We start from the raw sequence: 288358 nt of genomic DNA, 5'->3' as shown, positions 1-288358 counted from the left end.
TTAATTATGCTACCACTCAGTGGATTTGTAACTGGCTGACTGCCTGAACCCAAAGGGTGCTCATCAATGGTTCCTCTTCATCCTGGAGAAGAGTGACTAGTGGGGTGCCACAGGGTTCTGTCTTGGGCCCGGTCTTATTCAACATCTTTATCAACGACTTGGATGATGGACTCAAGGGCATCCTGATCAAATTTGCAGATGACACCAAACTGGGAGGGGTGGCTAACACCCCACAGGACAGGATCACACTTCAAAACGACCTTGACAGATTAGAGAACTGGGCAAAAACAAACAAGATGAATTTTAACAGGGAGAAATGTAAAGTATTGCACTTGGGCAAAAAAAATGAGAGGCACAAATACAAGATGGGGGACACCTGGCTTGAGAGCAGTACATGTGAAAAGGATCTAGGAGTCTTGGTTGACCACAAACTTGACATGAGCCAACAGTGTGACGCAGCAGCTAAAAAAGCCAATGTAATTCTGGGCTGCATCAATAGGAGTATAGCATCTAGATCAAGGGAAGTAATAGTGCCACTGTATTCTGCTCTGGTCAGACCTCACCTGGAGTACTGTGTCCAGTTCTGGGCACCACAATTCAAGAAGGACACTGACAAACTGGAACGTGTCCAGAGGAGGGCAACCAAAATGGTCAAAGGCCTGGAAACGATGCCTTATGAGGAACAGCTAAGGGAGCTGGGCATGTTTAGCCTGGAGAAGAGGAGGTTAAGGGGTGATATGATAGCCATGTTCAAATATATAAAAGGATGTCACATAGAGGAGGGAGAAAGGTTGTTTTCTGCTGCTCCAGAGAAGCGGACACGGAGCAATGGATCCAAACTACAAGAAAGAAGATTCCACCTAAACATTAGGAAGAACTTCCTGACAGTAAGAGCTGTTTGACAGTGGAATTTGCTGCCAAGGAGTGTGGTGGTGTCTCCTTCTTTGGAGGTCTTTAAGCAGAGGCTTGACAACCATATGTCAGGAGTGCTCTGATGGTGTTTCCTGCTTGGCAGGGGGTTGGACTCAATGGCCCTTGTGGTCTCTTCCAACTCTATGATTCTATGATTCTAATTGATATTAGGGAGCTATTCTGGTTAGTACATGGGAATCTCAGTGGCAACCCTCATGCACAAATTATTTGTGCCTTTTCAACTTTGCAAGTTACCAGATTTTTCGCTCTATAGGACGCACCCGACCATAGGACGCACCTTGTTTTAGAGGGGGAGAACAAGAAAAAAAATTCTCCCCCTCTCTGCTCAGCGCCCCTTCATGGAAGCGGCAGGAGAAATGAAGCCCCTTCCATTTCTCCTCCCACTTCACTGAAGGGGCGCTGCACAGCTCTCCCTCTCTACGCAGCGCCCCTTCAGCGAAGCGGTAGGAGAAACGGAGCCCCTTCCATTTCCCTTCAGGCTTCAGCGAAAGCAACGCGAATCTCCGGAGCACGGAGGGAGCGCTCCCTCTGCGATTCGGCTTCACGTTGCTATCGCTGAAGTCAAGGAGCCTGCATTCGCTCCATAAGACGCACACACATTTCCCCTTAATTTTTGGAGGGGGAAAGGTGCGTCTTATAGAGCGAAAAATATGGTAGTTGGTATCATAATGTGTTTTTTACATGCACACACACACAGAGAGAGAGAGAGAGAGAGAGAGAGAGAGAGAGAGAGAGAGAGAGAGAGAGAGAGAGAGATCAGTTCATTACTGGGCCAATCCAAGCAGAGAAAGTCTGTTCAGCTGACCATTTTTAAAAGCAGAGGCTGGCAACCTAAAATGCAAGACCCACTTCAAAGAAAGCACATACTGTATAATATATGCAAAACAGTAGCTCAAGCAGGGAATAAGTATCCTTATGTATCCATTCTATTAGGAAGAAAAGGAGAGTTGCTTTGTTATTGTGGATCGCTTGAACTGGCCCTCAGAAAAACAAAAGGTTTCTTTGGTATTTTATGCCCTTATAGTGAATCCACTTCATATGCATAGAGTTTATGTATTCATGTCTTGTAAGGAGACTTGAGGATAGCTATTGTTTGGAAGCACTTCTGTTTAGCTCCTCTCCTGCATTATAATACTGTCGAGCTGTGTCAATTGACATTTTAGTGTTCCAAACAAAGGTGTACAAGTCCTCTAATGTATACATGACTTTGCCTCCAGCAAACAACAATAGGATAGACACAACTACATTTTAGTGATGGTAAAAACAACACCCTTTTGAAAGAATAATACTAATTCTTTGCTAATACTTCTTGCTCCTTAGTTATATGATTTAATTTTTTTCTTAAAAGGAAAGTTGAGAGAACATCCTGCCTTATGTCCACCACTCTGGCAATTACATTTGTATGCATAAAAGATATGAGTAATTGATGACTGGAGAGAGATTAAATATCTCTTTGATGGTTTTCTAGCCATGCCAATCAAATATGTTATCATTTTATCAGAGGTGATTGAAAAGTTGTTCTTTGACCTTTCGTAATAATAATTTATACAAATAAAAGAAGCAAATATTGAATGTTAGTGTAGAAACACTCAGTGGATTTCACCTGCCAGCTTCCTTCCAGAGAGTACTGGATATTTGCAGAGAATTTATTTCTGAATCCTCCACTCATAATATTTTCATTTTGGCTATAATACAGAAGCTAAGGAATAACATACTATTTGCACATTTCAGACTTCTGAGCCTGTCTGATCAACTCTCTGTCACAGGGAAATTATTAAAGTTTATTGAATTTTTCCTGCAATAACAGTACACTTCCCACGCCCTCATACCGGTATGTCTCTTCCCCATCTCTCATCCAAACCATGACACAAATTAAGCAAGGGACAACCACTTAGGGCTGACACACCACTGAAAAGCAACCACCACCACAGGAAGACAGGAAGAGACAGAGAGGGCGGTGACATAGTTCTGCACATGCCCCAAAACTATATGACTCTTTTAGCTTTGCTTTGTGTGCAATGACTGTTGCCAACCCAACAGAGGAAGCCAACATTGGTTCAGGCTGATTACCTACTCTAGGGTTCTTGATGTATATGAATTCCTATCTGCCACATATAAAGGAAGCATGCAAGTCTACTTGGTAATCAGACTCCCTGTCTTGGTCTGTCTCCACTTCATGCAACAAACTAAGTGTAAGCTATTGGATGTATTTGCAGATAGGTAGCCGTGTTGGTCTGTAGTATCTGAAGAAGTGTGCATGCACACGAAAGCTCATACCAAGAACTAACTTAGTTGGTCTTTAAGGTGCTACTGGAAGGAATTTTTTTATTTTGACTATTGGATGTATGTGTGTGTGTGTGTGTAAAGCACATTATGATACCAATTAACTTACAAGTTGAAAAGGCACAAATAATTTGTGGGTGAGGGTTGCCACTGAGATTCCCATGTACTAACCAGCATAGCTGCCTAATATCAATTAACGTGGCAGCTTGTGCAGTTTATATAACCGACACTGTACTATTTATTAAAGTACACCCCACCCCAATAGCTTACACTTAGTTTATTCATTATTCAATTTGTATTTAATAATGACATCCCCACCACTTCAAGCAAAGCAGACTCGGGGCAGAACCACAATTTTATATGAGAAACAGAGTGCTACTGCCAAAAAGGGCAGCACTGTGTCACATTTCCCACCTTCCCCTGCGAGCGATAGTAAAAATTATCCCAGTTACATTGTTCTGATATTATTATACATGTGTCCCTGCCAGAGTCAGCTATTGTTGTGGAGTGTAAATGGGGAAAATGCAGAGTGATTATCTTATAACACAGGTACATTTTGAAATGTATTATGAATGGAGAGCAGCCTTGACCGAGCCTCACATTTCTTATCACAAAACAGGTGACTATCACTTTATGCGGGGGTCACCTTTCAGCAATAGCATATAAAGCCAAAATTGCCTATAGTCAAAACTGAACCTGAACCTCTGAACGCTCTGCCAAAGCTGTTGTACACCCTCCCTGCACCTCCAAACGCTCTTCCAGGGTGAATGCAATGGCAGGTGGGATTGCAAAAGCTTTTTTCCTCAGACGTTTGTCCCCCTTATATAGCCAAGCATGTAAAGCTGAATGCAGACAAGTTAAATGTGCATAAGTTGTGAGTCAACTATGCATCTTTATCAAACAAATCAAGGCTCCAGACTGTTAAGAAAACCCAGAATGAACCACTGAAGGTAATATTGTTCATCTATCATGAATAACAGTTGTAATATGGAGGTAGTGTTAAGCAAACAGAAGACTAGAATCCTTCATTTCCACACAGGGGCAATAAAAGTAATACTGCACTTCTTAGTCCGGTGAAGTATCCTTAGTGTGGATCACACTGATTACATTGAAAAATGGCCCCTAATCACATTAATATGATATGTGAACACCACACGAAATGGGATAGTCTTTTCACCTCATATCTTTTCTATATAAATAGCAATACCTTTCTGCCACAATTCAGATAATGTGACTGTCTATTCATATTTCATCAGCAATGAGATGACTCGTGTGTGACAGTTCTCATTACTTTATGGATCAGCCTGTCTTAAATTAACAAAGGTTTGGATTAAAACCTATTATTCCAAACTCAAGGCTGCTTCAGTAAGGTAAACTCCTCTCTGTGTAATGCCTCCTATATTATTGGTCGAATCGAATGCATAGAAAGAATAATAATATTCTAACCAAATCAAAATCACATTAACCAAGCTGTCAGAACAGAAATTGGAAATTGTATCCTGGGATCCCACTCTTCAAGGGAGGGAGTCAACACACATCTGAAAAAGGTTTAGTGTTATCTACATTGACAAAGATTACCTCCATCCCTCTCCTGTCTTCCCTACCTCCCTACCTCCCCTCTCCAATGTCTTCTCTGGGCAGATGGGCAGATTTAGCTGCCCAGAGGGGCTGGGGAAACCCAGCCAGATGGGTAGGGTATAAATTTATTATTATTATTATTATTATTATTATTATTATTATTATTATTATTATCTACACTATATATTTAAAAGCTATTCATTGCACGTTTAAAGTACGTATATGGTTTCTCCCAAGGATTTATGGGAACTGTCATTCCTCCAAGCTACTAATCCCAGAACCTTTGACAAACTACAGTTTCCAGGAATATTTGTGGTAATTCACATACTTTAAATGTGTATTGCATAGGCTTTAAATGTATAGTGTGGATCTGCCCTCTGTCTCTCATACTATCATACTTGATGATGCCTCTGTTTAAATCTGTGAACTTGCAAGTTACACCTGCATTCATCCTGCTGAAGACTCTATAGGTCTGTGATGTACCTTCCCTACGCACCTTCTCAGGAGTTAAGATCAGCTTTACCCACCTGTGGTGAAAGAAAGAAATCTGAAAAATAAATAAAATGTGTTACATATAGTTCCACTTTTTGATAAGCCACTCTGCCTCAGCCCGCCAATTTGCAACACAGAGAAGGTCATTGGCCTTCCTTAGAATGGGAACAATTGAGATAATGTATGTAATCACTTTGAATGCTCTGACGCACCATAGAAATGCTGTGCATTATACATTTTAATTCCAAATGGCACGTTTTGATGTTCAGGTATCCTATATCTGAATTGTGAGCTATGAGGAATTTCCCATGGAACACGTTGTGCTGTGGTAGTGAGCGTATGGCTATGCTATTTGTTTGCCCCTTCTGATTCAAAATCATCTTTCTCTATAACCGCACAATCTTCCGCATTTCTCTGCAGAGTTTGGCTCGTGGGGCTCCCTAAAAATCTCACCGTAAACATTCCTGCTCACAGAAATATTGCTGCATTTCATCTTCATTGCAAGCACAGCTCACAGGTTAGAAATGCTGCTCACTGACAGATTAAGGCGGACAGGATTGACATTTTCTCTCTCTGATAAATCTTCATGGTTGGTGGTACTAGACGATTGCATGAATTCGGTGAAATAACATGGGGTAGCTTTCAATTGCTCCACCTTAAACCTGAAGGAATTTTTTTTTATTAGTCTGCAGTAGGTCCAAAATCCGCTAATTACCCTTCTGGCTTTTTGTATAAATCCTGCACGCTAGGTACTAAAAGAAATACCGAAGGAAAGATGCACACCAATTGAATAATTTATTATAGTGGTGTTTGTTTTAGAAGGGGATGGCTTGAAATTGAGAACCCTTGTGGATGGCATAGCCCAGCAGTAAAGCTTTGCATATGAAAGGTGCCAGGTTCACTTCTCAGCATCCAGGACAGAGTGAGGCAGCCATCTTGGGCTGTGAACTGGCAAGGCAATGGTAGTTGCTCTGCCAGCAGATCTCCCTGCATACCATAAGTAACTTTAGGGTTCCTGTGTTCGACAATATGTATGACCACCAAATCTGGCCATTAAAGGAAAATACTTTACATAGTTGCCAAGAAAACATAATCCCACAGCTTCCTGTTTAACAGCTCCCAACCAATGTTTTTAAATCTCCCCCATATTAAAAACTTGGGTTCCCATATGGGAGCTTTTTAAAAAAAAAAAAGCCACCCATTTTGTGTGCATGTATTAGTGCCAATGCGCACTGCTGTCACCTCCCTCCAGTGCAGTCACAGCCTATATCAGGGTAGAGAAGCAGTGATGTGAAATGGCAAAGGAGGAAATTGCATTGCTCATGCCCCATTGTGCTGTTTTGTGCATGAAGGACTCTAGTTTATAAGGATACAGGTTTTATAGTCTTTACAAACTCTGAATTCATTGGAGAGAACTACTCTATTTCCCATGGGGTCTAAACTCATGGTTATTTGAGCAAGGGAGCAGCTGTGAGTTAATTAAACCCTATTATCACCAGGCTGTTGGAGACTTACTTTCCGACCCTGTTTCCTGAGATGGGGGAACTGTATTAGTGGGGAAAACATACATTTCACCTGTGTACATTGGAGATTGTTAAAAGGCTTTACGAGGTAGGAAATGTGGGGGGTTGATTTTAGGAAATGAAATACTGAGTTTCAGTGTTTGCTTTCCTCCCTTTTTTAAACAAAACAATTAAATTCACCTACAATGTGCTATAGTAATCATCTACAATAATTGCACAGATCATTCTAAAATTATGAAATTAAATAACATATTTAGAATTGAATCAGAAATAAATAGCCAAAGAAGAATATGACTATGAGAAAGGAATTTTGACAGCCATGGTCAATAATATTTTCATGGGCAGGAACTGGAAATATAACCACTGCTCAACAATAGCCTGGCGCTGGAGTGTGATTATATTATTTTTTAAAGAGTGCACGTGTGAGGGGTGCATGTTAAACAAAATCTGAGATTTTTAGGATAAAGTCATTTCTACGCAGCATGCTTGAGAAACAGAACTGTATGCTAGTCAAAGTTCAAGAATCGTAATTTAAGGTTTGCTGTTTGGATCTGTAGGAAGCAGATGGTTAATAAAAAAACCAAATATCTAGCATTTATGAAATGCTTTAGGCTGCAGTTCCAAATATACTGGGACCTCCTTCTGCATAAGCATATATAGGATGTCAAAGTTAGGTCAGTGTAATCTTACTGTAATCCTAACTACAGCCCTGAGAGCTGATAAAATGGGCCATAGTCCACAAAGCTTATGTCATATCAAATATCTTTAAGACATTGGGTTTTGTTTTGTTTTTTTGCTGCAACAGACTAGCACAGCTATCCGCTGGCTATTATTATTTCTTTGTTACAGATGGAGAGTTGAGGTAGACTTGCCGAGGTGCACCTAATGAATTCAAAGGAGAGGGCAGAAAAGGAGGGAAATAATCTAGCAGAGGCTGGGTGCTTCTTTGCTTTGATGGGTTTCATACATCACCCTCTCCGTTTCAATGGTAACACTTAAACTGCAAATTGGTTGCGTTTCTAACTAAAACCTAAGAATTTCATTTCAGCCTGAAGATCTTTTGTTAAAGCTCAATGTGTTTTACAAGTTGAATTTATTATATAAGCATCTATGACTACTCAGAGAATGGGGTTTGCAGATTTATAAACCAATTTAGTGAGGAGGCCAGGGTATTTGGATCCAAGACTCAGCATCGTTTCAGTGAGTACCATACTTGCTGAGAAATGGCTGCAGTATTCAAGCTGATTTGTGAATTCCCTTCTGAGCATTTAAATATGAAGAATGACCTCACTTCAATCAGATGGCAACAGGCTGGTGTACAGCAGTATCACTGCAAGTCCAAAAGTTGTGAATTGAAGGAGAGACAGCAGGCTTATACACTCGACCTTTATGCACTTTCTTAAAAGATGGCTGATTACCAGATGGAGTTTTCCCTAAGCTCTGAAGAATCTGTTAAATATGCACATAAATGAGAAATGACTAGAAATGACTAGCAGGTTACAGTAAATCAAAGAGGAAGGCAATATTCATTCTGATACGATGTTGGCTGGAAAACAGCTGGTAAATTGAGTCCAGCTGAGATGTTAGGTTTAAGACTTAAAGATACAGCCACTGAATCACTACCTAACGTCTGTCTCCACTTCTGTCTAGAAAGTTAACCCAGAGTTCAGGCTGGCAGAATCAAGCAGGAATGTGATGCACAGATTGGCATGCCTCTGAAATATTACCACTTGTTGTCAAGTTGATCTAATAATAGTCTCCATTTCCACCATGAAAGAGATGTAAAAATGGGATATGACACTTTATGCATCGTCTGTTCCTGTGAGGCTATGGAAGCTGTCAAAGACATTGATATGCAAATCTAAATGTATTTGATTTAAAGGTGTAATGGAGCATGACAAATTCTCAAGGGTCCTATGAACTTGCCAGGGCTCCAGCTGTGCTTGCTCAGAGCTGCTGGCTGTAAAATAAGGTGAAGCCTCCAAAGACGCTTTAAGCTATAGGACATTTGCGTGCCATAAAAACTAGGGATAGAAAACTTAGGCACCAACTATTTCTATTTCGCATGGATAGGCCGTTTTTTCTCGTTCCTGCAAAAATATAACCCTAATTTTGTTCCCATTTTATGTTTTGGGGAAATGTGTGTGAATGCACACTCAGCCATCAGGTCCTTCAGATATCAGCCCAATCCCCTGGGTCTATAGAAGCAGTGGATGGTATGGCTGCAACCTGACTCTCATGTACATTTATGTAAATTGATGTACATAATTACCCAAGACCAGCACTCTGCTTCCTTTTCATCCCCTCCCAGAGTCCCCTATTCAAACACCATATGATGATAGATGTTCTTGAGTGGCAGCAATTTTATAAGCAAAGCCAAATCCATTGAGAAATTAACATTCTGTTACTAACTCCAAAGGTTGTTACAGGTTGGTTGGTTGGTTGGCTGACTGGTTTGTGGAAAGAAGTTTTATGAGCAATTTCTTAACAGTAGGTTTTGAAGCCAGTGCCAGGACTTGCTACCCTACAAAAAAGTATATAACATAAAGCCAATTTGGCTCCTTGCCAGTGCATTTCTGAGAGAGGCAGTATAATACAATCCTGCACATGTCTATTTAGAGGTAACTGCCAACCAGTTCAATTAAACTTACTCCTAGGAGCAGCCTAAGGTCACAATTAATTACTAATTCCTCCGCACTTAAAAGGCACACAAAACATCTTAATTCTTCTCCAAGCACATTTGCTGAGAGACTTCAGAGGCATTCTCTAGACAGATAGAATCATAGAGTTGGAAGAGACACACAGAGTCATCTACCCACTGAAGTGCAGGTTGGATGAATATATTGCAGTTGAACTGGTAGGTGGATTGATATGTAAATCACACTAAAATGCACTTAATGCACTAAAGATAGCTTTGTCTATGGTTAGAAAACAGAAGTGGGGAACCACCACTTTATGGGACAAACTTGGCCATCCATACCATTTGGCCCATGAGGCTGTTTTGGGCAAAGGAGACCTACCCACACTATGCCTGGTAGGGGCAGGGCTTCAGAGAAACAAGCGGCAGCTGTAAAGCTCCTTTGTTGAAACAAGGTGTGCTCACACCCACCCATTAGCTGATGGGCAGTAGGATTGTGCCTTGCTTCTCTCTCAGCACTACTCTGTCTTCCATAACTATAGATCCATCAAGTATTCAAACCATGGGCAGGAGTCACCTAATGAGTCCTGTAAACGGATACCCTGTGCAAGGCATTTGGCTTGCACAATGGGGCTTTCCCCACAATTTCCATCCTTTGTGCACCCCCTAAAGTTGACCTGGATGTAGGAGAATGCCCAAAATACCACACAGTGTGAGAGCGCGGGGGGTGGGTATCAATCCCTCTGCCAAGCTGAAATGCTTGCACAGGTGGAACTTTTATCATAGAGTGATGTTGACTTCCACCCCACCCCCATGTCTGTGAACCTCCCTTGCCCCCATTATTTCATTTGTCCCAGAAGCAGCCCTGCTTAAGCTTCAAGGTACAAGTGAATGGCTCAGCATGTCAGACTTTGAAGATTCCTCAATTTCCAGCATACCATGATTTGTGAAGGCTTAGCAAATCTCCATGACATACTCATGTGTACACATGTACCATGAAATTATATATTACCTTGTTTAGAAAGGGTTCATTAGGAAGATTAATGAGATGGGTTTTCCCCCTTCTCTCTCTCTCTCTCTCTCTCTCTTTCTCTCTCTCTCTCTTTCAATAAGCACTTGCAAAGAAGGCACAAGCAATCCTTCTAGCTGTGGGAAGCAAGTAGCAGTTCTCCCCTGAGCTCCCAGCTCTGCCTTGTCCCCAGCATTTAACTGCTCGTTCTTTGAAAGTGTTATTCGTCAGCTTAATTAGCCCTAAAGGAAGCACTTGTTTCAAATTAGGACAACAGCTTTTCTGAAAAGGACATAATGACATTAATGATGGCAACTTGTTTAAATAATGGAGCTTTTCGGCTCCATTTTAAGTGAGGCAGGGCAAAACAACGATTGTTTTAACTCAGCGGGGAATTCTGATTCTGCTTTTGATATCACCTACATTTTTGTAATTATGTTTCTTATCTCCACCCCGCTCATTAACTCCACATTAGCATAATTACATTGCTCTTTGTGACTAAAATGTTGTGACAACAAGGGGAGATTAAAAAGACAAGACTTTGCCAACCTCCATGCCATGTATGAAACAATCATCTTTTTTTGACTGTTTGCTTAGGATTGTCATCACTTCTTTCCATAATACTACCAGCAGGGTGGCCTTTAAGAACAGGCAAAGCTCACAAAAAGCTGAAAATCTCCCCCCTCACACACACACAAAACCAGGCGTGCCAACTCTTAGAGGCAGGGGTGTCTTCGGTCCCCTCAATATTGGCTGACAGGGGGTCAAGCCCCTCAATGTTGAGGGGGCAGAGGAGGCTGAGTGCAGAGCCAAGCACTGAGCATAACAGAGGAAGCTGTGCCACTGGGCCTCCTCCCAATAATGTGACATTGTGTGCGCATCACACCCATGGCATCAGACACAGGCGACGTGCACTGGGCCCCCTCGGTCTTAGGCACAAGGTGTTGCCTCTGCACACAACCACAGTGTGAAGTAAGTGTATGCAGCTATAATGCAAAGAATGGCACCTCCTCTACATGCCCATGTTGATGGTAATGTATGGCTGATCCCATAACACCATTGCTTCAGAAAGATGGTTGGGAATATCTCAAAGATTAAGTGTATGCATATGCAACCTGAACAGCTTGGTGTGCTGTTCAAATTGTGGGAAGAAGCAGACACATTTTGGATTTCTTTATGGATTTCTATGACCAACTCTCACTTCTGCCCCTGTGGACATAAAAAGGCGGCTTCTCAATGGGAGTAAAAAAAAAAAAAAGGAATCTCTGCCTAGACAAGGCGATGATCCAGCCTTTCTAGCCTTTTAGGTTTCTCTGTGTAGACATGGAAATGGCAGGATGTGTCCTCCCATTGCCTAGGTCAGGCATGTCCAAAGTCCGCCCCCCAGTCGGTTTAATTCAGCCCCTGTGGCAGTTTATTTCCTGGGGTAAAATCCTAAAAAAAACCTCAACAACTTCAATCCTAAAAAAAAAGCTGAAGCCTCCCATATTAAATATCTTTTGGATGACAGGTCTAATGATATTGCACTGGCCGTGGCAAAGTTTCTTTTGGAAGTCAAAAGAAACAAAGATCACCAAGCTCGAGACAAAACAAAATGACCACCTCGGTTTCTCTCTCTTTTGTGGTTTGCTGTCTTAACTATATTTTGTTCTGAAATTGTTCTATGGGTCTTTGGACCACAATAAAGAATTATTATTATTATTATTATACAAAAAGCTCAACATCTTCAACCTCAAAAAAGCTCAACAACCTTGGGGTAAAAAAATCTGGCCCTCTTTGAAAAAAGTTTGGACACCACTGGCCTAGGTAATGAAGGACATGCTTCAAGTTCTTGTTCTTGCTTCCACTAGCCCTGTTGAAAACCTGGAGAGCTACTACTAGTCAGTGGTTAGATGGGCCAATGGTTTGATGGATCGGTAAGGCAGCTTTCTATGTTCTTCATATGTTCCTGAGCATGAAGGGGAAATCGCTGCTGTCTGCCATCAAACAGAGCTTATGAAGCTGTGAGATTGGAGGGGGGGGCACTTTCTCCAACTTTTCACACCACTTCCAAGCAATTGAATCTATCAACAACTGAGCACAGAGAACAATCAAATCACCAACATAAATGCCTATAGTCTTGGATCCGTGAATGAAAACTCTTTTGTTTGGAGAAGGACTGGCAACTGGGTCACTATTTTGCATTCTCCATAATAAACCGGAACTAGCATTGTTCCAGGGAACTGCAGGTGTGATGGTTGGTGGAAGGGGATGGTGATAATAGTAATAATAATGTACATTAAGGGGAAATTCTGCAGTGTCCTTTTTTCTATTGAGGAGTGTGGGGGGAGGAGTATCTCATAGATTTTCTCAAGAAAAAATATCTGAGAAATTTCAGCTCTGCACAGCTGAAACCCAAGATAATGCTCTTTTTCTTTTCTCAATGGGCTTTTTGTTGTAAGGACTAGATGCCTCTGGTATACATGGAGGAAAATAATCACAAACCATCTCACATGAAGCATCTGCCTCCCTGCTAACCCAAGGACTAGGATGTTTTGAGTTTCCTGTCCAATTGAAAAAAAAGGCACTAACAATTTTGAATAAATATTGATGCAAATGACAATCAGAAGTACAGATAGCAGAGTTCATGAGAGTCTGCTTCACAGAGAACCAATTACTTATCAGCGCTCATAAATACCAGGAACCAAAAGTTGTCTAAAAGGGACCCACCAGAGAAGATTTCACATGTAAAAATGGGTCGAAATAATCTAATGTTCTTAGCAACAAAATAATCCACTCTCTAAAATGTGAATATGTCCCTCTGGCTTAATGTTCCCTGTTGCATGCAAACAAGATAATTTCCTCTTTTTATTTCTCAACACCCCCCCTCCCCCTGCCAGACAAAGTAGAGATAATGAAATTCTTAGGCCAGAAAATGTAAAGTGAGGCAGGAAAAGAGAAGGGAAAATAGGGCCAGCCGTGAATAACACAGTAGGGGAGATAACCTTGCCTAGTTCTTTCCTCTGGCAGCTGATTCCCTGCTCTATTGTGTGGGGGTCTTTATTCCTGTTAGGATGTTTCCAGTCGAAGTATAATTTCTGTGTTTACAGCCTGCTTGCAAAAAGTCATTTGGTGTTCTTTTTCTCCCCAAGAAACACTCTGCCTAAAGCACCGGATTTTATGGATTGGTCACTTTTGTAAATGTAATCGACGACACTACCTCAAGAAAGCTTCAGGTCCTTCTTCAGATAAAATTAGATGCACATTTAAGGGGTGAGGGATGTAATAGTTCCCCATAGTTCTCTCCTCCCCCCCCCCAGCCTCCCTTAAACAGATGAAAGCTCAATTGCAAACCAAAGATGCCTGTTCAGTTTGAGAAGAAACATATAATTACGTGCAAAGTTACTTTTTCATCTATTTGCCCCCTGTAGGGCCTTACTTTGCATGTTGGCCCCCCTCCCCCTGCTTCAAAGACCAAAATCCTGAGTTAATATGGCTGAGGTGTTACTTTTCAGTCCAAAAGCAATTTTGTGCAGAGAGTGGGACCATTTGCAAATTAATGTGGAATTCTGTCTTGTTTTATGTTAGGAGTTTGGCTGCCACCTATCTTCTCCCCTGAATGCTCTGAGTACAAGTAGTGTGCATTTGTGATACAGTGGTACCTCAGGTCAAGAACTCAATTCATTCTGGAGGTCCATTCTTAACCTGAAACTGTTCTTAACCTGAGGTATCACTTTAGGTAATGGGGCCTCCTGCTGCCGCCACACCGCCTCCACGCGATTTCTGTTCTCATCCTGAGGTAAAGTTCTTAACCCAAGGTACTACTTCCGGGTTAACGGAGTCTGTAATCCGAAGCGTTTGTAACCCGAGGTACCACTGTACTTACTTGGGTGGGGCTTCCTTTCTACATTGCAGGGGGTTAGACTACATGACTCTTTGTGTCCCTTTTAACTTTAGAATTCTCTGTTTTCATTGTTGAGGATGTGGGTAGCTGTATGTATTCCAATATAATAATAATAATATTATTTATTTATTTATACATACATACATACATACATACATACATACATACCTCAGCTGGTTTCCCCAGCCACTCTGAGCGGCTTCCAACAAAATATTAAAATACTATAGTCCTTCACATATTAAAAGCTTCTACCACACTTTGGTCTCATCATCCCTTTTCATTAGGCTTTCTTTCTGAAGCACCAAGAAATGCTGGTCAATTGGTGTTCCTTTAGTGAAAATAATGACATCACTACTACTTTGCTAGATTTGGCTGTGGTGTAATATTCCTGAGGGCAAATGAAGCCACATGGCCCTCATTTCTAATAGGAAGTGTCAGTCCTTACATGAGGCAAGCTAAGACAAATGGCTCTGTTGGCAAGCATAGGGCGGGGGCAGTGAATTGGTAACACTGTGTCCACCCCACTTCCCTTGTCTGCTCCGCCCTGCTTCTGCCACCCATCCAGACAAGCTCACCTCTGCTTCCCCCACACCCTGCTATAGGAAAGGTCTTTCTCAGTGCTAGGCATTCTGGGTGATGAGCTGAGAAAGAACACACTAGAAATATAGGTTAAAAAGTATGTAAATAAATACCATACCATAAGATGCCCCCATGGATAAGATGCCAGTTTTTTGGGGGGACTCAAATTTCATAAAATGTGGGGTGATAGCACAGGGTTGTTGAGCTTTTTTGGGGGAGGGGGAATTGCTGAAAATTGCTCACCTGCACGCATCACAAAATCCGCCTCCCATCTGTCCCCTTGCCGGCAGGAGCTACCAATCGCCCGCCCAATTGATGCAGCGTCAGCCAATCTACAACACCCATTGACACAGCAACCAACAACACGTACAATACCCACTAATAGCCGCAGCAGCACCAATCAATCAAATGTCCACCCTATCCCTACCCATGTATAAGACAGCCCCAAATTTTTAGCATGATTTTTAGCAAGAAAAAATATAAGCTTATACACGGAAAAGTGTGGTAAGTACAGTGGTACCTCGGGTTAAGTACTTAATTCGTTCCAGAGGTCCGTACTTAACCTGAAACTGTTCTTAACCTGAAGCACCACTTTAGCTAATGGGGTCTCCTGCTGCTGCGCTGCCGAAGCACCATTTCTGTTCTCATCCTGAAGCAAAGTTCTTAACCTGAAGCACTATTTCTGGGTTAGCGGAGTCTGTAACCTGAAGCGTATGTAACCTGAAGTGTATGTAACCCGAGGTACCACTGTAACTTCTTTTTTAAAGCTTAATGTTGTTTCCAGTAAAAAACTATAGCAGGAGTACAGGTGTTCTCCTGGCCCCCTCACTGAAAAGAAAGGCATCTTGTCTTGTGGGCTTCCCATGGGCATCTGGTTGGCCTGTCACTGTGAGAACAGGATGCTAGACTAGAGGGGCCACAGCACTGGCCTGATCCAGCAGAGCTCCTCTTATGTCTTGTCTTTGGGAGAAGGAATAGATCTGCATAAAGGCAGATCTAACTTTCTACTAGATAGCTGGCACTGCCGTCGGTTTGTTTGTTTTTCCTAGTGACATCTTGCAGTGTGTGTGAAATTACTTTGTTTGTGCCATATGACTTACCTTCTGGGATTGGAAAAGATATATATTTTTAAATGATATATCTGTGAAGAAAATTAGCTCAGTGTTTATTATTACACGATGTATTCACCGAACACCTACATCACACCTTTTGTCATTGCCCACAGAAAAGCAGCATGCTTCGTGCTTGTTTGCTTTTGGTGCAAATACAAAGACAAAGCCATCTCAGTGCATTGGCAGGAAGTGGAGCCATCGTTAAAATAAATAAATGCATAAATAAAATGTTTCCAGTTAAAAAGTGGCAACCACTCATAATCTGGCACTTGTTGAAAGCTGGCAGATCTCCACACACTCAGTTTATTAGAGCAGTCATAGATAATAAGGTTTCTACAAGTTAGCACACCTAATGTTTCTCCATTAAACAGATTTTCCTTTTCATGTATTTATCTATCTGGCAGAGTATGGGCGAGATGTTCAGATAAAATGTTCAGCAATTAGCCTCTAAGTGACATATTATTAATTCATGGGAATCTTCAAACAGTAGGAATTCCGAGCTAAATGAAGGATTGCTTGCTATTCATAAGACTGTCCAATGGCTTTGGCATGGGCCTCCCATTATCTTTTAACACTAATGTAGAAAAAAGAAGCTTCCTTCATAGCGGCAGTACTAAAGATAACTCAAAGCCTTGTGCTGCTGCAAAGCTATAGATTCTTCCAGAGGACAGTGTGACAAAGATTAATTGCCATTTCAAGCCATCCTAGTTATCGTTATGCTATTAATTAGTTTAATGGTGCATTCATTTAGATTGGAAATATGATACCAGTAAGGTTTAATTAAAAAAATCAATAACTCATTAACAAGTTATTGCTGTACCTACATGGTCTCCAGATTAATTCCTTGTTGTTGGAAAAGAAGCACCTTTGATTCCAATGGGAGGATTTATGTCTATAGATCTTTTTTTTATTTCAAGTGATTGCTTGTTTGGACTGTCAGGGGCACAAAATTATTGAGTCAGTGACTTGTAACTTACAAACCTATTGCTTCTACTTGAGTATCTGCAATTCTGTGTTCACAGGTATTCTATTTGTGCTGATTATGTACTGATTTATTGGGAGAAAACCTTGGCGAAATCTTGCATCTTAAAGATGCAGAATTTCAAGCGTTGCAAGGGAGGGTCTCAGAATTTTCAGCTTTCCGTTATAGGGGAGAGGAGGGCATCTAGCAGAGGGATACATCTGCTCCTAATGCCTGATAAATATGAAGGATGAAGGATGGCTTACCAGAGGACCTCCTCCATCCTATGTGGATGAGAAGTGAGGGACACTGATTTTCAACAAATTGAGGCTAGATGGGCGAAGCTGCTGGGAAACTGCAATCACCAAGTACTTCAAGGGCATTTAAGCTAGCTTTGGAAGCTATGGTCAGGTTCTGCAGAGCTGCCAAGCTTCATGCTTAGAGGCTAACATGAACCCAGTGGATATCTTTTTCTTTAGAACTGCTACCCTCCACCCCCTCCAGCAATGCCATAAATGCTTCTGAAACTAGCAATCCCATTCAGTTTGGTAAATAGTGTACTCTGCATCACTGACAGAAAGAGAATTGCCTACATGGTAATCAGGCAGAAAAACCACTTGCAACATTCCCTTTTCATTGTGTTTATCTGGGAATAGTACCAATCCTTTGCAAGCTTACTTTAGAGCAAACCCATAATAGGACTGTGCATCTGAGCATAAGAATAAGAGCATAAGAATAATCTTACTTTAAAGTTTGGAAAACAGCACTTTTGGGAAACTAACATATAAGCTAAGGGTTTTGAGGTGTCAAACTAAAATAAATAGATTCCTTTCCATTTGGCATGATTTCTCAACTATGAGGAACATAATCAATTGCCACTGAGGGCTTGCCAGAGGATTTGGTTAATATAATAATGCCACATTTCTATGTCTCTCCCTTCCCTGAACATTTGAGAGGTACTCATGTATTGTATTATTTATATGGTGAGATTGATACAAGTATATTTGGTTATTAAGTGTCCCCTTTTATGTAATTCTGTAATTCATAATGTTTCTAAATCTCTGGGCTGATGAGCCTCACCTTTGGATGTTTGAATATTGTTTTCCAACCCCTCTGTGGTGAGAGGCTTTGTTTGATGTTGCACTGTGGCAACATTTATCATTTTGTCTGTCTTGTTTAAATAAAAAAAAAATTCAAAAGAAAAAAGAATAATTTTGCTGGATTGGATTAAAGGCATATTGGTCCAGCATCCTATTTCTAACAGATGCCTATGGGAAACTACCCACAAAGGCAATAGTCCTCTCCTGCTGCTGTTCCCTAGCAACTAGCATTCAGAAGCATCCTATCTACATTCCTGGCAGTAGTGCAGACATCATGCCTAATAGCCAGTGATGCATAGGATCATACTGTTAACTGTGAGGCTTGCATGAATATCAAAACATGTGTGTGTGGAGGGGTGGAAATAATGTCTGTGTTAACAGCTTTCATGCCATATTTTTCTTGCATAGCTAAATCCTTTGGCTGCTTCAGGGTATGATTAACTTTTTCCTCTTAAGCACCTTGGAATGATGTAAGACCTATCTCAGCTGAGCAGCAATGGGATACCTACATCTTACGCTAAGGGGAATTGTTACTGTGACACGGCACTGTCATGCTAGCATGTTGTCAGGATGCTCCCAGCGGCTCCCAGCTGGTTGCTCAGGAAAGTATAAAGACAAGAAAATTTCTTTCTTTTTTTAAAAAAAATATATCTTTATTAATTTAAAATAAATACATTTATGAAAAACAGACATACATACTAGTAAACAAACTTACAATCAAACAAACAAATAACAGAAAAATCAAACAAACCACCACACTATAAGATATAAAAAGATCAATATAATTATCATCATATATACTCCTGATGAGGGACGTGGGTAGTGCTGTGGGTTAAACCACAGAGCCTAGGACTTGCCGATCAGAAGGTCGGCGGTTCAAATCCCCACGACGGGGTGAGCTCCCGTTGCTTGGTCCCTGCTCCTGCCAACCTAGCAGTTCTACAGCATGTCAAAGTGCAAGTAGATAAATAGGTACCGCTCCGGCGGGAAGGTAAACGGCATTTCCGTGTGCTGCTCTGGTTCACCAGAAGCGGCATAGTCATGCTGGCCACACGTCCCGGAAGCTGTACGCCGGCTTCCTTGGCCAATAAAGCGAGATGAGTGGCGCAACCCCAGAGTTGGTCATGACTGGACCTAATGGTCAGGGGTCCCCTTTACCTTTACCTTTATACTCCTGGTATTGAACACAATTATAAAATGTATAGAAAAGAAATTTAAAACTGACTTCCAATTAATCTCACTGTATTTTGTCCATCCATTACTTTATACCGCACAGTTACATATTTCTTATAAAATTTCTTTTTACCTCCCTACAAACTTATATTTCTACAATACAGGGATCAGTCTAATTCTGCCAAGATGTTTCCTTTTATTCCAAGGAATATTGACAAGGAAAATTTCTTACCATCCTTTTTTTAATTTCAGTCTTTACAGAGAGAAGCTATAGAACCCAACCTCTTGGATAATGGCGTTGTCCCGAGTAAATCTCCACCCCTTGTCTCTCCCACCTACTCATTCATCATTCTCATTATCTCCTCTACGGGTGCTGCTATGTGCCCTCTGTCTTCGACCTCTTTGCTCTCCTACTCTTAAGGCTCACTGGGTTCTGGGAGATGGAGGGTCTGGAATGCTTTCTAATGACGTGTTAGCCAAGTGTTGCTCAGGCTTTCTCATGATTTCCCAACTTTCCCCCTCATCTGCCTCTGAGTTGCGACCTCCCTCAACCCCCTGTTGTCTTCCTCTTCCTCCTCCCTGTAAGGGTCATGTTGGGGACACCATTCCTCCTCTGCCCAGTCCATAACACATGTCCAACATAGAATTCTTAGGGTGTGAAAGGAAGGCCTATATACCGGGGTCACTGACCCAGAACCTGCAGGTGCCATGGGGAATGTGGAGGCTGCCATTGGTGCCCATGGGCAGGTGGCCAAGACTGAGCTTTTGTTTATTTATTTTTTTAAAGTAAGTATCTAGCCCTCCCAGAAAAAAGATTATGGGCCAAAATGTGCAGGTTCCTTTTAAGCAGTTTCTGTGAAATGAGAGTTGTGTGACTACTTTGTAATTTTTTTTTCCTGTAATGCAGGGATGGGGCCCTTTCAATGCCTTTGGACTCCTTCTCCAATCAGTCCCAACTAACACAGCCAATGAAGAAGAAGAAGAAGAAGAAGAAGAAGAAGAAGAAGAAGAAGAAGAAGAAGAGGAGGAGGAGTTGTTGTTTGGATTTGATATCCCGCTTTATCACTACCCAAAGGAGTCTCAAAGCTGCTAACATTCTCCTTTCCCTTCCTCCCCCACAACAAACACTCTGTGAGGTGAGTGGGGCTGAGAGACTTCAGAGAAGTGTGACTGGCCCAAGGTCACCCAGCAGCTGCATGTGGAGGAGCGGAGACGCGAACCCAGTTCCCCAGATTACAAGACTACCGCTCTTAACCACTACACCACACTGGCTCCCATGATCAGTGATGATGGTAGTGTAGACAAAAAACATTTATAGGACCACAGGTTCTCCATCTCTGATACAAGTCTTGTGGCAACCTTTTTCTTCCATCTATCTACCTAGTAGGTTCCTACCTGTAGCTTCCTCTTGGAGCCAGATACGTAGTGGAAGATCTCACAGGAAAGCAGCAGCCATGACCATAACACAGCAGCAACTTTGCACATGCTGACAAATCCCCAACTTGAGCAAAGTTGCTTTCCCAGTTCCTATGAAGCCACTTTCTCAGTGAGTCAGTAGATTGGGGTGGGGAGCCTTCTTCCCACTCTATGCATACATACCTGAGATGATTGCCTCACCATGCCTAATGGTAGGGCCGGCCCTGTTGCAATCCCATATACGCACTGGCGGAGGAAGAGGAGTGCAGGGGGAGTGCACCACCCCTGGCAGCACGATCCTGGCGGGGTGCCATCGTGGCTCCCCGCCCCCACTGGGCACCACACCCCCAGGACACATGTCACGCACCTCCGGGCAGTGAGCCACATCCCCAGGACGTGCGCCAGCCCTGCCCCCACCTGCTCTCTGCCCCCCGGTGGCAGAGCATGAATCTCCGCCACTGCATATACTTCAGGTCCACATGGGACTCTCTTCAAATATTTACAAGCACACAGGAGCCTAAAGATGAGCAAATGAAGATATTAAGCAGTTCCAGTTTATAACAAAGTTTATGTTTATAACAAATAGTCTAGTTGAAAATATTCTCTTTTACTGACTTTCCATATGCAAGCTAATAATTTGATTTTGTGTTATTGTAAAACAAAGGGCGCCATTTTGATGAAGCAATAAGGGTAAATATGAGGTCCATGTATGGTATATGTATGGGAAAGCTCAGGTATAAGTACCCGGTCAAACAATTAATGGAATCAGAAATAATTTTTTGTAGAAAAATAAGTATTTTATGTTTTTAAAAAATAAATAAAACAACTAATATATGTATATGCATGAATAAATGTTAATTAATTCATGATTTTATAAGTACTTTTTGTTGCACAATATATCCTGGAATGCTCTGGAAAAGAAGAGCTTTTCCAGCTCTGGAAAACAAGAAGCAACCCTATGGAAACATTTGCAGACTTGTTCCCTTTACAGCATGGTACATGAGAAAAATATATGTTGGCAAAAATAGCGAGCTATTGCCTTTTACAGTGAACTAATAAAAATGTTCAGTTATATCTCATTAAAACACCACTAAAAGGATGCAATAGGCACTTTAATTGAAGCCCAAGAGGAAACAGATGCCTTAAAAGCATAGACACATACACACACCCATAACCACATGGTAGCAGTGTACACTTACCGGATTCGGTTTAGATCCTAATTCAGCACTTTGGAAAACAGCCCAGTGCAGTCCAAAGCATTTCAGAGAGCCTACTCAATTCAGTTCAGGTATCAATTTGGATAGATAAAGCTTCGTGCCGAGGGGGCCACTAGGGGCGCATCGGAAGATGGCTGACAATAACATCTCTCCGACCCACACGAGGTAATTAGGAGGCTGTAATGGGAGTAAATAGCCTCCCTACCCCCCCCCCAAAGTTGGGGGGGCTGCCCTAGCCTGCTGTGCCCTATACCACCCCCGAATTTGTGGGGATGGGGGCACTAGGCAGAATGCCCTCCTGTGGATCTCGGCGCTCCTGGACGCTGTCTCTGATTCGCGCCACTAGCTGCAAAAACTTCAAAAGAAACAATTAGGAGGAAGCGAATGCACATATTTCAAGGAAGGAGGGGGAGTAAAGACTGCTAACTGAAGAGATCTCTGATAAACAAGACGGGTCGGAGGAACAAGATAAATCATGAGAAGAAACGCCAAGGCTCGGTACGGCAAAGGGCTGGAGGGGGGAGGGGAAAAAAATTCCTTTTTTCTCCTCTATGTGATTAACCAAGAATCCCTCCCCCCCCCCCAAGTCAGAAATGTTGTTTTAATGACTTAAGCTGTGGATTTATGACTGTGTGGAGATAAATTTTCTAACCAAAGCATGTTTTAAGAAGATCGTGCAAAGTACAAGAGCTTTGGAATGACGCAGTTAAAAATACCACCGCCATGTTGGCAAGTTCTGTCGGAGGACTTAAGTCTGGGAGGAGAAATAGAGCTGCTTTTATATTGTGGATGTGACTCCTCAGAGGGACTTAAGAGCGACAGTTTTGCAAGATTAATGATGGAAAGAGTGATGTTATTTATTAAAGTGATGATATATGGAAACCATCTTGATATGAGGATTGGACGAACGGAAAAATTCACACAGGATTATAATTGGTGTTTATCTGCTTAAGGAGATTATCAGAAGAGATCATAAAGAAAAAAGAAAAAATATACGAACAAGATGAGATGTGGAAACAGCAAGATAAGACTGGATAGAATTATGAACTTTATGAACTTTATTTGGACTGATTTGGATTTTAACGCAGTAGCAAGATGATGATCGGAATCCCCCTTTGGAACTTGAAATATGGGTCCCCTCAACAAAAATTTAAAATTTGACTTTGTAATTCGGAATTTATGTGATGTGATTTAATTTGATTTGATTGGTCGGTTAATATTTTTTTTTAAAAAAAAAAAAGATAAAGCTTCGTGCCTCTGCCATTTGCTATTATGGGGGGGGGGATATTATTATAACTTGATGAAACAAAAGGCACAGTAGCAACTCCAATAAAATGAAGCCTGCCAAATTATGTCCAAGAGTCTTTATTTTTTATTTACCTATTTTAAAGGAATCCCTTCTATAACTTTGTCTGTTTGTATAGTATAGTTGGATGAAATCTGCAAGCATGGTAGACACTTCCTAGGGGTTGAATCCTGCCAAATGTTAGAAAGGTGGATATAGTTGTTTTCTTTACTCTTTTTGATTCTGCTTGATCTACCCTACCATTTTGTGGACGATGATATAAAAATAGCATCACAATCAGATAAAAAATAGATAAAATTTCAGGAAGGTGGTGAGCAATGGCTGGACAAATATTGACAGGAGAGAACAGGTATATAACATGGAGTTCAGCTACAGAATGACTAGGAGGAGGCAGGAGGAAATGGGAAATGGTTTCTTGAAGGAAGAAAAAAGAGAAAACCAGCCAGCCCCTGGGCAAATGGAGCAAGATAAAAAATTAAACAAAAGAGCTTCAGGAGTGGGGCTGCATGGGTGGGGGAATGGGTATGATATTAATTACTCAATTAAATGTATAAAAGGTGTATTTTATTCAAAAATAACTAAAGCAGTGATCCGATCCAGGGAACAGGTTACTGCTATGGCCATTCAATAAACAAAACAGATACCCTCCCGTCTTTTGCCATTTGCTTATGAACACACTTAAACACAATCAATTTATTCCAATGGCTTTTAATTTGTAGAAGCTCTTAACCTGGGCTGTTTGATATGAAGTATGTGGTCATTGGTTTTTACTGGGGTTTTTTTTAATCCTGTTTACTTCGGCGTTCTGTGTTTATTAACCACTGGAGTTAAAATGTAGAACCATTATAGTTAAATAGAAGAATGCTTCGTGAAGAAATGATAGAAACCTTGACGTTTCCATTAATTGCAGCCATTAGGGATGAAATGAATGCACTAGCACCACCCAGGGATGTTGTCCATTCCCTCGCAGTGGAGGGTCTTTAGTGACAGTAGCGCTCTGTCAGCCCTCAAGCTATATCAAGGCAAGTCCATAACAACCTCCCTTTTGTCCCATTAGTCACCTACCGAATAGATCCCAGGAGTCCAAAGAAAGAACAAACATTGATTTTTTTTTTCTTTTAAGTGTAGACTTTCTTCTAATTCTTGTTAAAGAAGTGTGTATAATAAATTAAAGGGATCAACAGAAACATTTATCAAAGAACTTGCCTTGCCTAACTCTCTGAATGGGTATGTATCAAGAAGAGATCACAACAGGAAGGAGGAATGTATTATAATTCTACTAGTAGTGAACTTTAAAAACAAAGCCAGCATCTAAACACACAGAGGCGGCATTCCCATGGCAGTTTATTCTATTTTCACAACTTTTTTTTTTTTTAACTGTTAAGCTCCATGTTATATTTGAGCTTTCACAAGGCGTAAAAGCTACTTCTGGAACTATAGTGGAATATAGTGCAAGTTAAGTGCTCGTTTCAGTATGATTTGCTTTTAGGAGGAAAAAATCTGTTTGCAGATAATATGGAAATGAGTACTAAAATTTGTGCTATATGTCACTGTAGTTCCAATAAATTCCACTGTGGTGCCAGAAGTGGCTTTTACGTTGTGTGAAAGCTCAAATACGATATGGAAATTAACAGGGAAACATTGTGAAAATGAATTGAACTGCCAAGCAACCACAGAGTTGTTCACCTTCATTTCAGATGACCAACCCCTTAAGCTGCTTCACAATGTTTTACCGTTTGTGAATAGAAAGAGTCTCCCTCTGTGGAGCACAAACTTTTCAAACCCCATAATAATCTAAACATGAATGAAGAAGGAGAATGGGTAGCCCTTCCTAACTGCTGAAATACTAAGCAAATACGTCTGTGCCATATAGAGCTTGTGTGTCAAATAAATTCTAAATAAAGAAATTCCTTCCAGTAGCACCTTAAAGACCAGCTAAGTTAGTTCTTGGTATGAGCTTTCGTGTGCATGCACACTTCTTCAGTGTATTTTTTTATTTTGACTATGGCAGACCAACACGGCTACCTATCTGGAAATAAATTCTAGTTACAGATGGGGCAATAGGAGAATTGTATACCCAGAAGGATGAATAGAGGTCTTCTTTTACTTCTAGGAAAGTATTAGGTAGGGCAAGGCTCAGGGTCTTCCTGGAGGAAACCTAGGGGATTGGTGGACTGTGTTTAGGCCCTGCCACACCTCTGTTGGTGACACTGGGAGCACAGCAGGCTTTGGGAATGGGCTTGGGAAACACGTTTCTGGGATGAGGCTCTCCTATTGGCTGTTGTGAATCAAGATGAGGGATGTTCACCCATTGTAACTGAAATTGGAGGTTAGCTATCACAAGATGGGAGAAACCCTCTGTGGAGTGCTGGAGTGGGGTAATGGCAGCTGTGATGGAAGCCACACAATCAATGTGTGGCAAAATACAGAATTGTACTGTACTGTAAGAGTTTTCACAGCACTGCAATGTCCATATGTGTCTTAATCCACCCCAGCACAGACAAATGAAAAGAACAAGATCCTGAACTATGGTCATCACTACTCATGAAAACATAAGTGCTAGGCCAGGGGCCACAAGATGTGTCATAGGTGTGGAATCCCTGAGTTGTCAGAGCAATCTGGTGCAAAGCGGGAAGGAAGAAGGACACGTTTTACCACCAACCATTTGCTGGTGGTGATCACTATATCCAAACCACTTGATGCCCCATTCTTCAAAAGTGGTTTGGAGGCTATTAATCTGAGGGTGAGCAATGGTATTAATTGAAATGAACAACAATAACCAACTCCTTTCAGAAATGCCTAGCCAAAAGCAAAACAAAAACCATCACATTCCAGAAATGTGTTAATGTTCTCTGAAGAGCGTAAATACAGTGGTACCTCAGGTTACATTCGCTTCAGGTTACAGACTCCACTAACCTGGAAGTAGTAACTTGGGTTGAGAACTTTACCTCAGGATAAGAACAGAAATTGCATGTCGGCAGCAGGAGGCCCCATTAGCTAAAGTGGCACCACAGGTTAAGAACGGACCTTGGGAACGAATTAAGTACTTAACCCGAGGTACCATTGTACATTCTAGGGACTTAATGATTTTTTTAAAAAAATGATTTATACGAGCCTAAAGAAGTAGATCATCATTCCCTGAAAATGTGGATGTACACAGCAAAACAATCGAGCTCAAAAGAATTACCTTCGCCAAAACTAGGAGTATTTTGTCATATTTACATTTATAAGCTGTAGGATTTGCAGCGTAGAAGTTTGGCAGCCTTGAAAAGGAAATTTGTAAATGCTGTTATTAACTAATAGGGAGAAAAATCAATTTGATTAATGCACCACGGTCTCTTATCCACAACCACATTTTTATCTGAGGAAATAATTTATTGGGGAATTTTTAATCTCCTTGTCCGCCAGTTGCAAACAGTCAGAACCTTTTTATAAAAAACAGGTTTCCAAAATGGGCTGTGATGAACACTCAGCCAGTACACCTCAGGCCAAAGGACTCCTCTTGGGTGGGGGTTAAATTTAATGATTAATAAGATATTTAATGTCCTGTGCAGGGAGCGGAGTCTGTTGTTGCTTGCAAGCCATGACCTGCAGATAAGAGTAAAAGTCTAGTGCAGATTGTTATAGTGAGTAATCTTTCTGTGTCCGGATCGAAAGGTTCCAACGTATTCTCAGTAAGCATCTCAAGCGCAGTGTGGGTTGTTGGCTTAAGCTATCTTCAACTCGCAGATCCGGCCGAACAGAAACATGCAATCTGGTATAAATGGCAAGTAATTACGACAGGAGCAATTACAGTCAGCAATCAAAATCATAGCATAATAGTTATCGTAGAAGTTACCCCAGGAATAAAATCCAGCGAAATTGCTATAAGAAATTGTGTGTGTGTGTGTGTGTGTGTGCACTTTCTCTTGCTATATAGGCAATACCTCATTTATGTGCATTCGATATGCATGTGACCATGTATACATGCATCACACTAAACCTGGAATTTATGCAAAATCGTCACAAAAATGTCACAAAAAGAGGTAGAATGAGGCGGGGGGCAGAATGGGGTGTTTGCATGCTTTTTCAATGGCGTTTCAAATATAAGGGAGTTCAGTGATTCGTGTGGTGCCTTGGAATGTAACCCCCACATAAATGGGAGGAAGGGGGTTGCCTGTACATTATAAGTAATCAGTGGCGTCGCAACGGGGAGGGGGGGCAGTGCACCCAGGGTCCCATGTCTGCAGAGGTGACAAGAAGTCACCCTGTGGAGGCGCAAGCAGGCATCGCAGCGCCGCCGCATGTGGAGGATCCCCCGTTTGTTGCTGCAGCCGCGAGCAGAGGATCCTGGTGCCGGCAGCAAACTGCTAAGTACAGTGCATGTGCGGCGTTGCACGCACGCACTGTATCGCAGTTTGCTGGCGGCGGCACTGCAGCACTGTATGGATGGTGCCGGGATCCCTCCATCACTGCTACAGTCACAAATGGAGGATCCCGGCACCATCCGTACAGCGCTGCAGTGCCGCCGCCAACAAAGCACTAAGCACAGTGCATGTGCAGCGTCACTACGTACAACGCATGAATCATACATAGCAATGCCCGCCCCGGGTGTCACGACATCTTCCTTTGCCCCTGTAAGTAATACAAAGCAGTTGTGCTTAATGTTGCTCTACTCTCAATTAATCACTGGATCAATAAAATTACACCTCAGGAGTAATTGTTGAATCAATAAAATTACACCTCAGTCTCTAGCATTTCTGGCCTAATCCTGCCTGCTTTCTATTAAGCAATGGAATTTTTTCCCTTTTTTTAGAAAGCCATTTAGGGAGGAAGAGCATTAGCTCCTACTTTACAGAGGGCAGGGCCCTGTCTGAAGGCCTGTCTGATCCAAGGTTGGTAGAAATATAAAGAATTTGGGAGCAACTTCTCCAGCGCAGGGGCCTAGAAGTTGCCTATCAACCTGGACAGCAAACTGGACAAGCACTCAGGCCATGTTAAGATGTATTTCTATTTTAATTATAGTAATTATTTCTATATTTGCATCATGCATATTAATTGGCATATGCAAATTTCTATGCAAATGCCTGTCTTATTTTGTCCTCTTTTTTGGTAATGCATTTCCTCTTTTTTGTGATATGTGAAAAAGCCACTCCAGAGAATGCTAGTATTTAGGTCTTTGGTGATTTTGATTTTGATTCATACAGTATTTTCAATTAGGTTTCTTATTTGTTTGTTTGTTTATTTAACTTATTAGTCTCTTGCCACTCTAAGGTCTCCAAGCAATTTACAGCAAAGAAAAATATACAATACATAATACCATAGGGGGAAAGGGAGGGGAATCATATAATATATTAGTATTTCATATATCATAACATCCTGGGGACAACGACATACCAGGCATATAAATATCAGTGAACAACATTACCAATACTCAAATAATAAAGCAATACTCCGACCCACTAATTAGGAAATAAACAAAACCTTAACCTCCCCCTAGCCCAAAAATTATTCACATCAACCTTTCCCCCCCATTTAACCACCCCACCTAGATATAGGTTGGCCTACATTTGTACTATGCTGCATCTTTAGTGAATTTTATGTTCATTTGAGAGCTCTTGGGAGCTAGAAAGCAGTTTATAGATTGCATTGTTGTTGCTGTTATTGTTTTTTCGAGGGGGGAGGGACCAAACAAGCCAAGGTGTTTTCTTCTTCCTGAGGAAAGCAGTCTCTTTCAGAACATTTCCTTAGCAACTTGACAATAAAGGTGAAGCGGGGGGGACCACATTCATAATACGATACGACACGGCATTGTCAAACAGTAATTATCTCAGCAAAGTCATGGCTTCACTGGATGTTTCAAGTCTTCAAGCTGATTGGTGCTTTTAATAAGGAAAAGTGGCTGTGTGGGAGGAGTGAGGCAAATATCTAGCATTGTCAACTGGCCAGAACAAACCAGCCTGCTTTATCTTTGTGCCTTTAAGAGCAGCACAAAGATAAAGCAGGAATGGGAAAGTTTCGACAGCAGCGAATTAAAAATCATCACTGGCAAATTCCAGAAGGTCATGCAACTGTTAAAGGAATAGGTAGGGGCAAAAGCGTAGCATGGGGGGGGGGGCATCGCCCTGGGCACAGTTTTGGAGAGAAGCAAAAGTAGCAAAAGTAGCATGGGGCTGGGCTCGCAGGGCGCCCAATCTGCTACATCCCTCCCTCCTGCCAAACCAACGCTGCCTGCAAAAGCAGGCCTCCTGCTGGAGGGGGCCCAAAAAGGATGCAATCACTCCAGCGGGGATCCCTGCCCACGGTGTGATGGTGGGCCAAAAAAAGAAGGAGGCCAGTGTGTGTGCTGCTGCTCTCCTCCTCTTGCGATGGTGTGAGGAGGAACGCCTGAATACAGTGGTACCTCGGGTTGTTGTTGTTTAGTCGTTTAGTCATGTCCGACTCTTCGTGACTCCATGGACCAGAGCACGCCAGGCACTCCTGTCTTCCACTGCCTCCCGCAGTTTGGTCAAACTCATGCTGGTAGCTTCAAGAACACTATCCAACCATCTCGTCCTCTGTCGTCCCCGTCTCCTTGTGCCCTCCATCTTTCCCAACATCAGGGTCTTTTCCAGGGAGTCTTCTCTTCTCATGACGTGGCCAAAGTATTGGAGCCTCAGCTTCACGATCTGTCCTTCCAGTGAGCACTCAGGGCTGATTTCCTTCAGAATGGATAGGTTTGATCTTCTTGCAGTCCATGGGACTCTCAAGAGTCTCCTCCAGCACCATAATTCAAAAGCATCAATTCTTTGGCGACCTCGGGTTAAGTACTTAATTCGTTCCGGAGGTCCGTTCTTAACCTGAAACTGTTCTTAACCCGAAGCATCACTTTAGCTAATGGGGCCTCCTGCTGCTGCCGCGCTGCTGGAGCACAATTTCTGTTCTCATCCTGAAGCAAAGTTCTTAACCCAAGGTACTATTTCTGGGTTAGCAGAGTCTGTAACCTGAAGCATCTGTAACCTGAAGCGTCTGTAACCCGAGGTACCACTGTATATGGATTTTGGATCTGAAGAACACTTTTGTCACTTAAGTAATATAGGCTACTAAGCTAATCTCCCTGATGTACTGTAGGGGTCATTTCCTCCTGATCCTTAGAACTACAGTTATCACAATGATATATGGACTAAAAATATCCTTTTAATTTAAATACTTTTGTATCAGATGCGTACAAAACCCAGGTCTAGCATTTAGGTAGTTCATCTGATATGCTCATTAAGGCATTTTCCCTATTGACTTTTTAAATATCCTTTTAAATTTAATATATATTAAATCATCTGTAAATGTTTCCATGGAGAAGTAGAGGAGTTTCGTTTTACAGCAACAAGTCTTAGCAAGCATAGTAGTAAAAGAAATAATCTGGGCTGCTGTGGTAAATGGACAGCCTCAAACCACAGCAAGGTAGTCACGGGTTAAAAATAAACTTTTGTGGCAGAAGCTCAGTGATGTGTAAGCTTTAGCATGAACGTATGTTCCACTGCAGTGTGAAAACAAAATTTCTGAAATCAGCTTTCCAAGGATTTAAGCTTTCCAGCGAAGTATTGGAAATGTAAATGCACCAGCATGTTGCTGTATTGTGGGAGAACAGAGCCCAGCACTGCATATAAAGCCAGTGGAAGACTAAATCGGCTGTGTGCTTCAAGGTCTGAACTGTCTCAAGGTCAAGGAGTAAATAAAAAGCATTAACCCTGAAAGGCAAATAAGATTATCTTATTCTAAGTATGCACGGTTGTATCCCCAGTTCTCTAAGCCTTGCTGTTTAATGAGCATGCATGCTAACTCAAATGGAGATACTCCAAAGACAATAATAATAATAATAATTTTATTACGGCCATAGGCCCATACAGATAAAAAACAAGACATAGATAACAGCTTGTGCACGTGGGAAAAAACAGCCGCTAAAACACTACTATAACAATAAAATACTATGAGATGGAATGGCATACTACGCCTTAATTAGCTTGTGGTGCTCCTTGGCAATGCTTTTGGGTAAGGACAGCGACCAGGAACCTAGCCACTTTCAGGGTCGTATGGGTATCCTTATCCTGCAAGATTTGGGCAAGGTGGAATTTTGGTGGGGTACCCTCTAGTTTCTGTATGATTGATCCCAACAAATTTGCCCAAAAGACAATTTTGTTTAATTTTGATAATTCAAAACTATTGATCCATACTCCTTGTGCACCTCAGTTTTATGGCATATTCTCAGTGTGGCTAAATATTGTTGATTTGCACTAAGCTGCTAATTGTTTTCAAATCAAATATCAGCTTTGGAGTGACGGAAGCCAGCCGTCACAAATGGCGCAGTTTAGCATAAAATAAAGACACAGAGAGCCAGCAATATTTTCAGGATGGTATGAGCAGCTCCTTTCGAACTTCTCTCCTCTCCGGTCACTTTTATTATCCTTTGTCTCTCCTGTCGCATGGCCGTTTGCCAATGTCTCACGTTACCAACATCCAGTCATGGCTTTTACCCACCCATTCCCATATAAGGTTATGCACTTAATACACTGCAAGGCACGAACATGCAGGTCACCGAGGTCAGCGAGGCACCAGGTGGCGCTACAAGCCTTTGCCATGACTTCATGGCTCCCACATTGGAGGTCCATTTATGGAGTGTGTGTAAGAGTTTCCTCAATTTTGAGAAATAATTCTTTATCATATCTGTCTTCTCAGGAACCTTCTTATCTTGTGTGACTGTTGGTATTGACAAATTAGCCTTTAAAATGAACTATTTTTACCTAATGGATTGCCTGGATTTATGCCATAGTTATTATGTCATCCATTCAGAGAGATATAGTTAAAAGGTTGGGTGCATATGAAAATGTAGCATTTGACACCGACACCATGACTCTGTCAACTGATTTCCATGAGCAGAAAGTATGCAAAAGAGCATATGTAAATATATTGTTCCAGTTAACCTTTCCAGGGACGACTCTACTACATACAGAAAGATTCCTGCTGGATCCAACTTATAGGCCCTTCCCATTCTCAGAAAATATTTGTTAACCTCTGTTCGTGTTACATTATAAGAGTGTATTCAAAGTTAGCATGAAAGTACCAAACTGGGAATTGCTATTAAACCAGTTATATGTATGATGGAGCTATGCTTTCAAAAGGACCTCTTTGCTATAGAATAGATTGATAACCCAGGTGTTTTATTTTTCAGCAGCATCAAGAGAAAAAAAGTATGTAACTGGACATGTTAATCTTGGTATATGTTAAGCAAGATTTGGCTCACAGTTTAAATTTAAAGTTGGGCACCGGTCTTCTTACTGTTGACTAGAGTCTCTTGCAACATTTCCTTTCTTTTTTTATTTTGATACACATCCTGCCTTGTTCAGGGTAGGCAACAATATATCTCCATCTTCTTTATTCTCACGACAAACAAAAATTCTAGAGAAAACCAGTCAGAGACAAGCCCCGCTGCTTTCTCCTTCCATAACTCAAGCACGCCATTGCTCTACAGAGTTTTGCCTTGACAGGCCCTTCATTATATTCACCCAGAGTGATGTGAAATTATCCTCACCAACATGCATTATTGAACATACCCTGCAATTATCATTTAAAGTGTGAGGAAAAGGTCAGTTCAAGTGTGAAGGTTGCAGGAGGAGAGGAGCACAAGGCAGAGCGCTTCGTTCTGATTTCTCAGGGTGTCAATGTTTTCAAAGAGTTCTCAAATCCTGGATGATTTCCCTTGATTCCCTCTAGTAGGTTTTGTCATCTAGGAAGGATTTGCGCTTGATGTATGTCATACAGAAGTAGAAAAAAGGAGCAAAGCCGAGAGCCCTGAAATTCAGAAGCAAAGAAATGTGCCAATTTTATGATAACTCTTCATTAAAAATCACAGCAACTTCCTAGCAAGGGTAAGAAAGGTATAAAGCACTCTTCGTTCTGAACTGAGCCGGGTCCGCAGCAAAATATATTTCCTTCCTGCCACAAAAACCTCTGCTATTTTTACATTGAATTTCTTTCCTTTTCTTTTTCAGCATTTCTAGCAGGGACTGTCAATAAAACAACTAAGCAACTTGAGCACCTGCTTCCCCCACTTTAAAATTCTTTTGCTTCCTTTGCAAAGGTACCCTGGCAAAATACGATGCTATAACAAGATGCTAGCCGTGCTGAGGGCACCATACAAAAAATTCAAATCACAGTTGGCAGTGCCCCTTTTTATATTACCCGCTGAGAAATTGTGTGACTGAGATACTGGGGCACATATGAAAGAAACATATGCCGCCCTGACCTATGTCTTTCTGCTTAGTTCACAAAACTGTATTAGTTTCTGGAAGGAAGTAGAACAGTGGGTGTCTGGAACAGCGAGTTTCAAAGTTCTATTGTTTCAGTGCCCCCTGAGACTTCATGGCGATATAAAAAATGTAGCACATAGGAGTCTCCTTTGCCACCATAGGTGCTATAACCACTACCCTTAAAGGGGAATCCTCTCTTTGAGTCTTGTGGGGTGGGTAGGCTATGCATATGCTTCCATTATCCTTGCGGGAAAGAAAGGGATAAAAGCAAATCTAAATAAAGTTAATCAAAATCAACCACATTATTTAACATGTGTGGGATTTACTTCAACTGCCCTGTTTCAGCACAAATAGATGAAGAAAAGCAACCTTTTTTAAATAGTGGTGACAGATCAATTTGAAAGCCTTAAAATTAAACTCAAAGCTCCCAGGGACCTGAAACTATTTTTAACCTCAATCAAAACTCACCACAGACTCCTCAAACTCTAGCAAAGCTTCAACGAGGCACCAGGCCTGGCTCGAATGTACGTGCAATTCAAGCACTGCCTTATGTGCAACAGGCAATTAGCTCATGGCACGTGATGGGAGAGGCATGCCCCTGGGATCCCTTTCAATGTTCCAGAAGATGCTTTTGCACCATATGCTGCTTGGAGAGGTGAAATGCCTTGTGGGCCAGCCTTGAGAGACATCTGCAGGTTTCCTCTTCTGTTTCTTTTCCCATGTGGGCTCTCCAGCGAGGGGAGAAAAGACACCCACAGGAAGCAGAATTTCTTTGATGTTTCACTATTATAAGGTTTCTAGATTTTGTTTCAAACAACTCATATAAGGTTCCAAGGTTACTGAGAGCCCATAATATTTTGTATGAGGACACCGTTTTGACAGCACTTGGGGTCCACACACACACACACACACACACACCCACACACACACCAGGCAGCAGCCATTTTATGTGTGTCCAATATTTGCGTGACCGTGCATGCGCTCATCGTGCTGAAACTGGAAGTGTTGCGAAAATGACACAAATAGTGGTTGAATGGGGCAAGGCAGGGGCGGAACAGAGTATTTGCAGACTTTCGCAATGGTGTTTCAAATATACACAATTTCACTTAAACGTGCGGTGCCTTGGAATGTAACCCCCACATAACCGGTACATGATTACTCAGATCACTGCTTTCTCTCCTGGGGGGAAGAGTTGTGTGACTGAACTCACCTACATGGTTCCAGCTTCTAATGTTATCCTAAGAGCACAGAAAGGATGAACAGGGCAGCGGTTCCTGTGCTGCTGGGTAAGGCATGAAGGGGCCAACACAAAGAAGAGAAGAAGAAGAGTTTGGATTTGATATTCCACTTTATCACTACCCGAAGGAGTCTCAAAGTGGCTAACGTTCTCCTTTCCCTTCCCCCCCACAACAAACACTCTGTGAGGTGAGTGGGGCTGAGAGACTTCAGAGAAGTGTGACTAGCCCAAGGTCACCCAGCAGCTGCATGTGGAGGAGCGGAGACGCGAACCCGGTTCCCCAGATTACGAGTCTACCGCTCTTAACCACTACACCACACTGGCTCTCAAACCTAAGTATGTGCCATCTCTATATGGATCACCTCTTAATATAACTGTCACGATCTTCCATGCATGGACTAATCTCTTTATCAGTCTAATACCCTTCTCTGCCAAAGGGATTTCATCTTGCTACTCATGTCTGCCATGATATCTCTTTGCTGACTTTTTTCTTGTGCGCAGACACTAAAAACGAGCTCCGACATGTCTGCTTGTTTAATGGGCTACAACTAAGTGATGAAAGTTGGGTAATGTAATGCAGCAACTAATTTTTCCAGGTCATTACTCTGTTGCTATAAAGTTGAGTGCTGAGTTGTTTGACAGCTGACATCACCCCCACATGATGGAGGCCTGCTTTGCTGCTTCCTTGCACTCAAGTTGCTTCTTTGAGTGGGGTGCGGGGGGAGAAATCCGCCGTCATTCTTTGACTCTGAGATGACTCTTCAGGATTTTTAATTAACAGAATAATGTCCAGTGCAATCGGTGTTTGCAGCAAGAGCATACTCTAATTAAGATATTGATGTATCATGAGATAGGCTTTGGGAGGTTTCAAGTCCTGCTCTGAAAGCAGCAAATAAAGATGATTGTAGCTGATAAAGCTTTGAAAAGTTCTTTTATCGTTTTTTCAGAGGGGCGGTCATTTAAATATTGGAAGACTTAGATATGTGCAGGTCCATCCACTCCCAGGTCAACCCATTCTGCAACTGTGCTGGAAGTGGCCCAAATTTGGGACATCTTCTTCCAGGTCCGCAGTTCTGCGCAAGTCACAAGATTGTGGCCTCTTCAAAAGCACTTGTTTCAGACACAGCACCCCAAAATGCACATTTTTGGGCCCCATGTCCCCAAAAAGCGCAGCCCCAAATTGTGCGAGATCACAGTGGTCATTTTGACCCTCGCAGTTAACGGGTATGTTGTCCTGGCAGATTACCTCACTGCCTGCCAGTCTATGATAATCTGTTTAGAGAAACACCTCCATTAAATACACTTAAGTAAGAAATTGCTGTATTGCTGCAAGGACCTAGCCTGAATTTACATCATACATTTAAAGTCTTCTGATATTTTATATGAAAGTGTGGACTATAAAATATAATAAATATTTAAAATTTAAAAGTATATGACTTCACCCCCCAAGAATCCTGGGAACTGTAGTTAAATCTAGGATAATTTCCCCTGGATTCTTTAGGGAAGCAATGTGCTTCAAATGTCTTGTGTGTACACAGCCTCTTTTCTTGAGTTCAAACTCCAGAAAGGATCAATAGGCAAAAAAAGCAATGGGCTTGAACATACATATAAATATTCTACTCATTAATTGACTCCATTGATTCATCCTGAGTCTCACTGATGCCTAAAAATGTACTTTAAAAGTGGACAAAGTTCTGGAAATGAAAAAGAGAAGAAAAGAACACACTGCATTGTTTTTTAGGAACAGACCTGCTTATGACAGAAAATCTATTATGTTCTCCATCCTTTTTTTATTAGGCAAAACATTAGCATTAATGCACCTTGCCCCAAAATGCTGAGCTGCAGATTTGCATTCCCAATTTACTCCCTTATGAGCAAGTCCTATATGGTTTAGGAGAAAATGATAGCTTCTTTTATGATACTGATCTAAAATATATAGTGGAACAGGAAGCCATTTCTCAGCCCTGAATTGTGGAAGAGGTTTATGTGACTGCTACTGTGTTGTTATAGCTGTCCCCTGAGGAAGTGAAAAAGATAGTCCTTTTTTCTTCTTCCTTAGTCCTCCATTGTGTCCAGGCTGCAAATTATGCATATGAACATGTGGCTAAAGGTTCTGAAACTCTGTTAAGCAAAATGCATCCTACTGTGACCTCCATCGTTGCCATTGGAGCTTCAGTTTACCAGGGTTTATTTTTTCTGTGGCAGGGACGGCATGGTTTTGTTTTGTTTTTTTGCAACAGTGACTATTTTTTCCCCCTTTTCAGTTTTGTATACAACCATTTTATTTTTGCCCCAGTCATTATTTTCTCTTCTGTTTAGTTTTAAACTATTAAACTAGATTAGATTACTTGTACTGTTTTAGATGTGGATTGGATTGTATAATAATAATAATAACAATTTATTATTTATACCCCGCCCATCTGGCTGGGCCTCCCCAGCCACTCTGGGCAGCTTCCATAAAAACCAAAAATACAGTAAAATATCACATGTTAAAAACTTCCCTGAACAGGGCTGCCTTAAGATGTCTTCTGAATGTCAGGTAGTTGTTTATCGCTTTGACATCTGCTGGAAGGGCGTTCCACAGGGCAGGCGCCACTACTGAGAAGGCCCTCTGCCTGGTTCCCTGTAGCTTTGCTTCTCGCAATGAGGGAACCGCCAGAAGGCCCTCGGCGCTGGACCTCAGCGTCCGGGCAGAATGATGGGGGTGGAGACGCTCCTTCAGGTATACTGGACCGAGGCCGTTTAGGGCTTTAAAGGTCAGCACCAACACTTTGAATTGTGCTCGGAAACGTACTGGGAGCCAAAGTAGGTCTTTCAAGACCGGTGTTATATGGTCTCGGCGGCCGCCCCAAGTCACCAGTCTAGCTGCCGCATTCTGGATTAGTTGTAGTTTCCGAGTCACCTTCAAAGGTAGCCCCACGTAGAGCGCATTGCAGTAGTCCAAGCGGGAGATAACCAGAGCATGCACCACTCTGGCGAGACAGTCCGCAGGCAGATAGGGTCTCAGCCTACGTACCAGATGGAGCTGGTAAACAGCTGCCCTGGACACAGATTTGACCTGTGCCTCCATGGACAGCTGTGAGTCCAAAATGGATTGGCATTTAAAAATATTTACTTACTAACATTATGATTACTTCTAATTGGCTGTAGAGACTGATGTGGTCTCTACAGCCGCAGAAGGCACTGCAACCTTGCAACAGGTTGACCTTGCCCCAAAGGTGTACTCCTCCATTGTCTACCAAGACAGATGGATGCTAACCTAACCATGTGTGTGTTTGTCTGTGGATACCCTCCACCCCCATGCTGCCCCCACCACATCCTCCCTCACCTGCACTGTGCACCACAACCTATGAGGAGGACTGAGCAGGTTCCAGCATGAGACGAAGAAAGGTTGGCAGGCTGCTCATGGGCTGCTGCTTTTGGCTTCTCACCAGCCAGGGGACATGGGTGGCACTGTGGTCGAAACCACTAAGCCTCTTGGGCTTGCCGATCAGAAGGTTGGCGGTTTGAATCCCCGCAACGGTATGAGCTCCTGTTACTCTGTCTCAGCTCCTGCCAACCTAGCAATTCAAAAGCACACCAGTGCAAGTAGATAAATAGGTACTACTGTGGCGGGAAGGTAAACAGCATTTCTGTGCGCTCTGGTTTCTGTCACAGTGTTCCATTGCACCAGAAGCAGTTTAGTCATGCTGGCCACATGACCCAGAAAGCTGTCTGTGGACAAACGCCAGCTCCCTCGGCCTGAAAGCGAGATGAGCGCTGCAACCCCATAGTCACCTTTGGACTTAACCGTCCAGGGGTCCTTTACCTTTTACTACTCAGCTGATCAATGAGAGAGTATGTTGTAAGCAAAGTAAGAGTAGGCACTGGACGACAAGTGGGGTGGGGGCAAGCAGCTTGCACATTTCTGAACTAGAGTTGTTCAGATCTCTTCTTGTTTCCTGCTAATTGGGAAGAAATACGGTGCAAGTTTATGCATGTTTACCGTGCAATAAGTCCCATGTGTTCAATGAAGCTTTCTCCTCAGCTTTTAAGATTTCAGCAAACAAGGCAAGGTTCTGGGGAAAAACGTTTTCATGGCAGATCCTTGCATGTGGAACTCTCTCCCTACTGAGGCACAACTGGCCTCATCTGACCTTTCATCATCTCATCTCAGGCAGTTACTCAAGATGCATTGTCCTCAGAATGCATTTGTCTGAAGAGAGACTTCATTGCTGCTGCTATTAGGAGTTGTCATTCTGTGATTTGTTATGCATTTCTAATAGGCTGTTTTGGTTTTTTTAATGTATTCTCATCTACTTTTTTTAAAAAAATTGTAAACTGCCCTGTGGCAGCTAAATAAATAAATGAGAATTGGAGGTGCCGCTAGGGGAGAGCATTTGCCAGGACTGCACCTCCAACTACCTGGATAGAACAGTCGCTGAATCTCTGCAGTATCCTTCATGTTTCAAATGTTTGATCTGGCTGGTTTCCATCATTTATACTGCAAATAACCAGGACTGTCTCATTGCCATTATTTCATGTATAGATTTTGTTCTCAATTAAGAGAACCTGAAGCATCGAAAAACTAAGAAAGAAAGCTGGATATGGATGGGGGGAGGAATGAAAAACAACAACAAATCCTTGTGCCATTCTGACAGCTCATCAATAATTCAAATATTATTGAGTTTTCATTTTTCTACTTAAATTAAACATTTTACAAACTTTAAAATACCTAATGACTTCCCTTCTTCTCCTTCCCTGGTTCATATGACATATCATACTTTCCTGCATATTTTACTATAACCATTCAAATCAATTTTCTACTTTTACATCAATCAAATATTGTTTATGCCATTGAATTTATAGTATCTTAATGCTGCTAGCATTTTCAGCTGTTTACAATTATTGTCCATATATTCAATAAATATTTTCCACTCCTCTTTAAATATACGTTCTTCTTGCTCTCTTATTCTGTGGGTTAAACCTGCAAGGTTGAATAATTCAAATATTTAGTTACTTCTTGTCTGGCAGCTGAGCGAGAAAGAGGAAAACAGACCTAGATCAGGGTTTCTGGGATTTATTCAGCTCCTTTACAAATAAAAAAAAGTGCTTGTGCAGGAGTGGAAAAAACACACAAAGAAATCCTCTCTTGTTTCTTCTGTTTCCTGAGTCACACATTTGATGGTGAAATGACACAACCCTGCCTGAAACACTTTTGAATTATAATCAGCATTGCCCACATAATCCACATTCCTATGGTAATAAGCTATTACCTGTTGCCCTCAATTATTCTGGGGTTACCAAGTATAATTTAAAGAGTTTCACATTTTAGTAAGTTGCAACTGGGGGACGAGAGTACCCAAGGGGGGAGGGAACAAAGACTGACTGTCATAGGGGGGTCATTAGAAATGTAAGTTAAAATGGCCTGAATTGAACCCTTTCTGCTGCCATCATTGGCACTGCTGTTGCACCTGGAATATAAAGCATACTTGCACTTAAAAGATGGGTGTGACAGCAGCACATTTGAACAATTGTAGAAACGACTCTGCAAAGTGGTTTGTCTTTCACATTCCGAAGGTCCTGACTGGATGTGATGAATGCCTTTTCTATAAACGCTGGCATCCGTATCATCTAAATGGATGAACCTGTCATATCTTTCTGATGGGAAATGAACTATTTCCACCCCTTAAAATAAGGGCTGCAATGAAAGGTGATTGAAAGGGGGGAAAGGGGTGAGCCAAACGTTCATGTCAAACTTTGCATGTTCTGCAAGACACAACGTTTCGCTGAACGCCTGAGCATCAAAAGTGTTTCTCTGCTTTCCATCCAAGGCCAGGACAATCACTGAAGCTCAGACACAGCCCTACAAAATCTCCCAAAGCTAGTTTGAAAGGCTCCAGGGGACTGTGTATACCCTGAGCTAACCCACTGGGAAGGCCCCTAAGTTTGGGATTTCGGAAGCTGTGCAAACCTCAGCTGGTTTGATCAAGCTCAGGGTGGCTGCCCAAGTGATGTAAAATGAAGCTTAAGAAGACTGCCAATATAGACCTTCCTGTAAACCCTTTTCTGAGTTCATATTGCTGTAGACAGGACTGCTAGAGGTGGGAGACTGGCTAGGGCAAGGTGATTACCAAGCATATAGACTGTCTGGAAGTTTTATCGAAAGTATATAAAAGCACTATGAACTTTGCCAATGGTTACCTTTCATGTACCACAGCTATGCGGAGGAAGGAAACATACAGAGCTCTTGTGAAGATGGGATAGAGCACAGGGTCTCCTCTGTCCTTGGAAGACAATTCTGTCTCCTAGGAATAATGGAATATGACGAAACCTAACACCAGCCAGATTAATAATAAAAAGGGTATGGCTGGCTACCCTTCTTGCTAGCCATTGAATCCAGTTTTAAATGCGGTTGCCTAGGTAAATTTTTGCCACTGCAGTTACAGCTTATCTGCAGGACTGGACTGTCCTTTAATTTGCTTATTTTCCCTTGGAAACACCAACTAAGGCCAAGAATGCTAAATTCTTAGGTTCAAATTTATTCAGTCATATAAATCCACTGGTTATCAATAAAATACATTGTGTTGTATGACTAGCATCCTAAGTCAGAATGATGGAAACTCAAGTTCAAATCTGTACGTAACAAAGCTTTTTGTGTAACTATGAGCAAACCACAGTCTATCTCAGCAGAGGTTTCATGAGGCTAACATATGGTTACCAGATTTTTTTCAATGAACCCGGTGACACTTTTTTTTTTTTTTTTTGAAGCTGAGTAGCAACAGGGAATCAGTAGTGGGGATGGTGAGGCAAAAGACCCTGGGCCCAAGCACATATAAATGTGCAAAGCCCTTCTTTCGCACCCTGTGAAACATAAATGCACAGAGTTTTTTAAAAACTGGGCAACGCCCTCCTGCCCGCAACTCCCGAGCCTCCCCTGATCAGTCAAAACAAAGGGGGAAGGGGGCAGGAGATCTGTACCACTAGACGTCCCCAGTTCCCCTTTGGCAGTGGCGGCAGCAGCAGCAATAGCATGGGTTGCACACAAGACACATCATATGGGGACTTCCGGAGAGGAAAAATGGCAGGCACCATGGCAGCGAGCAGCTCCTGAAGCCAGCCAGAGCCAACTGCACTACCAGGCTGGCTCCGGGCTGCTGAGGCTGCTGCTGCCATGTTTTCCGGGGACAGATTTGCAAATCTGGGGACTGACCCCAGAAACTGCAGGTGTCTGGTAATCCTAGGCTAACATGCAATTCAAGCTCCTTGGAGAAAGGGACAGATGCAGAAGTAAGAATGAGTTGGATTTTCCATTAAGATGAGTAAGTGCCCTGCTTTAGATCCTTCCTTGCACAGGAAATACCTTGATTCCCATAGTTCTCACCTATGATCATGTACCTCCAATCATGTACCTAGGTGTGATGGTACTTGTAAATCATGGTTGTATACTCATAGCAATAGGCCTTTCACTACCCACTGGTGTCCTGAGAGTAAGGCTGATAATCTACAGATCCTGACAGACTTCATTTGATCTGTTATTCCAACCTCCCCTTTTGCTCCCCATATATTGTATTTTGGCTCACACTGACCAGAATAACAAACGGCTGACTCTGAATTGTGACATTTAGCCAACAGATGATAAACTCAGCAATTAAACTTAGCAGTACGTTCTAAGACAATTCATATATTCTGAGAAACACAGGTGGGTGGAGACAAACTTTGGCAGATGTTATAATTAGGGTGGATCTCAGCAGCCCTTCAATGGAACATTGGGGAGTTTCAGGGTGATGGTGAAATCCATATTGAAGGGGTGGGTGTGTAGTAGGAGTATTCCTATGTGTGTGGATATTCAGGTGAGAGTGTAATAGTTCACGTACAGTGGAGTGGAGCCTACTTCTAAATGGTAGAAATCACAACAACTTTCTCATTGGGGCTAGAAGAAGAATGTTCCTTCGAACAATGCTATATTATAATGGAGCATTGTTAACAGAAGGCATTGTACAGAAAAAAAGATGGCTGCCCATATGACTCTATTTTTACATTTCAGAAGAAAAAGAAGTCACCATTGGATTACCTCATATTTTTGTATGTTTACTAGGCAGAAAGTGAAATTATTTCCTTTCCCACTGATGTTTCCAAATCTCCCCCATACCTTTTTGTTGTGAACAAAGGTTTGATGATGGTGTAGGGACCGTTGCAGGACCATAATTGCAAACTCTCAGTAATGGTGCTACCATCTCAAAGATATTACAAAAATCATTTTCTTTGTGCTACATTCCTTTCTAAAATATCGACTAAACAGCAGTGGCCATCAGTGACATGATAACTAAGAGTTTCCAATAGCTTGCCATACATTTGGAAAGCCTGTTACTATGAAATGTTAAAAATGAGACTGTCAAAACTCACCAGTGAATATTGACATTCCCTCTACTCATTATCATCGTCACTCATCGGTAATCACTGACATTTGCTGGGAAAAATATTGGCTTGGATCCAAAGGTACTATCCATTTCTGCCAGTTCCTTATACCCTTCTCAAACACATTGCCATCTTATGCCATTCATTGCTTGATACTGATAACAGGGGGATAAAGATACAGGGGGCTAAAGTGAGGCGGAGGAGGCAGCAACACCCCGTTGCATAATTAGAGTTCAAGCTTATGGAAATAAAGTCAACAACCTCCAATTTCTGAATTCTAGGTAACACTAGCGGCCAAATTTGATGAACAATGCAAGTGACCAAAAATCTGCTCTACTGAAAATTCTGCATTAATTCAACTGGCCTGATCATTTGTCTTGAGTCCATGGTGAATTAATATGTCTAACGAATGTTATTTTGCCTTTCAGTTAGCATTCTAGAATTTCTCAGTATTGAGAACCATAAATCATAGGCATAATGCCAAGAGTTGTCAACCGCAGTGCACACTCCTTCCCAAGGTATCTCTAACTAATCCTGATTCCAAAAAACCCCCCATAGATTCACATATTTAAAAGCTGAGCTATATTTTTGTGAAGAATCAAAGCAGGGCAAGTCCTTGTGAGAGACACTGATCAACAGTTGAATAGGTTATGGAGGACATGGTCATGACTGATCTAATTTCATCATTTTAGCAGTGACCCAAACTTATTTCTAGAGAGGGTCAAATAATGCATGGCTATAGGGCTGTGCAGTGGATCTGGCAGAGTCCGGAGCAAAATTCAGAGGGACTTGAGCATTGGATGAATCAGGTCCAGGCAGCCATAGATCACTATGGGTCAAACTGGATGGCCCAGATCCATCTGTTGGGGGGAGGGGGCAGGAGAGGCAAGCGAAGTGGAAAATTCTGCATAAAGGCCGAGACCTACTTCTGATAATTGGCTACATCTTCTAGGAGAAGGTTGGCCCAACTTCCTGCCTGCCTGATGCTCTCCTGCCTGACCTCCCCATCCCAAAATTGACCCATTAAAGCTGTTGAACGGAGACATCTTCCATTGAATACCCTTGGTCTGGCAAGGGTATTCAAAGTAAAGCAATTCTGGAGGTAACCTGAAATCTAGAAGCAATTTATACAGTGCCAATCAAAAGCAAGAGCAACTAATCAAGTGGAATGGCTTCACCAATCATGCTACCAAAGTTACTCAAAAATGTAGAAAAACATTCTGTGCAGTGGCTAAAATTATTTCCCCCTACAACATGAAAGGAATATTATTTTCTCCCCTGAATTGAATTATTCCATGGGGGGGGGGGATAGTAATAACGTTGTACATCTTCTAGGGACAGCTTTTCAAGCAGTTTTACTGGATGGCTGAAACACAAAGGTTTATTTTCCACCTGCATCATCTTCTTGCAAACCTGAAAACATGTTACCTTACACTATCTCCCAACTGGAGCCAGGAGCATTTTCTTACTCTGCAGCTTGTGCTGCATTTTGCTGTGGAAGATAAATGAAAGGGGGTTAGTGACTTTCTCTTATTTGCATATGTAATGTTTGGTCTCCTCTGGGCATTCTGTGCCATAAGACCTGACCAGATTTTTTTAGAACTGTACTGTCAGTTGGCATTCATGTTTAGAATAAAACCGATAGCCATGCTGTATAGCAGTGTTACCCAAACCTGGGGTCATCAGCTGTTTTTGGACTACTTAAGTTGATGCAACTTAGGCTGGAGTGAGTCCCCCCAAAAGAGTGTGGTGGGGATGCAGAAGTGGCAGGAGAGGGCAAAGAGAGACCTATATAAACCCCGTCAGCTCAGTCATGAAACCCGACAGAACTTGGCCAGCAAAAAGAATGGCCAAATTGCTCCCAATTGCTCCTGAACAGAGTATGGAGCAGAAATAACTGAAGCCAGTGCAGTTTAAGCAGTGTTAAGTTACACCAGCTTTCTATGATTGGGATTGCCCTGCAAATCTGTTCTATTCAGCAAGCTGACAAATGATCATATCTGCCCTGCATTGTTTTGAGGTTTGTCTTCAGAGTGTCTTTATCTCTAAGTACAGTGGTACCTCAGGTTAAGTACTTAATTCGTTTGGAGGTCCGTTCTTAACCTGAAACTGTTCTTAACCTGAAGCACCACTTTAGCTAATGGGGCCTCCAGCTGCCGCCGCACCGCCGGAGCACAATTTCTGTTCTCATCCTGAAGCAAAGTTCTTAACCTGAAGCACTATTTCTGGGTTAGCGGAGTCTGTAACCTGAAGCGTATGTAACCCGAGGTACCACTGTATAGGACAGCTAGAGGCATTAATGCTCCTGAATACCAGTTGGTGGCGACCACAGGAAAGTGCTCAAATACTGCTTATGGGTTTCCCACAGGGTTCTGGTTGGCCACTGTGAGAACAGGTTACTAGACTAGCTGGATCACTGACCTACTCCCGCAGGCTCTTTTTATGTTCTCTGGAATAAACTACCACCCGCAGTTTACTGTAGAGCCTTTATGTAGATCACACCGCACTATAAACATACCACAATATAAATAACCATGAAAGTGTATGTCTGCTTTATAAAAGGTCATATGAACTGCGCTTTAAAAGAAAGAGCTTTCCGTGAGAATTCAAAGGGAGAAGTATGAAAACCAAGCCGAGGTACAGCGCTAGTTTGCTAGTTTCCCAATTGTACACATCAATCATAATCCCACCATTTTAGCCCAGTTACTGATCCTGAAAGGCATGGTTTAAAATCTAGGAATTCATGTCTGAGAAAGAAGCTGCCAGTTCCAGATTCCACGCAGAAGTATACTGCTGCTGTCCAAATGAAGTTTCATTTTCAAGGTGATTTATCTGGAAGAAAATGGTGTGAGGTGTTTTTATAATAGTTTTTCAGAGGTTCCAATTTTCAGAAGCCTTTTTTCAGGTTTGGAAAGCAGTAAGCTTAATAATCAATGACACTAGGAAGATATTTCATAAATGTTACTCAATAATGTGAAAGTTATAAACCTAAATTTAGCTGTGTGCTTCTTAACTGCTTGATCACCTGTGGCTCACCTCCCTCAGCATTCGACAGTGACCACACTCCAGGAAAGGCTTTGACTGGCTGGCAAAACCAGGTGAGGTTAGCTGATGGGTCTCAAACCCTTGCTGAGTTAGGGACTTCCTCTGCATGCAAAGACAGGATCTGGAGGATTGAGCGGATGAGACCAATAGTGGGTCTAACGGTCAAGAAGGAGGTTTCTGCATGTGCTGTAGAGAGAAGTGAAGGGCAGATGAGGCTTGTCAACCTAGGAAGGTAGCCCATCCAGGAGAAGGAAAACTCTGATCCTAAACCTCTACTGACTTGCAGGAGAAGAAAAGGCTAAAGAGTAAACCCTACACAAATCTGGAGTGGAGTCCCTAAGACGATTGGATGGTGCCTTGTACATCTCTTTCTGGCAACTCCTGCAGCCAAGCTGGTGCCAAACATATTGCTCTGATTTCCTTTGGACCAGTGACACCGAGGGGGTGGTCCTGTCATCTGTGCAGCCCAGGACCTCCATACACACTGCCAGGCTTGCACCAGAGGGAGGTCACCTCGGTGCTGCTAATGCAGCAGTTTGACTTCACCCCCAGAGATATACTCCATTGTCTCTCGAGACTGATGGATAGCAACCACAATAACAAATATTTTGGCTGCACAGTGCTGATGTGAATAAGTGTCACCATCCAAAAAGGAATGTAAGGTAAGAAGGATGTGGTAGAGACAATGTTACTGCTTAAACTGATGAATAATGGGGAAATACATATTCAACACTTTTAGCGTAATGACAAATGTTTATCGTTTAGTGCAGGGATGGGGAACCTGTGGTCAGATGAAGCCTGTTGCTTGCTTGCATCTGGTCTGCAGGAAGAATTTCTAAGAATATGCTCTTGCTCGGTTTCCCTATATGGCCAGACTGGCTGCAAAACTTCTGCTGCCTTGTATGCATTCACATAAGAAATTGGGGGGGGGGGGGGAGTCTGGTCAAAGCAGTAAAGGTAAAGGTGCCCCTGACCATTAGGTCCAGTTGTGGCTGACTCTGGGGTTGTGGCACTCATCTCGCTTTATTGGCCGAAGGAGCCGGCATACAGCTTCTGGGTCATGTGGCCAGCATGACTAAGCCGCTTCTGGCGAACCAGAGCAGCACACGGAAATGCTGTTTACCTTCCCGCTGGAGCAGTACCTATTTATGTACTTGCACTTTGACATGCTTTTGAACTGCTAGGTTGGCAGGAGCAGGGACCGAGCAACAGGAAGCTCACCCCGTCACAGGGATTCGAACCGCCGACCTTCTGATCGGCAAGTCCTAGGCTCTGTGGTTTAACCCACAGTGCCACCTGCGTCCCTGGTCAAAGCAGTAGAAGAGTCCAAAGCATGTATTAAAAAAATGCTAACACTATTCCTTTTCATTCCATGTCTAAGATTGGCAGCCTCTTGCATTGATGGAAGGAGGGGGGAGGGGCGTGTCCTGACAACAGTTTGGTGTGTCGTTGGTCACATGTGTGATGCTGGTACAGAATGTCTTCAGGCATTCCTCAGTTTTCTACTATGATCCTTTCCTTTCCCTTGCATCACACTGCAATTTAAAAACAAATCAAAACAGAAAATAACTCTCCATGAAGACTAACTGACATTTCAGTGCACTTTTGAACCAACAAATTCAATTTTGTATTCAATTTTGCTTAAGATACACATTTTTGAAAATAAATTTTCTTAATGCATTTTGTTCATTCTCTATCTCTCTCTCTCTCTCACACACACACACACACACACATTTGACAATATGTGCATTTTTTTAACCTTTTTTATTTTATTCTTTACCACATTGCATTCATCCATCTGACACCCGCCTCTTTTCTGTGCAAGGACAGCATGTTCTCAGATCATTATGGCTCAGTTTTTAATTTCTTCTCTAGAGCTTCTCTGACAATAATTTCTAATCAGAATGTCACTCCGCAAGTGGCTCAGTCATGGCCCCGCCCACAATAAAATAGATGATTATTGAGTCCTTCAGTTCAATCCTCATAAAAATGTCCCAGTGTCCGTCTGTTTTAAAATGGATGTTTTAAATTATGAAAATGGCCATTACATAAATTGTAATCAGGTCCTAATATGCCCAAACACATTGCAGAGTGGGGAGAGGAATATGGTGGGAAATGTATTTCAAGCTAAGACTTGGACAGTAGCCTAATGCTTCTTAGTGATAAGAACTGCTTTCCCTAAATAGTTCTGATCACTGAATGTTAGGCAGAAGAAGAAGAAGAGAACAGGCTATTTTCTGCACAAATTTTGTATGTGCACATGCTAAGTTTCTGGTGTGTTGTCCTTTTAAAAAGAACGTTCTTACTGATCAATTGATCTCAAGAGAACTCTGTATTTTAAAGGGCAGGTAGACAACCCAGGGGCTGTTTTAAATGTGCCAGATGCCCATCTTTGGTTTTGAGGACACGGCTGTTCTTATAGCATAGCTTTCTGCTTAGATGCCAGCTTTAAAGTATCACAAGACGTGGACCTGTCCTTACCCCCTCTGCTGCAAACATTGGCACTGGGTGAGCTGGAATCAATTCTGGAAATCAAATTCAGGATGGGTCTGTCACTGATCTGCTTCCTGAGCTTGGGAGTGAATTCAGCATGCAGAAAGGCATGTGGTTGTGCTAATGCAGAGACAGGACTGTGAGATGGGAGGACTGGAGGTGTGTGCTGCAAGCAAAGCTGATCATCTGTAACATGATGCACTTTGGCACATAGAACTGAAGGAAAGAGCCCAGCCAATCGTTCAGTGTAGGCAAAATGCCACCCAGCCAGATGGGTGAGGGTGTAGCAATGTCAATGCAATGAGCATCAGCTGGGGGGTTGGAGAAAAGGCAGGGTCTGGAGATGAATAATCAGCTGAGAATATCTAATCAGCTTTCCAAAACCAAGCATCTCCTTTGGGGGGTGTAGGAAAGAAGAATAAGTCCCCATTAACTAATATTTTCAAGGAAACAAGGGGGTGGAAATGGACTTGTTTACGTGAAATTTATCATTGGCCTTTCTAATTGATGTAGGTTGGTGGTGGGTAATGGATCTGCCGTTTAACCTCCTTAGATGCTAAGAGGAAGTCTAATTGGTCGCTCACCCTAAAATACCAGCAAATGCTAAAACAATTCTGTTAGACAGGAAAATACAAGGTCGGCTTCCCTTTTATTTATTAAAAAAGGATAATTATTAATTAATCACTTCCCACATATATATCTCAAAGTGACAACCCTGATTCAACTGTGTATGCACAACAGCACAGTCAGGGCTTCCCCAAAAGAATCCTGGGAAATGAAGTTTGTAAAGGGTGCCGAGCTCACAGAGCTACAGTTCCCAGCACCCTTAATAAACTGCAGTCCTCAGGTATCTCCATGACTGCTAAAGTAGCATAGGAATGCTTTAAATGTTTTGTGTGGATGTGACCAGACTCTTCCATCAGCCCCAGCTCAGGGATTCTGGGAGTCCTCCAACATCTGGAGGACACCATCTCAGGATACCTTGATGTAGACCAGTGTTTCCCAACCTTGCGTCTCCAGCTGTTTTTGGACTACAACTCCAAAAACAGCTGGAGACCCAAGGTTGGGAAACACTGATGTAGACAATATGGAGCTCAGTCAATCATTGGTACATGGAGCTTCCCTATGAATTCATGAACCAGCACAATAGTTAGAAAACTGTATCCCAAACACAACCCCTGGTTTTGTTTCCTTCATAAGCATATTGTACCTTGTTTCAACTGCTTATTTCATTTAGCTTGTCCTGTCAGACTTGGCATTTCTATCCGCCTCATTTTTTTATTTTATTTTTTTATTCTTCTAACCTCTCTCCAGTTGTTCCTGTTGAACAGCATGTTCTGACTGGGCCACACTGTTCGCAGTGAGCATGTCTTTATCGCTTTGTGGTGCTAAGCCGCATTGCTTTGTTAAAATATGAAAATTGTGCCTATACGGGGAACAAAGCTATTTTGAGGAATAAATGAAAGGACAGAATGTTTTCACTAATGTGTGCATCCGAGAAACTGAAAAGACTCTTACCATCACACCTAAGCCATAGGACCAGGCAGCTTAGAGCAACATCAAAATGGGACCAGCGGTAGGAGAAGAAAGCAAAGCAAATTGCTCACACATAGAAAAAGAAATATCAAAGGATGGAGCAAGGAGCATTCTCCAAAATGTTTCACTACAAGAATCTTTACCACCCCCAGCAGAGGCAATCAAGGCTAATGGGCACATTAGCAGTCCAAGAGATTACATATCAAAGAACCCTCCAGAGCAAATCACACCCAGATACTACAGGGCCAAAAAAAGAGTGGAACTATAGAAAACCCATCTGCCCCCCCCCCCCACACACCACAGAAAGAAGTGGAAAGGGTCATAAACAGTGCAGACAAAAATTTCACCAGGCGACTGCAAATGAGCACCCAACAGAGCTGTTAAAAGTTACTTTCTAAAGAAGAAATATGACTCGTCGGGTTTTTATGGTCCTTGTTCCGAATGCTCTTACTCTATCCCTATAAATCTAGTTTTCACACATAGATTAAAAGGAAAGCCATCTTGGCCCCTGCTGAATAATACACTCCATGATGTGATTTCGCTGCTGGGTGTACACTAAATCAGTCCTCGCCCACTCTAGTATACAGTTAAAAACCCACTTTATCTCAACCTCTCCAATCAGGATTCTTTAAGCTAGACATGCCTTATACCCTGGGATGGTAGCTGGTGCGTACTGCAGTAGTCAGACTTCATCTGACTACTACTGAGCTATTGTGAGACACTGCAGGGAATTCAAAAGATAGTTCCTGGATCTAGTGGACTAAGCAAGCATAAGCAGTGGACCCTGCCACGGTACCAGGTCCAGCAGGTTCTGGGTGCCGCACTTTGAGATGGGCATAGAGTCTACATTGTACACAAATTGGATCAGGCTCAGAGGTGAGCAGTGAAGATGAACAGGCCCATGGTAAGTAAGTCCTATGAGGAAAGGATGAAGAAAGTGGGTATGTTTATCTGAAGGGCTGTCTAGAGTTGGGATGGCGGGATCAGTCAATTTCATTTCCATCACATTCTCATTTTTCTAGACTTGAATTCTTGTTAAAGTCAAATTCACTCATTTCTGCATCAATTTGCATTTTTTAAAATCCTCATGAAAATTCTTCAGCCTTTTAGTGTGACTTTCACCCAGTAAAAACACCTTTGGGTGCTGTTTTGACTAATGTACACATTTTTGTGAGCGTTTTCTCCTAATAGAATTTTTTCTGTGTCATTTTCACTAATATATTCATTTTAATGCACACTTTTACTTAATATATGTTTTTGGAGGTTTTTGGTAAACACTGGCTGGAGATCTGCATTGCAAATTTGGTTAGCAAATTTTGAACGATGGGTGTGTTTCAGTTCTCATATTTTTTCAGAAAGCATGAATTTGATAGATTCACCTCTAAATGCAAACTGAATAGCATTTTCCCCACTTCCCTAGGCAGAACTAAGTAAGTTATATGAAGGTAGATTTTGGTTGAACATTAAGGGAAAAGTCTTGATAATGAGAGCAGTTTGACAACTGAACCAGGCCCGGGGTACTCAAACATTCAGCAGGGACTTGAATGGGGTGGCCTATGAGTGGGGATGGCCAATTTTTTTGTACACATTTTTAGGTTTGAGATATGTATCATAAAATCTGGAGAAGTGAATATTTCAGGAACACACATTAGGCAGGTTCACATTAAAATGTTAACTAAACTGAATGAAATGTTAACTAAACTAAACTCTCCCCCTCCCTATAAGGTCCTCTCCAACTCTATGATTCTGTGATTCTACACTTATTCCATCTCATAAGCACACATTATAGAAATGCATACTTTCTGTTTGAATTATTCCCATGCAAAACTAGAAGGTTTGAAATGTATTAATTCTACTTTTATGAGTTTCAGAGGCATTAGTCTGGATGACAAACAACTGACCAGAACCAACATAGAACACTTTCTGATTTCAGTATTACAAACTGGTAGAATAATTAAGTTTGTTCTGGGTATAAGCTTTTGTGTGCATGCAAACTTCTTCAGATACTAACAAATTTAGTTGGTCTCTAAGAACAATTTTTTATTTATTTCGACTGCGTCAGACCAACACAGCTACCTACCTGAATCTGGCAGAATAATGTTTCAGGAAAAATTGCATGGCATATCAGATTCCTAAAGGGAAGGACTGCTTGATGGCAGTCTGGTGGGAATTTTTAGACTTTGTTACAAACCTATAAAATACATCCACAGGAAGGTGAAGATAGAGCTGTGAGAAGGGGTATTCTCATCCTCTGGACCCCCTGCAAAACTCAACAAACCTGCCACACCTGAAACTTGTTCCATACTCACCTTGGCCAGAAGAAACAAAACTGTAGTCTTTCTTCTCCTCATATGACCCTCAACTTCTTACTTGCCAACTTAAGCATAAAAAAAGTAAAAAGGTAAAGGACCCCTGCAGTTAAGTTCAGTCGCAGACGACTCTGGGGTTGCAGCGCTCATCTCGCTTTACAGGCTGAGGGAACCAGTGTTTGTCTGCAGACAGTTTTTCTGGGTCATGTGGCCAGCATGACTAAGCCACTTCTGGTGCAACAGAACACCAAAACCAGAGCAGTGCATGGAAACACCATTTACCTTTCCGCCAGAACGGTACCTATTTATCTACTTGCACTTTTGGGGGTGCTTTCGAACTGCTAGGTTGGCAGGAGCAGGGACAGAGCAACAGGACCTCAACCTGTTGCAGGGATTTGAACCGCCAACCTTCTGATCGGCAGAGCCAAGAGGGTCAGTGGTTTAGACCACAGCACCACCCACGTCCTTTATATAATAGTATTCTTTATATAATAGTACAGCAATGTTATCAGAGAACTGCCATTGCCTCATGCCTTACTTTTTTTGTTGTTAATGTATTTACAAAATATTTGTTTTTGAAACTGTTAATAAAAATTGAGTTTTTTTGTGGTTTTTGTGGTTTTATGTTTGTTTGTTTCAAAACAGTGCCAACTGCCAAGGGGATATTTTTAATCAAAATGATTTTGGGAACTTTATCATTTTAAGCGTAGATCACTGGCAAGTCTGGAAATGGATGTGTTTTGACTTACACTTGGATTGTCTTGTTTTTTTTGTGTGTGATTTATACTGTAATAGCTATTGGCTACAAAAACAATCTGACTAGTAGTCAGATCTCCTTTACCTCAAAATATGTGAAATAAGCTTTAACATTCAGAATGTCAAACATCTCTTTCTTTCTTTCTCAATGGGATGAAATAGAGGATTTCAGCTGGAAAATAATTATTCAGAAAGGGGTTTTTACTCAATGTGCTTTATTTGCACCAAAATATCCTATATAGAGAATCTACATATGAAATATGTGCTTAATGCAGTCCCTCCTCAAATGAATCAACTACCATTTTAGTTGATTATTCTACTAATTAAATCTATTACAGCTTCAGCACCAGTGATAGCAGACATAGCATTCCTTTCATATTAAATATGTTTGTTGCAGATCAGATAGAGACCAATTTACATCAACCTCCATTATTTCAGCTGTAATCAACATACTGGTGAGTTCTCAGGAGCAGCCATTTAGCTCATGATCTCGGTGGGGTGCCAATCTATTTTTACATCAGCTAGGCAAAGTTTCCATTTGTGCAGACAAATGTAGCATTGTTTGGATGCTTTTGGCTATCTTACAAACATTTACTTCTAAGTCTAGGTTCCATATGGCATGCAAATGTGTGTTGTTAATTGTCAACAACCGACAGATATTTTTTGCTTTCAAAAGCAGTTTGATTTTGACACCATTCAAAGAAAGCACATTTCCCGCATTTTAAACTATTGTTGGACTAATAAAGCTATTATCTCATTTGTTTTCTGTCTCCTGTCCCATAGGGATATTACAGCTGCCCAGGCTGCAGTCTTGTACACATTTACCCACTGAACTTAGGCCTGTATAACAATCCAAAAGGAGCAACAGGAAGCAGCAAGTCAGAAACACATGTCATTCCATCTACCCAACTTTGGGCAATAGGGTTTTGTTCTAAATAAGAGGACAAGGCATCAAGTTTTGCAGCATAGGGCAAGGACCATAGCTCTAGGGCTTGTATACAGAAGGTCCTTAAATTTCTAGTTAAAATGAACAGGTAGCAGGACTGTCTGGAGTCAGAGTAGATGATGCTTGGCTGGACAAATAGTCTAGCCTGGCCTAAGGCAGCTTCCTGGGTTAGTAAATCCAGTGTAAAGACCAACTGTATTAATGACGAATACATGTTTTATCTGTGCTAGTATGGAAAAAAATGATATGGCTAGTTAACATCATTGCAGCAATTTTCTGAAAAGAAAAGAAAACAGGGAAAGGCATTTTTTCTTTTTCTTTTTATCAATGTAAGGATGAATTCTGAGCAGTTCAAAAAGCTGTTTCCAAGAAGACTCCATGTGCTGGTGCAATCCTATCTTGAAAGCCCTACATTGGCTCCCAGTACGTTTCTGAGCACAATTCAAAGTGTTGGTGCTGACCTTTAAAGCCCTAAATGGCCTCGGCCCAGTATACCTGAAGGAGGGTCTCGACCCCCATTGTTCTGCCCAGACACAGAGATCCAGCACCGAGGGCCTTCTGGCGGTTCCCTCACTGCGAGAAGCAAAGTTACAGGGAACCAGGCGGAGGGCCTTCTTGGTAGTGGTGCCCACCCTGTGGAACGCCCTCCCATCAGATGTCAAAGAAAGAAACAACTATCTCACATCTAGAAGACATCTGAAGGCAGCCCTTTTTAGGGAAGTTTTTAATGACTGATGTCTTAATGTAATCTTTTGTTGGAAGCCGCCCAGAGTGGCTGGGGACACCCAGCCAGATGGGCAGGGTATAAATTGTTGTTGTTGTTGTTGTTGTTGTTGTTGTTGTTGTTGTTGTTGTTGTTGTTATACATGGAAGCAGAAGCAAAAAGAAAAAAGACAATGTTTGAAATTTGAAATGCATTAGATCAACAAATCACTTCCTTGCCCACACCTTTGTTGTTGTTGTTGTTGTTGTTGTTGTTGTTGTTTTGCTTCTGTTTCCAGTTTTGTTTGTTTGTTTTTTGGGGGGTCCCCTTTGCACTGCACAATCCTAAAAATGATTTACTCAGAAGTAAATCTGAGTCTGACTCCCAGGTAAGTGAGTATAAAATTTTAGCTTAAAGGTGCTTGTATCACATTCATACCTAGATTATGGACAAGGAATGCAATTCACAGTGAGTTAGAATCTAAGCAGGACCTCAGTAATAGGGCATGGACTCTGCACAAAATGAGGGGGGAAATCATATTCCCTTTTTATTTTATTTTCTAAAAGAACTTTCAAAACGTCTATACAAATACTTTAAATTTGTTGACTGTGCTGGGGTATCTAATGACTTAAGAACCAGAATAGTTTGTTACCTATGACTGTTTTTAGCTAGTTTGTGACAAACAGGACCAAGATATAAACTTGGCACAAAAATCCCTTTTGGTACAGAGTCTCCTCTACAAGCTTTCAATGGCAAAGAGCCAGTCAAAGCACCAGGTTGACTTCTACAGCAGCAGTTTTGTCTCTTAGAGGATTGAAATTGATTTTCTACCTCCTGGCATGTGGCAAATCAAGACTTTGCCCTTTGATGCATTTCCTACGAGCATGCAAATCACTGTACAGCACGTGCAGAAAGATCAGGGTTGTTTTTAAGAGCATCAAAGTCATCTAAGAAAATAAACCCATCCAACACAAATTTAAAAGGACACACTTTTGTTTCAGAGGTCTAGAGAAGAAAATAATAACACAGATAAGGAGATATAATACCCCTACCCAATGGAAAAGCATTTCTTGATATTTGAAAAATGAATGCACCATTAAGTTCACATTCAAGTTTAGGATCAAGTTCGAATGTGGGGAGAAGCAAGCTCAAATAAATAGAAGGTATGAAATTTTTATCCAGTAAGACTGCCAGCAACTCTTAAGATTCAATGTACAAATGTATATTTGGGATTATGCAACTGTCAGATATATTGCTTACATTGGGTACTCTGAACTAGGCTCAACAAGCAATTCATGTGGAAGCAAAGCCATTGGACCATCATGCAGCCCAACTTCTGAAACAGTTCTGGCCTTCGTTACTATGTACCTACAGGCTAACTGAAGCACATTCTCATGCAGGGATTGTTTAAGAGCATCACAACAAAAATATATCAGGTCGGAAAGTGGAGACTTGTTCATGTTTTATTTTAGACACAGTGTTTTTTCAGTTTCTGATATTTCTTTCCAATGCAGTATATTTTTCACATGGGCAACTGAAACAGGGACAGCTTCGGGTTGGAGGAGGCCCTTAGCTATGTGCTCTCTAGTTGGTCCCTCCTACATTGTTTCAGTGACATTGGTGGGTCAGTGTCTTCAGAAGCTGCCATTCTGATTTCTCAAAAAGCCCCTGATAGAGCTGTTGTGAGACACTGTGGGGAATTCAAAAGTTAGTTCCTGGATCTAGTGGACCAAGTAAGCATAAGCAGTGGACTTTGCCAGGGTACCAGGTCCTGCAGGTTCTGGAAGACACAGGAATATAGGAAACTCCCTTATGCAAATCAGACCACTAGTTCATCTTGCTCAGGGTTACCTAAACTGATAGCATTTCTTCAGCAGTTCAAATGGGAATTATCCCCAGATGACACACACAAATGCTATTCTAATTCTAAATTTGTATTTCTCATTTAAATACATATCACCTATTACCCAATTCGCTTATGAAAAAGCCATTAAGCATGTCATCGAAGCAGCCATCTGGTGCTGAAATTAGAAGATGGGAAAAGTACATTTTTTGTTTGGTAGTTTGTACTTTATACAAATAGAAATATGGGGCAGGAAATATACGGTCCACACCAAGTGCAGTTATGGCTACTTAGGGTGCTGCTTAGGCTGCTAAGGGATTTAAACAGGCCATGACTTGATTGATTACAGGTGTAAGCGAATTCTGGCCTAGGCATTGGGTGTGTATCCTGTAATCAACCAGCCCGACTTTTGGTTGATGATTGGCAGGGTTGACCAGGGTTAAGGGTCTATGACATGTATCAAATCAGGGTAACCCCCCAAGATCACCAATTGGGGTGCTATGGCCCATCAGCTGCTGAGTTGAGCATTTGGACAATAGGCACCTCCCCCCTTCTCCTGTTAAGCAGATAGAGGGGTTGCCACCCCTGCCTGTTTAGTAGGTTGTGACAATGGCTATGAGGGAGGCAAAACCCTCAGGCAGGCCCATAAGCCTGAAGGGCAAATTCCTCCCTGGCTCTAATATGGTGACTGAAGAATTTTCATAGCAAACTCTTCATCTGGGCATGTGCACTCACCCTCAGGCAGCCCACAAACCCATAAAATAAAGGAAGGTCAAGTGGGAAATCTGACAAGAACTGAGGCTGGAGCTTATGCATGGCTGGATTTCATACTCAGGGAGTGGAAGAGAGGAAAGAGGTTTTTAGACTACAACTCTACAGCCCTCCCAGCTGGGGGTGATGAAACTTTTAGTCCAAAACATCTGATGGTTCAGCACCTCTTCCATTATTAGATTTAGAGGGGAGTTCCGTCTTCTTGTCCCACCACCAGGAGAAGAACATAAGGTGATAACACAATATAGACCTTTCTTGGTGGTGCCCCTCCCCACAATTGTGGGGGGTGCCTTCTTCCAAAAGTACAATCGATGCCAACAATGCTGACATTCCATCACCAGGTTAAAACTTTCCCTTTGCCTCGACATTTATAGGATGCTAGTTGTGTTTTTATGACAGTGGAAAATAATATGTATATTTTGCCTGCTCTTGTTTTTCCTGGCTGCTGCTATCTGCTGCCCTCAGATACATTGAGGAGGGTGGGTTAATAGATGGAGCATTAAGGAACTGAATGCCTCTGTGTACAGACTCAGCCAAGGAATTTGTGGTCCATACTAGAACTAAACTCACACAGGTCCTTACACAGAAAAACCCATTCCTTGGATTTCCCACCCATACAGTATTCTTTTTCAGCAGCAAGAGGCAAAGCTTTTTAGTTGCTGCTGTTTTAAAACAGTTGAAAGTCTAAAACCTTTGCTGCAAATCACACAGAGATCTACCAGTAGCTCACAATCTACCTTCTGCCCATCCCTGGCTAAGATATTATGAGGAGCTGGAGAGGAAGAGGCATGGAGGCATGAAACAGCAACAAATCAGGTGCCTCATAATAATTTTAGAAAATATGGTTAGGATACTAAAGGTGCTCAGAAGCCCAAATGTAAATGAAAAGCTACAACTCCCAATAGTGTTATTGGCAGTCATTGGCATCCTAAAACCTAGCCAGGTTTTCATGAGAAACATTAATTGCCAAAATATTTTGCTTCAGGATTGGCACCCTTTCCTTTTAAGTTACCAGTGATATATTCTGCTGATATATTTTGCTCTATTGTTTTTGAATTCAATAAACTTCCACTTTGCCATTAGCTCAAATTCGCTGAAATACCTACACATTCACTTCATATACTCTGGATTGAGTTCAAGACAAATTAGTTTTCTTTCCTAATCACTTCCTGACAAACTGATTGATAGTGACTTTGAGATATTTTGATTTTATGTCCAGTGTGGATCCATACCTGCATATGTACAAATTGCATCTTTAGGGACCCTAAATAAATAATGAGTATTATTGTATTAATGCATTCTGCTGACTGGAAAGAAAATCACGTTGTGTCTGAAGATCTATTTGCTTAAGAGAAATAATGCTTATTTGGTATTAAATGGGACAGGCATGTCCCATGGACCATAAAAACGTAGGAACAGACATGCTGGAAGAAACTATCTACTCCAGCACCCTGTTTCCCATGGTGACCAACTAGATGCCCCATAGGGAAGCCCAAAGGCAGGACATGAGGACAACAGTTCTTTCCCACTGTTGTTCCCTAGCAACTGAGTAGCATCTACCTGTACTTCTAAGACACTACCAGCATCAAAACAACTCAACACAGAAGCTCTGAATTAATTTGAGCAGTCATGGAAATTCATTGCACCAGAAGCATAATGTATGCAATGTTGCTTCATGGGATAGTGAGTCTAGGCCTCATTGTTGCATTCACTTGTAGCTATGGGGGTTTGGGCTGAATGCTTCTCTTGCTAAGTCTTGCTAAGTTCTAGCAGAATAAAATGCTAGTGTTTGAGGCAGATATTAGAAGACCTGAACACTTAACTACTACTGACCAGTTTTGTCAGTGCAATCCTACACAGTGCAATCCCATGCCTATTTAGTTAGGAGTAAATCCCACAGTGTTCAATATGGGACTTACGTCCCAGTGTGTTTCGGATCACAATCACGTCTCCATCAAAGAATGTTCAATTATAATCACTTTTCATCTGTGAACTAGCCCTTTGAGCCCATAAAGGTAGTTATGTTAATGTCATGCTAGAGAATATGGGTAAATTTCTAACTGTTCTGTGCTTTTCTTCAAACAATGTATAGGTAATGATGTATTAATGCACTCTGTACTGTACTGGCTGTACTGGTTTGACTAACCCAAAGAGAACACAAGCCATTGCTGTTAGGTGAGGCTATTCTCGAATCTGAAAGAGCTAACTTTAAAGAAAAAGATATCCAGCACCAGATTTAAGCTGGTGTGGGCAGTTCCCTCACACAGGGCACTGAGCTGAGGGGATTACTACTACTACTACTACTACTACTACCAATACCACTACTACTACTACATTTATATGGATACCTACTCAATATTTAGTGGGGGCACCAAATTTTGTCCTCCCTCAGGGTGCCATATTACCATAATCTGCCCTTGAATATATAGTTTTGATCAGTGGTGACTAGCCTCTGGCTTGCAGGCCTCTATTTGACCTGCTAGGCATCCCCAGTTGGCTGGCAAGGTGGTTTGAGGAAACCACACTCTCTTGTCCATCACCTGATGCCAGGCACTAGACTGGCAAACTCGAAAGGAATACTGGGGATTACTCTACAAGAGGGATTCCTCTTTTGCCACAGAGTTCACCAAGGTTGGAGCTGATTTGTGTGGTTGCACAACAGCTACAGAGAAAGAAATAAAGCTTCTTCTTCTACACGGCTTTAGTGGGAACAGATTCAGAGCTTCCACTCTGAGGACCTCTTTGGACTGATTCATATATTCCTTGATGTCATATAGACAGCCCTACTAAGCACCAGAATATGCACTGAAAATAGGCAGCCTAAAAGTATTGCAAAAAAGCAGAATTTTTCATGAGGTAGATTTTCCCTGTTAACAACACTGACAACAAAATAAATCCCACTGCAACAGGGTGAATTATTTTCAGTGCAGTGCTGCCTTAAATGTTTGGTTGGAAGCACCTTTCTGGATTAATATTATTTTATATCCTGTTTTCGTCCTATCCGGAGGGTGTTTAGTCTTCACACAGCGAAAAAGAAGGCAACCCTTTCTTCTCCAGATCTGTATGCAGAAGTAAAAAGGTCCTGTCGTTTGGTAGAAATGCTTCTGGGGTTACTTGTTCCTATAACTGAAAGCTTCTCCTTCACAGTGGCTTGCTGCTGTATGTATCCACAGAGAAGAGCACCTGTTTACTTTAGCATAAGAATGGATGGAAATTGGTTCCTGCCACAAGTTACTGTTTTTTCACTGTGTGGGACAAATTCATAGGCATTTCTTCTTCTGTCACATACAATTTCATCTCTGTAACATGAAGAGAACAGTCAAAAGAAAACACCCAATTTTGCCCTAGACACAAGTAAACCCAGTGCCATCTAGTGACTAAACAAAATAATGGCATTAGTCCACCTAGACATAAGGGCCATGTGGCAACCACTGAATTGTATGTCCACTGTGTGTATGTCTGGGTTGGTGGGTATGTTGCCATGGACAGGATTTCCATGCTTGTTTTAATTCACTTGCAGTGGCAGCTGTTTGCAACAGGTAAGAAAGGCTTGAACATAACTGTGTCATGTCTACATTTTTTTATACTGGATTTTCTGGAGAGATGGTGCTGTGGGTAAAACCTCAGTGCCTAGGACTTGCCGATCGTATGGTCGGTGGTTCGAATCCCCGCGGCAGGGTGAGCTCCCATCGTTCGGTCCCAGCTTCTGCCCACCTAGCAGTTCGAAAGCACTCTTAAGTGCAAGTAGATAAATAGGGACCGCTTTATAGCGGGAAGGTAAACGGCGTTTCCGTGTGCTGCGCTGGTGCTGGCTCGCCAGAGCAGCTTTGTCACGCTGGCCACATGACCCGGAAGTGTCTTCGGACAGCGCTGGCTCACGGCCTCTAGAGCGAGATGAGCACGCAACCCTAGAGTCGGACACGACTGGCCCGTATGGGCAGGGGTACCTTTACCTTTACCTTTATCTGGAGAGAAATAGGTTGGCAGTAGCAGCCACATCTCCCTATAATGTCTAGTAAGATCCTTAAACAATGGAGCATGAAGTAGATCCTGGAAACAGATTCCATCCATTCTCCATGTTTCACTGAGAGGATGCGGCCCTTTATCTCTTTGAGATATAACTTTATAACCCATTTATAATGCCTTGAATTGCCGTCCAACTACTGTTACTGTGCATTGTTTGTCCTCTTCTAGCTTATTCTGTCATTCTTTGTTTTTCGTTTTGCCACATATGAAGGAATTTGTTGATCTTTGCCTTTTGGTTATTTATAAAATATAGTAGTTAGTCATTCTTCCCAACTCACTTGTTGCTATGTTCCTGATCTCACTTATGAAATTACTCTGGACTTGAACAGATGGAGATACTGCCTTTTTTCATTAAATGGTTCTAATGACAGCTGTAAATGTATTGTTAACAACTGTGAAACAGGGATGATTTCAAGAAACTCACAGCAACATAGAATAACTCACTATGTGTGAGCTGAGAATTTCAGGTTTAGAAATCAGGGTGGTTTTTTGCATTTTGCATAAATCACAAGCAACATAAGATCTTATATCTTTTGAAAACAATGGAAATACCATCTTATGACCTCAAGGTGACCTATGACCCTGGCCTTAAAAGTACCTTAGCACAGAGGTTCCCTAACCTTCTCCCGTCAACCTACCTGAAAATCACAGAGAGTCTTGGTAGACCACTTTGGGAAGCAGTGCAGTAGCTACTTTGTCTAAATCTAGATTTACAGGTCAGATGCCTCCAGTAGTAATTTGAACTGAAATCCATTGGTGCCAAAATAACTTTCGTCTTGGGTATAGATGGAAAACACTGTAATATTCGTGGATTCAAGGGACTTAGGATCAGATAGATTTCTCCAATAATTAAATGTCCTGAAACACGATCACCTCCTAGCTCTTATCATGTCTGCCAAAGGGTGAAATCAGAAGGTGCTTCTTTTACAATTGCTTAATTGTGCAACATTGCTAATGATGGATCCCCTATTTTCTGCATGGATCACATACCAAAGTATTTGCCAATGGGGAGCAAGCTAAAATAAGTATATGATTGGATAACACTTTATTTGGCTTTATAAAAGCATTTTTCTGTTTGCTGATAACATTTCATTCTTATTCCTTGAACTGAACCAATAACTTTTCTCTCCCCACAGTTGGCTCGTATGCCACTTTGCCATCAGACGGGCATTCATAACACTAGTAAAAACTTTATGGCATCATTTCCAATCTACATGGGTTTAGTTCCTGGCATCCTGTCTGCAAGCCATTGAAGAAGAGACAGATTCATGAACATTTAATGAGGCACAAGCCAAGTGAAATTAGAATGCAGGAAAGCTGCATATAAATCCATCAAAACCAAATAAATTTACTTAAGTTGAACATTGATACTGCCGGGTGCGCAATAATTGCCAAGAGCCATAAGCAGATAATATATTTACTGCAATTTCTGGGTATGTATATTGTTGCATGCCACCCCAGTCTCCAAGCAGTGATTCCAGGGGTTCCAGGCAATTACCCATGGTCCGTGTTTCTCTTTAGAAATGAGTCATGGTGGAGACTGTGGTGTCTTTATATGGTTTGTTTACACATATATACAATCTGAACCTATGATGGAGGAGTTCACAGCATTAACACCCCAAAAGTGTCTTGCTTCTCCCATAGCCACAGCTTTGGATTCAAACAGAAATCAAACATCATGTTCTGATTTGTAGATAACTCAAAAGGCACATAGAAGTACAGAGAGTATTGAAATCAAAGACAAAATAACTAAAATTCTGTGGAATTCTGCTTGCTGTTTCCTCCTGGATGGCAATTAGTAATTTGCTATTATTCATATATTATTTTTCACCTGTCCACTCAGCAGGAGGGTCAGCACAAGAGCCTTTTGCATGTGAACATGGAAAGGTTTTCTCCATGTCAACATCTACCCAACTGCTGGGCTCCCTGACCCCAACATGGGGCTCTGATCAATGCTATGCTCATCATTATCAGGTTAATCACCCCTCCCTGCCAGCGCATTTACTTTGACATGTTTGATCTTCGCCACCGTCTTGAATAATTTGATGATTAGAAAGATGATTTAATGCTGCAGTATAAGCATGGCAGATGGTTAATGGAAAGGGGAGGGGGACTCAAATCAGAGCCATCTAAATTACTTCCAGCGCCCTTAAAATCAAGAGATGTGCTAAGTTGCCTAGAGCATATGGCTCAGCATTATGGCACAGTTTTTATGGTATAAGTGCACAGCAGGTACATAGAGAATACAGTCATTTTAGCATGCCTCAAGCAGAAGCTATTGTGTTTTGCTGCAGGCAGAGGCAAATAACCAACAATAAGACGTAAAGAGCTATGGTTCAGGTAGGAGAAAAATGTTCCATCCAGTTAATTGTTTATTGTCCTGATAAACACATAACTCGGCATGCATCTGGAGAATACATGGCTTGGATTCTTTTGGAGCAAACCCCAGTCCATTCTGGGCAGAGCAGGTTTCAGGAATGGATTCTGACTATGTCTTATTCACCAGCCATATTGGTGGATGACATCACTTTGTGGATATCAACAAATCTCAAATGAAATCTAGCTGTAGAAATAATGAACTTCTCTTAGGAGACCGATTTATTGGCGAATGTATGAAATATTTCTACCTTCCCAAAACTCTAAGACTCAACGGTATGCAAAGATAGTTCACTTTGAAGTTTTTCAAAATAGCACTAGACGTAGAAGCAACAAGAACATCTCTGGAAAACTAAGGTCTGATTCATGACGTCACATTAATGCATGCATGAAAAAGAAGCCTTCTTCCATGCAAGTCTGTTTCTTAACAAACCAAAACCATTTCCGGAGTCTTCAGAGAAATGAGAAAACACCATGCATTGGATACTGGTAAAACTGAACTCTGTGGTAATTGTTTTAATGCAAGGGGAAGCCACAGCGAGAGAGGAAGCAGCATCTAGAAGCCAACAAGTCTATGTTTTCAACTCTTGCTGTGGCCAGAGTAAAATGCTCTTCTTCATCTTTCTAGCAGAGGAGGGAGAAAGTCAATATGTGATTCTGTTCAGAGATCTATTCATTACTTTTCTCAACACTCTCTTTCTCCAAGGAGCTTGGGCTAGCATACGTGACTTGTTATGTATGCAGGTGTTGGAGGCTGAAGCCAGGCTGTATGCATGCAATGCAGGCCTAGGCCTTCAGACCTCCTGGAGCTCAGGAGCTTCATCTGCATAACAAAAGACATGATTCTAAAACCCTCCAATGACATTGTTAGCCAATCCCTGTTGAGATAGGGCCAGTGTTGCGATTTGCTAATTGCAACATTAAGGCAACCTATCACGGGTGGGGGGGGGGTGTGTGGTTTGCCTGGGCCGGTTTAAGGTATATATACTGGGCCAAGTGCTCCTGTTTTTCATTCTTGTTCCTGATGTTCCAGTAAATCCTTTTTGAGCTGAATCTCGGTCTTGGTCATGCCTTAACCCACCTACACTTCATGACTCTTCTCCATTTTTCACCGCACCAACACTATGCAGTACATAAGGCTGAGACAGTTGTCTGATCCAAGTTTGTTCTCCAGCTTCATGGCATTTATTTCCCACCCCTCCTCCAAGGAGCTCATGAGGGGGATCCCATTTTGTTCCTGCGCATATGCATGTTCTGCTATGCACTCCAGTTTCTTGCAAGAGCACATTGCCCCATTCATTTTCAGTGGAGGGAGCAGGTGTGTATTAGGGCCAAGGAGATTCTCCTCTTCCATTTTGCAATTGCTCTGTGGACTGCCTCTTCCTTCTGTTATTTAATCGATTCACACATGCACACATCCCCTTAGCAAGGAAGGTGCAAACAGAAAAGAGCACCAAACTACACATGATCTGAAGAAAATCAGGGGGTGGGGATGTACAATGTGGTTTGTGGTGACCACAGGTTATACATTCAGAGCTCAAACAAACCCAGCAGCCTATTGTTTTGTGGGTTACTTTGTCCTTCTCTCACACTGCTGTCTCACTGTTACAATGACTAATGCTTGGGCCGCATTTGACGATTACTGCATCTTCAAATAATAGTCAGGAGAAACAGGTTTGCCCTGGAACTGCCAAAGGTCTAAATAACAAACAGGGTAGCAGGGAATGTAGGACACTAACACTTTATCTTTGCATTTAATAGTTCATCCATACATTTTTAATAGCTTCCCTGTCCTCAGATTTACACGAGCAGCATGAGGATAGGGCTGCCACTAAATCCTGTGCAATGCCAGATATGTCAGCAGAGCCATTGTAATATGTCAGCCAGTGTAAGTGTCACACCCTTGTAAGTCTCTATCATCCTCATCTGTGGATACCAGTTTCGGACTCTGCATTTGCTCTCCTAAATTAGAAGGGCGGTAGCTCAGCAGCACCAGAGCAACTGTGTTGTATAGAGATGGTCCCCACTTGTGATAGGCATCTGCAGGTAGGTCTAGGAGAGACGCCTCCCTTAAGTCTTGGAGAGCTGCTGTCAGTCAGGGTGGACAATACTGAGCTAGATGGATCAATGGGCTGACTCAGTATAATGTAGCTTCTTATACTGCTTATCACAGGGAAGGAAAAAACATCATAAAGAAAGAATGGAGCAAATGTAATAGAATCCCCACAGGTGTAGCAATTGGAGATTGGGAGCTGGGGTTTTCTATTACCCTTTAATTCAGTTATTAGCTAGCCCATGTTCACACGAGTCCTATTACTCACACTCTCAGTATTACACTTCCTATAGTAATAAAAGACACACATTAATTCACTTCAGAACTCATTTATGGCAGTATTTTCATAATATTGCCATAATATACTGTAACCAAAAAATTCATTCCGAAACACTAGTATTTCCATGGAGAACATAAGCATATGGCAATGCATTAATGCAAACAGATGGTTAGAAGTGGGAAGTTCATTTGGGAATTGGACAAAAGATGTAAAATACTGGCTTGGGGCAGATCAATGTATCATTGAGGCAGGTACTGGGAGTAGGCTGAGCCTCTTGGGTGTAAGTGGTCAGTAAATTGCTTCCTATTAGTTCCTATGTTTGACACACAGGGATCAGGATGCAATTAACCCTTCCTTCTGCCCAATCCAGGGAATTTTAACCATATTGATCTTAGTAACAGTTTCGGCACAAATAGAACTGCATCCTACTAAGCATGTTTTAGCCCCACTGAGTTTCATACAATTTGCTTTTGAGTAAAGAAGTTTAGGATTGGGCTGCAACACTGCCCAAATACCAGGCAGTGTAAAATAGGGATGTGCTGTTAACAAGGCAATTGTTATTGAATTGGTTAGGGGCAACCTAAAATCCTGAGTTACTCTGTGGATTTGGCTGCCTTTAAAAAATGCTGCATTTTTAAAAAAGCACAGTCGGTTCAGAACCAGTGTTATATGTGCATGCTGTCTTGTCCCAGTTAACATTCAAGCCACTGCTTTCTGTAGTAGCTGTAGTTCCTGAACCATCTTCAGAGGCAATCCCACATACACCGAATTGCAATGTTCTAACCTAGAGGTTGCCAGGGCATAAACAACTGAAGCCAGGCTGCCCCTGTCCAGATAGGGTCATAGCTGGGCAACCAGCAGAATCTGATAGATGGCACTCCATGCCATGGAGGTCACTTGCTCTTCCAATGATAATGTTACATCCAAGAGTACTTCCCAAACTGCCTACCTCCTCCTTCAAGGAGAGTGTAATCCCATCCAGAACAAGATGCATTCCACTCATCCAGACAGAGCAATCAGTTACTAACAGAGACAGTGTCTCTGTCTTATCCAGGTCGAGCATCAGTTTGATGCCTTTCATCCAGTCCAGGAAAGAGGCCAGGCATCCATCCAGCAGATTTGTCACCACACGACATCTTCAGCTGCAAAGGAGAAACAGAGTTGGGCATCCTCAGCATACTGACGACAGTGTCCTCCCAAATTCTGGATGAGCCCCTGAAGCGGTTTCAGTGTAGATGCTAATCAGAAGAGGGGAGAGCATTGACTCCTGTGGAGCCCCATACTGAAGGCTTCATTGAGCCCAGCAACACATTCCAATGACCAACCAGTGGCGTAGCGTGGGTTGTCAGCACCCGAAGCAAGGCAAGTAATTTGCGCCCCCTAACCCGTGGATTTTGCGCCCCCTAACCCGTGGAGCGCGGCGCCCCCAGATGTTGCGCCCGGTGTGGCCGGCCCAGCCTGCACCCCCCACGCTACGCCACTGTAGCACAGAACACCATCCCTAATCCTGCAACTGCAAAAAGTTCTGCAACACAGCACAACAGACCGTGCAAAAGGATCGTTGTTGATGCTTTTATTAAAAAAATGTAAACAACAGCCATCTTTATTTACACTATGAGCTAACTGTCTGAGATGGGTAAAACCAATCCCAAAGGGCCCTTACAAACAGTAGATTATGCTACATTTTCCTTGTTTAAATCCACAATGTTTTGGTTTTTTTAAATGCACTCTACCTCCCCACCCTTATACCCTTTCCACCCAAGACGTACACCTGATGCCTTTGTCACACATTACATGCACCCAACCCCTTCCCTGCAGTCAGCTAGATTTCCCTCACAATAAACGTGGGTGGGTAGGTACCGGAGAATGGAAACCTGAAAAGAGGAAGTGGCTGCTTTCCTGCATTCTGCCTCAGGGTCTTACTGCCCACCCTGCTCTGTTTCGTTGCTGTGTTTGCTCAAACGGAACAAAGAGCAGGGAAAGCCCCTCCCCTCCAGGCAGAGAGAGAGAGAGAGAGAGAGAGAGAGAGAGAGAGAGAGAGAGGGGCGCCCTCCACGAGTTGTCGAGCTTGGGCAACGGCTGCGCGGCCGACGGCGAGGCGCTAAGGCGCCGGCTCCCCAGGCTGCAGCGCTTGGCCAGGCGCTGCGCTTGCATGCCTGGCCGCGCCCAGCTCGCCTCAGCGCAGCGGAAAACAGAAGCAGTGGCGGAGACGACGACCCCCCACCCCAACCAAGCCTCGATTGCTTGTCCCTTCCCTCTGGACTCGCGCCCCCCCAGGTGTTGCGCCCGGTGCAGCTGGCACCCCTGGCACCCCCCACGCTATGCCACTGTGACCAACTAAGAAAGGGTGGAAGCACAAGCAAGCAATGCCCCAACTTCCAACTCAGAGAGTCTCCCCAGAAGGATACCATTGCTGCTTCAGAAATAGATCTTAAAAATCAGTCTCATTCAATCATTTATGGAGTTGGTCATAAACCAAATGCTCAGGAACCTTGCCAAGGAAGGGGGCATGTGCACCCAGCCTATAATTGTTCACATCTTCCAGGTCCGAAGATGGTTTCTTAAGAAGTGGTTTCACTGCTGCCCCTTTCAGACTGTCGTAAAGTATCCCAGTATATTTTCAGTGATGTGTGACTAGATAGGTGCCAGTCATTTGAAACCATCATCAAACTCTTCAAGTAAATTTCTTCCCTTTCATTATTTTAAAAGAAATTGCAGTCGCGCAATTAAATGTCACTCCTGCTCCGAACAATTAGACACGTTGGGCAATTATTTTTCAAAAAGCTTCAGATTGATCCCTCGATCAATAACAATATCAAAGCAAGTTAGTAAAACTAGAGATGAGGATAAATGTGTGCTGAAGGGAGATTGCTGGATGACACACAATGAAAAATGGAGGGGCTTTTAATGGCAGGTTGTAAAGTTTGTCATGTTCAAGCTGTTGACTCTAAATTCAGAAAGAGAGAAAAACCACCTGTTGAGTATTGTTTAAAAAGTCAATGACATCAACTACACACATAGCTTTTGTTGCTCTTGTTTCTGCCCATCGAATAAATATTTATGACTTTCATACTTCTTTTGAATGTTCCCAACTCCTGATTTTTTTCATGGCCTTCAAATCTCCCATTTTGCAAGAACATTAGAAGAGCTTGCTGGACCAGACCAATGGCCCATCTCCTCCAGCATCCTATTCTATAGGGGTCAGCTAGATGCCTGTGGCAAACCTTCAAGCAGGACCTAAGCATAGGAGCATTTTCCCCTCCTATGATCTCCAGCAATTTTCCAACTCTACAGAATCCTTTTTGACCAGAACTGCACACAGTAGTCCTTCATACAGAATTTTTTTTTTTAGCAATATGTTTAGTTATCTTAGATTGGAACCCACCCCCACCCCCCCACTTTCATCATGCTTCAAAGTCATGAGAAGAGTTTAATAATAATAAAAACCCTAAACCTAAACCCTTTAACTTTTTGAAACATAGAAGTGCTTCTTCCTAATCACCTTTTACAGCCAGGGGAACTCAAATCTTCTAATAGCCCAATGTGGCATTTTCAGCTCATGATTCAATTCCTGAAATTTCATTTCCAGCAAATTAGTGCTTTATTTGGGCAACCAGCCAGTAACTTCATGTGTGAAGAGCACAGATGTGAAAGAATTGTTGAACATACCCACAATTCGCAGTCCTTCATCTCTAATTCTTTGACCCAAGGGAAGAGGGGGCAGGAATTTTCTGCATCAAGAGATTATTAAGTCATCTGTTCTTTGCCAGCAAGATTTATGATCACTCTGATTTGCATCCATCTGAAATTCTCTCCCCAACATTTTTATTAACATTAACATTTAATAATTTGACTGAAACTTCAAACCATTTTGGATCTTGATCCAAAGCCCCAGGGCCAGCCTTTTGGCGCTGATGAAGTTACATGAAACAGCTGTCTTTAAGATGTCTTAAAGCAGCAACAGCATAATCTCTTTGATTTAGAAACATAAAGGGGTTAGTGCCACCCACTCAGATTTTTACATATAATGGGTTGGCTTGGAGGGCAAGGTCCTGAAGCACAGGATACCAATTTTTACTTTATTTCAGGTTCAAAGATACTTGCCTGCCAATGCTGAAATGTAATGTGTTCTTTATTTAGTAACCATGTTTCTTTCCCACTTTTGTAGTTCAAAACTGAACCACTCAAAGCATCTGAAAAGAGGCAAATGAGACTCTTGTAATGTATGGTGACATTTCTGTTTCTGTTTAGGGAAGTATGAATGGATGACATCGCCTCTGAAAGTCTAGGGCTGTTTCTTCTTACAGTGAAGTCATGCATTCACAACCAGGGTGGCTACCTAAACATCACCAAAAAAAGAGGACAAAAGATGAGAGGAATTGCATATAATCTGCATTATGTGTGTGCGCACACATTCTGATGCACTTTCTATACTTTAAATAATATAATACTTCTCACCATAGTGGGGGAAGATGGTGACCAGATGACTTGTGTACCTGCTAAGTCTTCATTTAGGTGCTAACTGTTGATGAGCAACTTCAATATCCCTTCTCTCCCTTAGTTTATTGAAACCAGACCTGGATCGGCCAGCCTTTCAAACAGAGCGCTGTCCTCTATAAAATAAGATGCATGCCCACCTTATCACATGCACACTTGCACTTTTAAATGTATAGCACAGAAGTCACCAACATGGTGCCCTCCAAGTGCCACAGGCTACAACTCCCATCATCTTTAAACACTGGCCAATCTGACTGGGGCTAATGGGAAATGCAGGGGACCTTGTTGAGTAGCCTTGATGTTCAGTTTGACTAGGCAGGCAGGCATAGAAACCTTTTTCTGCAGGTAGTCTGCACTACATTATTCCTTGATATTTGTGTACGGTACTGTAATGAGTCAGGTGGAGTTGCAATGATTTATCTTCTCCAACCAATTATCATGGTATATGTTAGTTGTGTTCTGCATACTACAAATTTTTATTGAGACCTCAGGAGCATGATGGACGTGGTAAACCTTTCCCTTCTTAGCATGGCTCCTTGCGACAATTGCAAGAGAAGCAACGAATCCTGCTAGTGAAGCTTTCCTAATATAAGAAAGTTTCATTAGCAAGTGTTGTCCTAAGCTTCACCTATACATGCTGTAAATGAGTAATAGATCACTTGTGTTGCCTGCAGAAGGCCCCAGGTTCAGTCCCTGCTATCAGAAACTCTGGAGCTGCCAATCGGTTTCGGCAACACTGAGCATGATGGGCCAATAATCTGACAGTATAAATTCAGCCTTTCCTGAATATAAAGGGCATAAGTGCTTTGCTTTGGGGGAGGCAGAGGGACTACTCTAGAGATGTGGTACATGCAGTGGGTGCATTGAATTCAAAATAAATCTGTGCAAGGATTTCCCAATCTAATATTTTTACTTTCAGGAGCAGGTGGCATAGTGAGGTACCACCCTCCTGGCAGCAACATCGCTGCCTCTTCCTGGGACCATGTGGGAGCAGCGTGGTGGCAAGATCAAGACTGTGGAAGGGCACTAGACTGGCTCCCAAACTGCACCCCTAAATAGCTGCTGCTCTGCTGAGGCCCCCTCCCCCTGTCATGGTAACCGGCATAGATGACGCTGTCAGGAGAGGGCAGCATAGCACTGCACGGGTTTTACCATGGGTGAAAGTCTTTGTGGTCTTCATATTCTGCACCAATACACCAGGCAGTGTACAAACGTCAAGGCATGCCTTGTGTCAAGATACTTAGACCCTGAAAGATAAATATATCTTTCTACTCTGAGAGGCCTAGAGGATGGTGTAATCACAGCTGAATTTATACCCAGAGCTAAAATTCAATCTTGGCACTCATGAGTGCTTTCGTTCTGTAAGGATGTTTCACAAGCAGGTGACAGAGGGCAACTGTCTTCCAGAAACTGTAAATTTCAAGCATGGGCAGAAATGAGGTTGTGAATAAATTGCCCTTTACCCTGCAACATAATTTCTCTTTTACGGAAGGGTAACATTTATAAGAGGCTTTCATCTATTTCATCTTCAAGCTTCACAGAGGCCCAATACTTTTTATACCCACAAACAAAGGTATCTGTGGAGCTGTATGTTATGTTGTGTTAAAAAGACAATGGATAATAAGCTAACTTTATGTGCATCCTTATGAATGTGCAGAATGCATGATTTTTATCATTACATTTTGTGAGCACAGCAGGATTTTGTTAACAATTTTATCCCACCCAGTTGCCATAACAGAGAGTTTCAAAGTGTTCTCAGGCTTCCAGGAAGAGAACAGAGATTGCTTCTTACTCACTGAACTTAACTCAATAGTATAAAACGGAACAGAAGTCTAGAACTTTCTTAACTACAACCAGGCATCTTGACATTAATATGTTTATGTGGTTGCCACCTCGTGGCCAAAGGGCAAAAGTGTTCTCTTGAGAAACTTGGAACTGAGGATGCTCCAGACCTGTATTCCTGGGAGTCGTTCCAAGATGGATGCCAGGTGGAAAACTGCAAAACAGAAACAAGTTATTGTACATTTTGCTGATGTAGCTTCATCTATTATAATCCAGTCTCACCATTCTGTAGCATGTGCTACACCAGTGAGCATGTCATGGGTGGAAACAATCTATTATTTTCTTGTCAGCATGCCAATAACCTGATGTCTGAATGTTGACAATGTGTTCTTTACTCCACGGAAACACTTGACTTTTGGTAATGTTTCAAATAAATATTTTACACAATTATGTGATTTGTATACAGTGGACACTGTAATAACAGAATGTATTCATTTTTTTAAATTAATATGCTGACTTTTTCTCCAGAGCCTTTCATCATCAAAATACATCATGGTGACTGCATTGCTAGAAATGTGCTAATGAGAACTAGTGGAACTCAAGGGTGGTGGAGGGGAGCTAATGTGCTCTCTGGAATAGGAAGGGGATCTCTGTAGGGACTGGCTTATAAAGAAAGAACAAAGTCTTAGACAGCAATCCTAACTTCACTTACCTGGGTGCAAAACCCACTGAATTCATCAGGACTTACTTCTGAGTGGAAATGGTCAGATTTGAAATCTTAGATGGCATGGCTTGTCTTTGAAGGTATACCCCTGTCAGGCTTCAGGGAATCAGATCCCTCCCCTGGTGGCAGTAAATAATCAGATCAAAAGAAAGGAGCGTTCTTACCAGTTAGTTGCTTTAAAAATCACAGAGAGAGACAAAGGAATGCATATCTCTCTAGAAATGGCGTTGCTCCCAGTTAAGGTTCACCCCCTCCATCCCCATTAATCAATGTCACACCTACGTCTGGTAATCTGAGCTTGTTGCTGCTGCGCTTTCTGTTCAAAGCCCATCTAGTTTTAGGCGAAGGGGGGTCAGGAATGCTTTCCAAGGAGACTGTATCTGCCAGCCGTCTCTTTCCTGGTGTTTCCTATTCTAGCTGTTCCTCAACCAGTATTTCCCAGCTTTTCCCTTCTAGATCAGGCCCATCCAACTCCCAAGAGACTGCGATCTACTCCCAGTGTACAAAAACTGCCAGTGACTCATTGTCATTGAGGATTGACCAGAATTGTTGAGCTTTTTTGGGGGGAGAACACAGTTGTTGTGATTTTATTAAGGGAGAATGACATGCTTCGCTCATCTCACACTCTGCAGATAACAAATGCACAAAGCGCCAACATATTCAAAAGTCAACCAACATATTCCACATCACAATGAGACGACAACAAACTCTGTCCACTAGATGCAACGGAGGGAAAGATTGAGGGGGCAGGGGGTGGAAAGATTCATTCTGAAGTTATTCTAAGCCCACGATCAATAAGGATCCAATGATCAACCAGGATCTGTCGATTGCGGCCGTCTGGTTGAACATGTCTACTCTAGACTATGCCCCTTTGCAAACCACTGTTCTAAATCAATACTGTCCTCCTGCCCTTGGGAAGGTTCAGAAAGGGGGGGGGCTCCCACCATTCATCCTCAGTCCAGTCCCTGACAATCCCCCTCGAGCCCACCCATCACTGCTTTAATATTGTCCCAACCCAATTAAAAGATGACATCCCAGAAAAGCATGACAGCCAACTTGGAAGGCTCTTCAGGATCTGCTTTGTCTGTGTGACATAGCATACACTGACTCTTTCTGCTCCTCTTAGCTGAAAGTAATTTGAAACAGGTGCTAGATTAATATTTATAATTTCTTTCTGCAGCTTTGATCTGTTTCTATAAAATGCCAAACTGGAGAAAAGGAATCTTACTGTGAGCTGATTCTCAAGTGTACTTCTTTGCTTCCTGTTTCATGCATAATTTCCTCTTTTGTATGGAGCTAGGTGTAATTTATTGTTGTTTCTTATGTACGTATTTGGGAAATAAGGTTGAACGAAGAAATAAAAAGCATTAAGTGAATTGTGTGTGTTAACAAACATTACGATAATCCAAAAGAACTTGCAGCCTCAATGTCAGTAGCCACACCAAAATTTTAACTGTGTTCCTTTCAAAACTATTTGAACAAATTCTAATTTGCAAGTAAAAAATCTATAGAAAGCCCCTCTCTCAATTTAATGTAACCCATTATTTTCTCAATAACTGTGATATCCCACATTTTATTTAATAATGAGCATTCTGAAGAGATATTAAATATATTCTAGCAGTGACCAATAAGGATGGGCAAACCTGCCAATTCTGCTTTCTCTGTTTCTTATTTTTCTCAGTCTTAAATTCAACTCACTACATTTCCACATCAGCTCATGGATTTTTAAAAAAAGAGTCCTCATGAAAAATTTCCCTAATAAGCATATTTTGGTATACTTTTGAAACAACACTATCCCAAGGAGTAGCGGCATTAAGTCTGTTGCAGCAAAAACAGTCTTGTGGCACCTTAAATAAATTTACTACGGCATATGCATATGCAAAAACTTATTTAACAAATTTAAAGTGCCGCAAAACTCCTTCGCCTTCACAAAACATCATGCATTTTCTAAGGCCGCTTAATACATGTTGCCGTAGTGAGTGCAGAATTCATTCAAGTCTAGACCAGGCAAAACAATGCGGGATTTCTCATAGCCAAGGTACCCTTTTGATAGTCTGATCCTGACCTGCTAGAAATGTGTTACAGTGGTACCTCGGGTTAAGAACTTAATTTGTTCCAGAGGTCCGTACTTAACCTGAAACTGTTCTTAACCTGAAGCACCACTTTAGCTAATGCGGCCTCCCACTGCTGCCGCGCCGCCAGACCCCGATTTCTGTTCTCATCTTGAAGCAAAGTTCTTAACCTGAAGCACTATTTCTGGCTTAGCGGAGTCTGTAACCTGAAGCGTATGTAACCTGAAGTGTATGTAACCCGTGGTATCACTGTAATTAGCTGAAGACACCTGCCAGTTTGCTAACTATGCTATTCAGTTATTCATGAATACGTTCTGGTTTAATACCTCTGTACTTGTGCAAAGTTACTATTCTTTCAGACAAATATTTTCTCTTCCAATAAATTTTGTGCAGCTCTGTGTGGGTGCTCTGAGTTCTCTTTCACTGTAACAACAGTAGCTGTTTCATGGCTAAGAGCAGGTGAATGGAGCCACACGAAGGCAAAAAATAAATAAAAATACACCTGTGGTTATTCTGAAGAAATCAGGACTTTAAAATGTCCCATAATCTTTCAGATTGTAACAACAACAATTTGAGAAGCTATGCAGTCATTTTATTTGGTTAGTTATAATTTTATTCATTTCAAATATTTATAGGCTGCTCTTCAGCAATGCTCTCAAAGTAGCTTAAAATAAATTAAAATCACAATTTTAGCCAGCATAAAATCTCAGATACTCTAAAGGCCTCGGTGAACGAAAAGGATCTTGCTTGGTACCAAAAAGAAAATAAAGGTAGAGTCATACACACATATTGGAAGAGGGCATTTCAGAGATAGGGTGCTACAGCAAACAAGGCCCTGCCATTTTGTCATTGCCTATCTTCATCTCAAAAGTTGGCAGGGTCCCGAGCAGGGCCTTAGGGGCTGATCATACCATCTGAACAAGTTTGTGCGGGAGCAGATGGTCCTTCATGTTAAATTACCTTGTTAATTTGGCTTTTAGGTGACTAGCTAATGCTGAGCTTCCCTACTGTGCCTGAAAAATTATATAAAACTTAACAAGTTGAAAGCTTTCTTCAGCATAAGCTGGTCTCCTGCCCCTAGCAACACCCAGTGTTGGTTAGATGATTTGTTTCCCCCTCACCCCAATCTTATCCCCCGAAGCAGCTCTGTAATGTTGACTGGTCTCAGAAACAGCAATTGATCCAGGGCTACTCTGAGTTCTTAAAGCTAAAAAGGGACTTGAACCCAGCTCTCTCCAAGTTTCTAGCCATTTGGTTGCCTCCCCCCACTAGCCCAAAGTCAACTATTTATGCATTGCCTGCTTGGGCATATTTTAGGACCCCCCTTATTTCTGTGACAGTAAGTTGTTTTAAATTATTTTAAATATTATGTTTTAATTGTTGTAACCTGCCCTGGGACCTTCGGGTAAAGGGCAAGGTAATAACAACAATAGGTGGGAAGCTTTACCTTCCAAGTAATCTGAACCAGGCTCTCCTAGTCTAATAATCTAATAAATGCATTTTAATTGCAGGTCAACGACCGTGTGGGTGTTTTGAAAAACGTGATTTATATGCACATGTCTGAAAATGCAAATGCACACAGAGGGACTGCAATGGACTGTGCTTCTCAGAAATGGTTTTCCGGTGTGAATATTGCTTCAACATTATAGAAAAACAATGAGTCTTTGGTTGCCATCGTCTCCCCACTTACCTGCCCCGATGAATTCGCGAAGACTTACTTCTGAGCAGATATGGTTAGGATTGTGCTCCTTGAATGCTAACAAATGCATCATAGGTGACAATTATTCACACAATTAATATTCTTGTTCAAAAATAATTTCTCACGATTTATCAGATTTGTGAGAATAAGACACAAATCTGATAAATGGTGAAAAATTGTTTTTGAACAAGAATATTAATTGTGTGAATAATTGTCGCCTATATGCTGTATAGGTTGTACAATCATTATTAATGGCACAGGTTGTATTTCTTCAGCAACAAATGCATCATGGCATAAGCTTTCTGTACACTAGAAACCATTTTATCAGTTGTATGGAGTGCTAGTCTCAGGTGGCAAATGTCTATATATGCACGAGCTATAAAGGAAAAAATGTAAACAGAGAGGTCAGAGGAAATGAAATGCAAAACAGCCTGTGGCAATAACGCAAAACTATAAATGTATTTAAAATATCGATACAAAACATCAGTAACTGGTAATAGTACAAAGCACCATCCTAGCATTGCTAAAATGACACTTGTAGCGGGACAGGAAATCATTATCATGATTCAAGTCACAGGTGAGAGATTTGAACTTTTTGATAAACTGTAATTCAGCAATTTCATGCTGGGGTCTTCCTTTGAAGTTCTTTTTTTTTTAAGAATTGCGAATTTAAAGAAAAGTCATTGCATGCCCTGGAAGGTTGAAATATTGTGTGTATTTTCTATGTAGAACACAGAAGGGCATTGCTGTCAGATGATAGTATATATTACATCGAAAGATGAGCAGGTAAATGTTACAGCTGATGTTTTTAGGCCCTGAAATAGTGTTGTCAGAGTAATTGGGGGAGGGGATCAATGTCTAGGATTTTTACAAGGTCTGCTCCCTGGATTCTGCTAGGTGGCCTGGTGTGGCTGCCTTAGACCACAGGTGGAAAATGTGATCCTTCCAGATGTTACTGAACTGCAACTTTTATCGTATCCAAACATCAAGGATGATAGACCAACAACATCTCGATGGCACCACGTTGGCTACCATTGTTTTAGATTATGGGGCTGCCCCAATAGGCATTAATAAATTATAAAAATATAAATCTGAGTTTTTGTGTCTTTAAGATGCCAAAAGGCTAGGAATGGGCGAATGTAGCAATTTTGGTTTCTCTCAGTTCCTCATTTTTCCATTCCTCAGTTCTTCACACGAGTTCCTGATTTTCCTTTAAAAATCCTCATAGATATTCACCAGAATTTCAATGTGAATGTCTCCTAAAATGCACATCTTTCACAAAGCATATTTTCCCCAATATATTGATTTTTTTTAATGGATGCTTTATCCCAGTAAATGCATTTCAATACATACTACTCGGCTGGAGAACTGCACTGCAAAATTCAGAGGAAGGCAAATTTTTAAGGACCACTATTTTTTCGGTTCTCAGATTGTTTTGGAAAGTTCAAAAATAGGAAGATTCAACTTTCAGTCTGAACCAAATCAAATTTCTCCCCCCTCCCTACCCAATACTTTTGTTTGTTTGCTGAAACAAGGTGGCATGGCTACTCCTCTGGAGACCATTGTAAGAGACATGGTCTGTGGTAGAAATCAGAAACCTGTGAAGTAACCCACCGTAGTCAGCAAGGGGCAACCAACACTGTGGACAAGTCAGAATAGCAAATGTTTTATTGCAGGTATACCGCTATTGTTTATTGTCTTTAAACTTCTTCAGAGGAAAAGAACCTGTTGTGCTATAAACAGGGCAATGACTGCTGGCATGAGATCTCCGAGGACTATAAAGCAAACTAATCAACAGCTTGCCTGTGTTTTTCAAGTCTGGATGGGTCTTATTCTAAGACTGCCTGAAGGTCTCCACAGCCTTCATTACAGTAATAGCCTGTTCTTTTTAAAAATTCAGCCAGGGGTGACTGCTGGCAGATATCTCAGGATCATATTTGTGCAGCAACTACTATAAAGCCACTGCCATTTTATAATGATGCTCCAAAAGGGCCACAAGGATGCTGGATCATGTTTACTACAGGTTGCTTCCATCTGAAGCAGATATTGACAGAACTGGAAACAAAATCTGGGAGTGGGGAAGGACAGGAAGCTATTCAGGAGAGAGCTGCTCATATCACCCAGAGCAGCATGAAGTTACAACGGCATGGAAAGCAATGGTGTATCTGTGTCCATGTTACCCACGAAATAGTGGAGGGTGTGGTTAGGTCAGCATCTGGCATGGGCTGTGTGGTTTGCGTATAGTTTTGGTTCTCATATTGTTTCGTAAAGTGCGGAGTCGATAGATTTGGCTTTAAATGTGAACTATGGTGGATTTCTTCTCCATCCCTAGTCCCCGGAGATGTTAAGTAGAACAGTGTGAGAGTGGCATTATTTAGGAAAGTGACTGTGGGGTTAACAAGACTAGTCTTGTTTGTTACAGAAGCGTGTAAGTCAGGAGTGGGCAAAAGTGAGCGTGGAATCTACTGATACATTTGCAGTAGGTCAGCAGATCAGCAAATGTTTCTGATCACCAAACAGCAGCAACAAACAAATAAGTCAGGATGCTGAAATGGAGAAAGTTGGGGCTAACCCAGAGTAGATTTGCTGTGAAAGGAGTATGAGCCCATTTCAGGAACTGGTTTTTCCACCTGGCTCTGCTTGGGAGATTGTAGTAAAAGACAGAGTATATCCAACAAGCCTGAACTCTGCCTATGAAGTGCACCACAAGTACCACAAACAATTTACTTTGCCAAGCAACACATAGGTGCCACCTCAAAATCACTACAGTGATTCTAGAAACCAGACTTGGGCTATTTAACTTCCTTATGTACTCTGTATCAGGGCCTGAGGCAGACCCTGAAATGGCTTCCTTTCCTCCTCGCCAGGGAAGAAGAGGTCAGGGAAGAACTACAACAGAAACAAAGGAGGGGGGGTATTGACATTGGGATCTGCTACCCCAGGTGGACCCTGCTGCCTGAGGCAGCTGCCTCACCTTACTTCATGAGTTGGGCACTCCTGCTCTGTACATATACAACAAGTTGAAGTTAAGTGTTGGGCAAATGTTGACACGGTGCTCCTCTCATTGTTCAGTTGCCATAAATCACCCAAGTCAGCACTAAACCATCACAGCTAGCCCAAGTCCTTCTCTATCTCCGTTCCTGGTTTTGATCAGCTCCAAACTTTGCAAGGGTTTGAAATATGTACTCAACCTGAATCCTAATTTTCAGAAGTTATCCTTCTTTGTAACTTCTGGATTGCTGGATAATTTGACACATTAGGGTGTTCATGAGGTAGCTTTATTTCTGTTCTATTTCTAAATCTGGATATGTAGGAGTGTTGAAATGACATGCACAGCGATCCGTATATAGTTCTGTACTGTGTATTATTTCCACTGAAGAAATTAATAGGTTCATGTTGTGCCAAAATGTTAGGCTCTAAGAAGTAAACACACAAATAGTAGAAAAATTATACCAATTTTGGAGACGGATGTTCCTTTTATGTGTGCTGGCTTCCTTTTTATCGCTAGTGTGCCCGTGCTGTACATTGAAATGATTTCATAAATGACTTCCAACTGTCCCCCATTAACATGAAGCAAATCCTTCATCCTTTTTAAAAAAAACTTAATTCCATGCAAACTACCACCATCTGAATGATTATGATTGTGCAGCTCAGAGGAACAGAATGCAAGATCCAAGGTTATTGTTTGTGCTAACAATGAATATGGCATCACTTTAAGCCTTCTGTGCTAATGTTTTGTCTTGGATTTTAGCATCCTGTAGCATGTTCCAGGCTATAGAGACTCAAACACAATAGAAAATGTTAGGCTCACAGGTGCCAAAAGCAACAGTTAATTACTGGAAGAAGGGAGGGGGGAGAAGAGAGAGAGGGAGAGAGAAAGACTCCCTTCTTTAATAAGTTTCTGTATCAGGCAAAATTACACCTAATATCAGGTTCTGAGGGAAAGAAAGGCTCTAAATAAAAGATATTTATTTTCTACGTGATCCTCTCTCTCAAGCTTTTCAAAATTAGCCTCTGGTTTGTGTGCATGTGTGCATGTGTGGGTGTCACATGGGGTGTGAGGATTGATTTTTCCCCCTTGTGAGATTTCTCCTCACCCCCCAAAGCTGCTATTTTCCTCCCCAGATGCCACTGCCACATGGGGGGAAAGAGTCAGTTCCTCTCCCCCACACACCACAGTCCTAATCAAGATCATAAGCACACCGTGGTTGGTATTCATTAATTTTTTTAAATAGAAAAGTCAAGAATGGCATGGCAAGCATATTACACCCACATCCAGTAGAAAGAGGCAAGGTGCAGATACAGGAATTAGACCCACTGTTTTGTTAACGTTAACATTTTCTGTGCTGCCCAGTTAAGGGGAAGCCTCTCCCTTTCATGAATGGAAGCAGTGTATTCTTACCTGCTTCTGCTCTAGCAGTCCACATCTCTAGCTGTTGCCCTCCTGCTCACAACCCCTAAAACCCCATAACTTTGAATGCGTGCTCCAGGTGACCTTGAAAGCTCCAAGCAATCTTCAGAAGGGTTCGTTTTGCTGCCCAGAGTCCTTTTGCAGTCTTGGCAATGCCCATCTGCTACCTACATTGGGATCCAAAGTGCAGCCATCTGTAGAAACATACACATGTTATCCTCCCTCCAGGAGGAGCACAATACTGTCCCTAACCCCATTCATCACTTCCAAGTGCAGGAGAAAGGGATCAAAATACAGTGGTACCTCGGGTTAAGAACTTAATTCGTTCTGGAGGTCCATTCTTAGCCTGAAACTGTTCTTAACCTGAGGTACCACTTTAGCTAATTAGCTAATGGGGTCTCCCACTGCCGCCAGGAGATTTCTGTTTTCATCCTGAAGCAAAGTTCTTAACCTGAGGTACTACTTCCGGGTTAGCGGAGTCTGTAACTTGAAGCGTCTGTAACCTGAGGTACCACTGTAGTACATTCAGTGCTTTTCTTCTGAGAAAAAAGCACTGAGTAACATTATCATATACCTTAAAGGGGAGCTGGTAAATGTATACCAGTTTTGGGTTGGGGCAGAATACTGCTCCCTCTGTACATATAATTCAGGAGTAAACTGTGGATAAAGAGTAAGTAACCCTGAATTGGGAATACAGGGCAAGTTGAGAAAGCTAGGCACCCATAAATGTGCTCACTGCAAGTTCTCACTGGTATCGGTAACCAATGAAATAAATGCCAAAGAGGCTCAATGTGTGCATGTCTGCTTTTACGAGACGCACAGTCATGTTTGCCCCACTTTAGGTTTCCATCATCAACATCTAGGGTAGCCCCATGTAGAGCATACACCAGGAGTGGGGCACCCTTTCCACACCAAGGGCCACATTCCCTTCTAGGCAACCTTCCAAGGGCCATATGTCAGTGGTGGGTGGGGCCAGAGGCAAATGTGGGTGGAGCAATGAATGTGGGTTGTTCCTTTGTACAATAGACTCGTTTTACATACACCTCTTTGGACCTGCAGGATATCCTCCCATCTCCCTGCCCTGCCTTCATTGCATCACTACTTTTTCTCTTCCTTCTTTATGCTGATAAATTTAGCATTTCATAAACACAGCTTGCTTTGCAGAATTGTTGGCGGATGTCATTTATCTGTGCTTTATGGTAGACCATTTGTGCTCTCTGCAGGATTTATGCCACACTATGAAATCAGAAGGATCTGACTCTATGTATGTGCTGAGTGATGATAAATAGAAGTATGGTGCCAGTCTGAGAGTGATAAATATGGTTTGCTGCCTTCGATGGCTGTGGTTTGTGATCCACACCTGACTGTGCATAGAAATTTTCCATCATGCATGGAACAATTTATTTCTATTCTAAGACATTTTCCTTCAGTATTCAAAGCAAAGACAACGGGTCTATTCTAAATGACCAAAATGCCATTTGCTCAATATTTTATTAATCATAAAACCTTATATAAAATAATATAAACTTAGGAAACATCAAACATACAAAAAAAAAATGGCACAGGTCCCATAAGTTCCCATCACACTTATTTAGACTTTTCCCAACTTTAGTCCCCTGTGGCCTTCCTTTAGGAAATACTGCTCTGTTTATGGATGGGTGGGGGCATCCAGGTGAGGTCAAAGACGATAACCATGCTGTGGTCACCACAGAAACACTGCATGACAAAACCAAAACAAAACCAAACGGTCTGTTGCCAGTTGCACCAGAATCTTCTTAACTCTGTGCTGGTGGAAGGGTCTCTATTAGGTAGGATGGGTGTGCCCTTAATTAATTCATCAGAAGTGCCTTTTTCTGAATGGCTATTACTTTAAAGAATAGAATGGGCTTAAGGAACATTCTTTCACCTTTGGTGGACGTGCCCAAGGATTAAGGCGTTCTGGGAAATGATTTATAACGAATTGAAAAAAGTATTTAAGTATACTTTCCTGAAGAAACCAGAGGCCTTTCTCCTGGGCATAGTCGGCCAATTGGTTCCAAAGAAGGATAGAACTTTTTTTATGTATGCCACAGCAGCAGCAAGAATACTTATCGCAAAGCATTGGAAGACGCAAGATTTACCCACTTTGGAAGAATGGCAGATGCAAGTGATAGACTATATGGAACTGGCTGAGATGACCGGCAGAATCCGAGATCAAGGAGAAGAGCAGATGGAAGAAGATTGGAAGAAGTTCAAAGTTTATCTACAAAAACACTGTAAAATTTATGAATGTTGAAGGCTCTGAAAATGAAATGAAGGGGTTCTAGGGATTAGGATAAATAAGCTTATAAAGGGAGGGATAAAGATTTAGAATGAATATTAAAAGATCTTGCTGAACTAACTTTTAAAGTAGAATACAAGAAGGGAAGGCGGGTGGAAGTAATGAAAATAAGGTCTTGAAAGGTATTAATGTAAAAAAGTGTTCTTTTTTATGCAAAAAAATTTTTTTTCTGTATTTTTCTTTTTTCTGATTCTCTGCTTTTGATGTTTGTTGCTTGTTTTTTCTGTTGTTTTCTTTTTTGTGGATGTTAATTTCTTTTTGTGAAAATCTTAATAAAATATTATTATAAAAAAAAGAAGAATAGAATGGGCTTACAATCTAGGTATGTATGACAAAGGAACAATGTGACCTGTGTGAATGGTAAGTTATTTTAAGTAACCACAATACATCTTCTGAAAATACGCCAGGTTTATTTTATTTTTAGACTGCCTAATCATGAATATACCCAACAGCAAGTGTTTGAACCTTGCTATATATAGATAGATATAGGTATATTATTTACACATGCACACACAATCCAAAATATTACAATCTTGTCAGAAGAACGACTGGTAGCATCTACCAAAAATGAAGGCATAATGTGTACTATTCCTCTTTGGGAGAATGAGATTCAATAATGCTGATGTCACTCAGTTCTCAGTATAGTACCAAAAATAACTGGAAACTGATCTTATGCCAAATTGGTTTGAAGAGGCTCAAGAGAAAGGACAACAGAGTCTTTGGGGGGGGGGGGTAATATGATATGTCATAGCTAACCTAGTCCCTTGACACCGAGAACCTCTAATACTGGTTTCTGTGGGAGAATAACATTGGCTCAACTACTTTGGCAACATTTGTGTTCCAAGAAAGTGTGACTCTCCAAGGATAAAGCAATGAAATATTTCAATAAATGAATTAAAAGATCCATGGAAGGTGTTTAATACTAACGTTGCCCAATACAGCGGTACCTCTGGCTACAAACTTAATTCATTCCGGAGGTGCATTCTTAACCTGAAACCGTTCTTAACCTGAGGTACCACTTTAGCTAATGGGGCCTCCCGCTGCTGTCATGCCACCGCCACACGATTTCTGTTCTCATCCTGAGGTAAAGTTCTTAACCTAAGGTGCTACTTCCGGGTTAGCAGAGTCTGTAACCCGAAGTGTTCATAACCCAAGGTGTTTCTAACCCGAGGTACCACTGTATGGGTCTGATGCCATGCAATGGTGGGTTGCAATTCACACAGAATGGCCTTAAATTCTTCAGTAATATTGGGTGTTATAGCAGGATCCAAGCAGGATAGCATTGTTGCAGTATTTGCTTATGTAACAGATTTCAATCTTGCAGGTGAGGTCTAACATGGCTGTTCATAATAATATATAAAATAAACAATTTATAACTATATAAAACACCTTTAAAAAGCACACATTCACAATCATATCAATGCAGTTGATTATAAATAAACAACTCATCTACAGCTATTTTTCATGCCTTGAAATGCTCTCAGATCAACCATGTCACTCACTTCTTTGATGCAGATGCATTGAAATTAGCATGGACAAGACAGATGTGGGAGGTCATGGCTGAGGAGTGCCAGGGGCAGAGCAGGCCAGGCTAAAAGATGAAAGACCACCTCAAATTGCCTATCCAAGCAATTCTCCTACCACATCATGTTTAAGGTACACCCCTGTTAACAAATCGCTTTCCTAAACGATGGAATTTCTACAGATGTGCTTTTCTCCTGTGGACCATCTCAGGATGGGGGAGCTATCCAATTCAGTTCTGTTTAAACGTGAACCTGCCTAATTCACACTTTTCATGAAGCGGATAACAGTCATCCTTCAAAATTCACACTTCTCCAAATTTTGCAATGCTGTTCTCCAACCAAGTTTACAAAAAATGCATATAATATGGTGTGCATAAATGCATGCATTGTTGAAAACAACACATGAAAATGCATTATATTAGGGAAAACGTCTCTGCAAAAATGTACTTATTAGTCAAAACTGTAAGCCAATGTACATAAGAGAAGGTCTTACTGGAATGCTGATGAAGTTTCATGAGGGTTTTTTTTTTTTAATTAAAAAAATGCAAACTGATGTGGGAACATGGAGAATTGAATTTAAGATGAGAAAAATGAGAAACCGAGAGAAACCAGAACTGGTATAATCTCCCAACCCTGCCACAGTATATATAATTCATTTGTCTTTCTGTAGTTGTTTTATTGTTGATTTTCTGCTCTTCACCACTATCTCTTTCCCCCCATAATCTTGGTGGTATAGAAATTCTTGCAAACAAGTATAATACAATATAATATTTTAATATCAGTGTCAGCTGCCAACACAACAGATGGTTTTGTGTTTTGAAGAGTAAGGGAAGCATAATAACTTGCCTATTTGCCATCCTCCGCTTGTTGTTGCTGCTCCACATGATTTCAGTGGCCAACAAGTAATTATATCCTGAACTTTCATTTATTTATTCATTGGGGGGGGAGCCTCTCTATTAATATCTCTATTAATTCAAAAGAAAGACACTGAAACAACATAAGTAACACATCTGCCTTCAGATACTGAAAATGTGTTATTTGGTATAAAATATTTAGTTGGAAGATATCCAGGTGTTTTTTGGATCCAATAACCATGGTACTTTGGGAGCCAATAAGTATAACATCTTCTAATGTTTGCCACTAGTGTTTTGACGATCCCAAGATTGATAAATGCTTGAAAATAAGCCCCGTTGAAATCAGTACCGCTCAGCATTCAAAGCACACAACTTGCTTTGTAGGGCTGTGGGTTTTTTATGTATGTCAGTTTTCGGTGGTTTATATAAGAGCATGTGTGCTCTCTGCAGGACTCCACTCTCTGAAATAAGAAACATTTTACTTTGTGTAAACTTCAAAAATTGATGAATAGATGTATGCTGCCAGTCAGGAGAGTGATAAATATGATAAGCTGGCAACAGCTTGGCTTGGTTTGCCACACCTGGTCTTTTAATGGAAACCCTACTGATTTGAATGCTGCTTGTGTTAAATCGGGGCTGGGATGAGGTCTCCCTGGAAGGAAAGAAACAAAACAACTTTGGTTTGAAAAGGCTAACAAACAAAGGCTATATATGATGAGTCACAAGACAGCACATGCTGGTGTTGTTTAAGCAGCATCCTGTGTAAGGCAGATGTGGTAGGAACATTCTCCTGTGAGATATATCAGTGAACCTGTGTTCCTCCAGATGTCGGACTACAACTCCCATGACTCCTTAGAAAACCTTCAAGGCTATAGCTAACAGTTGTTCTGCCTCAGGGGTGGGGGGCTGTTAATGTGCTGCACCTTATACATCTTGTCTATGTTTGCACAGAATGTTAAAACTACTACTATCCAGAAAACAAGAATGATTATAACTGCCATTTTAATGCACGCCACTGCAAATGTACACCAGTGGAGGTTCAACAAAGAACCGCTGTATGTATCCATTTTATCTTGGAAAAAAATAAAGCACTTCTGCATTTCAGAAGCCTCTAGGCCCAACATATCCCTGATGACAACAGATGACCTTTTTCATGGGTTGTGTTAAGCTCTGTTCACTTACACCTGCTTATCGTGCAATTTGTTTAAGAAACAATATCACTCTCGCTTGGCGCTTCCATCCTCAATTTGCGGCTCCTGTGACAGATGCTTGGCAACACTTTTAGTGCCAGTCGCAGCATTTATTTGTTGACAAACTCTTAAAAAGAGATTTACTATTATTGGCCTGTGATTTCCCCTCTGGTTCCTTGGCTATGGGGAATAATTTTGCACTCTGTCAGTGTGGAGGACACTTGGGGATACAGTGCAGACCTATAAACAGGAAATAAGGCTCTGAGGGAAGAGTGGAAGAGGAACATATCTTTGGGGAATTCAGTCAAGGCAATTCAGCTACTTTCCTGACCAAGCAGGAATTCCTCTGCTGGGAATGTTGTTGTTTGTGTGAACTGTGTTTAGTTAAGAGTGCTGAGAGTTGATAGGCGACTGCTATTCACATAACAGAGCTACAATTCTCAGAGTGGTTTAACAATTCTGCCTTCGCAGGGAATTCTGGGAATGGTAGCTCTGTGAAGGCACTAGAAGTCTCCAAATAACTCTCAGACCCTCTCCCCACTCTCAGCTGTGATGGCATAATAGTGGTATGATACTGCATAATAGTGGTATGATACTGCTTTAAATGTGTGGTACAGATGGGGCCTAAGTCCCAGTGAGTTCAATGGGGCTTCCTTTTGAGTACATGCTAATAGGGTTACAGCCTTAATTGTCTTAATATTGCATTTCACTACCTCAGGGACAGGAAACCTGGGATCCTCCACATCTTTTTGGACTCCTATCTCCCACCAACCTAAGTTAGCATGGCTGATGGTCATGGATGATTGGAATTGTGGCCCAACAACATCTAGAGGACCACAGGGCCTCCATACCAGATCTAGGAAAGTCACAGTCATCAGAGAAGCTTGACACATGGTGAGGGTCACTTGTTCCTCTACCCAGGACATACCACACTTGAGTCCTGCCCCGATGGCATCCAAACTGCCAGCACAAGGCTGGAAGGGGGCAGAGAGAGAGTGAAGAAGGAACTGTTATCAGAAGGATGTAGTCACAATTTGCTGTAAGAAGATGAAAAAGGTCCTGGTGGATCAGCCCAATGGTCCATCTAGTCCGGCAGCCTGTTCTCACAGTGGCTAATCAGATGCTGGTGGAAAGCCTGCAATCTGCGCATGAGCGCAACAGCACTCATGTCCACCTGCGATTCCCATTAACTGGTAATGAGGAAAGCTTTCTGAATACTGAAGGGTAGCTCAAGGCAGAACTGTAGTAAATTGTAGCCTCTTGCCTATCTCGGAACACTGAGCAGGAATATTAATTTCCTGGGCAGGAAACTCTGTGTAACCTTTTGCCTCTATGAGATAAGTTAGGTGGTCTGTTTGTGTTGACCAAATATATTGCTTAGGGTACCAAGAAAACTACTTTCCACTCATTGCATCTCAAATTTTATTTCAGATGTCTTCAGAACCATATGTTTGATGCTATTATACAGCTATTGGTTTGAGCTGCTACAACTAACATCAAGTAAAAATGACATGTAGCTACCTAGAATAACAAAGATAGTTTGTTACACTTTTCAGGAGCAGTTGCTACTTCAAGAACTATAGCTCCAACTATTCCAAATATTCAGGGGGTGCACATTTTGCTGGGGTGTACATTTTGCTGGGGTGTACATTTTCAGGATGCGGGTGAGATATCAAATGTGTGCACTCATATATATATATATATATATATATATATATATATATATATATATATGCAGGTTTTGGTGTCTTCGGGTGTCTTCCCGTGTAAGAGTTGGGGTGTCTAGGCGACGTTTCGACGAGGTCTCACTCGTCATCTTCAGGCTGGTGCTTTCGGCTTCTTGTTACTAGAACAGAGCGGGATCTCAGTGTTTGAGTTCCTATAAATACTGTTGAGGGGGTGTGGTGTATAGCCTCCAACGTTCTGGGCAGAGAGGGAGTTCCCAGGTTAGTGTGCCTTTTCTTCTTTTGTTCCTTAATTACTTGAGGGATATCTTGAGTGATTTCTTGAGTGATATTCTGAGTACCACTTAGGAGGGTCATTAGGTGTGGATTAGTTGCTAAAGCTTTCGTGTCTTGACCTCTTGAGCTTGTGAAGAGTTTTTCTGAGAAGATGGCTGTACTGCACTTAGTTGTGCTCTGGCTTGGCTTCGTGTATAGGGGCGAGCTGTGGTTTTGTGCCCTGTGCCAGCCAGATCTGTGTAGGGATTGCAGGGGGGTGCAGCATCCGGAGGTGCCACTATGGTTTGGCTACTGGATGGTGTCTGTACTTTATCTGTGGAGAGGGTCTGGGTTTGGGTCTGGTGTGGTTGATTGGAGATGGCGTTCTGTGTGTCTCTGGTTCTGGTGTTGGTTTTTGTGGGGAGGGCTAATTTCCAGATGTCTGGCAGGCGGGACGTGTCGTCACGCTTGTTCATGTTGTGAGGGTGTTTCTCTATCTCGATGGCTTCCATGATTATTCTCTTGTGGTGATGTTCCATGTTAAAGAGCAATTTGGAATCTGCAAAATTAATTTCGTGTCCTGTTTCTTTCATGTGTTGGTAAAGAGAGGAAGTTTTTTCTTCTTTTTTGACGGCATTCTTGTGTTCTGCGATACGTGCATTTATTCGTCTGTTTGTTTGTCCAATGTACGTGGCTGGGCAGACTTTGCAGGGTATTTCATAGACCCCTTGGTTTTCTAACTGGATTTTATCTTTTGGGTTTCTGAGGATATTGGCTATTTTTTGGTTGGTGCAAAAGGCTGTTTTGATATTGTGTTTATGGAGGATTTTGCTAATTTTATCTGTAGTGCCCTTGATATAAGGAAGGAGGGCCATGCCATTGTTTTCTTCTGTGTCTTGGTTTTTGGGGGGTGTTTCTTTTTGGATTAGCTTCGTAACCCTGTTTTGTTGGTATCCGTTGGCGATTAACACATTTGAGAGATTCTGTAACTCAGTTGTCAAGTGGTCTTTGTCAGCCAGGCGTTTGGTTCTGGAGATGAGAGTCTTGGCTACGGAGTTTATTTGTGCAGGGTGGTGGTGTGATTGTGCATGTAAGTAGCGGTTGGTGTGTGTTTTTTTCCGGTAGATAGTGTGTCCTAGGGAGCCATCAGGTTTTTTGTAGATTAGGACGTCAAGGAAGGGAAGTTGGTTGTTGGCTTCTATTTCCATAGTGAATTGTATTTTGGGGTGTAGGTTGTTGAGATGTGTGAGGAAGCTATCTAGTTTTTCCTTCCCGTGTGGCCAAATTACAAAGGTGTCGTCAACATATCTGAGCCAAAGTTTGGGTTTGTGTTCTGACTTGTCTAAAGCATTGGTTTCAAAGTGTTCCATGTACAGATTTGCGATGACCGGTGAGAGGGGTGATCCCATAGGTGCTCCTTCTATCTGTTTATATCTTTGTCCATTGTGGATGAAGTACGTGTTGGTTAGGCAGTGGTTGGTCAGGTCCAGGATGTATTCGGGGGGATTGTATTTGTTTTGAATGCCCAGAACGTTGGAGGCTATACACCACACCCCCTCAACAGTATTTATAGGAACTCAAACACTGAGATCCCGCTCTGTTCTAGTAACAAGAAGCCGAAAGCACCAGCCTGAAGATGACGAGTGAGACCTCGTCGAAACGTCGCCTAGACACCCCAACTCTTACACGGGAAGACACCCGAAGACACCAAAACCTGCATTCCTGTACCCGTGAAAATCTACGAAAGCAAATATATATATATATATATATATATATATATATATATATATATATATATGAAAACTCTCATGGAACATATAAACTATCATGTCAAAGTAAAACATTTTAGTCCAGATTCAAACCTTCAAGCATTTGAAGTAATGGATCTTTCAACTAGATGGCCAAAAAGCTTACTTTTGGATGACAGAACCAGATTCTGTTTGAAATAACAACCTATTTCTGCAACAGTTGCACTGAAATACATCTTTCTGGAAGCAAATAATCAATTGAACCACTTATAGCAATTTATCAATCAGAGTGACCTTGAAAGTGGTTACATTCTGAGGACTCATCATGGCTTCCTAGAGAGCAATTCCTCAGCAAGATAAACAAAAGAAATTGGATGAACAAATAACGGCTTCTTCTGTAGACCTTTTCCTTGACCCAGAACTCACTGTAAAGACTCAACTCTAGTCTCGACATTGATACATGAAGAATTACAGGCAACAGGTTTTCTGTTTTTATAAAAATTGTAATGAATCTCTGAACCAGTTATTTTGATATCAGCAGGACTGTTCTTGGGAAGTGGGTAAATACTAGTTTGACGCCCTAGTCAAATATAAGTTGAGAGTAGACTAGTGGAGCAACCTATGGTTGTTGTTTTTTCCCCTTCACACAAGTAGCATAACATGGAGTGAGTGGAGCTGTGGATGCTAGCCCTTTGTCACAATTGTGTCACCTGTCAGCTCTGCCTTCATGCTGCTCACAGGCGGGGGGGGGGGGGGAGCCTGTGAAACACATGGCCACGAACTGTGCCCATGAACTGTGATCCTGATAATACAGGGTTGCAGCTCATGAAAACAGACTGTGTGCATCGGGAACGCTTCTTTCCTTCAAACCTTCCTCAATGTGTGGGGAGCATGTGGACAGAGCTGGGAGGAAAGGAGACAGTGGGGCTGGCCTGTGCAGCCTCTCTACCTGTCCACATGGTACCAAATGCATACACAGAAAATGCCAGACTATAGATCAGAACCAGGTAGCGAAGAGGACAAACTGATGTGGAACATCAGCAGTGATGGCATTCACTGGCTGTCAGGGGCTGGGCAGAGGAAGAATGGTGGAGTCTGCTTCCCCATCCTGATCCTTCCAGGGAGGAGGAAGAGGAAGACAGTATAGATTTACAACAGGGGTTTGAGGGAGATCACAGCTTAGAGGCAGATGAGGCGAAAAGTTGGGAAATCATGGCAGAGCCAGAGCAACACCTGGCTGACACGTCATTATAAAGCATTCCAGACCCACCATCTCCCAGAACCCAGAGAGTAGGAGAGCAAAGAGCTTGAAGACAGAGGTAACTTAATGGCACCCATAGAGGAGCTGATGATGGTGGTGATTAATGAGGAAGTGGGAGAGATGGGGGGTGGACAATGCCATTATCCAAGAGTTCTATAGCCTCTCTCTGTAACGCTTGAAATAAAAAAGGACTGTGAGAAACTTTTCCTTGTCTTTTTTTTTAAAAAAAAGATATTTATTTATTTTGACAAAGTAATAATCATAAATAAGAATAAAAATGTGCACTACACCACCGAGACCATTCCATTGTAACTATCCAACCTCCTAAAATTTCAACACCTCTTGCGATGGTTTGACCCCTTTCCGTTTTAACAGTACAAGTTCTACAAACACCCTCCATATCTCGTCAAAATCATTTCTCCTGCATATTCCCCATCTTACCTTAATGACACATGTTAATCTATCATTAATAGCCATATCCCACACTTCTTTATACCATTCTTCCATTTTATATTCTGCTTGCCCCTTCCTAGCTATAATAATTTGTGCAGCTGTCAATAAATTTGTGAGCACTCCTTCATAGCCTGTGAACCTTCCACTCCATCGTAAATTGATAATAATGCTACCTCTGGACTTTTGGTCCGCTTTAACCCAGTGATTTCTGTTATCTCATAATAATAATAATAATAATAATAATAATAATAATAATAATAATAATAATAATAATAATAATAATTTATTATTTGTACCCCGCCCATCTGGCTGGGTTTCCCCAGCCACTCTGGGCGGCTTCCACAGAAACCAAAAAACACTAAAATATCATACATTAAAAGCTTCCCTGAACACTCTTTGCCAGAAAACACAAGCTTCCCATTAAACACTCTTTGCCAGAAAAATCATACACAAAAGGAAGTCACATACAAGTTTTAATACCTCAAGGCACAACATCAAAATGCAACTTAATTAAAGCATGTATCATTATGAAAATCTCATGAATTTTACAAAGAGAAATACATACAATAATGCAATCTGCAGACTTGTTAACATGTGAGCTGATCTTCAGTTCCTTCATTTTTGTTTAGGGAATATTATGTCTAGGGAGTGGGGAGGGTGGCAAATAGATTGCAGTAACTTACAGGGATGGAGGAATATGATTCACAAGAAATAAGGATGGGGACACCTCAAAGGCAAAGAAGAAGAGAGGAGACTTCAAAGGTGGATAGGTTATTTGCCAAACTATTTCAAGCCTATTGATTCTTCCTTAGGGGCAACTAATTTAGGTTGCATCTAATTCTCAGAGTAGTCCCACTGACTAACTTCAGTCTATTAATTTCAGTGGGTCTGCTCTGCTTATGTATGCCAATGTTGGATACAATCTCATGTTCTTTCATATGATGACTCAAAACTATTTCACATTCCTCGTCAAAGTGTTGTTGTTGTTGTTTAAAAATGTCCAGGGTTTCTGTTGTGTGTGCGAATGTTTTGCCTCCCCAAAGGAGAATTCCCTGGCATGTGTTACTGGGTTCACCTTGCATGTGTCTGAGTTTGAGATCACCAATTCTTCCTTAGCATAGTTAAATAATTTTTGCAATGTGAGATGTAGCTTCCAGCTGTAAGAGGATTCATCTTTCATGTTCCTTTAATGTCAAAGCAATTTAGAACATTTAGAATCTGCAGAAACCGTAGCTCCTTCCTGAGCCCAGCCCCCAAGAGGTGCTTGTTTTTATACACTATTGGACGATATCAAAGGCAGTATTGTAAAGTACATAATGATTGCCTTTTCATGTCAGTTTTTAGATTCCAGTGTAGAGTATTTATTATTCATATCAATCTGTCTTTTAGATCATCTTGCACAGACACTCCAGATTAAATTTTCTTCATTATCATTACAGAACTAGATGAATAAGTGGCACATCTGTTCATGAAGTGGTTTATTATCTGTCCTGATGAGATTTTGGATGAATAGTGGGAGAGACTTAAATAAGGAGCAGACAAATGCATGCAGGTTTAAGCACAATCTCAGATTCATAACCAGATGTGCTAACTTGTGACATCTGATATGACAGCGTGGAATAATTATGAACTAGTAATCTGGGCCAATTTACATCAGGGGGAAAAGTGTGGTGATGGTAGGTTCAGGGAAAACAAAGCGTGTCATGTGAAGCAGAGTTGATAAATTCTTCTTATAGCTCCCCTCACATCAGTGCAAGACAATTTCAGGATTTGCAAATACTTTATAAAGATGTGGATTCCCACCCCCACCCCATGTGAACTATATACATCTAAATTGCATCCATAAATCTATTTAATCAAAACACTGAATGCATTAACCACTTTAGCTGTCTCCTTTACATATGAGGAGCCTGCCACTTCATTTATCACGGCTACTAGGCTATCATTTATCAAGCTAATAATACGAAGGAGACTGCAATATTAAACAGTTTGCATAAGAACTTCTGGACTGTAAAGGCAAGTTCTCTGTTTATGTTGAAATGCCTATGGAGGAATTGCATGAACAAGCTTTTCTGTTGAACTCAGCGAGACAGAGCGGTATGTGCCTGCAACAGAGTATATGTGGGGGTGGGTGGAAAATGCCTCCTCCATTAAATTGAATGGGAAACCATTGTGGGCAAGGCAGCTTTATTTTAGTATTGTTCTTCCATCCTGCACTCTCACGGAACTCTTATATCAAAGTGTGCAAACGGGGGGGGGGGGCATGTTGGAAGATGTCTGCAATGGCATATTTATTAGGGATTTATTTCTTTAGTTATGTCTTTAAGGCTAAATTCCTATGCACAATAGATGGGCGTAAGCCCCATATATTTCAGGGGAACTTATTTCTGAGTCAATATGTGCAGAACGGTGCAGTTACAGATGCATACGCACCTTATATAGTGATGTGTCTACTCAGAGGTAAGTGTAAATAGGTGTAAAACCTTGGTAACATAATCTCAGAGTAGCTAAAAATCCACATACCCATTGAGTGCTTTTGCCCACCTGAGGTTGGAGACGTGTGTGTGTGTGTGTGTGTGTGTGTGTGTGTGTGTGGTTAACATTTACATGGTGGGAATGCAGTTTACTGTAGAAGAGTCACATCCATTGCCCCCCTCCCCCACTTTTACCTCTGGCCTTGCCCATCATCGGCACAGAGCCAGGAAGAAACACAGCCCTTGGAATGATAAGTGCCACCACTTCTGAGTTAAAACAATAAAGTAAAATATCAAAAATAATATAAAATATAAAGTTAAATTGAAAACAGACAGAAGAAACAATAAAACCACAGCAGCATCGCAGCAACCATTTAAAATCATTTTTAAATAACATTTAGACGTCCTTGGGAAAATTATTTTTTAAAATCTCCCTGATGAGAACATTCCAAAGACCAGGTGCTGACAACGGCTTCTGTGCCACCCAGCTCACCTGTGCAACAATAACAAGAACCACAGCATTCCAAACAAAGGCAAACCTAGATTTTTTTTTAAAAAAATAAATAAATACAGAGTTTCACTTAGCAAATGTATCTTTCTTTAAAAAATTAAGAACGAAATGTATTACCAGTGGCAGGGGTATTATGCAGTGTTGAGCTGCCAGGCCACTACTGAATGGCTGTCCCCTATTGGTGTGGTGTGTGGTGTGTCATGTGCCCTTAATTTACTAATTCCTTTTTCTTGCCAACTGTCCCCATTACTCCAACCATTTAAAGACGACACTAATTTATTTTGTTTAGAGTGTGCTTTCCAGGTTTTTGTCAGACTAATTCTGGTAGCAATTAATAAACTACTTGGTTAGGGTTACAATTTTCTCACTAGATAGAGATGATAATAAGCACCAGCAGTCATGTCAGCCGCTAATTAGAATGCCTTTTCTCAGACTTTTTCAAATCAACAAACAGAACGTGACTTCCAACTTTATGTGCCAGGACACTGAGCATGTGGGATATTCCTGCTGTTGCCATGGGGACTCTCAAACAAACTCTAACGGGTGTTCTTATCTCTGATTCTCAGACCTGTTTCACTAGGTGACTCAGAAAGTCATCCATCTGTGTGGTGGGCAATACCAACTGAATCCCTTATACTACACCCTGGAAGGCGCAGCCTCTGAAGGGTTTGGTTTGTTTGTTTGTTTTGCTGACAATGGCCACAGCATGACAATAGAATGGAGGGGGCAACCCCCCCCCATTAACTTACCATTAGTTCCAAAATCAGCTGAGGTCCCAATCCCAAGCTAAATTGGGCCTTTTGGAGGGATTTGTGCATTGGTCAAGTTGGGTTGAGACAACCATGATTCACTATGGGTTGAGTGTGATCGCCCAGAGTGATTCAGGGCTGTCAGTGGGTGGGGGATCAGGAAAGAAGGAGAGTGAAATCTACTCAGACCTGAGTGTTGATTTCATGTTCTTTATTTCAGCTCATGGTAAACAGTGAGTGAGTGCTTTCCCCCCAAAACCTCTGGCTATATATACATTATTTACACAATGGGTCCCGTGTGATTGGCTGATTCAATTCCCCTCCTGGAGCCTGACTGGACTGTTCCTGCAGGCCAATCAGGTTGCTGCCTTCTAGGATCCTACCTGCCTATTGTTCTATGATCCAAGCTCAGTACATAAGAGAGAGGCAGGCATTAGGTGGGAAAACTGATGGAAAGGCTCAGGCCAACCTGTCCGCCAGCTGCATCTTTCCAGGAAAAGGTAAGAGGAGCCTAACACTGCCTGACTCTCCTTCCTGCCTGATATCCTGCCTCAGAGTATTGCTGCTCATGCAGTGCAGTCCATCAACCTATAGAGAGCACCATATTGTCTACTTCTGCCCTCAATATTGATTCCTTCTTTGTGGAGATCCAGGATGCCTCAGTGGCATGAATCACCTTTCATCTGCTGTGGCTGGTATGCTGGTATGCTAGTTGCAATGTGTCCTGGAGCAAATAGTTATCCTGGCCATAGTTATCCATGCTCCAGCCACATCTTGCCTCAACTACTGCAATGTATTAACCATGTGAATGCCTACAAAGTGTGCTTGGAAAGTGCAGTTGGTTCAAAAGATACCCATGATTTCTGTATTCACTAGTTTCATTTGTTTTGATGCTGGCATTTCAATCTGCTCTTTTGCCCACCATTTTGCATTGTATTTATATTGTGTAATTGCGATGCTTCCACATTTTACCATAAAATACTCTGGGATCCTTCTCAGAGGAATATATATATATATATTCTTGCTTTCGTAGATTTTCACGGGTACAGGAATGCAGGTTTTGGTGTCTTCGGGTGTCTTCCCGTGTAAGAGTTGGGGTGTCTAGGCGACGTTTCGACGAGGTCTCACTCGTCATCTTCAGGCTGGTGCTTTCGGCTTCTGTTCCAGTAACAAGAAGCCGAAAGCACCAGCCTGAAGATGACGAGTGAGACCTCGTCGAAACGTCGCCTAGACACCCCAACTCTTACACGGGAAGACACCCGAAGACACCAAAACCTGCATATATATTCTTGCGTACATACCAATATAGCAGGGTGCTATAATTTCCTGACTCCAACAAACAGCTAGCAGTTTGACTAGCAGTCAGAAAACCAAATGAATTAACAGATTTTAGTGGGCAGGTGTTGAGGGTGGGGGGCGAAGAGATGATTAGAAAAGAAGAATTTTAGGAAATTTCCAGAAGCATGTTCTGCCTTGGTCAGTGTTGATTTTCAAAAGGCAGCGTATTCCACAGTTGGAGAACCATGATAGAAAATATGTGCCCACCAACTGAGACTTCAGAAAATCTCAGCTGGTGAAGCTGCACTGACTGAGAGCATAACTGTCAACCTAGATCACATAAATAGAGGCAGTTTCTAGGATACACAGATGCCCAGCCATGCAAAGCCAATACTATTTGTGGCATCATGTACTCTTGGCATCCAGATCTCCACAAATATATAAAAAAGTATTTCTTCTCCTATCAGCTCAAAGCTCAGGCTTTAAGATCTTCTGCTGAAGCCCTCCTCCAGCTAACCTCTTTATTAGAGGTGCACTGTTGTCTACAACAGAAGTGGAAGACCATCTCAGAAGTGGTGCTCCAGTTGTGGAATGGCCCCCCTCAAGAAATTTGTCTTTCAGTGCCTACACTGCAGTCTATCCAGTACGAAGCAAAATGATTTAATGGTGTGTTCATAGGGATGGGTGAATCTGTCAATATTGGTTTCTCTCAGTTCCTCATTTTTCCAGTTCAGATTTCCACATTTTCACATCTGCTTGCAATTTTTTTTTAAAGGAAGAAGTCCTAACTAAAATCCTCAGAATTTTAGCACAAATTTCACATAATATAGGTATTTTCATATGCAATTTCCTTTAATATCATGCATTGTATAGTCTGTATAACATATTCTATTCTGAAGGGAAGAGGGTCAGGGCTGCCTGGGAGTGGGCCCCAGCACAAGTTCCACCGGAGGGGGGGGAGGTGTTCACTGGGATACCTGATCTCAGTGATCATGGGTAAGGAGGAGTTATGCAAGGCCAGACTATGTCATTACTGAGGAGGCAGGTTTTGTCGTTGTTTGAAGTGTATCCCTGCCTCCGTGTCTGGTCTTGACCAGAAGGATACTGGAATCAACAAGGGAGACCCACATGACTAAGGTGCTGCTGTGCAATGCCAGGTCAGTGATTCACAAGACCGCTGTCATCCATGACTTGATCGTGGATGGGGGAATTGACCTGGCATGTATAACAATAACAGAGACTTGGTTGGGCGAGGCAGATGGGCCTTTCTTGCCACTGCTTATCCACCAAGTTTCTCTTACACACAGCAACCCAGGTCATATGGGGGGGAGGGGGTGCAGTGACTTTTAGGAAGTAATTAGCTGGCAGCAGGTGTCCTATTGAGAAAACTCAGTTTTTTGAGTGCATGTTCAGGAAGTTGGGCAATTGTCATAGTCCTGAGCTGCCAGCCATGACAGAGCTCAGTGGAGGGAGAAGCCAGCCAACCAGCCGAGTCTCAGCGGAGTACTTGCCTGGAGGAGTCTGTATACAAGGTTCAGTCCAGTCCTAAGGTCAGGAGTATCTCAGTTCACATAGTCAGACGATCTGAGGGTCAAGAAAGCTGAGGGTCCATGGTCACGAGAAGAAAGAAACAGCAAGGTGCATTTCGGTTCCATTATAATTCTGCCCATAAAGTCCCTGCTCTTCTTTTGTGGGTAATAAAAAGGTAAAGGTACCCCTGCCCGTACGGGCCAGTCTTGCCAGACTCTAGGGTTGTGCGCTCATCTCACTTAAGAGGCCGGGAGCCAGCGCTGTCCGCAGACACTTCCGGGTCATGTGGCCAGCGTGACGAAGCTGCTCTGGCGAGCCGGCACCAGCGCAGCACATGGAAATGCCGTTTACCTTCCCACTAGTAAGCGGTTCCTATTTATCTACTTGCACTTAGGGGTGCTTTCGAACTGCTAGGTTGGCAGGCGCTGGGACCGAACGACGGGAGCGCACCCCGCCGCGGGGATTCGAACCGCCGACCATGCGATCGGCAAGTCCTAGGCACTGAGGTTTTACCCACAGTGCCACCCGCGTCCCTTTTTTGTGGGTGATAGCTAACAGTAATTGCAAAATATTTTTATGGATGTGTTATCTTTGGACACCCACTATCCCATATCCCTGAATATGCCATTAACACAGGCATAGGCAAACTCGGCTCTCCAGATGTTTTGGGACTACAGCTCCCATCATCCCTGACCGCTGGTCCCGTTAGCTAGGGATGATGGGCGTTGTAGTCCCAAAACAGCTGGAGGGCCGAGTTTGCCTATGCCTGCACTAACATTTTGGAGGTCAGAAAAATAATAACATATAATATACATCTGGATGAGGCTGATAAGAAAGTCAAATCATTCCTTGTCTTATTCTGACCATTCCAGAGCATTCATGGGAGACCAGAATCATTCATATGGCAAAGAAAGATACGGATGCTGGAAGGTTAGGTGTAGCTGATTGGCTTTATCTACTAGCATATAAGAGGTTAGAGCTTTCCCAACTCAAAAAATTAGCACCATGAGATATTGGTGATGCTACTCATTATTTGGCTTTTCTCCAGGCCTTAAACTTATAAAAGACAGAGAACATCCATTACAGTGCTAATACTGCAGGCTAAATCTTCTGCAGAGGAAACTGAAAGTGTGAACAGGTTTCCAGAAAATGGTATTCACAGCTGTTTTATTTATCGTTGCTGTTTGTTCCCTCATCACATCCTCAATCAGTAGCTTAGAATGTTTTACAGCCTGATCCTACACATTTGCTCAAAAGTAAATCCCACTGTAGTCAATAACAGTATTTATATGCTGGCCAATGAAATGCTTCCTCAGGCAACTTACAGATCAACAAAATATGGAAGTAGAAGAATGAAAATGCAGAACTTCAGATTTAAATGGAATTTTTAAGATGAGGAGATTTAAGAGATTTGAAAACTCTTAAAAGGGATGACAAAATAAAAAGGTATTTGCCTGGCACCAAAATGTTCCCAAAGTAGATGCCAGGCAAGTTTCTATTGGGAGATAATTCTACAGCAGGAGTGTCACCAGTGGCAGACCTACATTTTTGGGGCCTTGAAGCTTCAACTGTCATGGGGGGCCCTTCCATGACAGGAAGAGATCTGCAATGTGGTTGGTGGTGGATAGAATAAATGAAAAGAGCTCTGGTGAAGAGGTATAAGGTATAAGGCACCTGCAGTGGGAGAAAGTGGCAAGAAATGAGACACAATTGTGAGGGCATTGGCACTTTTGTCCAGAGACATGCAAGAAGCTGAAGCCCACACAGCCTTCTCCCTAGTTAACCACCCACTATCTCTCACAAGGAAAGGGCACCTGCAGAAGGGCAATTGAAGAGCTTCTGAAGGTCCAGATAGGTGGGGAAATGCAAGCACAGGTAGGATTATAAACTTAGGGCCAAACTGCAAAGCAGGTGAGTTGTCTGTCTCCCAGACTGGGGAGATATTCCCACTGAATTCAGCGCCTGAGTAAAGCTGCTGAGGACTGTTTTTGCCAATACTGTATATTTATTTATTCCCACTTAAAAGCAGTCAGAGGCACAGATTAGATTGGATTAGAGAAGGAGTGCTGGGCCATAGGGCCTAAAACCCAGTCTAAATCATTTTCCTCACAGTAAATGGAGGGGAGGAATTTAGAGCAGGGAAATTGCACAGGGGGGAGGATTAACCACAATTCCCCACAGCTTTTCCCCTAGTCTGATGCAGGGTTCCCCATGGTTGGAGCCCCAGCCACAGATCTCACATGTACCATGTGGTTTGGCTCATAGCGCTATTAAATCTTGTGTGGTTAGCCGGGTTGAGAGAGAGTTATTTAATACTACTTACATTTAAAGCTGAGCAGGGATTCAAACCTACATTTTTCATTCCCAGTGGCAACGTTCTAGCCCAGTGTTTCACAGACTTTTGAGAGATGAGGCATACTTTTTATGAATAAGACCAAAGGCACAATTCTGTCTTAAAAGCAGATTCATCTTTAGATTATGTAGGAATTATCTGTCCTGAAATTATCTGTCCTTACTTGAGTGTGCCTCAGAAGGGGAAGAAGACAAGTCTTGAGTATGACTCATGCAAAGATGCAATGGGCAGACTCCTTAGAAGGGGGGCAATTGAGGATTTATGGAATGATCACATCAGAAGTGAATGATTTACTCAATGCAGAATTATTATTCCCAGTAGTAGTAGCAACAGCAGTGGACATCAGAAGTGGCTTACCGGGGGTAGGGACAGCCACCACACAAGCTTTCTGGCACGAGGGGCGCTGTTGCTTACAGGAAAAAGGAGGGGAAGGGTGGCATGTAGTTCAGCGCAGTGTAAATGCACTGGCAGAGCCAAGTAAGCGCAAAATCAAAATATGCCATAGTTGCAATAGACACTAAAGCAAATACAAAGAATGCATGAAGCAATACTGAGAACTAGGTACAGTGGTACCTCGGGTTACATACGCTTCAGGTTACAGACACTTCAGGTTACAGACTCCGCTAACCCAGAAATATTACCTCAGGTTAAGAATTTTGCTTCAGGATGAGAACAGAAATTGTGCTCCGGCAGCGCGGCAGCAGCAGGAGGCCCCATTAGCTAAAGTGGTGCTTCAGGTTAAGAACAGTTTCAGGTTAAGAACGGACCTCCAGAATGAATTAAGTACGTAACCAGAGGTACCACTGTATATGCAAATCCATCCATTCTGGTTTCTCTCAGTTTCTCATTCTTCCAACCTTACATTCAGTTCACCACAAATCCACATCAATTTGAAATTACTATTGTCTTCATGAAAATTCACCAGCCCTTTAGTATCATTTTTATCTTAATACAGTATATACCTTTCTGCATGTCGTTTCCCATAAAATGCAAATTGGTTTCAAAGCAATTTCCCCTAATACAATGCAGTTTTTAATGTTGTTTTCACCAGTCTAAGTATTTTATGCACATATGTACTTTTGTACATCATACTTGGCTAGGGGACGCGGGTGGCGCTGTGGGTAAAACCTCAGTGCCTAGGACTTGCCGATCATATGGCCAGCGGTTTGAATCCCCACGGCGAGGTGAGCTCCTGTCGTTCGGTCCCAGCTCCTGCCCACCTAGCAGTTCGAAAGCACTCTTAAGTGCAAGTAGATAAATAGGGACCGCTTTCTAGCGGGAAGGTAAACGGCGTTTCCGTGTGCTGCGCTGGTGCAGGCTCGCCAGCTGCAGCTTCGTCATGCTGGCCACGTGACCCAGAAGTGTCTTCGGACGGCGCCGGCTCACGGCCTCTAGAGCGAGATGAGCACGCAACCCTAGAGTCGGACACAACTGGCCTGTACGGGCAGGGGTACCTTTACCTTTACCTTACTTGGCTAGAGAACTGTGCTGCAAAATTCAGAGAAGTGAATTTCAAAGAACAGCTGTGTTTCAGTTAAGGTATTGTTCTAGAAAGTGTTCCAGAATTTCTCCCCCATTGCTAGTTGGCACTAATATATGTGGCACAACCATTACTGCAGATATGTTTGCATGATATTGTGCACAAATAATGAAATACAGGTGTACAAGAAGACCATTTTCCTTCCTCTAGTTTCATTCCATGGTCCACCCAGAATTTTATTTTGCCAGATGTGACACAATATATATTAGTTAACTATGGAAAAAATAAGGGGGACTTTTAAAGCAAATTATGCACCAATAATTATGCAAATATTCCTTCTGTGCACCTATAAAAATCTCATGACGATTTACTACATGACTATTACAAACTCAGAAATATGTGGCTAATGAAAATGAAGACCATTAACTTTAAGGAGGTGGGGGAATTTCTGGCTATTATTTAAATGCATGATCTGGGACACCTTTGAAACTTTAAACTGGAAAAGATTATTATTAGTTATTACACTTCTAAAATGAAGCTTTAGGATAAAAATTCAACGTAGCTAAAGGAACAGTTACAAGAATAATATGTCATATACTTTTTTCCTTTAGCAGCCTTCTTTAAATAGAAAAAGAAAGATTAAGTATTTATAGAGATAACATTTATGGAATAATATTTATAACTCCAGTATGTAGGTGTAAAAAGTTATAAGGTACATCAAGTTTTGTTCTCTAGGGTGTAAGTCAATCATAAGAGGAAGGAATGAGCATATGAAATAATATTTTAGTCAATCTTAGTCTAGATACAGGCCACCATTCTAGGGATTGTTATATGAAATTATCCATGCATGCATAAGCAGTGGTGGTAAACTTTATCTTTCAGAAGTATAGTATCATCACAGATGCATTTGGAAAAACTACATCTTACTTCAGAGGAGATACACTAATCCCTGCTCTGCATGTTACCCAAAAGTACAAAGGCATGAAGCATCCAAGCACCTACAGTTTGCTGCATCTCATAATATGGAAGACCTCCCTCAGTCCACATGGCAACCTCAGCAAGGTGTGTTAAATGGAGTGAGGGAAGGTGGAGGATGGGGAACCTCTGCTCTCACATAACACCCTTTGCAGTCCACTCTTTGGTTTACAACCAATGCATGTTGGGTAATAGGGTGAGGGAGCTCTGGACTAATTAGACCCATTGGGCCTCCCCATTGGGCCCACAAGCCAAGTCTCGCTGCCCTACAGCTGTGAGAATTCTCACAAAAGAAAGAGAAGGATCTTTTTGCAACAAATCCAATAAAATAAAGGGTGAGATCTCTAGTTTTTGAGGCTGATGTTTTATTTCACTCGCAGATATGTGCTTCTCCTCATCCACAGCTAGCCTTGGGTCAATGGTGTGTGCCTTCTCATGCCTTCCAATAACAGTTTGGTTTGAAGTCTAGACTTAAAAATTCACATGAGTAGAACCTCAAACTTCTTAGGGTCTTTGTGCTGGGCCCTGAAATAACAAAAATTACCTCTGTGTCAGTGTTTTCTTTCATCTTGAGCTAAGTACAAAATGAAAGCTACATATTTTGTAGGGAACGCATTAATGTTCCCTACAAATGCAGTGTATGTTGCTAATATCACGCAAAGACATTATTTACGCACGTGCCTGGCCATTTTAGCAGAATCTTATTTGTAATGAATGAGAACATTTTAATAAGAAACAATAAAAACAGTCTAAAGTCAACACTGTAAAACAATGCAATACGATATTAAATTTCCTACAAATGCATGCACCTTTGATCTCTGAGAAAATACCAAGGAGTTGCTGTAACAATGCTCAATCTCATTTTATGTTAGTATATAAATATAAAGTATAACTGATTTGTGTTTTCTTCATTAAAAAAACCCCGCAAACCGATTCAGCATGGTAACAGGTCACATATTCCCACCAAACCAATATGAACAGCCTGTTAATGCTTGAAGTCATGTTCTTCTAGCTTATCTTCATTTGTTCTCAGTCTGTAAGGAAGGGAGTAAAGGGAAGATATATTCATATTATGATTTTCATGGGGATTTTTTCATTTTTCATTTTCTTTTCCATTTGTCTTTTAAATTAACCTGTGTCTCTTGCAGTGGCATTGCAAGGGGGGGCAGGGGCTGGTGCGCTCCAGGTGCCATGTCTGGGGGGGGGTGACAAGAAGGCACCCTGTGGGGTGCTTGTCCCGCCGCCCCCGGACACAGCGGCGCAAGCAGCCATCGCATCCGCATGTGGGAGGATCCTCCGTTTGTGGCTGCAGCCGCGAGCAGAGGATCCCACCACCGTCCATATGGTGTTCAAGCGGCGCCGGCGGTAAACTGCTACGTACAATGCATGTGCGGTGTCGCACGCATGCACTGTACATAGTGGTTTGCCACCGGCACCGCTTGAGTGCCGTATTGACAGCTGTGGGATCCCTCCGTTGCCACTACAACTGCAAGCGAAGGATCCCTCCGCTGCAGCTGTGAGCAGAGGATCCTGTCACTGTGCGTACGGCGCTTGGGCGGCACCGGCAGCAAACCGCTACATACAATGCATGCACGGTGTCGCACACATGCACTTTACATAGCAACACTGCACATGCACCCTACATAGTGATGCCATGCATGCATCGTACGTAGTGGCGCAACGCGTGCGCAGCCGGCAGTTTGCCCTGCCCCGGGTGTCAGTTAGGCTTCATTCGCCGCTGGCCTCTTGTAGGGTGGATATAAACAGATATGAAGGAGGAGGAGAAGTGCCCAACTTCTCTCTGCCTCTTTTACTGTTCAGCTGATGGGGACAAGTGCCCCCTGTAGTTTTCTCAATGATTAAGCTGATTGACCACTAGAAAATAAAGTAGGCAGAGTAGCTGCATTAAATGTCTTGTGTTCTCTGTGGAACAGCCATCTGTCAGTTTATGTATAGATTTCTGATCACGCACAAGCACAGCCCTTATAACAGAGCATCCTTCCTCAACCTGGTGCCCTCCATATGTTTTGGACTACCACTCCAATCAGCCCTAGTCAGCATGGCTAATGGTCAGGGGTGATGGGGTCTGTAGTCCAATTTTTTTTAGATTGTACCAGTTTGAAGCAGCTTGGAATAGAGAACTGACCCCGACTGCCCTTCAAATAGAGGGTAAAGTAGGAGACATGACCCAGTGACTGGAGCAATATCTCATTCCTTCCACCACACCTAGCTCTGTGTCAGCAAAGTGGAGGACCTCAAAGTGCATACTGATCAGAATTGCTATAGAAAAGCCCAGTGTGGAAAAAATATTGCCTTAAAAACTGAAAGGTGTTTTCAGAGCTTAATGCACTCAAAATAGTTTGGTATTTCGATTCACAACAGCCACTGTTACGTTCCAGTGAAATCAACAGTACCTCCCTATGAGTAAATGCGTTTAATACTGTAGTTAATATTCTATACTTGGATTGCACACTTTATATGCAAGCCTGGAAACTCTTACTGGGAAGTAAGTTCAATTGAACACAAAAAGAATTACTTCTGAGTAAATATGCCTCAGATCAGGCTGTTGGTTATCAAAAACATATTGTTTTGTATTATGCTGAATAATACATTACTTTGCTAATCTAAAATTTAAAACACACTCTGAATGTTTAGAGAATTAATGTTTCTAATTATTTTAATTAATTCTTTTATATTCTCATTTTTCATAGGCTTCTTTTGATGTTTAGCTTTCATAGTAGAAGCTGTATGAGCTCGTATTTCATTTGGTCCAATAAGTTTTAAGAATGTTAGATGAACAGATTATTATGTAAAGGTGATCAATGTACACAGCAGGTTTGTGCAGCTGAATCCTGAGCCAATTTGGGAGAACCTAAGATTTGGCTTGAGAAGTTTGAGGCAGCTCTGGATTATTCCAGGTCAGATTGGGTGATCTGGAGCTGTCAAAAGGGGAACAGTCAGGTGATGAGGAAGAAGATGAGAAGATACAGGATACATGCAGGCAGAAGAGGTCATCCAGGTATCTTGGATCCAAGCTTTTTATGAATTTCATGGGTAATTACATTCCGAATTGTGCCTGGAAAACTTGTTGATGATCCGCTAAACCAGGGGTCGGCAAGGTTTACCTCACCTGGGCCGGTTCACTCCAGCGGAGATCCCTCTGTGGGCCGATTGCGCAAGTCCATGATTTCTGGCGTCTGCTTGTGCACAGACGCGATTTCCGGCACTGCAGAAGCGAGTCCCTGTGCTGCACTGGCTGGTTTAGTATGGCACGTGGGGACTCACCAAACGGGCGCCTCGGTTCAGGGGCTGCTCGTGGGCCGGTTAAACGACCCCCGTGGGCTGCTTGTGGCCCATGGGCCTTAGGTTGCTGACCCCTGTGCTAAACCCTGCAGCACCTTTGAAGATCTGAGTCACATTTGATCCAGGCCTACCGTAATTGCATCAAATGAAAACATAGCATCTGCATCTAGATGAATATGAAGGGGGGAAAGAATCCCATAAGCAGAGAAATCCTATTGATTTCAGCTATCCAAATACCTTGGGATAGGTTCGGTGGAAATCCAAATAATAAATGAATCAATCACTATTTCATCATCATCATCATCGGTTCTTTTTTCAGTAAAATGGGTGAATAAGTGCTGAACACATAATCTCTGTTAGGTTATGCCAGGTTTTATTAAATGTATTTATCACTTCTCTCTCTAAAAAAAAGTACTGAAGGAATTTACAACAAAAATAATAATAATACAATAACAAAATCATATAAACATTATTAAAAACAGATTTAACAATACAATACCACATCATTGGTGCTGCCCAAGTGCTCAGGAAAACAAAAACATCTTTGCCTGGTGCATAAATGATGACAAGGTTGGCACCAGGTGGGTTTCGCTGGGGAGAGTATTTCACAAATGGGGGCTACTACAGAGAAGGACTGCTCTCTTGTCTCCACCCTGCAGACCACTCTCAGAGGTGGCGCACAGAGAAGGGCCTCAGAATATGATCTGAATTTCATAGGGGAAAGGTGATCCTTCAGGTATAGTGGTTCTGATCTGTATAAAGCTTCAAGGTCAATGCCAACCCTTTGAACTGGGCCTGGAGACAAATTCAATCCGGAATACTCATGCCTTCTTGTTCCATTAAGAATCTAACTGCTGTGTTTCCTCTAGCTGTAACTTCCAAACCATCTTCAAATACATTTGAGGTACTGAGCAGTCACAGAAGACCTTCTTAGCTCAAGGAAGCACCGAAAGTGAACTCACATAGACCCAGTATTTATTTTATCTCTGTTGCAAGGTAGCAATAAAATATAGTAAAAATATTATTCTGTGTCCCTCCAGTATTGAAAAGCATGGCTGCTTGCTGGCTTCCCATAGGTTACCATGGGAACAAGAGGCTGAATTAGATGGACCTTGGTTTGATCCAGTAGGATCTAGCTCATTTCACTGCCTATTATATTTCGCCTTTAAATGTCTCCCTTACCAATGTGAATTCATAGCCCCTTTCTCCTGACCTCCACACCACACAGTAGTGCATTTGGCATCGTCCTTGGGATTTCAGTTCCCACAATCCACATCTCTTGCCTGTCAACATTTGCTATTTATTTTCTAGTCTGTTGGCAGAAAGCATTATGTCGTCTGCTGGCCACAGAAAGGGCAATGTACTCCCCGTATACTAAAGATGCATCTGCAGGACATGTTCTTTGATAGAAGGTGACTTTGTCTGTGGCAGCTTGCGGGGTGGGGGGTGGGAATGAGGAGGAACAAGGGAGGTGGGAATGATTTGAGGAAAGAATTCATTTTCTTGGGGAGAGCTGCAGGGGATAACATAGGTCACACTACCAGGAATTATAAGTGAAGTGAATATGTTGAATGTCTGATACACTTTATGAAAACAATTGTTTCTGAAAGACTCTCATTTCTCTAGAATTGCCACTGGGCAAAACATCCAAGGAATTCTGAGAAGAAATAAAAGAGTTTTGATAAGAGTGCTGACTTCCCTCTGGGAGATTTTGCATTTTAGACTGCCACCGAATTCGACCTAATGTGAAATTCAAGGTAAATTTGGACGCTCTCCTCAGTCAAAATACCTGAGGTATTTGAAGGTTAGCATCAAGAATTCCAATCAAACTAGTGACAATTCACTAGTGCAGGGGTAGCCCATATGGATTTCAACTCCCACCACCCCTCACCATTAGCTGCTCCCATAACCCCAATTTATCAGGAAACTACTACTACAAGACAAAACCAGTAGAAACATCTGCATTAAATTTAGCACTGACGTGTATTGTCAACTTTTCACCCACTGTATTTATAGATTTGATTCGCTGGTTTGTGTTTTTTTCCAGGTGGTCAACCAGGTGGAAAACTATGGGTTTTAGCAGTGCCTGGAAAATCACTACAGACTGTCTCGTCCTGCTCTGAGCATTTCAGTAGAAAAGGAGGGAGGACACATACCAACATTCCTGTTCAAGTTGTATAGAGGACTATTGTCATGCCTCATTGCTGAGCAATTGTTTCACAAAATTGTCCTAAGTGTTTACTCAGAAATAAGTTCCACTAGGTTCAGTGGGGATTTCTTCAAGCCTTAATTACTTTTCTATACCTGATTTGCATACAAAACATGCATTATTATAGGATGATACTCTAGGCTGAGCTTCCTGGATTGCTGCAGATTTGAACTAGAGCTAAACCATAATTTCTCAGAAATGATTTTTCTGATACATTTCCTAATACAGTAGTGCTCTTTCTGAAGCTCTGCCTGAATTGCTGGAGAAGTTTAACCCTGTCCCTAGGGAGTATTTGATACCATAACACCCCCACCCTAATTTCACCACCTGAGATAAGGATGAATAACTGGAGTGTCAGTTTCAATATTGTTTAATATTATTCTAAGATTGCTGAAGGAAGCAGTAAGTCTGGTCTCTACCCCTCCCATTTATGTTTCACACTCCCCATTCTGACAAACAGAATGAATCTGAGGAGGCCATTTTTGCTCAGCCACCCTATTAACCAGGCCCAGGGGCCAAATGCACTCTCTAACTGGCCCTTCGGGTTCTTCCCAGGGCACACCTCCTCTAAAGGCTGCACCTCCCACTGGCTCTGCTTTGTGCCTGGCTGGAATATGTCCTTAAATGGTGATAAATCTGCTTCACTGCTTGGATGGAGAGATGGGAATCTCTGATTTGTGCATGGCCACTGGATTATGGCCTACACAATGAAGATTACATCCATTGTTCTGCCAACAATTTGTCTCTGGCTCCTCCCACTACCGTGGCCCTCAGAAGATTGACCATGAGGGGATATGGCTCTTAGGTTGGAAAGAGTTCATCATCCCTGCTATAAACAAGTGGATACTGATGCTTTTTGTTTTTGTTTTTAAAGTGGACATCCCTTATTTCGTTTCTTTGTTTTTCACGGTGCATGAAAATGATATCCTCAGAATATCAGGACCATCCTCCCTCTGGTTTCCGAACCTTCAGATGTGGTATTATTCATTTACTGTCACTTTATTGAACCGTTTGACAGTTCTGAGGGTTGACTTATATCCTTCTCTCTGCTTGTCTGCCATGGCCTGTGTCATTTCCTAATAACAGAGAGCGCAGAAAGCAACAGAAGTATTAACCTCCTTCCAGTCAGAGGCCTCCATCTCCATATAATAGATGTTCAGACAGCTTTTCACTGTCAAGGTCAGGGATGCACCATGTCCCGAGAGAGGACTCTAATCCTGAGACAAAGAGTTGAATGAGTAGCTAGGGGTTGCCATTCCAGTCATACAACTCCAGTTGCCAGCACGGCCTTTAACAATGCTGCTTACAGATTTATTGCAGGTACAGAGTATAAATGTAAATAAAGAAATAATTCCTGACCTCGGATGACTAAGTTCACTTTTTTTTTTAATTAACCATCTAGAAAATGGTGAGTACTTGTGAAGATGGCACATGTTGTGTATTGGTCTGGAGCAGCTACCTCCATTTGCCATGACTGAGCCAGATCTGCATCAGTGGTGAAATCTGAAGCCAAATACAGGAGCCTCCAATTAAAAAGATGCTGTGATCCAGGATAGGGTCAACACTTCATACGAAGTGACTACTAAAGGTGATGCTGCCATACATCTGTGAAGGTTTTAAAAGCTGTATGCTGCCAACTCACTGGTGCCATGCAGATTGTACTGATTCTTATAACAGGAATAAGTTCTCTCTTATGGGAAAGCCCTCTGTACATACTTATCCTCCCCACACCAGTTTCCTCATCGCCTGGGTGCTAGGCTTCTAACCTCAATTTAATGAAATGGTTTATTTAAAATATTTTGGGCTGGTGCACTTCCAACGTGGCTTACAGTTGATGCTTTCATTGCTAATGGCTGTTGGTGGTGCTTTCCTAAATGCAACAGCCTCATATCATGTGGTGGTTATTTTCATGGTACACACTGCCTGGAAAAGGGAATTGTGAATTTAATGCCATTGCAGGAAGAAGGCGTAAAGCCTAGGCAATTTTACAAGGAGATTTTACAACTTCAAAACAAAATAGTTCATCATTCACTCATTCCTTTTTTCCTTTTATTTGAATGATGCAATTCCACTCCACTCTCTGTCCACAGAGTGCTCGGAAGGTTGGATTGTTTTTCTGTACAAAATAAATTCAGATAGAATTTCAAGTTAGTGTCTTCCTTTATGCTTGTTTGTTTTTGATTTGGAAAACAATTGAATGGATGGAACAAATTCAGTATTAATTGGGGAAGGATGGCTATTTGTTTCTTTCTGTGGTGAAGAAAATAACGATTCCCCCCCCCCCCCGCTAGCCATAAATCTTCCAAGTTTCATGTGGTTTGTTGCAGAGAAAAACATTAGCACCTGCTCATCACCGATATTGCCCTACATTCATCTAGTTAGCATGTTATGATTAGCATCCTGGTCAGACTGATCTGAGGAGGACTAGCTTGCAAGTGGTGATAATGTCCTTTGCAATCTTCGCTCAGTGTGTCACAACCATTTCAGTGCCTGATTTTCAGCTGGGCACAGCAGCCAAGAAGGTTCATCAAGTCAGCCGACTGAGCTTTCAGGGAAAAAATATTCAATACACCTGGTTCAAAAGAAAACAGAATAAAGTAATGGAAAATAATGAGCACACAGTCCTTTAGATGCTGTAGATCCATACTTTCTACTGATTGAACTTCTGTTATGGTGGCACAGGGAATAGTTTAATCAGGCTTTGAGCCACAAACTGTGGTTGCTGTTGCTCTTGGTGGAGTACATATAATTTCCACAGACACCCATGACATCCCCAGTGTCAGCTTTGGTAACTACTAGGCCTGCAGCACTCCAGCAATACTCCCCAATGATCCCTCCCTGTGCCCCCATCTTTGGAAAAGGTTCCGGGGCTTGGAGATGCCATTTAAATTTCCCATAACGTCACGAAATGATGCTACACTACATCAGGAGTGTCATGAAGTTGGCTCTTTGCTAGGCCTGGCCAAAAAAGCTGGTTTTGTTGAGAGTTCAGTCTTTTGGGAATAGATGTGACCTCATGAGAAGGCAGTTTCTTTCGCATTAATTGCTAATGGTCTCATGATGTGCATCTGTGCTTGCCTGTTTTGGCCCACTGAGTGATGTTGGAAATGATCCACCTTTGCTCCTGAAATGTGAGCAAAGTGGTGCTGGCAGGGATTATTTTTTAGGATATAGAGGGTTGACTTTACCCCCCCCCCCCAAAGTGACTGCTCAAAAGTTCATTTCTGACATCAGAGACCTCAGCCAGCATCCCCACACTATGCCATATTGACTTAACTTTCAGCTCCTTCTTTGTCAAAGTCCTAATCACACTCTCCTGAGGGGATATTTTGAAAGGTCCCAGAAGCTCTGGAACTTGGGACAAAGCTGTTGTTCAATCTCTGAGTTTGTCTGGTCACGCTCCTCAAAATGCCCCAGTCTAGACTGCCCACAGTCAAAGCTATAAAGACTTTGTCATGTGGGTGATTTGTTTACCCCTGTCTGAATGGCAATTATTGTGCAGGTCATGGATAAAAATAGATTTAAATGGAAAAGAGACTATGTGCACATGTCCAGAATCTAGATTTCAAAAGTTTATGGGGGAATGATATTCTATTCATATTGCATCTGAGCATAATCAGCTATTCAAAATGATATTCCAAACCAAGTGTTTAAGAAGTCTATCAACATCACTAGCAGCCACCTTAAGGGAACCCAGGTCTTAGAAAACTGGATACCTCCAGAGCTTTGTTAACCTTTGAGAGGCAATAGGAAGTTGGAGAAGGAAAGAACAGTAGTAAGGAAGGGGGCAGTGTTTGCCCTCAATTCTGATAATTAAAACCAAATAGCTGGTAAGGTGACTGGACATGTTTATACAGTACAAGCATATGTGTAAATAAATAAAAATCAGAAAACTGGCTGGATATGAGATGCATGGGGAAAGGCCTGGCTATTATAGTGCTTCACACATTTTCAATATTAATCAAATTGTTTTTGTAAGAAGCATAAATACAAGCTTGGGTTTTGTTAGGCACACACATTGACTTATAAATGATCAGATAGTCTTCATTGGAATGTTGTGGCGAGTTTGAATCAGCATGGTTCAAGCTAGAGAGGATCTATCTGAAACCAGCAAAAGTGACAAGCATTTTGTAATTCTTGATAAGCTGAAAAAGGCTAAATGGAATAGAGCTTCCTAGGACAATTTCTGTGCCCTAACAGTTGCTGAAAAGAAAAGAGAATCCTTACATTGCTTCCTATGGACAATAACTACAGTAGTGTGTTTGCATACCCCACATGTTGTTAACAAAACAGGACCGTGTGTGTGTGTGGTTGAGACTGATGGGCCGATTACTGCATAAGTCACACTGATACGTGTGCTTTCCCTTCCCTATGCCAAATTTGGTGAACCACTAATATAACGATGTAAATGTAAAGATGGTTTTCCTTCCTGTATGTATCCAAATCGATATTTAACATTTTGGGTGGAAACCTTTATGACTTTTCTGCTAGCAACATGCACCTCAGCTGACTGAAGCGGACGGTTTTCAGCTGGAATCAAAACCAGTACATCTTAGCCAACCTCTCACAATACTGATGGGAATTGAAATTACTCATAGTGTGTTTTACTGTGACCAGTAGATTCCACATTTCATGTCTCCATACTGATAAATGAAAATAAAGGTGGCTTTCCCCTTCTAATAATGAATAGTGACATTTCTTTATTAAACCATCGTTTTCTCTCTCTCATGCAACAGAAGTATGTCCTCCACAGCCTTAAAATATTGAGGTTTGGGTAAAAAATTAATGAAATACAACTGACTGAGTCACCAATTAAAAGACAACTGATTAATGCACTAAAAATCTTTAATCACCTGACAGCCCTAATGGGATGTAACACATACCGAGGGCAAGTAATCAAGGGCAAGTAACAAACGCCATACACTTTCAGATGGCAGCACTATTTCCCCTAAAGTTCTCTTCCTGGACACAATGACTGCATTTTCCCTCGTTTGTAATCCAGCCAACATCTTGGACTTAATGTCACGATGAATTAAAAATCATGGCCACATACCTCAAGAGTGTTTTTCCTTCTTTAGTTCACACATGTTTGACCAGAACATTCTTTCCCCCTGGGAATAACATATAAGAAAGGAGTTCATCTCTTTGATGAAGATACTGATTTTTGCAGTAAGATTTTTTTAAACAAACAACAGCTATGACATTCAAAATATAGCCTGCAGAAATAATGGTGGACAGTAGACATCCTGCCTTAAGGGCCACTGAGTTCTACTTTTCCGTTCTGAAAACATTGCCCTTTTGAGGAATGGACTCCGGTCTAGCAAAGCAATCCACAACTCAGAAAAGCTAAATACTGGGATTTGTGTTCAGTGAAAATGAAAGAGAATCCTGATACTAAACATACTTGCAGCCCTGTCCTATGCAACTTAATAATAATATAAAAAAAGACTTGATTTGAATGAGAATTGTTTCCTAGCAACTGTGCACAGAATTTCAGTCTAGTAGAGCAATCCAAATCCCTTTTGCTCTGAGCTGGGTGGTAGTGCAGTGGACAGGTCCTCCATCTAGCCTTGCTGGCCTCCACCAGCCTCCTAAGAACATAAGAAGAGCCTATTGGATCAGAGCAGTGGTCCATCTAGTCTGGCATCCTGTTTTCACAGTGGCCAATTGGATGCCTGTGGAGAACCCCCATGCAGGATACAAGTGCATGAGCTTTGTCTCCTCGTGTGATTTCCAGCAACTGGTATTGCTGCCTTCTACCACGGAGGCAGAGCACAGCCCTCAGGGCTAGCCTCCTGCCAGCCATCAACTGTGGGGTGACGCCAGCATCACTACTCTGTCATGGTGTTCCCACTTATGCCCACCCAAAGTGTCACCAGTTAGATTCCCAGGTGCAGGGCTGAGTGGCACCGTGATCTGCCTGCCCCTCCACCTGGGTCACTGTTAATACAAGAGCTGCAGAAGTGGTGGTGGCCCCAGAACTCCATAAAACCTCACCTGACTCGGAATCCTTTAGTGCCAGCACACACAACAATTGAGCTGATTGTTGAAACGTGAGCCGAGTTTGGTGCATAGTGAATTGGTTGCATGACTGCTTTGCTGCATCTCCAAGTCACTGTTTTTCAATGCAGGCTGGGATAAGAACATAAGAAGAGATCTGCTAGATCAGATCTGTCTTTTGTGCCTATAGCAGCCAACCACATGCCTATAGGAAGCCCACATGAAGGCTGCTCATGATCCTCAGCTGGTATTCAAAGGCATCCTGTCTGATATTGGAAGTAATAGAAACAGAATGGCTAACCATCAATAGCCTTATGACTGTGCCGCCACTGTTCAAAGTTCTGGTGTTTTTCTGCCGGTTTAGTGTACTGAGCAAGAGGACGTGAGTTTGGGTGTGCAAGTCAAATAAACTGGTATCCATTTTGAAGTAAGCCCCACTAAAACCAGTGGGACTTACATCTATATATGGATGAATAGAATCAAGATGTTAATGAACTTAAAAAGTCTAGTTTTGGTTGCATACATATCAACATGCCTTTGACCTCATCACAGAACAGCTAAATGATGAGTCCTCTCACACGGTGGCGGAGCTTCACGCTCCAAAACTGGGGGCAGAGAGCAGGCAGGGGCGGGGCTGGTGCGCGTCCTGGGGGCGGGGATCATGCTGCCGGGGGTGGTGCGCTCCCCCCACACTCCTCTTCCTCCACCAGTGCTCTCACAAAGTGCATGAAATTATTATTATTATTTAATTCTGAGACATTGGTAACGGCAGTTTTTCAGCCACTTTGTTTTATACTGATAACGGTATGATTTCACTAGACTACCATACAAGGAGTAGAACAATATAGTGTAGCCTTTAATTGGTTCTTCCACAGTGAGTGACTCTAAAAGAAAAAACAAAAAGACGATTTCTTCCTTTGCCACAAGAACATTTCTGGCAGAATGGTACGAGATTTACGACATATAAACCACTGTGTCATCTAAATAGGAAATTTATTTAATGGACTATGTACCATTCCATGAATGACTCCAGTTCACTCCAATCAGAGCTATGCTGTGGTTTGTTTTTGTTTGAGGATTTCTTTTCTTTTCTTTTTTTGTATTTCAGGATCTTGTCAGTAACAGGAAAATACAGCAAGCCAAAAGCTACATATCCATTTTCTTTTTACACAGTACAGTTTCTTAAAAAAAACCAAAACAATTACTGAGTTATATTTGTAAGTCAGAGTCACAGTAGGGTTTTTTTTATGTATATTTGCTATTCACACACTGCAGAATATTGCCAAGTAACCTCACTGGTGGGAACTGACAACATGGAGTTACATGCATTCATGTGAGACCATATTCAATGATGTATATATTGAATTAAGCACATTCATTTTTAAACACCATCCAGTAAAATTGATCCCTTGTCAATCTTTATTTTTTCTCTTTTCTTCCCCCCTCCCATTGTTGTTCTGAGTTAAATTGGCTTTTCTTTAAAATCCACAAATACGCACAAAATAACCTGTAAACAGTTTTGACATTACACGTATGTACAAAGTGAACCACGTAAGAAAATAAGTCGAAGAGGTAATTCAGTGGGTGCCACTTGACAGAACATCAAAGTGCAACAGACTGACTCAGCCTGGCAAAGTCAAGAATCGACGTGCTCACATGAGGTCAGAAAGAAACGCAACTTCAGCAAGGCCCCGTATAGATCACATTATCACAGAAGTCACAAAAGAAACATCAAATCCTGTGTCCGCTGTGAAAAATATTGCATTGTATGCATTTTACTCATTTGTGTGCAGATATGTATATAGGAAATCTAAATAGCCAAAGATTCAACCAGTTTGTCATCCTACTTTTTACTTTATTTTTATTTGTCAGGGGAAAGACCTGTTACTCTTTCCACTAAGTGTGAAGGATTCTCAGAATTTATGCCAGGTGAGAGGCTTAGGATACTGCACTTCAGAGCAGCCACAGCAGCAAAAGCTACAACTTGATGTGTGAGAATTTTGTGTTTAAAATAATAATTATATGAGTATATATTCCCGCTCCCGATAATACAGATTAGCACTTTCCCTCTTATTATTTGTCCTGAACATTTGCACAGATCTGCACCATATTTACAGAGCAGTTGAAACGGCTATTCCATCAGTGGGGGGGGGGGGATGACTCCCAACCAAACTGGGAAACAAATCACTTCATAATAAATTGCACTATATAACCTACAGCATTATCCATCTGAACTCATCTCAATGACCTGACTTTGATGCCTATATAAGAGATTGGGAGATGTTCATTCGCAGATGTTCATTATCAGAAACTTAATTTATTTTAAGTGTATTTCATAGCTTTATCCTGGTAATTTTTAGTGTTCACAGAGCTGGAACTATAAACAACACATCTATCATGTTTGTCTTCTATGGTATACAAAGAACCCTGTGTGTACATAAGAAATTTGTAAATCAATAGCCCAGTGCTAATCATGAAACTCAAAAAATAATCGTACAGATTTTAGCCAGTGAAGCTTTATGTAGTTATGACACAAGTGGTTTTTGTGGATTCCAGATGGGAATATGTGGAATCCCTCTGACAAACTCCACTAGTTCCTCTAGTTCATTCAAAACTGTTTGCTTATATGTCTCTCTTTTTTGCTTTGGTAAAATATACATTTATTTATTTTTTGCATTTTTTCCTTCTCAAATAAAAACAACAGCTACTTTTGGCTTTCCTCAGATATGCAGGAAGTGCTAAATTTGCCATGCAATTTCATCTTAGGTGGCATTCAGTAGCAACTCAACAAATAAACATTATGAGATTTTCCTCCAGGTGCATGTGCACAGTTGAGGAAAGTGGAAAATTAGGTAAGTAAAAAAAAGAGAAAAGGGTTTTGAAAAAGATGTTCATCTTTACTCTGACCATCATTGCCCAGAGCATCTTTTCTGTTTTTATGTTTCTTAGCATGGGAAACGTACACCACTGAGAAAAGGAATAAAATTGTAACTATAACCAGAATTTTCCCACTTCCATAGGAACATCCTGATTTATCCTATTTCCATAGGAACATTAAAATTAAATGTTCTGTAAAGCATTGGAATCAAGAGAAAAATATTGCACTTTCAGATAATGGCTCTGATTCAACAAGAGTGGGTGTCGAGCGAGTGGGGCTTGTGGTAAACTGCATGTACAGTATGTTCAGTGGACACAAATCACCAGCCCAGCTGCAGAGCCACAGCTGCATGGCACACACACAACTGGGATAGAAGCTGATGTGCTGTTTGAGCAGGGCAGGGGATATAAGCAGGACTGGATCCAGGCCCTGGTGGGTTTGGCTGTTGGATGGGGCTGGGGTTAGGTGTGCATACATCTTTATTATATCAACAGGCCATTCTCCACCCAGTTAGGAATCCAAAGCCAAAGCCTGCTCCTGCCTGAGGATAGTCCCTAGAAGTATCGTGGCAAATACATACTCGAAGAAGAAGAAGAGGAGGAGAAGGAGGAGGAGGAGTTTGGACTTGATATCCCGCCTTTCACTCCCTTTAAGGAGTCTCAAAGTGGCTCACAATCTCCTTTCCCTTCCACAACAAACACTCTGTGAGGTGAGTGGGGCTGAGAGACTTCAAAGAAGTGTGACTGGCCCAAGGTCACCCAGCAGCTGCATGTGGAGGAGCGGGGAAGCAAACCCGGTTCACCAGATTACGAGTCCACTGCTCTTAACCACTACACCACACTGGCTCTCACCAGAGTTTTTATCCATCTAAGTTTTTAAAAACTTTCAGGTTCTCCTTAGCTCAGCCCAGTAGTGTTTTCTCCTAAATCAATTAGGGGCAGGGGTGCCAAATTTAATAAAATATTTGGGGGGCAGGCAGGTAAGCCCCGCCCCGCATGATTGATCACATGACACAGTGCGTGCACACCATGGGAATGGCTATGTCCATCAACTCTGGGGCCTCCCAGGCCCCTCAAATATTTTATTGGGGGGTAATGACCCCTCAGCCTCTAGGAGTTGACTCCTATGGGGGGGGGGGTTAAAAAAACAACTTTCAAAGTGATTCATGTTATTTTCCTTTAGGCTATCCCAGGACCCTGAAAAGAATCCTACATCTAAGTGAAATGTGGCACTGGTTTGCTGTATCCTTGTCAGAGTTGTATCATCTTACGTCAACAGAAAATTTCAAATTGAATGGTTCCCTTAGGTCAAAATGATTGTGTGTACACCATGATGTTCATGAGCACAGTGTGATGACAGTTTAGCATTGCTTCCAGGGTGTACTTGTGCTACTTTTTTGTATAGTCATCAGTGATCTAAAGAAATTGGCATTTGCTCCCCAATAATAAAATAATAATACGCAATAATAAAATACTCAAAAAATAAAACTCAAGGTAAAGATTACAAGTAGCCATATGAAAAGGATGACACTTGTTCACTTATGAATTGATAAAGTGAGCAGTACATTTGCAACATACATTTAAAGTTTTCTGTCATTTACTGGAAAAAAGTGAAGACTCTTCTAAATATCTCTTGCACTTTTGTTTTGCCAAGATGCTATCCTGGTCCACTGTACTAACAAGAGTTTGGATGCTTATTTGAGAAGAAAAAGTTAATATGTCAGGGAAGTAACTTAAATGCATTAGGTCAACTCAGTTTTAATGGGTTTGACTAGCATTCTTGTTGGTGAAAACTTAAAATGGCATCAAATTGTTGGAAGAATGCTAATGGCTACATGTCTTTAATTTACTGTCTGAATTGGCAGCTTCACATTGCTTCAGCAAGCACAGGCTCATTTTTAAAGTTATCTCAGTCATTTGCCTACAAGAACCGTGAAGCAGGATCTGAATATCCCAGCATTCAAGACTTTTAAGTCAGAGGTCCATACCTTCCAACATTTATCCAGTGAAAATAGGGATGCCCTATTCCATATTTTGTAAGATGCTGAGCCTATGCCTTGGACTGACATATGTCTTGTGGATCTGTTTCGTGGAGTAATGATGATGATGATGATGATAATGATAACGATGATGATGTTGTTATTATTTTATTTATACCCTGCCCATCTGACTGGGTTGCCCCAGCCACTCTGAGTGGCTTCCAACATATATTAAAACCTAAAAAAACATTAAAAATTTAAAAAACTTTCCTATATAGGGCTGCTTTCAGATGTCTTCTAAAGGCTGTATGGTTACTTATCTCCTTGGCTCCAGGGCTGTATAACTCCATACCCTTTCAACATTTCTACGATTAAACTAGGGACATCCTACCATACCCTCCAACATTTCTCTGATGAAAATAGGAATGTCCTAAGGAAAAGTGGGACATTCCAGAAATTGGAACGGCTTCTGTAAATCTGGAACTGTCCCTACAAAATATGGACACTTGAAGGGTCTGGAGTTCTGCACTTTGTTGCAATCAGTGGAGAACATTCCCGCTTCCTCTGTGTTTAGGTTCTAAAAAAATTCTTAGCAGCAGTTTAATACCCAGTACAGTGAGAACAGGCTGGATATACCTGCTGTGGAGATAGGTGGAATGCAAAAGGTTTTTAAAAAAGGTTTTTGAGAGCTAGCTGACAAGCGCAACCATCTTCAAATGAACTAGAGAGTCCTATTACTGTCACACACAGTCACCAAATAGTATGCTATGAGAGCAAGCCTCTTAATATGAAATTGCTGCATTTTCTGAATCTTCCCTCTTTCAGTTCTAATAAAAAATGCCAGAGTAGCATCAGATCTGGGCTGAAGTTAAATGGTAGAGCATCTGTTTTGCATGCAGAAGGTCTCAGTTTCAATTCCTGGCATCTCTAGATCGGACTGGAAGTGTCCCCTGCCAGTCAGTGTCGACAGTACTGAACTACATGGACCAAGGATCAGACTGAATGTAAGGCAGCTTCCTTATTTCTGAGACCAAAGTCATTGACTGCATTTGCACATCAGTGTAAGCCATGATTAATGGTTTACTGTGAATGCATAAATCACTCCCATTTCACTCTGCCCTGGTGACAATCAGGATCAAACCACAATCCTTGGCTTTGTATTACAGCTCAACCAGGAATACTCGAACTAGAATTGCTATTCCCTGTTATATATGTGAACTTTTCATAAAATGAATGTGATGAGGTATAAATTAGCACATCTACTATACAAACCATGGAATTGAGGGACCTGAGGGACCTGTGCGTGGCTGATGTTGGTTCTGCGACCTAAAGTATTAGAAATTTGTTGGGTGTGCAACTACCTATGGTAGAATCCTTGGGAAATTGAGAAGAATGATTTAAAGTAACCATCTCAAATGCAGATAAGCATTTCTAATCACAATCATAATTACCACAACATGTTTTTAGTCATGCTTTTCTACGTAGTTTATTTCCTTTGTATTTTAGTGATATTACCACCTGGATGACCTGCCTTCTTGTTGATCGTGAGATATTGGCTATATTTGAACATTTTCTATCTTTCAGACTGGAAAGTACAATATAAGAGACAAATGTTGCTATTTCCTACTTCTCACAAAGCGTTTGAAGATCAGTGCAAGCTGCAGGAGTGCAACATTACCTAAGGCTGGCATCCAGTTGTGTTCTTGTAACTGACAGAAGGCATCCCTGAGTGGAATGGAGAAGGAAAGGGTTTTTTTAGCAATCCACCTCCCCGCAGCCCCCTACAACTGGAGATGAACAAATTTGCCGATAACAGTTTCTCTCAGTTTCTAATTCTTCCAGTCTCAACATCAGTTCACCACATTTCTGCATCAGTCTGTGATTTATTTGTTTGTTTTAAAACAATCCTCACAAGCATTTGTCAAAAATTTTAGTGCATATTTCTGCTGATAGAAACATTTTTTCAAGCCTTTTGTCTAACACACACACACACACATTACAAGCAATTTCCCCCAATACATCACATTTTTGGATGTTGCGTTCACTAACATGTGCATCTTGCACACCCTTTCTCTAATATGTGAGTTTTTGTACACATTTCCCAGCTGGAAAACTGGATCACAAAATTTGGAGAAGTGCTTCCTTCAAACAATAGCTGCATTTCAATTTGTGTATTGTTTTGGGAAGTGTGAATTAGGTAGGTTCCCATTAACATGTGAAACAAACTGGATATCTCCTCATCACTATCTGCAACCACACAATATATCTGAGCATATAGTGATGGGGGCTGAAGGGAGGAGAAGGAATATCCAAAAAATGCCTTTCTCCTTGTGCTGTGAATGAATGCCTTCGATCAGCAGAGGAAACATCACTGAATACCTCCCTGTGTTTCTTTATTCCTAAGCGAAGAATAGCAAAACTTCTGAAGACACCGCTATTGTAGGTAATAGTAGCACTGAGCATCTTTCCTCCTCTCCAGAGCGTTTAAGGGTACATTAGTGCCAATGCACTGCTAGGGGTTTGGAAATACCATCCTTGGTTTTTATGAAGTGAATAAGTTTCATCCAGAATTTAACTGAGACTCTTTTTGATAATATAAACAATAATAATAATTAAAGAAACAATTAGCTGGATCATGTCCTGACTCTTCTCATCTGGCAGAGGTAAGAAATCATGCCCTGCCACACCATCCTCGGGGACCAAGGTACTTATTAAAGCTTTAGGCTATTATCCCAGTTAAGTAAACTTCATCCTCCTGCCCACCCCCTCTCCAATTTCTTTTCAAAGAAGCCTTTCATTCTCAGTGTTTTATCACAGGTTTTATAAACACTTTAAAACTCGTAGTGAGACTGTGAGTTTGTCATGTCCATATTACAATTCATATAAAGAATTTGAATTTCTTACAGGTGCCAGAGTTCCGCTGCCCATACAGAGCTCTTTTGCCTGCAATCATTTACCTTTTTAAAAAATAAATAAATAAATGTGAATATTGCATTCACTTTCTTCTATTCTGTCCACTGAAGAGCTCTATGTGTACATCTGTAATGGGGGCTGCATGCATATAGGTTTGCTACTGCTAGATATATATGCATACACACATTGGATATTGGACATTAAATTTTAAGACTCTTGGGGCAGGCACTGGAAAAGAACAACAACTATTTCATCTAAAACTGGGGGGAAAGGCCACATAAATCGTATCTATTCTGGCACATTTCGTATGGTCTGATTTCCCCCCTCCCTGCAGATATTAATCACTGAACCAGCTTGTGTAAAATGAAACCCAGTTCTATTCAACCTCAGAGGAAAAGAAAATATTCTACGCTTTCTACTCCTTCTTCCTTGCTGGCCAAAGGGTTTGTGCTACAATATCCAATAAACTTATATATAGAGGGGGGCGGGAGCTGACTGCATTTGAGACTGCAGAGTGTCAGCCATGCTGAGTTTCAGCCTGTGCCTCATTGACAATCCAGCATGTAAACTGCAAGATAAATCCCTGCTGAAGTGCTATCGGGCGAATGAACCCCACATTCATTTTTCTCTATAATTTGCTATTAAGATGAATTAATGCTAGGCTATCTTCTTTGTGATTTGCAGTGAGAAGAACTGTGAGCACATGATGATCCTGGGGAATGACTGATTCTTATCAAGAGCCTATAATAATAATAATAATGGGAAAGACTAATTTCTTGTTTTCTACTGTTCTGCAGACCTGGCTGGGCAAAGAATCTGTTTCACAAGTCTTGATGGGGGGGGGGGGACGACAAGACAAAACCAAACCCAAAACCTGTCTAAGATTCTGTGCCTTTCTGATATGTTTTCATGCTGCTGTTCATGGAGACATAGCAGAACCCCCAGACTAACTTAGATAGCTTTTTTTTTCTGGAGCCAGCTTAGACTCCGGAGGAAGTATCCAGGAAAGACAGAAGAAATATAAATGCAAAAAAGAACCAGAAGGCAAGAGGGAAAATACCTATGGACTGTATAGGTCTATGGACAAGTTCAGTTGGAAGGGGAATCAGTTTTCTGAAAAGTGCATTATAAATCAAAAGGCGAATTATTATTATTATCATTAATTGCATTTCTATACCTGGGAAAGGGTCAAAGTGGAATAATCAAGTCAGGATTGGAGAACCTTTTTTTCTGTTGAGGGCTACATTACCTCAGGTGCTAGTGGCTCTCAATGGCTACTAGCCAGGATGCCTATGTTCTGCCTCTCCTGTCAGAGGCAGTATGGCTGTGAATACCAGTTGGGCAGAGTCACAGGTGGGCTGAGTCCTCCTGCGCTCATGTCCAGCTTGCAGGCTTCCCACAGACATCTGGTTGGCCACTGTGAGAGAACAGGATCCTGGACTAGAAGGGCCACTGGCTCCTCTTAGCCACATGCCAGTGACTGGTGGCACCAGAAGCAAAAGTAGACGGGGTCTGAGCCAAAAGTGGGAGTTCCCCCTTTACCCTATTCTCTCTTTCAGCCAAACTCCTTTTCCCCTGCCCCCTCTCAATTCCTGTAAAAAAAAAATAGGCTGAAGGCCACATGGATGGATCCCCAAGTCTGCAAATTCCCCACCCCTGACTTAAATGGTCAATGAAATCGTGGAAGAAGTTGATCAGGGAAGGTGTGGGAGCTTATTCCTATTCACAGAGTTTTTGTAATTTGCTTATGCCTTAGGTGTAAGGCAAACCTTACACCTGGGGACTGTGGGAGTCCATTTGATTTCTGTAATTAATTGGATTTGTTTATAGGCTTTATTAGAGGAAACTCTACTATGAAGTACACGTAGGATTATTACATCTCTCTCTCTCTCTCTCTCTCTCTCTCTCTCTCTCTCTGTGTGTGTGTGTGTGTGTGTGTGTGTGTGCGTGTGTATACACACACACTCCTGCCACTGTGGGCTTGAGCATAGTTTATTAAGATGATGCTGTTTGCTACTTTGACTCCATGTCCTGGCAACCATGATTAATTGGCGGGAGAAACTGCCTTAATAATCTTTCAAGCTCAAATAAAGGCGAATAAGAAATACATTCATATACGTAGACATCAAATCTCAGTTTGAGACAGGAGTTGCTCTTGGTTTGTTCCTGGGACTTTAGGGAAGCTTTTAATGTTTGATTCATTACTGCATTTTAATATTTTGTTGGAATCCACCCAGAGTGGCTGGGGAAGCCCAGCCAGACGGGCGGGGTATAAATAAATTTATTATTATTATTATTATTATTATTATTATTATTATTATTATTATTTCAGTTTCCAACTTTTCTTCATTGATTTTCTTCCTAAGATTACAGCACTAAAAAAGCTCTGATTTATGTGCTTATTTATTGGACTTATTCCCCACCCTAAGGATTGACAATAGTTCCAAGTTTTGGACAGCCTCCAAACACCCTCCATGGGCCGCTCTCTCCCACTTCATCTAGCAGGTCCAGGGGGCTCTCATCAGAGGGACCCCTGCAGATTCCCTACCATGACAGCTCCTGACACCGGCTCTGCTAACAAGGGCTCCAGGTGACTTCATCATTCTACTCTCTCCCTATTTCTCAGCACCAAAATCCATTTTGAATCTGATTTAAAAAATACACAGAAACTGGCTCCTCCAACGTGTTTGCACAGCGCTGACTTTGCCACTCTCACTTCCAGTAAGCAGCAGTTGTTTCTGCTGATGTGTATTAGTGAAAATGACATGGGAAAATGCATTAAATTAGATGAAACCACATGCAAAAAAAAAATGTGTATATTAGGGAAATTTTCCATTAAAATGCGGGCAGATTTTCATGAGGGTTTTTTTTTTTAAAAAAAAAAAAGAACAAATTGATGTGGAAATGTAGAGAATTGAACTTAGGACTGGGGAGATGGGGAACCAAAGCTGACAGATTCCTTCATCCCTGCACTACACCCGTACTCAATAAGAGCTGTTAAGACTTCATTGAAAAGCAAATTTAGGCCTGGCTAATGATCTCTGCAGATTTATTTGCGACTACCTTTCTCCATAAATAATTTAGTTGCAAAATTGTGAGAGAAAATGGCAGCCATAAAACCAAGAGACTAGGCTTCAGATCTGCTGAAAGCAAACACTCTTCGGTCTAAGCTGGCACTATACCCATCATGCCACGCAGCACATTTGTCTGGGCTGGGAGGTGCTGCTGAGAGACCCTGTGCAAAAACTCAGGCTTTCCAAGCTGATCTGCTGTAAGAAGAAAAAAGTTACTCCACAGTGCTTGGATTTAAGTCAGTTTACTCTAATTAACCTCCAATTAACTAAATCAATGTAAATCCAGGTTCTGTGGTGCGAATGGTTTCTTTAACAGGCTGCTAAAATGTCACTAATGCTAAACATCAACTCAATTACTACACATACTACCTCAACTCAATCACAGCGAGAAAGTGACTGGTTTGATTTGTGGCAGGGCTCAGCCCTGGTCAATATTTTCAGTGCCAGGGCTCACCCTGAAAGCCCAAAAAGTAGATGAAGATGAAAGTGCTCCTGAGAAGCTACAGAGTGGATTTCTCTCATTCCTAATGACTGATGCTTATTGGTTCCCACCAGTGCTTTTAAAAGCCATAGAATTCAGTCCTGGTCAAAGTTTTTAAAAGCCTTTAGTATCATAAAATCATAGAATAGTAGAGTTGGAAGAGTCATCTAGTCCAGCCCCCTGCAATCCAGGAATCTCAGCTAAAGCATCCTTTGAAGGTGACCCGGAAACTACAACTAATCCAGAATGCAGCAGCTAGACTGGTGACTGGCAGCGGCCGCCAAGACCACATAACACCAGTCTTGAAAGACCTGCATTGGCTCCCAGTACGTTTCCAAGAAGAAGAGTTTGGATTTGATATCCCGCCTTTCACTCCCCTTCAGGAGTCTCAAAGCGGCTAACAATCTCCTTTCCCTTCCTCCCCCACAACAAACACTCTGTGAGGTGAGTGGGGCTGAGAGACTTCAAAGAAGTGTGACTGGCCCAAGGTCACCCAGCAGCTGCATGTGGAGGAGCGGAGACGCGAACCCGGTTACCCAGATTACGTGACTACCGCTCTTAACCACTACACCACACTGGCTCTCTAAGCACAATTCAAAGTCTTGGTGCTGACCTTTAAAGCCCTAAATGGCCTTGGCCCAGTATATCTAAAGGAGCGTCTCCACCCCCATCGTTCTACCCGGACACTGAGGTCCAGCACCGAGGGCCTTGTGGTGGTTCCCTCACTGCGAGAAGCCAAGTTACAGGGAACCAGGCAGAGAGCCTTCTCAGTAGTGGCACCTGCCCTGTGGAACGCCCTTCCAGCAGATGTCAAAGAAAACAACAACTACCAGACTTTTAGAAGACATCTGAAGGCAGCCCTGTTTAGGGAAGCTTTTAATCTTTGATGCATTACTGTATTTTAATATTTTGTTGGAAGCCGTCCAGAGTGGCTGGGGAGGCCCAGCCAGATGGGCGGGGGGGGGGGCGGGGTATAAATAATAAATAATTATTATTATTATTATTATTATTATTATTATTATTATTATTATTATTATTACAGATGGCCATCCAACCTCTGCTTAAACACCTATAATGAAGGAGAGTCTCCCACTTCCCAAGGAAGTCAAACAGTTCTTACTTCCAGAAAGTACTGGTAGGGTACATGCTTTCAGCACCATTTCATACTGAACTTCCTAATATTTCCCTTCTTGTGCTTCAGAATGTTTCCTCAGCACCCTGAGAGCTAACAGCTAAGATGTGGCAATAATCATGGAAGTTGCACCACTCCAACAGTGGTTGTTGTACTGCTGCTTCATTGGATGGGTCTAGGGTTGGGCAGCACTGCAGGGAGGTGCAAAGGTGCAGAAGCAGGACCGCAGTCTGTTGCTCCCATAGGGGACCTTCCTGCCAGTCCACATTATCCCCATCCAGGTAAGCAGGAACCTCACGACATGTGCTGCTCTGGAGTGTTGGGCTGAAAGAGTCAGGTTCGTATCTCCACTCAGCCTGAAGCTCACTTGGCTAACTTGCAGCCTCATCTAGCTCATGGGGTTGTTGATAATAAATAGGATGTAGGGGAAGGAACCATGTTATCTTGAGCTCATCAATCATCACCATCATCTATACTGGGAGGTTAAGCCTTGTTTATTACAGCAGAACCTGCTTCTATATAAGGGTGCTCATAATTGGAATAAACCTGTGTCTACAAAACAGACAAAGAGGATTTGTCTGAAGGGCTGGCCGGCTGCTTAAAGGAGGCAAGTTTCTATTGTATCTCAAGTGCTTTGTGTCTGCACTTCTCACTTTTTTCTTCACACATTCCCACACAAGCTTCTTTAGACCCTGCCTCCCTTTCGGTCTAATGCTATAGGTAAAAAAGATGCTCATAAGTAAGTGAAGCTCTTCCCCTCAAAGGGAATTTCTTGTGTTCTGAGAAGGCCCTTGCTCCCCCCCCCATGAATCCCCATTAGCTGAGTGCATTTGGATACTTTTCAATTTTTAATTTCATTTTCAAATGCATGCAGCTAGAAGCGGAATGTTGCCTGTCACTTGAACAATCCATTTCCTGCAAACCGGAGTGCAAAATGCATCTTGATAGGCCTATAATTTCTTCTAATTGCATCTGTGTCAAAAGGGGATGGGAGCCTGCTCTCCCCCATTTATTTGGGCCAAATACATTCTTGGCAGCAGCACTTGGCAAGCCCACATAAATCAACAACTCAGCGGCTTGACCTGCCCGTATTCTTCCTCCAGAAGAGGAATAATCACCAGCATCTCCTCTTTCAACTGGTTCCTTTCCTTTTCATCCTTAATCTCCTAAACACATTTGTTGTTGTGGGGTGGGATGAGAGCTCTATAGCATGAGAAAGGACGAAAGAGCAGAGTGGTAGACAAAATTGCCTAACATATTAACAGAGATGCCAGGAAAATGGTATCAAGATGGTCAAAAGACCATTTTGTACACAACTAGAACTGAACCTAATCTCTCTCCCCACCCCCACCCCCACCCCCGCCACTTGCCAATTCCTCAAGTTAAGAAATGAAGGCTGCAGAAAGAGTCCAACAACTAGGTACAATTAGTGTTGCCATTTGGTTACTTATTTTACTGCCCCTGTGCCATCACTGGTATGTAAAAAAAAAAAAAAAGGAGAGAGAAATATTCTCTGGCGTGGAGATAACATGATGGGAAAGGATTTCCTGCTTGATTTCTGCATGCACATAAAGTCTCTTTGGGAGGCAGGGCCAGTAAAAAAAAACAAAAAAACATTGGCAGGACTTACAATTCACAATGCAGATGTCTGCCATTTCTCCATGCACACTAGAGTTCTATCAGTTTTAATTCCAGCAGCTCTCCCTCCTAAATCCACGGGGCTACTTTTTAAACACTCCAAGTTTAAGGGATTGGGATGAAAATTGCTGAAAGAGAAACTGAGCAAAATCTGAAGTGTGACAGCCCACAACCACTTGGACCCCGCACATATCTCCCTACTGGATTGCAGCCATTGGCTTGTCAGATGTTCCTGCTAAGCTGAGTGCAGTCTGTGGCTCATAAACATTCATGGTGTGCAAACAGAGCAAATTCAGATCTACCGCTGATATCAAGAGTTGACCCTCCTCTCCAAGAAAAGAAGGGGGCAAATACTTATTCTGTACATAATTCTACAGGGGTGGGGAAGAGGACATAGGTCATCCAGTAAGCTCTAGTAGTTCCTTTTTGAGAGTAACACACAGTTAAAAGGAGGAAACGAAGAAAGCTTTTATGTGGCACACAGACATATATACACTCTCTCCTGGTGTAAACCAGCAAGACATCACGTCTTCCTTTCAAGACCAATGACATCTGCCTGACCCAGCTTCTCTCTCCAAATAAATGACATTAAAGGTGAACTCAAGAAGGCATGCACCTTAGAAAATCACCGCCCACCATAAAACTCTGCCCGACCATATGAGAATTTTCGTCGTTGGTGGTGCCAACCCACAACCATACTGCACATGTTTCCTTAGCTGTGTGTGTGGCACTGCAAGCATATGGCATATGTCAGGAGGTTAACACATGATGAATGCCTTGTTAATCCTCCTATCACAGGGAGGATATTGTTATAGTGTAATTAGGAATGCTTTGGTGAAATAGGCAAATTAGGCTGTACTATAGTGATGGATTGTGGGTCATCGTCGTTTTTGTGTGTGTGATCTAACAAATTATTACCATTATTATTTTATTTCTTTTATCATGTAGGATCTCATTCTGTAAATGGCAATAAGGTGATTTTCCTTGCCCTAACCCCGCTCCTATAGACGATACTTTCGTAACAGTTCAGATTGCCAAGGGTGCTTCCTTTCTGGAAACCTTTCTGGGATTTTGATCTTGAGGAAATCCTGGATGCATTTTTCTAACTCTTCCTCAATCGAGAGCTTTTCTTTCGCCGATTTTTTTTTACTAGAGTTGGATTCCCTAGAGCCGGAAGTTAGAGTTCGGAGCAGGTCGCTTTTCCTCCGGATTTCGGACTGCTGAAGTAGCTGCACCGGGCCTTTCTTGACTGGCCTATCCAGAGTCTGTATATTGGACTGGCGGGTGACCGGGCCACAGATGACAGTCTCTTGAGGGGAGCTGGCTTCTGACTGGCTGTCGCAGCTCGAGGTGGAGAGTTCATTGCAGGAGGTTCCACTTTCTCCTTCTTTGTCGCCTTTGCCATTTTTACAGCAGCAGTCACAGTGTGATGAAGACCATCTTGAAGGCTCTCCTGGAAATAGAAACAGAGAACGTGGTAAGGACATGCTGCTGTAGACCTGGCAAGATTCAGAGAGACATCCAATGCAGCTTTCATTCATATGCTTAAAAAAAAGGATTATATGTCATCGCCACATAGTGAATATATTGGCAGGATAAATGGAGCACACAAATGAGAACTGAGGCTCTTCTGGGAAGAAAAATTACTGGTCTTTGAGGTTTGTAATCAGCCAGCTGGAAAGCCGCTAGCATTAAACACACACACAACGCAAACCAATGTTTATGACTGAAATCCCCTGACCAGTTACATGCATTTAGGTTCTACTGCAATCAATAGGATTTAAGTGTGCGTAAGTGGGTGCAGCACCGAAGACTAAATATGTCTTAATTGGTTTCTTGATTTGTCATTTAAAAATGCTTAGTTGAAGATGTGCCCAAAGTAATAATCTATGGCTAGAAGAAAAATCTAGAACAGATTTTTTTAAAGAAAAAAGAAAAGAAAAAAGTTCATTTGCCTTCTGAATGAAATACTGAGCTAATGATGGATTTAAAATGTCATCTGTCTTTGGAGAGAACATAATCATCACTCCCAACCTGTGGGGACCATAACCGTCATTCAAATCAAGCCAAATATAATTTAGTTTGCTGAGTAGCAGCTTCTTAACAGAGATACATCATCTGCAAGAGAAACTGGGGCACAGTTTCCAGAGATGCAAATGAGGGGACGGGATGCCTCTTTTGCCTTTCTGTATTGAAAAATAAAGCCAGTTTCTAGACTTCTGCCACACTCTTGTGTGATTAAAATAAACAGAATTCAGAGTGGGTTATGCAAACAGAAACAGGCTTTAGCCATTAGGAGCAGGAAATAGGTTTACTCACTTCCCCATTCTCTGGGACATCTTTTCCCTTTCTTCTATATTTATGCAGTGCAGCAAGGGCAGAATCTGACTGTCATCCCTTGTATCATGATATCAGAGACTTAATAAGCAACACAGAGACACCACCCATAATGACAGACCTTCACTGTTATTTTCTAAAGTAAGTAATAGCCCAATCCTATGAATCTCTACTCAGAGGCAAGTCCCACTAATTTCAGTGAGAATTATTCATATAAGACTGCAGACCAGCCCATCCCAGGTGAGCAAGTTATCATTTAAAAACATAACCATCTCCAAGGGGATATACAGTAATGATCAACAGATAATCAAACAAAAATCCCTTGTATTATTTTTTGGGTGTCCAGCTCTGATTTCAAAGCAAGATCTCATTCAGCTGCTAAGTGAGAGGTGTGTTTTCTGAGCTGCAGTGGCAAAGGGGATTTGTACTTCATTGTAGGACTGCCTAGTGGCATCAGGAGGACTTATGCTTGGCGTATGCTTCTTGTGTCATCTGAAAATCACAAACTGACAAAGACTATTTGGAACAGGTGTTCTGGAGAGAACCATGCTGGCACCAAGAATGGCAATTTGGACAAGCCTTAGTGAAGAAAATTGAAATTTCCCTTTCTCTCTGAACAGAAGCTTTTCATTGCCAATGGGTGCTAATGTTCTGAAACATTTGTATAGATAAGAGTTGTTGGCCTCTTGACTTAAGGCTGTTACGCCTTTTTCTAAGGGTTTCTGTGCATATTTGTGCATTTTAACTTATTTTTAGCAAACCACTTAAGCCCCTAGATCACAGGTCACTAATGTGGTGGCCTGCAGATGTCGTTGGACTATAACTTAAATCACCCCTCTCCATTGGCCATGCTGGCTGGGCAGATGGAAGTTGGAGTCCAACAACTGGGGCGCATGCGAGTTGAAAGGCACCACACAGGCTACTGCTGTCTTTGATCTTCATCTTCTCCATATATAGAATATTTACATGGACATGGGAAGACAAGAGGGGTGATGAACTGCACCACTAGTCCTGTCCTCAATAATATGCACCCTCCTGTTCCCACCCTCTGTCCTTTGTGAAGTCTGGAAAGGGGTGTTTGACTTGTGCACAGGTATAAGTACCTCATATGTTTACACACAGTTAAGCATCCTTTTTCAGACCTTTGGGGTCTATGTGTGATGGATTTGGGTGCAGCAGTGTAATCCCACTCCTCCCGTCTCCATCCATGCATTGTACGTAGAAAGAAGGTGTGAAGATAGTTTGAACTGAAGGTGTTTCATCTCATTTAGACAATTTAAAACAGTTAGATGCAAAGCCTTGCTTCCTTAGGAACAAAAACCTCCTTCTTGTGCCAGTTTGAAGAAATCCTTCAAAATATCCAGGGCATTTTTCCTCTCTCAAGACTTCATTGCACAGCCTATCTACAGCTGTTAGGTACATAGTTAAATACAAATCAAGCGGCTGATCCTTCCCCCCCCCCCCATGAAAAGGCAACTGCAGTGGAGCGAAACATGACTTTGTGAGCTCCTAGACTGCTCATGCATTTTTTAAATATGTGCACTGCATGTGTGTGTGTTTCTCTCTCTCTCTCTCTCTCTCTCTCTCTCTCTCTCTCTCTCTCTCTGTGTGTGTGTGTGTGTAATCCTCCCACTGCCTTCATTCCCATCTTTCTATGTCTGCAACACCTGTTAACAAAATGCCCGTGATTTACAAAAGCAGCGGAAAACAGCTTCTCTCCTCACTTCCTACTTGCTCTTCTCTGTTCATGACGAAGGAGCCCCACAGTCTGTGTACTGTGTGGCTAATTTAATTTATAGACCTGCTTTGAGAGTCCTTCTGTGTCTAGCTTGGGGGGGAAAGTCAATAATAGCTAAATTGAATCTTTTTTTAAAAAAAATCTCCCATCTCTGTAAAAGGCATTGCACACAGAGGCTTAGTTAAAAACAGATCATATGAACTTTTGAAAAATACATCTATGAGCCTTATCGATTCACAAGTCTTTAGTTTGTAGCTGACATTTTAACTCAACGGTAATTTCTCCCCACTAGAGTGACCTATTGTTTCATTGCAGAAAACAGAGCAGAGTTAGAACAATATTCAGAAATCATAGGATGATTTATTCCAAAATTTAAGTGCCAACTTTCAACAGGCTAAAAAAAGAAGGTAATTCAGCAGGAGAATAACAGATAGAGATGGATGTCTTTGGGCTTTTGTCAGATATAGAACAGATATAAATCTTCTCTTGTTTTTCTCTCAGACAACAGTGCCACATCAAAAGCAAAGCAGGCATGAATGAACTTTCCGAGGTTCACTGCTAATCCATCTGTTTTCCAGCTAAGAATGCAACGCTATAGAATTCCACAGAATAAGCTCACCCAGTTTCTTTTCAGACCAGTATATATATTCAGGAGAATCAATGGTTAAAGTTTCATTGGACTGTGCCATTTTGGAATATGTATGAAGTGTTGCATGACTGAAAGCTTCACCACATCAGAAACATTCCACATTTTGTAGTAGAAGTAATAACTTCTCAGTGTGAGAGCTAGGCTGAAGTAGTTTCCACGATATACTGCTTTTCTATGGATAGGTCCCACTCGCTACCCAACCCATAGGGGAAGCTTTCAGACATGCCATCCTCCCACTTTTAGTATGAAATGCTATAGTCCAGTAAAATCTTTACCACGTGATTCTGCTGAATGTATAAACTGGCCTTGCAGCACTAGGCCAGAACAGAAGGAAAATTCTAGTCCCTTGATGTTCCTGCTCTTCTGCAAGTGGATTGTTCCTTAAGACAATACACAGTGACTTTGTAAACACAATAGTGACTCTAATCCAGAAATCTAATCCAGATACATGCACAGAAATGGGGCGAGCCCACTGTGGGCTGTATGGCAGGAGACACTACACAAGTGCACATCATCATGGTTTCTTTCACCGTTGTAGCAACATGTGCAACACTCCTTTGGATCACAGCTACCTATGCTCATAACAATAATTCCTAAGAGATCCTGGTCATGTGACCTTAGAAACCATCAAATGAAACACTGTTCATATATTTCATATGTATTTTGCCTTGAAGCACCAGAAATCTACCATAAACATTTGGACAGAGCCATATATTTTGATCAACAGACACAAAGATGGTATCCTACATGTTTTAACAAATAGATCTGATGTAAACCACTTTATCCCAAATGGTCCTCAAGCCAGGGTTGCCATATGTCCTTATTTTCCATAGCATGTCCTCTTTTTCATGAGTAGAGTCGTCATAGCAATCTATAGTTAAAAGTAGAAGTCAGCAAATGTGTCCTCTTTTTTGCTCTTCAAAATATGGCAACCCTATGCATTTTTTCTGAACTGAGGCCAAGCATTTCAGGATAAAATGGTTGATTATTGTTTATACAAAAGCACTTACATAAGAAAATATGTAATTACGATGCATATATTAACTGATGGACAAGTTTTATGGTGAGATCGGTTGACTGTATCAACAGATTGACTGACTGATTGACTGACTTTATTTATTCTGTTAAAGCACAAACCATTCTAAGGGAAGGTTAGACAAAGCATAGTTGCATAAGCTGTAAAGCTATTTTGTAGCCTTGATTATGCCTATTTTCACGATTCAGTTCTTCAGTCTGCATAATCGAGATAAATAATTCCCCCCCCCTCAGTTTAATACATTTGACTGAATTTAAAGCCTATGCACTCACAACTCTAGCACACCCCATAACAATTTACTTCCTTTATGCCATTAGATCGCCCATTTGATGGGGATAAACCTGACATCAAATGTTATTATGCCATGTTTACATTTAGTTCTTCTTACTAGCCATCGTAAGATTGGTCACAAATAATCACATGGTTATAGTTCTCTCTGTTGGATGGCTAAAACCCTTTAAGTGCAAGGCAAACAACCCAACCTGATGAAGAATTGTGGGGGTGGATTTTTTGTGTGTGGGGGGGTGCTTTTTCACTTCATGTGTTTGTAAATGCATGAAACTTTCAAAATCCATAAATAATTTAATGAGGGAGCTGCACACTTCAGTGCCTATGTAGGCCAAGTAAGTGATGTGTGCAGAATCAGAGTCTAAACCAAAAATCACAGGAAATGGCTTCATACCTACATACTGTTCCTGTGCTTACACACTGCCCAATATCAGCATCCTTATCTACTCCCAGAAAGTTTCTCACTTCAGTCCCTAAATCCCAGTGCCTTCATCCTGATATTGGCCATTGCAACGAACCAAAGTAAAAAAGAAGAAGGTTCAATACTGCTTGAGTCAAAGAAAACAATAATGATAGTGTCTGCAAGCAAGTCATCATTTCCTTTCCAGTATCCGGGCATCTGCTTGGACACATTTTGTGATTCCAATTTCATATGGCCATGGTGAACTGAGGTGGGTAGCACTCCTCAGGGTCAACCCCATCTTTAGGCAGAATAAGGCAAGAGACAACAGGAAGAGAGGGTAGGGTGCTGGAGTTGCACGTGCCTTGTGGCTTGCCCTACATCCACTAAACTCTCCTGCTGCCCTCAGGCAGAGAATGGGGATTCTGTTCTGTCCTGTTGATGCAAGATTCAGCTGCTAATCTAGTCAGCATAAGTGCATAGAAGGGTGGGGTATAATTTTGCCTCAGAGAGCAAAATATCTTCCTTGGTTCTATGGGTTGATGGAGGGAATCAAACTGATTTTTTTGAGCAGGTACACTGAGTTGAACCAATGAAGTCATCCTGTAGGTGCAAGGCCTTACACAATGGAATTTCTCTTTCCTCTCCCCCTACTAATGTGCTCTGGAGGGTTGGGGAACCCACCCACCCCAGAACAGATTTGGGAAGTGCATGCATTGTGATTATGCATTGTGAAAAGAACTGAGCCAACACTAAGGCTGAAGTTCAAAAAATGAACCAGAGAACTAAAGAACACCGGGTAGATAAAAGAAGCTCAAGAGACCCAGCACTTAGCTGATATCATGATGCACAGAGTTTCTTTAAAGCCACAAAGACCATACAGTGGAACCTTGACTTACATCGCCTCTTCTCGCAGATGTTCCAAGCTGCGACTGCGGCAAACCTGGAAGTAAACACCGGGTTTGCTGCGATTTGTGAATGCGCGGAAGTGGCTTCTGCCATCTGTGCATAAGAACAAGTGGCTGCTGCCATCTACACATGTGTAGAAGCACGCTGCCACCAAATCTGCATGCACACAACAGCGCCTCTACTAGCGTCCGGTTTCGCCCAGCGGACGGGCCTCCAGAAAGGATTATGATCGTAAGTAGAGGTTCCACTGTATATGGGCCAATAAATCAAGGCAGATGCCGCCTACGCTCAACAGACGGTACCACACTTCTAAAAGATAAAGAAGCTATTGCACTGCACTGGAAAGAACATTGCCAGCATCTCCTTAACCGCAACTCCCCTGTAGCTGCTGAGGTCCTCTCACAAATTCTGCAAAAACAAATTAGAGACGAGCTTGTAGTATCCCCAAATCTGAGAGAGTTGTGTACAGCTATTAACCAAATGAAAAACAACAAAGCCAGCGGACCTGATGGGATACCTGACAAAGTCTTCAAAGTGGGCGGAATTGAACTTACACAACAATTTCACATGTTCATCGAAAAAATCTGGGAGAGGAGATCCCAGCAGACTTTAGAGATGCCAAAATTGTCAACCTTTTTAAAAAAGGAGATTGAGTGGATTGCGGAAACTATCAAGGCATCTCCATATTAGCTGTGGCCTGCAAAATTATTGCAAGGATCTTAGCAAACCATCTCCTAACAGGCTACCCTTCCTGAATCCCAAAATGGTTTTAAACCTTCCAGGTGGACAGTGGACATGATTTTCACTGCTTGACAGCTTCAAGAAAAACGCAGAGAGCAAAACCAACCCCTGTATATCGTGTTTATTGATCTGACTAGGGCCTTCGACACTGTAAATCGTAATACCCTGTGGACTGTCCTTCTAAAATTGGCTGTCCAGATAAATTTGTGAACATCCTTTGGCTCCTCCATGATAATATGACAGCAATGATCGCAGATAACAATGGCTCTCAAAGCGAACCAACCATCAGGTGTTAAACAGGGTTGTGTTATCGCCACAACTCTATTTATTATTTTCATTGCCATGATCCTACACTTTGTTGAAGGGAAACTCCCCACTGGGGTAGAAATAATATATTGAACAAATGGAAAGCTCTTTAATTTGAATAGGCTCAAATTAAAGTTCCCATGCCTTCCATCATAGAGCTTCAGTATGCTGATGGCAATGTAGTGTGTGCACACTCAGAGGATGAGCTCCAAACCATCCTAACTATCTTCACAGAAAATCACCCCTCTGCAGCACTACAGATCCAACTCAATGGTGTAACGTTGGAAAGTGTTGATCATTTTTCCTACCTGGGCAGTTATCTTTCCACAAGAACAACACTGATGCCAAAATCCAGCATCGTCTGAGCACTGCAAGTGCAGCTTTCTCCCAATTGAAGTGCAGAGTGTTTGAGGACCAGGACATTCTCAGGGAAACCAAAATGCTTGTTTACAAAGCTATTGTACTACCAACCTCACTGTATGCTCGTGAAACATGGACCACTTATAAACACCATCTCCATCTCCTTGAAAGATTCCATTAATGGTGTCTCTGGAAATTTTTACACATCACTTGGGAAGACAGGCAAACTAATGCCAGTGTACTGGAAGAAGCAAAGATCACCAGTGTTGAAGCAATGATTCTTCAACATCAACTTCATTGGACTGGTCATCTTGTTTGGATGCCTGATTATCGTCTTCCAAAGCAACTACTCTATTCCGAACTTAAAAATGGAAAGTGTAATGCTGGTGGTCAACAAAAGAGATTTAAAGACTCTCTCAAGACAAATCTAAAAAAATGTGGTATAAACACCAACAACTGGGAAACACTGGCCTGCAAGCGCTCCAATTGGAGAACAGCCTTTACCGAAGGCTTTGAAGACAATGGAACGCAGGACAAAAGGGAGAAACGTGCTAAGAGGAAGGCACGTTTGGCAAACCCTCACTGTGATCAACTCCTGTCCAGAAACCTATATCCCCATTGTGGAAGGACATGTGGATCCAGAATTAGCCTCCACAGTCACTTAGGGACTCACTGTTAAGACCGTGTTCATGGAAGACAATCTTACTCAGCTATGAGTGATCACCAAAGAAAGGTGGGGAACCCAACCACTCCAGAACAGATTTGGAAAGTGCATGCATTGTGCACTTGGGAGGAGTTTCATTGTGTGAACAAGATACAACCCATCCAATGGCAATGAATGAAAGGGTATCCTCAGTAGTGGCACCTCAGTTATGGAATCCTCTCCCTAGAGAAGTACATTAATCTCTCCTTGGAACCAGACCTTTTTATTTCTCCAAGACTTCTAAATCAAGCTGTAGCTCTTAAATTTCATTCAATCTCTGCTCTTTGTTTTCTTTCATCCTACCTGGTGTTGTTTAAATGCTGAGTTTTATTGCATTAGCTAATCATGCTCTCATGAAAAGAAACATTCCATATATGTGGAACCACCACAGAAAAGTCCCTCACTGATCTCACAACTCTCACATTTCTGGACATACTCTGGAAAGCTGTTATTGATCTACCGCTATTTGATTATAGTTTTGTTTTTCTTTTCTTTTTAAAGCTGGCTAAAACTGAGCAGGACAATCTTTTATTAGGACAATATTTATATATTCGTTCATTCATTCATTTATATACTGCTATTTCATAGAAAAATATCAGAGAGGCTTATAACAGTACAGAAAACCACACAATACAAAACATATTGAAATCAGACCTCAATTAGCTATTGTAGAAAGTTGTATTTTTATTTGCCTGCATGGACCTGGTGGAATAGAAAGGTTTTCAGCAGGTGTTTAAAGGTCTAAACAGAAGGTAGCTGCTGAATATATGGCAGATGATTGATGACTGCTAGAACTTTCCCAATAATGCCATGACACAAGAATAACCATGCCACATTGGAGGAAAAGCCTGGGTTCATCCCTCTAACTACCGTCAACATTCCTTGGCTATATGCAGGGAATCAAAGGGAGAGCTCTTACATGACTTCTCCCACAATGGAGGCATTTTGCAAAGAATGTTCATGGTTTAGGGGTCAAGATGGGGAACATATGGCTTGGAGGCTGCATGAGCTTCCCCCACCCTGGCCAGTCCTCTTATGCTCTCTCGACCACTCCTTTGAGAATCACTTCCTTTTCTGTGCATGAAATAATTTAGGTGGCAGAAAGAGATCCTGCAGCCCTGCAAATTCCACCCAGTTTTGGCACTAGCTCTGCCCTCCATCAACATGTGGCATCCAACTGCCCTTGGCAGAAAAAGGATTCCCACCACAGGTTTAGGAATTCATTTAGACTTTAAAGCATAAAGATTTATATCCATTTTTATATCCATCAGCTACCATTTTTCATATATTATTTAGGGTTGAGAAACTCTGCTAATGCAGGTAAGGAAAAGTATACTGCTAATTAAAATGTGCAGCAGCAGGAAACATATAATGAAGTCTTGTGTGGATGGATATTAGCAGTCGTGGCAGCTCGATAGCTATGTCCTGAGGAATGTAGTATGAGGAAAAGCCATTCAAATCTGTCAAAACTAATGAGTGTTGTTTTTGTTATGTGTTAGGCACAGGTTTTCCCCACACTAATTTTGTGAGATTGTCCAGTTTCTATTTCTCATATTACAAGGATTACCTAAAGCAGGGTGGCTACGGAAGTTAGGATTAAACTGCTTTGTGCCATGTTACTTTCTCAGATCCTGCTGTGTAGGATTTGGTCGATTTGGCCGTTTAGATCCAACACATTTGTGAAATTCTACCTCATGGACTTCACTGTCTCCTTTAAGGTTTCTGTACCTGAATTAAATGTGCAACAGCGATAATTTTATCAGGTTTGGATTTTCCCATCATAATGCTGTGCTGATAGGGTAAATTGTATGAGGGAGAATGTCCCCTCGGCAACTTTTGAGGGTATAAGAGCCCTCTCAAGCTCTGAACACAGCACCCTATATTGTTTGTACACAATGACAGACTATGATAAATATGCAGTTCCATTAATTTCTGACTTCCAAAGCTCTGCTTCCTGTTCCTGCATTGATGGACAGGAAGTAGGGTTTACCAGGTCCTCTTTCTTATTGGCCCCTCCTTTCTTCATTCCCATGCTCCCTGTGCCCCCTTCTAGAAGCAGGGTTGACAAATGTGAGGAAATTCTTTTTGAAAGGCTGAGGAGACCAAGATGATACATGATCTGCTATAGGATTCTGCTAATGGGAATATAGTGCTGGGACTGATGCCTCTTTGATGCTTCAAATGCACAAACTACTGGACTTTGACTAAGTCAGTGTGTGTCTTCACACACTTGTGTCTTCTAGGGGTGGTTGGGACAGGCATGGGCCATTAACTTTTAATAAGACAGAGTTATTCTATATTGTTATTCAGAGCATGGCTTCTGGGTTCAACTGAACACCACTAACATTGCCCCTTTGGGAAGGAATGTGTGCATGGATCAGTTCCCATCATTGCAATTAAGCAGAAAACTGTTCCAGGCCGGAGAACTCCCATAGGCAAGACAGATTGCTGGATCAGGAAATTTGAGTTTTCTAATGAGAAATAAAGCAATGCTGGATAATGTGTTTTGGTGCATATTGATCATTCTCAATTTTTCTATACCAACAACAAAGAACAAAGAAAAGTCTCTGGATTTACATATAATTTTGAAAGGTTTAGTAAAGCTTTGAAAGTCTGTTATGCGTTCTCCAAAATACCACACTTACTGTTATGAGTACGACTTCACCTTCAGATTTTGTCCTAATATTTTTCCTCTGCCCCCCCCCCCAATATTAATGGTATTATAATTTTGGGCCCCGGCTTCTAAGTGACCTGAGTTCTAAGTCAGCAATATTTCCAAACACTCCCTCTCTTAGCTTATGCTAAAGCCCCATGGCATCATCTTTATAAGAGAACCAATCTGGCTAACAAGGCCCTTGGATTATAGAAACTTCAAGGAAGAGGGAAAGGCAAAATGAATTAAGCAGTATCAAATTAATTGTTATGCAGCATTGCCAACATTTCAAATGGTAGTTAAATATGTCACGAATCCCATAAAATACTTCCATACTGTTATCTTGGCACTTGATTCCTCCTCACAAACATTTAAAGGACTTTCTCATAGATATGAGGGGTTTTTCTCTCATGAAATGTAAAAAGGAACTTTTGCAATACTGATAACCCAAATCATCAAAGAGAAGTACTTACAGGTGTAACACCCTTCACTAATATATTTGCAATAATGTGAATATGAGATCATGTCCACGAGTTTCTACTTTGCAATAAGACCTACACCCCTGCAATTCTATTTGCATGGAAATTATTTCCTCTTCTTTTCCACTTAAGCTTATTTCTGAAGCAGCCTATTGTTCCCTAACTCTCTGGAAGGGCTCTGATGGAAGTGGAGAGGAGACAATGTTGGTAATCATCCGTTTAGTCAAGGAAATCTCACTATTAATAACATCCCTGCCATTTGGAATTTATCACGAGGCCATGAACAAGTTTCCCTTAGACTTTTTGAAGAAGCCCTGCCAATTGCACGTAGAAGCCAGTGAGCATTCTTTGGCACTTCCCTTCCATTAAGCAGTCCAAACAATTTGGATTGTGCTTTGGCTTAACTTGCTTCATGCTGCCATGATGTTTGACAACACCAATCTCACAACTGTATTTGAGAACACTACTTAATCAGGTTAGTTGGGCCGTCTGTTCCTGAGCAGCTGCTGGGTCTTGCTAGATTGATTCTGCTTCCTAGGTGTCTGGAGTGTAATTCTACAATCAGGATTCATTATATTGTTTGTACACAATGACAGACTATGATAAATATGCAGTTCGGTTAATTACTGACTTTTCACTGTGTGTGTGTGTGTGCGCGCGCGCGCTCAATATTCAATCTGTTGTCTGAAGGGTGCAGTTTTGACCAGCCAGGATGTCTCTTCTTGGAAGACAGGGGGCAGAAACCACCCACCCATATCCATGAATAACCCGCTGGGTTGGGGGGTTAGCTTTCAGCTCCATCCTCTGAGTTTGCCCCCATATCTTTCCCCCACTCCCGGGATGAATGGAACCATCCATTGCCATGAGCGTGAGGTAAAGAAGCTCTCATACAGGACCAGACACATCTCAGACCACAAATTTAACTGTTATCACACGCACTTTGAATTGGCAGTATCCATTAATCTCAAAAGACTTTGAGGTGTGAAACAGCAGTACAAATATGGGGGGGGGGGGGAATCCGTAGAAATACTGCAATCAATAATAATTGCTAAAATTGATCAGAGAAGGCAATCCATTAGACTAATTCTGACATGCTTTGTATATTTTTGAAACCAAAAAATTCTGATATACAGAATTAATCTATGGGATTGCATGCGTTCCCTCCTCACTGCTCACATAAGTGACTTTTCAGGTGAGCAGTACGCCTACCAATTTTGGGGTCACTATGAAGCAATCTTATTATTTGTCTCGCTCCCTCATTTTCCTCGTGCAAAGATCTACTTTAAAACATTGCATACCAAGCTGGGCTTTTGAGATGGAATTTTACCACTGCATAATGTGTTAAGGTCCTGGAGTGGAAAAGAGGGTGCCGGAGCGCAAATTAGTATTATTACGTCTAGTTGAATCAATGGTATATTCAGACACGTACTTGGCAAAGTGGCTTTTCACACCTCCTTTGGAAGAGAATGACACTCCTGCTGTTTCAAACGCAGTGCTTCCAGGGCAAATTTAAGCAGCCAACGTTCTTAAAACCCAACCTATACATTTATCAGTCAAAAATGCATTCACCAGTTAAATGAATTCACCCAGTGAAGCACAGAGGGAAAATGACTAAATGCAAGACCCTAGCAATTTAGCACATTTCTATTGAGAAAAAGTGTTTGTGAAGTGTTTTGAAATTCTGGTTTCATTGTAAGGCCATTCTGATATTCTTTGTGCTAGCTTGAGAGTCTAATTCTAATCATAAGCAGAAGTATAAGGTACCAACATTGGTTCGTACTAGATTTAAACTGGTTCCTTTAGGATCAGAATCAGACATTGCATGTTTGGTAACAAGTGAGACGTAAAGAAAGACTTTTCAGTGTCAGAACAAATTTATGGGGGGTTTTTGTTCCCAAAATCCCATGCAGTGTTCTCTTTCAAGTTTACGTGCCGTAAGTAAGGTAGAAGAATATGCCATGACATTGTTTTATGTCTGTATCCACTGAAGATTGCAATACAGTAGATGATTCTCAGACCCGCGTGACAAGGAAATCTGATGATACTCAAAGAGAAGCCAAGATTTAACATTACCTCTACCACCGAAGGAAGGCAGGGGGTATAAATAGGTTTAAACTGAGCTACAAGTTTGAGGATTTGCTGGTAGGGGGAACATAACATCAACTCCATATGCAACCTAACAATGAAGACCTATCTCAGCTTGGGAATAATAATAATAATAATAATAATAATAATAATAATAATAATAATAATAATAATAATTTATTTATACCCTGCTCATCTGGCTGGGTTTCCCCAGCCACTCTGGGCAGCTCCCAACAGAATATTAAACACGATAAAAGGTGCCTTGCAAAGCCCCATCTGCTATATTTACACCTAAGTCCCCCTTCCCAAATGGAAGCAAAACAATGAAGGTTGCCAGCTGGACAGTAATTGTGGAAGTGGGGCACGTTAGTTAAAAGGCTGAGATCAGAAATTTATCTTCTCAGTGGCCCCCATATTGCACAAAGTGCAATATTTTTAAAATTGCACGTTCTCAATCAATCTCTGCAGAAAGCACAGGTAGCTGCATATGTTGAGCATATGCTGGTGATAATGGGGATAATGAGTACGCTGAACACTGGCTGATAAAGGTCACATTTACATGATGCATGCCCTGCCCTTGGGGCATACATGAGAAGCCACAGTATTGTTCTGTAAATTACATATACATTTTTAAAAGTTCAAGTCAATTTCAGCAATGAAATGCATCAACTGGCTTCCAGCACAACAGCTGCCTCCTTGGAGCACCGAGCTGGAGGAATGCAGAGTCTGCAGGCACAGAATAGGCCCATAAGCTCATCATGATCACAATTTAAATAGTAAGCAGTAGACCATTTTCAGGGGGCAAGGAAGATCACATTTGCATATGGTGAGCTGGATAATTTCTTTTTGCAACTCAGATATTATCAGCCTTCAGTAGCATCACTAACAATTTGTTGATTGCGGTTGGAGGGGGGAATCAGAAAGTGAAGCAATGGAAGAGCCAGAAGATTACTTTAACAGAGTTGTGTATGAATAAGCCTGCAGGTTCAGTTAAGGGTTAGAAAATGTTAATCCCTATTAGAAAAGTGGAACAAGTTATTTGCTAGGAAAACTTATTTGGGCAGGGGGCCCACCATCAGCTCCATTGGCTCCGCCCCCTGGCACAGCCCACGTCCCAGCCTGCATCCCCACTTGCCAATGCAGGGTGCAGGCTAAGATCCAGCTCCTGATAGGCGAGGGCTGGGGATATGCCCCCTCCACCTATCAGGAAGGCCACTGCTGTTTGAATACCACCATCGGGGCTCCAGTGTAGCCTCTTCCATCCAGCAGCGCCACCACACCAAGAGAGGTGAGCGGACTTGTCACAGGATCAGTCTAAAGATGAATGAATCAACCTGCACCTGGTACTTAGTATTTTTACATGGGCTTATTCAGAAGTATATTTCATTCTGCTTCTGAATTAATCTGTGATTTATTTATTTTTTAAAAATCAATATCTAAATGTGTGTTTGAAAATACAACATGAATATAAATATGGATTTAAAACACATTTTCTCTCAAAATACACATTTTAAAATGTGTTGTGATATATTTTGGGGGGGAGAACCACATCAAAATCTGGGAAGCACAGAGTTGTATTCATAATGATCCAATTTCCAAAGCATCTCAAGATCAACCTACCATGCAACATCATCAATGCCAGGTCTTAGCTTGGGACCAGAATTATACCAATGATGGCATCAACTGGGTTTCTGAGAAGAGGTCCTTCTACAGCCAGGGGAAGCAACAGCAGAGAAGGTCCACTCTCATACATTCACATAGTGTACAGGGGTCCCACAGGTGAGATGCAGAGGGGTGCCTATAGGCAGGAATATAGATATCAGAACTGCATAAGTAGTCTTTCTTCTTTACTTATATTATACACTTTCTGTGTCATCTATGGACCAGGCCCATCAATAGAGATGATAGGTTAGCAAGAGGGAGCAAATCAACATGGGTCCTTTCCCCATTAATTATTATCTACACGCTACTACCCGTTATTCTTATTGTGGCTTCAGTAAAAATATAAGTGCTTTGCCATTATACCTTTTTCTATCCTGAAGAACTAACTAACTAACACACAGCCTAACTAACTAACTAACACAGGATGAGGCTCCCTTACCCTACAAGGCCCCACAGATTTTGGCAGTGATGACAGCAAGAAGGCACAACACTCCACTGAGTTAAGCGCTCTGATGGGAATGGAAATTGCACCCTCAATGGTCACCAGATTGATCAGTCAAGAGAGGCAATAATTCCCTCCTCAGTTAATGTTCATGGATTGTGTGTCCTGGGTGTGTGTGAAAGAGTGTGGGTTGCCACAGTGGCATGTGGTGGCACATTGACTGCAGGCATGTGGGCCTTGGAATGTAGGTCATGTCTCTCTTGCTGTAGAACAGAGACAGCAAAATACTACCAGCACTCCAAATAATCACAACCAGATTAATTACTTTAGCATTGCTCCTGCATCTCACCCATCTTCAGGGTATTTATCAGGCTCGGAATACAGAGCACCTCAGCTCAGAATTGTGCTGACCAAAACAAACCATTCCTGTTTCATATTTCAATGTGGAAAGTTTAACAAGAAAAACAAAACAATCTGGGAGATCTAACAGTTAAAATGTGGCAAGAAGCTGCAGTTTGATAGAACTGCAGACTGTTTGGATTTGTGTCTTACCCCATGCTATTTCAGCAGTCTCTGAAATGTTTCTGGGTTTTCCCCTTTCATGCTATGAACATTTTAAAGTTGAAATCATGTTAGTCCCAACATGACCATATCTCAATGGTGAGGGACCTGTGGTCCTCCAAATACTGTTCGACTCCTAACTCCTCTCAGCCCAAGTCAACATGCCCAATGGCCAAGGATAATGGCCAAGGGAGTTGTAGTCCAGCAACATCTTCAAGTCCTTATAGTCCCCTCCTCCATTAAGAGATGTTGATTAAAAAAGGAAGGAAATACTTTTGTGCCACGTTATATCTCCCTTTCCCCTTCAGTGCTGCTTTTTGCATTTAATAATTGCTACACTGGTCTAGGGCTTCATAGTGAAGCGTGAAAAGGTGCTTAATGAAAGAGGGAAATGGAAATGTCCTCAAATGAACTCCCTTCTGCTAGAAAACTAAGATCATTCTGTGGTTCAGTAACTAAGTGGTACTATCATTTGCTGATGCCATTTAGAGTGAGCTAGAATTTTTTCTCGCTTACTGTCGGGGGCCCAGTGGGGTTAGAAGCAAACAGCATGCTTCAGAGCAGGCACAGGTGAAGTCCAAAAGTTGTCACTGTGAATCCAAGGGCCCTTTAGGCCATTGACTTGGTTTTAAAAAAAGATGACTAGATTTCAGCATGCAAGCACAGCAGAGGCATCTATGTGGCTCCTCTAGAGAACAAATTGCTCAGATTAAAGAGGCAAACCTGGGACAGTTCCTCCGAAAGGCCGACAGAGCCCCATTAGCTCTCTTGGTCACCTGATACCTTTGAGCTGCAGTTCCCCTCTCTGCCATTCATACTGTGGTGCTGTGGAGCAGCAAAACTGCTGGTGTGCAGAGGGGTCCCCCCCCCCGCCTTATCAGATTTCACAAGCTTAAAAAAAAAAGCTATCAAATGTCAGAATTACTTCAATTGCAGCATGGGGTGGAGGCTACCTGCCTGGCTTTGTGCATTTTATTTCTCTTGCCATGGTCTGTAAATGCCAAGTCTATTTGCATCCTGCTTTCATTCCCAGAAGTGCAATACTTTGTACATTGTTCTCCTCTACTCCATTTTTGAAACTGAAACTGCCAGAGAAAATACTTGTCTGACAAGGGTGCTTCCCATCCGAATGTAGAGGTTCCAGTTGTAAAGGTTCCAGTTGTATATATCAGCAGGCTTTTTGAAAAGCAAATTTATTTTTATCTTAGTGTTACAGACCAAGTGAGTGTTTCATTCAACAAACTTACACAGAATTTATTACTAAAATGGGGGTGGCAGATCTCTTCTTCCTGCGGCAGCAGACACCATCAATACACCTCTGGGTTTGACCCATGGAAGCTATGGAAGATGCCTTCTTGAACAGGCCCCTTCCCCTGCGTCCTGCACCCCAACCCAGCAACAATGAGCAAATTCCATGAAAGTTTAAATAAACCAAATACTTTGTTCAGCTAATGCAACTCATATTGAGGTTAAAGTCTCTCCCATTAGAGATTAGAAAACATTTTATCTCCCTATTTAAAGCAAAATAATAAACTGAAAGAACCAAAACTCTAAAGACCCCCATTTTGTATAAGATGAAAATTATGAGACCTGAGAGAACTCATTAAGGAAACACTGAGGACAATTATAGTTTTACAGCAATGGCCTCCATAAGGATCAAATATTTTTTGATCCTTTTTTGTGTTTTGTTTTCATTTGATGAAAACAGTATTGTCGCTTTAAATGGTGCTGATGTGTGTGCCGCCATGGGCTCTGATATATTCTCTGAGTGAGTGACAGATTTTCTCACAATACTGCTAATGCAGCAAGGCTTAGAAGATTTTAAATTTACTGTTCTAATTTCTGAGCATTCCCTTGCTCTTCCAAGAGTAAATAATCTGTGGAACAATCAAACGCCCTTTAAACTCCCTGCAGTGTTGATTCAGACCATCTTCCTCTATTCTCTTCAGTCAAACACAGAGTGTGAGAAGAGGGGGGAAACTTTTGCCATAGAGCTTTCGGTCCCAATACTCTTAGAGCAGACATATCTATCATATAGAGAGTCCAGCATCTCTCTTTCTATCTGCATTTGACAAGGCAGTTATATATCACCCAGAGACGTGATTCACCTGGGATGCAAAAGAAGCGAGAAACATTCAGGGAGAGAAAGAAGAGGGCAAGTATCTTCCTTTCTACAGCTCGCCACCAGGAAATTAATCTGAATAATGTGTTTTTGATGCCAAAGTACTAGTGGCCTCTCAATATAACAGCTTCCAGGACAATAATGTCTCTCCCCCCCCCCTACTGGACAAGAGCAAGCTTTTAATCAACAGAACTGCAGTGGCAATCAGGGGCTTGATTGCCCACTGGAGGGAGTCCACATTGCCACACAAAATGACTAGAGATGGCTTCAGACAAACCGAGGTTTGTGAACAGAACATTCTCTGCCAGGGCATTTGCTGGCAATGGGCCCCTCCCTCCGTTCACATTCACCTCCCTCAACAACCTTTTCTTCCTGGCTATGTTTTTAATATGTCACCACATGAGAAATAGAAATCCGGAAGCTAAGTTAAAACATTTTCTTCACCATTTAAATAAAAGGTCTGTGGCTGCGTATGTAGGTTTGCTGTCTGTGATTTTAATCATGTGAGCAGAGCCTCAGAGGGAACACCCAGCGCTCACAACAATAACCATTTGAATGGGTAGGAAGATCACACTCAGGGGTGCAATCTGCCGTCTTATTACTCAAGAAAGGAAGGAATAACGGAGGAAAGCTGGTCTGCCCTGCCGCACACCCAGTGCATTTTGGTAGTGTGGAAAGACCAGCTCAAGGACATGCAGAATGTCCTAGGTTTGATCAACAGCATCCCCAGACAGGGCTGGCAATGCCCCCTACCAGGAACCCTGGAGAGCTCCTGCCAAAATACAGAGATGGTGGGCCAGTGTATAAGGCAGCTTCCTGCATTCTTATGATTTTGGAATTTTTCTTTTCTGGGGGGGGGGGGGAGAGATTTCAGTTTTACCTCCCACTTTAAAAGCAGGGCAGTAGTGATTAGTATCAGGAAAACTAAAGGTTCTCCTTTGCATTCCTGCATCTCTTCTGGGTCCTCTTTCATTCTGTAAACTGCAAAATTATCACATGGGAAAAATATTGGAACAGGTTTGGTTTGTGGGTTTTTGCCTTGGCACATGCATATATGTGCACTTTGTCTCTTGTTTTTGGCATTCTTCCTGGTTATTTTCATTTGTCCCTTGTGCTGCTTGAAATACTCACATGTTTAGAAGTTAGTCGGATATTATTGCTTGTGCCCAGCTATAGCATTCCACAAGCAAAAATAATGCTTTTGACAGAGTAGAGGATCCCACTGGTGAAAAGGGGGGAGACAACTTTTGTCAATTCCCCTTTTGCCTTTTCACTGGAGAAGCTAGGACTGCATCTGGGGCCTTCTGCATGTGTCCCATCACTGAGCTGTGGCTGCGGTTCTTTCCACTGTGGCAAGGATGTGGGGAGCACGAAGCTCTCTTTCGCTCTGGCTACCCCCCCCCCCATGCAAAACTCTCAAACCCTTGATGCTTGCTTTGCTGCCTCAGCTGGGGCTGATGGGAATTGTAGCCCAAAACACCTGAAGGGCAAATTGTGAAAGGCTGCTCCAAAAGATGCCGAAACAGGATGTCTCTTGAAAATTGGGAACCTTTTTCTCTTGTGCAAACTCCGCAAAGAGACTCCAGAATTTAGCCAGGCTCTGGGGGGTTGTTCGCATGATCAATTAGCGTGCACTTGATTGCTGAGCTGCAGCTAACGCTTTAGAGTGCAGAAGCAGAACAAAATCGCTGAGCTGCAAATGCGCAGATTAAAATAGAGTGTGCTGGAGGACCAGGTGCAAAGGACTCCTCAAAGGAATGATTGTGCTATACATGGATGTAGTGTCATTTCTTGACTTTTTTGTTATGCACGGAAGAAAGAGTGCTTATTTTCACGCTTTTCATCCATGTGAATTTTGCCTTGAACTGTACTGATGCCAAACGCAATCTAGTATTTTTTCAGGAGGAATTTAGATGCTTTCACTATCCCATTATTTGCTATGTCATTTCTGCTCAAAGGGCAGAGGCTTGGCTCTGCAGAAATTAGTGAAAAACAAATTTTTGAGATATTCTTCATTTACATGTTTTCATTTGCAGTTCATGATGGCACATAAAAACTGTAGTACTCAAGCAAGTAGGTGCCAACAAGCATATGAATGTAATTTGCTTAAATTGTTTACTTCCATGATCAATTAATTTCCCTATCCTTTTAAAGTCAAAATGTATCTGCTGTATGTTATGTTCAAGTGATTAATAGTCCACAGACTTTTGGATTCCAAAAACAACTATAGAATTACTTTCCATGTGTGACACACTCCCCTCTCACAGATTTGGGTGGTCCTGCCCCATAAAACCTTGTTGATGCAGAAGTTTGATTAAAGTGGCTGTGGAGCTGGGCAGTCCACTTACAAAGGATCCCACTCTGGGATTGTTTTGACGAAGTGCAGGTTGTAAATACTCATAAATAAATAAATAAATGCCCAAGAAACCCCACCCCCAACATTCTTTGCTATTAAAATTTACACAATAGTAGGACCAAATGTGGGACACGGGTGGCGCTGTGGTGTAAACCACTGAGCCTTGGGCTTGCCGATTGGAAGGTCGGCAGTTCGAATCCCCGCAATGGGGTGAGCTCTGTTGCTCGGTCCCAGCTCCTGCCAACCTAACAGTTCGAAAGCATGTCAAAGTGCATGTAGATAAATAGGTACCGCTCTGGCAGGAAAGTAAATGGCATTTCTGTGTGCTGCTCTGGTTTTGGCAGAAGTGACTTAGTCATGCTGGCCACATGACCCGGAAAAACTGTCTGCAGAGAAACGTTGGCTCCCTCAGCCAGTAAAGCGAGATGAGTGCCGCAACCCCAGAGTCATTCATGACTGGACTTAAATGTCAGGGGTCCTTTACCTTTCCTTTTTAGGACCAAATGTAAAGAATTGGTACCCCTTAAGAATTCTGCAGAAGTTATTTGCAAATTTTTGCCAATTCCAAAAGCCTAGTATGCACCCCTTGTAATTGATCTGTGTATGTGTGACCAGTACATTCCGACCTTCATGGGAATAACGTAATTAAGGGACAGGTTAGTCTGGTTCTTTCATCACTATATAAAAAATACATATGTGTAGTACATTGTCTAACTCTTCACTACCACACAGACTTAAATGGTTTGAATAAGGTATTACATTAAGCCTTTCTTCCGAAACAGCCGGGTGGTGGGACATTAGAAATGAATTTGTGCTATAGAGTCTATGAATAATATGATGATGAAGGGAATAAACTTTATATTCTAAAAGCCACCTTCTGAGACAAAAAAAGGAATAAACAAATTCCTGCGTGGTCAATTTGCTGCCTCTGTTTTATTGTATTGTAGAATTTTAAGAATAAAACTAATTGCCACAGGTGAATGATCTCACTGAGTACAGGGCCTGATTGGAGATAGTTGTTTCATTGCAGAAAGCAATTAACTGTCACTGTGCTAGAACACAGAAAACAATTTCACAGTTTAGCAGAGCTTAGTGTTGTCCATTGATGATGTTATCTACCAAAGCATAAAGACATACACACATTCTCTGTGATTTCCAGGGCTAATATAATTCAGTTTCAGCCTTACCATGAAGTTGCTGGGGGCAGCCCATTCCATTTTCTTGCACCCAATCTTTGTGTGCCATTCAAAAATTTCAGTCTATAGTGGGGAGAGGGAACATCATTTTTTAATTTTTCTCAAGGCCAGTTCTGCTATAATTCACGGAATCTTTCTCAATGTGATGTCACAACTCATACTGTGTTTTGAAATGCATGGAGTCGAATGCACCAGTAGTATATCTGACATGGAAGATGTACTCTCTCTCTGGCTTACTTCTGTGTGTTTTGTCAGAGTGCATCGGCTCAGAAGCTCTGCATAATTCAAAACCAATATAGGGCAGAGTGTCGGCATTCATATAGGTTCATTACAATGGAACAGGTGCTTCATTAGATGTGGAGATGTGGAGACTCCCCCTGTATTCTCAAGCCACATTCAGATCGTACCTTTAAAGTACTGTGATACCACTTTAAACAGTTATGGCTTCCCCCAAATAATTATGGGTTCTGTTTTTTGTTAAGAGTGTGAGAGTTATCTGATGATCCCTATTCCCCTCCCAGAGCTACAATTCCCTGTGAAGAGGGATTGATAATGATCAGAATTATAGCACTGGCAGGGAATAGAAGTACTGTACAGTGGCACTGTGGGTTAAACCACAAAACCTAGGACTTGCTGATCAGAAGGTCGGCGGTTCGAATTCCCACGACGGGGTTAGCTCCTGTTTCTCGGTCCTTGCTTCTGCCAACCTAGCAGTTCGAAAGCACATCAAGTGCAAGCAGATAAATAGGTACCGCTCCAGCAGGAAGGTAAACGGTGTTTCTGTGCGCTGCTCTGGTTCGCCAGAAGTGGCTTAGTCATGCTGGCCACATGACCTGGAAGCTGTACGCCGGCTCCCTCGGCCAATAAAGTGAGATGAGCGCCACAACCCCAGAGTCGGTCACGACTGGACCTAATGGTCAGGGGTCCCTTTACCTTTACTTTACAGTGGTACCTTGGTTTACGAACTTAATCTGTTCCAGAAGTCCGTTCTTATACCAAAGCGTTCTTAAACCAAGATGTGCTTTCCCATAGCAGCAGGGGACTCAATTTACAAATGGAACACACTCACCAGGAACTGAAGCATGTTCTTATTCCAAGGCAACGTTCACAAACCAAAACACCTGCTTCCGGGTTTGCAGTGTTCTTAATCCAAGTTGTTCATAAACTAAGCTATTCTTAAACCAAGTTACCACAGTATTCTAACCTTCTAACTCAGCACCCTTAACAAACTACATCTTCCAGAATTCTTTGAGGGGAGCCAGGACTGTTTAAAGTGTTCTAGAGTTATGGTGTGAATGTGGCCTCAGCAGGGTAGATTGGGATAGAGCTGGGACAGGGAACCTGGTGCCTCTATATGCTATTGCACTACAACTCCTATGATCCCTGGCCCATTGCCCATGCTGGCTCAGGCTGATGGGATCTGGAGCCCAATGACATCTGAAGAGCCATAGGTTATTCATTCCTTTGGCTGAAAATCTGTTTCCATCTAAAGATACTATTTCTAACTAGGGCATCTCTGCTTATTAAGGGAGCGTCATTTTTAGACGGCATGAAAGTAGCTTGAATGAGAGTAACATGCATGACAATTTCTTGCTGAAGGAATAAGTTAGATTATGAAACTGGGTGTCTACAAACTTGCAGTCCTTCATCAATAAAACGAAGAGTTTACTCATTTAACCACAGCATCATAGCTGTTGTTATTTCAAAGCTATTGGCCCAATTCTTTTGGATTTTTGAAGCACTTATTTCATTGCCATCATTCCTGTATACACCGTATCACATTTCCATAAGTATTAAGAATCTTATAAATATTTATGAAGCATTAAATCTCTGTCCACATAAATAAAATATTCACAGCACATTATTTCTCTTATTCCCTCTGTTGCACCACTCACACCAAGACAACCACTTGCACACAAGTATAAGAAATAGGTGTGCATTAAACTAAAACCTTGTTGGTTCAGAAAATAATTTAAGTTACAAGAAATGCATTAGAAACATTTCCTTTTTTAAAGAAAAAGCTGCAAGATAATAAACTATACCTGGTTGCAGTTTAACTTTCTATACTATCAATTCATGCCTTTGTGCCTTCCAGAGTAGACTATTACAATGCCCTCTACATGGGGCTGCCCTTGAACACTTTGTGGAAACTTCATTTAGTTCAAAATGATGCTGACAATCTTTTGATGGGCACAAGCCACATAACCTCCAACATTTCTCTGATGACAATAGGGACATCCTATTCTACAATGATAATTTTACTATTTATACCCCACACATCTTACTGGGTTTCTCCAGCCACTCTGGGCAGCTTCCAACATATATAAAAAACATAATAAAACATTTTTTTAAAAAAAAAACCTTTCCTAAACAGTATTGCCTTCAGACAGCTCATGGGTCTGATAACTCCATAGCCTCCACCATTTCCCCAATGAAAATAGGGGTGTCTTAAGGAAAAGCAGGACATTCTGGGATCAAATCAGAAACCGGGACAGCTTCTCTAAATCAGGAATGTCCCTGGAAAATTTGGACACTTGAAGGGTCTGAAGCCAATGCCTGTTTATTACATCTGTCCTGCAATAGCTCCATAAGGTACCAGAATATTTCTGGACCTAATTGAAGGTTATGTTCTTGACCTATAAAGGCCTAAATTGTCTGGCCCTGGAATATCTCAGTGAGCTCCATCTCCCTTAGGAATTCCTCCACGCTTAAAAGATCAGTCAATAAGGCCATGTTGAAGGCTTATTTGGACAGAAACTTTGCATTTACTGGAAACATAGCCTTTTCACTAGTTTCAGGGTAAACTGCAACTGCTACAGTGGTACCTCGGGTTAAGAACTTAATTCGTTCCAGAGGTCCGTTCTTAACCTGAAACTGTTCTTAACCTGAGGTACCACTTTAGCTAATGGGGCCTCCCGATGCTGCTGCACCGCCATTTCTGTTCTTATCCTGAAGCAAAGTTCTTAACCCGAGGTACTATTTCTGGGTTAGCGGAGTCCGTAACCTGAAGCGTCTGTAACCTGAGATACCACTGTATTTATAAGGTGCCTTTTTATGGCAGAAACCTACCAGGCTGGCTTCCAACCGTATAAAAGTAATATATAAGGCATAACAGGTTTAAAATGTGAAAAAAAATGGGCGCTTCCAGATGCAAGCTTAATATCGCAAACAAGTCATTCGGAAATCGCAAAGTGGTAGCTGGCAAAAACAAACACAATTAACATGCCGATTTGTTGCCAACGATCTAGTATGGATTCTGTGAAAAACTTGCAAGCATGAAAATGGAAAGTGTTCAGTGGAAACTGTTTCTATGGAATGAATCTCATTGAGAAAGATGGCCTCCTAAGACCTTCACCTTTCCACTGCAGCCAAGCAGGGTGAAGATTGGCCCAGCAGGAGAAGAAGCGCAGGAATGAAACCAGAAGTGGTATCTGGCAGGCCTGGGGATCCTCTACTGGATCTTCTACTACATCAATTACTCAGATTATGAAGCTGGCCAGCAGCACCTCTGGCTGCCTTGCTGTATTTTTAATTGGCCACAGTGGTGGTAGAAGCAGCAGATCCCCAGTAGTGGTGTTGGCCAGCCTGGGCTCTGGATTTGGGGCCCCAGGGCTGACAGGCAAAGGGCCAGTGGAGCTGGAGGGCTGCTGCAGCTGGTTCTGTCTGACTCTCATAGAATCATAGAATCATAGAGTTGGAAGAGACCACAAGGGCCATCGAGTCCAACCCCCTGCCAAGCAGGAAACACCATCAGAGCACTCCTGACATATGGTTGTCAAGCCTCTGCTTAAAGACCTCCAAAGAAGGAGACTCCACCACACTCCTTGGCAGCAAATTCCACTGTCAAACAGCTCTTACTGTCAGGAAGTTCTTCCTAATGTTTAGGTGGAATCTTCTTTCTTGTAGTTTGGATCCATTGCTCAGTGTCCGCTTCTCTGGAGCAGCAGAAAACAACCTTTCTCCCTCCTCTATGTGACACCCTTTTATATATTTGAAAAAAAAAGGTTTCCTGGGCCAACCACCAAACTACCTCTCATCACATCATTGTTTGCAGTGCTGCCACCTGTCTTTAGCCTGGAGAACTGTAGTGTGATGACTCTCTTGCATCTTTATTATATGTAAGGCATTTGGCAAAAGAGGTGAAGGTACAGATATGGAAAGTGTTTCAGCATATAACTGAAGCAAAAGCTTAAAGGAAAGCACCCATGACCATTCTGTAAAATCCAAAGCAAAGATTTGAACTGAATATCACCAACAGAAAAAATGCCACCTATGAATCTATTAATACATACCATAGTTCAGGGAGGGAGAATATTATTGCTAGTGCACAACCCTAGTTATTGGCCATGCTGATTGGGGGAACTGATTGGGGGAACCATTTCTAGAGAGCCTCTAGTTCCCTATCTCTGCTGCCATATAGCCCCTATAGGTCTTAAGGGTTGTTCGAATCTGCACAATGGGGTGAGCTCCTGTTGCTCTGCCCCAGCTCCCGCCTACCTAGCAGTTCGAAAGCCCGCCAGTGTAAGTGGATAAATAGGTACCACTGTGGTGGGAAGGTAAACGATGTCTCCATGCACTCTGGTTTGTGTCACAGTGTTCCATTGCACCAGAAGCGGTTTAGTCATGCTGGCCACAGGACCTGGCAAGCTGTCTGTGGACAAACGCCGCCTCCCTCAGCCTGAAAGCGAGATGAGCTCCGCACCCCATAGTCGCCTTTGACTGGACTTAACCATCCAGGGGTCCTTTACCTTTTACCTTAAGGGCCATACTACTGTGCTAGAATCTGGAAGCAGATCTGGGATATACAAGCAGCTCCTACATGAACAAGGGCTCCCTACTCATTTCACGTAGAACCAGAGAGAACAAAAGCATGGATATTTATAGAAGCAATTGAGAGCAAGAGGGATACATTAGCACACCAGAACTCCTGTACCACAAGAAATTATTGGAACAGGATGAGGCAAGAGTATTTATTTGGTTTTCGGAGGTCAGCTAAGGTGAGGGCCTTTTCCCTATAGCAGCTCACAGCTGGTGCATAACACCTGGTAATGCAGAAAGACACAGCTTCTGGGCAGATCAGCTGACCCCCAAACTGTTTTGTTAACTGACATAAAACGTTGATATTTTTATCTGATTCATTTTTTTTTATCTCTCTCTCTGTGTGTGTGTGTGTGTGTGTGTTTACTTTTTAAGGTTGCAAGGCAAAGGTAGCAAGTAGCAGATCTTTTGCTACAAATAGGGAAACATGTAACTGAATAAGTAATCCCAAGATCTGAGTGTATTCCTCAGTGGGAAAATGTTTGGTATTGACTTCAGCTGTGGCTTTGTGATCCACAATATTCAAAAAAGGAACAGAACTATACTGGTTAAGTCGCAAGGTTTCCTTTAACAAAACTGTACACTGCTTAGAGATCTTCAAAATACTAAGGCATTTATAAAACCTTTTAAATATATACATAATTTTCTGACGGATTACACAGTGTGTGCTGCCTTGAATGGGAGTGGATGGTCCTGGGATTGCATCCATGGCTAGTCTTACTCAAGGTAGACCCATTGAAGTTAATGGATATAACTAACTCAAGTTTATTCATTTCAGTTGGTTTACTCTGAGTAGTACTAACATTGGATACAACCTCTTCAGCTGTATACTGAATGCTTTTTTGCCCCCTTTTCTCTCTCTCTACTCATTTTCTTTGTGTTCATTATCTCACTTTTCTGTTTTATATTTTTCTCTGCACTAAATATCTTAACCTCTTTATGTATTTGCCAGCTGTCTTTATAAGATACCTCTGGGCCATTTTAGCTACCCTTTTTATCTTTCTGTCAGCTACCACATCCTTTTTTGAAGAGGTGGAGCAAGCAGAATTGCATATGATATTCAAAATATAAACACATTAAAAAATGTCCAAATGAGGTGGACTAAAGTGCACACCAGAATTTACAGCGTAATCCTGACCATGTCAACTCAGAAGAAAAATCCTATTGAATTTAATGGGAATTTACTCTCAGGTAAATGGTGTTACGATTGAAGGCTTAGCTTTGGTTTTGCATTTCCTAAATAGTCCAGTGCAGTTCATGGCTAAAAAAATAATAATCAATACATTTCAAAATGCACATTTTGTGGGGGAAATACATTTAGAAATATGTAAGATATGTATATTTTAAGAGAATAGTATTTATATGCATTGTGTGTATGTGGGGTTTTTTTAATGCAGATTGATGCATAAAACAGACAGAATTAAACAGTAAAATTTGCACACTCACAAAGTCCTTTTTCCTGGCTAGAAAGATTATGACATGGTTATGTGTTGTAGTCAAGACCAGGATACAAGTACATAAAAATCCATAAAAATTTGCATTGAACATGAAATACAATTACACCCACGCTAACTTTTACTATGTTATTTCTATTATTGTAAGTTGTTTTGGAGTGTTGTTAACATGTGTTTTAATTGTAACATGTCCTGTGACCTTAAGGTGAAGGGCAGGTAATACATACATACATCCGATGTAGCCTCCATATTGCTGAAATATCCAATGAGGAAATTAATTCTGTGTATGTACATATATAGACATCAATCCTTTTATATGGATTTATAGTGTTACTTCACTATCATTGTATTTTCTGTTCACTGTCTTAACTGCCATTGTAATTTTGCATACATGTTCTTTTTCTTCTTATGTACCTGCACCCTGTCATGTACCTAACCATATCATTACCTTTGGGAGTGCACAGGGGAAATATGTGCACAACTTTTATCTTTTTGCCTTATCCCTGCCATATTCAACTTTATTTTCAACTCCGCAAAGTAAGCCACCTTCTTTCAAACTTGGGAGTTGAAATATAGGAAGCTTAACAAATACAGGACATTATTCATACAGTAAATAAAAAATTGATTGCCTCTAGGTCTGGGGGTAAGGTAATGCCGGTAAAGTGACAATTTGATTTAGATCACTCATTCATGCATGCACAATGCTTCAAACAGCCTTTTGCATTCGCACATGAATTAAACAGCTTGTGATTGATGAGGGAGCAAGATCTAATTGGTGTTTTAATAAATACACTCTGACTTGATAATATAGCTAGATTTATCAGCAGAAAATGCCCCTGTCTAAGTAAAATTATTAAGGTATCACACAGGAACCATGACAAATGCCAGGGAAGTAATTGGCTGTAGTATCGGCTCAGGCAGTAAATGGGGATAGGGTAGATTTATGTGCTTTTTAGTACTAGGATCTTGAATAAAAATCTGGAAGACAAACAAGACTAAGAGATGGCCTGGCAATATTACTATTTGTTTCAGCTGGGCCATGTTCACAGATGACAAAGATATCTGAATGAGGACTTTTTCTAAGGGAGAAAGGCTTCAGCCCCCCCCCCCCTTTCTGTTTTGCCACAGCTATCAGCTCAACGCTGCATGTTCCTGCTTGTGTGAAACCTCCTGCAAATAATCTGCTTATTGTGATAGCATCTTGAAAAACTACTGTTCTCTTGCCATTCCTACCTTGTTCCCCCTCACACATGTTCAGTATGTCACAAAAGGCATGGTACATCATGTGTTGATCACAGAACCTAGAGCATCATTTTGCCTGCCTTCTGGTATGGTCCACTTGCAACCATTACAACAATGATTGGGACCCAGTAAGTGGAAGGATCCCAAAACTCCATTAGGAAATGATCATCATTATCTTTGGCATAGTCAGAGGTGCCATCTTCTTAAGAGGGTTGAGAGGGCCCATGCACAAGGCCACGCAACATTATGACAGCATATGCATGACGCTGCGAGGAGCCAGAGGGTGGAGCCAAGTGCCTCTTGAATATTGAGGTGGTTTGGCCCCCTCAAAAATACTTGGGGGGGACTCCCTAGGAGTTGGTCACCTGGGCATGTCTGACGCTCTGGTCCATATAGGTGAGAACATGTCCACTACAAAATGGAGAAGTAAGAAAAAGAACAAGCTTGGCATGCAAAGGGCTGAGGTTCAAGTTAAGTCCATTTGGAAGGGGCTTCCAACCTTCAGGGGTGGCTTTTCACAAGGCAGAAAAAGCCAGCTATATTTCTTGGCATTTTCAAGTGTGTGCATTCAGGGAATTTATCTTAGTTTTCCTTGTAACATCTTCTGTATCCAGGATCTTCACTTGCAGTAATCCATGACAGCTTGGAACCTCACCAGTATGCGCCCAAGAGATGTTTGGTCAGTCACCTCTGACGCCACTGATCATCCAGGGGTTGTTTGTGGAATGGAATTCAAGTACCACTCTCTGTTTCCATCTTTCTCCACCAATAACGTGGGACCTTATCTGGCATCTGAACCTTTGGTCTTCTATGGATGTGGGAGGGAAAGGAGCATGGAGAACACTACTGGGAAAGGTTGAAGTGTAGGAAATCAGATTTAAAAAAAATCTTAAAGCATTATGTCAATGCGGTAAAGTATTCAGCACCATGTGTAAGGAAAGGTGAGCAAACATGTGTATTCTGAAACCGTTAAAATTTATGAATACTTGGAAGGTTTGTGGGACAGTGCCCCATTTGCGCTAATGCACCAGCCTCAACCTTTAACTGGATATTTGTAATTATTATTTTTTAAATGATATTGGTTTTGATGATAAATAACTGCTCTTTTATTTGCTTGTTGTTGCTGCTGGTTGTTGGTTTTTTGCAATTTGACATAGATTTAAAATACAGTACATTCTGGTACTCAGTGCAGTCTTAGGTCTTGTTGACACATGGTTTTAAATCCCATGCATAATCTTTTAATCCTGTAACCAAATACAAACCATTTCTATCCCTGAAATATATACGAACATTTGCATTTCTCCCATCCATGCACACTCCTTTAGTTTTCCCTATGCAAGACACAGCACACACACAACATTTGAATGGCAATGCTCATCAAGGGAGGTCTGGCCCCTTCAAATACTTTATTTGGGGGAGAAGCAAAGAGACCTTGGCCCCTAGGAGTTGGCTCCTATGCTTGGATTCTATAACCAATTTTATTCTGATTCCATTCCTATCCTATCCAATTTACTCTCACATTTTCGCCCTCCTTCCTTTATCTAACCATCCACATCTGCTATCAATTATTCCTCCCACTCACTCATATTTCTTTAGGATCCTCTAATGTAGAAGTTCCAATTCTCCTGCACCTTTTTTTTTTTTTTGCATGATTTTGGCCTGTGATAAAAATCAGTTTCTTTTTCTCTCCCATCCTACTCCAGATACTCCACATTTCATCTTTCAACTCCCATTCTTAAATCTTTCTTCTTCTTCCTGGCCATTTGACACACTGATTCTCTTAGAGTTGGCTGGCACCATCTCATTTTAATGAAGTCTGTCACTCATAAGGCTGTCTGGAGTTGGTGCTGGCTCCATCTTCTCCTTTTTTTGTCATTGATTGTCCCTGATTAACACTCCAGTATCACCATCTTTTTTCTTTCTTTTCATTAAAGGAGCGCTCACCCTGCCTTGATTAGTTCAGGCAAAAGGCACACAATGTTCCTCACCCCCAGCCCTTCCTTTTAGGAGCTCTCCCCACCCCTACCCCACACTTTTCAGCATTATTAAATTAAGCTGAATTTCCCATTATCATATATTTCTTCTGATACCACTGATTTCTTCTGATGATATATTTTAGGTAACAGGAGGGTGGGGAGGGCTTTCCTTACTTTGTACAATCCACAGCCTCTGGAAGATGTCTCAGAATATACAGTATATTCCCATTTAGCTCTCCACATCAAAATTGCTTGTTATGTACAGTTAGATTATGCATATTTATTTCATAATTAGTTTACACATCTAATCTTCTGATATCTTGTAATTCATGTCTCCAGTTCCACCCATCACTGCTGCAGATTGGAAAGGGGTTATAGTTAAGGTTTTAGGTATTCTGGGTGAGGAATATAGCATCTTGAAAATCACTACTTTTGTTTCTTTAGAGCAAGTGTTTTATCTCTGTAACCTATGACTGTGAAGATAGTCTTGAAACTGTGCATATATGGAGGAATCATCAAAGCCAGAAAAGAGCTCAGGTGAAGATGCCCTGCTCCCTGCCTACTGAGCCCCTTGAGCCCACTTTGTGAACACATTTTGTCCACAGATATGACAATCAGTTTCAAAATAAATTGTGCAAAATAGGAAAAAAATAAGATTGAGATGTAACCTGCCCTGCTTCTGATCCACTGCATATCGCTAGGTACCTTGACCATTCTACTGAAACATTTTTTTTCAGTTTCTTAAGGGTTTAACTACATTTACATTAACTATATTGTTTACAACAACATCAGGGGATCCCCCCCTATTTTTTTCATCCTAGACATAGTGAGGTCCTATTTTCAACTACACTGCAGTGTAGAGTAGGGAGATCAAACTTTTTTCTCTCCTGCCACTTTCACACCCTCAAAACAAAAAACTCCAAGCACTGTAATTACCAATAGAAATTCCATGTGTCAAACCATGCTTAATGCTAACATAGTGTAGTTAGGCCAATGAACTTTTTACTGAACTTGCAAAACTTTCAAATTTCAATCTCTAAGAAGTACAAACAAGAAAGGTTATTCCCTATAACTTTCCAGTGTGTCCTCCTTATTCATTTTCAATCCATAGCTAAGGGCTATATTGGAATAGGTGTTTTGGGATCACTTGCTACAAACCTACAAATCTTGAGGGTGGGGTGGAGGGAATATAAGGCAGACTTGAAGTTTTGTGTGAAGTGTAGCACATTAAATGCAAAGCTATTACAAATAACTTTTAATAAAACCCATGTTTGCTAAGTGATGCGGTCAGGCTACTGAGCTGTAGCCTTCTTCAGTCTCAGCCAGCCAGCTCTCTTTGCAGGAGATACCCTTCTGCTGCTAGGGGAGGCATAGCTGATCTTGGCAGCACCATAGGAGACAGGTGCGTCCTTGATTATCAACAGTGTGGTGATGTATGCTGTTGCTATTAAATGAGATGAACCATAACTCGTACATCTGGACAGTTCCACGGTTTCGGTAGAGAATCCCCAAATACAACAGATCAGGTAGCAGCAAAACGTCATGTTAAAAATGATGGAGAAAGGTTCATAAATGTTTTGTGGAGGAAGCAGTAATGTCAGACATTTCCCTAACTTTGTATAAACCAGAGATAGCCAGTGCAAACCTACGTAACTGTAAAACCCATGTAGCTTCTACCTCATGCTGACAACAAGGGTGTGTGCACTGGGGATAGAAAGAACCTTAACTTGACAGCTACAGAGAGTCTTAGGTTATTCTATACCTGGTTTAAAGCTTTTGCATCCATCAAGTACTCACTACTACATCAGGGATGAGGAACTTGTGATACAACTTTCAGCTGTACAGTGGTCCCTTGCAAGACAAAAAGAATCCGTTCTGTGATTCTCTTCGTCTAGCGGTTTTTTGTCTTGCGAAGCAAGCCCATTGAAGGATTAGCGGATTAGCGCTATTAGCGGCTTTTAGCGACTTTAGGCAGCTTTAGGCGGCTTTAGGCGGCTTTTACCGGCTTATCTGCTGATCGGATCAGCTGATTAGCGGCTTAGCGGCTTAGAAAAAGGGGGGGGAAGGAAAAAAAACCAGCAGGAACTCGCAAGACATTGTCGTCTTGCGAAGCAAGCCCATAGGAAATTCGTTTTGCGAAGCACCTCCAAAACGGAAAACTCTTTCGTCTAGCGAGTTTTCCGTCTTGCGAGGCATTCATCTTGCGGGGCACCACTGTAGTTGAATTCCAGCTCTCATTAGCCCCAACCAGCATGAGCAATGTGTAATCAACACAGAGTCTTCTTTATAAACAGAATGAAACTTTACTGAAGAAAATAAACTTGTTCAGAAACAGCATAGTTAAAGAGCATACACAGAGTGCTCATAGCAGCTATCTCACTCTTCACAGAGGCATAGTCTTAGTTACTGATTAGCTTAGTTACTGGAGCCACCCTGTCTGCCTTAGCTGTACATTCACAGAAACATGTTACAAAGCGGGTTCTCCTTCATGGAGAGCACGTGTTGCGGTGGGAGCAACCATGACATTCCCTGTTACTGGGCGGGTTAGTTTGGATGGCCACGGATTTGATTGGGCACCTCCAATGTTGCTGGGGGAAATTGATTGTTGCAATTTTATTTGATTGATGGGGATGCTATATAGGTCTCTGTGTGCAGCGTTGAGCTTCTTCTTTTCGCTGCGCACATCGGATTACCCACCCTCCCTCCCTTTATTTAGGGTTTGTTTGCGCTGACCTTGCTATGCCTGTCATGGGGTCATTTGCTTTGGAGCAGGGGCCTGGTAGGAATTTTGCCATTTGGCTGATTGGCTGGTGCCATTTGGGTTTTGCCTACTGCGTAGCAAATAGTCACAACTTGTAAGTTGCGGTTAGGCATTGGTTAATTTTTTGGTTGGTGGAGGGGATGAGGTTGGCTGTGCCTGCCCCTTCAATGCTGCTGCTGCAAGGGTATTCCGTTAAAGGAATCCAGGGGCTCACCATGCTTTTGTCCGTATTCCTGACAAAGGGCTAGGGCCGTGCAAGAGCCCCAGGAAGCATTTGGGGAGAGGTAGGAGCCTGTCACTTAGCTTTTTCTCTCCCCAAAATTGCTTACCCTTACTGACTTCCGCACGGGTGTGGTTGTCAGTTCTGTTCCTACCTCCAAGTGGGAACAGATAGTCGCTAAGCAATGCCAAAGCAACCACTCACTGTAACTCAATAAAGTTGTGGGCAAAATTATGCCAAAAACCAAAACAAAAATGATGTGTGAACCTGTTTTTATTCAGGGGTGTCTTGGGGGTCGTCAACACGCAACATCACAGACACTACACTGGGCCGGCCTGCAAACAGGACACAAATTTATAGAGAGAATGAGTCATCCTGTAGATGAGTCACAATGATTCAGCAGTTTGCTGTTAACAGTTAGAAGTTAGCAGGCTTAGGCTTGAATGATTGTGTAGGCCTTGTAGGACTTGCCTTACTTCTTCTGCTCTCAAGAACATTTGTCTCATGACACAATGGTCAGAATTACTAGAGCTGTAGTCCAACAGCATTTGGAAATAGTAGAGGCTGGTCCATAATTCTCTTTGAATTTGGCTCAAGCTGGATACAAACCAAGTAATAGTGGCTCACTAATAGTGGCTCACTTAAGATCCACTGAGAGGACAACTGGGGTGTGGGAAATGATGGTTTCTCACACATAGTGGTTTTCTGTTTCTTGGTGGTTTAGAATCAAAGCATGTAGCTATATAGGGTATGTGTCACAGCTGTATCATTGCAAAGTTCAAATAAACCAAATTATCAAGTGACCCGAATCCAGAATCTGCAATTGCATGTACATGTTTTTCAGTAGAAACTCTCACAGAATGGATAAGAGTAGGCACATTGAAATGAAATGACTTGATAGTCATGACTAATGTTCATTAATTTAGATGGGTCTACTCTGAATATTACATAGTTGGATACTCTCTCTGACTCCAGTCTGCAGTACAGGCATCACAACACCAGCCACCCTCACCCTCATCATTGAGATAATGCTGAAATGCATTATATAAAATGTTAAGTATTAGTATCCTTAACAACAACAACAACAACAACAACAACAACAACAACAACAACAACAACAACAACAACAACTGAAGATGTCTGTATTAAACATAGAGGGACCATTGCTTATTTCCTTGCTGATCTATCATGTTTAAACATCTCTTTGATGTATCCTTGAGTAAGTGACATGAATTATTTCTGTAGTTATCAGGAGTTATCATAGCCTCAGAAATGTAATTTACTCTGCTGCATAGCTAGCCTTGTTTGTCACCGTATACTTGCCATTCAGGTCTGCACATAATCCTTTGTGGTATTTCTTGCTGACAATATGTAATAATAAATAACTCATGCTCTTTTCAGCAGAGCCTTATTCCTTTTTAATAGAATAGAACCAAGCTTATGCTCTCCCCCAACCAGCAATTCTCTTTTTTTAAAAATCGCCAGGCTTTCTTTATAGAAGGTCCCTAAAAGTATTTGAACCCACATACAACATCTTTTAAGCACCCACCATGAAGTTGGTCATCTTGCCATCTTGCCTGTGGTGCACCTGGAGCCTAGTTTTGTGCTCCATGTATTTCAATTCAATACCATCTAGACTCTAGAGAAACCCAAAAATGCTAAGATGTTCTATGCACGAGAATGCCCTACAGAGAACCTGTGGGAAGAAATATGACAGGGTAATCAAATGCTTGAAGGCACAACAAAGAGCCCAATTCCATGTGGAAGTTCCCATTGGTGCCAACAGAGGTTTTCTTTGAAACCCAAAGAGCAGCTTTTGAGAGCTATTTTGGGTTAGGATTGTGGCAGAGAGAGCTAAACTTCATGTTGGGAGGTGTCAACACAGCCCACCCTGTTCCCTTCTGTTTCTCCCATGGCACAGCCAAAAAGCTGCACCAGAAGGGTTGGAAATCGGGATGTGGAACAAGGCTGAAGAAGCCCTGACACACACAAAGTAAGAGGTCAAGCGGTGGATGTGTGCATCTCAAGGTGATCCTGAATGAGCTGAGTGAGTCACTGAGAGGAAAGGAAGAGACAGAATGGTGGGTGAGTGGGGAAGCAAGTGGCAGAAATAAGGAAGGAGAGAGGAAAAGGGGATGGAGCAAAGAAGGGAAGCTTTACCTCAGAGGAGGAAAGGGCAAGGAGCAAGCAGGGAGACAGGAGACAATTTGGGGCTGTTAATTCCCCACTGGTGAATCAAGAGGAGGGAGAATTAAAAGGTGTGGTGAAAGGGACTATGCTTTACAGCAAAAAGGGCATGATCTGTTAGTGACGTGAGCTGCAAACACAAAGAGTGAATGGCTCACCAAATGGTCAACGGGTAAGAGATATCTTGGGGCTCTGAAGATTCTGGACACCTAAGCAGGGAGGACCAAGCATGACCTTTCTTATGCCTCATCCCATAGTCCTGTAGCTGCCTTTTGAATAAGAAGTGAAACCCAATTAGCCTAGTCTCAGCATGATTGCTATAGGATTGTAGTAGTGTGCAGGCAGGCTTTTTCATTGGTAGCATCAGTGTTATGGAATGCACTCTCTGTTGAAATATGAGAGGACCCATCTGTACAGTGGTGCCCCGCAAGACGAATGCCTCGCAAAACGAAAAACGCGCGAGACGAAAGGGTTTTTCGGTTTTTGCGTCGCTTTGCAAGACGATTTTCCCTATGGGCTTGCTTTGCAAGACGAAACTTCTTGCGAGTTTTTTTTCCTTTTTCTCAAAGTGACCGCAAAGGCGAGCTCCGGTTGCGCGGCTGAGGGAAGCCCTGCTGTGGGTCGTCCAAAGTCAGCCCGAGCACGCCACTCACCTAAAAGGCATGGAGAGACGGAGGGAGTGCGCGAGGATCCCGGTGCAGAGGAGGCTCCTGCAGCAAAATAAAGGCAGTCGGCAGCTGGAGGTCTCCAGGACCCGGAGCTGCGGAGGGGCCGTTGATGGCGTTGCCGGAGACTCCTCCCTCTGGGCCTCGCTCTCTCCGCCTTCGCAGCCGCTTGCCCTGCCTGCGATCGGCCGGGCTCATCGCTCCGCTCTGCAGAGCGCTGCGCAAAGGCGTGGCGGGACAGGTGTCTGGGGACGCTTTGGCTGAGCGCACCCCGGGATCGGAGGTGCGGGGTGCTTGCTGCAGATCTTATCTTCCGGGGTCGCTGGGATGGCGGCGGTCGAGGCTTGTGTTATGTAAGCGCATCAGGAGGGACTGCTTAAGAGGCCGGACGAGGCTTATGCAATGGCCAGATGCTCCCTAGGGGTCGAGGCTTGCAGTTGCGGGGACAAGTTTATACCTGTAGCCGCTAAGCCGCTAAGCCGCTAATAGCCGTGTTTTGCAAGACGAAAAAACCGCAAGACGAAGAGACTCGTGGAACGGATTAATTTCGTCTTGCGAGGCACCACTGTATTAGCAGTCTTTTGACCTGATTCTGCCGTTTTAATTCCTGTATTGTTTTAATGAGATTGTTACACTGTGTATTTTAATCATGGATGTTTATGTTTTAATGTACCAGGTTTTTATACTTTGGAAACTGCTGACCAGCTTCTTTTGGCTTTGGGTGGTGTATTAATAACAACAACAACAATTCCATATGCGTTAACTGCATTTATACAATGAATGTCACCTCAAAGTACATCTAGGCATCCATATTTTCCTCTGTGCAATTTCCCAGGAAGGGAGTGCATGATATGACATAGAGTTGCTTCCTGGAAAGATTTTTTTAAAGCTGGATTTTTATAGAATTGGTGAATAATTTAATGCTGCCCTTTTCTTTTCGTGTGCTGGAGTTATGAAATTATTTTTATTATATTTGTTTTCATTGCATTGTACTGTATTGTTTTATATTTTATTACTGCAAACCACTCGGGCCTACTGTCAAAGGGCAATATACAAAACTCTTCAATAAATAAATAGTTTGATCCTAGCGGGCATAGGATTGCAGCTATATTCATCGCACACCACTTCAGCATTTACACAAAACTGGCTTCGTCTTCTCTTACTTGTGGGTAGATAGGAAATGCTCTGCACTGGGTGGGGACATGATGCAGGAGGGCGTGAGGAGGGTCAGTTGTGGGAGAATGAAAAATGTCTCTATTTCAACAGAGAAATGTTGGAAGGTATGGGCTTTAGCTTTTTCATGGGATTTCCTCACCCTGCCTGCTTCTCTTTCTTGCTTGTTTCTCCACCCCCTGGAAGTCGTAGATTGCTCTGGACCATCCAATCCAACCTGTAGTGATCCATGGTTGTCTGAACCCAACCCAACCAACACCCAAGTCCCTCCAAATAAGCCTAATGTGGCTCAGCACTGGGCCAAATCCAGTGCACAGCTCTACAACTTACATAGCATGTACTGGTATGTTAATTGCATTCACATAATCAGCATCACATCTAGTTTGTGCTATGTATACCCGGGGGTGATGGGTTCTGTGTAACACCTTTTGGACCCATTGAGCTCCTGGTGTTTGCGTATAGTGGTACCTCTAGTTACGAACTTAATTCGTTCCAGAGGTCCGTTCTTAACCTGAAACTGTTCTTAATCTGAGGCGTGCTTTCACTAATGGGACTTCCTGCTGCCACTGCGCCACCAGCAAACGATTTCCGTTCTCATCCTGGGGCAAAGTTCTCAACTTGAGGTAACTCTTCCAGGTTAGCGGATTTTGTAACCTGAAGCGTTTGTAACCTGAGGCATTTGTAACTTGAGGTACCACTGTGCTGTGGAGCTCTGAGGTGCAGTTTCATTTTTGAGATTTGTGTTGCAGTAATAAAGGGCAGTTGTGCTTGAGAGGCCTGCTTCCTCCTAATTTGGTTTTGCCTGTAGGGATATCTGTGGGTGGAAGGCGTGGGTGCCCGCAACACCTCCATGCACCCTGCCCCATGTTCTTAGCCCCTAATCTTTCTGTGTTGAGCACAAACGCATGTAAAACACCATACATGATCAGGGTTCCCAGTCACACTAAGGATGCCTGCAACATCTCCTTGCAGACCTCCAGTCCACACAGGAGAGGTTGGGGACCGAGTGTGTGAGGTGACGGCACAGGGATGCTGGGAGTGAGGTTTGTGTGCACACCCCTGCACACCCACACCCACCTACAGATTCACCATTTGCCTGTTCATGCCTTTAAGAAACTGAACATGCCTTTTAAAAAACTAGCAATCTGAGCAAAGGCAGAAAAAAAGTTACAAAGCAATAATGAGTGGAAATTTTGGTGGAGAAAACAATAATAAAAATGAAGAGGTAATGGGAAAAGAAAATGAAGAAAAGACTTTACTTTGAAGAAAACACTAATGAAACAAAAGAAAAATGTTCTGTGACTGAATGAACAAATACAAAGTGCTGGGTATATTTTAGGAAGTATATAAATAATAAATAATAAGGGATACAGAGCTCCATTTTCCATAAATAGCACAGTGCCTACAGCTTTTGAGATGAATGCTGACAGAAGGCTGTTCTTACCAGCTTGTGATTTTCTCCCTGATTTCTACCTAAGCTTATTGCTACATTTGATAAAATTCTTCCTGCAAGGAAACACAATTGCATAGCTTTGGAATGACACAGGAAGTCAGACCTATAGTCTCTCTACCTCAGTACTGCCTGTGTTGACAGCCAACAGATTTCTTGGAAGTTTTACCCAGCAGCCCCACCTGGAGAAGCCAGGCATTATTTTTTTTAAATATATATATTTATTAAAGTTTCAGCATATTACAAAAATAAGAGAAAAAAGTAAAAGAAAGAAAAAAAACGAAAATGAAAATACAAAGTAAAAACAGTTAAAAACAAATCAGTCTTTCCATATCTTATCTTTCATTTGTTTGTTTCCCTGACCTCCTCACACCTCCCTTTTTTGTATTCCAGTTCAATTAGTTAATTCAGCAATTCCTTTCCCTCTTTGATTTTATCTTAACCTTTTATCTTAATATATTATAACTTTAAATTATCACCTATCAACAATCCATTTTTACATATTCCTTTATAACATTGCTGCTAAAAACCACTTAACTTCAATCCAACATCATTCTAACATTCATTAATTTTGCAGTATTTCTGTAAATAGTTTTTAAATTTCTTCCAATCTTCTTCCACCAACTCTTCTCCCTGGTCTCGGATTCTGCCAGTCATTTCCGCCAGTTCCATATAGTCCATCACCTTCATCTGCCATTCTTCTAGAGTGGGTAAATCTTGTGTCTTCCAATATTTTGCGATAAGTATTCTTGCTGCTGTTGTGGCATACATAAAGAAAATTCTATCCTTCTTTGGCACCAATTGGCCAACTATGCCCAGGAGAAAGGCCTCTGGTTTCTTCAAGAAGGTATATTTGAATACCTTTTTCATTTTATTATAGATCATCTCCCAGAAAGCCTTAATCCTTGGGCACGTCCACCAAAGGTGAAAGTGTCAGTATTCTCAGCACGCAGTCAGAGGTAACTGGCCTCACTCCAGGCAATCGGCTGAGATACTTGTTGACCTTTCCGTCTGCGTCTCCCGGCAGGATACAGGCAAGGCCATAAATCGGCGATCCTCCTCTCAAACGTGAGAAGAACACACCCTCCTCCCTCCTCCCTGCTTTCCCCCAGGGAGGGGAAAAGAGACAGACAGGAGTCTATTTACATGTCTTTATTCCTGTCATTTCAGCAGTACAGAGAAACGTGTCTGCACTCTCCAGACTCCAGCAGTAGAGTCGCAACTCCACCCCTGTACTTCCAGTACAGGTCAGATGACACTCTGAGCTAACATCTGGTGCTCAGTACAGAGAATAGACTGCCCCCTTTTCCCACTAGTACAGTTCCAGACATCAACATCCTGTTTTGCATTCCAGCCACCTGCAGCTGGCTTTTGCATTGCTGCTTTTTTCTGACAGAAAGAATGTACCTTCAATTTCTTTACATTTCCAACATTTATTATCGGGCAAATGATAGATTTTTGCAAGCTTGACTGGGGTCATGTACCACCTATGTATCATTTTCATAATATTCTCTCTTAAGGCATTACATGCCGTAAACTTCATACCTGTGGTCCATAACTGTTCCCAGTCAGCCATCATTATGTTATGTCCAACATCTTGTGCCCATTTAATCATAGCAGATTTCACCGTTTCATCCTGAGTATTCCATTTCAACAGCAAGTTATACATCTTTGACAAAATCTTGGTTTTGGGGTCTAACAGTTCTGTTTCCAATTTTGATTTTTCCACCTGGAAGCCAATTTTCTTGTCCAAATTATATGCCTCCATTATCTAAGAAGCCAGGCATTAAACACTAGTAATTTTTTGCATGCAAAACAGGGGTCCTGATGCTGAGCCATGGCCCTTGAGCCACGGCTACCTTCTGACTAACTGATGGATCCTGGTGGACTCAGCCCCTCCCTGCCGTCAGAACACGCCATTTGGAGAGGAGGGAGGGCTTATATGTGGGTTGCTACTGGTGGAGATGCTGCCACCAGCACTTTTGCCTATGCACACATTCGGTAGGTGAAGCAGGAAATTCTGCACTGGCTGGGTGACACTTCATTGACAGAATCTGGCAGGTGTCCCTCCCCCCAACAGTGCCAGATTAAACCCTGTGGATACCCCTAGGCAGTTGAAAACCTGGGGAGGGGGCTCACAAATTATCTCTAATACATTTTTGTAATTTTCTTTCAATATCAAATCAATACAGTGCTACCTCAGGTTAAGTACTTAATTCGTTCCGGAGGTCCGTTCTTAACCTGAAACTGTTCTTAACCTGAAGCACCACTTTAGCTAATGGGGCCTCCTGCTGCCGCCACGCCGCTGGAGCACGATTTCTGTTCTCATCCTGAAGCAAAGTTCTTAACCTGAAGCACTATTTCTGGGTTAGTGGAGTATGTAACCTGAAGTGTACGTAACCTGAAGCGTATGTAACCCGAGGTAGCACTGTATATTTTTGATCCGTTGTCGCGGGGCCTGTAAAAGCTCTGGGGCCCATAGGCTGGTGTCTACTCTGGTAATCCAGCACTTCTCTGTACCCGTGTCCCAGTGGTGCAAAGGAGTTTTGCAGCCTTGGGGCTCTCTTGTTGTAAACGGCAACATTTCAATGTATTTATTTAGTGAATGTGTAGACCACTTTTCAGCCCAAAAAATTGCACTCATCCAAGCATTTAAGTGATTTTCTTGTTTATGTAAAATAACAGCAGTACTTAGCATTTACATAGCCCCTTATTGTATTCAAAGGATTACTGTAAGAGAAGTCAGTATTATTATTCGGTTTGCCGAAGGTCACCTAGTGAGTTGATGCAGTTGGTGAGAGCTGAACAGATTAGAGTCCCTCATTCATATAACAGTCTCTTACCTGCCATGCCACACTATGGCCGTGTTTCTTCTGTGTTTCCTAATTATTCTTAAGGTTTGGTTGCCAACCGCGCTCAGGCTGAAGTAGTTGGAGGAGCTCAGAGTGCTTTTTATTTTCCACCGACTGCCATTCATTGTATGAGACGCTTTGAGCATACAGCATTGTATGTCACATTATACAAATAGCTCTCTGACATGTTTTTTTTTTTAAAAAAATGAATAAATAAACACATACTTTTAAGAGTAATGTCTCAACTTCTTCAGGTCATTTTTTGTATGCTCCCCCCCCCCCCCCGGTAAACAGGTGGGAAACAGAACTTTAAGGCATGGAGACCTCAGTAAAACCATTTGAATTAAAACAAGTATAATGCTATTTTCTCAGGCGGGTTACACGTTACAAATATTATTATTTTTGCCTGGAGTGGTGCTGGATCAAAAGGGCATACGAGCATTCCTTGTTTTCTAGAAATGTAAAGTGTGCATTTTCTTTTGGTAGCCTCTTTGGCTTGGACTGTAATGAGGCTTTCATGAATGGAAAAGGGTTTTTTTTTCTATTTATTGGAACATAGGAAGCTGCGTTATTCTGAGTCAGACCATCAAGCTCAGTATTGCCTACACTGACTGGAAGCTCCTTTCTGGAATGTCAGGGAAGAGACTTTCCCAAGTCCTACCTTGGGCTGGGAAATGAACCCGAGACCCTCTGCATGCAACCAAGATCCAGAGGAAGATCCCACTGGTGGAATGGGCAGGAGGGATTTTTTTTTTTACTAATGCCCCACCCACCTGCATCTTCCTCCCTCCATCTCATGATGTTCCCCACAACTGAGCAAATTTTGGGAGGCACAAAGGGCTGAAGTTGGAAGGGCAAATGCTAGAAATTGTCTTCCCCATTCCACTGATGGAAGCATCACATCAGCAGAATGCCACTCAGTGGGCACTTCTACCCTTTGGAGCAAACTCATTATCCCAACCTTGATTTCTGAGAGCCTAAAAAAAATCTAGATGTCATATAAGGAGCATCTCCACCTACTTCAGTATGGCAGTGAAGAAACAGGATTCAAGTAAATGAATGTCCATCAGTGCGAGATTTCCCCGCTCTCATGTTGAATTTCGAAAACAAATTCTATGGCTTATCAGCTTTTATTTTTACAGCAGAGGGTAAATTTAGGCCACATCCAGACCTTACATTAATAGCACTATTATACCATTTACACAGTCATAGCTTCCCCCAAAGAATTCTCAGAATGTTCTAACCATCAATCCCTATTCCCAGGGAACTTTTGGAAGTGTAACTCTGTGAAGAGAATAGGGGTTTCCAAACAGCTTTCAACACACTTAACAAACTACAGTTCCCAGGATTCTTTTTGGGGAAACCATGGCTGTTAAAGTGGTACAGTAGTGCTTTGAACATATGGCCTTATGTAGTTTGGAACACATGCTTTATTTAAGCCAGGTGATGGTGAAAGAATACTTCAGGAAATAGCAATTACGTGATATACTGGCCAGGCAATTTCCCCAGCCATTCTGTCAAAGCAACCACTTTATTCCATTAAAAAGGAGAGAAGCTACTGAAGATATATTCCAGTGACCTTGTTACAGAAGAGAATTCCTCAAGAAAAATACGAGGAAAACCCTCTCTTCATTTCCCCATCAGACAAAGCAGAGAGGTTTTTTTATGTGTCATTCCTCAATGTTCTCTCACAAAGCGCATTGTTAATTTGAAGTGGAACACATCAACACTTGGTAGCAGTGGATATTTCTATTTCTGCCTCATACTCAGATTGTAGCCAAGCAATCTGAGACATATCTTTCCCGCAGACATCCCACTGAGCAGACGGGTCACTGTGTCCAGAAGATAAGAAAGGGCCCAGTGGAACCAGGACCCCTTTGTGTGCTCATTTTGTGGGAGCAAATGTTATTTGTTACAAAACTAAACACTCATATACAAGCAGTAGGGAAGATGCTTTCGCACAACATGAAATATGTAAAACAGCTAGCAGGAAAGTCATGCAGAGGCAATTCTGCTGACATGAATTATACAGGCATTCTTTACCTTATCATGACCTAGATATGCTAATTACCTCAAGAAACGCACCCATGACGTCAATGGATTTTAGACTACTAGTGATACACCCACACTGCAAATATGATAGCCAGAAACAGCATCTAATGTTAGCAAATAACTTTTACACCAGCTCATCCCATGGGCATTGATTATTTTTTTTAAAAAAAATGTGTTGTGATATGTCCTGCAATGGTGTATCAAAGGGAAGGCATTAACTAATACCTGCTAGTTTGGGGAAAATGCTCCACCATGCTTGTATCTTTTGTGACTTCAGGGTGTTATGGTTATGGTGTCACGGTGCATTTTAGGGGTGCAGCCCAGGTGTGGGAAACCTTTGGCCCTCCAGGTGTTGCTGAACAACAGCTCCCATCATTCCCAGCCAGCATGGTGAAGGGTCAGGGGTGATGGGAGTTGTAGATCAAAGCATCTGGAGGGCATGAGTTTGAGGAAAGGTGGAGTAGAGGACTGTCCTTCAACTAGAAGACTGTGCTGTGTAAAGTAGGCACATGATCCTCCAAAGCACCAATGAACGGTTGCACAGATTGGCTTCTACACTATTGGGCGCAAGGACATGTGGTTTGGATTACTAATCCAACAAAGAGTGGTAGAAGAGGAATAGAAAAGGATATCTCTTACTCATCCTAAAATGAAACACAGGGAAGCAAAAAACAGCAGGAAAGATTGGTATGAAAATGAACGTGGAAGAGAAGTCACCTTACAAATCCAATGTGGACCAGTTGTGATTCTCTCCTAGTCACTGTTATATGGAAGAAAGACCAGCAGTCATGCTGAAGTAAAATCTGAAAGGCCTTTCGTTTAGGAGAAAACCCTCCTGTATTGAACTCCAGCTCTCCTTCCGGCCTAAATCCCAGAAGAACCAATAATGTATTACACCACAGCCATGTTCATAATCTATGTTCTTGATTGCTGCTGGGAAGAAGGCTTTATTAGCCTTGGCATCTTATCACTTCCAGGAATTTTGTCTCTCTTCAAGAGTTCTGTGTCCACCAATGAAGGGTGAGAACCACTGAGTTGGGAAATGTTTGCATCTGCATACTAAATGATAATTTTATGCTGGTGAATGGATAGGATAAGTGGAAATGGAAATTCTTCTGCTCATTAAATTCTCATGAAGATGTACCCTGCAAAGCTGCCCTCCTATAACATTATTGGCAATGTTACAAAGCTAAATTAGCCTGTTAGAACAATCAGATAATACAACTTTGCACTAATGCATCAATAAATCTCCAAAGCACAACTACCACCTGGGGTTTTGGCAAAAGCTATAAATTTTAAAAAGTAAAACAGCATATTTATCTCCAGAGTTAAGAACATAGGGCTTATCTACACCTCTTCTTCTCCTGCTGTTTCCCCCCAGGGGAAACTGCTCTTTAGCACTAAATCAGAGCAAATGTCAATTCTGGTTTTCTCCAGATTGACGTTTGCTCCAGTTTGGTACTAAAGAGCAGGTTTTCCTTGGGAAACGAATAGGGCAAGGGGGAAACCACTCAGGCCTGTGTTTTCTAGGCATGGAACAAGCAGAAGTGTAGACAAACCTATGAAATATAGGAAAAAGCCTTCTTGGATCAGACAAAGGATCCACCTAGTCAAATATCTAGCTTCCAGCAGTGGTCAGTCTGTTGTTAATAGAGCTCCCAATAAGATATTTAATGCAACACAAGAGAGAATTAATGATTCATGGGAATATAGCAATATAGGAAGCTGTCTTATACAAATTCAAACCACTGATCCATCTAGTTCAGTACCGTCACGATGATCCTTCTTTAGCAGTTTGGAACTAGACTTATATTATGATTATTTTATCAAATTATAATATAATATAATATAATTAATATAATATAATATAATATAATATAATATAATATAATATAATATAATATAATATAATATAATATAATATGAGCCCTGCTGGGTCAGGCCAAAGGCCCATCCAGACAAGCATCCTGTTCCCACATGGCCAACCAAATGCCTAGATGGGAAGTTTGCAAGCATAACACCATTCTCCCCATTTGCAATTCCCAGCAACTGGCATCCAGAGGCACACTGCTTTTGACCGTAGAGGTAGGCCACAGTCATCATGGCTAGAAGCAGTGGATAGCCTTTTCTGCCATGAATTTGTCACTTTTAAAGCCATCCAAGTTAGTGACCATCATAACATCCTGTGGGACCAAATCCCATAGTTTAACTGTGCGTTGTCTGTGACGAAACGCTTTCTTTTGTCTGTCCTGAATCTTCCAACATGCATGATTGATAATAAAAATGCACAGCTTACTCATATGATTAAACAGCAAAATGCTTTTTAAAAGGACAGCTCTGAGCCATTTTTGCAGAGGTTTCAAATAGGGGTCGTTCCATCTACAAGCATAACAGATGTTCTACTACTAAGCTATGAACTTTCCTGAATAGCAATCGTTCTTTAACAGTTTTGGGACCTCGTGCTAGAGCAGGAAGTCCTCCAGTGAGACTCACTTTTGCCACCAAATCTTGGCAGCAAGAACATAGCGGAGAAACAGAATTGCTTCTGTGCTTGTCTTCCAGTTGTAGCAGTAATTGTCACTCAAGTCAAGCAAATGATCTGCTTATTCCAGCAGCTGACATACTAACACTTGGAGGTCTTATATTGTTCTCACGGGTCATTAGGATTTCCTGTCTGGTTTGGAGAGATCAGCCATGGTTCCAAAATGACTCATTGCCACCTGCGACCCATCTCAAGCAGGATTATAAACAACATACCCTTAGAATAGTGAGTGAAATGCCTCCCCTTCAGCAACATTCTCTTTAGAGAACATCAAAGGAGATGGCAGATTCAATCACCATTGAGAGGATGGAGGAGGAAATATAGTAACATATTGCCTGACATTGTCATGATCCATGAGTGGCAGAAAACAGACATCCTGTAAGTAGGGAGACTTCCATCTGGCAAGAAGATGGCTTTAATGAGTGGCACTGTGATATGACAGATAGTAACAGAAAGTAGAAAGTCAGATTAGAAAATTAGCTTTCCTTGTTTCACATCTGCACAATGGGGCAGCTGCCAGTCACTGTCTCCAGGGGGAGGTTTATCTGGTTTTGCAACCACGTGCAAAGTCATGTTCCTCTAAGTTTTAAAAAAACAGCATAAAATGAATCAGTCTGTTATGGAGCTTTAAACAAATGTGAGGATGAGAAGCAAGCTGTTGCAAATTGGCACAGATGATGCAGAATATTAATATGAAATGAAATGTTGCATTCTCCAATAAAATGCAGATCACAGTTAACTCTTCCATACCTATAGCACTCTCCCCACCATAAATGGAAATGGCTACAAATTATATAGCACCATGAATGTCATCTATAAATTGCACTTAACCATTTAAAGAATGTATAAAAATACAATTCACCTATAATCTTACCAAAAAGTATGAACTTGCATGAAACATACGAATGAAATTTATAAACTACAGTGATTATAAACTCAACAATATAGAATGATACCTTAACATCAAGCTAATGTGATAAACCACAATAAAATGAATGCTGAAAAAAAACCAAATGTGTTTCAACTCCCCAGACAGTATTTCTCAGTGGTCGACTAATGAACGGCACACAGTGTTGTATTACGGCTGATCTACTGTATATAGGTAAGGCTTAGTCAGTAGAGCATGAGACTCAGGGTAATGGGTTGGAGCCCCACGGTGACTGAAAGATTCCTGCATTGTAGAAGGTTGGACTAGATAACCCTTGTGGTCCCTTCCAATTCTTTGATTCTAAGAGACCAAACATAGTAATAGATTATTATGCCCATATTGTGAATCTAAACATGTACAGGTTGATATAAAAGGTGGTCTTTTTCTAGTGCCCAGTCATATCTATTTCTAAGGCAGTCTCCAGATTTGGTAAATCAGGCAGCATCACTGCTATAATTCCAGTACATGGCTAGCTGGATATTCCCATAACCATAACTGATATTCTCATCCTCTATAGGCGGGGCAAATGCATAGTGTCTTCCAGATGTTGTTAGATTAAAATTTACATCATCCCTGACCACTGTCCACACTGGGTGGGTCTGGTGAGAGCTGTAGCCCAACAACACCTGGATGGCAGTACATTGGATACTTCTGCTCTACTGGAGCAAACCAAACTAAACTAAACTGCAAGTTGTAGTCTCACCTTTAGGTAATGTCAACTGAATCCAATGAAATTTAGTAAAGGTACCCCTGCCCGTACGGGCCAGTCTTGACGGACTCTAGGGTTGTGCGCTCATCTCACTCTAGAGGCCGGGAGCCAGCGCTGTCCGCAGACACTTCCGGGTCACGTGGCCAGCGTGACAAGCTGCATCTGGCGAGCCAGCACAGCACACGGAATGCCGTTTACCTTCCCGCTGGTAAGCGGTCCCTATTTATCTACTTGCACCCAGTGGTGCTTTTGAACTGCTAGGTTGGCAGGCACTGGGACCGAACGATGGGAGCTCACCCCGCCGCGGGGATTCGAACCACCGACCATGCGATCGGCAAGTCCTAGGCGCTGAGGTTTTACCCACAGCGCCACTCGCGTCCCAAATGAAATTTACTTCTGAATAAACTAATACAGGACTGAACTGCACATCTAAGTGTGGATAGCTACATCTGTGCATAATCCTGCCCTGCTGCCCTTCCCTCTCTTCTCCCCTGCTATGTTGAAATGTACATTATAAGGTCCTCGGAACAGGACGGTGCATTCATTTATGGGTTTCAGAGAAAGGATACATCGCACATTTCCAGAGGGAGGCCATGTTTTGAGAGTGGCTCAGCCTAAGAATGGACATGATCGTGTGACAAGATAAATGTGTGAACCATCAGATAGGAAAAGTCAAACACCTCATAACCGTGACCTTTTCATCAGTCTACACTATGACTGTCTGGTCATTTTAATTTTCTCTTCCAAGATAACTGTGGGAGAAAGGAAACAGCCATCTAGTCCAATTACAAAGATACCCAAAAGGTCAGAGTGGCATACAGATTATGGTTATCTTTCACCAGATTGATGGGGCACAAATGTTCTTTCAAGATACTAATCAGGTCAGCAGAACAGGAATTATTCAAGCTAGTTTCACGTACTGATATGGCACAGGGTGTATGGTCTCCTGTAGATCTTATTTCTGTTGGTTTATGGTTACATTTGTTAACACCCCTTTATATACAGTACACACTTAAATCTATTATCTGACTCATGGGAAGAGTCCATTACATGACTCTTATTACTAGGGACAAACAGCATCTTGTCTTAAGACCAGAAGGTATAGGGAACACAAACATCTTCAGGCAATTGCTTTACAGTGTAGCAGAAAGAGGCACAGATTACCCAAATCTGTGGGTTGTTTGTGAATTTCATCCTGGATGGGGAGGGAGAATAAATCCAGATCTAGAATGGCTTAATTATAGCAAACCCCCTAAGTAGTTTACAAGAAACATGCAAATGTCTGCACTGTGACATTTCAACCTTTCCCCTCTGCTTCTCTGCCCAGTCACTCTCTACTACTTCTCCCTGGCATATACTGAAGATTGCTTTGAAAGTAACTTTGGCTCTTGGACCACTAGGTGACACCAGTGCTCACCAATCCATCCCTTCTTCCCTGCATCAAACTGGTTTGACAAAATGTGTCGGCTTCTAAATCAGATATTAAATTGGGTTTGTTGAAGATAAAGGTAAAGGGACCCCTGACCGTTAGGTCCAGTCGGAGAGGACTCTGGGGTTGTGGTGCTAATCTCACTTTACTTGCCGAGGAAGTCAGTGTACAGCTTCCGGGTTGTGTGGCCAGCATGACTAAGCCGCTTCTGGTGAACCAGAGCAGCGCACGGAAACGCCATTTACCTTCCCGCCGGAGCGGTACCTATTTATCTACTTGCACTTTGACGGGCTTTCGAACTGCTATGTTGGCAGGAGCAGGGACTGAGCAGCCGGGAGCTCACCCCATCGCGGGGACTTGAACTGCCAACCTTCTGATCAGCAAGCCCTAGGCTTTGTGGTTTAAACCACAGTGCCACCTGCATTGAAGATAGAACCCGTGTTGAAGACAGAACCTGTGCTGAAGATAGGGTTGCCGTATTTCAAAAAGTGAAAATTGTTGAGCTTTCTTTGACCAAATGATGATGATGATAAATAAGTTTTGTTTACTTTTACAAATTTAGCACTCAACTTTAGTTTTCAAATGAATAATTTTTTTTAAAAAAAATACACATTGTTAATGTGCCAACAATGTGTATTTAAAAAAAAATAAGCAAAGTGACCAGAAAATTCAGTCAGATTCCTTTGGGAAATACTATTTTCACAAAAGCTGCTTGAGAAATATGTGTTGGCATTAACATTTTGCCCAGTCAGTGCTTGCATTTCTGTTATGGTGTTAGAGTGGGAAATATTTTAATCCAGTGCTACTATCTGAAAATGCATAGCAAGTTTCTCATTAATCACATGTCTTCCTCTATCTATTTTTGCTGCACAGGTGTGATGCTACCACCATCATCTGAATAGCAGGATGAGTGGAAATGCCAGCATGTATTTCACTCCTTTCTTTTGATAGTCCCATTCAAGCAACAAGCAAGCTGCACAGAAAACCTCTCTCCTGATTGGACTGCGCTGTTGGTAACTCCCTAACAAATGAACAAGTACGTTGATGAAAGGAACAAGTGATGTCACTGTCTGCAACTCTTTCAAGGGTGCATGAGCTTTGATACTTCCCATTATTTCAGAACCAGCAAAGCTGATCAGAGGCTGATAACAATAACTTCTGGTTATTTTATTATGTTTTATATATTATATTTTATAAGGATTGAGATTGTACACAGATCCATGCACTAAATCTGTAAGACATCTACTGTATTATTCTTCATGATGAGGTCTTACACACAGACAACCACTAAATTCTGTACAATATAACCTCTAACTATAATGGAATGACTAAGAAAAACCTGGCAAGTTATGCTATGATAAAACAAGACTAACAAAATATATAATAATTGAGAAAATGCATTTATTTTATTATGTGTGTGCGTGTAATTATTTTCTATTGCTCTTTTTCTGTTTGCTGTATTATTTGCTAAATGATTATTAAATTGTAAAATTGAAAATTTACCATATATAGGTGTATGTATACCGTATTTTTCGCCCTATAGGATGCACCGGCCCATAGGACGCACCTAGTTTTTTTGAGGGGAAATAAAGAAAAAAAAATCCCCCCCCCAGCCACGGCTTCAGCACGCCCCGCGCTCCGGGCAGCAGGCTGCTATCCGCAGCCTAGGGAGCCCTGCAGGGACTTTTGCTGAAGCTTGGAGAGCGAGAGGGGTCGGTGCGCACCAACCCCTCTCACTCTCCAGGCTTCAGGAAGCTATCCGCAGCCTAGGGAGCCCTGCGGGGACTCCCGCAGGGCTCCCTAGGCTGCGGATAGCTTCCTGAAGCGTGGGGTGCTCTGCTTCAGTGCGCCCCGCACTCCGGACAGCAGGCTGCTATCCGCAGCCTAGGGAGCCCTGCAGGAACTCCCGTGGGCTCCCCAGGCTTGCTGATAGCTTCCTGAAGCCTGGAGAGCGAGCGGGGTCGGTGCGCACCAACCCCTCTCGCTCTCCAAGCTTCAGCGAAAGCCTGCATTCACCCCATAGGATGCACACAGATTTCCCCTTCATTTTTGGAGGGGGGAAAGTGTGCCCTATAGGGCGAAAAATACGGTATATAAATGTGTGTGTATATAGATATAAATATACATACACATATACATTTATGTATATGAGACATCTACTATCATGAAATCCACCCCGCTTAATAATAATAATAATAATAATAATAATAATAATAATAATTTATTATTTATACCCCGCCCATCTGGCTGGGCCTCCCCAGCCACTCTGGGCGGCTTCCATAAAAACCAAAAATACAGTAAAATGTCACACGTTAAAAACTTCCCTGAACAGGGCTGCCTTAAGATGTCTCCTGAATGTCAGATAGTTGTTTATCGCTTTGACATCTGCTGGAAGGGCGTTCCACAGGGCGGGCGCCACTACCGAGAAGGCCCTCTGCCTGGTTCCCTGTAGCTTTGCTTCTCGCAGTGAGGGAACCGCCAGAAGGCCCTCGGCGCTGGACCTCAGCGTCCGGGCAGACTGATGGGGGTGGAGACGCTCCTTCAGGTATACTGGACCGAGGCCGTTTAGGGCTTTAAAGGTCAGCACCAACACTTTGAATTGTGCTCGGAAACGTACTGGGAGCCAATGCAGGTCTTTCAAGACCGGTGTTATATGGTCTCGGCGGCCGCTCCCAGTCACCAAGAGAAATTGGATGACTTAACTCAGTTTTTGTGACATCTACTCAGAATTCTGTTCATTCATGGATTCTTTCATATCCCCTCTTACTGAAATCCACTTCTGAAACCATCCCATGTATCTTATATTGTCCCTCAAATACCACATACCTGGAAAGCCAGATTTCTAAACGTTTTCACATACAGTATATGGTGGCGTTGGAACCCAAAGTATATAGTGCTACTCATTCAAAAGCATTCTCTCCCTGTGAATCTCAGCAAGAGGTGACTGCAAAGATCACTTTGTGATGGAGGGATTGTGGGCATATGAATCTAGCCTGAGCTATGTAGGAGACAGAAAGCATAAATCACAAATGTCATAGTCTACAGTTGAAAAGATGGAACAGGACAGCAAAAAAAAAAAAAAAAAGCTTGACAGACCATTTGTTAGTGCCGCTGGTATCACATATACAGTGCAATCTTCTGCATGTTTACTCAGAAGTAAATCCACAAAAAAGAGCCACGTCAACCTGCATCAGCCAACTCCTCTATCTGGCCATAAAAGGTGGGCATAAGTGAAAATTTTCTTGATCACCACCACTAGAATATTATTCTTGTTAGTTATTATTTATTAAATTTCTATACCATCACTCATCTGAGCATCACAGGGTGGTTTACAATATAATGCACAATATTACAGAAATGAGTTTAACTAATCTCCACAAAGGATTTCTGAATAACACCTAGGGAACCTCTGGTCGCAGCTAACAACAAGAACAATGTTTCACAAATCACACAGAAAGCAAGTAGTGATGGATGAACTGCTTGTGGCTCAATGTGGAAATTGTATTGAGAGTTCGAATTAGGGTCATAATGTTTGTGCATGTGCACTTCCTTTCAGTGATGCATCGTCATTCTCACAAGGAACACAGGAGTCAGACCACTGGTCCATGTGGCTCAGTATTTTCTACACTCAGTGGCCAGCAACAGCTCTGCGGGACTTCAGACAAGCCAATCAGGTGCAGCCATGGGACTTAAAATGCTCCACTACTTCTGCTAAGAATCCTTGGGAATTGTGGGTAAGGGGAGGCAGTGGCAGCAGTGCTGGCTTTTTAAACAGGTGGCAGGAGCTGTGTGACATTAACGTCCAGTCCTCTGCAGGCTCTGTCGATATCCCAATAAGGAATAATGTTATTGCCACTGTTGTTGTTTTAACAAGGCTTGTGTATTACTTTAAAGGTCATTTTTTTGCACACTCCCTGGGCTTGGGATGTAGACTTTCTCTTACATGGAAACTCCTGGACCAGCTGGTTGCTCAGGAAATCACAATTCCCCTTTTGAAACGATCTAATCAATTTGTGGAAGCAAGGAGATTTTCTTTGAGCATAAGGGGTTAAAGAAATCAACTTCCAAGCATGCACCAACAGTTGCTAGTGACTTTGATTATCCTGCCTAATAAATGCAGGCTACAGAGGCACTAAAAGAGCACATAAATTCATAACAGTCTCATTTTGCATTCCAAGAACAGTGAGAATGTTAGGGCCAGGAGGTTCTCCCTGGGATACATCAGGGCAGCTTGGGAAATCATATTTCAAACCCATTATTTCTGAACTTTCATGGCTTCACTAAAATTTATTTTCCCTCTTATGAAAGCATTTTTGCGCCTGCCAGAGTACACAAAAGCTCCAGGAAGAGAAGGTGAATGGGAGAATGCAAACAAATGGATAGGACTGGGATACATTTCTATGCATGTTTGTTTATATACCAGGATGTTTTCCCCCTCTTCAAGCACAACCATAAAAACATAACGTCCACCAGATCGAACATTTCCACTTGAATGCATATACATACATACACACAAACATGCAGCGGGAGATAGGTAGATATAGATATACACAACTGTATTGCATTACAAATATTAATAACTATATAACAGTGCTTTTTTCTAAAAAAAATGTTTAGGGGTACTCTCATTTTCCTACTCATATTGAAATACTGCCCCTCAATGAGGCCAAGCTTAGATTCACAAAATGTTTAGGGGTATGTGTACCCCTGCACCTCCCCAGAAAAAGCACTGACTATATATAATACAAAATCCCCTCTAAATATGTTACAATATAAGAAAGATGAAAAGGGACATAGAAAATGTCATCGAAAGCTATTCAATATAATTCTCTGCTCCATTAATACAAAATATATTGCTAGTATATTTATACTATGCATAAGTACTAAATAACTGACTGGACAGAATATTTATCAGCCTTTTCCAGATATTAGCGCATACACACAAATGCCTTCCATTTGGCCACATGTGTTTTCCGGATTTCAGGATAGATGCTGTAATTCAGCTTCAGGAGCCACTGCATAAATTCAGCTCTGTGTTATATCCAACACCTTCATTAAATCTCACTATTCCAAAACTTCTAGGCAATTTAACAGAGTTCTAAGTCTCAACAAAAGAAGGCAGAAAAGTCAGCTGGAACTAGAAGATGTCTGAAATCAGCCTAGAGCTTGTTATGATAATGGGATTTTAAACATCCCTTGAATGTAGTTCATACAGCTCTACAATGAAATATTTCCATTCTCCATTGACTGGAAAACATCCATATTATAAAGCCATGCACGGGAGGGGGGGAATCTCCTGAGAAAATAAATGCAATTTTAGTAAGACAAGTTTTTCAACTGTTGTAATCATTCTAATTACTTGAGAATGTCTCAATTTTTTTCCTTTAGAGCCTCTGGGCCCTTTTTGTCTTCAAATTAGCCATAGAAACGAAGTAATTTAGCACAAAACACATACTTATTAGCACATGATACAGTTTAGTAGCACAAGAAAATATAGAAAATCTAGACTTTCTTCTTTCTCTGTCCATTTCCCCCAAATAAGTGGAGCTGGACAATGTGTTCCAAAGTGCATTTAGTTCACAGTAAGTAAATGCGATATGGGGTAAGAAAACAGAAATATTCAATGGGTGAATGAATGGAATGTGATCATTCAAGAGGAGGAAGTAAAGCAAATCAGTTCTCAAGGGGCGGAGAGAGACACACAGCCATAGCAAGCAATTTTGTACATTTCTACCCTACCAATTAAGAGAGTCCTCAGATGACTCTCATCTCCACCCCCAGAGATTGTGGTTTGTTAAGTTGCTAGGCATTATTAAACAAGGGAATACCCTATTTGCCAAGAAGCGGAGCTATCTTCACCACAGAAGTCTGAGACAGACATTCTACATATAACAACATTTCCCCAGCATCCAGTTCATTTTAAAGCATGGTATTAAATGGGATTCATATTCCAATGAATGGGTGCACAGAGAGAGAGATGTGGAAAGGTTCGATGTAGCTTGAAAACAACAGGTGAAGAATCCTACTTTTCTGACTTAAAACAAATTCTGCTAAATGTTTTATTAAAAGTGTACTCGTACAATTAAGTCCCAGTTTCAGTGGGACTTATTCCCAAAGAAAATGTATTTGGGAATTGGAACTTGTTCAGACATGACTTTCAGTTAACACTACACAATCATTGTTCATTGTCTGAGGTAACCGTACCAATATAGCTGAATTGAATTGCTAATAATTAAGAACTCGTTTAGACATCCAATGGTGACGTTGCATAAGGCCATTTTCATGAGAAGCTTCTCAATGAAATGCATATTTGCATTGATCAAAGTATATTGTGTGAATGGGGAGTCAAAGTTCCAAAAAACATCAAGGTTAAGTCAGGAATTGATACCATCTGTTCAAGGCCTCAGGAGGACCCGTCTGTAATAAAATTCACTACCACCTGTCACCCCACTTCCCTCCATTGGCATATGTGTTGCCACCTAGGGCAGGATTTCTGTTTCTCTTTTTTTTATATAAAATTTTTATTGGGTTTTCATAGTTTATATAGACATAACACAAACACACAAACACAAAGACAAACATGCATAATTTCAAAACCTTATTTTCTTAACCACTTTCCATGACTTCCCCACACCTCCCCTTCTTGCATCCTGATTCCAATAGTTAACTCAGCAAGTTCTTATCTCCAACTTTTACCTTATTAATATTTTACTTAATTCTTCTTAATTAACCAAATTTAAGTTATAAACCTCAATTAAACCACGATGCTCATCATTTGAATCCTTTTCTAAGGTCGACCCACATTCCCTTCCACAAATTTCCCAATTTTTAAACTAATTAAAAGAAATAAGAACATAATAACATAAAACAAGATATCATTATACACCCTTTGGATTCCAAAACTCTCGCCCCCCCCCTTTCCCGGTTTCGATCCCCAAAGAATATCCATCAGTCTATCAGTTCTCAGCCTGCATTCCTCACGTCCGAGGCCCTCAAATCTCTCTCAGTCCCTCTCTGCCGGTTTTGTTGGTAATCCTTTATGTTGGACATCGAATCTCGGAGAAGCTCTGTCCCAGTGGGATCTATGTTTCTTCCAACCAGACCTCCATATTCAAAATCAGAACCCAAATCATATTTCTTGTTCCTTTTAAGTCCAAATGTCCCAAGTGTCCCAAGAGCTCCAATTTTCATCTTAATCAAATCCGTAAGTCTTCCGATCTCCCCATAGGAAGATCTCTCCAATCTCCATTCTCAAATTCAAACCACATTCTCATCATCCAGTTCTTGTTTTCTTTATAATCCATTCTTTCAGGCCTCTGGTTGTCCTTTTTCACCTGCGGCATTTCAGCTCCTCCTTCCCACTCCTCCAATTCAACACGTGTCTCCTGTTTAGCTGCAGAATTTTCTTGAGTCAAGTCCTTGGCACAATCCACAAATTTATTTACTTTAGAGTTCAAGGTCGTTAGGTCTGTAGCCAGAGCTTTACTCTGATCTTGCAACTTTCCCAGGAAAAAGAACATCCTATCCAACTCAGCCTGTATTTTTCCATCTGCAGCCATTGTAATGTCTCAGAACCCCCTCTAGAGGGATTCTAGTTACTTTGTATTCTTTCTCCAACAGTCAGGTTTTTATTTTGTATCTTCTTTATTTTCAACAACTCAAAGTCAGGTAAATCAAAACTAACCAGCAGAAATAGCAAAAAACAAATTTTCCCAAGTTTGACAGCTCGTTTGACAGCTGTCAAACTCTTTGTATCTCCTCAACAGGCTCTCTCGCGGATCGCTCTCGGATCCCGGGGGGTTGCACGTCAACTCCTAAAATCAATTCTCATCCTCCAGCACAAAACTTCAAATGCCAAATCGTGGAATTAATAACTTTTGTCTCACACAGAGAGAAGTGGTCTCTCGACCTTAGTTATCCAATTCTTGCTTTAAATTATCTGCAAGACGGGGGGGCAGACTTCCTTTTAACGCTTCCCCCGATCGTACCGAATTCAAAGGAAAGGAGATTTTTAAGTCCAATTTCCGTACTACTCACGGGTTGTTACTTTTTGCAGTCCGAATGTTCAAGGAAAAAAAGTCAGCGCTCTCCGGCCATGGCTTGCGGCTTCACTCCGTAGAAGAAGCGGTTTACTCACAGCACCGCGCCACTCTCCGTCACCCGCTCCGAAGCCTTCAAAAAGGCTTCTTCGCGGGTCGGGGGGCGCAAATGGTGCCCGCTGAGTCACCAAGTCCACAGGCATCTGCGCCTGTGGTTTCTAAGGGTCCCCGCGTCATCGCCGCGGCAGGACCCGTCTTCCACGGAGCAGATTCCCTCCGGAGCTCGGAGGGAATCCGCCATTTGCCTTTCGCGCTAACCCGGAAATCCAGGATTTCTGTTTCTTCCTCCCCTTACTTCTCTGCCAGAAAAGCAGATTTATCCATCAACTAATGTGAGACAATGAATGGAACTGCAACTGCCAAGCCACCCTGAGTGGCTGGGGCAACCCAGTCAGATGGGTGGGGCATGAATATAATAATAATAATAATAATAATAATAATAATAATAATAATAATAATAATAATAATAATAATAATAATAATGGGTTCTTGGAAATTACAAGCTGGCTAGTTTATTGTGGGAAAATGATGGAAAGCATTAATAAGAGAAATGACCAAGCATATAGCAGAAGGGGTCTTGCTGAAGGAGGAACAGCCTGGCTTCTGCAAAAATATGTCCTACCTAATTAACCTTTCAGTGTTCTTTGAGAGTAGCAATAACCATGTGGATAGATAGGGGGGATACGTGGACTTTCTATTTTTTTTGTTAAAATCCCTCACCAAAGACTCCTGAGTAAGCTTAGCAGTTATAGGTACTCTTGTGGATCAGTAACTGGTTAAAGATGAGGAAGCAGAGAGTAAGAATACATTATCTCAGTGGAGTAATATAACAAGTGGGATCACCCAGATATCTGTATTGGGACTGATGCTTTTTGTTCATAAATGACCTGAAGTTAGAGACAAGCAGTGATGTAGTCAAGTTTTCTAATGCACCGAATTGTTCAGGGTGACAAAAGGGGACTACTCAGACCTGCAAAAGAGTCTCTCTCAAGTGTGTGAATAGACAGTAAAATGGCAAACACAGTTCGGTGCAAGCAAGTGTAAAGTGGTGCTCATTAAATCAAAAGACATTCTAACTTCACAGATCAGGGTCCGATCTGATTATGACTGACTAGTAAAGAGATCTTGGCATAGTAGTGGATAGCTTGATGAAAAGTTTTGTGCAGCAGCAGTGAAAAGGGCACATTTCTTGTTAGTGGTCATTAGGAAAGAGATTGAAAATAAAATGGCCAATTATATGAATCTATGGTGTGACCACATTTGAAATACTGTGCAATCAAAATTATCAAGTGGTTGGAGCAATTTCCCTACAAGGAATGGTTACAACATTTTGGGATTTGGGGTTTAGTAGGGGGAAACCAGGAAACGAGGGATATGATAAAGACGCATGAATTCATTTAAGCTATGGAGAAAATGGGTATAAGTTTTTCTGCCTCTCGCATGATACTAGAACTCAGGGACATCCATATTGAAAGATTCAGGACAGAGAAAAATAAAATGTTTCTTCACACAGTGCAATACTTGACTATGGACTTTGCTACCACAAGATGTAGCGATAGATAGCTATCATCAACTTCAGCAGCTTTACAAAGGGGCTTAGACAAGTTCATAAGACTATCAGCGACTAGTAGCGGTGATAAGAATTTATGACCTCCATCACAGGAGACAGTATGCCTTTGAATACCAGCCCCTGAGAATTACAGGTGGTGGGGAGGGGTTTTGCCTTCAGCTCCTTTTATTTTGACCTCCCTGTAGGCTTTTGGTTGGCCACTGTGGGAACAGAATGCTAGACTAGATGGGCCTAATGGCTGATCCAGCAGAGCTCTTCTTATTTTCTCAGATGCTGCTGCTGCTTTTCATCTCTACTGCGGTTCATTTGTTCACCTGGATGGGAAAACAAACAAACAAACAGAAACAAGCAGGGTTGGAGGTTCACAGAAGGAACACTCTGAATCCCAACCATGGCTATATATATGGTTATGAGTAAAAATAATAATAATGAATTAATGAAAATACCTATATTGTAACCCACCACTGACTTCGGTTTTAAATTAATTCCCCGCAGCATCCCAAGGTGATCCCTCTAATCACAGGGAGTCTTCTGCAATGTTAACTTCATAGGTGACAACAGTTAAACAGGCTATTATCATGTGATAACACAATGTCACAACGATGGCATTACTCTGGGAAAATGTGATCACAGCCAATATTCCTGGAGGAAATAATGACTGGCTGTCATTAAGAGCATAACAGCTGTCACAAGCTCTAGTGGGAAATTGCAGGCAAGCACAGGATGGGATTTCAAATTAATCTGTGGCCATTTGTACACGGATCCAAGTAATATTTCAAAACAGCACAAAAGCAAATACCCTTGGATGAGATGGATGAAGGTCAATTGCAGCTCTGAATGTAAGACTATTTTCATGTTCAAAGCACTTCTGTGGACAGAGAAACTAATGGATTCTAACAACACCCAAGTGAAACTGCATTATTCTCATTTTTTAAAATTGATGGAGGAACTTAGCCGAAGTCACATTCTGAAGAAAATTAGTCAGTAGCCAAAGCAGGATTAAAATCAAAGGACAGATCCTGTTTGATGGTGAATTGGATGAGTGCACGTCTACAGTTTTATGAAACTGAATTCAGAAGTAGCAATCTGACAATTGAATTGTCAGTCCCTCAATGAACGTATAATGATCAGGTTTCATGTACAGCAGCCGTGACTTTAAAGTGCTGTAAAGCCAATTTGTTTGCAGCATAGACAGGGACTGAGAATAGAGGTATTGTGTAAATGTGAGATTAAGCAGAGCAAATCCTGCCTTTCAAGTACCTCATGTTTTTCTTCTGGTTGATCATCAAAAAGAACAAATGAGTAATTTGGGGCTGTGATTTCCCAAATGGGCTGAGGACTGCAGTATAGCATGAGTTAATGTGGGCTTTTCACAGGAGCAACTTGCATGTTTTAACAGTATTCGGCAAAACTGAGTGCATTTCTAGAAGAGGAGGACATCAGTGAGGAGATGGGTGGCAGTGAGAGAAGACGCCTCAATGTTGGTGGCACTTCAGTTATGGAAGATTCTCCCAACACCTACATTTTTTATCTTACTGGCACCAGATAAGGAACTTTTCTATTCTTCCTGACTTCTAGATTAATTTTGAACCCTTGATGGAATTGTCTGCACCGATTTGTACTTGCTGTGTTTTTTTTTACTCTTGATAGATAGATATAATATATTTATTTACTAAATTTATATCCCACCCTTCCTTCTTAAGGAGCTCAGGGGATCAAATATGTCAACAACATTAAACATTTTGAAACTTTACATATAGATTAGAGGTAGATAGATATAGATAATACTGATCTCTATTAACGGCATTTTGTTTTGTTTTTTATTTCATTTCAAAATTGTGTGGGGTATGATTCCCGCCCCCCAAAAACAAGATTAAATGAAAAAAACCTTAATGAACAATCACATAGTTATTGTTATTTTTCTTTCTTGTCTTTTTGTCCTATATTTAACTTGATTCATAGAGTGTTGGATGTCAGAGCTGAATGACAGCTGTGTATAGGCAGCATCAGGGAAGGAGTGGCGGGGGAGGGGGGAATGCCTCCCTCAAACGTCCTGTCTATCCATCTGCCAACTACGTCTGACAGTGCAGACTAATGCGTCTTCACTTAGAATGAAAACTCTGCACACATTTCTAGCTCAAAATGCAGCTAGGTTTGGAACAAAGCTGGTTCAGGGGGGAAGCACATCAGAAGTCCATATTCCCCAAGAAACAATAGGATAGATACAGGATAGATATGGATTGTGGCTAACTGTGTGTATACATCAGCTCCCATACCAGCAATGGGAGCACACTGAATGCAGAGTAAGCAGGAGTGTGTACACAGCCTAAGCCTCGTGATCTTATCCCCAGTTAAGTGTGTTAGGCATTGAAGCTGGAATTAGAACTATAGAATGTGAAACACAAACCCTATTCAGGCGCTGAGACTCCCACTGCTTGCTTTGGTAAGAACAGCACAATTACCGTATCTGTAGCCAGAGTGTTTCCTCACATGACTATACGTGTGAAGACTTCCACTTAATTTAGGGCCCTGTGTGATTTAGATTCTGGGTCATGTGGAACCCTTGGTGCATATGCCTGGCTCCATCACTACAGATAGATGTGTTCTTATGTGAATGCCAGGAGCAGGAATGATTGGTTCATCTTTGGTCCCTTCTTCCGTGGGAAGGAGGAACACATAAAGCTGCCTTGTTGTTGTTTAGTCGTTTAGTTGTGTCTGACTCTTCGTGACCCCATAGACCAGAGCATGCCAGGCACCCCTGTCTTCCACTGCCTCCCGCAGTTCGGTCAAACTCATGCTAGTAGCTTCTAGAACACTGTCGAACCACCTCGTCCTCTGTCGTCCCCTTCTCCTTGTGCCTTCCATCTTTCCCAACATGAGGGTGTTTTCCAGGGAGTCTTCTCTTCTCATGAGGTGGCCAAAGTATTGGAGCCTCAGCTTCACGATCTGTCCTTCCAGTGAGCACTCAGGGCTGATTTCCTTCAGAATGGAAAAGGTTTGATCTTCTTGCAGTCCATGGGACTCTCAAGAGTCTCCTCCAGCACCATAATTCAAAAGCATCAATTCTTCGGCAATCAGCCTTCTTTATGGTCCAGCTCTCACTTCCATACATCACTACCGGGGAAACCATAGCTTTAACTATACGGACCTTACAGCTGCCTTAAACTGAGTTAAACCATTGGTCCATCAAGCTCAGCATTGTCTACACTGGCCAACAGCAAGTCTTCAAGGTTTCAGGTATGAATCTTTCCCCAGCCCTACCTGGAGATGCCAGGGGTCTGCCATTGAACTACAGCCCTTTCCAAAGGTTACCCACTCGGAGCTGGGGAGTGACCAGGCAGCAACAGCAAGCAAGGAAAGGGGAAGAGCAAAGGACAGAAAGGCCTGCAGGTGCCCCAACTGGATGCCCACCCTGGATGCAAGCCCTGAATAATTCTCTCCATTTGATGAAGATTATAAAGAGGCTCCTAATTCTGTGCATATATCAACAGGAAGGTCAAATTGCGTACATTGGTCTAGTTAGATAATACATGTATCATCAAAGGAGTAATGCTTCATGTCAGCTCCTCGCACTTCTGGAAGAAAACATAGTAGCCTTGCGTAGGAGATAAATCTCTTCATACAAAATATTTAATTAATGGAGTGAAATTTCATTTCATGGATGCTTGCATTTCTGCTATGATAAGTGTTAGCTGATGACCAGTACATTATCCAGTGCTGCCTAAGACAAAGCAATCATTTGTCTATATTGCAGTCAAGCATACAAAATAGCCGAGTACTATTTCTGCACAGCCCTGTAAAGGTTTGATGCATTAGCCCCCTACATGAATAATTTACAACAACAGGGTCCATCTCGTTGCCTTTATCCAAGCAAAAAGAACAGTTTCTGCTTGTTACTATCTCACTTGAGTTACCGTGCATTGGAAGGTGGGGGTGGCGGGGAGAAAGAAGTCTTCATGTTGCGCCTCTAGTCACTGTTTATTGCAAAATTTCTAATAAAATGCAAAGAGAAAAGGAAGGGAGAGATCTATTTACAGAAAGCTAGGAAAGGTACATGCTTGACACTTAAAGCTGTTGTAGTTGTTTTTTTGTTTTGTTTTGTTTTAGTTTCTCTCTTTCTAAAAAAAATAGAGGTTTCCAGTAATGAAGTTGCATGGAAAAGATTTTGGGTTTGATCCAGAGCAAGATAGTTGCAAGTACTTCTCATCAATGGGATTTAAAGTAAAGTGTGATTGAACTTTTCCCATTGATTTCAGGGGGACCAAAGTTCAGCTAATTTAGGATGCAATTCTATACCCTCTCATCTGACAGTGAGCCGCATTGAATTCAGTGGGACTTACTTCTAAATAAAATTGCACTGAACTCAACTCTTTGTCTTCCCCTGCTTCACTATGTATGATTGGGGAAAACGGCATGCAATTAAAGCCATTTGATCACTACAATTTAAAACTGGTGTAGTTGCTGTGTCTTATTTGTAATGATGCTGGAACAAGCACAGTTACTTCCAAAATCTCCAGTTTCCAGGTTTCCTAATGCAGAAGCCACGACAATCCAGCTTGAAAAAGTTTCTAGTGGAGATGAAACCTCAGAAAAGATTGTCTGGGGGCGGAGGGAGGAACACCACATTCCAGTTAAATTCAAATTGTTAGGTAGTTTCTGAAAAGCAACTGATAAGTGCCACAGTTTACAATTTCTCAAAACCAAGTGGAATTTTTGCCTGTCTGACCTCATTCTGAAGTCTACATTTTCTTCCTAAACCAGTCACAAAGAAAGATGAACATGCCATTCAGGGACCAAGGACGCACACATAAAGTGTGTTATTTATGGCACTAGACAATTTTTTGTAATGTTGGTTTCCAACCACATCATGCAAAGACTGCTTAACCCATGACGTTCTGATTTCTGACCTAGAAATGTATAATATAGCTGAGGATGAAATCGAAGACTTTTCACAACACTGCATTTAGAACACAGAAAATTACCTTAAGCCAAGTCAGGCTATTGATCTATGTAGCTCAACACTGTCTACACTTACTCGCAGTGGCTTTGCAGGGTTTCAGGTGGGAGACATTCCCAACCGTACCTGAAGATGCTGAGGACTGAAACTGGGACCTCCTTCGTTCTTATTTAATGCACAACGTGAAGGCTGACTTCACAGCAGTCTCCCCATAACCTGGGGATACAGAGCAATGCTGGATGGGGCTGAAGGGACTTGTGATCCAAAATATCTGGATGGCACCAGGTTAATAAAGGCTGCTCTAAATCTTGGCATACCTTGGACATAAGGTAAAAGTTTGTGTGTGAGAGAGGCTTACCAGTAATCTTCTTAAACATTAGGAAGATTTCTCTGGCAACAAGAGGTCATTGACAGTGGAAAAGACTGCCTTGGAAGGTGATGGACTCTCCGTTGGAGGTTTTTAAACACATGTTAGAGATTCAGAGATTCTTTAGCTGTGATTCCTGCATTTCAGGGGGGTTGGATCAGATGACCCTTAGGGTCCCTTCCAACCTGTAGTCTATAACTGTAGTGAGTGCAGAGTGAGTGCAGGTATCAATAGATTATATAATTGGGCTCCATGGGTTACTGAAGATCCTTTAGTGCATGCAACCTGACCTTTTCCCAAATCTCCTGGGCCCTTCTACATATGCATGTTCACTTGAAGACAGCAACACAAAATGGCACTTCACATGTCTGCAATGTGCATGCTTCACTTCACCAAATATCCTCAGCTCTTCTATTAATGAAGGCCTGAAAGCAAATAATATCTCTGACAAGGACCATTTATCACATTGCTCTGTTTATTCAACTTTTGAATACACTGTTGTTGTTGTTGTTGTTGTTGTTGTTGTTATTGTTATAGTATCATCATCATCATTGCCCATTCACAACTTTGATGAATGATGTGCAGGCATGATGTATCCCTGTCGTATGAAACAAAAATTTGCAAGCATTATATTATCATAATTAATCACACACTTGTCACGAAGACACACCATTTGTTGAATGGTCACAGGTGTAAATTTCTGCTCAAATTAACAACAGAAGGTTAGCACAAAGCTGGATTGACAGTGGAGAAGAACTGATTGGTTTCCCCCCCAGCTGTTAGCTGAAAAATAGCTGATATCCCATCAGCACTGGTATCCCAGGCAGTCCCCACATAAACCCAAAGAAAGCCCACTTTAAACAAACAATGTCGTCATCTAGAATGTGTTCTTATACATCTTGTACAACCTATTCATTATCCATGACTTGCTACTTGCGCTTTCCCCAATTTTGGGTAACATACATAAAAAATATAGAAATATGGACTCTTTTGCCACCTGTTTCTTAGTGTAAGGTTCAAGCTGCTTTGTTTGATCTGATTCTATTCACGAGAAGCTGGAAATGATTAATGGTTTGAGAAGCTTCCTTTGTACCTCCTATCTAACTTTTTCTTTCTACCAAGAAGGCTCACATAGGCATTCAGCAGAGCAGATGCAACTCAATGCAAATTGGTTTCTGCAAATAACGCAAAGAAATGACTTTACATTTTCTAGCAGGCTAGGAATGCTCCCTCAGCTACCTTCCATCATTTCCATTAAGCCTATGAAACTGACATTTTTAAGAAAAATAGAAACTGAGTTTTAAAACATTTGGGAAAACCCATTAAGTAATTTATCATGCATCTGATGAAAATATAATTTAACACTGAAGCTCTAAACAGAATTAAAGCAAACCCCATGTGTTCATATTAACAGTAAAATATTTGACACTGGAAGTTATTGAAACAGCAAACAGTGTTGTTCTCTGATTATGGTAATGCAATAGATCACCATTTGGGCAATCGTCCCAGAAGGAATCCCTTTGCATGCATATATCGAGGATATTTTATATCACCACTAAATGCTTGCTGTTGAGTGCTGTGTGTGCAAAAGAGAACACTCCCATGAGATAAATCAACCCTGCCTGCACTCAGAACAAACTCTTAATCCTGTACAACTTTTCCCTTTGGCTGCACATAGTGTGAGCATCAGTGCCGTATTTATGTACAGTGGTACCTCAGGTTAAGAACTTAATTAATTCTGGAGGTCCGTTCTTAACCTGAAGCTGTTCTTAACCTGAAGCACCACTTTAGCTAATGGGGCCTCCCGCTGCTGCCGCGCCGCTGGAGCACGATTTCTGTTCTCATCCTGAAGCAAAGTTCTTAACCCGAGGTCCTATTTCTGGGTTAGCGGAGTCTGACACCTGAAGCGTATGTAACCTGAAGCATATGTAACCCGAGGTACCACTGTATAGGCTGAAGCCTAGGGCCTCCAAATCTAGGGGGCCTCGCCAGCCTGCCCTCTCATCAGTGCCAGAGTCTCCCCTCTCCCAAAATTGCAAACCCAAAACTTAATGCGAGGACAGTACAACTCAGGCCCAGCAACTATGAGACTCAGGGCTAGCCAGTGGGGCCCAAATTTTACCTCTGTGCAGTTGGCTAGACACCCCTCTCTCTCCTCCATCCAGACAAGCAAGAGGCATATTCCAGGACATATTCCAGCCAGACAAAAACACTTGAGGTGTAAAGCAGAGCCAGTGAGTGGCATGGCTTTCCAAGGGCCAAACAGAGAGACCTGGAGGGCCATAAATGTTTTATGAGTTTTACATCTCATACCCTGTAATGTGACTTATAGGTCTAGGTTCATGACATAATAATGTGCATCATTATAAGCTGAATTGAACTAACTGGTTCCATTAGCAGAAGCCAGCATGAGGACTTTCACTGGTGCAATGGGACTATTCCCCTTCTCCTCCCCAGTACACCCCCACCATGCACTCATGGGCCTCCATCAAATACTCTCTAGGGAGTCAAGAGAACACACAGAACAGTGGGGTGCTGTTTGGGGCATGTGTGCAGAAATGCTTGTGATGACTGAATCATCTCTTAGTCCTACGGTGAATTCCACCTGGGTTGGGGGGGTCACCTGATGAGCCCAGTAAGAACATGGGCCCCACTTTTGAAATGGAGCTTTTCTCCCTCTCCCTCCCTCATGACCCCTCTCAAAATTGGCTCAGGGGAGGTTGGAGGAACCCCCATAGCAATGTGTGGGGAGTATTTGTCATAGTGCCATACTGAATGACGCCGTGTGTTTATCCAGATCCTCCAGTCAATGGTGCAGAGTTGGAGTGGGGAACCATGCCACATGATGATACCAGGACATAATGTAAATTGTCCTGTATGTTCCCATAATCAAAGAGGAGGGCAACCAAGATGATCGAGGGCCTGGAAACCAAGCCTGATGAGGAATGGTTGAAGGAGCTAGGTTTAGCCTGGGAAAGAGGAGACATGATAGCTATCTTCAAATATCTAAAGGGCTGCCACATGGAAGATGGAGCAAGAGTGTTTTCTCCTGCTCTGGAGTGTAGAACTCAAACCAATGGCTTCAAGTTACAAGAAAGGAGATTCCGATTAAACACGAGGAAGAACTTTCTGACAGCAAGAGCTGTTCAACAGTAGAACAGACTCCCTTGGCCCAAAGTTGTTGAGCTCCTCGCCCCACGCAGCTGCGGGCAGGAAACACTCCCTAGATCATTTCCCGTGTGCAACAGCATCAAGGGAAGTTGCGCTCCAGCCAGACAGCTGGTTGGCTGGAGGGCATCTTCCCCCATGCCGCTGCATGCGGGAAACGATCCAGGGAGTGCTTCCCACATGCAGCGGCATCGGGGGGTGCTGCGCGCCGTCAGCCAGCACCCCCAGATCACTCCTCGCTCACTGCAGCATCAGGAGAAGCTGTGCGCCCCCAGCCAGCGCCCCCAGATCGCTCCCCACACACGGCGGCATCTCTCCCCATGCCACTACCCATGTATTGGACAACCCCAGTTTTCTGACATGATTTTTGTGTCAAAAAACTTCGTCCAATACACAGAAAAATACAGTAAGTTGCACAGTTAAGGTGGCCAGGGCTACTGCACCTTTAATATAGTGTAGAAGAAGGAATGTCAGCAGGTAAAATGTTTCTTCTAAACAACTATTAAAAGTGGAAGAGCCATGCCGACCTTTGCACTGGCTACCTCATGGTCATCAGCTTCTCTTTTAGAACACAAAGCAGATATTGGGATCAGTGATATATGCATTAGCATTAGTGATCACCAGTACAAATTACATATTTTCAGGTGCCAGGCAAAAACATTCCTCTTCTCCCAAGCCTTTGGCTAATAATTAATCAATATATGGCCTTTTAAACTCTATGTGTGTGGAGGGGTGGGTTATTGTTTTTGTTTGTTACTATGATGTGCATTTTTTGTGTTTTTTATATTGTAAACCATCCTGTGATCATATGAAGGGTGGTATAGAAAAACAACAACAACAACAAAGTTCCCAGACCTGAAAGAGTAGGTGGATTCAGGAGTATTATTAATGATCTTAGCTAGTGGACTAAAGATTCATTTGCTGGTATCTACTTGCTTTTGCTGAGTGAGCTCCTTTTTCCAAATAATTATAAAGTGATTTCTTGTTGCTGTTTGTTTTATTGGTTCATACTTTTTACTCACAGTGTGCCAATCACTATCTAATTGCAGGGCATGGTTTTGTGAGCACTCCAAACTGTTCCAACGTGCAATAAATTATAGAGCTGCTGTTACCCCAATTATGTAATCACCCAAGCATAAATATGCCCTGAAAATGGAATTACATATTAATAAATGTCATAATAGTTGCTTAAGACTTGGAGAAGAAAAAGGGAGAAAATCAGACTACCCTCTTTGGAGATTACATGCTTTCCCTGGGGTTGTGTGTGTGGTGTTAAACTGGTATTCCCTGAAGGAGAGGGAGGCTGTTAAATGTCCACTTTGAACCTTAGCAAGGCAGTGCATCAGTTTTCAGATCCTGTCAAAGAACTTCCGATTGACCAGGGAGAAAATGCATGCTCTAAATTTGTTAAGATAAAATTGCTTTGCAGACTTCCTGCACGGTATCTTTCCCCTCACCTCCATTTCATTAAAACCAGGAACAGCGGGTTTCATTCAAATCTTGCACACAGTCAGATTTCCCTATTATTCCATCTCCAATATTCTCAGTGTCTTTGCTCTATAAAATTAGTATACCAAACTACGGCCATGAATGGATATTAGGCACAGAGAACCATTCATTTGCCAGATGTAGACATCAAAATGTCAATAGGTGATGAGGTACAGGATAATGGCCAAGACATCACTGGAATGATCAAAGCAGTCAAGAAAACTGAGAAAACCCTTGCATTCCATAACCATATTTCAGTAAGAATGTAGGAGGTGCTGCAATGCTGAGTCATGCCATTGAGTTAAGTATTGTTAAGTATTGTGTACAACGAGTAGCAACAGTTCTCCAGGGTTTTGGATGGGGTCCTTCCCAGTCCTGCCTAGAGATGCCAGGATTTAACCTGGGGCCTTTGGTATGCAAAGCAGATTCTCCTCCACTAAGCTATGGTCCTTCCCATAACTCCTACAGGGCTGTTGATTAGATTACAATGAAAACAGAGCTCTTGCCATTTATAATCATTTTACAAACCAGTGCTTTTTTCTGGGGGTACTCCAGGGACATGGGTGGCACTGTGGGTTAAACCACAGAGCCTAGGGCTTGCCAAACAGAAGGTCGGCAGTTCGAATCCCTGCGACGGGGTGAGCTCCATTGCTCGGTCCCTGCTCCTGCCAACCAAGCAGTTCGAAAGCACATCAAAGTGCAAGTAGATAAATAGGTACCGCTCCGGTGGGAAGTTAAACAGCGTTTCCATGTGCTGCTCTGGTTCGCCAGAAGCGGCTTAGTCATGCTGGCCACATGACCCGGAAGCGGTACATCAGCTCCCTTGGCCAGTAAAGCGAGATGAGTGCCACAACCCCAGAGTCGTCAGCAGCTGGACCTAATGGTCAGGGGTCCCTTTACCTTTTTTACTCCAGGGTATGCAGTACCGACACCTTTTTTCTAGAAGAAAAACGCTGGTTAAAAGTGTGGCACTCACTGTGACAACTTCGTGGTGAGTACTGGCACCTTTTTTTTCTAGAAGAAAAGCACTGTTGAAAATGGAACCCTGAAATACATAGGGAAGGGGGAGAAACTTGAAGCCGTTCCTCCCTCGAGGAGCCTAGGGGACAAATCTGCTTTTGTTCTTCAGCGTTACATGCGACGGTGACATCCTACAATTCCTGGTGTATTGCCAGCAAGCGAGATTCACTCAGAAGACTTCCAGAGAGTAGGAGGAGAGATGACATCTATTTCACAATGATATCACTATAAATACTATATGCCACCAAGAGAACAGAGCCACTCAAAACCCACAGTCAAAGTGCCAAGAGCAATTACTCAGCCTCTTTGATCTCGCTTTAAACTGAAGCAGGAAGGAAAGGGCTTTATTTTGATGTTGTGCTTGCTTCTTGGCAATATGTGCTTAAAGCGAACTGCATTAATATACCCTTCCCACATTCCCTGTCATTTAAATATGTGTATGTGAGTGTGCGAGTGTGTGTGTGCATGCGTGCACAGAACTGTTGCAGTACATTTGCATCTCAATTTGTGCTCAGACAGCATGGCAACGTTTTTTGGGGGGTAGGGGGTGGAATCACCATAATTGGCTAAGAAAACAGTTGAAGTACATCTAAAACCCCAGGGAGGCTTGAGGGGAGGGGAAAACTTGTTGAGAACAAGCTCTGCTCTTTGGTACCGGTGTCAATCTCACAATGACAGTCTCAGACAAAGCACACCGGGGCATATCGGACTCAGCTGAAAATCCTAATGCTCATTTTCTTCTTTATTGCATAATTGCCAGAGTTCTGCACAGTAGCAAGTATTTATAGATTCAGCACCGGAGATGGACAAAGTCCACTCATGGGTTGACTAGTCTTTAAGCAGACAGTGCTAACCATTGCTTGTGTGGCAAGGCCCCGAACCCTCACCCTTTGTTGGAATAAAGACACTTGACACCAGTATTTTAGGTTAAAGGCTAAAAAAAGACCACAACTTTATTGGTTACAGAATGTGAATGGTATTGGCTTAAGTATTGGAACTGAGCTGACTATATCTGACTCCTGCCCGCCTGCAGGACGTCTCAGAAGTGTTAAACACCAGTAGGAGGAGACATGTTGATGCACATCAACTAGGAACTCCCCCAAGGTCACTGATAGGCGTTGTGCCATGGCCCTAGCCCTTGCCTGGGCTTCGGATGGGGCCATGCCCCTGGATTCCTTTAACAGAATAGCCTTGAAATAGGAGGGGTAGGTGATGGCCACTACCTCCCCTCACCTCCAACCAAATACTCCAATGCCTAACCACCTAACCTTACAAAGTTGTGATGATTTGCTATGAGGTAGGCAAAAAACCAAATGACTGGTGCCAATTTGCCAAGTGCGGAAAAAAATCCTACCAGGCCCCTTCAGCTGGGCTTCAGATGGTGCCATGCCCCCTGGATTCCTTTAACAGAATACCCTTGAACCAGAAAACACTCAGTGAATGTAACATGTGAATGTCCCTATTGTACATGACAATGTAGTCTAAAAACCAGATGGTGAGCACTTTGTTGCATACACAATATGATGTTTTGTTACATCTTTATTAAGCCTTTTCAAATTGCAGGTTTCAGGCTTGGCAGCTGTTTTCACAAAGCCATTTCCCTTCCCTGGGGAAATGGAGTTGCGGGCTGGACACGAGCCCACCCCATGTGCAGGGGTGTGGCTAGCCCCCGCGTCATAGGGAGTCCCCTCCACATCACGCCCTAGGCTGACCAATCCAGCCGGCCAGGGGTCATGGCGTGCTCTATTTAAACAACTTGCTGATGGGAACTCAACCCTTTTCCCCGTGTCTTCCTGTGCTCACAGATAGTTGAGCTGTTTACTTGTACAATTATTCATACGTGGCGCTCAACAAATGTACAGTCTCTGTACCTGTGTACACCATAGCTGTACAAATCAACAAGTTTACACTCTTCCACACAAACACTTGTACATGTGTAGAGACAGTTTGTACCTGCATTCAGTATAATGTGTGAACAATTGATTGGACACCCAGGAAGACTTAAAATAAGGAACTGTAAAGAAGCAGAGAAACGACCCAGAAACAACTCCAGTCCATTTATTATTCTCCATCCAAATGCTAGCTAGCAAATCAGTTCTAAAAGCCCTTAGTACAAAACAAAAGCAAGAAAATGGCTAAAAGCTGATTCAAAAGAAAATAAGGTAGGGGTCAACTTCAAATTGTAAAGAGGCATTCAGCATCATTTCATAATGGCAGTGCTCGTATGAAATGGATTATTATTTTGACCATGGATTTTGATGACTGGAGAATAAAAAGTATTAAATTCAGAGATGATACAATCAAAATCTGGAATTGGAGACTGGGCTGACGGTAGCAAAATAAAACTCACCCAAGACAAATGTAAACGGCTTTGCACAGAACAGAAGAGCCAACGCATTGCAGTTATATGCAAGATGCAGCTCATCTTTAAAAGAATAAAGGCTTCTAGTGGATGAGAAAGGTTACATAAAAGTGATGGTTGAGCATAAAAAGACAAATGCCATTATACGATCTGTTACCAGGATTGTAAGTTTGTAAGACTAAGGACTGTTCATAACAGCACAATAGTTACTCCTTGACTGAAGTATCAAGTGAAAAATTGCACATGTGGATACTACATTGCCAGCTGAGAGTGTGTCACAATTTGGTCCAATCTGCATAGAAACAAGCTGCAAAAGTTACCAAATGTACTAAATCTGAGGACCCATTTCAGCCTGAGACTTCAGGCTCAGTGGCCCTCCTGGAGTCCCCTCTGACTGTCCCTGGGTGTGGCTGAGAGTAGCATGCCTTTTATCATTTCCACAAAACATTTCTCCATTTTGTAGCCTCCCTGGCTGCCCACATTTTCTTATCCGAAAATACCTCATGGGCAGAGTTGCCTGATGACATCTTCTATGGGGCTTTAACTGAGGTGCAGGAAGTTGGGGGTGGTGGCTATCTAATTAAGACTGGTACATTTGCTGGTGTTATTTTTATATAAAGTTCTTCATTTTACTTTTACTTTTTAAAAAATAATAATTAAGGGCTGTTTTTTAAAGTTTTTAAAAAGAAAAGGGGGGAAGACTTCACTTTTTTAAAAATGAACAGTTATTAGAATTACAGCCTCTCTCTCTCTCTCTCTCTCTCTCTCTCTCTCTCTCTCTCTCTGTGTGTGTGTGTGTGTGTGTGTGTGTGTGTGTGTGTGTTAAGGCTAAAAAGATTCCTGCTATATAGGATATACTATTTAAAGATCTGTTCCTACTAACAAATTTTAAATGTGATTGTTATAGCCTATGTTTATTAGAGCAGTATTTCATTTGATTAGTGCAACTGATAATGAAGTTATAGCTGAAGTTCAATTTGTTTACTATTTATTCAACTGTTCCAAAATGCCCAGGTTCACACACAATTGGTTCATTGAGTTAAACATTCAAACTAATTGAACTTTAACAACATTGGGAGGGAGGAGAATCATCCAATGAAATGATCCATCTGCAGCTTTCAGCAATGAATTGCAAACAGAAAAGGAACAAATATCCAAGAGTAAATATCTGATTATTTCATCAGTATCAAGAACTAAATAAATGGTAAATCTCCTGACACACACAGAAATGGATATTATATGCCATGAAGAATGCAAAATTGAAATGGATGGAATTGAAACAGATCCCCCCCCCCGCCCAACTACTGATTTAGCAAACTAGATATGGCGTGAGAATGAAATGCTTATAAAAAGTGTTCTGTAGTTCCCCACCCCCACCCACCTGCCCTAGTTCTGCATGTGATGCAGCTCCATTTTGGTTGAGTGAACTGGGTCATTTCTAATGGGTCACTTATTTTATTTGGGAAAGTGGGGAGAAACGCACGTTGCATGATAATGTAATGTGAAGTTTGGTTTGACTAGTCCAAGGCAGCTGGCTGATATCCTCCAGCACTGGCATACATGAACCGCCAGACTCTTACCCACTTTACATGAATATACTCAAAGGCACAGATTTTTTATTTTTTTGGGGGGGTTAAGTTTCATCTACAATATGTTCTTGTTCCCTTGCTATTGTTGAATTGCTTGTTAACATGGGCAACTCAATCAGTTAATGCTTTAAACCTTGGGTAGGCCTCAGACCAGGGGTGATAACCTGTGGCCATCTAGATGTTGGACTACAACTCCCATCATCCCTGACCATTGGCTGTGCTGGTTGGGGCTGATGGGAGTCCAGCAACATGTGGAGGGGCACAGGTTTTCCTTCTCTTTGCTTTAAGGAAAACAAGTCTTGTGAAAGATATACCATTTCTATATGAATTCTACTGCTCAATGCAATGCTTATATTGGTATCCCCACAGTGGGCTGAGACCAAGAACAACCCATTTGCCATTGCTGTTTCAGGCAAATAAAACACCAGTTGCCAGTAGCAGAGGGAGGAGTAAAGAATACCCTCAACTGTCTGCTAAGGGCATCCGCTGATAGTACCAGAGAAAAACTTTGCATGTGTGCAGCTTAACAGTTTGCCCTTACTCACATGTTGCACCAAACACAGGTTACAAACTTCCTCTGCAGATGTACAAATGTTTGTGTGAATGAGTGTGCGTTTGTTGATTTGTACAGTTCAGCTATTGCGGACACAGGTACATTTGTTGAACCTTACATGTGAGTAACTGCTCAACTATTTTCATAAACAGACATTGCACATGTGTACACAGACTGTAAACTCATGGAACATAAGGTGTGAACATAGCCCAAAGACTGTCTAAATTTGCCACCATGGTAATGAATTGTCAAGGGCAAAAGACCATATTGAGGATGATCCATAGTTTAGTGGTAGACAAAGGCTTTCTGTTTGGATTGAGTCCCTGGCACCTCTGGTTAAGAGTGTCACAAAACAGACAGAGGTAAAGACCTCTACCAGAGAGTCCAGATAAGGCAGAGATGTTTTGCCAGTCAGAGGTCACAATACTGGGCTATAACAGGGGTGAGAAAGCTTTCAGACCAAGTGCATATTCCCTTCTGGGCAACCTTCTGGAAGCCACATGTTGGCCTAGATGGGCCATTGGCCTGCTCCAGTGACCTTCTCTTATGTTCCTCTTTTTCCTCTTTTTCCAGCTAAGAAATTCAAGGAGGATCCAAAACATGTCAGGAAAGGGGAATGGCCTAGGGAGAACCCCAGGGGTCAGACAGAGCAACCTGGAGGGCCATATTTGACCCTCAGACCTGAGGTTCCCTGTCACTAAATCAGATGGACAAAAAGTACCATTATATATAAGGTAGTTTGCTACAGTAATCTCTTTGTGCAACACTGATTTTGTAAGCAGGGGTGTTTGGGAAGCGTGCTGGGGAAAACGCATCCATTTCATTTAGCAACAGATTGTTTGCTAATTCACAGAATGCAAGTACAGATGCTACCCTTGGCTTCCCACCAAAGTCTTGTACTCCATGTTCTGTTGAAAAGGACCAAGACTGAACACAATCGCTGTCAAAAGAAATACTGTGTTCCAAGTCTTCTGTTCCATCTTTATTTTCCAAAAATTCTTCTCGTTTTTTATGGTAATGTACAGCTCCCAAAACAAAGAATGTGTACATTGCCCAACTGTTCACAGTATCATATAGCAATGCTAAAAACTACTGGTAAATGTGTGTAGCATTGCTTTTTTTAAAAAAAAAACCTAAACGATCAGCCACACAGATATTTTATACCTTAAAAACAATAAAATGTAGCATACATCCATATTATGCAGTACTTATTAATTACAAGCACTATTTTAATAAGCCCTATTAGAGCCCCTCTTGATAGAGGGAGGCCCAGAGTTACATATGCTAGCTCAGGAGTCAGCAAACTTTTTTCACCACTGACCTTCAGACCTTGTGGGGGGGCTGGACTGTATTTTGAGGGGGGAAATGAACATGTTGCAGAAGGGAACAGTTTCAGTTTCTCAGTTACATAGGGAGTTGACTAAGGCTGCACTGAGGGTTCATTGCATTAGTTTTCCTGGTTACAGTGCAGCACTTCCGTCCCAATTGCTAGCATTCCTGTTACCCTGCAGTACGTGCTGCACTATGGTGCTGTGACTTTTTGATCAATGCACCACCATTTTGTGATAAATTTCATTCCCATTTGTGGTGTTGCCATGCCACAACCACAAATACTGTGGAAAACCTACAATGATATTCTGGGTATCCACAGTAGCAGTCAGCTTTTCTTCTGGAAACAATTAACATGGAAATGTGCTAAACTACCACTAGATTTCCAGAAGTGACTTTTATGTGGTGGGAAAGATGATGTAAAACACAAAAATTAATAGTTAAGGAAATGACAGGAAGATGGAATCGCGTGCCATCTGATGCTATGTTGGTTATAAATGCGAATATTTTTGGTCAGACATAGGTTGACCTTATCAGTTCAGGATTTATTCAATAAAATTTATATACCATTTGATAGATAGCAGCCTTGTATCCATCATCCAGGAATTCTATGAAAACTGCCTCCATAAAGCCTGATTTGAGGAGGAAATGGAACTCGTGTCTACTGCCTGCTCTTTCTCATCTCACCAACTAAGCCTCTTTGATCCAGCAGAACCCAGGTAGTTATAAGAGACCACACAGGGTTTTTCCACTGACATTTTATTTTATTTTATATTTTAACATTCTGTAGCAATTCAGTGCCTGTGTCTATTGTGCAGTCATCCAGAATTTATTATCACGGAGGAAAAAAGAGGCATAAATAAATAAAAATAGTCCTTCCAGGGTTTCACCTCTGTGGATTAACATTTATGTGCCAGCCTTATTTGCACACTGTACCTAAGGAATAAAAATAAGTAAATCAATGGCAAAGTACAGAATGTTTAGTACTTTTGTAAGCTTTGCAAGCCGCATACTAGGACAGCGATGTTTAAATCAATCCAGCATTTTATTGACACTGCTGAGATTCTCACCAAAGAGAAACATAAAAGAACTCTATGATTTGCCACCCAATCACAATAGAACAACAGCAACAAAGCACAAAGCACCAACTGTATCTTATTGGCAGGAAAGTGTCAGATTCATCTCTGGCACAATTTTCTAGAGCATCCATTGGGTTCTAATAAGCATGAGTTTAGTGTTCGACAAGCTTTGAATGGCTATCTGGACAAGGTCAGGTCATGTTAGATTCTTTAAAATGGAAGCTACATCCAAACATTGTTGACTGGGGGAGTCAAGATGCCTTTTCTTTCAAACTTGGGTGTGAGCATGGGGGTGCAGGAGACACCCCTCAATCTGAATGACTGATCTGGCATGTTTCACTCCAGTTACCGAGATAAGATAATGCAAAAACTGACCTCCAAACTTGGGATAAACTTCACCAAACTGAGCTGAACTTTTCAGTGATTCCAAGTTCATTTTTCCATTTCATTTATCAGTGTCAACACAACCTGAATCCCTTCCAAGTCAAGAGATGAGGGTGAAATGTGGACTGATGTTAGCCAGCTGCTCCTAGAGTCTAATTTCCAACTTGGCTGCTAAGTTTAATGTGTGGTTATGAGCAAACAACTTTTAACTCTTTGTGGGGTATCAGGCCCCACAGGAGACTGTATACCAAGGGTAGGAAGCTGTGGGCCAAACCCTTCACAAGCTCTGCTCTGTGCCCTGTTATTTCCCATCACTCAGATGTGATCTTGGACTGTCATGCCTCTTGCTTATCTGGCTAGAGTATGGAAGGGGTGGTGTTTGGAAGGCTGGAATGTAACCTCATGAAGAAAGGTGAAAGGTGCATCCTTTGCACTTTCTACTTTTGCCCCATTCATCCCTAGGGAAAGAAGGCTCTGTCAATGTCAGTTCTCTTAAGTTTCTATCCCCCCCCCCCCGCATCTAAATCTTCACAAAACACTCCAGCATTTTAGTGCAAATTTTTCCTAGTAAGCACATTTCTGTATATAGCTTTGAGGACAATTTCTCTTAATGTAATGCATTTTTGTGTGGTATTTTCCCTAATATGCTTTGGATATGTGCTGAATGCGCTTTAAATGTATGCTCATAAGTTGACAGGAACAGTGTTCAGGGATAATGGGAGTTGTAGTCCAAAAACATATGGTGACCCAAGGCTGAGAAAGGCTGCAATGATGCTGAGATTTATGTAACAAGAAACAAAAAAAGGGTGATGCCAGATTCCTATAGGTGTCTAGTTGGTCACTGTGAAAACAGGATGCTGGACTAGATGGGCCTTTGATCTGATCCAGCAGCGTCCACTTTGTTCTTGTGTTCTAATGTATTCATTTTTATGCATATTTTTATATAATACAGTGGTACCATGGGTTACATACGCTTCAGGTTACAGACTCTGCTAACCCAGAAATAGCGCTTCAGGTTAAGAACTTTGCTTCAGGATAAGAACAGAAATCGTGCTCCTGCAGCGTGGCAGCAGCAGGAGGCCCCATTAGCTAAAGTGGTGCTTCAGGTTAAGAACAGTTTCAGGTTAAGAACAGACCTCCAGAACGAATTACGTACTTAACCCGAGGTACCACTGTATATGCCTTTTTGTAAACATTGTTCAATTGGAGAACTGCACTGCAAAATTCAGATTGTCTGAATTTCAAAGGGCGGTTGTGTTTTGGTTTTCCTATTGTTTCAAAAAGTGAAGATTTGATACATTCGCCTTTAAATGTGAACTGAATTGAATTCACAACTTCATAGTTCATATGCCTTGCAGCTCAGGTTACCGAGGGAATCTGAATGCAGTCAGGGACAAGTGCTGGGAAAGATTTTATAGCAAAACCTGGTTTCATGGGGTGCTTCTGAGTCCAGGGCCAGGGAAGATAGCTTGGCTTTGCATATAAAGGAAAAGACTGTCTCAACAGTTCAGATCCATGTGTGTGGCAGGCAGGGGGTGGTTATATTCACGGCAAGATGTATCTTTGAAGTTTCTACCACAGCAGCTGACACAGATGAACTAGCTACTTGATTTTAAACTAAAAACTGGAAACTTCAAAGAGAAGCTGGCTGTCTTCAGGGTTCTCAGCTCCACGTGTTCAGAGTTTTGTGGGGTTGCAACCCATGCTCCGAGGTGCCTTTTTCAACACATAGGCTTTAGTTTCCACTCTCTGTATGTGTCCTGGATTCTCACCTTCAGTCTGCATCAATGCGCGCGCGCGCACACACACTCATACTGTGAATTATTCATACACTGATGAGAGACTTGTGACAATGAGAATTGCCTCACCAAGGACAATGCTGTCTTATGAGACAAGTGGAAATGAATATTGACACCTAAACTTCTAGGAAATAGGTATAGACCATTTTGTGCTGCTTTGCAAAATTTATAAAATGGCCCTGTTTTATTTCTGGATGCTGTCTACAATGTATTATTTCCATAATATTTTACTAGCCTGAATTACAAACAGTGACAGTCACACTGAATGGGGCACATACAAAATGCTTCATAACAAACTGGCAGTATATATAGAGGAAAAGAGACACAAATCAAAGTCTGCATTATATAAGAACTCTGCCTCCCCTGATTATCACAGTATGGTATTCAAGAATCAACAAGTAGGTGCATTTTGTTTCCTTCTTCCTAACAGTGCCAAAATCTTGTGAAAATATCAATTAGATTAGTAGCATGTAATTTCACCTTCCTTAATGTGCCTACAGGTGCTTCTCGAAATACACCTGATTTAACTGTAGTCATATTGCAAAAGGTATTTATTTATTTATTCACAACTTCTTAGGCATGAATATCTGAATGTACATTCAATATGTATGCAGTGCAGACAGGCAGCATTCACATTCAGTTGCACATTTGGATATGGATATCAGATTTATGGCCCCTCCCCTAATTCAACAAGTGATATCCACATGGAAGCCTGCTTAAGCGTGCATATGATATCCCCTTCAGTTGTGGCAACCTCCTGACATGTACATTTCTCCTTCACATTCTGCTTGGTGGATGTTCAAGGTTCTAAATCAGAAGATCGGTCACTTTGTGTTTCACATGGCCACAGTATCAGTCACTGCTAATCCAGAGAGAGTAGCATATTCACCATAGCGTGAAAACTGGATGGTAGCTCTTCTTAGGAAGCTCATACTGTTGGACCATCTAGTTTAAGGTAAAGGTAAAGGGACCCCTGACCGTTAGGTCCAGTCATGGACCACTCTGGGGTTGTGGCGCTCATCTCGCTTTACTGGCCGAGGGAGCCGGCGTACAGCTTCCAGGTCATGTGGCCAGCATGACTAAGCCGCTTCTGGTGAACCAGAGCAGTGCAAGGAAACACTGTTTACCTTCCCACCAGAGTAGTACCTATTTATCTACTTGCATTTCATGCTTTTGAACTGCTAGGTTGACAGGAGCAGGGACCAAGCAACAGGAGCTCACCCCATCGCGGGGATTCGAACTGCTGACCTTCTGATCAGCAAGCCCTAGGCTCTGTGGTTTAACCCACAGCGCCACCCGCACCCCCCATCTAGAACTGGTGGCAGTTCTCCAGGGTTTCAGACAGAAGCTCTCCCCAGCCAGGGGCGATGGAAGGGGGTGGGGTAGGGGCGGGCCACCCCAGGTGTCACCACTGAGGGGGGTGACAAAATGCCAGGTGGCACTCACCACGGGGCCTGCAGGGCACCTGAGCCACGCATCTCTCCTGGGAGTGACACGGTGGCTTGGGCTCCCACAGGCTCTGCTCTGCCCCAAACAGTCTGCCTGCCACCTCCCCCTCAGCTGTAGGGCAGCTGAGTGGGAGGAGGTACCCCACGGAGCATCCTGCCCCAGCTCACCCCGCCCTGCCGGCAGCTGGCTCCACCCCTGTGGGTTGCTGGCCGCAGGGCACACGTGCCACCCCAGGTGCCCAAACAGCTTGCTCCTCTGCTGTCCCCAGCCTTACGTTGGGACACCAGGGGTGCATCCAAAGTACATGCTCAACCACTGCACTACCATCCTTCTCCAAAAATGTTGTGAAGGAAAGCACCTGCTTCTAGAAGGTCCCATGTATAGGTCTAACTTTATACAGTTAAGTGTTCTTCGATGGATATATCCATACACAGGCAGGTCACTTTGTATCCCAGGCCTCCCTTTAGAAAACATGCTTGCCTCCTGCCTCCCCCCTCTTTTTTTGTTGTTCCACCCCAATATGAACATGCTAAAGTATTGAATATCCAAACTAAAGGTAAAGGTAAAGGGACCCCTGACCATTAGGTCCAGTCACGGACGACTCTGGGATTGCGGCGCTCATCTCGCTTTATTGGCCGAGGGAGCCGGTGTACAGCTTCCAGGTCATGTGGCCAGCATGACTAAGCTGCTTCTGGCGAACCAGAGCAGCGCACAGAAATGCCGTTTACCTTCCCATTGGAGCAGTACCTATTTATCTACTTGTACTTTGACGTGCTTTTGAACTGCTAGGTTGACAGGAGCAGGGACCGAAGAACGGGAGCTCACCCCGTCGCTGGGATTCGAACCGCCGACCTTCTGATCGGCAAGTCCTAGGCTCTGTGGTTTAACCCACAGCGCCACCCACGTCCCAAATATCCAAATATGAGGCGGTAAAAAAACAGGACAAGAAGGAACACCTTGCTTGAGAGAAAGCATTCGTTTGAGGAAAGCCCCATAACTGTTAGAATATGAGCTACTGTATGGATAAAAAGGCTGTATTTCTGCTGTGCAGCCAAGGACTAAAAGTAGCCAGGTTTTTTTCCCCCATAAGCAAAAACGGCAGCATACATCACAACATGACGAACACCAGATGACACATTAACCCACTTCTTGGTGTCATAAAAACTTTAATAATTTCCATTTCTCATATTTTATAGAAGCATCATATACACAATATTGCATAAAGATTTAATTACAATTGGCTAATGAAACCATTTTGAGTTAATAAAAATCCAGGGCGAGTGCATGTAAACTCAACAAGGAACAATTTTGCATATAAATGAAATGCAAAGACAATGCATATACTCTAGGTAAAATGCTGAATGCCTTTTAAACCAAATTCATGCTGTTAATTAACTCCTACTCAAACAATTATTAAACTGTCTTTCTAAAATCCTCGCTCAGAGGTTGCAGAACAAATGGTTTTTGAGTTACAGTTCCTGCAGGCAGCTGTTTTATTCCAACTTTTTTTTTTTTACTGTTGTGTTGGTATTTCTAAATAAGCAAAATTTTGAAAGCAGACGCTGATGCATTACAGTGGTGCCTCGCAAGACGAAATTAATTCGTTCCGCAAGTCTCTTCGTCTTGCGAGTTTTTCGTCTTGCGATGCACGGTTTCCCATAGGAATGCATTGAAAATCAATTAATGCGTTCCTAGGGAAACCGCGTTCAGACCAGGTCCGGGAACAGTCTGTCCCCGGACCTCTTCTGAAGGCTGGGGGGGGATAAGAGCTTTTCTTCCCACCCCCAGCATTTTAAAAAACCCCGGGACAGCGGAGGACTTCTCCGCTGTCCGGGCAATCTTAAAATGCTGACGGGGGGCGTTTTAAAATCGCCCCGGGACAGCGGAGGACTTCTCCGCTGTCCGGGGCGATTTAAAAGCCCCTGGGAAGGCAGGCAGGGGGGACAAAGACTTTTGCCCCCCGCCAGCCTTCAGAAGGTGTTCCCGCCCCCCCGCCCCGCTTCGGAGCACCGTTCCGAAGCGGGGCGGTGGGGGAAGGTGTTCCCACCCCCCCACCCCGCTTCGGAGCACCGTTCCGAAGCGGGGCGGTGGGGCAAGGTGTTCCCACCCCCCCGCCCCGCTTCGGAGCACCGTTCCGAAGCGGGGCGGTGGGGGAAGGTGTTCCCACCCCCCCGCCCCGCTTCGGAGCACCGTTCCGAAGCGGGGCGGTGGGGGAAGGTGTTCCCACCCCCCCACCCCGCTTCGGAGCACCGTTCCGAAGCGGGGCGGTGGGGGAAGGTGTTCCCGCCCCCCCGCCCCCCTTCGGAGCACCGTTCCGAAGCCGGGCGGTGGGGGAAGGTGTTCCCGCCCCCCCGCCCCGCTTCGGAGCACCGTTCCGAAGCGGGGCGGTGGGGGAAGGTGTTCCCACCCCCCCGCCCCGCTTCGGAGCACCGTTCCGAAGCGGGGCGGTGGGGGAAGGTGTTCCCACCCCCCCACCCCGCTTCGGAGCACCGTTCCGAAGCGGGGCGGTGGGGGAAGGTGTTCCCGCCCCCCCGCCCCCCTTCGGAGCACCGTTCCGAAGCCGGGCGGTGGGGGAAGGTGTTCCCGCCCCCCCGCCCCGCTTCGGAGCACCGTTCCGAAGCGGGGCGGTGGGGGAAGGTGTTCCCGCCCCCCCGCCCCGCTTCGGAGCACCGTTCCGAAGCGGGGCGGTGGGGGAAGGTGTTCCCGCCCCCCGCCCCGCTTCGGAGCACCGTTCCGAAGCCGGGCGGTGGGGGAAGGTGTTCTCGCCCCCCCGCCCCGCTTCGGAGCACCGGGAGAAGCGATCTCCCCGCAGCCCCTTGCTTCAAAAGAGGTCCGGGGGATAGTTTCCAGTCCTCCAGTATGGAGGCTGATCTGAGGGGAAAGTTACATACTTTTGTTAGAAGATCAGCATTTCCATGTTTAAGAACGCAGGTGGATGCCATCCAGACTCGGTGATTCAACATTTTTTATCTTGTATTAGGCCTAGAACTTTGTCACTCATCACCCCCCACTCCCTTCCAGCAAAAGTTAGTTCTGGCACTGAGATCTGCCCTATATCTTCTATTGTAAAGACAGGTGCAAATAATTCATCCAGCTTCTCCACAATCTCCTTATCCTCCTTTAGCACACCTTTGTTTCCCTCATCATCCAAGGGTCCAACCACCTCCCTAGGTAGTCTCCTGCTACTTATCCTGCAATACTGTAAAGCATCAAACATTCCAAAACTTGAGTAATTGCTGGTGCTGGAATTGTTTTATTTTACAAAACTTTCTACTTATTTTCACACAGACTGCAAATTTAAATCAAATTTGCACATGATCCCAGTCTGAAAGTTTGTTAGGCCTGAATTTTCATTCAAATGTCCAGCTAAATATTCATCTTCTACTTCCAGTATCTAAAACCCTTTTTAAACCCAGAACCATGAAGGAATCTGGTGTTGTTTCGGGTGCAACACTGCAATTTTGCCATCATACTCTGTGTGTGGTGAAATGAAAGCTGAGTGTGAACTGAAGTCACTGTGACATTTTAAAATCAATGTATTCAAGATCATGCTACAAGGCTGATTTTTACTAAAAGGAAATTATGCTTTAAGCTTAGATCCTAGGATGCATATTTTAACATTGGTTGATTATTAATAATAATAATTGATTATTTAATTTCTATACCGCTTAATATATTTAAAATATCTCTAAGTGGTGCACAAAAAACTGAAGCAAAAAACCTAAATATTATAAAAAAATACATGGTCACATATTAAAATGTTACATTAACACAAAGTTACTAATATAGAAAAATCAACATCAATTCATTTTCCTGTTCATACACACACCCTCTCAACTGCCAGGTTCTCACCAAGGCATAGCTGTCAACCTTCCCTTTTTTTGTGGGAAATTCCCTTATTCTAGCGCCACTTCCCACTGCTATCCCGGATTGTTAGATATCCCGTAGACTGTCCCCGGGACAGGTGAGGCTGCTGATCCGTTATTTTCAAATCTGAAAGTTGACAGCTATGCACCAAGGGTCCAACCGAACTCTCATCTCACCCACAAAAATCTCACAATGAGAAAAGTTCCTGGAATCAGCAGACATCACCCTAGTCTCTCGCTCTAGATGTGCTTTTTATGGAACCATGTTGTAATGCTGCTGCGACTTTCTGGTTGCCTACTTGATCTGAGAGTTCACATTCCCCGAGACTTAGGAGAAATAGAAGGGATGGAAATTTACCAGGAAGTTGGTTCCTGTGAAACGTGATGCCACCACAAAGGGAGCTAGGGTGCCCTTTTACTTATTGGTTGAGGGAGTCCATTGATCTCATCCCAGAGGTCCACAAGCATCTACATCTGGCATCAACAACCTCTGTTAATTCCTGTTCATTCACTTGACTTGCTTGGAGATTGTTGACAATTCTATTCCCTTTGATCGTCTCAGCAATTCCACCTATAAAACTGATCTGCAGAACTCTTACCCTGATGTAAACTGCTGTGAGAACTCTGGCCCTAAATTCTATATGACTCTATAATAATCTGTGTAGGCAACCTTTTGAACCTAGAGAGTCCTCTCAGAAATATGTTATGAGAATGGCCTTTACATTCTTAAAATATGAAAAAAACCAAAATATTTTGCGCTGTCTAAAGTTAATCAGGATTAATGAATTGAAATAACTTATGAAATGATTGATTTATGAAGCTATGTTTATTTCCCCCATAAGTGTGAGGACTATATTCATCCAAACCTGGTATTCTCAGGAGTCTAAGTAAAGCTGTTTGAACCATACATTGCCCTTCAGGAACTAGAATGTTTAAATAACAATCACATTCATTCTGGGACAAGCTGTTATATTTTTACTCTGATTACTGGAGGATTAAATTTGTCATTATTTTTCAAAATACTGAATTGTGGGTGGACATTAACAGGGGACAGTCAAGTGAAGGAACAACCGAAATATATTCAGAAGCAAAAGTGCAGAGCTCCAACTATGCAAGGCTTTGATAACTCATCTGGATGAAATATGACCTTGCGGGAATAACTTTAATGGAGGTTAGGCAAGCAGAGACAACAGAAAGAACAGACTTAATGAGTCTGGGAATAGAAGGAAAATAAGGTGATTACCATTCTGTAACAAAGGAGGTTGACTGTAGCCTCCCAAGAATCCCATTATATCCCGTGTACACATTTACATCTTCATAGAATAAATGAAACTTTTACAGGAAGCGCATGTATCTTTCACCTTTTTAGCATCTTCTAGTTCTCAAATGCACATCCCAAGCCTATACTAAAAATGTGTAGTATCTTCCAGAAGCAAAAGACTTCTGTAACTTCCATGCTTTTAAAGCATTACCAACACAATGACAAACCTAGACAGCATCTTAAAAAGCAGAGACATCACCTTGCTATCAAAGGTCTGTATAGTTAAAGCCATGGTTTTCCCAGTAGTGATGTATGGAAGTGAGAGCTGGACCGTAAAGAAGGCTGATCGCCGAAGAATTGATGCTTTTGAATTATGGTGCTGGAGGAGACTCTTGAGAGTCCCATGGACTGCAAGAAGATCAAACCTCTCCATTTTGAAGGAAATCAGCCCTAAGTGCTCACTGGAAGGACAGATCCTGAAGCTGAGACTCCAATACTTTGGCCCCCTCATGAGAAGAGAAGACTCCCGGGAAAAGACCCTGAGGTTGGGAAGGATGGAGGGCACAAGGAGAAGGGGACGACAGATGACGACATGGTTGGCCAGTGTTCTCAAAGCTACCAGCATGAGTTTGACCAAACTGCGGGAGGCAGTGGAAGACAGAAGTGCCTGGCGTGCTCTGGTCCGAGTCGGACACGACTAAACAACAACACAATGATGGAGGTTTCTCATTACTGCATGTATACAGTTACTATGGCTTCTGTGTTTAGACCTGGTATTTTTTACTAGACTACTTCTCACATACATGTTTTACCACCTATCACAAGCCTCACTTGGTCCCTAGACATGTTTAATGCAAGAGTGGGGAACCTGTGGCACAGCTGTTGCTAGACCACAGCTCCTTATCACCCCTGAACACTGCACCATGCTTCTTGGGCATGATGGGAATTGTAGTCCAACAACAGCTGGAACCAAAAACTGGGAACTCAACCATGGTTCCCCTCCCTCTGCATTTCCTCTTGAGAGTTATGAAACACCATCGTCCCATCATTCCTTTGGGGACTTGGTATGCTGCTTTCAAAAAACATTATGGCAAAGAGCCCCATGTGCTAGCTGCTCCAAATTGTGGGCAACTGGATCATAGAGGCCAACGAGACTTACTCCCAGGCAAGCAGGGACAGGATTCTCTCATATTATAAGTGCATAAGCACCTTGCATATTTATATTGACAGGCATGCTGCCTATTCTCATGATAAGTTATCATTTGGACTACAGCAGTGGTTCAGGGCAAATTATAATTTGAACAGCATCTTGTTTGAAAAGTGCAGGAAGAAAACTATCATGAGAAACTGTAAAAAGAGCAATGCTACTGTCACATTTCAATGTAGCACAAAAGGAGTATAATAAACTACAATAATACATACCATTAGTGCAAGAATATTACTACCATAAGAATACAGATTACCAGCTATCAATCTGGAGAGGGTTTCTAAACCCTCGGGAAGGTTTTAAATTAAAACCCTAAAGCTGCAGGTTTCAGTGAGATGGGTGCTTTTCACAGTAGCTCTCAGCAGGATTTCGCTCTGCAGTGACACGTACCAGCCATTAAGATTTCTGAAACTGTCAATGCTCAGTTAGGAAACTGGGACGATCCGTAAAAACAAATCAAGTCCAGGGATAATTAGCAGCACAGGCAAATCTTGAGCAAGAAAAGGAAACTCTTAATTGAAAAAAAGTAAATGGTGAGAGAGGATGTTTCTCCTTGTTTAATATTCTAAGGTAGTTCTGCATCATGCATTTCAGGAGCATATGGTGGTATGGCTCCTGTCAGCTCTTATTTTACATACAAGGCCTTATACCTGGGGAGGATTACCATTTCATATATCAGAACGCAGTGGCTAGGCGCAGAAATGTCAGCTGCAATGGTTCTGTCTAAATTACCAAGTCCCTTCTGGTACAATCTGTCCCTCTGAAGAGGTTCTACAGATTCAAAATGGGAAGATGCCAAATCAATGAACAACATAATAATTCCATGGTGCTGACAGGTCCTACTTAAGGGAAACATGCTGCAAATATCACCATATTCTTCTTATTAATATTAATTAAATTTGTGTTTTACCCTTCACATCAGAGGTTCTTAGGGATTTCTACCTATTACTTCAATAATGGATATCAGCCCGAGTGTCTTGAGTGAAAGTGAGCTTTAAATCAGGAAAAACAAAAGGACGTTGCAGGTTAGGCAAGTATGCATTTTGGTGCGTGTTAGAAATTTCCTGACAATAAAGCGATACATAAGTCTGTACATGACATTCCAAAACAGTTTCCAAATGAGAAGCTTAGAATGTTGGGTGAGGAGAAAAATGAATATTTGAATACTAACTGTGCCATCCTTTCACCTGCAAAAAAAAAGTGAGGAACATGAGAGGGAGGAATATGGCCTACTCTGTTGTGGCAGCCATATTACCGAATTATCTCCTAAGGATGACCCTCCAGCTCCTGCTATTCTCTCTGATAAGTTCTCAGCTGCTGCTGAAGACTTTCCTTTGCAAGAAAGCCTTCCCTGAGCACTGATGTACAGAATGGATTTATATTTTGCTGTTATTCAGTGGGAATATATCTTAAGACCTTGAAGGGGGGGAATTATGCTCATCCACTTGTGCAATGGTGCTTCTCCTTCCTCTTCTCCCCCATGCAGCCCTGGTCTGTAGCGGCCAGTGTAGTGGGATGCAGTCCTTAAGCCAGTCACCTGATACAGTGGATGCTCAGGTTCCGAATGTGATCCATGCGGGAGGCACATTCGCAACCCACAGTGTTCCCAACCTGCAGCGCCATATCTGCACATGCGCGAGTCATGATTCGGCGCTTCTGCACATGCGCAAAGCATGATTTAGAGCTTCAAAACATGTGCGAGCACCAAAACCCGGAAGTAACCCGTTCTGGTACTTCTGGGTTTGGCGCAGTGCGCAACCCAAAAACACGCAACCTGAAGCATCTGTAACCCAAGGTATGACTGTACTAGCATTGCTACAGCTTATTTGAATGGCAGGCACAATGGCAGAGCATTAACAGCCAGTATACCCATATGACCTGAACTTTGCCAAGTAAACTGTATTGCTGATGGTGTTGTAGGGACAGGTCTGCTACTCTGCTTGTCCACGATGGAAACTACTGACCCAGGCATATGTACAAGAATCAGAAGAGAAAGAAAATAGATGCTTTAAAAAAACAAAAACCGCTCATTAATACTGTTGGTTACTTAGTTACTGCCCTCACTTTAATGTCAGAGCAAGCCAAACAAAATGTAGCTTACTCACATTCACAGACGATGAGAAAAGGGACTATCAAATTCAAATGACTGCCTATTATTTATTATTGCCATTTTAGATTACCAAAATAATCCTCAAATAGTGAAGCAAATACAGTTACTGAGAAGTATGGCTAAATTAAAGTTCATATCATAATTAAGCATATAAGATTTTCCAGTCGTATGGAATTTTCTCTTTTGCTTCATTAAAATGTACATCTAACTGAAGTTGCCCTTGCATTTAATGAGCTGAAAGATGGAGTAGTTTATTCTTCCAGATCTAATTTTGCCAAATGAGACTGCAGTTCACAAGCGATGTGAACTGAAATAGCCCCCTAGAAATGATTGGGTCCGGTGGATAATGGGGAAGCTGTTGTTTTGATGCGAATCATGATATTAGCGAGACAGAGAGACAGACAGACAGATGAATGACCTAAATTAGGGGTTAACAATTTGCGACCCTGGAAGAGTGTCATCTGACTCTTTAAGCCAGGCATGTCCAAAATCCACTCTGGGGGCCTAATCCGGCTTGCCAGTCAGTTTAATCCGGCCCCCAGCCCCATGGCATTTCCTGGGGTGAAATGCTAAAAAAACCTGGGGTAAAATGCTAAAAAAAAGTTCAGCAACTTCAACTTCAATCCAAAAAGGTCAACAACACAACCCTTCACGTCATCAAATCTGGCCCTCTTTGAAAAAAGTTTGGACACCACTGCTTTAAGCTGCCCTTAACATAATGACCATATCATGTCATGCCCAGCCCAGGAGGCTTCTTCTATGTATACCTAGCATGCCATTGTTGTTGTTGTTGTTGTCAGGGGCTGAACCACCACCAGATTATCACCAATTTCCTTGGTGATGATCTATTAGGTGGTGTATGCTGGTGGTGGATGGGGTCAGAGCCAAGGTGGTTAGTTTGCAGCACTGCGTAGCTCTCTCACGGTCCTCCCCCCACCCCATCTTTTCCCTCTCCATCCAGCCACCTGTTTCAGCATACCACCTCTGTTAGCACAGGTCAGGAAGAACTTTCAGGTTTCCTCCCCTCCTTCCATCCTCCTCCAGACTGTCTAAAACCAGAAACAAAAGTCAGAGGGAAAGTGGACAAGGCTGCCATGTGCAAGGACAGTGTGATTAAGGCTAGTATGCATGGCTACTCCCTGTTGCTATTCCCTGTTCAGGCCTAAACGGCCTCGGTCCAGTATACCTGAAGGAGCGTCTCCACCTCCATCGTTCTACCCGGACACTGAGGTCCAGCACCGAGGGCCTTCTGGCGGTTCCCTCACTGCGAGAAGCCAAGTTACAGGGAACCAGGCAGAGGGCCTTCTCGGTAGTGGCGCCCTTCCTGTGGAACGCCCTCCCACCAGATGTCAAAGAGAACAACAACTACCAGACTTTTAGAAGACATCTGAAGGCAGCCCTGTTTAGGGAAGCTTTTAATGTTTGATGTATCATAGTATTTTAATATTCTTTTGGAAGCCGCCCAGAGTGGCTGGGGAAACCCAGCCAGATGGGAGGGGTATAAATAAATTATTATTATTATTATTATTATTATTATTATTATTATTATTATTATTATTATTATTATTTGGCCTCCCAGCCAACAGATGTCTGGCTTTTTTTCATTGACTACCTCAAAAATGTATCCAGTTGTTCTAAGCTGGAAATTAAACATTAACATTGATTTAATAACTGTAAATATATTAACAGAAACTTTGAGGCTTATTTTTTTACTTCCTTCCCAGCTTGCCCCTGAGCCTGGTGCTCTTTCCATGCTCATCCAAGTTTCATCACTAGAAGTTTCAAGCACATTTTCCCAAACCTGCTTCTTTATCATCCTTTCTCCCTCTGCCCCACCGCCCACCCCCCAGAGCATAGAAAGTGGAATTAGAGAATGTTGCTAAGCACTGAATAGTGTTCTTGGAGCATGTTACAAAATGCATTTGTCCATTATTATCTAGGTCACGATGAGTGGGCAGAATGCCTTTTGTTACAAGTGCCTTCAATGCATTAATATGGATATGCTTAGAGAAGGGGAAAATATCCAGGACTTTATTTTTACAAGAAACATCCAATAAATTCTAGTTTGTCAATGCTTCCTCTCTCTCCCCCCACCCCACCCCCCGCCGCCCTTCTTCTGCATTAACAAGCCAAGAGGATGGAAAATGGATGTTGTCTGCTTTCAATATGCTCTAAGAGAAAGGGAAAGTAGAGGAAGCCAAGAGAGCATGAACTATTTGCAATTGTCACTTTGGGACCTGAAAGACGTGCATTTTCAGCAGGCAGGTGATTGCCACTCAAAGGAAGAAAGAGTGGCAAGAGGCAGATAATAAACAGCCTTGAGATTAAAGTGCATACTTGGGAATCAGCACTCCGGAAAGTTTGAGGGACCTGTGAGCTTGTAGCCTTGATGTCCAGTTTTTCTTCAAAAAAAATAAATACCTTTACTAAAGTGCTAAAGAGTTGGATCCTGAATATGTTATTTTAGCTCAGTTGGGGAGATTTCAACCGCACACTAATTTGATTGTGATATAAGCATTTCTGCTTGCCAGAAAGAATGATTAATTTGGGAGCCTTGCAGTGATATCACCCTCTTGGAATCAAGAAACATCTTTGGAGAGACAGACATTCCTGAAGTCCTCCCAGCTGTGAAAACTGCAATCAGGGCCTTGAATTGATTTTGAGGTGTTATCATCTGAGGAAGATTTTCAAAACAGGATCTTATCTGGAAGCCTCCCATTGCCGGCTGGTTTAGAGCATTTTTTTTAACACAAGAACAATTATTTTTGTGCTGGTTTCCCATAGACATCTGGTTGGCCACTATGAGAACAGGGTGCCATTGGCCTGATCCAGCAACCTTTTCATATATTCTTATGTTTTGATACTATTAAATATGGTATCCTCTGGAACTGGCTTTATGAAATGGGCTTTGGGGTACTGTTTTTTGTGGCTCTGGCCCTACCTCCAGGATTGGTTACAGAGAACAGCACTGGATAATGATTTCTAAGCCCCCTGGTGGTTCTGCTGTGGGATGCTACAGAGTACCACCCTGTCCCCAATGATATTTAACATCTACATGAACTCATCGGGAGCATTCTTTAGGAGATTTGGAGCCAGGTGCCACCAGTATGCTCATTATTTGTTTTTGTTTAGTCGTTTAGTCGTGTCTGACTCTTCGTGATCCCATAGACCAGAACACGCCAGGCACTTCTGTCTTCCACTGCCTCCCGCAGTTTGGTCAAACTCATGCTGGTAGCTTCGAGAACACTATCCAACCATCTCGTCCTCTGTCGTCCCCTTCTCCTTGTGCCCTCCATCTTTCCCAACATCAGGGTCTTTTTCAGGGAGTCTTCTCTTCTCATGAGGTGGCCAAAGTATTGGAGCCTCAGCTTCACAATCTGTCCTTCCAGGAAGCACTCAGGGCTGATTTCCTCAAGAATGGATAGGTTTGATCTTCTTGCTGTCTGTGGGACTCTCAAGAGTCTCCTCCAGCACCATAATTCAAAAGCATCAATTCTTCAGCGATCAGCCTTCTTTATGGTCCAGCTTTCACTTCCATACATCACTACTGGGAAAACCATAGCTTTTACTATATGGACCTTTTCCCTATTGGGAAATTCTGGAACAAGATGGAGATAAATTGAAATTGCAGAGTTTTGAGAAATTAAAAAACAAAGTGAGAGATTGGCTTCATTATTATCAGATAATGGAGGCATACAATTTGGATAAGAAAATTGGCTTCCAGGTGGAAAAATCAAAACTAGAAACAGAACTGTTAGAACCCAAAACTAAGAATTTGTCAAGAATGTATAAGTTGCTGTTGAAATGGAATACTCAGGATGAAACGGTGAAATCTGCTATGATCAAATGGGCACAAGATGTTGGACATAATATTATGTTTGCTGACTGGGAACAGTTATGGACCACAGGTATGAAGTTTACGGCATGTAATGCCCTAAGAGAGAATATTATGAAAATGATATACAGGTGGTACATGACCCCAGTCAAGCTTGCAAAAATCTATCATTTGCCCGATAAGAAATGTTGGAAATGTAAAGAAACTGAAGGTACATTCTTTCACCTTTGGTGGACGTGCCCAAGGATTAAGGCTTTCTGGGAAATGATATATAATGAAATGAAAAAGGTATTTAAATATACCTTCTTGAAGAAACCAGAGGCCTTTCTCCTAGGTATAGTCGGCCAATTGGTGCCAAAGAAGGACAGAACTTTCTTTATGTATGCCACAACAGCAGCAAGAATACTCATTGCAAAGTATTGGAAGACACAAGATTTACCCACTTTGGAAGAATGGCAGATGAAGCTGATGGACTATATGGAACTAGCAGAAATGACTGGCAGAATCCGAGACCAGGGAGAAGAGTCGGTGGAAGAAGATTGGAAGAAATTTAAAGATTACCTACAGAAATATTGTAAAATTAATGAATGTTAGAATGATGTTGGATAGAAATTAAGTGGTTTTCAGCTTTAATGCTTTAAGGGAATATGAAAAAAGGGTTATAAATAGGTAAAAAATTAATGCTATTATTTTTAAGATCAAGATTAGGCTAATTAAAGAGGGTAAGTTTTTGCTGATCCAACAGATGGAAGTGGAATACAAAAAAGGGAGGTATGAGGAGGTCCGGGAAACAAGCTAAAGGAAAATAAGTAATGGAAAATCTGTGTGATTTTTTAACTATTTTTATTTTGTATTTTTGTTATTTTTTTGTTTATTTTTTGTTGTTATACTTTAAAAAATCTTAATAAATATCTTACCAAAAAAAAAACCACAAGAGTCTCCTCCAGCACAATAATTCAAAAGCATCAATTCTTCGGTGATCAGCCTTGTTTATGGTTCAGCTTTATGGTATGCTCCTTTATGGTCCAGCTTTATGGTATGCTCATGATACCCAGCTCTATTTCTCCATCTTATCTGAATCGGGAGAGGCCACACAAGCCCTGGACCTGTGTCTGGACTCAGTGGCAAGATGGATGAGAAATAATAAACTCATTCTGAACCCTATCAAGATAAAGGCCCTGCAGATGAGCAGTTCCCATGTCTGAAGGAGCAGGCTCATAGTATGGAGCGCTGCTGTTGCCAGAGGTCCTGGTGACCTCACTGGCTGGAACCTTTACTGGCTTCAAATGGTAAGATAGCTATGGCCATTTCTAGACTGTACAGCTTGACCACTGCTGTCCATGGGCTGGCAACCTCTAGATTGGATTATTTTAGTGTGGGGTTGCAAAATTCAGTGGCTAGACTGCTCACTAGGGCAGAACTTTTATGCTATTGCTGAAAGAATTGCACTGGCTGCCAATTAGCTAATGGACTAATTTAAAAGAGCTGGTACTGATGTGCAAAGCCTTATGTAGCTTGGGACCAGGATACAGAAAAGATCATCTCATCCCATATCTATACCCAATTGATCACTGCATTCTGCAGGAGACGGCATCATGCAGATACCATCTTATCAGAAGGTCTGCTCTGCACAATGTTGGAATCAAGCCTATCCTTTGGCACTCCCTCCCATTATATATCAGATGAGCGCCATGTCTTGTCTTTCATCCACTTGTTGAAGACTTTCCTCTTTCAACAAGCCATCTATAAGGAGATTGTTTTGCTGGTTGGTATCTGTATGCATGTGTAATAATGTGACCATCTTGGCTGTGAGACTTGGAAGACCTGCTTCCTGCCTTGCAGGCCTTTTCCATCTTTTCCTGGGAGGACAGTCCCCTGACTGACGCATGCTACAAAAGCTGAGGCTACTGAACAGAATCTTGGGCTGGGGTATTATTTGTTGCCGTTGCTGATGTTAAATTTTTGTATCTTTATTTTGCATCATATGATTTATGTGGAAATTGTTCAGTTTGGTTGTGTATTTTTTGTTTTTTGTTTATGGCTTTTTGTTATGTTTGTAGTTATGTATTTTTTAATATGTTGTAGGCCACCTTGAGCCACTTATAGATTTCCCCCAAAAAAGAGGACAGAAAAGGATACAGATCTGCATGAAATTTGCATATGCTAATTTATATACAGTGATGCAAATTTTGAAACAATTGCTAATATATCTCATTATAATAGGGAAAGACTCTGTTCAGGTGGCCTTGGTGTTCCACTGAGTTCAATCAGCCTTACTACCGTGTAACTGTAAGATCATAGACCTGGAGGATTATTATGACCTGCTAATTATGAAATCTGAAGACTGTCATAGTTTATTTCCACTGCCTGCTAATGAGAAATAAAGAAGATAAACTGCTGTTGGGCAGGAATATGTTTAAAAAGCATTTTGAAATGTAACTAAAAATAAGCAGAACACTTTATGTACCTGAAAGAGATATGCAGATCCCTTTGTGTTCTAAACAGGATCTTGCAGATGGGGGGATCTTACCATAAATATCTCTGGTTTTTGCTGACACTAGTAATACTGGTTGTATCAGAAGAATAAAGTGGTGTGTGTTTTTTGTAATACAGCATCTCATGCACATTTGGGCATGGTGGTAGGAGGCAATGGAGGGCTGGTGCTCGTTTTGAATTTCCAAGCTTTTAGCTCTTTAAGTTACACTTCCTATATTAAGAGTGATAAATCAAGGGCAACTGAGAGGACATTTCTTCCTTCCTAGGACTCAGAGTCCTGAGATGACGACGCTACCCTCCATATACTGACAAAGGAGCAGGAAGAGCAAATACGAAATTTTACTTGCAAATACAGAATTCCAAACAGAATACCTATCACAATTCACATCACACCAGAGTTTGTGATTATTTGAACAACTCTCCTGTGCATTTTAATTATAAGTCTTAATTTTAAAATATTTCCTTTATTAACAATTATTATTAATAATTAATATTTTGAAATAATCAGGAATATTTTGACAGTTCATATGAGCATTATCTTTTTTTAAAAGTATATTAAAGCAATTTTATCAAGCATTATCCTGTGTAATCAGCAATCACAATTCTGTCTTGCTTGTGGTATAGGAATAAAATCAGCAAGGCTTAATTACCATCCGTTCTATAGCCTAATGAGATGGACAGGATGTGGTTGTGTACTTCAGTCCATAATATAAATACTGCATTATTATTTTAATAAATGTCTTACCCAACACTGCAAATAACATATCCCAGAGTGGCTCAAACAAAAACATTTCACAATAAAACCATCAGCATTATAAAATAGAACACAACAGTTGGTTCTCAACCAATGTTTAGACCCATTGAAATGAATGGCCATGACTTAGTTAGGTCTATTAATTTCACTGGGTCTACTCTGAGTAAAGCTTAGTTGAATACCACTCCATATAACAACCATGATTACAAGCCCCCCTCATGTGTTATTTTTCATTTTTGTACAACACTCAGACATTGTACAATGTGAGCAGTCTATACATCATTCAAAATAAAAGAAAAAAGAAAGTGAAATGAATTGGGTTTAAACTTGTTGCTACTGCTTTGTCCCACAGATTTCAGGTACCTAAGTGCAATTTTTCCCTAGATGGTAGCACTGGAATTATGTGGAATAAATTTGTCAGAATGGGAGTTTCAGATGGTCTAAAGCCCACAATTTAGAAGTGAAGCATTGAGGAATAGTCAAGTATGTCCACTGAAGCAACTGCTTGGTGTGCTGATTAGTACATTTTGTTTTTCTTGAGGGGATGGAATTTGAAATGTTTAAGCTGCATCAGCCATTAATAAAAAGTGAATCAGCAAATGACAGAGGAATGGAGCATAACAATAGGTTGTTTTATCCATGTAAAAAACAAGCTAGATAATGAAAATCTGGATTTACAGATATATGTTGCAGAAAATGATTCAAAATTGATTTGGAGCTATTCCTGGGATTATGCCAGTCATTATTTGTGACTATTGTAGCCAGCCTTTGATGGATAAGACATGTTTTTTGCTAACTTTTACCACAGACTGCATACTAAAAACCTGATTTTCCTCATTTGCTGTGTGCCAGTTATCATTTGTCACCCAGGGAGCAGAAACAACAGACAGAGCCCAAACCCCAAGAAGAAATACCGTCATTTTAAGTAATACAGTGGACAACTTTTGTACTGAATATAATGAACAAAAATAAGCAATAAGAATAAAATATTTAATTATCTCCCATCCCCAGTGTGTGTCGTACAGTCAGTCTCCCCCTATGAAAACCCCAGCATAGAATTTCAAGCCATTTACAGTCTCTAGCACCCATAGTTCAACTGATGCAAGAGAAGAATAAGATTTGTCTATGACACCCTCCTCTAGGCCTATTACCTTTAGGTGTGTGGATGAGTCAAACAAGCCTCAAGCGAATTTCATTTCTCTTCCCCTTTCGTCAGGCAGGATCTCCCCCTCAACTTTTCAGTACCTCAGGGCAATCATCAAACTTTTCCTCACCTGTGCCTTTATGGAACTGAACCTTGAACCACGAACCATAGAGTTGGAAGGGGCCATAAGGATTGTCTAGTCCAAACCTCCGCAATGCAGGAATCTTTCATCCAATGTGGGGCTCAAATCCATGGCCCTGAGATTAAGAGTCTCCTGCTCTACTGGCCCTCAAAGCACATATTTAAGCAACAACCTGCCATGAAGGAGGAACCCCACTTCATTCAGTGTGGAATAGGCCAGGGGCAATTTTTATATACTGCCAATTCATACACTATAACATGGTCATGTACAACAATAAAATCCCAGCTCCTTTTCTTGGTCACTTAAAAAAGTAATGCCATACCAAGGAGGTGTATAGGCAGTAATGGGGGGATTGTTGGGAGTGCTAGAAGAGGGTTTATTTTATCATTCATAGCAATTGTCAGAGCTTATGCATGCAACGGTTAAGGTCTTCCATACATATGGAGGGAAGGTGGTGCTGGTTCACAGGTTCCTGTGTGAACAAGCCAAAACAAGCATTGAAATCAAAGCTATATTTTTACAAATGTCAAGGTTTCAGGAGGGGGGGCGGGGTCCTGAAAAATGAGCCTGTGATCTCAGTTTATTCAGTCAGTACAACCAGTGACTTTGAATTATGACTGAAATCACAGAAACCAGGAATAGCCTGCAAATGACTACATTCATCATATTTTGGGGGGGTCTGTCAAATGTTACTAACTATTCCTAATGTGAGTAGTATATTTGTCCTTCTGCCATCCCCGTCTTCTTTCTTTGCACTGGGCTAAAAATCCCAGTGTTGGGCTAAAATCGTTTAGAGGAAAGCTGCATTGCTGAAAGGCAGTGATGTTTGAGGGGACAACATGTCATCAACTTGTACTCGGAAGAGCGGTCTTCTTTTCTAATTGAAGGATATGTAGGCTTGAGTCTAGATGCGTTCCAGCTCAGAAATACAATGGCAATGGCCTTGGGCAGGAGCTTAAATCAAAAAAGTGTCAGAGGAGAGTGAGAGGCATGCTCAAATTGGCCTTCCAAATTCTTTGCTGTGAAGTTTAATACTCTACACTTGGTTTTCTTCTTTATAAGTTCTGACATTCACTTTGCAGGCATTAAAGCCATAACTGTTGCTAATCCTTTCAGTGACAAACATGACTATGACTTCTCTGCAGCAACCAATTTGTGACCTTGTTTTGTTTTTTAAAAAACTCCCAAAATATTGAGTTTGTTCTGGGTATTTGTGTTACCAGAATATAGATTAGACAACAGTATATCAGGTATGCATTGCATGAAGAGTCAGCAAAGCATCAAGCAGCAACAATTCATAATGTGCTTTTCTTCAGAGTGCAAGCAATTATTTTATTTTATTTAAATGTGTGTGTGTGTGTGTGTGTTTTCAAAACTTGCTGTTCCTTTCCATTTGAGGTGGCTGTTGTTCTTTTTTTGAAACTCACCAATTAAAGAACACCATTTAAGTTATTTACGTTAGCTTCTCCTAGTAACATGTCACATTACATCACAGCATGTAATTTAGTGTACCTGACTGATGAGTCTCTGGATTCAGATACATTCAGTACTGTCTGTTGTTTTCAAAGTGGCAGAGCAAACTGACCCTAACAAGAATTCCACTCATCTTTGAGCTGACATCTCAAAATAGATATCATAATGGAAATACTAACTTAAAACAAAACAAGGCAAAACTTCTGAAATTCAAAAGCCACATTTATTCAAACCCAGCAGTTTCTACTTTCAGTGGGTATGCTAAAAATATTTACAGCAGGGGCAAGATTTATACTAAGGACCAAAGGAGCTCAAACTAATAGAATGAATTTCAATAGGGACAAATGTAAGGTTCTACACTTAGGCAGAAATAGCTAGCTGCACAAATATAGGATGGGGGACACCTGGCTTACTAGTAATACATGTGAAAAGGATCTGTTGGTCTTAGCAGACCACAAGCTTAACATGAGTCAACAATGTGATGCTGAAGCAAAAAAAGCTAATGCTATTCTAGGCTGCATCAACAGAAGTATAGTGTCCAGATCAAGGGAAGTAATAGTTTAACTCTAATGTCCCTTGGTCAGACAACACCTGGAATACTGTGTCCAGTTCTGGACACCACAATTTAAGAAGGATACTGACATGCTGGAACATATGCAGAGGAGGGCAACCAAGATGATCAAGGGTCTGGGAGCGAAGCCTTATGAGGAACAGTTGAAGGAGTTGGGTATGTTTAGCCTGAGAGAAGATATGATAACTATCTGCAAATAGCTAAAGGGCTGTCACATGGAAGGTGGAGCAAGCTTGTTTTCTCCTGCTCTGGAGGGTAGGACTTGAACCAATGGGTTCAAGCTGCAAGAAAGGAGATTCCGACTAAACATCAGGAAGACCTTTTTGACAGTGACAGCTTTTTGACAGTGAGCGGGCTTCCTTGGGAGGCTGTGGAAGTTTTTAATCAGAGGTTGGATGTTCCTCTGTCATGGATGCTTTAGCTGAGATTCCTGCATCGCAGGGGGTTGGACTAGATGACCATTGGGGTCCCTTCCAACTCTACAGTTCAATGATTCAATGAGTGCTCTTAGATATATTCAACTGTAAATTGTAAAAAGAGATGTGCATTTTATGTACATTTGCTGTGGCCTTGAGGTACAATTTCATGTGGTATGAAGGAAGGTTGTTTTCTGTCTTACTATGTGATGCCCGTGAGATGTGAAACATCCATTCTCACACTTGGAAACTGTGAGGTGGATAACATCTGCCTGTGATATATTATGGGTGCAGACAGAAAGTCACATAAGGAAATGGCCACTTCTACAGCATCTCAGGTTCTTCATAAAACAAATCACCTGCCAGCACCAGTTTCAGTAGACCCTGACCTTGTACCATACAAGAGTATACTTCCATTAACAGCTCACCTCCCATTCAGCTGACACATCAGTGTCAAGAAGGGCCAAATATGACACATGCCAACCCTCTTCCCATGCACTTGAAAAATTGTGCACTGGTTTTTACTGAAACACATAATGTGTTCCCATTTTATTCTTCAGCATGTGGATCAAATAACTGCTTGGTTTTTAATATTGAGTCTATATTTCAGTGATTTGCATTTAAATGCCTTGTCAGAGAACTTACAGAAATCTTTAATAAAACTACTGATTTGCATTTTGATGCACACTTTAAAAAATCGTCAAGAACTCTTTTAATGGGAATACAGTATTATCAGTACAATGTTCACATTTTGAGGGAAAATGAGAACTGTCGATCTACAGAGGAGAACAATTCAAACAAAATTAGCTTTCACAGATATCACCACATTATTGTATTGAGTTCAGAAACCCAAGTATTGTACTGAAGCTGCAAATCTTGAGAGAGAAGGAAACACACCACAAATTTATTAAGGTTTTTAGGCCACTCATCCGAAGGATTCAGAGTAGATAACAATATCTTTCTGAAAAGCTTACTAAAATACAAAACATTAAGCTAATACTTTCCTCTTCAAAATTGGCTTTACTTCAGCCCCAGAAGACAAATTGTTAACACTTCCAGAAGTGGCTTTAGTTGGTTCTGAGGGAAAACAAGTTTCATAACTGAGGAACAGTAGTCAAGAACCCTTTTCATTTTATACAAGTTATGTCCTGAAAGGGTACCTAGTTCACCTCAAAGTCTGCAGATGTGTATGAAAAAGGAGGAAATATCTGAGGTATGATTAGCCAAAGCTATTTAGCATGCTCTAGTTGAAGAACAATGAATGAAATCCACCTTTGTGTAAACAGATTATACCCAACATTGTCTGCTCACATGCCATCTAGATGAACACTCTGGACTAGTTGCACAGTGTGTTTTCTGGTGGCTGAAACATTACAATCAAGCTAACGTGTTCAAAGAGTAAACAGGAACTTCACAAGTTGCCACTTCACTGCTCTGTCAAGTGTGAAGATTAGAAAGCCCTGTCACAATCTGAATAACCAGATAAGCATATCTGAAGAAGTGTGCATGCACACGAAAGCTTATACCAAGAACAAACTTAGTTGGTCTCTAAGGTGCCACTGGACATTTTATATATATATATATATATATATATATATATATATATAGACTGCATCAGACCAACACGGCTACCTACCTGAATCATAGCATGGAGTGCTGCAAATTCAGAGTTCAGACAGAGACTAGCCACAGCACAGGGCTACTAGCCTCTGTTAGAAGAGGGTGCAGAACAACAACAAAAAAGGCAAAAAAAAAAAAAACACCTCAATGAGGGGGGGTCACAACCATTGTTATTTCAGTCCCATCCAGATATGGCTTCAATAAGCTTGCTTTTATGCAACCCCTGACCACAGGCAGATGGCAAGAAGAGTCAGAGCTGGAAGCCATCAGCATGCTGATGGCTTCTAATTCTTTGAATGATCATATCCAGAGGTCTTATTTGGGGGGGGGTTATTATTGCTATATAGCAGCCTGACATCCTGCACAGCTTCAGTGATCTTTTTTGTGTTATGGTGTATTTCCTTTTCCATCATTACCCTGTAGAAAGCCTCTGACTGTGATTCTCTGTTTTAAGGGCTGGTGTTCACCACAACGACACATTGTGGCTGCCAGACAGAACCTGCTTCTCTGCATGTGGGGTTCCTCAATTAAGCCCCAAAGCCCTGATGCTTGGCATGGAAAACAATCACACAATCTGATAATTCAACAAAATGATATAAAATAAGGGACTATGTGATGAGGAGATTGGGAACAGCAAAGCAGTGTGTTGGGAGTAACTATGCTGCATTCAGAAATTGAGCCTGGCCCAGTGGCGTAGCGTGGGTTGTCAGCACCCAGGGCAAGGCAAGTAATTTGCGCCCCCTAACCCGTGGATTTGCGCCCCCTAACCCGTGGATTTGCGCCCCCTAACCCTAACCCCCAGATGTTGCACCCGGTGCGGCCGGGCCCCCCTGCACCCCCCACGCTACGCCACTGGCCTGGCCCATGTGCAGCTGGTGGAAACATCCTCTCTTGGGCCCACAGAGTTCTTCCTTTGTGCCCTACTTTCAATTACGCTTTGAACGGTAACATGGAAAACTTAAGACAAACATCCCATCACCATCTTTTGATCTTGACTGAAGAGATGACCTTCAGAAGCACCCTGGGGAGATATTAACGCTATCTTCTGATATGTTCAGCATTACTAAAACGGCTTTATCACATGCTTATTTATTGATTTAAGAAAAATTCTACCCTAACATTTGCTCCCACAATTTCTGACAAAAAAACACAGTGGGAAATATTAGAGAATGAAAAAAAATGCAAGAAGTCACTAAGACAGCATCCTGAGAAGAGCATATAAGCATGGATCTTATAGGTGGGTGGGTGCATGCATGTGTGCGCACACGCACAATGGCACAGGAGGGAATACACAAAACAAATTAAAATAACAAAGAAATAAAGAAGTTTTTGCCAACTTCTAAGTGAAACTGAAAAGAGAAGGAGAGCCAACCATCACTCCAGTAAGTGATGTGTTGCTCAGTTCAGCCTGCCTCTGCAAGCATCCTCACGTGGAGGTAGGTACACTTGTACTTTTTATTTTTCAATAAAGAATGTGTGCGTGCGCGCGCGCGCGCACAAACACCTTTGTTGTTGTTTAGTTGTTTAGTCATGTCCGACTCTTCGTGACCCCATGGACCAGAGCACGCCAGGCACTCCTGTCTTCCACTGCCTCCTGCAGTTTGGTCAAACTCATGCTGTTAGCTTCGAGAACACTGTCCAACCATCTCGTCCTCTTTCGTCCCCTTCTCCTTGTGCCCTCCATCTTTCCCAACATCAGGGTCTTTTCCAGGGAGTCTTCTCTTCTCGTGAGGTGGCCAAAGTATTGGAGTCTCAGCTTCAGGATCTGTCCTTCCAGTGAGCACTCAGGGCTGATTTCCTTAAGAATGGAGGGGGCTTGAATAACTCAGAGAAGCTATGAACTATGCCGAGCAGGGCACCCAAGATGGACAGGTCATAGTGGAGAGTTTTGACCAAACGTGATCCACCTGGAGCAGGAACCGGCAAGCCACTCCAGTATCCCTGCCAAGAAAACTCCATGGACAAAGACAACACACACACCTACAGGATACATATTGATCGTGTCTAAGGTCATGTGTCCTTGGCTCCAAACACCAGCAGTGGGAGGGCACTGGAGCCAAACTGAATGGTAATTTGTACACAGCCTAAGTCTTCTCCCCACATTGTTTTCCTTATTTTAAACTATCTCACACTCTCTCACACACTGGTAGCTGCCTTTAGTCCTGCTAACCAGTATTTCCCTTTACCTCCTCCCACAAAAGAAAACCAGCAAGGCTAATAGCAGCAAGGAGGGATTTAAAGTGGAGAAAGTGCATGCACTGCTTGCCTCAATCAAATTTCAAAGCTGCTATGGGTGGTTGTTTTTTTTAAAAAAATGTGGCTGCTTTAAAAGTAAAAATGTTAGGAGATCTGATAAAACGTTTTCTGCATAATGTGTCATTTAGTCAATGCATTAAAGGGCATGTTGCTGTAGTAAGAAACTCAGTCAGACTTCAGCTGTTCTACTAGTTTCATGCAGCTGGCCAGCAGATGTAAATGGGTTTGTAGCCACCCTGCAGATGTCTGAAATTCCCTGTTTACATTCCTTCCCTTTCAAAGCAGCACAATGCTCCTGTGTTCTGCTATTATTATGCTAATCGCAAGCACATACTCTGTCTTTAAATAAAGAAAAACAATAATCTGTTCCTCTGATTATCAGCTTGACTTCACTATCAGGGCCTGCATGCAGTGGGCTTTGTGAGGAAACCCATTGTGAAAGCTGCAGTTTAATGCCCCAGCTGCCAGGGCTGGTGGAAGGGAGATGGCTTTGGCATCACATTTGGAATTTAGTTCAATGCAGGCACAACTGGGGGGAAAGGGCAACATGAAATAGTAATTCTGGGGGCTATTTAGGTTCTTTAAGCCTCCGGTGTGTGGGGAGTTGCTGTGAAAATGTGCCACATGGAAAGCAGCCCTCTGCACCTGTTACATCCATCATCATTTGATACATCATATGTGCATAATGATTATCCTTTTAATGTCCCCCCGTTATGCTATTTCACTCTACATAATATCAAGTTCTGCTGGACAAAAAACAAACCAAACAGATTTTGTCAACATTCCCCTCTCCCTCCACAGGCAATAATCCCTTTTTATTTCAAGGCGAGGGAGAATTGCCAGTGGAAAGGTATTTAACATGTCATGCTGCTGAATCCTGATGTTACCTCAGCAAATAGGCTAAAGGATGGATCTGAAAGAGATACAATTAGAAACTCTGTGACAAGTACTCAGCTAATGAATGGTGACTAACAAAAGCCTGGAGAGGAAAAGACAGCCATCTCCCTGCCCTCATATCAATGTTTCTTGTCCAGATTATTTTCTCCAGAAGCAAGCAGCACCCATAGAATCAATCTGTTTGTTTACACTGAGCTTGCCCTTGAGAACCACTTGGAATTAAGCCAGAAATGTGTATTAGGTTTGGCTGGCTGCAGCTCCACCTAATGCAAAGCACCACCAATCTCCCCTCCCCCTGCCAAATTCGAATAACAAGTAAAGCTGAAATGAATGTTTACATCAGCAATGGGGAAGTTCAGGCCCAGGGACCAAATGCAGCCATCCAGACCTTTCTGTCTGGCCCCAGACCACACCCTTCACTGGGCCTGCTTTGCATCTTCCTTGAGTGTTTTTTGCTTGGCTGGAATATGCCTTTGAACCCTGACGGTATTTCCTCCTTTCCTGGGCAGAGGCTAGAAAGGTCTGTGTGAAGAAACTAGCGTGTCTGTAGAAAGGTGAAGTTCACATTTGTCACTCCGCCCACTTTTACCTCTGACTCCACCTTCACTGTCATGTGGCCTATGGAAGGGAACATGGTCCTTGGGTTGAAAATCGTCCCCCATTCCTTGGTTTACATGCATTTGGAATTTGGCAACCTTTTCAGGGTTTTTAACTTCATCTTTCAGAATTTCGAACATATTCTAATTTTGCTTTCAAAACTCTGGCAAGGGGCTCTAGGAAAGGCGTTCTCCCTTTCTTTTAGGAATGTAAGGAGAATGGAGGATGGGGCCCTAATTCTTTTAGGACTAGTTTAAAGGTGCTGGAGATTCCCAATTCCAAAGCAGTGATACTTACAAAACTAGCATTACAAGATTCTCTTATTATTCCTACTCAGCAGCACTTTTTTGTTTTAACCTCAAAATGAAAAGCCCAAAGTGCACGTTGCGCTGATTGCAAAAGACACACACAGAGAGAGAGAGAGAGAGAGAGAGAGAGAGAGAGAGATGGAGATATAAACAGAGTTCCACAAAGTAGGCGGCATTGTCATCGGCTTGAGATCAATTCTTGCAGACTTCAAGAAGTTACATGAAAGACAATGCCGGTGGGATACAGGGCAGAGAATGAATGTCTCTTGGTGCTAGACAAATGTGAGACAAAGCTGAAGCATTTATCAAAAATAAATGATGAGAGGAAGCCAAGGTGATTATTTTTAGAAAACTAGTCCCTCCCTGACAATGTTCCTTTCCTTCCACATTGCATCATTTAAACCAGCTGATTCATGCACTGAGCTTTTAAGCATCCCTCCACTACCTGATGTTGTAACTGTAGAAGGATGGCTACTAGCTGCATCAGTGATCATTCGCCTGCTGCATTCTGATTTGATAATGTCTGCTGGATATATATTTGGAGATGGACAAAAACTCATAAGCTGAACTTGTGATACGTATGCAAAAATTAACACTGTGATAATAAACTCAAACTGTTTTCAAACTTCACTGAAAATGTAAAATTACTAAAATAAACTGTTAGTCTTCACCGTTCACCAGAAATACCAATACCAAAGAGAAAGAAAAAAATACCTCTTACGTGTCAACTGTTATTTCCAGGGTATCTTTTAGCTCTGTATCAACTTAGTTGTCTTACTACATGCTGTTGGTAGCATATATCATGCCAAGATATGGGGGGGGGGATGCAATGAAAATGATTTTGCCTTTTATATGCTTGGGAAATTGCAATTCCACCCAATATCAGCAAGTGAAACTCTCCTAGAACATCCAAATTTGGCCTTGAGGAACAATCCACAAGAACAAAAACAGAATGTCAGAAACTAGTTTCCATTTAACGGTACACATCCAGCTCTTGCAAATGCTTGAATCCTCCTTCATAGACACAGAATTTTGCAAAATATGCTTTCTGGGAAGTACATAATGTGATAATTAATCCTAAATTCTGTGTCAACTGTGCCTGTCCTCTGGCACAGTACTTTTCCTCATCCTTTTTTTTTACTAGGGAAGAAACTGCATTTCCTGCTAGCTGCGACATGATACAAACAAGCTAGCAGAGCAGTTGCATAATATATAAACTCTGATTAATCCCATTTTTCTAGTTAAACATTTCCAAGCTATTGTTACTGTCTCTGTCTTGAAAGCTGCAAAATAAAAAGACACAGGAAGCTGTCTTTGATACTGGATTACATACTTATTCTCTTGCAGGAGAGGAAGGCAAAAAGTTATCTGTGATCTACATTGTTTCCTTTTTTTGGAAATGAGCTTGGCAAAAATGCAAATTAGTTTAGAAAAAAAGGAGAAGAAGGGGTACATTAAAGAGGCATGATAGATTATGTGTAATGTGGTGAATGTGAATAGAGAGTTTTTATCCCTCCCTCATGATATTAGAACCTAGGGCCATTCAAAGATGCTGAATGCTCGGAACAGACAAAAGGAAGTCATTCTTCACACAGTACATACCGTATTTTTTGCTCTATAAGACGCACCAGACCATAAGACGCACCCAGTTTTTGGAGGAGGAAAACAAGAAAAAAAATATTCTGAATCTCAGAAGCCAGAACAACAAGAGGGATTGCTGCGCAGCAAAAGCAGCGATCCCTTTTGCTGTTCTGGCTTCTGGGATAGCTGCGCAGCCTGCATTCACTCCATAAGACGCACACAAATTTCCCCTTACTTTTTAGGAGGGAAAAAGTGAGTCTTATAGAGCAAAAAATACGGTAGTTATACAGTGGAATTTCTTCCCACAAGAGGTAATGAAGACTACCAACTTGAATGACTTTCAAAGAGGGTTAGACACATACATGGAGAATACAGGCTAACAGTGGTTACTGGCCAGGATGGCTACATCTCCCCTCCAGTCTCAGAAACATTATGCCTCTGAATATCAGTTGCTGGGGATCATAAGTGGGGGAAATGCTGCTACAACCAGATTCAGCTTGCAGGCTTCCCATAGGCATCTGGTTGATCCCTATGAGAATAGGATGCTGGGCTAGATGGGTCTTTGGCCTGATGCAGTGTGTTTTGGACATGGAGACTGCCTTGTCCTCCAACATCACCTTCTAAAACCATGCCAATCAATGCCATTTTTTAAAAAAAATCAAATGCTGAAGGCCAGCTGCACAGGCTATCTGACTCCTGGCATCTGAGGTAGCAGAAGATACCAAGCCATGCAGATAGGGGACAGCATTCTTCACACTTACTTGCACAACAAACATATTAGAGAAAGACATTGCAGTCTGCTCCCAGATTGGGGCAATATGCTGCCATCCAGCTTTAATGGTACTTCCAGACATTGCTTCTAGCATTTCACATAATCTGGAAAACATTTTATTTTTTTTAAGCTTCAGTAAAATGGTATGGAGGTGAGAGCTGGACCATAAAGAAGGCTAATCGCCGAAGAATTGATGCTTTTGAATTATGGTGCTGGAGGAGACTCTTGAGAGTCCCATGGACTGCAAGAAGATCAAACCTCTCCATTCTGAAGGAAATCAGCCCTGAGTGCTCACTGGAAGGACAGATCATGAAGCTGAGGCTCCAGTACTTTGGCCACCTCATGAGAAGAGAAGACTCCCTGAAAAAAACCCTGATGTTGGGAAAGATTGAGGGCACAAGGAGAAGGGGATAACAGAGGACGAGATGGTTGGACAGTGTTCTCAAAGCTACCAACATGAGTTTGACCAAACTGCGGGAGGCAGTGGAAGACAGGAGTGCCTGGCGTGCTCTGGTCTATGGAGTCACAAAGAGTCGGACACAACTAAACGACTAAACAACAACAACGAAATGGTTATTTCCACTAGATAAAAAGGAGCTACTGTCAGGGATGGCTCTTTCCATTTCACTGCCTGAGGCGGAATGTGAAGTTACCACCCTGCAGCAGCCTTGCAGCAGCCTTCTCCCCCACATCCCCACAGCCTCCTTTACCTGGGTTGTGTGGTGGCACCCATGAAGTGCCAATGATGGTGGCGGATTCTAGCAAGATTTCACATAGTGCCCAAGATCTTATAAGATCTCACTGGAAATCAGCAGCAGCTAGGTGGGGCACCCATGAGGGTGCCACCTCTTGGAATTCTGCTGCTTGAGGCAGCTGCTTCAGCCTATCTCATGGGCAAGCAGGCCCTGGCTACTATTGCTAAGGGTGGACAAGTCTGTCAATTTCCGCTTCTCTGTTTCTCATTTTCCAGTTTCCAGTTCACCATATTTCTTCATCCATTTGCAATTTGAAAAATTCACCAGCATTTCAATGAGCAATTTTGCAAGCAAAGTTTACATGTTATTTTTCACTGATATATGAATGCCCACGCACACTTCCCCCTAATATGCACATCTTTGTACACAATTTTTTGGGGGGTGGGGTGTTGCAGTGAGAACCACACTGCAGAATTTGTGGGCATTTTGGAGAAGTCAGGATAGCTGAGTTTCAGTTTGCATGTTGTTTCAGGAAGTATGTGGCAGGTAGGTTAGCAATAATGTGAACTGAACTGAATCTCTCCCCTATCCATAACTGTCTCTGCTGTTGGAGTTTGGATACAAATGTAGGTATCTTGATCCTACTGATCTATCTGAAGCAAAAGTGATAGGCCAAAAGACAAACACTTCAGTTACTGGGACCATGGGCGAATAAAGCATTCTGGTCACACACAAAGCATGACATTTGAAAGCACCTGTGAACATTCTCTATCAAGAGGAGGTCAACCAGGTTCAAGTGTCCTTTGGGAGAAGGAGCGCAGAACATTTTCTTATCCAGGAATCATCATGGGGTATATGATAAGGTTAAGGTTTTCAGGCAGCTATATTAGACACAGTTTGCACTCAGATGGACATGTACTGAGCAGCTTAGTGAAAACTCAGATAGCAAACACTCGAACAGCTTTTGGCAAACCATGTCCTTTTGAATTGCTCGAGCTTGATGCATCTTTGAGATGATGTTGTGTCAGTAGAGGTTAAAGATAAAACAGTAAATTATGGAGCCCATTATGACAGGCCAACATACAGAGGATTATCTCAAATGTTGCTTAGGCTGCTGCTTATTTGTCCTTTAAAGCAGAAAAAGGAAGACAGGTTGGGATTTCCTTCAACCCTTCAAATGCATTAGCTAAATCATTAAATGAAACATAGAGCTAAGTGCAGCTGGTATGAAGGTATAACAGTAAATGCTCACATTGTTTTTAATCCCAAATAATGAAGCTGACCAATGGAATTTTGCTCTTCTGTGGTCCTGTTTGTTTTCTTTGGGGGAAACCACATGCTCTAAATGTAATTCAATGCATGGTGTGGAGCTTAGGTTAAACATACTGTTTTTGCTATGAACTCACAGGGTATGGTCTCTGAAGGCCTACCAGCTTGCTGAAGGGAAGAAGGTCTGGATCTGGTCAGCGCCTGAATGGGTAACCACTTAAACACCGCCTTGGATTCCATGACAGACTAAAGATTGAATATATCATTCTAACTAAGGAACTAACTCCACTGGATAGCTTTTAGTAAATTCCTTTCATTTAGCCTATCTGACCTCATCAGCTTGATAAAATTAAATAATCCCATGCAAATCTCTTTGAGCTCCAAGGCTAAGATATAAATGACAAATGGATTTTAAAAATCTGCACAGTGGCTTCCAGCACCAATCCTAGGGGTTAATTTAAAAGTGGTTTGTACTCAAATGCTGAGAGATGATTTGCACAACCCTCAGCTTCAGTGTGCTGCCTCTTGGTGTGCAGTTCTGGCTCTTCACCACCCAGGCAACAGTATTAAGAATTAGAATGCCAATCAAACACCTAGATAATCTTTTTTGGAAAGTAAATCAGAGACTTTTATACAAGTATTATTGTCGTGAAGAACTGTAGCGGAAAAGAAGCTTTGCAGTTTATTAACTCTACCCTTAATATGCTCTTTTCAGCCATTTCATCTCTTGGGAAGAAGCATATTCAAACAATCAGAATATCTCTAAAGAAGAAAATGCCCTATAATCCCATTGCAAGCAAGTCTTAAAATTCTTCTAGTATCGAGGCAAAAGTTACAGTATAATTGCAGACTTAATCTTTAAGATCACATTTGATGTAACAAAGTTGATCTTCTGAGTTCACTAAATCTCTGTTAACTATAGGCTGAGCATGTTATTATCATTAACAGTCTGGGAACCCACTGAATAAATTTCACCTCATTTTGTTTTCTTGTTTCAGAAAAATAAGCAGGTATTAACCCAGGTTCAGCGGGGATGGGTGTGTGGGTTCTCTGTGGCCCCTCAAATGACTTAATTCAATTTTAGGTTGTATTAAATGAAGCACTGAAAGGCTTGGGAAGGAACAACATTTTAAAAATCTGATCTGGAGCATGGGCATCACAGGTCAAGAACAAAGTTAACCAAGAATTCGGAGTAGATTGATGAGGATGAGAGAGGGTCTGTGAGGCCAATTCTGTAAGGAAAGCCTGAAGGCAATTTGTTTATGTAGTCAAGGGAATAGAAGGAAGCAGGTAGGTAGCTTTCAAATACTTAAAAGTCTACCCAAAATAAGGGAGGCTGCAAAAATAACAATTACATATCTGACACATGACCACTTTAATAGAAGCAGCTATGACCCAGAAGGCCAGCTTCTGGAGTGCTGACTCTCAGGTAGGATGGGGTAAGTAATAAGGGCACAGATGCATTGAACTCCAAACAGTCTCAGTTTTTAAAAGTGAATTAAAATTGTTACTATGGTGTAAGAAAGTTCTTTAAGCTATCGAGCTCCATTAAAATCCAATATTGTTTCAATTTTGTCTTACGTTTGGCTTACTTCCTTTGGATTAGAGCCACTGGATTTTGTTATGGCATAGGTTGTAGCCTTTACCTTGAGAGGTATAGGGTAACCCAATCTCCTCTTACCAAGCAAACTGAGAACTTCCTCCATACCATTCTAGTCAGTATAAAACATTGACCAGCAGTTGGTCCTGTTAAGAGTGCTGAGGCCCTGGGAGCTGTCCATGAATGCTAGGTGCTGATGTCTGGCCTGGCCAACTTTATTCCAGCATTCCTAAATGGAAGGATGTTTTGGCTATTGGCTAAATAAGGATTAATCATTGCATAGATGTTGATAAAAAAATGAAACTTTTTTTATCTATGAAGAACCACGCTCAAAAGTGGGAGGACCCAAAGCTCCAGATAAGTCACTTGAGTGAGTTGAGCAAATCCAAGCAGGGAGAGTTAACAAGTTCTCATTATCAAAATAGTGGTTTATATTATAATCAGTGGCAGTCAGGATCACTTCCAATTCTGCTAATCTCTCATTCTGTAGGCCTTTTATAAAGTTTACTGTAGCTGCACTTTTAGCCAAGGGAAATTCACAGATGGCTAATTAAGGCCTTCCTGTTGCTACTATTCTTTTTTTATTGCTTAACATTTTCATAGACCATGTGCTGAGTGGGGGATGCCTGTGGGTAATGACAGAAGCTAGGTGAGGCAAATGCCTCAAGTCAGCACCACTTATGCCCTGCTATTTCACAATTGGGTAATAAGCAAATGTAAAAGTCACATTGAGATGTTTGAACGTGGATCTGCCCAGAGGTACAACAGCTGTGCAAGGCAAGCTGGAGACACAGGACTAGGGAAAATCACAACCCTTTCTCCTCCTCATGGTTTTCAAACCTGCCAGCTGTTCAGAGAAGCCACTGTTGCTGTGGACTTCCATAGGATTGACTTTTGACCCCTAATATTACTCATTGTGACACTTGGAGCACAGTTCATAAACAACCCCAGGAGAAAAACAGCAAGGATAGATTAAAATGTATTGAGTTTAGAAATGTTTATTAATGGCATTTAAAAGGTCAAGTGCCTATGCATGAGAGAAATAAGTAGCAAGAGGTATTCTTTGACTGATATAAATGCTCATGGGCAGATTCAACAGGCTTTGCTAAAGCAAGAGATGAATGCCAATTCCCACCAGACCCAACCAGCATGGTCAGGAATTGTGGAAGCTGTAATTCAGCAACATCAGGCACATCACAGCTTGCCCATAGGGGAACAATAGTTTAGGACTTTTAATTCAGGGATGGGAAACCTGAGGCCCAGGATGGGTGCAAATGCCCTTGACTGGAGACTCTGCCCAGGCCACATCCTTCATTGACTCTGCTCTCCATCCTCCTCTAGTGTTTCAACCAGCCTTGACTGTGATAATACCTCTGATTTGCCTGGAAGAAAGATGGAAAGTCATGCGTGTCTTGGCCACACATAGTTTTGCCATACACACCATTGGTATTTGATTCCTGGAAGGTAACCCATGAGTGAAGGTTGTCCTTGTACTTTAAAAAAAATCCTCCACTTCCCTGCAATAACAGTTGCATAGAAGAGGGGATTTTGGTTTATGCTGTTTGTCATGCAGAGATAAGGTAAGTCCCTCTCCCATTTATGTGAGAGTAAAGCCTGTTCAACTCAATGTAACCTACTTCCAAATAGACTTTTACGGGCTAGAGGAGCAGAAGAACAGCCATCTTTTGCATCTCATCAACCCCTCTTTTTTAAAAAAACTAAAAACCTAAACCAGAAGTAGTAGTAGTAGAAGAAGAAGAAGAAGAAGAAGAAGAAGAAGAAGAAGAAGAAGAAGAAGAAGAAGAAGAGTAGTAGGAGTAGTAGTAGTAGTAGTAGTAGTAGTTTGGACTTGATACCCCACCTTTCACTCCCCTTAAGGAGTCTCAAAGCAGCTAACAATCTCCTTCCGCTTCCTCACCCACAACAAACCCTCTGTGAGGTAAGTGAGGCTGAGAGACTTCAGAGAAGTATGACTAACCCAAGGTCACCCAGCAACTGCATGTAGAGGAGCAGGGAAGCAATCCTGGTTCACCAGATTATGAGTCCACCACTCTTAACCACTACACCACGCTGGCTCCCACTCACCGCAAACTCCATTCATCTGTCCATAGAAAAGTTGTGAAACAATCAAGAATATTGGTACTTGCACTTGCACTTGAGGTTTTTCTTCCCCTGATAGTTGACACCAACAGTGTTTTGCCCAGGGCTAGATTTTATCAAAGTGAACTAGGCCCTAGCCTATGGCCTGTGATTTTCAAAATATGTCACTGATGCAGTCTACTATTTCTTCCCTAAGCATTTACCATTCAAAGAGGTCCTCCTCAGCAGCCTGTCATAGGCTCCTGACTTTCATAATATGGCACTGGTTTTGACAGTGGAAAAAAGAAGCTTATTAGTTGGCTACTGAGCCCCCCCAACTATTTTCACATAGTCCATGAAGGAAACATTTGGAAGCTGCTGCCTTAAACAGACCAGCAGAGATTGCAGTGGTGATGTCATAGCTGTGATCCACCTTAGATTGTTGCTCAAGCCACTTACAGGTACCAGCCTTCCAGCTGAAGACCACTGGTGTAGAACAAGATCAGGGAGGGACATTCATCATGCCAGTACAGCACCTCTGACACTGCTGAAGGATGGGGCGCAAGGTAAACCACTTTTATTTAAGCAGGTTATTTCTTAGCCGAGGAATGATGCAGTTATTTTAGCAGGATCTATAATCCATTTCAATCTACTTTGGGCATGTTTTATATGTTTTTAAAACTGCTGCAAGGCATCCCTCGAGCCTTAGGATTAAGACAGGTTAAAAATGAAAATCAAATCAATACATGAAATATTAAAGTTTGAATGGTAGGGAATTTTCAAACCAATGCATAAATGAAGCTGCAGCCATTGCTTCCAAGTGTAGATTGCCAATGATTGCATCTCCTGTATATCTGAGAAATAAATCACTCTTGTGCCAGAAGCCCTTTATGTTAACGTTTTACTGTTGGATTGCTACTGGACATACTTCAGTTTAGTACTTTCGGGAGGTTTTTCATCACTGCCTATTGATTCAATGCCTGCCAAAGGAGCAAGCAATGATAATACAAGCTTTCCCACAAATAGGGGGATTCAATATTTCAACAGAAGTTTTCAAGCTTAAAGGGGAAAACAAGGGAAAACTCCATGAAGTGTAAAAACTAGTTTATCTAGTGGTGGCGCTTGACAGGGGGAGAGATGTGTAAAGGAGAATCATCTCCTTCAAATGAGTGAACTAAGTATGAAGGCTTGCCAAAGTTAACTCCCATGACTATTTTGGGGACAGTCACCCATAAGGTGATGTTGCACATGACATGCATCTCACATGCATCTGCCAGACCAGAACAACACCTCCATGGGAACATCCCTCCAACATTTCTCCAATGAATAGAGGGACATCCTATTCCATCCCCTCCAGCATTTCTCAGAGCAAAAGAGGGACACCCAAAGGGAAAGCAGAACAGTATGGGATCAAATCAGAAACCGGGATGGCTTCTGTAACTCTAGGAATGTCCCTGGGAAACCAGGACACTTGGAGGGTCTGCAGGAGTCAGCAGTGGTAGCACACAACCTTCCTAGGCATTGCAGTGAGGTCAGATTTTACTTGCAGCCATGGGTTGAGCCTCAATCACATGGGAGCAATATTCAATGGCAGCCCACCACTGATAGAACATTTGAATTAGGGTAGTAGCTTAACAGTGTATTATGATTTAGTGAGACAATGTTACTTCCCAAATTATGGGAATCATAACTGAAGAATATAATAGTAATTTGAACTGAGAGGTAATATGATATCTACCAGTAGCTGGGTGGATGCTTCTCTGGCTCAACAGCTTCCTACTGTTCTTACTATGCAAGTAAGTTTTTACCTCAATTAGTCTCACAGTTGCAGACTTGTGGGTGGATCCCAGGTTTTACAAAAAGGGGGGAGTGGAGTGGAATGGAATGGAAGCAATTGTAATCCTGAACAGGGAGTAGATAGAATCTACTCCAAAGTGCAGGAGGGGAAAAACCCAAAAGAAAATCAATCTAATCCAACAACAACAAATGCAAGAAAACAACCACCAAGTTCGGTGAGTGATATAAAAAAAAAAATTGGTTGTATCCCATTACGTTTTCCCCAAGTAGACCCACTAGAATTAATGGACCTAAGCTACCCATGTCTATTAATTTCAGTGGGTCTACTCTTAATATGACTCACATGGGATACAAGCCAGTGGGAAAGATTCAGTGTTGTGCTAACATGATTTCTCCGTCAGTGCAAATGTGTTTGCTTGCCAGGTGGAACAATCTCCTATCTCCTCCTCATCCTACCTATTCTGAAGGTTCTCCTGACCCTCCCCCAGCCAATTTCGGGTGGCAGGGACACATGGTGGGGAAGAAGTCCCATTGTGCCAGCAGGACTCTGTGTGTTGGCTTCTGCTAGTGCAACAACTCAGCTGAACCAAACCCAATGAAATAAATAGACATCAGTTAGTCATGTTTATGAATTCCAGTGAGTTTACTCTGAGTATGATTAATACTGGATACAACCCAAAGCATGTAACTTTCACCTTTCATGTTTATGTAACACAATTAATAGCCACAAAAAAGGGGGGGCACCCAAATCAGATTGATGCATTGCTAAAACAAACATGTATTTCAATCATAAACTAGTCTTTAGTGGTCCAATAATATCATAATAATCAGAATTATTATGTCTTTTTGCCCAATATAGTAAAGCAATGGTCTTAATAGTGGTAACACCATTAAAAACACACACAAATACTCATACCCATATCAAGATTACAAACAATACTGGTCTTTGCTTGCCCACTCTTCCATAATACAAGGGCACTTCAGTAAGAGGTCAGACAGCTGTTGCCTACCAACTTCCCCCAGCTGGATTTGAGAGAGAAGATGGATTCCCTCTTTTCTTCCCATCCCACCCCATGGGTCCAGCTACTTCCGTCTGAAAGTAACTGCCTAGTGACAGTCTCCTTAGGAGTCAGAATCTCTTGATTCCTGCTCTGAGGGGACTGGGACCCCTGAAAATGCAACAGGTAGTGAAGCATATCCATTTTCTGGAACATTCACAAGAATAAGGATTAATAAGTCAATATACAGGAACAGCTACCATTAATCATCATAAAGTGGTCTTCCAGTTACTTGGATCAAATTTCTCCCTTACACTTATTAGACTCCCCTCAATACACGCTACAGTTGCTCATAAAATATTCCAGGGTTGTTGTTTTTTGCTGCCTTACTTCAGAAGTAGTGTCACCATCACACTGCTAAGAAAAGAAGCTGCAGTGAAATTGACCCAGGGGGTGAAAATTATTATTATATTGGAATGAAAGTAACATGCTTTTTGACAAGTTTGACAAGCTAACAAGCTGGTTACCATGATTTTTTTTTCCAGAGGCATGCAGTACCTTAAAGCAACTTATCGTGTAACCTGTGGAGAAGGAAAAGCAGAGAGCATGGCAGCTTCAAATGTAGCGACTAGCGGAGCAATTAACCTGCGGAGATAGCACAGTATGTGGAGCAGACTGCAATTAGCTCTCTTCTCAATTTAAAGGGGCTTTCACAATCTTATGCTAGTCATGGAATGTCTAACAAAATAAACCCAGGTGCAGTTATTTGAGAAAACAGTCTGTTGTTGACTGAGGGTGGGGGCGGTGGAGAGGAGAAATCAACATAGTCTTTGGAACTGTGTCAGTTCTGGCATATTAATTGAAGCTCTAGAATTAATAAGATGTGGGGGGACACCCCCACATAAACAAAATCCAACTTCCATTTAATCAGGCTGCAGCAAAGAGAGCAACAGAGAGAATGGAAGTAGCCTCACTCCACCCGCTCTGCTGGAAGACCAGCCCTGCTGGACTTCTCCTGTCCTTGAAATGTTTCTGTTCCAGCTGGTTCTTATTGCAACCTTAAGAACTCGTGCCTGAGCTGGCTTGTTTTTCTTTCCCATCCTCGCCCCTCTTTTCCTTTTGCGTGTGTATGTGTTTCATGCCTTTACAGTGGTACCTCAGGTTACATACGCTTCAGGTTACATACGCTTCAGGTTACAGACTCCGCTAACCCAGAAATAGTGCTTCAGGTTAAGAACTTTGCTTCAGGATGAGAACAGAAATTGTGCTCCAGCGGCGCGGCGGCAGCAGGAGGCCCCATTAGCTAAAGTGGTGCTTCAGGTTAAGAACAGTTTCAGGTTAAGAACGGACCACCAGAACGAATTAAGTACTTAACCCGAGGTACCACTATATATTGAAAGCCTGTGGTCAGAGTCTGTTCTTAATGATCTTCTGGGAGCCTTACAGAAGAGCAAGGTGGAATCACACACACATTCAGCATACTTAGGAATTAAGCCCTGTTGAACATGGCACTTACTTCCAACGAGAGAGAGCACTTGGCTGTACATTGCTTATTGTTCAAAGCAGAGCTGCCTACATAGCACAGGACTCTTTTAAGTAGGTAGGTGCTGTGTTCTGAGAACATCTGCCTCGTAAACAGTATTGTGTTAACTAGGACAGAGGGAAAGTGTGTGATGATTGTACCGCCTGGTCACTTTGAAGTGGATGCCTAAAACCAAAACCGCCCTGGGGGCACCTGCTTCCTAAGCCTGTCTCCCCACCTCCCCATGGATATTGCTGCACTTGCTCCTGCTCCCTCTCTCTCTCCTGCTCTCATGTCACAGCTGCCTCATGTTGCTTCTTCTTTGCTCACCTGTTCCCTAGGGACTCTCCTGCTTTGTTGTGCACTATCTTTCATTGTAAAGTGTAGCTTCATTTCCACTTCATGCTCCCCTTCTTCCTCGTATCCCATTAGCTAGAAGTGTTGATGGTATCAAATAGAAGGAAGAGATAAATGAACCCTTCAGTTGCTACTACAGCCTGATGGAAATGATAGAAGGAGCCGTGCAAAATAATAATAAAAAAATGAGCAAGTATTGAGGAGTTCTTTACCAATATGATGGGTCAATAGATTCACTCTCCTAAAGAATGGCTGCCCATGATGTATTTCGGTCAGCAAATTGATTGCTTTGGGGCCTGTTTTAGCCACAGCATTGTCCAGCAGAAACAGTGAAGAATCTGTGGGCTTTTAATACTGACAGCCTTCTGTGGTCACACCCAGCACCCCTACAGGATTTTTAGACATTTTCCAGACAAGCTACATGCAAATTAAAACGAAGAGCAAATGTTTATTTATACTCTTCCTTCATTCCTTGTGGCCAGATACTATGGGGGCAGGTAGTCACATGAAACACAAATTCTGCTGCTACGGGTCAAAGTTCTTAAAGCACTTGTTCCCGTCCAGTCTTACTGACACCAGTAAGGTTTTTTTTTTTGAAAAAGGAGTGAGGTATAGCCAATAATACACAGCTAACATTAAAAACACATACAAACAGAAAGGGAGAAATTGTCACAAAGGGAAGCTGAGTTCATCTTAGAATCCAACAGATACCGTATTTTTCGCCCCATAAGACGCACTTTTTCCCCTCCAAAAATGAAGGGAAAATCTGGGTGCGTCTTATGGGGCGAATGCAGGCTTTCGCTGAAGCTTGAAGAGCGAGAGGGGTCGGTGCGCACCGACCCCTCTCGCTCTCCAGGCTTCAGGAAGATATCCGCCGCCCAGGCAGCCCTGTGGGAGGTCCCACAGGGTTGCCTAGGCTGCGGATAGCAGCCTGCTTCTCGGAGCGTCGGGCGCCCTGAAGGCAGAGCGCCCGACGCTTCGGGAACCATTCCGCCGCCCAGGCAGCCCTGTGGGAGGTCCCACAGGGCTGCCTAGGCTGCGGATAGCAGCCTGCTTCTCGCAGCGTCGAGCGCCCTGAAGGCAGAGCGCCCGACGCTTCGGGAACCATTCCGCAGCCCAGGCAGCCCTGTGGGAGGTCCCACAGGGCTGCCTAGGCTGCGGATAGCAGCCTGCTTCTCGCAGCGTCGAGCGCCCTGAAGGCAGAGCGCCCGACGCTTCGGGAACCATTCCGCCGCCCAGGCAGCCCTGTGGGAGGTCCCACAGGGCTGCCTAGGCTGCGGATAGCAGCCTGCTTCTCGCAGCGTCGAGCGCCCTGAAGGCAGAGCGCCCGACGCTTCGGGAACCATTCCGCAGCCCAGGCAGCCCTGTGGGAGGTCCCACAGGGCTGCCTAGGCTGCGGATAGCAGCCTGCTTCTCGCAGCGTCGAGCGCCCTGAAGGCAGAGCGCCCGACGCTTCGGGAACCATTCCGCCGCCCAGGCAGCCCTGTGGGAGGTCCCACAGGGCTGCCTAGGCTGCGGATAGCAGCCTGCTTCTCGCAGCGTCGGGCGCCCTGAAGGCAGAGCGCCCGACGCTTCGGGAACCATTCCGCAGCCCAGGCAGCCCTGTGGGAGGTCCCACAGGGCTGCCTAGGCTGCGGATAGCAGCCTGCTTCTCGCAGCGTCGAGCGCCCTGAAGGCAGAGCGCCCGACGCTTCGGGAACCATTCCGCAGCCCAGGCAGCCCTGTGGGAGGTCCCACAGGGCTGCCTAGGCTGCGGATAGCAGCCTGCTTCTCGCAGCGTCGAGCGCCCTGAAGGCAGAGCGCCCGACGCTTCGGGAACCATTCCGCAGCCCAGGCAGCCCTGTGGGAGGTCCCACAGGGCTGCCTAGGCTGCGGATAGCAGCCTGCTTCTCGCAGCGTCGAGCGCCCTGAAGGCAGAGCGCCCGACGCTTCGGGAACCATTCCGCAGCCCAGGCAGCCCTGTGGGAGGTCCCACAGGGCTGCCTAGGCTGCGGATAGCAGCCTGCTTCTCGCAGCGTCGAGCGCCCTGAAGGCAGAGCGCCCGACGCTTCGGGAACCATTCCGCAGCCCAGGCAGCCCTGTGGGAGGTCCCACAGGGCTGCCTAGGCTGCGGATAGCAGCCTGCTTCTCGCAGCGTCGAGCGCCCTGAAGGCAGAGCGCCCGACGCTTCGGGAACCATTCCGCAGCCCAGGCAGCCCTGTGGGAGGTCCCACAGGGCTGCCTAGGCTGCGGATAGCAGCCTGCTTCTCGCAGCGTCGAGCGCCCTGAAGGCAGAGCGCCCGACGCTTCGGGAACCATTCTGCAGCCCAGGCAGCCCTGTGGGAGGTCCCACAGGGCTGCCTAGGCTGCGGATAGCAGCCTGCTTCTCGCAGCGTCGAGCGCCCTGAAGGCAGAGCGCCCGACGCTTCGGGAACCATTCCGCAGCCCAGGCAGCCCTGTGGGAGGTCCCACAGGGCTGCCTAGGCTGCGGATAGCAGCCTGCTTCTCGCAGCGTCGAGCGCCCTGAAGGCAGAGCGCCCGACGCTTCGGGAACCATTCCGCAGCCCAGGCAGCCCTGTGGGAGGTCCCGCAGGGTTGCCTAGGCTGCGGATAGCAGCCTGCTTCTCGGAGCGTCGGGCGCCCTGAAGGCAGAGTGCCCGACGCTTCGGGAACAATTCCGCCGCCCAGGCAGCCCTGTGGGAGGACCCGCAGGGATGTCTAGGCTGCGGATAGCAGCCTGCTTCTCGGAGCGTCGGGCGCCCTGAAGGCAGGGTGCGCAAGGCTTGGGGCGGCAGCGGACTGCTTGCCGGCATGCAGAAGCTTGGGGCGCGCTGACCTCAGCACGCCCCAAGCTTCTGGATTAGCGCAGGGGTCCGCTAGCCCTGGGAGAGGCGCCGGCTCTCCCACGCTAGCGGAGACCTTGCCGGCACGCAGAAGCTTGGGGCGCGCTGAGCTCCGCACGCCCCAAGCTCCTGGTGTAGCGCAGCGCACCTGGGGGGGAAATAAAAATTTTTTCCTTCATTTCCCCCCCTAAAATCTAGGTGCGTCTTATGGGCCGGTGCGTCTTATGGGGCGAAAAATACGGTAATACACTTTGCTTTCTTCTCACAGAAGAAAGCAAAGGAGATTAGCTGTGGGTTGCATCCAGTGTTTGCATTCTGCTCACAGAATAAACGTCTGCTTGCATAAAGGTTCATTCTCCTTTTCTTTCCACACACACGCACATACCCCACACACCTTCAAAATCTGCTCAAGAATTGGAGGACCCTCTGGAGCAGACTTTGGGGTCACACAGGGCAAGGAGAAGACACAACCTCCTTGGTCCCATGTAGTATCATGTAATAAACAACCACCCTTCTATAAAATAAGAACTCTGGTTGTGCCAAAGTCATGGAGTGAGTTTCCATTTATCTGGATGAAAATAACTCTCACTCCTTTCACTGTATAATACTTTGCAGCAAATACACACCTGTCTTTCCTTGGTAAAAATGGCTATATTATTTTTAAGTAGCAGGTTTCACTCTTGAAGGATTCATTTCATATTCTAACACTAAGTGCAGTGAGCTAGAAGTGCATCTACCTCAATACACTGCCTCTAATGCCCAACACATTTCGGCAAGAAGAATACTGTGCTCCTTGGCTCAGGAAAATCAATAGGGTCATATTCCCTCTACCCATCTCCTGGCACAAGTCATTAGCAATGGCAACCAAATAATTTCTTCTGAGAACTAGCCAAAAAATGGATTAATAATAATATCTCTGGTCTAGGTGCACCGCCTTGTTCAGGATTTCTTAGAGTTGAGCAGCCACCAAGTTTTGTATGCCCCAAGAAATGAAAACTAAGGGCACATGTATAATATTAATCAAATATATCTGCCACACCTTCTTCACACAGGCATAAAACCCCATAAATTACAGGCATCCAGAGCTCTCGGCAACTTTAAACCACGTCAAATTAATTTAGCTTGATTGTGTAGATGATTCTTATATGAATTTTTGCAGCTTATGTGGCTTAAAAGTACCTACATAATAGTCTTCTAGTATTAAAAAATGCTATCAAGTGTTAAATCAAATCTCTTTCAAAATATATTTTCCTGTTTCACAGAGCAATGTGTTTGGTTTCAGTAGATACCCCTATCCTAGGATAAAGCATAGGAATTAATATTTCATAGCTACTTAATCCACTCATTCAGAAACAGAAATGCAGACTTTCAAATATTTATGCTTCAGAGGCAAAACATGGCACATTGAATTAGTGCATTGTACTGTCTCCTCTGCCACTGACTTGTGATTCATTCCTGATCATGTAACTTTTTAAAAAAGGTGTTCTAAAAGGAAATGACAGTAAGACTGGGATATATATTGCTTTGTATGCTGCATTTTTTCCAGCAAGAAGTCTCTCATCATATCCTCATTCTTTAACTTTCACATTTAAAATATATGTAAACAGTTGCAATCCTCTACATATTTACTCAGTAAGTCCCATTGAATTTAATGGACCTGGCTCCCAGGTAAGTGGATATATGCTAGCAGTCAGGAGGAAGAGGAGGAGTAGGAGAAGAAGCAGCAGCTTAAAACAGCTCTAAAAAGCCACAGCAGAATAATTTAGGAGCAGAATCACAGTTGATCTGTTCATTCATTTAAATTGAGAAGTCAACTCAATTTCCTAATGCAATCTATCTGTGACATTAAATAATATGGCTACCTTGAATACAAGTATACAAAGCTAACTTTTCCACAGAGTTGACCAATGAAATTAGTAGATTTAAGTTAACCATGTCCATTAATTTCAGTGGGCTGACTCTGGGTGTGACTAACATTAGATACAACCCAGTTACCGAGAGAAAAGAGTATCCCTTGTACAAAATTGATTAGTCCTGCTGTCGGACTCACAGCCATTTCTAAAACTTTACATAATCACAGTCATCGTGCGGCAAAGAAGAGCTCTGAGCAACTCTTACTTATGACATACATTTAGAACTGCTAAAAATCAACAAGGAAGAAGTTTATGGGTAGGGGAAGTACAGTGGTACCTCAGGTTAAGTACTTAATTTGTTCCGGATGTCCGTACATAACCTGAAGCTGTTCTTAACCTGAAGCACCACTTCAGCTACCACACCACCGGAGCCCGATTTCTGTTCTCATCCTGAAGCAAAGTTCTTAACCTGAAGCACTATTTCTGGGTTAGCGGAGTCTGTAACCTGAAGCGTATGTAACCTGAAGCGTATGTAACCTGGTGTACCACTGTACAAGGATTTGTCTTATTGCAATTCAGTGCAGTATTTTCATGACTGGCAAGCGGTCTCAAAACACACACACACAACCCTGGATCTCAAGAGATTCATCACAAACCTTGGAGACCCCCCTGAAACTTGCATTCAACCAGCAAGTTGCTGGTGCTAAGCCAAGATGGAATGTGCTAGTTATTCCAGATTGATTGAATATGTCACCCAGTTAAACAGTTGAAGAGCAAGTATTTGGATAATGACTGGTTAGAATCCTGAAATGTTTGTCCCCTGTGCTCCCTTTGCACTTACATCTCTCACATTGTTCTCTGACCACCCAAAGAGAATAACTGATTGGGGCTTATGAGTGACCCTTCCTGAAATAAAGTATATATTCCCTGAGGTTTCTCTACAAATGGCTTCCAGGTTGTCATCATCTTCAACTAAGCACACCTCTCTTAAAGTCACAATGTTCTGTAATGATCACTCTCTGACCACCGCTGCTCTCTGGATAAGCATTCTGTAGCTATGGCTGAATTCACAATGGCCCAAACAGTTGGAAGTACAGTGTTTACCTAATTGCCTATTGTGTCAGGTGAATAAAAAGGCCAATGATTCTCGTTTTTTAAAATCTGAGTAAAAAGCCTACATTACCATTTAAATAGCTACTGTGGGGCTTTTTTAAAAAAAGGATGCTGATTATTTACTCAAATGGCCTTAACAGCCCATTAGCAGAGCAAATCCATATCTTAAGAAGTTTGGTCTTTAACCTGACAAACACTGTTGATCCCACGCAAGTTCATAAAGTTATATCATGTGAGTCAGAAGTTGGACATGACTGAATGGGAAAGGCAAAAGTTCATACAAGACTGATGTGCTCAAAATCCAAGATGAGGCTCCATCCTTCTCTTTGCTTCCTCTCTCCAATGAAAGAATACTTCTTCTTCTTCTTCTTCTTCTTCTTCTTCTTCTTCTTCGGCAATCACACATAGCCGAGTAAGATTGTATTCCATGAACATAGTCTTAACAGTGAGACTGTAAGTGACTGTGGAGGCCAATTCTGGATCTACATGTCCTTTCACAGTGGGAACATAAGTTTCCTGGTGGGAGTTGATCAAGGTGAGGGTTTACCAAGTGTGCCTTCCTCTTAGCATGTTTCTCCCTTTCGTCCTGAGTTCAAGCGTCTTCAAAGTCCATGACACCTTTGGTAAAGGCTATTCTCCAACTGGAGTTCTTGCAGGCCAGTGTTTCTCAACTGTCGGTGTTTATACTACATTTTTATTTTATTTTTAGATTTGCCTTGCGAGAGTCTTTAAACCTCTAAATACATATACATATGTGCTTAATTTCATAAGTATCAGGAACATGGGAGGCCACCTTGTACTGAATCAGACCACTGGTCCATCTACCTCAGTATTGTCTACAGACTGGAGATCACTATCAGATCTGAATTCCTAAGGAAAGACTTGAACCTACCAAGCAGTTTAGAGCATGAAGAAACAACAAGTCAAAGCACAGCTTTTGGGACACATGGATCTGTTCCATTTTATATGTGAGGAAGTTATGGAGAATGTAATTGCCAATCTCCCTCAACACATGGACCTCTGTGGAAGGGTCTCTTGGGTAACAGCGTAAGAAGTGACAAACAATGTGAGAGCTGCATGATGTGCAGAATCTCTTCCGTAGGCATCTGAGTGGGTATGTTTGGTGTTTTTGATCTTTAAAGATTCTTGCTATACACTTCAAATAAAGGAATAAAATTGGAGAGAAAGGCTTGTGAACGTCAGAGCTGCCCCCCACCCCCACCCCAGTTTTCTTTGAGAGAAATTTGCACCATGTATCTTATGTTTGCCCTTATCTCCAGAGTTTGGCTGGATTTGCATGATTACATCAATGCTATAAAAGTAGCATGGAGGAGGGAGCCCTTATTTATAAAAACTGCTCTGTCTTTCAGCATTTGCTTTGGGCTATTGTATCCAGAAAATATTTCAAAATGCCTGGCAGGAGATTTGTTCTCTTTGGGCAGTTTTTCCCAAGGGCATGTGAGTCTAAGCACAAGTTGTTGACACCTCTGGGGAACAAAGCATCCATAATTGTATCAGGCAGGTTCTCCTCAGTAGTTATCACTGCAAGGGTTTCAAGGAGAAGTCCAGAACAAGAAAGCTATGAAACTGAAAAAGGGGTTGTTGTTTTTCCCTGGTGTGTGTGTGTGTGTGTGTGTGTGTGTGTGTGTAGATATTGTGAAAGAAACACAGGGTGGGTGAGGAGGGTCAAGTTCAGGTTCATGTGTAGGGGAGTGGGTCATTTGAACACATTACAGGGAAAGGGGGATTATGAGAATGACTGCCTGCCACAGATTGGCAAGAACAATGGCAAAAACAGTAATCGTAATTTATGTCCAACCTGCTTGAAATAAAAATAACAAGTACACAAGTTCAGCAGTTGGGCTAGCTGCATCTCAGAAGTGTTTAGTTTAAATCCTGACACCATCTGCTCAGCTAAAAATTTCCCCACTGTACTCAATATGCCAAATCACAATTATGTCAGTAAGGACAGAAGCCTCCTCGCTTACAAAATAACTTGCAACCCTGTTTGAATGAAACGAGGAACCAAAGGGTGGCCAACTTGGAGCACCAGAACTCAGCACGCTTGCTGCTAGGACTGAGGTGGAATAAACAGGGCACACATGCTGTCGATGGAGCCGAAGAAACTGGCATCCTTGCAGAAAGCGTGGAAAATTGTCAACTGGCATTGCAAGCCCTAAAGACTGAGCAAAACAGGGGGCTCGGCGGTTGAAAGTGCAGCTCATTACGCACACCGTACATGGGCATAACACTGGTGGGAGGGTGTAGGGAACTTCCCCCCTCCATCAGAGCAGAGTGGGAAGGAAATGCTCCCTCCCAGACAGACTGCCTGCTGGTGCCAAGTTTTTCTCTTCCATGCTCACGTGCCATGCCACTCACCCACTGAGGATTCATCACTGCAGTAAGAAGCAAGAGAAAGAAGAAGAAGAAGAAGAAGAAGAAGAAGAAGAAGAAGAAGAAGAAGAAGAAGAGGAGGAGTTTGGATTTGATATCCCGCCTTTCACTCCCCTTCAGGAGTCTCAAAGCGACTAACATTCTCCTTTCCCTTCCTCCCCCACAACACTCTGTGAGGTGAGTGGGGCTGAGAGACTTCAGAGAAGTGTGACTGGCCCAAGGTCACCCAGCAGCTGCATGTGGAGGAGCGGAGACACGAACCCAGTTTCCCAGATTACGTGACTACCGCTCTTAACCACTACACCACACTGGCTCAGAAAGGGCAGCTTTCTGAACTAAAGTAGTGCTAGAGCCCATGCTTTGCATGCAGAGGGTCCTGGGCAGGGCTTGGAAACCCTGAAAAGCCACTGTAGAAGGGCTATAACTCAGTGGTAGAGCATCTGCTTTACATGCAGAAAGTACCAGGTTCAAGCCATCCAGAGAGGGCTGGGAGGGAGTCCTGCCTGAAACCCCAAAGAGCCACTGCTAGTCAATGTAGACAACATTGAACCAAGTAGACCAATGGTCTGACACAGTATAAGGCAGCATCCTCTGTTTCTCTGTAGGCTGTACCAAACTAGATGAACTAGTGGTTCATCTTAGCAGAAGGCAGCTTCCTGCGTCTTCCCTAATCCTGCCCTCAGAGATAAAGCACAGCCTCTGAGATCAGGCTCCCATCTGGTTCCCATGCATCAGTACTGTTTTCATGCCAAGATGCTGCATGGCTTCTTTAGACATGATGGTAGACACAAACCAGAGGAAACCATACCAGGAACCTCCAGTGTGGTCACTAATTAGATGGCTCTACCCATTTGGCATCCCAGTCAGATCACAAACTGCAAGTTTCCTCATAAAATGGAAGGAGCGAGCAGTTGAATGCCAGATCAATATTTTCAGCAGCAAAGAGAGATGCCCCACCATCGTAGGCACAGGTGTAAGAAGTACCATTTTACCAATTGGGGTGGTGGTACAGTTAGAATGGCTTGATCAAATTTTCAGGAGCAAGGAAACATCCATAGCTCAGTGATAGAGCAGTAGCTTTAGAGGCACATGACCCCAAGTTCAATCCCCATAATCTCCAGGTAGGACCCGAAATTCTGGGGAGCTGCCAGGCAGTGTTGTCAATGCTGAGCTAGGACAACCAGTGGTCTGATTCAGAAGGCACCTTCCTATGTTACTAAAGGACACTGGATCTGATGTGCTGGTTCATACATCATGTTGCAAAAGAAATATGATTTGTGCCAGTCTCTAAAGATGCTGCAATCCAGAATGGAGTAGCCAACACAGTGCCCTCCAGATGTTGTTTTACTCCATAACTCCCATTATCTCAGCCAGCCATGGACAATGACCAGGTGAGTTTCAAGCCAACTTCATCTAGAGACCACTAAGGTGGCTTCCTCTGCTCTACAAGGATGGGGTTAAATCTGGTATGGCAAAATGCTGCCAGACAAATTCAGAATGTAGGGGGAAATGGGGCCCTGCATGTCAGCTGTGCTCCCAGTGCTCCTGTCACCATGGGAAGACGCTTCAGACCAGAAGAGAGAATCTGTGAGTATTCAGTTGAACAAGCTAGGAAGCCTCCCCACAATCACCAACCCTTCCTTATCAGGATTCCCAATCATGGACAAGATTTAAAGGATGATCAGCTGAACATGCACAGAAACCTACTTTAGATCTTGGTCAGAAGTAGATCCATCACACATGGAGACACTCAGAGACAGGCATGTCTACATAGTCACCTTCCGGTTTAAGCCCTTATATGTGTTCCACAAAACACCTGAATGGGCCTAAGGTGGTATGTTTTGTCCACATTGCAACCACACTTGGAAAAACACAAGTTGGAAGTGAGCTAAAATCTCAGTGGCAAGGCCACAGGTAGCAGGGGTTGTATCCCACAAAATCATTGTGCATGTGGAACAAGTTGCCACAAGTACAACAGAACTTGCCCTTCCTTTCCTCTCTTGTGCACCTCTCACACTGCCCCCAAATCTGCTCCAGAGTGTTGGGGGAGACTCCACAGTAGATTTGGGGGGGGGTACAGCAAGAGGAGGGGGAGTGAAAGTTCAGTGGTACTTGCAAAAGTCATGCCTTAAGTGCAATGATTTCATTGGATGCAACCCCAAGACCTGTGGAGTTTTAATACAGCAAGGTATGAAGTTCTAGTTTAGTTATCCTACTTCTGTAACAATTCTTCCGCCTCATACACACAAGCAACCATATTTCCTGATGTGTGAAAAGGTCAAGGTTCCAATCAACTACTCTATGCTTTTTCATACCACAATGTTTCTGGAACCCCAGAGGCAAAGCACGAGGTCAACAAGATCATGCATACTCATCCATATCTGCATGAGCTCACAGGCAGGTCACCGGAAAGTACACATAACAGCCATCCCATGTGACGAGCTTAGATCGTTAGGTGCAGAAACCCCTAAAACATCCCTGCAAGTACATTTATTCAGATTATTGGATGAGTATAAACAATCTCTAATTTAAATTCACTGCCTCAAGGAAACTGATGTATATGTTTTTCTGTAATTATTTATTTACTCTACATCAGCCAGTATTTTATCTTGTGGTCTGATGAGCTATTGCTAAATTTTCAAATCCATTAGTGCAGACAATATTAAGAAAACAAATCACTTTCAGAGGTTGAGCTCCCTCATTACTCAATTCCCCCTCCCTCTCTGTTAAAATCCATATTTTGAGAAAGATAACAGATTGAACAATTTTAATATGTTCATGCTGACTTTAGACCAATAACAAAAAAAAAATTCTCAGTAACAATGAGAAAAGTTGGTTGCTACTTTTTTTTTAACCCAAAACACTTTGGGTGCCAAGGGTTTTCTTTTTTTAATTTATTTGGAGAATTTCGCAATTTTAAGTTTTCGGAACTTGTATTTCAAAAAAATGTATATGTTAAACTTCCTCCTAGATTGTCCTGCTTGTTTTGTGAGTTACATTGTTTTGACCATCAGCTACAAATAATACAAATATGATCAACTAATTGAGCAAAATTCTAACATTGCCCACGGCAGTAGTACCATTCATTCTGAAATGTGGGCTACACTGAGACCTTGGGTTAGAAACTTCCTCCAGCAACAGAAAGATGCTCACCATCTATAGATGCCTAACATATCATTATCCCAGTGAAAAAGACTGAAGAGGAACAAGGTAACTGCAAACTCCTGTCCAGGAGCTTTCCAGGCTGTGTGAACTAGGTCACAATATGCAAGGGGTCACCAATCTAGCCTTTGAAGGCTTCCAGAGGTGCTCCTGGGTAGGTGCCTTAGACTCCAGGCTTTCATTAAAAGGAAAAAAGGAAAGTTCCCAAAATAATATATGGTAATATGTGAGGTTCTTGGGAGAAAAACAATGACAAACCTAGACAGCATCTTAAAAAGTAGAGACATCACCTTGCCAACAAAGGTCCGTATAGTAAAAGCTATGGTTTTCCCAGTAGTGATGTATGGAAGTGAAAGCTGGACCATAAAGAAGGCTGATCACCGAATAATTGATGCTTTTGAATTATGGTGCTGGAGGAGACTCTTGAGAGTCCCATGGACTGCAAGAAGATCAAACCTATCCATTCTTAAGGAAATCAGCCCTGAGTGCTCACTGGAAGGACAGATCGTGAAGCTGAGGCTCCAATATTTGGAGCTCCAATATGTGAAGCTGAGGCCACCTCATGAGAAGAGATGACTCCCTGGAAAAGACCCTGATGTTGGGAAAGATGGAGGGCACAAGGAGAAGGGGACGACAGAGGATGAGATGGCTGGACAGTGTTCTCGAAGCTACCAGCATGAGTTTGACCAAACTGCGGGAGGCAGTGGAAGACAGGGGTGCCTGGCGTGCTCTGGTCCATGGGGTCACGAAGAGTCGGACACGACTAATCGACTAAACGACTAAACAACAACATGTGAGGGGTTTTTCAAGCTGATTCCTGCATTTATGCAGAATTTTAAGTTCTAACTATGAACTTTTTATCAATTCATTGCAATCTCAATGCTTGTTGCAATACAGCTGACTTTAGAATGTCCACTTTAGAAAAGGTTACAACTTCTGGATGATCAACAAGTGTCTGATGGATAGGGTAGTTTACTCAGAAGTAGGAAAGATCAGCTATTGATCTTGTACCTACAAATCAATCCTATAAAATGCATGGGGCAAACCACAGGGCAGATAAATTGGTTTGATATCCTGTCTTCTGAAGAGGTCCTGAAAACTGTTATTCTGCAAAGGGGATAGGGAAATCTACTTAAGAAAATGGTCAACACCAGCACTTAACTACAAATCCAAGTATTTTGGAGGAAGAAAGTCATACAAAACTGCAGTGTAGATAGGTCCATAATTATGAAGGAAAAAAAGGAGGAATCAATCTTTTTTCCCCTAAAGCACTTACATTGCATGGTTGTTAATTCACCACCTGCTTGAAATTAACATGAATAAAAATGCAAGAGATGGCAATGGAAAAGAAGAAACATCACAATTATTGGAGCTTTAGAGTCATTATAATGAATCATCATATACATAGTCTGGGGGAAGTCATTTTTTAAAAAAAAAATCCAGGAGATCAGTTAGCACTATTTTCTAGGCATGACATTTCAGAGATTAAAAGATGACCAGTTTTTCTCAGTTGGATTGGCTGGTTTCCATTGGTTTCCATTGTGCAAGGATTTATTACAAGCCAATCAAACCAGTCAGCACAATTCTGCACCTGTTCATTTTGCTTTTGTTTACAAAGAACTGAAAAGCTTACTTGTTTGATATTCAATCTCCACCTTCATAAGGAAAACTTGCAATGCATTAAAACTACAAGAAAATCAAAACACCCCATTTTTTTTGTTTTACCTCCCTGGTATTTTGAGTGCAATCCAAGTAAGTCAGTGTGCAAATGGAATTACTTTTGCTGATGAAACAGAACCTCTCTTCCTTCTCTCCCCACCCTCACTACTTCCATACTTCCCCCAATCTGCTCTGGTGGGTTGGAGGAGCAGATCTGGAGGTGCAGGAGCATGTGAGAGAGGGAGAAGAGGGCAAGGAAGTTCTGTTGAGTGAGCAGTTGTCCTGCTCAGGCAACTACTACCCTTTGTACATGCAGCAAGAGGTGGCAATTGGTTTGGGCTGTGGAATGTGGGAATGACACCTCCAAACCCGCTGCATTCTGTGCACACACAATCTGCAGCCTGAACTGGCTCAGTTCAGGGAAAGCTTGACCATTTGATTCCGCTACATGTATAAACTAGCATTAACAGCACCATCCTAAGCATGTTTACTCAGAAATAAAGTTCCAGTGAATTCACTGTGAACGACTCTCAAGTAAGCATGCACAGGAGCATGTCTACTCAGAAGTCCCGCTGTGTTTATAAGATTGCAGCCTTACAGTGCCCAGTACTCTGGATTCCTCAGAAGGCAAGCTGCCTGAAGTTTGGGAAATGACTGCTATAAGAGCAACATGCTGCTATAGATCTACTGAAGCTCTGGCTTTCAACACACAGGCAAAATGTGAGAGTAGCATGACACAAAAGTATCAAGGTGTTCCAAGCGTAACATAACAACACATCTAACAGAGTGCAGATAATGGATGTTTTTTTCACAAATACTTCTTGGCTTTGAAACTTTGTTCTGTTAAAAGCAACAAATGGCGGGGTGGGGAGGTGGGAACTATATAGGGATTTGGATCCTGATACACATGCCACTGTTGCTAAGTATTTCCAAGCAATTTGCAGCAAAACAGCAACAGTCTTGTGCACATTAAAGCATGAGTAGGCAAACTAGGGCTGGGGGCTGGATCTGGCTCAATCACCTTCTAAATCTGGCCTGCGGACAGTCTGGGAATCAGCATGTTTTTACATGAGTAGAATGTGTCCTTTTATTTAAAATGCATCTCTGGGTTATTTATGGGGCATAGGAATTCAGTCATATATATATTTTCAAAATATAGTCCAGCCCCCCACAAGGTCTGAGGGACAGTGGACCGGCCCCCTGCTGAAAAAGTTTGCTGACCCCTGCATTAAATACTAAGGCATTTTGTGTGGTATAAGCTTTTGTGGACTAGAGTCCATTTCAGTTTATGAAGTTCTGCAGCTTCATAAATCATGTCGCTAAACTTGATGAAAATTGGTCCTCCCATGAACTGACAGTCACTTGCAAAAGGAAGGAGCAAATGAACAAGAAAACAATCAGTGTTACCATATGCACGACCATTTCCAATGTGCACACCATCAAATCACCAGGAAGTTCAACATGCCTATTTTGTAGTGTGCATTTATTAGGAAGCCATGGCTGGAACCAAGTTTTCACCACATGTGTATACAGACACAGAAATGCAATTTTTAATACATTATAGCAGACTTCCCTCCAGATTAATTTTTTTTACTACAACTCCCAATGATGCCACTCAGCATGGCCAATGCTGATGGGAGCCAAAACATCTTGAGACAATCATGCTATCTTCAGATTCAAAGGGTTCAAGGCACAAAAATCAATCCCAATCAAAGTGGAATAAAGTAGAGCTTTGTATGCTATTTGTAACAAAAGCAATTTCTTCGTCGTTTGAAAACATCGCAAAAATCATGCCTCTTTTTTCCACCCCCAATCCAAGCATCCTTTCTAAAGCTAGTCCTGAGAAGTTCACACAGCACGACAAAAAGCTGTCCAGTTTGATGAGGGATATAGTCTGTAATGAATTCCAGATGTGAGCATTTTCTCCTAAAGATGACACTGGTTTACAATGAGTCGCTTTTGAAAAGATTGTACAATGAGGGCAATCTGAAAAAGCCACCCATGGTCTCAGATGCTCAGCTTGATCTTGCAGTGGCCTTTCATAACCGCAGCCCAAGCCGTCCTCTTCAGATTTGTGTGAAAATGGATCTGTTCATTTTGCAATGATTCTTTAGAAACTGCTTTCATTCAGTTTCCATCAAGGTTCACATGGACATCACACATTTAGAGCTGAGAAAAAAACTCAAAAACTCACACCAAAATCCTGTTGCTTTCTCATCTGGTGCACATCTCATATCCACCAGCAGCCATGCATTTAATAACATGGAGCCAATTTTATGAAACCCTCCCAGTTGAGGTCATGCAGAGCCCTTCTGTGTTGAACTTTTGGTGCTTAGTGAATACTTTTTTTCCCCTTCCGGCAGGCTTTCTGATTTTATTGTTTTAATTCATATTTAGTTTCATTGTATTGAGCTCCCTGTACACAGCTTAGAGAAGTGTGTGATTAAATGATATATAAATCAATGAAATAAACAAAATAACAAATAAATAGTTCGGGAACCCTGGAATGCTCTCTCCCTCTGAAAGACAGATCTTTTCAGCTGTACTTTCCAAAGTTGAGTTACTTAAACCATTTCCGCTCTGCTGTCTCATCCATTTTGTGGGCTTAGGTTTCTCTGTGCCTTTAGTACACTGCTTTGGAAAGGCAGTATTAAAATATGTTACATAAAATAAATGCAACATGCTCTTAAAATCGAGAGCTTTAGAGAAGAGAATATCTAGCATATAAATCCCAAAAATGCAATTCTTATTTGCTGAGAATCTCTGACACAAGAAACTAAACTTGTATAGCGGAATAATGTCATAGAGTTGTGAAATCAAGATGAAGATTGCTATGTGCTATGCATTCATGAAAATACTCTGTGATGTCTTTTTTTGCTTTGAAAAATATTGAATGGTGGTACAGTGGTACCTTGGTTCTCAAACATCTTGGTACTCCAACAACTTGGAACCCAAACACTGCAAACCCAGAAGTTTGCGAACATTTTTTGGAAGCCAAACGTGCTCTGTTTTGAGTGTTGCGATTCCAATTTGAGTGCCACACTTCCATTCTGAGTGTTACGCTAAGGTCTGTCTGTTTTTGCTATTTATTTTGTGTTTTTGTTTCTGTGGCTTTTTTGTTTTGTTTTTGTGACTGTGTGGAACCCATTTCAGCTACTGATTGATTGATTGTGTGGCTGCAATACATTGCTTATTGATTTCATTTTATGGATCGATGGTTTCATTAGATAGTAAAATTCATGTTAAATTGCTGTTTTAGGGGTTCTTTTTAAAAGTCTGGAACGGATTAATCCATTTTGCATTACTTTCTATGGGAAAGCACACCTTGGTTTTGGAATGCTTTGGTTTTGGAACGGACTTCCGGAACGGATTAAGTTTGAGAACCAAGATACCATTGTATCTGCATTTATGATATAAGCTTACAAACAACTTTTTAAAGAACTGGAGTGGAAGATGGTAAATTGCTGTTTATGATTACTTTTTAATTGTTTTATTCCCTGTATGCTTTATTTTCACGTACACCGCTTATAAATGCTAGTGATTCAGTGGTATCTCGCAACAACGCACCAATAGTGGCTAATTCTAAACGAAAACTTCCCCTTTAAATGAAAGCTGAAATGGTGCTTGTGAAGTGATTGTACACCATTTCTGCCTGCTGGATTCCATCCCAATGTCATGGCTTCCGCGCACCTCTCTGCTTTAAAAGCCAAGATGTACCTTGTAGTGCTAAGTGCTTTCTCCTCAGGAACTCTGAAGTGGCAAAGAGACATCCATACACTCCACTGCCCTGAAGAAAGCACTGTATGAGTTCGTGGCTTCAGTCTGCTACAGAAAGGGTCTCTCAAGTGCTGGGAGAGAGCTAAGTTCAACATTCACATCATCAGCTTGGCTACTCAGTCAGCTACTCCAGCCTTGTCACCCCCACCAACCATGCTAAGGGGTTATCAAAGTGCACTCAGAAAGTCATCGTAATATATACTGTATATATCCCCCACAGCTAATTAGTAAGTATCTAAAACTTGCCGATCATTTTGTATGATGGCAGATTCAGTCGAAGTCTTGGGGAGGGGGGAGATCCAGCATTAGTAGCGTATGAACCACCACCACCACCCCTCAGGCTGTTTGTCAGCTATTGCTGTGCAGTTTTCACCTCCACGTCAGGTTTAAAGTTTGCACATGAAAAGCCACTTTATATGACTAACCCTCCATGGTAAATTGCAAACAGGCTAGGAAAAGCACTCTAAAAGGATGGTTTGTATTCACAGGTACATCAGCCGTTAGCTATAACCAGCGGCTGAGAACTTAAACTTGTTAGCATGTCATGAGAAGATGCGTTTAAGTTTTTAAAATAGTTTACCATTAGAACACTAATGTGACTGTTACCTTTATGACTACCCAGGTTTGGGGCCAGGACTGAGTGGGCTCTTGGCATCAGTGCCTCTGGTGATTCTCTGTGGTGGAATTGCTGGCGTCCACACCCACTCACCCCACAAGCAATGAGTAGCGCTGCTGCTGCTGCTGTAGATCAGCAGCATTAAGGAAAACCTGCACAGCAGTATCCACATTGGGGGACAGCCCAGTTAGGGTAGGCATCAGCACCAGTAGCCCATGCCAAGCGGTACAGTCCTTGGCAGTTGCCTGAGTGTGCCGGCTGTTGATGCCAGCCAGGCATTTGGAACTGTAAAGGCAACAACATTTAGCACCTGCTACAGCACATTGCTGGAGATGAGCTTACAGCAGATCTAGACCCTAGTAGAGATTTGTTCTGCATGTCACCATGGCCAAAGGGAGAGCTTGCAAGGCCTGCAAGCACCCTTTTGAACACCAGTAGTCCGGATCACACCATCCCTGATCCTGTTCAGGGACTTTAATCTGGGCTGCATGCTGCCCAGGCTGCTCTGGATTGCTCTCTTTTGAAAGAAACGGGACTGTTTTGCTTTTTACAGAATGATCCATTTATTTTGACTTCAAAAGCAAATCCCATCTTTGTGCCACACTCGCCTCCCTTTTCCTACTCCCTTCTAATTCCAGGACTCATTATAGGAATCAGGAAAACTGAAGACACGGAGGGTGGAAAAATTGACTGGCAACAGCTCTCTCTATTCCTGTTTGTAACCAATTTAGGAGTGAGAAGACACAAGAAAAGTTATTGCTAGGTAACACCATCCTCATATTGTTCGATACCTGATAGACAGGCCTGTGAGCAGGCTAGAGTCTTTGCATCTGCTTGTTTGGGTGGTGGACATAATGGCTTAGGGGGCAGAATGGAGACAGTAGAAGGGATGCAAATGAAAAAAAGCTTGTGAAGGAAGACACATTTAAGGATCTGTTGGCATTCTTCTAACCGTTCCTCATCACCTCCTACAATATGATCCATCAATTAAGTCACGTGAAGTTGGCTGCCTGGGCCAAAAAGAGCCCAGCCCAAATACCATATTGCCTTTAGCAAAGGCAAGAATGTGAATGGCTTGGCTGTTTTTAAGATGAGCCTAAGACGAAATCCCAAAATAATCAATTCTGCTAGTGTAAGCATGTTAGAACATTTCTGCACTCTCAGTCTTCAAGAGCATTTTTGCACTCCTCAAGTCCATGTGTGTGTTTGTGGTGTGTGTTATATAACTAGAACAAGTAAAGGAATATGTCGCTGGTGCTACTTTTGTGGCAGCAGCAAGTTCAGAATAAGAACACGCATGTTCTCGTCCTCTGTTGTCCCCCTCAATTCCTCCCCCATTTTAATTCTTTTAAGCAGAACTGCACTAAACAAACTAACCTTTTATTTTTAAAAACCCTAAACTTATTAGACTAGAAAGAGCACCAAAGAACAGATGGTTGTTCAGCCTGAGGAGAACATGCAAAATGACAAGTCAATCAGTCAGCCATTCACCTGCCTCTCTAATTTCCCTCAGCAAGATCTACTCAGAATGCCCAGTGTTAAGCCCCACTTAACACAAGTTTGCATAAAAGAGCTCTGTAGTTACTCAAGTTGTAGCTCACTGATAGAACATCTCCTTTCCATGCAGAAGGTCCCACCGTGTCCAGGTAGGCCTGAGAGACACTCTGCCAATCAGTGTAGACAATACTGAGCTAAATGGACCCGTGGTTTTGTTCAGTATAAGACAGGCTGTTATACTATGCCACAATCGGTTATTTGTAATTTGCATGAATTTTTAAATTTGATTCCATGGCACCCACAGAGTCCTCATCGTCATTGCATCCTGGTAAATCCCTGCTAACATCAAGCCTTATCCAATTAACAGTTAGAGGAGAGATTGTTTTTCTTTTTAGCTGCCAGTCAAGAAGGAATCTTCTTCGTGGAATGCATATGATCCCCCAGTGATGGGGATCTTTTGGCCCTCCAGATGTTGTTGAACCACAACTCCCACCACACCTAACCATTGGCCATGCTGGCTGGGGCTCATGGGCGCTTGAGTCCAACAACATCTGGGGAGAGGCAGGTTCCCCATCCTTGGGAGAAAGCAATGTTTGGAAGAGCTGCTACAGAAAGAGAGTGTGCCTATTATCCTATTTACATTCTGCCATTGCCCCAAAGAAATAAGGATTATTAATATTTTATCCCGTTTTAATGTCACCACAGCCTCATGAGATAGGTTACCTGAGAGACAGTGACTACTTAGAAAGCCCTATGGTTGATGAGGGATTTGAAGCCAGGTCTCCGTCGTCAAAATGCAACACTCTGTCCACTATATCACACTGGCTTTCAGCTTAGAATCATAGCAGGGGTGGACTTGGGTCTTTCAAATTTCAACGGCGCCCTGTGCGAGGCCATAATTTGGCACCCCCACCTCTTGCCTTCCACTCTGCTCATGCATTACATCATAGCTGCGGTGCCCTGCAGCAGCACACACACACACCCCGGCGCTGCATTTTTGTGGTTTCCCCCCCCCCCTTCTTTACAGCTCAAAGCAGAGGCAATGTTGTACACATGGTAGGGACACAGGAGCATTCCTGCCCTGCCACACATATATGGAGGACCCATTCCAGAGACTGTGTGAAGTGTGCCTGTGTCCCAGAAGCAAAAAGCAACTCCACTGGAGAAAATGGCCAGCTCAAAGCTCCAAATGGCACAAACAACACAAATCACTGAGAAGGCAAAATACCCAGACCAGCCAGTCTGATCTTAGTGAACATTCCCTTCCATCTAGCACTTAATATGGCTGTAAGAACATGGGAAATGAAGATTTCCTCTCTGCTTAAGGGAACATCTGCCCTCTATAAGGACAGTGTTTCAGTTCTATCCATCCCCATCCTGTTCACAGTCTGTCTTGCACTCGAGAACTGCATAAATCCAACAGCATTTGAACTTCCTCCCTCCCACTCTTCCTCCTACCCACTCTGCGTACTTCAGAACTCCAGCTCTCATGAGAGATCATTAAATTTTGGAACAATCAGCAGTTCATTTTGTATATTTCATTGTGCAGTGCTGGAACTTTTTAAAATGTGCTTTGCCATGAAATAATACTGTGGCGCTATTAAGGAAGGGGCAGATCTTAAGATGCTTCTATCTGGGTGCTGAACAATGCAGTAGTGACCTCCCCACGGGAACACTCCACATCAGAAACAATAATGAATATGAATGGTATTTTTCAAGATTTCACTGTGTGCAGAATGAACTAGGGATGGGGGAGAAATTAGAGAAACCCAGTTTGCATTTAAAGATGAGCCTACTGAATTTGAGCTTTCCAAAACAACAGGCAAACAGGAACACAACCATCCTTCAGAATTCACACTTCTCTGATTTTTGCAGTGCGGTTCTGCAGCCATGTGATGTCTACAAAATTGCACATGCCAGGGTACATTTAAAACGGCACATAAAAATGCATGAAAATAACATACAAACAATTATTATATTGGGGGAAATTGCTTTGTGGAAATGTGTGTATCATGCAAATTTGCATACAAACATCTGTATATGAGGAAATATTCACACTAAAATGTGAATACATTTTCAGGGGGACTTAAACAAAATTCAAAAACTGATGTTGAAATGTGGAGAAGCGAACTTAAGACTGTAAAAGGGGGGGAACTGAGAGAAACTGAAACTGACCAGTGCGCAGATATTGGCCAGTGAGCACTGAGTCCCATTGATGTCAATAGAAGCCAGTCATATATGGCTCGGCTCATGACATCTTGTTGCCTGAAGCAAGATGGCACTTCCTCCATTCCACATATAAGACAACTAGAGCAGCAGCTGAATATTACTTCATCAATGACAACAGGAAGTCTTTCAGGGGCCCTGAGGCCAGCACTCCAATTTAGGGTATTTCAGACAAACCAAGCACCACACATACCTCTGTACTCCAGGAGAGGGGAATGCTGCCCCCTTCCAGCATTTTCTGCCTGAGGCAGTTGCTTCACTGTGCCTAATAGTCAGGCCAGCCCAAGCTGCGTTCCCTGTCATTCCATGCTATATTGCTGTTTCACAGCACAGTGCTGGAGCCAAGGCAAGCATCCCCACACTGCAAGCAAAATGGATCGTTGTGGCTGTGAACAACCACAGGCAAAGTCCAAAAAATATATGAGAGGATGAAGGAGGGATTTTTGTGTCTGTGCTTCTCCTGAAGCCTAATTTCACGGGGAAGATTTGTGTCAGCCATACACTGGCCTTGTTCTAGCTGGACTACATATTTACTTTGGGTAAATATGTGAGATAATGCTCTTCTGCAGTTAATGTATTGATGTATCCTTCTTGAGTAAATGAAAGTTGCCCTCACAGCTGTTTGAGTTGTGCACCCTGACTTTAATATATCACTGGGAATGAGACATACCTAATTGACTCAGGCCTGTATTCTCTCTCTTATATTTTCCTTGCCTTTTAACTTTACTGGGCAATTACAGATAGACAGACAGATAGTACTGAAGTATAACACACAACAATAAACAATAAATTAAAACACTCCAGTCTGCATCTTTTACAAAAAAGTAAATGGTATTGATACAGTTGTACAGTCCAGTCAGAAATACCACCTTCAAACCCATCTTTAATTCCACTATAATACGTGATGTCAGGTGAGTGACAATGGCAGAAAATGGTCATGGGGGTCAAACTGGTCTGCTTGACAGGCCTGATTTGACCCTTGGGCTGGAGGTTTCCCATCCTACACAATATCCATGCTTATTTTTTCCTACCAGTTTTCTAGGCATGTGTGTGATGAACCCATCTTGACCCTAGAAGCCCATGCCACAATCAATTTAAGGTGCCATGAGACTCTTTTGTCATTTCTCTCAGAGATCATGACATTATGCTGACAACGCAGCGATGCTGTTACTGTTACAAACAAACTCCACCTCAGCAAGCATTTTGTGATGGGGGTGCCACATCTTACCATTCTAGTCACACTATATGTATATGAATTTAAAATGCACTTACTAATTAAATGCTGTCTCAGGCTTTGTTCAAATAGAAATGGTGACATGTTTTGGTTGGTTAAATTAATCTTAGGTAAAGTATGCCATCCGGATATACCCTTGGGATTTCCTTCGCATCTGTTGTTAAAAGGTCATAAATCTGAATTCTAAGTAGGCACCAATTATTGCACACATTTTCTCAAATACCAGCCCCTATCAAATAGCATACGTTCATTTAAACACGTATAATTTGATGAGTACCCCATAACTATCTCTTAATATTCATAACAGACTTTAACAGCAGAATGAATAAACCAAACAGTGCTTTGTCAAAATGGTAAGGTGAAAAATCAGGCCACAACCCACAGGGAAAGCATAATGAATGAAAGCAGCCAATGACTCGAAGGCTCACAAAGCCTGTCAATTAATTTTCAGCCTACAGTCATTTTGCTATGGATGTCTCAAAGTTTCCTTTGAACATTACAGTTACCCAAGATGCTTTATATGTGTGGTTATGAAGGCAAGGCAAGCCTTAAGGAAATTTGCATAATACTCTCAAATTAAAAAAGAAGGAGGAAACTTTCATACTTGTTCAGACTTTGGAAAAATATCTCTAAGAATAACGGGCACATTCATTTGGAGGTATATCTGAACTCATTATGTAAATGGGTAATATTGGATCTAGCTCAGTACCTCCCAGCTGTCATTACCTTAACCTGGAGGGTTAATACCTCTACCCAGTCTTTTTCCCAGCCATTTCCCAACATCTATCATTTATATCTGTTTGCATAGTTTCATTTCCACTTTCCCAAGTGCTGCGAAATGCAGAGTAGCCTAAAGCAACCTCTTTTTTGAGCAAAGATATGCATCACAACATTCAAAAAGCATGAAAGGCAATGGATAACTAAGGCTGCCAATCCAACCCCACTTACCAGGGAGTAAGCTCCATTGAATTCAGTAAGGCTGACATGGTTAGGGTGGTGGTGTAAAATGGGGCCATGAAAGATAAGCCACTGTTGAATCAGCTATGGGCATTTATTGATTTCTTTATTTGTCACCCAAAGCCCAATGGTCTGCTTTATAGAAGGCAGCATTGCTTTAAAATTGCAGCGTTGCTACATCTTTATATAGCATTGCCACATTCCCCAAGGGAAAACACAGCATTTTCAATAAGTACATATGTATGCTACTTAATACAAAGGAAAACATATTTAATGTTCTCCATAGTATACTGCTGCGTTTGAGCGAAATAAAACAATTTGGTGGAGCTGAAAAAGGCAGACAGAGAGATGGAGAGCCTGTTTCATTCCATTTTAAAAGGGTCCAATGTTGAAACAATACAAAAATGTGTTCTTTCTAAGCATGGATGTCATGGCAGTATATTTGCCACATTTACAGAAAAAGTCAAAGAAGCAGCTGTGAAGTCTGAGGGCTGATCCATATGTTGCCAGAGCCTTTATGTAACTGTGCCTCACACCATTTGTATAACATTTGCAGATGCATAGTGTGGGTCACACAAATGCTATAGGGTTTTATCCAACGTTAGTTCTACTCAAAGCAGACCCATTGAAATTAATGGATTCAACTAACTTAGGCCCACTAATTTCAGAGGGAAGAACTCAACACTGTGCCAAGGGGATCAATCCATCAGGGCAAGTACTTTGGCTTGCCAGGCAGAACGATCAACCCTCTCCTTCCCCCATGCACTGTTCCAGGAGTTCTCCCATCCCACCCCCAGTCAATGGAGAGGTGCAGGGGGAGGAGAGAGAGGAAGGCCCATTGCACAAGCAGTGCTTCCACAGATGGTAATCATTATTTGAATCCTACCCAATGAGTCTACCCCGAGTAGAACTTATTTGGATACAGCCCATAATTATCTTCCATACCCAGGGTCAGCATCAGCACTTGCCATCCTTGAACAGCTGCCAGTTCCCCCTACCCCAATGGGGCCCACCACTGTTCTCAGCCTGCCCACTTTTAATTCCCCACCCCACGGCTGCATCTGAGAAGCACCAGACAGCTTCTCTCATTAGCACTGTAATTTCCCCCAGTTCTCCCAATATAATGTCACTGCATTGTCGGAAATTAAGATTGTAACTGGACCCAGCTGTCCAGTGCTCTTCAGAGCATTGCTATGGACACTGTTTCCAGAGCCATGTAAATCCATTGATGGAGCAAAGGCCACACCAGGGGACACTTTGAGCAGGGCCTCCTCATACCTGCACAGCCATCATCGAGCCCCCAAGGACTGACTAAGGACTGTCCACTGAGGAAAATGGTTGGGAGCTGCCTAGTATCTGGTAAAGCCTACTTTGTCTTTCCTTCACACAGGACAGACCAGCTGAGGACTGACCATGGAGCAATGTAACAGTTGACAGGGAATGGGTCGGAAAGGGACAGGACAACTAACAGAGGAAAGAGGAAGGTTCACCAATCCACACATTCAGATTAACCACAGGTGACAGGGGAGGGGCACTTTGGGAAATCGCCACACCAACAGAATGCTGGAGCCTGTGTTCCATTTTGACTGGCAACTCGTCCTCTGAGCAGGCTTTTATTCCAACAGACACCACACAAAGAGCCTGTAATCCCTGGATCTGTTAAATAATGGACCCAGCATACACCAAGGCACACAGCTTGCTTCCAAATTCCCTCTTGTGCTGGCCTAGTTTAAAGTTGGAGCACAGCCCAGCTGTGCTGAACACACACGTTGCATTGTCATCCTAGTCTTTTGCTCTTCAGCTCCACTATCCCCACTCACCCAGCAAAGCAGAAACAGTTTTGCTGTGCTGGCTGCCTTCATTGGCTCCTGAAAGGGCAAAGTGAAAAATGAATCTCCCACTAGAATTTTGGACGCCTACATTTATCAGCCATTTTTTTTAAAGCCAGTATCAATCTATCTATATCACTCATCTGAGATGTTGTTAAATACTCTGGCACTATTAAAACTGAATTAATCCACCTTTCCATTGTATTTTCCTTTAATCCAACTGGATACTTTGAAATAGGTTGATAGAAGTGTGCAACATTGTTGGCTTAAAAAATAATAACATCACCAATGGCTTAATCAGCAAAGGATCTGAAATCTAAGAATTACAGCAGCTTGTCTCACCGCCTTTTGCAACTATGAAATCTTTCCATCGGCTTTCCAAGCTCCCCGTGTTGTTGTTTCTCTCTCTCTCTGTGTGTGTGTGTGTGTGTGTGCAGGAGGTACTTAAGCTGATCAGCACAGAACATCTTTGCATGTAGCTAACTAGTTGCTTCAGAATACCTCCCACTGTTTCGGCCCATTAACCCCAGCACAACAGCTTGATGAATTAATGCTTATATAGGCACAGTTGGCAGCTTCTAATTAAATAATTATGGTTATACAGCTGCAAAGAAGCTGGAATGTCCCATCGGAAAACCAGCTGTCAAGTTTTATTGGTCCTGAGAGTTTTTGAAAAAGAGAATTTTAGGAATTTGATGTGAAGGATCTCTGACCACTCTAGACTCTCGGTGTGGATTGCCAACATTCTCATATTAAAACATCCAAGAAAAGAGTGTGTGCATGCATCTATATCATTGCTGTCTCCCATCAGAGTCATACATTGTTACATAGCACGTATGATATAAATTATTGTCATCACTACAGCAACTGCTCAAATCACCTGCTGTTGCATAAGGCAAATTTGCATTTCGGATTTTGGCTAGCTGTTTCAAACTGGTAAATGCAATGAAGGAGTGATAAACATATTCAACATTCTTAAGACAAGGGCTTCCTTTTTTAATAATAATAATAATAATAATAATAATAATAATAATAATAATTTTTATTTATACCCCGCCCTCCCCAGCCAAGGCCGGGCTCAGAGCGGCTTACAAGCAATAATAAAAACAAGTTGAATGATTACAACTTAAAAACAAAATTAAAATACAACATTAAAATATTGAAACATTAAAATATTAAAAAGTAGTCTCATCGCAGGAGAAGGAAAAGAAAAAAGAAAGAGAGGGCGGCAGGGAATCAAATTGGCTCCAAGCCAAAGGCCAGGTGGAACAACTCTGTCTTACAGGCCCTGCGGAAAGTAATCAGATCCTGCAGGGCCCTGGTCTCATGAGGCAGAGCGTTCCACCAGGCCGGAGCCAGAGTTGAAAAGGCCCTGGCTCTAGTTGAAGCCAATCTAACTTCCTTAGGGCCCGGGACCACTAAGGTATTGCTATTTATGGACCTTGGGGCTCTCCATGGGGCATACCAGGAGAGGCGGTCCCGTAGGTACGAAGGTCCTAGGGCTTTAAAGGTCAAAAGCAGCACCTTAAATCTGACCCTGTACTCCACCGGGAGCCAGTGCAGCTTGAAAAGCACTGGGTCAGGGGTCTGCAACCCGCGGCTCCGGAGCCGCATGTGGCTCTTTTACACCTTTGCCGTGGCTCCGGGGCGGGTACTAGCAAGGGGAGGAGGCGCATTGTGCACCCCGACACTCCCCACTGTGGCGGGCGCTGTACTGGCTGTGACGTCGCATGGGGGCGGTGCGTGCATTAGTCATGCACCGTCTCGACATCACCTTCCCACCCGCTGTCAGATCGCGGCTCTGGAGATATATTTGTTTTAAATGTCGCAATGGTTTTGCGGCTCCCAGTTTTCTTTCTCTTCGAAAATGGGTCCAAGTGGCTCTTTTTGTCTTAAAGGTTGCAGACCCCTGCACTGGGTGAATATGCTCCTATGGCAGAGACCCCGTGAGGAGCCTCGCTGCAGCATTCTGTACCCGCTGAAGTTTATGGGACAGCTTCAAGGGCAGCCCCGCGTAGAGTGAATTACAAGAATTAACAGCAAGGTATCACTACGCAATAGCCACTGAATACCACAAACAGTCATTATAATGACTCCCACAAGTATTTTGCCAGCTTTACCCTGGGAGAAGCAATCTGAGTGAATGTTAACATGTGAATCCACAGAAAGGGTCCTGAACTGGGAGAGGTGTTAGGTGTGGATTCAGCATATCAACCACCACTGAGAACTGATCAGAGGAAGGAACTGCTGCACTGCAGGGACGGGGACCTGCAGCCTTTAAGATGTTGCTAGACTACAACTCCAACCATCCCTTATCATTGGCCATAGGGCTGCTGGGAGCTGGAGCTCAACAACATCTGGAGAGCCAAAGCTTCCCCATCTTTGAACTACAGGGTGCCCAGTTAGACCTCAAACCTTCAAGAAAATTCTTGAGCAGTGATGGGATCAGGCCAGGTAATGTCTCAGTTCCCTGATCTTTATATTATTATTATTTTAAAAAAAATATCATTTCAAGCCTGTTAGTTTGGTCTCTGCCTCAGAGCCTTGCATTTGGTCACATCTCAGTCAGTTCCCATCTTGCTTGCTGTATACGCTGGTGAAAAAGTGTCAGGAGATGTGAAGCAAGGAGACCAGCTCATGATGATGATATGGCACAAGGGGTGCTATCTCCCAGTTGGGGAGCTTTGAGGCTGGGTTCAGCAACTCTGTGGCTTGCACCAGTGGTCTTCCTCCTCATGGTTGCTTCTTGGAGCCAGGATCTGACTTGTAAGGAGCCAGATCTATTAGTTAACAGCTACTGTGGTAAGAGCAGACCACCAGCTTGGATCCCCTGAATGGAGTGGACACAACTGTCCCCAGCATGCTGAATATAAGGAGCTGAACGGCTTTGCTGCTGATTTATTGAACAAATGTCCTATCTGATTATAACAATATTGTAAAGAGGCAAATGAGCATAAGATTTCAGACATGGGTCAGAAAGAAAGCGAATCCCTGAATGTAGATGAGGTGGGGGGGCTGTGTTCATGCGTGTACAAGATTTGTCTCTCAAGGGACGCGGGTGGTGCTATGGTGTAAACCACTGAACCTTGGGCCTGCCGATCGGAAGGTTGGCGGTTCAAATCCTCGAGGTGGAGTGAGCTCCTGTTGCTCTGCCCCAGCTCCTGCCAATCTAGCAGTTCGAAAACACGTCAAAATGCAAGTAAATAAATAGGCACCACCCCAGCAGGAAGGTAAATGGCATTTCTGTGTGCTGCTCTGGCTTCGCCAGCAGCGGCTTAGTCATGCTGGCCATATGACCCAGAAAAACTGTCTGTGGACAAATGTCGGCTCCCTCGGCCCGTAAAGCGAGATGAGCACTGCAACCCCAGAGTCATAAGAGACTGGACTTAACTGTCAGGGGTCCTTTGCCTTTACCTTTAGTAGTCTCTCATGCACCATAAAGAATGAGTGGTGGAGTTACAAGCCATCTGCATGGAATCTGGTAGCTTGTATATCACATCAAAACATTTTTAAAGCCTGCCTGTCAAATTGTGCATTTCCTTGCCACTTGGGTGAGCCATAACTACACCTTTAGATAGTGCCAAAACTTTCTTCAGAGCATCATACAAATGTAGTTTTTCAATTCACTTAAGACAGACGGACCTCATCTAATAAATTTTGGATACAAATCTAGAATTCCAACAGCTGATAAAAGCTAACAAAGTAGTCCCACCTGCTAACAAATAAAGAAAGTTGGCGGGCCATAGTTTGAAGATATCCAGTACAAAATATGTTCATCAAGAATGTTACACATATTGGGGAATCTATGCAGAAGATCTAGTAAATAGGCTGAGCTGAAGGCTCAATCAACAGGCTGGCAAATGAGACAAACTTTGGCTTATGAATATGGAATGGGGTTAAAATATATATTGAATGAGAGAGACCTTTGGGGAGTCAGCCAATAAGGGAGGTCCATTAACACAAGGGCTTATGACTATGCAATAGAAGTTCCCCTGCTTCTCCTCTCCCCACATGCATCCCAAATCTTTGTGGGGGTTCTCCCAATCCTTTGGATAAATTTTCAAGAAGGTTGCAGAAGGCACACAGGGAGAAGTTCCATTGCACCGTCCAAAGTTCTTCCAGTAATTGAACCAGTTTGTTGGGCACCACCCTTGGTTTTTCACTTGGTTCTAACCAGAAAGAATCAGAATAGCACCATCAGCAGAATTATAGCAGACAAATCATAAAGGCATCATCCATATCTTAGCTGTGTTACACTTCACCGTGAGACACAGTGATGGTTCAAGACGCCTTAGCTCTGGCAAACCCCAAGCCTCCTTGGATTTCTAAGTCCACACTGCCCAACATTTATGCAACAATTTGAGCCCCAACTGTCAACAAGATACCATAAGCAAATGGAACCTGTTCATAGGCTAGAAACTGTTGCAACTGTTCCCATCAATTATAGAAACACCATCAGGGTGTCTGGGTGTTTTGCTTTGTTTTAGCATGTTCAGTGGTTGGGCCAGCTCTCAGATCCAAGGATGGCTGTGCCAGAGGTTTGCTCAGCTGCTTGCACTGAGCAAGTGAGAAGGGAAGGTAGAAAAACTCATCAGTGGATCATGTCCTAATTGGAAAGGTGCTGCATTTCTCAAGCGAGAGTAGAGGGAAATTTCTTTATGAGCTCTGCCTGATAAGCAGTATAAAATGCATAAAATAATTAAATTACATCGTCTCAAGGGCAGTTTTACATGTCATTTCCTCATATATCTTCAGGGGGAACCTCCTTTGCTGTATTTTATTTTCTTTCTGTTTCTCTTTTCTTTTATATCTGTCATATGACCATTGATTGTAACTTGGGAGTGTGCTGGGTGGGGGTGGTGGAATTAACAAAAGTTTTTTTAAAAAAGAGTAGGAATTTAAGGTCAAGCCTTAATAGTTTCCTCTTTCAACTTGTGTCTGCTTTCAAAAAGTTATTTCTTCATGACAACAAACATACAGGCCAAAAGAAAAGTTAGGAACTAAGGCACTGGGTATGAATTACATCAACTATGAAATACTAGTAATCTCTGATGTAATCTAACTTCAATCCTAAACTTTGGACAAAGAAGCAACTAAGAACTCCAGCAACTTTCTGGATCTTTATTTTGCCAAAGCAAAGCAACTGTCGATAATAACAATCATACCAATTCCTTGTTTCTCCCATTATTATTTTCAATAAGTCAGTGTTTTATTTCAGGAAGAATTGTTTTGAAATTAATTAATACCTGGGCATAGTAACGATTTCATTTATATCATAAACGCAAGATACAGGCTCCCAACATATGCATCTCAGACTGGATGCTCACATAATGCCTTAAATTTGAGTATTTGAACCTATTACTAAGCCTTCTCTCAATTTTCTGCACTACTTTTCAACATCAACCCTCATAATCGTCTTCCCTAGCTAGTTATGCAAAGTGCAGCAAGTCAGTTGGATAAGACACCTCTACTTCACATCTGTCTTCACAAAACACATTTGAAGGGGACAGGAAAAACCTGGTTGTGATAATGAACCAATTGATCCTCCTCCTTTTTGAAGTAAAATCACAATAAAATACTGCAGCCACACACATTGAAGATCAGACAAGGCCTTTTATATAAGAATTTATGATAGCAAAACTACCCTGGTGTGACTAGACAAAAGTGTTCCCTATACAATGCCAAAGCTTCAGATCTGAGTCCAATCCTCTGATGAGATTCCAAGCAGCAGAGTAAAATTATCCAGTTAGGAGAAACATTTAAATCAGAGTTACCATAGCAAGATGCAGTATACTCATTCTTAGGCATCCACTGTCTATTTCAATATATAGACCTTGTCTATGAAAAAGACCCCTGCTGAAAAAGAGCTAGGATGAGTAGATTTCACTTTTCCTTCTCTGCATATAAGCATATCAGCTTTATTCCTAGATGGCTTGGCTGGCGGTGTGCGATTATTACCAAACACCTATTACCATTGTACAGTTTCTATCATTAAACAGCAGTGCCTTTCCACCTATATTGAATGAGCACTCAAAATGCACACAAGATAGTTAAACTGCTGGTTAACTATGGCGGGATAGATGCATCTCTGCATGTTTGTGTGTGTGCATGTGTGAATGTCTGTCATAGGAGCAGAGAAGGGAGGAAATTCCAGCAGTCTGTGCTGCCCCCTAGCCAAGACCATACCACTGAATTCACCACCAGTGTATGCTCAAAAGACTTGCACTAAATACCCCCTTTGCATCCTGATTCAGAATGAAATTTCAGTTAGCAGAAAGGACACAGAGGCTTGATCAAGTCAGGATAACAACCCAGCTACCAAAGGAAACAGGCTCCCAGCATGCATCAAACCCAAACAGTCGCCACAGCAGATGTACTTACGATAAAAGACGTATTCCGTGTAGCTGGACCAAACTTTGTCATCAGTGTATTGATTGACAAAAGAAGCCGTGACTGAAGAATTGCAGGCCACCATGTGGAATCCACATTCTGACAACATATCAAAAGCCCTTTCCAGGTGCCTGAACTTCAGGTAGAACCTGGAGGTGTATCTGTCGGGAGCCCGGTCTGGGTCCCTGCTCTCATTCAAACTTTCTCCAAAAACTTCTTTGACTAGAGCAATCCTGCCGCAAACCAAAATCCGCGGGACTCTCCTGAACTTGGCATCTGCTTGGGTCTCCCGACCCATGGTGCACGACCCCCGGTAGCCAATGGTAATGAAGCCCCACTTTCGATCCGAGGTCATGAGTGACGACGGGGCACATATTCTCGTGTCACTGCTTTGGGAAACCTCCTCGTAATCACTATGGCAATAATCGTCAGGGCTCTGCTTGATCTCGTCCGGACTCAGAATTTTGACCAAGTCTGGCAGCTGAAAGTACTCAGCTTCCCTTTTGAGCCTCCCTCTTTCTGGAAAATGGTCAGGCAGGACCACTTGCTTGTCCCTGAGATAGTCCAAAATGTAGCGGAACAGGAAGCCATCTCTGTCGATGAATATCCTTCCCTTGGAATCTTTTGCAAGATCGTTGGCCGACTCTCTCTTGGAGGTGAACATTTTCCAAAGCAGGGTGTGGGGAATGCCTGTTAAAGTTGAGAGGCGAGTGAAATAAACCTGGCCGCCCACATTCAGCTCTATCACCTCTGGGTAGGATTGTGCAGCTGTTGCTTGCTCTCTGGGAGGGAGGTAAGTCCTGCAGTTTCCACTCAAGGCCATGATATTGTTAAACAAGCCAACCACAAGCTGTGGGGGAACTCGCACTCACATCCAAGGTTTCAAGAAGGCTCCTTATACCCACTCCCCCAGGGGTCTCCTAGCATTTAAGGAGACTGAGATGGATGGGTGGGTGGGTGGGGAACAGGAAACAGAAATGAGGTTACAGGATTTATTTTCCAATTGTCCAGAAATGGATGATCACAAAAACTGGCAAGGTGACTTGAACCTTACAAAAACAAAGAAATACGAGAATTGAAGAGGGCTCCCTTCACACAAGACAATCACATAACCAGATCTTCCATCAAAGCCCCAAACAGTAGGACCAAGCCACGTTTCCTTATCATTCACAAGCCTGTTGAATAAAAAGAAAATGAGAAAGAATTATTCCTCTATGCATGGGGGGGGGGGGAACCCACACTATTTTAAAAGAGTAAAAAGCAGTTGAGTTTTGAACGCTCAGCATACAACCTATTTAAGGGAATATTTACCTTGCTCTATCATTTTTGTTTAGGTTAAAGAGAGGTTGAAGGAGGTTTAAAAAACACATTCCAGGTTTGCACAAGCATCTCATTTAGATTATGCAAATGAGGGGATAGAAGCATTGAGCCTTACCTTGGTTACACAAATGCACAGTTCCTGCGAAGGGAAGCAACATTTCCTAAGCAACCCCCCCCCAAAAAAAAAAATCAGCACTGAGGGTTGAATCTGGTATAGAAGCAAATCCAAAAGCAGGAAAGGGACTGGGGTTTGCGGGGAAGAGAGCAGCTCAGTTGGCAATATCCAGGCAGAACTTAACTGTTAAAACCCTTGCACAGGAAAGTTAACCAGGCTGGGCATCGGAGAGAAACGAAGCTGTGCAACAATAGCTGAGACCAAGAGAGAGAGAGGCAAAAGCAGCATAAATCCCAGGTCAGGACTCTTTAGGACAGGAGAGAATTTCAGGAGGAGGACCTTGCTTCAGATGACTTGCAGAAAGCCCAGATAATGTGAAGAGCAGTGAAAGGCAGTTTCAGTGGCATCCCACAGTGGTACCCTCTCCATCAGGAAGGGCAGAGATCCTCCCATGTTCCCAGCCAGGTTGAGAGAGCACAAGCCTGCAGCAGTTTGAAGTGGAGTGGAGCGGGGGTGGGTGAGAGGGAAAGGATGCCCAGGGAAGCTGCTTGCTCTCTGCTTTCACTACCCAAGCTGCTGCCTCTGGTTGCTGGGCTGGGTGGTTCCACAGTTCCCAGTGCAGTTCGGATGCTGTTGTTTCAGTAGTGCAGGGAAGAAACCATCCAGGGAAATGACTATTACATCATCTTAAAGGAATATGGCTTTGAGAAAGCCGAGCAACCTGGAGGGGGTGGGACTCGCGCGCTAGTTCGTTCCCCCTCTTCTTCATTTTTTAACGAGTTGCAGGAGGAGAAGCACAATGTGACGCTGCCACAAGCAGCTCCCCTGAACCAGCAGAAAAGCTCCAGGAAAGCGTATGCTGCTTCATCCACTGGGTGAAAAGGACCAGTTCCACATTTTGTCCCTTGCAGACCTCTGTATTTGAGAGTATTTAAGTTCTCTCTTGTTCTAAACGCAGCTCGCTCTCTCTCTCTCTCTCTCTCTCTCTCTCTCTCCTCTCTCTCTCTCTCTCTCTCACACACACACACACACACACACACACACGTTCCTGTTGCACATTTTTCTGCCTTGATAAACTTGTGTCCCTCTGTGCTGCGATGCAAAATGAAACCTTATGGTTTGAATTCTGCTCCCCCGAAGACACACAGTACAAATTAAATGACACAAATATGCAAATCGAAGCTTTGATTTCCCCACACACATACACAGGGAAATGTCGCCCGTTCTACAACAAGTTAACTCATCAGGATCTGTCAAGCAGAGCAACCAAAAATCAGGGGGTGGAATGGAAAGCAAACAGAAAGAGGCATCGTGCAGTAGTAATAATGGTCTCGGAAAGTTAGGGAAAGAGTCAAATGATAAAGCACCGTAACCAAGTTTCATTGTGAAGTCTGTAGGGTCCTAAAATGTGCTTTTAAAAGCAGTAGCGCCTGCACCAACTTAAGTGCAGAGAATCTAGCAATTCAACACAGATATTCAGGATTTTATATTCTGTACTTTTCAAGGATGAAGTCGTTGCTAATTCTGTTACTGCTGATGATGTTACAAGGATTGGATTAAGCTGCCAGGTAATTTGCTTAAAGGCTTTGGCATTTTCTGAACAAGGTCTATAAGCAGTTTCCAAAAACTTTATTACACAGTGTGTATTTGACATGTGTTAGCTAAACATTTGTTGTAAAGTGGGGGGGGGGGGGGGAATCACTCAAATCACACACTGGCTCAAAGTGTTTGTATGGGCTCCAGAAAACACAGCAACAACATTATTGATGACGATAATTCATTAATTTTCTATCCCACCTTTTTGCCCAAAGGAAACCAGGGTGGTAAACAACACCAAAGTGGTAAAACAATGCATTTATAAATAAGATGAGACACATTTAAAACATGTTAAAACAATTTCAAACATCTAAAAACATGTACAAAAGTCACATGCTCTCACGGATAATAGTTTCAAGGCTGCCAGGAACAGTTTCTTTCACCTATCAAACACTCAGGTAAACAGGAATGTTTTTAAGTTCTCCTGAAGCTCATAATGAGCAACACAGACACACCTTCCTAGGGAGGTTATTCCAGAAAGAGGAAAGCACCACCCAAAAGGCCGTGTGATGGGGCAGTGCTAACCAGGTAGCATTCACTGGGTGTTCTGCTACAATATATTTGGGTGCTTCAGCCTGGTTTATAGGGCTGAGATTTCAAACCTTTACAATCTTGACCAGGGACTTCAAAAGCATAGATCTCTATCCTAGCAAAACTGATAACCATATGGCTAAGAACAATCAGCAAATTCTGGAAATTCAACACACATGTGCACGTACACACACACACTTTTAGTTGCATTTAACTTCAGTCTTGCTTTGGCCATAACATATTTATCTGCTGTTGCCTCTGTAATAATTTTGCTCCAGCAAAATAAAATAAAACCATCTGCTGGTTTTATTTTGCATGTTTACAGCACCACCTCATGGCCAATTGAGATGATGGCAGACTTTTTAAGAACATACCTTCTAATATGTAACCTAAATTTGCTGGTCTGTGATTCAATCCCACCAAAAAATAGCAGCAGTCTAGAAGCAACCGCTGTCTTCTGTGGTCATCTAGGATGTGTTGGGCTCAAGCCAAAAAAAAGAGCACGAGCCACAGATAACAGTCCTGTGCAAAAGAAAATATCAGCGACATAGATTGAGAAAGCTTACCATGACTGAGCTTGCTTCACTTTGACCTAAATCTGATTCCCTAGAAACTCCAGGTTAAATCCATCCCAGTTCATAAGTCATTACACCTTGGCTTGTATCCAGAGCTGTGCTTCTGCTGTCAGAAAGCCTCTTTAGCTTGTGGAAGGGCTGATTCTGATCAAAAGTAAGAGTTCTGTGTGAGGGAAAAATGACTCCAAGTCTAATTATTATGATTATTATTATTATTATTATGATTATGATTATGATTATGATTATTATTATTATTATTATTATTATTATTATTATTATTATTATTTTATTTATACCCCACCCTCCCCAGCCAGGATCAGGGCAGCTAACATCAAAGTATAGGATACATTAAAAACATAAATCAAACAATCGATTAAAATACAGCTTAAAATCAAATCTGCAGCAGAATAAAATCAGATGGCAACCCATGGATTATATCTATAGGGGTTGGGATCACTGAGTGCTCACCAGGCCCAACTGTTTGTGCTGGTCTTATATGAGCCAGTGGAAAGGGTTAGGGAGGCCACTTACATACAGGGTCTTATAAAAAAAAAAGTAGTTACAGTACCAATAGTAGTAGCAGTAGTAGTAGTAATAATAATAATAATTTTATTATACCCCACCGATCTGCTCAGCCACTGTGGCTGGCTTCCAACAAAATATAAAGGTACAAAACATCAAACATTAAAAGCTTCTCGAAGCAGGGCTGCCTTAATTGTTCAACACTGACATCTGATGGGAGGGTGTTCCAACAGGACAGGCTCCAGAGGGTTGGGGAAAACCCTAGATTTGGAGGGCGTGTGTGGAGGAAACCTTTCCACTGACAAGATGCATTTGTTGGATACCACCCATTGTAACCAGTGCTACAGTTCTAACAATAACCTGCTTCTGAGAAGCCCAATTGAGACCAACTGGACTTACTTCAAAGTATTCATGCACAGGGCTGTACAAAATCAATCTAATCTTTTACACGTGATTAGGGATGTGGGTGGCGCAGTGGTCTAAACCACTGAGCCTTGGGCTTGCTGATCGGAAGGTCGGCGGTTCGAATCCCCAGGATGGGGTGAGCTTCCGTTGCTCGGTCCCTGCTCCTGCCAACCTAGCAGTTGGAAAGCACGTCAAAGTGCAAGTAGATAAACAGGTACCGCTCCAGTGGGAAGGTAAACGGTTTCGTCCAGAAGTGGCTTAGTCGTGCTGGCCACATGATCCGGAAAAACTGTCTGTGGACAAATGTCGGCTCGCTCAGCCAGTAAAGTGAGATGAGTGCTGCAACTGCAGAGTCGTTTGCAACTGGACTTAACTGTCAGGGGTCCTTTACCTTTACCTTTTCTGGTCTTTTAAAATGTCCAGTAAGTGACGCAGAACAACAGTGTCTTCCCCCCAAAAAGTGGCTAGAGAGTTTATATGCATGGTGTTTGCATGCATAAGAATGGCTCAGCTTTTTTGCATAGTTTGGCTACGTAATTATCAGCGCTAGACATTTGAATGTGGTGTGTGTTCATAAGACTGAAACATAATTTATGCAAAGGCATGATTACTTGAAATTATTTATGCAGAGTTGTGCTTGCAGTTTACAGAGGCTAGCCCCTTTATTAAATTTAAATGAGACATCGCAAGTAGTATAGCATTGTATTTTTAGGGGGAGGAAGCAGGGGTGCGTTCCTTATTAACTTTAACAGGCTTTTTAAAAGACCAAAGCAGCTGCTAGGATGGAAGGAGATTGCGGTGTGACCTGTGGCACTGAGTCAGAGGGGGTTAATCCTTCCCTGTGTCGTACCATTTTACCAGCTAATATCTGGCCCACTTGGAGCAACAGCAGCACAAGGAGGGGATGGTGAAAATCAGATTGGATTAATGTTGGATTCCTCTGTTGCATATCATTAAAACTTGCCTTTGCACTAGCGAACAGAGAATATAACCCATAACGAAGAAAACACGTTAGATAAACAGACAGGCCTTTCTATCTAGCCCATCATCATTTCTTAATCCCAGCGGTTACAAGAGAGGAATAATGTCCATTAAGAATAACAACAAATTAAAAACAATTTAAAGGGTAAACAATTAAGTTCAAACCAAAAAAAAAAAAAACAATAGCAGAAGCCAATCTACAACTCATATCTGTTCCCCACAAAAAGTCTAAGGGAATGGAATTTTTTTTAACTGGCGCCCGAAGATGAAGGATGGTGTCAGTCGTATCTCAGGGGAAGGGAGTTCTGGAGCTGAGGTTCCACCCTTGAGAAGGCCCAATGCCAGGTGGGCTTGTCTCATTTGTGGGACCACAAGTCGGTGTCCTCCACTGCTTAAGGCAGTGATGGCCAAACTTAGGTCTCCAGCTGTTTTTGAACTACAACTCCCATCATCCCTAGCTAACAGGACAGTGGTCAGGGATGATGGGAATTGTAGTCCCAAAACAGCTGGTGACCCAAATTTGGCCAACACTGGCTTAGGGTGCCAATTAAATGATTTGAACATTTGAAACATTGATTTCCTTTCCAAAATATTGAAAGCCAACACAACCCAAACTTACTCTAGTTGGTACCATTTCTACAGGCCATAGCTTATCTCCAAAGGCCACAGAGAAACCCAGTTGGAGGCCCATTTAAATTTAGTGAGGAGTGGGTCTCTACCCCTTTTCAGTCTCCCTTCTGTTTCTCCCTCCTTTCTGTCCCCCCACCCCCGGTTAATATTATAAATTGGCAGACTGGATTTGTT

At 42.3% G+C, this 288358-nt stretch overlaps 1 protein-coding gene and 1 long non-coding RNA gene across 3 annotated transcripts; both read right to left on the bottom strand.

The window, feature by feature from the left end:
- Positions 1 to 116545: 116545 nt before the first annotated feature.
- LOC308581922 lies at positions 116546 to 125588 on the bottom strand. Its single transcript, XR_014005384.1, has 2 exons — positions 125296 to 125588; positions 116546 to 125057 (listed from the first exon to the last, which is right to left on the bottom strand). It is a non-coding gene; the product is annotated as an uncharacterized lncRNA (long non-coding RNA).
- Positions 125589 to 127481: 1893 nt separating this feature from the next.
- Positions 127482 to 285689, bottom strand: KCTD16 (potassium channel tetramerization domain containing 16). Of its 2 annotated transcripts, none has more exons than XM_081181035.1 (3): positions 285638 to 285689; positions 281501 to 282684; positions 127482 to 131116 (listed from the first exon to the last, which is right to left on the bottom strand). In XM_081181035.1, exons 2-3 carry the CDS (start codon positions 282330 to 282332, stop codon positions 130665 to 130667), a joined length of 1284 nt encoding a protein of 427 aa, XP_081037161.1. In that variant the 5' UTR covers positions 282333 to 282684; positions 285638 to 285689; the 3' UTR covers positions 127482 to 130664. The 2 variants fall into 2 exon arrangements, with proteins under 2 accessions (XP_081037161.1, XP_081037160.1); XM_081181034.1 differs by lacking the exon at positions 285638 to 285689 and adding an exon at positions 282945 to 283699.
- Between the last annotated feature and the right edge of the window lie 2669 nt (positions 285690 to 288358).

The sequence above is a fragment of the Podarcis bocagei genome (genome assembly GCF_964188305.1).
Source record: "Podarcis bocagei genome assembly, chromosome: 2".
NCBI classification, from domain to species: Eukaryota; Metazoa; Chordata; class Lepidosauria; order Squamata; family Lacertidae; genus Podarcis; species Podarcis bocagei.
Note: the sequence above shows the minus strand (reverse complement) of the source record. Positions and strands in the feature narration are given on the sequence as shown.

Excerpts from the sequence above, each read along its gene's own strand:
- KCTD16 (XM_081181035.1), bottom strand. The coding sequence starts at position 282,332 with ATGGCCTTGAGTGGAAACTGCAGGACTTACCTCCCTCCCAGAGAGCAA. Across the intron at positions 131,117-281,500 it reads CACGGAATACGTCTTTTATC|GAGAGCCTTCAAGATGGTCT; the intron begins GTAAGTACATCT and ends TTCTATTTCCAG.